General features: G+C 37.8%; 13 protein-coding genes across 19 annotated transcripts in view; 8 read left to right on the top strand and 5 right to left on the bottom strand.

The window, feature by feature from the left end:
* The window catches only part of zfpm1 (zinc finger protein, FOG family member 1), a 73749-nt gene extending 34979 nt beyond the window's left edge, over positions 1-38770 (top strand). Inside the window, exons 2-9 of the mRNA XM_053500337.1 lie at positions 3476-3619; positions 6628-6768; positions 23012-23145; positions 31081-31171; positions 31498-31716; positions 32687-32917; positions 33224-33451; positions 33612-38770. Coding sequence (XP_053356312.1) covers positions 3476-3619; positions 6628-6768; positions 23012-23145; positions 31081-31171; positions 31498-31716; positions 32687-32917; positions 33224-33451; positions 33612-35980 — 3557 coding nt within the window. The 3' untranslated portion in view covers positions 35981-38770. The remainder of the gene's footprint in view (positions 1-3475; positions 3620-6627; positions 6769-23011; positions 23146-31080; positions 31172-31497; positions 31717-32686; positions 32918-33223; positions 33452-33611) is intronic.
* Positions 38771-84187: 45417 nt separating this feature from the next.
* On the top strand, positions 84188-85637 carry LOC128527563 (uncharacterized). The gene is made up of 2 exons (XM_053499999.1): positions 84188-85175; positions 85278-85637. The coding sequence occupies exons 1-2, from the start codon at positions 84445-84447 to the stop codon at positions 85363-85365; spliced, it is 819 nt and encodes a 272-aa protein (XP_053355974.1). The 5' UTR covers positions 84188-84444; the 3' UTR covers positions 85366-85637.
* Positions 85638-100909: 15272 nt separating this feature from the next.
* trhr2 (thyrotropin releasing hormone receptor 2) lies at positions 100910-115875 on the bottom strand. The gene is made up of 4 exons (XM_053500192.1): positions 115751-115875; positions 113506-114161; positions 112797-113214; positions 100910-103329 (listed from the first exon to the last, which is right to left on the bottom strand). Exons 2-4 carry the CDS (start codon positions 113895-113897, stop codon positions 102607-102609), a joined length of 1533 nt encoding a protein of 510 aa, XP_053356167.1. The 5' UTR covers positions 113898-114161; positions 115751-115875; the 3' UTR covers positions 100910-102606.
* A 1005-nt stretch (positions 115876-116880) lies between these two features.
* zc3h18 (zinc finger CCCH-type containing 18) lies at positions 116881-148526 on the top strand. Of its 4 annotated transcripts, none has more exons than XM_053500190.1 (19): positions 116881-117036; positions 119909-120781; positions 124756-124840; positions 126142-126296; positions 128556-128651; positions 129492-129649; positions 130248-130277; positions 130399-130513; positions 130668-130948; positions 141658-141843; positions 141944-142075; positions 142370-142465; positions 142813-143040; positions 144682-144798; positions 144923-145119; positions 145606-145802; positions 145913-146012; positions 146259-146352; positions 147525-148526. In XM_053500190.1, the coding sequence occupies exons 2-19, from the start codon at positions 119918-119920 to the stop codon at positions 147715-147717; spliced, it is 3324 nt and encodes a 1107-aa protein (XP_053356165.1). In that variant the 5' UTR covers positions 116881-117036; positions 119909-119917; the 3' UTR covers positions 147718-148526. The 4 variants fall into 4 exon arrangements, with proteins under 4 accessions (XP_053356165.1, XP_053356163.1, XP_053356164.1 ...); XM_053500188.1 differs by having other exon boundaries at positions 145603-145802; XM_053500189.1 differs by having other exon boundaries at positions 116881-117457; positions 145603-145802.
* A 1334-nt stretch (positions 148527-149860) lies between these two features.
* On the top strand, positions 149861-152548 carry il17c (interleukin 17c). Its single transcript, XM_053500870.1, has 3 exons — positions 149861-149951; positions 150067-150308; positions 151859-152548. Exons 1-3 carry the CDS (start codon positions 149946-149948, stop codon positions 152088-152090), a joined length of 480 nt encoding a protein of 159 aa, XP_053356845.1. The 5' UTR covers positions 149861-149945; the 3' UTR covers positions 152091-152548.
* Positions 152549-153482: 934 nt separating this feature from the next.
* tango6 (transport and golgi organization 6 homolog (Drosophila)) lies at positions 153483-178922 on the top strand. 2 transcript variants are annotated; one of them, XM_053501059.1, is made up of 18 exons: positions 153483-153578; positions 155577-156232; positions 157189-157302; positions 157373-157505; positions 157749-157855; positions 159133-159295; positions 159569-159642; positions 160955-161067; positions 161146-161322; positions 161410-161536; positions 163459-163653; positions 164140-164274; positions 165351-166016; positions 167800-167857; positions 169573-169731; positions 172860-173011; positions 173893-174006; positions 178076-178922. In XM_053501059.1, the coding sequence occupies exons 1-18, from the start codon at positions 153527-153529 to the stop codon at positions 178250-178252; spliced, it is 3372 nt and encodes a 1123-aa protein (XP_053357034.1). In that variant the 5' UTR covers positions 153483-153526; the 3' UTR covers positions 178253-178922. The 2 variants fall into 2 exon arrangements, with proteins under 2 accessions (XP_053357034.1, XP_053357033.1); XM_053501058.1 differs by having other exon boundaries at positions 161146-161331.
* A 3688-nt stretch (positions 178923-182610) lies between these two features.
* Positions 182611-189280, top strand: has3 (hyaluronan synthase 3). The gene is made up of 4 exons (XM_053500746.1): positions 182611-183350; positions 185804-186433; positions 188073-188174; positions 188315-189280. Exons 2-4 carry the CDS (start codon positions 185804-185806, stop codon positions 189242-189244), a joined length of 1662 nt encoding a protein of 553 aa, XP_053356721.1. The 5' UTR covers positions 182611-183350; the 3' UTR covers positions 189245-189280.
* Positions 189281-189445: 165 nt separating this feature from the next.
* chtf8 (CTF8, chromosome transmission fidelity factor 8 homolog (S. cerevisiae)) lies at positions 189446-196962 on the bottom strand. Its single transcript, XM_053500670.1, has 3 exons — positions 196568-196962; positions 195727-195844; positions 189446-192121 (listed from the first exon to the last, which is right to left on the bottom strand). Exons 1-3 carry the CDS (start codon positions 196588-196590, stop codon positions 191888-191890), a joined length of 375 nt encoding a protein of 124 aa, XP_053356645.1. The 5' UTR covers positions 196591-196962; the 3' UTR covers positions 189446-191887.
* Positions 196963-199084: 2122 nt separating this feature from the next.
* On the top strand, positions 199085-212674 carry tbc1d15 (TBC1 domain family, member 15). Its single transcript, XM_053500276.1, has 17 exons — positions 199085-199189; positions 200276-200374; positions 201069-201143; positions 203379-203508; positions 204484-204688; positions 205635-205737; positions 205841-206038; positions 207361-207489; positions 207843-207946; positions 209146-209240; positions 209357-209473; positions 209701-209801; positions 210055-210154; positions 210566-210663; positions 210793-210909; positions 211821-211907; positions 212143-212674. Exons 1-17 carry the CDS (start codon positions 199166-199168, stop codon positions 212344-212346), a joined length of 1986 nt encoding a protein of 661 aa, XP_053356251.1. The 5' UTR covers positions 199085-199165; the 3' UTR covers positions 212347-212674.
* Positions 212675-216716: 4042 nt separating this feature from the next.
* tph2 (tryptophan hydroxylase 2 (tryptophan 5-monooxygenase)) lies at positions 216717-222581 on the top strand. 2 transcript variants are annotated; one of them, XM_053500277.1, is made up of 11 exons: positions 216717-217007; positions 217383-217526; positions 217635-217818; positions 217967-218106; positions 218216-218283; positions 218369-218565; positions 220182-220317; positions 220451-220577; positions 220966-221061; positions 221140-221273; positions 221388-222059. In XM_053500277.1, the coding sequence occupies exons 1-11, from the start codon at positions 216717-216719 to the stop codon at positions 221560-221562; spliced, it is 1692 nt and encodes a 563-aa protein (XP_053356252.1). In that variant the 3' UTR covers positions 221563-222059. The 2 variants fall into 2 exon arrangements, with proteins under 2 accessions (XP_053356252.1, XP_053356253.1); XM_053500278.1 differs by having other exon boundaries at positions 216730-217007; positions 218006-218106; positions 221388-222581.
* Positions 222582-222895: 314 nt separating this feature from the next.
* Positions 222896-225254, bottom strand: si:ch211-218c6.8 (apoptosis facilitator Bcl-2-like protein 14). Of its 2 annotated transcripts, XM_053500704.1 has the most exons (6): positions 224375-225245; positions 223861-224065; positions 223682-223765; positions 223545-223609; positions 223165-223437; positions 222896-223024 (listed from the first exon to the last, which is right to left on the bottom strand). In XM_053500704.1, exons 2-6 carry the CDS (start codon positions 224024-224026, stop codon positions 222980-222982), a joined length of 633 nt encoding a protein of 210 aa, XP_053356679.1. In that variant the 5' UTR covers positions 224027-224065; positions 224375-225245; the 3' UTR covers positions 222896-222979. The 2 variants fall into 2 exon arrangements, with proteins under 2 accessions (XP_053356679.1, XP_053356678.1); XM_053500703.1 differs by lacking the exon at positions 222896-223024 and having other exon boundaries at positions 223031-223437; positions 224375-225254.
* A 10947-nt stretch (positions 225255-236201) lies between these two features.
* Positions 236202-237170, bottom strand: LOC128527648 (psychosine receptor-like). The gene has a single exon (XM_053500112.1). The coding sequence runs from the start codon at positions 237168-237170 to the stop codon at positions 236202-236204; it is 969 nt and encodes a 322-aa protein (XP_053356087.1).
* A 50849-nt stretch (positions 237171-288019) lies between these two features.
* LOC128527647 (uncharacterized) overlaps positions 288020-288358 on the bottom strand; it is a 6269-nt gene continuing 5930 nt past the window's right edge. The window contains exon 4 of the mRNA XM_053500111.1: positions 288020-288358. This exon is cut by the window's right edge and continues 634 nt beyond it. Coding sequence (XP_053356086.1) covers positions 288020-288358 — 339 coding nt within the window.

The following is a 288358-nucleotide window of genomic DNA, read 5'->3' as shown; positions in this document are numbered from 1 at the left end:
TGCGTACATGTGAGTAGTTCTTCCCTTCTGCCTTGAGTCACAGATGAGCTAAAATGCACCAGTCCTGAGGCTCACAGCTTATCTGTAGCTCCAGTGACTCTACTGACACGTGGCATGGCAGGCTAGGTCTGTGTCCCACATCACCAGCAGCTCGTCTATCATTTCATGATGTTTGTTTTTTTCCCCCCTTAATCTTGCACACGGGCGTGATCAATACCTCCACTACACCTGCTTGTTTATTGCCTAATTTTTGTCTTTTAGTACAAAGATTGTTTAAATGAGTATGGTAGAAAAATTAACGAATCAATAAATTAAAAACTTACAATGACACCGATTCAGATCAGGCGGGTCACCCACTCTTTCTTAACAGCGCATCTCTGACAATTTTCTTTCCCCAGTTACCTGATGCACAAGGGCTTGTCAGCTTTTGGACCATTTTGTAATTGTGGTGATTAGTATGAGAGCGTGTGTATGTGTGAGAGAGTTTAATCAGTCTCTGGTTTGATGTGTTGTCTCAGTATTTAATCGCTGCTGTTAAGCACACAGGTTTGATGTGGACGAGGCTAGTTAATAAAGCGATATCTTCTCTGCCTTCATCAGCTAAGCCACTTTGTTCTGTTTGTTCGAGTGGCAGCTAGAACTCAAAGTCCTCTCTGGTTATGTGTACGAGCATGCCCGTTTGTAAGACTGCCTCTCATTATCTTTTTTACATTTTCACGTGAATTACATGTTCGGCATCACAGTGACATTATTAAATGTCCGAACTTTGAGCCGTGGCATAAATCCAATAAAAAGTGTGTACCATGAAATTTAATTCTCTAGTTATTTAGGACACATACAGCACAGCATGTATGAATTAGTGTGTGTGTACTGTGTGTGTGTATATATACAGTACTATGCAAAAGTCTTATGCACCATATTATATGCTGTACCAATTTTGTTATATATGTTTATCATGTCTGCATAATTATGTACAAAATTATTCAGTATTTCCATATATAACTTAAAAATAAATAAATAACATTACAGGAGAATATATGCATAGCTGTAAAGAAAGAAATAGAGTACAAGACAGACCAGTTTTCAGATGGAAACCTAATGTACGCTCCAGGGATTTGCATAAAAATAGAAAGAAGCGAGTGAAGTTACCAGAAGAACAAATTTTTTTCAGCAAGCTCAGTAAAACCTAACAACAACCTACTGTTTTACGTATAGTATTGTGCAAAAGTCTTGGGCACATAAAAAATATGGCATAAGCAAAAGAAAACATTTTTGCATAAAAGAAACCTTAATTAAAGAGCAATAAAAAGTAATAAAATAAAGTCAATATTTGGAGTGAAAACCCATTGCTTAAAATCAGGAGTTTTAGCCACAGATTTGTGCTGTTTTATAAGAAAACAGCAGTTGTCAAGCTAAGCTTGCTGGAGAATATATATATATATATATATATATATATATATATATATATATATGAGGGAAATTCCCCATGATGTGTAATAATTATTAGTTATAACAGGCTACGGGATGTTTTTGCTATACATTTACAGAACACACATTTTTTTCCCTTAAATTTGTTCTAATATCATAGGTCAAATATTTTTTATGGGCAAAGTCTCTAAAATACCCTACTTTGAAGGCTTCACAAACTTTCAAGCAAAACTAGATGACAGAATCAGTTTATCAGCAAAATAAATATTTTCCATGCACACATTTTCAATAAATCATTTATTACTTGCAATAACTACTGGTGCACATGGCCGTTTGGTGATGCAAGAGTATTAGTGTAATTTTCCCTTGAAAATGATAACAGCCCATGAATACCCCTGATGGAATTGCTTCGAGATGACTGAATATCACTTTTTGTCCCTTGGACCAATTCTCCTTGGTTTTAATTGACCACAAACAAATTACACTTGGTGGTGAATGCATGCAGTAATATCCTCTTGCCTGGCCTGCTGGAAGAGATATGGATTGGTTTGTTCATGAAAGGAAGAAAAGGAGGAGAGCAAAAACTTTCTGCACGATTTGATGTCTGAAAGCAGTGATGCAGCGATTTAACCAGAACATTAATGAAAAAGAAAATCATAATTCAAACTTACATTTAAACACAAAATATAATTGGACTTTTTTTTTTTTTTTTTTTTTTAAAACAGAGAAGCTCTTTTGTACAATTATGATTAAAGGAAAATTAATTGTATGAAAATGTCTTCGCAGATATAGAAAATTAGATTGACCAAGGCTCGGGCTGCGTTCTAAAAATATTGCATATGGGATCGATCTTTTTCCTTTCCTCCTTTCTCCCTTCATTATTAAGGTCCAAATCTAACTATGTTAATTTTATCTGAAATTACAGTGAACCATGCAGGCGTGGAAGTCGGAATTAGCCTAAAGATGTTTCATTTACAAAGACAGAAACACTTTGTCAGGGAGTGATTGTTTGGAAGCATTATCTCCACCACGTTTTAATTGCTTTGGAAGTGAAATTAACAGAATTAGAAAAATTGCCTTTGCCTTTTTCTACAAGGCGCTTTATTCACGGGTATTGTTGCGTGCTTTGTATAGATTATAGGCCTCTTTGTTTGAGGAGTGTAAATATATACGCCTCCAGTCACGGCTTTAGTTCTGAACAATCCCCTCTCCATTTGACACAGTGAAAATTAATTTACAAACACTTGTCAAAAATGGTCTTTTTCTTATACACGGAGTGTCCGCACAGCCCTTCATACACTAGGAATGTAGAGGAATGTTATATTTTTTTTTAGAATTTTTGCTCTTCACCGTCCAGATCTGGGCTGAAAAATGGATTACAATTCAGTCAGTGTACATACTTGAAGGTGTGATGTGATTTTGTGTTTAATGTAATAAAATGTTCCCTCTCTATTGCGGGAATGTGTTTTACTCCTAATTAGTCTAAAGTACATACATTGTAAGATACAATTCTATTTATTTTTTTATTAACTGCATTACATTTTTTTAATTGAGTAGGATTATCGAAACATTTAGAATTTGTATTATTAATTTGATTGCTATAGATGCTGTCAATTGAAGAAAAGTTATTATCATTATTGCCAACTTGACACTGAATTAATCATTTTTAAGTGTCTCTTATAACATTTACGTCCATTTAGCTGGTGTTCAGAAGCTCTGGGATTTCCATCCAATTAAACCTTTAAGGGAATTGGGGTTGGAATTTAATGAGGGTTTTCCTCCTATAATGAATCGCAGTATAAGCTTATATTTATAGCCACCCCTCAGAGCTCTATAATCATTAACGCTGGCTATTTGTATAACTTAAATCTCTCAGTGCACAGACTGACTCCCTGCCTTTTACATGATACACCTATATTAATGATTCAGTGGTAATTTTTATTGTCGGCTCTATGACGATTATCTATATTTCATGATATAATAGCTCCTTATACGCCGAGTGTGTTCATGTGCTGTGTACACTCATTCTCAATCTCTCTGTCTGTAGGCTCTATTGGGGATCTTGATGCTGGAGAAGACAATCCACCTGATGATGTCAGTCTCTCAGGGGAAGAGGCTGGAGCCTCGGACCAGGATGACTCGGCGGAGTGCGACGAGTCCAGTCCCTCCTTTGCGCCTCTTTATAATGAAGGTAAAAAGACCATTATCAAAACAAAAGATTTTGCCTTCATCACCTCAATTATTCTAAAATGATACTTTTTGCTTTGAAGTCTCAGCCTTCCATGTCCACATGGAGTGAGTTGTGGAGTGATGAAAAAAAAAAGTAACTGACGATAATTAGACCTGCCCTCTCGTCAGACTCATTAAACCTGCCCCTGTGGTATCTGTATGTCTGACTGGGATCGATTAAAGTTCGTAACCGATGGAGACCATTTTAATGAGAGGATTCACAGCAGTGCATTAGGAGCAGCTAGTCAGAATGTAACACTTTGGATAACTTTACATTGTTCTTTGTAGAAACGGTGTAGAAGAAGCATTTTGTTACCTGATGTGATAGCATATCTATGATCAGCTTTTTTTCCCCCTTGTTATGAGTGCTGCAGTCAGAAACCCTGTGTATCCTGCCTGTCCCTGTTCACTTCCCATTCTCCCTATTTTTGTTAGTCTTAATTCAGACAGTACATTCAGAGATAAAAAGTCGTTTTTCTTTTTTTAAACTGGAAAATTCCTGTTTTTGTGCAATTTTGTGGTACAAGTGATAAGAGCCTGTTTGTTGGCTGTTTCTGATAAAAGCATGGAAACTTTGTCAGGTGCTAATCAGCAGAAGATTAGAGATTATTCTCATGTGTGAGCGTATGTGTCTGTTTTTTGTTAAAAAAAAAAAAAAAAAAACATTTTTAGGAATATATGAGTAACACAGTCACCCTGAGCGGACACTGTGCGTTTACATGAGATGATTGTGATGGAGGGACATTTATATTTTAAAATTGGACTTTTCTATATGCTTAAATTGTGAAAGGAAAAAGAGAAAAAGGCCATGTGACCATATTCTGCATCTCTTTCTATATCTCACTCTATCTCTCTTTTTGAGCTCCTCTGTTGCCCGGTGCTGCTATTATCAGGCTTCTGTAAATCAGCCGTGTTTGACGAACCTGCTCTTTCAACCTGCGATCAATACCAGGTCTTTATCAGGCCAGCACTGGCTAATAAAGGCCAGCGCTCTTATCCACCATCTGGGAGAGAAAGACACAGGCGATAACCACTTGATAACCACCCTAGGAAAAAAAAAAACATTTAACCAGTCACAGGATACATAATGCTGTACAGTACACCATCTATTAACAGCATCACTATTATGATACCACATAGGGGATGTGCTGAATTTTGAAATGATGACGATGATGATGTTAATGGGTCTTTGTCCACATCAGCGCAGAGGTGGGAAAGCCAAAGCAATCATGTTGAGGTCAGTGTGAGGCTAAAGCATTCCTGGAATTGTAAATCTTTTAAGATGTTAAGCTCTGTCTGCAAACATTTCAGATATGTCAGTGTATAATGCAAATTACGACCTAATACCACTGCACTCTAAAAATAAAAGTTGTAGAAAAAGATAAGAGAATGTCTTAAAAAGGCTGTCTCTATTGCAAAGTTGGAACAATGCTCACAGCCATATTTTTATCCACCCGAAGAAGTAGTCGCGTCTCTGACGTGGGATATATTATACTGGTTTAGAGCCTCACCTACAAATGCCTTTGCCAAATTCATGAAAGTTTTTTTTACATAAACATTGATTGAAGCGAACAGCAACCCCCCCTAGACATAAATGAATTGTAGTATTTTTTTATTAATAGAAGTGTTTGCACACATGCACACTATACACACTTGTGTACTCCTTTGAGAAGAGCTTAACCCATGTTCTTGGACTATCTAAATTGTTTCAACTGTAACTAAACAGAGCAGATTTATGAGAAATGAGAGAGGATCGAGGCTGGGGAGTTGTACTGAATCTAGCTGGGTGACTTTGCCCTCCAGGTGTGACAGAGGAAGTTGCTCTTATCAGATGTATATATGTGGTTCAGTTTTTTTTTTTGTGTGTCTGTGTGTGTGTGTGTGTGTGTGTGTGTGTGTGTGTGTGTGTGTGTGTGTGTGTGTGTGTGTGTGTTGGAAAGAGCAGAACGGGGGGTTGAGGAGCAGGGCTGATGCCAGCGAAGGCCCCCCTTTTCCCGATACCTGCCGTCTCAGCTCTGATGATATGAGAGATAATATTGATAATATTAAATGCAATAACTGTGGCTCCAGCTCCACTATCCCAGCTGAGCACTGCAGGATAAAATCAATGTGCCATTCAATGTGATTTATAGCTGAAAATAATGGCACTGTTTAGGTTGGGAGGAGAGCAAGTCATAAGCATATGAGGCACAGGACATGTGTTTGTACATGTATTTGTGTATATAAAAGTGCTCTGAGTAAGCATGTCTTCTGGGTGAATGTGTGATTGTGTACGTGTGTGTGTGTGTGTGTGTGTGAGTGAGATTTATTTGACAATGCAGATCTAATCTGTCTCCTATTACATTAATAATAGCAGTCACGCAGATTGACGTTTATGGCTAGTATCGATCGGTGGCTATCACCGCTTTATCGCTGTGGGAATGCGAGGGTAAACACTGTCTTTGTGCATGCGGATAAGCTTGTTTTAGGGTGGGGTAGTTGGTGTGGTGTTGGGGGGGGCATGAGGAAGAAAAACAGAGTTAAAGAGAAAGATGGCCCTCTGTCAGTGCTCACGAAGTATCATTAGTTTCACAGTTGGTACAGTGATACTTCAGTGTGTGTGTGGGATAGACACAAAGAATGACAGAGAATTCTATCAGAAAGGTGATCGTCTTGATCAGAGGAGCTTACTAATCACTTCCATCAAGGACTAAGAGATGGGCACTGATGACAAGGATTTGCTTTAATGAAAGGGAGACCAACATTACCTTTAAGGCTTTCTTCACTTGGCGAATCAAAAGGAGCCGAGTGTGCGGGGAGGCATCGGGTTACTGGTGTATGAGGACTTTTATTTAAACTGTCTTTGATCATTAGACAGGAGCCGGCACACCCGTAAAAGCACCTCTGTGCAGTCCAACATGCCCTTAGAATAAAGTCATTTTAAAATGGTTGTAAACCATGTGGTTTTTTTTTTTGGTTTTTTTTAAACAGAGCCCAGAACACACGAGTCTCCAGACACGCCAGACATCGATGAGGAGGATGAGAAAGGCTGGAAAGCCAGCGATGAGGAAGACCAGCAGATGGAAGAGGAGGAGGCGGAGGAGGAAGTGGAGCCAAAGTGGAATGGGCCAGGTTAGTGTCGCCACTCGTTAGCTTAGACCAGTCTGTCTTTTATTGCCATCTGAATGATGTATGAGTCACAGTCTGCAGTTTCTTATGTACAGAAGTCATTGCGTACAGTCTCCTGAATGTCCTGATGTCATAGGTGGAGTTGTCATAAAGTAATAACTTTTTTTCAGAATAACAGTAGTTGACCTGTCAGGTTTTTAGCACAACTTATTATCGATGATGAGAAGCTGTAGTAGAAATAAAATAGCTCAGATCAGTCACCTTTGAACTTAGAAAATCTAGACAGGTGAACTTGACAGGTGACTAGACAGGGTGGGGAGAAAAAAAAGTCAGTTTCTCTTGCGTCACCTGACTTTATACTGCCTCCCCAACTCTAACACAAACTGGTCAATACTTAAAGTACTGTAGCGTATTCTGGCCAAGTCATACCATTTGCATGGGGATTTTTATAGCATTTATTAGCTGGCTAATAAAATATAATAAATCAAAACCACATAAAAATAAGATTCTTTTTTCTTTCGTCCTTTTTTTTTTAATTTTAACCTAGGCTAATACATGTTCATGGATTAAAGATCTCCATCACCACGATGGACTTCTGCCATATCAGTCATGTAGTGGCTCTATTTGAGATTTTCACATAATGTGTGGAACATTTTTTTTCTGCTGAATTTTAAAACCTGTATTTCTTCAGTAGGTTTTTAGGTTTAGTAGAGAAGCTCAATCAGAGGTTCAGATAATGCTGATATGGTTCCAGTGTTTGAAGGATGCTCTAAATGTAATGCAGTAACACAGTAATGCAGAGCCTAAATGTATATAAATAATGGTTCTTTTGGTTTTCTAGTCTTTTCTAGAAATCATCTGCATGCCCAAAAAGCAAAAAGACAGAAAGAACATGTCATCAAAGATATGTTGGAGGCTGGGTTGAATTGTCTAATCTTTTGTATGTACTCAGTTAGCACAACCCCCTACTTTGTAGCCGCGCGCTATACTGTATAAAACCGATCTGCCATGCCTGTTAATGGGACGTCCATAGCATCGTACCTGACCAGATAATATTTAGGTTCAATTCACTGAATCACTTTCATCACACCAGTTTAAATTAACATGGTGCTATGGTTGTATATTTTTTTAACATAAAATGTGGAGGAAAAGAAACATATAGTGTAAATCTGTAAGTGTGCCCATATGAGAAACAAAAAAAGCAGACATATTTAATAAAGGGGCAAGCGAGTGCATCAGCACAATTTGGCAGCGTGTGTGTGCAGGTGTCAGCTGTTTGCATACTACAAAAAGGAATGGTCCTAGTGGACCTCCTCCTTTCCTACTATAGGTTCAGTTATAAAGATATTTTGTAGACGAAATCCTAAAATAATAAAAACCTTACCCAGTGCTTAGAATGATAACTGTTTAGTCTTAAGTCCAGTGTTTATAAAATCAGCAGGAGGGATGTTCAAGTCAAATCAGGACTTTTTGTTTGTGCAGAATATCAGAACATAGTCAAGAGAGTAAAATCTTGTTTTACTTCTCTACATAATGCCCTACTACACTAATGCACTTATCCCAGTGTGTCACTAGTGTACACCGGAGGCATGATCGAACACTGGCCTCCCAGGAACTCCTTTAATGGCCTAAAAAGGTAGAAATGGCTTAGAGTGAGGTCAGAACTTTAAAGGGGATGTGGCAATAACTTCCAGCTGAGTTCCTGTAATATGCAGCTGGTGTGGTGGGCAGTATGAGGTCGTGCAATGTCCTGCAAAAACAGATCTCCTTTTGGTTATTAAACCCCTTCCTCATGGGAATGGCTGCAGTCACCTCGTCATTTGCAGTTGTCTGGTCTCCTTTAAAACTTTAGAATCATAGAAATGTTTTACCGCGGCTAAGATCATACAGGTCTCATCACTGTACTGTGCTCAAAGTATTCTTTAAATATCAATCTGCTTTATGCCTTCATTTAAAGATACATTTCATCACAGCCCAGTTTGCCTGAAAGGCCCGTCATACATGTATATTAAATAGAAGGTTTTAAGGTATTAAATCAAACTCATTATTCATTAGGCATGTCATAAAAACTGTATGTTCATACACACAGTAATTTACTACTGTTACAGCCCGAGTATAGTGATTTTTAACATTAGGCATTCAAGATATATATTCTTTTTTTTCCCCCCAACCTAAATTATATACAGTACACCTTCCTCAGAAGCCTCCGATAAGGTTGTATGTGGTCAGCACTAAAAACACAGAGATTGCCACATGCTGTGTCCTTGATCAAACTTATGCAGTTATAATAACTGAGTATTTAATTACATTAGCAAGTGGTTAATTAGGTCCTGAAATATTTTAGATTATTTTTATTGCAGAATACAAAACAGTTTTTTTTTTTTTTTTTTTATTCTTTGTATTGAGGATGTTTAGATTATCATAAAATTGAATTGAGTGTTACAGTAATTGGAACAATTGCTGTGTGGTTGTTACTTGATGGCCATGCTGGTGATTGGAGTGTGATAGTTTTTTTTTTTTTTTTTCGCATTCTTCTTCACAAACTAACTGCCGAGAGAGAGAGAGTGGAAGAGGGAGAGAAGGGGAGAAGAAGAGAGATAGCCCTTCTATCAGTACTAGAGCAGACGCTGCCTTTATCAGGAGCACGATTGGCAAAAGGGAAACTTTGACCGGTCTGAATTTTTCTCTTATCGTCACAACACCCCCACAACACCAGTCTCTCCATCACTACAAACACCCCCCCCCCCCCTTCACATGCAAGCTCGCACTCCTTCCTTCTTGTCTTTTTTCTGCTTCCTTGAATGTCAGGAGCCAAGTGGCTGCAGGAGTCACGCTCACTCATATGTTGGTTTGTTCTCTATCACACTTTTTCTAACAAACCACAGAGAGTGGAACAGATAGGAATGTGGAATTTTATCAAATTGCATTAGCACATGTAGATGCAGTCTGGGTTTGAGGGATGTGTAAAAGAAGACCCAGACCCGTGCCATGATTTCATTAAATTTGAACTCGAAGGCCAAGAAATTGAGGCCACTGCTTCATCCTCTCAAACCATTTTAATTAGAATTATGCTAATTAAAATACTTGGTTGTTTACATTTTATATTTCAAATGTCTTCTGTGGCTCGTCAATATAAATATCAAGTAATTAATAAAGTCCGTCAGTTAACTTCAGTTACTGTCTTGTTATGGTCAGGGTAGTGTTGTATCCGGAGTCTGTCCCAGGAACACTGGGTGTGAAGCAGAAATATACCCTGGATGGGGCAAACTTGCACATACACCTTCACACATTTATTTAACTGAGGGCACTTTCGAAGTGTTTTTGAAGGTGGAATTGAACTTGGAATCACCAACAGACACACGAAGACAAAAATAATGATGGTAATTAGAAAACATAGTAGTCTGTGGTTTATTAACCCTGTGGCTACTCGTCAATTTAGCCTCATCTGGGTGAATTTCCAATCTGAAATCAGGAACCTTGGGCTTATGAGCCAACAGAAAACTAGTGGACATGACTGTGTTCAAAGACTGAATGAGCTGCTGATTATTAAGTAGCGGTCACACCTGAGTTTCACCTCGCTATTTTTTTTATGGCTGCTTGGTAGCACAGTATGTTAGGAAAATTCATGCTGCTGATGGGTGCAACTTTATGGTACACTGGCATCCGTTAATCTGCACTCTGCAGAAATAGGTCTGGGTGGATCTCAGTATGACAACACAAATGTAAATGGGATAACAGCATATTAGAAGGTAGATTGTGCTGTTTTATGTGTTTTTTGTTTAAAAAAAAAAGCAGGTATTTTTTAGTAGCAACAAATGATTTAGTATTAAAGGTGCAGGGTAGGATCCATCACTATTTGTTCCTGTTTTTGAGTACAGGTTTTTGGATTTGTTTGATATTCTCCTCTCACTTACTGTATTACTATATATTGCTGTATAAAAGTTGTACTTTGCTTTTTCAGATTTAGCCAGAGTAATACAGCTTTTCTTGTAAACATTGTAAAGCAATGTCACTGTAAGGCTATATTGCTAATAAACAGTTCTGTAAAAACAGTTAAAAGTCATGTCATTTCTGTTAGGTTCGGTCATTAAAGTCCCCATTAAATGGCTTTAGAGCCATGATTTGATTCTGATCAAGCAGGAAGTCGAAGTGAATCTGTCATGATGTTCCAGTAACACTTAAGTTTATGCCCCACCCGTTATGCCTGCTTAGCAAACTACTGTAGCTAAATATGAAATGCAGTGACATATGGACAAATGGAGGATTTTTCACCCTTGTCCTTACTGATGCCTGTCTTCTATAAATGATAATTAGGTGCCATGTGTTGCTGGAGTTATGCTTTATACATTTAAGTTGAGGTTAACTGTTAGCGGAGTTGATGGTGATGGGGAACTGCAGGGTCATCACCTGGAGACTGAGATCTGATGTTATCTGATAGAGAGGTGCTGTAAGTATATAAAAAAAGTTTTCTGCCACTTTGAGGTAGTGAGACATTTTGGCAATAAAAAAACCCCAAAATAAAACTTGTGTGAAGGAATAAACGTAGAGCCGAAAAAAAAATGCATAGATGAACCATATTTGCTAAAACCCTGCTACCAGCGATACCACCTAAAAGCCATTTAAGTGCACTAGTACTAGTCTTGTGCATGAACACAAGACTAGTACAGAATAAATCAACAATAGAACATTAACTATAGCTTAAAAAGTAAGTAAATAAATAAATAAATTTTAATAGTATTATATTCATTGATGATGTGCTAGACAGTAACAAGTAAATAAAGGCTTCATTCATCTCCTAACATATTTAGAGGTATATTAATATAATTTAACATATTAAATTTAAAATAGAACATAAACCACAATTAGCTTAAATTATAGTTTAATGTTTAACTGTACTCTAACGTTACCCTAAAGGACTATCTTTAGAGGACTGGTGAGTTAGGGTGCTTCTGTAAACCTCTTTTCCTATCTGGAGTCAAGATAAGGGAAAATATCCAGAAATGGTTATTCTGTAATAGTTATTGTCCTTGAATGAGATCTTAACTGCAGGTGTCATAGTTACTAAAAAGATAAGATAGGATCTTACAGTTAGGACATTTCTCTAATATAGCCCCGAGGTATTAATGATCAACATCTATTTTTATGTTGAACAGGTTATCCATATTTTTTTAATATTTGATCCCTGTTCATGCAATAATGCCTTTAACGAAAATATTGTACACTATACAATGTGTTATTGTATTACAGTATGCGCAAGGAGCAAACATTGTGGTGTCATCAGTTATCCAGTTTTAAAAAGGCGAAATCAAGAGTGCTGGTGATGGTTTATGAGTTTGGTTAACTGCTGCCGTATCTTTGTAGTAATGCCATTTATTGGGTGGAGTCGTATGAAATGGAATGATAGGTGGTGGTTAGGCTCAAGTGTCACAATTTGATAGGGCGGAGCGGCGTTTTTAATCTATAACGTGTCCTGCTGCATGATATGCAAAATAAATTATGAAGAAAATATTATCTTCGGAATGACCTTGCTGGCTGGAGGGTTTGATATTTTCCTCTGTACTTAAAATTCTTGATATGCAAATGACCATTGAAGTAATCCCTTCTAGCTGCCTGCCTGTCACTCTGCTCTTCTGCGCTTTTTCTCTCTCTCTCTCTCTCTAAATGTCTGTCTTTCTAACTGTCTGTCTACACTATGCTACACACACATATGTGTACGTATATGCTCACACACACACACACTTTCTTATCCACCCAGTAATTTAAATTACAGCATAAACCATGATAATGGGAGCTATAATAATAATTATTCGTATTTACCCAGTGCGGGTGTTGATCATATTTAATTCTAGCAGATCAAGGGAAGCTGGGTGTGCGCATTATCAATGGCATTTAAACGCTGATAAATTATTTGGCCGAGTTGGCATTAACGAGTGGTCTGGAGGCGGCCTGATAGGTGCCGAGGTGCAGTCCAGGTTTTCCACTGTCAGCAGACACGCCGGCAAATCTGCATAGGCTTCCTGAAGAGTCCTGAGCTCTGGCAAATTGAAAACATATCAGGAGCGTGCAGGGCGACAAGGAGGGGAGGGAAGAGAAGAGGGGGAGCAAGAAGAGAAGGGGAAAAAGAGTGATCTGAGAATCGGAAATTATTAAACCAAATTTTGCCTTATGTAATGGCTTGTGTAATGTCTTTTTTTCCTCTCACTTTTAATGTAGTAAAAGCATAAATATTTTAAAGATGAGTTAGCAAAAAAAAGAATTATAGGTTTTATACGGGAGCAGTAAATAATTAGCAATTTATTTGTGATTAGTTTTTATGCTAATAAGCAAGTAAACTGAAAAATATCTGTTTCTGTCAATCGTTAATCATTTTCCCTTTAATTTAGACCATGAGTAGGAATGACATGCCAGCAAGTGTTTAATGAACATATTCGGATCGTTCTCAGAGAGACAAAAGGGAAAGTAGTGTGTAGCCTTTATCTCACTCAGTCTAAAACACTTGACTGAGAAAGCAGAATGCGCTGGAGTGTCATTTTAGTCTTCCTCCTGTCTCTATTGTTTCTCAGTTGAAATGCTGCGCTTCAGATCTCTACACCGCACCGTGCAAATACAATGTCCAATCCCGCTCCACATTTCAAAGCCAAATCACACACCTCCTACATCAGCTTATTTCAGTCTGCCATCATTTCACAAGAACACAAGGACATGAGTGGAAAAGAGCTTTTCCTTGTGTTTGCAGCTGTTTGACTCTCTATGGAGCTGCAATTTTTTTTTTTTTTTTACAATACTATTGTTCATGGAAGAAACCCGAACAATAGCAGCCGTGCCTTTTCGTGAATAAGACATAATTATCCTTAGCTCTTTGTCCTCATTTGACCTTACTGTGGAAGGCTTGATCACTATAGGCTGATCAATATTAAAGACTCAAGCACTGTTCAACAACTCTTTGAATAAAAAAAAAAAAGGTATTTGTACAAATTCTGTAGTGAACTTTTACACTGGAAATGTGATTATGGGTATTAGTTTTCTATTTAAAAAAGAGGCCGGTATTATTAGAAAGTAAAGGAATAATTTTATCACAATCTTTTGTGAAAAGCTGTGTGGTATGATTGAGATCGTTTGAGGTGGGTGGGGGAAAAAAAGAATAAAAAAAAAAAACGAGTGCATATGAGTTCACTGTATTTTTTCCTTCATGTTGTTGCTTTTTAATGGTTGTGTGGGTGGGAATGTGTCTTGGTAATAAAAAAAAAATATATATATATATATCTCTAAAAGAAGAGAACCAGTGTTCCATAGAGGCCTATGGGAAGTTTTATGATTTTCAGTTAGTTGTCAGGTTTATCATCTCTTTCTCTTCAATCTGTCTTTATTTCTTCCTGAGAGGTGGCTGTGGTTGTGCAGTGGTATGATGGGCTCAGACGGAGCTGTTATCTGGGCTTGAACAGAGGCGGCTCAACGTCAGACCGTTAACCCCCGTCCCTTTTTCCCTGCTTCTCCTGTGAACAAGCACGCCACACACCACACCACACCGCACCGCACCAAACCACACATACCGTCCCTACCCCAAAACCTGGCATCATTGCTGTCTCACCCCACAGCTCAGGTCAATCTGTAATCTCTCTCTCTCTCTCTCTCTCTCTCTCTCTCTCTCTCTCTTTCTGTGCATGTTTTGATCTTTTCTTTTCCTCTTTACCTATTTGAAAAAAGCACTTTAGTCTTGGAAACACTATTTAGTAGTGATTAAACTTTAATGTACTGTTATGCTATTAAAAGTGTTTACTTAAATGAGCTTGAATAGAAATGTCTATATGAGAAATTTGCCCGAATAAACTGAATGAGAAACATTTTTTATGCAATTGGTATTTTAAATTTAAAGCCCCTTAATTATTTTTTTTTCATAAAAAATATATATAATTAATAAATAAATATATATATATTTTTTCAATTTAGTTTTTATGCTGGTCTGTGTACTGTATCTGTACTACATTGTACACTACCTGAACTACCCTTCAGTTATAATTGAATATTAAATTAGTTATGAGTCTGTAAGCCAGTGTTGTGTTGTAGTGGATAGCACATATCTCCAGTGTCGAGGGTTCAAGTCCTGATTTCGGGTCTGTGTATAGAGTTTGCATGTTGTCCCTTTGCTTGGAGGGTTTCTCTAGGTTCACCGGTTTTCCCCCACAATCCAAAGATATGCAGATTAGGATAATTGGTGATTCCAAATTGCCCATAGTGTGTGTGTGCTTGTTGCCTGTGATGGATTGTAAACCTGTCCAGGTGCCCGAAGTCCCAGAACATATGCTCCTGCGTGACCCTGTACAGGATAAGCAGTATACTGTAGAAGATGAATGAGTGAGATGTATTGTAGTGACTATAGACATCACGCACTATCATGTGTTAACCATTCGACTTGGGTGATTGATCATTCATTATGTCCATCTAATTTCAGTCGGCTTTGGAAAGTTTAGAATGCTTAAAGTTGCCATGAATTAGTTTCCTCTGCAAATTGAAAAAAGCCGGCCAAAAGAACCCCAAAAAAAACACACAAGAATGTCTGTCCACTGCTAACAAGCTACTGTTAGAACCCAGTGTAAACTAAAGATCAGGGTTTAAAACAAAAAAACTGACTATATGGTTTCAAATGAATTGTTAGGGTTCTTTGGTTATCTCTTGCGGTAGAAAAGTAGAAAGAAAGGGCGTAGAGTGTCTTATTTATCCAATAAAACCTTACATGAACTAAGTGCAAGCACATAACTGGCATTTCATCATACTGTACATCTGTATGTTTATGTAGTAAAAATGTCTTTGCTATTTTTGATTCAAGCATTGCACTGATACTAAGGGTGCTATAAGACTGATTTTGACATTTTTCCACAATTTGGTGGTAAAATAGTTAAAGTAAATCATTATTTACTGTTTTTGGCATCTGTTCCACACACACCTGCATTGTAGTGTAAGCGCGGTTGGTTGTGGGATGAAAGTGGTTGAAAGTAAAGTGTAACGACAGTTTAATATATGTCACAGGAAACGCCTTGAGAGTTTGGTGTGAGTTGATTTGTGAGTTTTAGAAGCTTGCCTTGTGTGAACGATGTCCCCGTCTACAGTACATACATCGTTCACACAATGATTGAAAAGTTAGGAAACATGCCCTTATCCCCTTACTCTTATCCCCAGCTCCTGCTCCGTGTGTGACACTGGTGTCGTGCTGATGATTGAGAGGTGTGGTGTGTAATCTAGAGCAGCGTTTATCACACCGCCTGCACCATGTGACCTGGATACTGCTACTTCGATCGCCATCCTATCAGATGCCTGAGCCTTTCTGCCACTTCCTGTCCTTTCTTGCTCCAGAGTCAAACTTTAAAATGTAGTTTGGCTTTGCTCCTTGAAGCCTTCTATCTCTCCTCCACCAACTTCCCATTCTGCTGTGTGTGTGTTTGTGTGTGGGTGTGTGCGTGCACGCTCAAGAGACACAGCAATCAGTCTTAGTATGTATCTGGCAAGCACGAGAATGTGGTCAAGAGGAGTTGGGATATATGCATAGTGAATGTGCAGCGTGTAAGGCTAACAGTCCATTATTGTGTGATATTTAAGCAGATTAATGATCCATGGTTAATAGAAAGTAGACAAGCTGAATATATGGAAATGCAGAAAAGGATTGGAATCCCATTAAACACCTTTGGGATGAACTGGAATATTTATTGCGTCCCACGCTTCATCATCTGATCTCATCAGTGCTCTTGTGCGGGAATGAGCACAAATCCCCAGAGTCAAACTTTAAAATGTAGTGAAAGAGTGAAAGCTGTTTTATGAGTATGAGAAGGTGATTTTACTTTATAGTTAAACAAGCATCAGTGATGTTTTTTAAAAAAAAAAGGGGTTAAGAGTTTTTTTTTTTTTTTTTAAGCGAGAAACTTTCAATTTGTGAAACATATTGAAATTAAAAATATTAAAATTGGAAACATATTGTGTGCTGAGTACACACACTTTAACACACTTTGAATTTGGTGTTCTGGATACATAGCATCATTACTTGTATTCCATTACAATCTTGATTATTAACAGAATCAGGTTAATAACGATGGTGTCTGCAACGTGACATGAAATAGAATTATGGGTGTATTTCTCCTTAAATATTTCTTCTCATTTTCCAAGGATGTGACACCACTTAAAGTTTGACATAGAGTCTCGAGTTTAATGCAGCGCGCATTTATCTTCCAAAAAATACCCTATAGCAGTAACCAAGTCACTACCCACTGAAGACGTGATGCTTTTAAAAGCACTCTAAAAGGACAACGCGAAAAATAGTAAACCGTGTTTTGTTCCTATTGTTCCATGCTGTCCTTCTTTGTCAGCCACTTCTGCAGATTACTCATCTAAAACCATTTTTAATTAGTGACAGTGTTGTATCTGTATTTTTCTGTTAATTATAAAAATCAAGAGCTGTAGCGTAGACACGGAGTGATACTTTTTCCTTTTTTTCCTCTATAAAATCTAAATTCACTTGACACTATCATTTAAACGACCTATTTAAAGCCAAGAGTCGCTAAAGTAGACATGAAATAATTATTGAATTAATTATCAAAGTCACATACCGTACAATTAATTTAGTGCTTTTGCCGGAGTCTTTTTTTCCCCTCCTGCCTATGCACCGAGAATGTCAAGAAACATTTTCTAATTAATTTATGTGTGATAATCAGGAGGAGTTACTGGAAGGTCTCTACTTTCAATTTATGAGAGGGTAACAGTGGTAGAGGACAGAGAAAGCAAGACTTAACGCAGGCACACACACACACACACACGCAGGCAAGTCTTACACATATATGTAGGTTAGCAGTTAGACCTAAATAATTAAAAGCATGTGAAATTCCACACTCGTTCTTTTCTGAAGCATGTTTAACCTGTCAGTTAATTAATTAATTTTTTATTTTATTTTTTACAATGAGACAGACACATTCAGCGAAAAAGAATAGCACAACCTAATGACCATGCATAAATTAAGACAACATGCATAACAGTGATAGACTTCAAGTCTATGCTGAGAGAAAATGTATTTCTGGCTTCATTATTCAGAGCTGCATTGTTTTTCAAGAGTCTGTACAGTATGTCTCAGTTTCAGTCTGAAAGGAAAAAGATCCCGTAGTATCCAAATTCTGTCCGAGGACATTTCTTTTGTTAACAAACACCACACACTTTGCAGGAAATCAATAATGATTAGTGATGTGAAATGTAAGAAATGTTTAAAATGGATCACAGAGCAGAGTTAATATATTAGCGTGTTATTTAATTTATAAAAAGGCCAGTATGTATCTACTACATAAATAGCATCTTCAGTATGACCAAGAGATTAACCATTAAATAAAAAAAGGCAAAAATAATGAACATAATGTATAAAAGTATTATTATTATTTTCTTGTGTGTATAAGAAAGCCAAAGCACACCAATCACGTTTCTAAGTGGCGACCATCATAATAAGAAATTTTTATTTATAAAAAAGTTCTAAAGCTCTCCAACGCATTAAGTCTGTTGCCATAATTTTGCCAAATCCTTTTAATGAGTATGTGACTCATGTCGCCCCCTTTTGGTAACACTCACAGTACATTTTAAAAACACCAGAGAAGATAATCTAGTAAAATGTTTTTCTCATCACAGATTGTGAGGATGTCCATCTCCATGCCACTTCATAGCTACTTTCTTTTCTCTCCCTATCGCATTTTGAACATGCAGATTGCAGAATCCTTATTTGTTTCCTAAATTCATCGAACCATTTCTGCCTTTCATTTGTGTGTCGAGTTTATCATTTTTCCCGCTCACATATTGGCTCTTCTGCATGTTTGGCATGTGCTCTTTTCCAGGCCTTGTGCTGGGCTGAAAAAGGTTCAGAAGTACAGTTAAGATAAATTAGTTGTGTAAACAGTAGTAAATGTCAATGATAAAGTTCTGTTGAAGCTCATCTGCGTGGCAGCGCAGGTGTCTTATCTCTCTCTGGCAATAGACGGCAAAATGGAAATGATGCCATGATGGTGAATGTGCAGTGCTGATCCCAGAAATTTGTATTTTTTTAAACTAAATGTTTTGACTCTGCTTAAGATATAAATGTGTGTATAAGGATGGGGAGGGCAGGGTCGGTGAGGGTCACTCTGTGAGAATAAGCGACTAAAATCGGATTGTTGGATAATCCGAAATGCAAAATAGCTCAAGATGCCTTTTGACTTATTATGTCAGTTTGAACTGTACATATGAATTTAAAATTCTTTTGGATTTTTTTCTTTATTTTCTAACTTATTGAGGATGCATATACAAGCACACACTTCCAAAACACTGGGTAAAAAAAGCAGTGGGTCTTTTGCTAAGCAGAGGTTAAACCCCACTTATTAGTGCGGGGTCGGAGTGCGTCTTAGATAAAGATTTCCTGTTGTACTTTGTCAAAAAATCAATACCTGCACAGTGATCCGCTCATTTGATATCAACAATAGTCTTTAAAAAAAAAAAATCAATTAGTCGTGATAGGGAGGATCATGTAGCCAGAGGAGGACAGGGACCGCATCAGTAAGTTGGAGATGTTCAAGCATGCTCTTTAATGTAGTCAATATTTCATTTTAAACATTGTAGTTCAAGTGTGATAATCTTGTGTCGTTTTATTCGGGTTATATAGGTTTTGTGGTGCAGCAGACAGCGAATAATTCTTCATTTCTCTTGTTTGGACAGTCATGCTGCCAAGGATTTACTGTGGATTTAATTTCACCTGCAGGCTCCCCACAATGCTGACTGCATGACTTTTAGCTTGTTTCAATCACTGTTAAGGAGCTCATGATCGGAAACAGAGAGCTGAGTTTCTGTCACATGGTTCCTGTAGGTAAAAAAAAAGACACGAAAAGATCAGCTATAGATAAAGTGCAGATTTCAGAAGCTTTTTTTTCTTTCTTTTCACTAAAATAAGGTTTGTGTGTCTGAGTATGGTATGCTTATCACATTACTGTAAAAGCTAATTTTGTATGGTTTTAAGTTTAAAGACCTACTGTATGATTTGAGTGGATTCTATAATTAATGAGCATATAGTGTCAAAAACTACAGAAGGTGAGGATCATGAGTGGGCAAAATACAGTTAAATTTGAAATAAAGTTATTATAACTTAAAAATGTTTTTTCACACTACTTTTTATTCCTGATATTTAACTTAAATTTCCAATATAAAATATATAAGAACCTACATTTAACGATCTGCCACATTTAACCAGTCTAAATGTAGTGGTCCTAATCCTTGTACCAGTCGTGCTATGTGAACGTTTGCATGAGTCACACACACACACACACACACACACACACACACACACACACACACACACACACACACACACACACACACACACACACACAGATACAGGGAGGAGTTGAAAGTGAAAACGAGTGATTCTAACCTTGAACTTAAACCCGTTTTTTGTGCGAGTCGACTCAAGTGAGCAAAGGAGGTAAGGTACAAGAAATTTAGTTTTTGAGGTGTTACATTTGAAAAGAAAAATGTTAATGTTGTTTAAGGGCAATAGTAAATGCATAAATATGACACTATTAATTGATTAATCATATAATCAACTTTCGTCCCTTGATAGTTGGGAAAATATATCAAATCCTCTATTTGTCTCTCGTCTCCCTTCCCCATCTCTCCAGGTGGCCGACATCATTACTTATTTCATTAAAGATGGAGCGTTTGTTTTATAGCAGTCAATCCATCCAGGTGCTCGAACTATTGATAAAGGTTGTGTGGACACTGCTAGTGTGGAGCAGTATTGATAAGAGCTGTGTGGATTCATTGCTATTGATAAGGCCAGCATGCAGTTTTTGGGCATTGGTCACACAATCACATTGATAAGACTGGCGAGGTTATTGCAGGGCGTTGCTAAGGCTGGACACAGGGATGATATCAGAGCACTTGGCCAGGCATTGTGTTGGAGATCGGTGGGGTCGTGATGATAAGGACATCAGGTCTTTAGAAGTGAGGTGTTAAGGTCATTAAGCAAGAGTGAGATGTTAGGTTGGTGTTCTGGTAATGCAAATATCCATAGTAAATATCTTTAACTGTATTTATTGGTTCTCAGCTCACTGAAACTGGTAGAACCAAATATCTTCTACATAAAGTAAACATCTGTAAACAAATGTGAGACAGAGAAAAGTCGTCGTAAAAATCTGTTGTGTTGCGAGTTGTGAGTGACTGGCTCGTGTGAGGGTTTGGCTCTGGCACTAATGCTAAGATTTGGGCGCCCTGATAGACCTTCTTGATTTCTGGGCTGCTGGGGTGATAGCAAGCCTGGACACTGGACTTTATACTGTTGATAGCAGCACAATCTCTGATGGCTAATGACAAGCCTGGTTAATGACCAACCTTCGTCAGCATGGCTGGTCTGACCTGTTCTTTTCTCTGTCATTCAGTGTTGCTCTGTGGGTAAAGTTCTTCACTTCTTCCCATCTAGATTTCTGCCTTACTCTCTCCGTATATTATATATATATACGTATATAGATCCAATATACACATATATATATATCAGTGTATTAGCCAGGTCTGTGACACCTAGATCCAATCCCTCTACTTCCATATTAGTTGATTTCTCTGTCTTGCCATGTTTCCTCCTTTTCTCCCTCCCAGTTTCTCCAGGTTTTGGCTGTGGGAAAACCATTTTATCAGCGTTTGTCTGTTGTTCTCTGGTGGGGATAGATACAGGGAAGATAGATGAGTGTTTTGACATGGAGAGTGTTGGACAAACACTCTTATCATCCTCTGCACTTTAGGCCGACCCCTGAAAGTGAGACTGAACCATAGAGGGACCTGCAGGGGAGTGTGTGTGTGTGTGCATGTGCGGTGTGCGAGTCGGGGCCTTAGCATAGAAGAGCAGTGGAAGGATTAGTTGGTTGAAATTTAAGTGGCACTCATGCCTTATAGAATTAGACATGCAAAAGAAGTATGTTAACTGAGGAAGCATACTGGACTTTGCTATAGTCTGTAATTGGTCTTACTTGTAGCTTGACTGTTCTTTAACCATGTGTGTGACTTATCTTCTATGTGGGAGTTTTAAAGAATTGTTTCAATGTGGAGTTCTTCTCTGTTCCTCTGACAGGCTCGCATCTGTGAATCAGCAAAGCCTTGACTCCTATCCCTGTTTTACACTTATCTGTCACAGGAAGTACAAAAGTTCTTTTTGTTTTGGCCTGTTCTTTCCAAGCAGGGTCTTTATCTTTACTAAACACCAAGCTCCACCTAGTGGTCCAGACAGCAGTTGAATCTATTCTCTCAGAATTTCTCGGCAAAGATGATTTCTGAGAAAACATCGCTGAATAGATAACGTTGCCATAGTTCAACAAATACAAACACTTGAAATAAATATAAGCAGTATAAATATTACACAGATTACATTTTGCTATAATTGTAATAATAACTTCTATAAAAGCACTAGCAAAAGCATTTGGAAGAAAGAAAATTGGTCAGGTGATCATTGCAGTAATCCTGATGCACTTAACTCCTGTTCGAGTTAAAAGCACTGTCCCGAAGAAATAAAATTATGGCATATGGTCTCATGGAAATGGAAATGACAAAATTTGCAAGTAGATTTGTAAGCCTACCATACTGTCCTGCACTGTCCACTGCAGAGCATTGCACAGACATTTTTATTCTTTCGGTCAAGATACTCCATTCTGTATTTGTTCATTAAAGTTACACAAAGTGAGATTAAGGCTACTTGTTTTTAATTATTTAGAAATAAGTCATTGTAAGTCAACACATTCAGAAGTGTTTAGATTTGAACTTGCTTTGCTTGGTTTGGTTTGTTTCCATCTTTCACCTTAACCACAACTCCAACACAACTTCTTCCCAATTTGCTCACCTGACAATTGATTACTCCACCTAACAAGCTCTTTCCTATTTTATGACAGGGTATAAAGCTACCACGCATCATCTCCCATGTCGCTCACCTTGAGTCACATGGTAGTCCTATGCATACATGAACTCACAAAAACGTGTGATTATGTAGCGTCACTGTGATTGACAGGCCAGACAGAGTATGCCACTCAGAGTGAGGCAGGTGTTTCCTAGCCCTGGATGCTTATGGCATTATCACAATTTGCTGTCTCCTGACAATGGAGTAAATGCTTTTCTGTTGCTTCAGCTTCTCTTCAAATGTGTGTATCTAGAGGTGCTCAAGTACATTGAATCACGTTTTTTAAACTGCCTTTATCTCCCTATTTTCCTCTGTGTGTAAAAACAGATAATTTGAAGCTGTGTGATGGACCAGAGGATTCTAAGGTAGTGGCTCGTAAGGACCTGTTGGTGGACACACTCTGGGGACCTTTCTCTGGCAGCATCCAGGGAGATGAAACTGCAGATGGAGTATCTAAGAAGGTAATTGGCCTGGGTCAAACAGCAATGAATTTTTTTGTATTTCTTTAAGAGGATTTGGGTATTTCTAATAAATATTGCCAACAGGAAGAGCAGTGTTAGTGTTTGGAGATCTCTTAGCATGATTTCCAAATGACTAATGTTCATGTGATGGTCACCGAGCACAGTGTATGTGTGTGTGTGTGTTTAGTAAGCCTTTTGTCATGTGCTCTAAATCCATCCAGTCATGTGATGCTCAGAGTTTTCTTCTGTCTGGCCAAATAGTTCAACACTAGCGATAACACACTGGAGACATTCCCCCCCTCCTTTCATTATTCACACACATAAAATTATTAATGCGTATCCGGGTGTAAAGGATGACAACAATTTAATAAATTGCATATTAACGTATAAAATATAAAACACCCTGAGTATAAATAGATGTAAAAGTTATCACTGTTTGAGAATCCTGTTCTATTAAGCAAGAAAAGTGAATCGCTGTATATGGGTATATGCAAATGGGGGTTTTGATGTCTTGTCGAATAAACTCGCCTCCTCTCTTTCTCTGAACCGTGCGGATTTGTTGGCTGAACCCTGTGTGTGATTGGCTGCTTCATCGCTCCCCCCAGACGGACGCTCCTCTTTTATCTCAGCATGGCGCCATCCTCCTGGACAACAAACCTCAATGATTGATTTTGCCTTGATAGTCTCTCATTTCTAAGATTTCATTTATTATCAGGATTTCTAGGTCCGCACCCACCCCCTCCCTCTCTCCCTCCATTTCTCCTTCCACCTTTCCTTCACCACCACCTCCTCCTCCTCTTAATCTCTTTCTCATTCCCTCCCTCCCTTCCTCAAACCTTGTTATCGAAGCGGGGCTTTGTTGATGATTTTCAGTTTGGAACTTTCGCATTCGTATTCTATCGCGTCGTCTCTCCCTCTCACACGGCACTATCTGCGAGCCGAAGGAGTGTGTATCTGGGCAAGATAACGGCCGGAGAATCTTACATTCCTGCTTCACTCTCTGTCCCTCCATATCCTCCTACTTGGCTGACCGAGGCTTAGGCTGACGGGGTCGCCAAGGGTCACGGACAGTTCTTCTGAGCCAAGGCACTCACTCAGACTCAAACTGTACACGCGCAGTCTAAGGATTAGGCCGAACACAAGCAAGTGATAATGCGCGTGATGAAATCATACCCTCTTTGCTGCTTCTTTATCTAATGTTAAAAGCATGAGTTCTCAAAATATCACTGAACCATATAAGGCCGATTGTGACATTGGATAGAAATTGGACAGTTGAAGCTGCTATATCTGACAAGTTCGAAGCAGCTCTAATGTCAAATGAGGAGAAAGTGATTGGCTTCGTGGCAATTTCAGCTCCAGTGTAAGTTGGCGGTCCTTACACGCCACTTCTGCCAAACCTGTGTACTGTACTTTAAACACACTGCAAATCTGACTTTCTTATACATTGCTCTGATAGGTAGGGGAAGGTAATAAAATAAGTTTTTTTCCCCCAATAAAGTCCTATTAAAGTATTAAATAATAATTAACCTGTGTTGACATAGCAAAAAATGCTTGACTAATATTTCTTATACCCAGTTGTATACCAGTGTGTTTGAGGCAAATAGCTTTGAATTGTTTTAGCAGTTTCTCACATAAAGCAACAGCGAAAACTTTTGTCAGAATAGGTTACTTTTTTAATAGTGTTGATGAGAATCCATGCGAATATTAATTTCTGACCAAAAATTATGTTTTTCTGTGTAATTGATTGTTAAAATATTAGTTAAAAGTGAGTGAGTGTAATATGAACCATGGACAATTACTTAAGTAATACATTTAAAATGGATATGTTTGGGTACTCTTGTAAAGTTTGAGAATGTCTTTCATTTGTGCTGATTAAATATAAAACGCCTGGATTGTAAATATGAGGCCATGGTAACAGACATGAGCCTAACCCAAACTAGAAATGAAAGGGAATGCCTTGGTCACACACATTACTTTGGAAACGTCCTGGCCCAGAACCAGATAAAATAACACATCCATGTATGATGAGAACTTCACTATACAAGTCGATTTTGTTCACACTGTTACTGTGCTTGTTGTTTTGCACCAACTGCTACACGAATGCACAAACGCCCAGAGGCGTGCTGGTGAAGAGTGCGGAGCTCAAAGTCTTATCACATGCCAAGCGTCTTTTCATTATGTTTTAGAAACAAGCGTCTCCCCTAATCCTCTAATAATCTCTCCAAGAGAACTGCTGGGATAAGCAGTGCCACCCACCACTTTTCAGCACATTTTTTGGGGGCTCTACACCTTTCTTAACAACCTTCACCCCAAGAAGGGTGAGCGTTAGTGAGGTGCAGTCTGGTGATACCTTAGTCTTTAAAGATGCTGGAATAATGATTGGAAGGTCAAATTCCAGCGCCATCATTCTGCCGCTGCTGGACTGTGGATCAGGGCACTTGACCCTCATAGGGAATAGGAATAGTCTGCCAAAATCCATACATGTAAATGTATGCACACAAGGTCTTTCTACTTCTCTCTTGCTGTCTTGTGCTGAAAATAAAGGTTTTGTTTACTATACATTCTATCACTCAGGTTTATCTACATCAGCCAGTAGAGTGTCTCAGAGAGTCACCCCTCAGTGCCCAAGCTTTTTGCTGAAAGCGATGCATGAATACCTTCAATTATAGTTTCTCGCAATTATCTATTCAGTGATCAAAGGAAAAGCATGCCTGGTTGGATCTGGCTGGGAAATCACATCATGTGTGGTATTGAGAGGGCATCTTGAAGAGTGTACCTACATTGAGTCTACCACTCGAGTAGGAGGACAATAGAGAGGATGCCTCACAGCACAATGTAGAGGAATGGTGAGAGGAAAAAAGAAAGTGAAAGGCTGAAGAAAAAATCTTCCAGAGATTAAATCATAGAGAAAAGTGCCCAGAGGTGGGGAGTGGAGAGATGAGTGGCTTCATATTAAAGGTTGACCGGTACGGGTTTTTCTATGCGCGATTTTTAGAAGTTAGAGCGGCTAATGGCTTATATACTGTATGATGCCCTTTTTTCCTTCATCTGAGAAAAAAATCATTTTAATCATATCAGATAATGCACAAATTTGTGAAACATTTTAAGACTGCAATTATTTTCAAAAAATGTTTTGATGATTTATTTTATAATTCCATTATTCCATGCCCATCATCATCATCTAATATTATTCTGTATTTGTTAGTTAGTGAGGTAGAATAATTCTATAGATTTGATAAATAGGAAGCTTCCCTCTTATTTTCTGATGTTTTTTGAAGAAAGCAACATAAAAAATCATAAGTGGAAATTGTTGAAAAAAGTGGAATCGTTCAACTTTTTTATGAACATTATCGGTTACCCTCTGCTTCATATATGTGTAATAGTTGATGTTTTGACTGTCCTATGCCTAAAGTCTGTAAGGAAAGGAAGAGGGAGAGAGCTATAGTGAGAGAGGAGGAGAGTTGAAAAAACATCAGAAACTCATCTCCATCAGTTTAAAAGTCTGCTTTCCAAGAGTGCCTGATTTTGTAGTCTCTTATCTCATCTTTTTCAACAGTTTTATATTTTTATGTTGTTTGCAAGGAGCTGATCAAAGTTTTTTTTTTAGAGAGAGATAAGTGATGGTTGTTCAGAGACTTGCGTGTGGTGTGTTTGTTGGTACAAGCGTTTTGTGTGTATGAACACATGTGGTTATATTTAATGTATGTATATGTGGGACAGTGAAAGTAGTAGATAAAGAGGTAGAGAGAAAAGTAAGTGTGTGTGTGTGTGTGTGTGTGTGTGTGTGTGTGTGTGTGTGTGTGTGTGTGAGGCGGATGAGAGAAGCTTTCTGATTATTATCTTCCTTCCTTTTCTTCTCTGTATTTTTGGAGGATTCACACACTGACCTCTTTGTTTGGGACAGTGTGTGCACCCTTCTCCACCCCCCTGCTGGGAAAGAAACCATTTCCTGTAGCGGAGAGATAGAGAGAGGGGCAGACAGAGGGAGAGTGGAGGCTGAGAGAAAAGGGGTTGTGGGGGGGGTCGGGGTGAGAAAGGGATGTGTGGAGAGATACGGGATAGGAATAGATAGTGAGAAGGAGATGGAGACAAAGAGTGTGTCGGTGCATAAAAAGAGGGCTAGGGATAGATGAGGAGTGGATTAAATGAAGAGATAAAGTGCCAGAGCATAGAAAGATGGAGAAAAAGAGAAAAAGAGAAGGGACAATGGGCCGGGTCTTGATTATACACCTCCTCCATGCGTTTAAAGTGAGGTTGAAAAAGACGTTGCTGCAAATTGTACTTGTTTAAAATCGAATTTCAATGTCATGAAGACTGTCAGTCATACTGTTTTTACTTTCATCATGAAAATTACAGTATGTCGGAATCAATTTCAGAGCACAAATACCAAATTTTTAAACATTTTTCAAAATGTAATCTTTTTTAAATGTCGCTCTAGTGAATATCTAGTCTATCTAGTGTACATCACCATGTATTTCTACAGTGTTCTTATATAGTGAATAGGGAACAGTTTGGGATTAAGCATAATTGTGTATTGTAGAGTTAAATTTTAAACGAAATAAGAGATTTTTAATGTATGTAGGTTCCAGCCAGTGTAAGGAAACAAGCTGAACAGCAGCAACACAGACATTCCCTCCCTTGCATATAAGTAAACAAAAATCCATAATACAATTAGAGTCTGAAACAAAAATGTATACTAAAATTAGATATTTTTTTCCCATGTGATTTTCGTTGCTTAAGAAACTGATACAAGTTTCACCTTTTATGATTTATGCAATATATAGTACTATGCAGAAGGCTTGGACTGCCCATCATTTCTTCATATTTTGCTCGCAAAGAGCCAGGCTTTCTTATATTTCTAATATAGTCTTGGGGAATAGTTCTCCAAACTCGCTGAAGGACTTTTTTGCACTCACCAGTTTCAGAGGAATTATTATTTTTTATTTGTTAAGCCACACAGTGACTTATGAATTATTCAAGGATAAAAAACATTCATTCATTGGTTCAACTTAAGGTATGAACCAGTAAGAAACAGGTAGAGATTATCAGGCTGGAGACTGGTACTGTATACTGGTGGGGCTGAATACCGAATGGTTGGAACAGATAAGAGGGGAAATGAGATTGCTGCTGAGGTTGTTACATAAACAGACAATTTTTAGATTATATCCTTAGGCACTTGGCCTCCTGTCATAGTGTAAAAAAAATTTTGTTTGCATTTTAATAATGCATTTTAATAATCGAATCTATGTAATTAACTATTAAATGTAATTTATTATGAAGAAATGATGGGTGTCTTAGTACTTTTGCACTGTACTTGTACAAATACACAGTGTACTGCTACTGCTGATGCTTGTTCTGTCAGTCATTATAATTTCATCCTTTTAAACTGTTAAAAAGAAATTAACGTTCACATCCCACATGCATACTGTAAACATTTGCGTCAATTTCTTCGGCTATTACCAGGTTATATTCATCATTCATCCAGAACAATGAGGAAAGATTTTTTTATGTCCATTTTTCTGGGTGATTCTGAGTTCCTGATTGAATTCAACAACTGCCCTTAGACTCTTCTTGTTTTTTTTAATAGTCCTCATACACTTCTAAGTACTGGATAAAGTACCGGAAGTGATAGTTTGCTAAGCAATCAAATAAATAGTATCTTTAAACTTTCTGGGTGAGTAAGTGTATAAGAGAAAGAAGAACACTTGTGAATGATCCTGTTTAATCTGTGAACAGGTGTGGCCATGCATGTTGAGTCAGAAGGGGTGGCTGAGCACACTGCCCTCTCCTTTTGTGCAGCACAAAGTCGAGTCGTGTTAAATGAGTCTGAAACAAATTAGCAGAAGCACGCAGCACTTATGGCACAGACGGCTCCGGCATTGGGTTTCAAATTAAAACAAAAGGAGCCCTATCTCCTTATCAGCACTAGTTCTCCATGAAATACAATACGGACCATATCTTCAGGCAAGAACAGACAGATTTAGAAAGAAACCCTTCAGCTGTCCTCCATGGCTTGCTGTCTCATCTCGCTGCCCCGACACTTGGTGCCTTTCATCCTAGGCTTCTGTGCTGAAGAGATGTCTTTCATTTTCTCTAGTCTTTAATGTTTGGTAGGATGACAGAGATACGTGGACCAATGCATCTGCAGGAGCAGCTGCTTAACTGGTTATGCGTAACACAAAAAAGTAAGTGTAAGGCTCCTTATACTGTCACAGGCCTTGTGGAACTACTGCCATCTAGTGTACCAGTAGCAGGGACACTAGAAAGCACAGATTTGGCATTATATTGTAGAAACAATTTGTCTATTCTCTCTGCTAGGATAAATATCCTCAACATTTAACATTACTGTCATTTTGCAAGTGCTGTTATGCATAATTTATTAAGAGAAGCTTGCAAAGGTTAATGGGCTGACTTGTGATGAGTAGATAACTGGATCGGTCTCCAAAATACCCAAAATGTCAGGTCTTGTGGTGTTGTTCATGATATGCAGTGGTTAGCACCTATCAAAAAAAAAAAGGGTTGAACAACAAGTGAATCAGTAAAATGAGTGAACATGTGGAGCAAAGGCTAGCTTGTCTAGTCTGATCCCATAAAAAGGCTACTGTAGCACAAATTGCTGAAAAGGTTAATGCTGACTTTGATAGAAAAGTATCAGCTACACACTGCATCTCAGCTTTCTGCCTATGGGGCTGCATAACTGCAGATCTGTCCAAGTGTCCATGCTGACCCCAATCTCCCACCAAAAGCACCTACAATAGGCACGTGAACCCAGAACTTGAGCATGGAGCAATGGTGGCCTGGTCTGGTTTTCTTTTACATGACATGGAGGGCCAGGGTGCATGCGCATCTCTTCCCTGGGGCAGAGATAACACCAGGATGCACTATGGGAAAAAGGCAAGCAGGCAGAGGTAGTGTGATGCTCTGGGCAATGTTCAGCTGAGAAACCTTGGATCTTTGGATTTATATGGATCTTACTTAGACATGAACCACAGGCATAACCAGTACTGCAGACCAAGTTACACCCCTTTATGGTAACATTGTTTTCAGATGCCTATGGCCTCCTTCAGCAGGACAATGCACCCTGCCATACTGCAAAAAACAAGTTGCCAAACAAAAATTGTTGAAGAAACATGGACAAAATGTTCATGGTGTTGACTCACCCTTCTTCAGAGGTATTGTAAATTACATGTTTCGAAGGGTTAGAGCTATTTTGGTGGATGAATGAAAAGCTCCTCAATATTAAGTAGGTGGTTTTAATGGTGGTTATGGTGGACCTGTGTGTGTGTGTGTGTGTGTGTGTGCATATATGTACATACAGTAAGGATGAACAGAGACCTGACTATCCCATATAAACACGTTAATGTGGACATCCATTTTTCTCTTGGTTTTGTGTATTCAAGTCAGTAACCATGTGCATTTGTGTATGCATGCATGTGTAGCTTCCTTTGTGTTAGAGTTTGTCCATACCTATATATATATTATGATAAGCCTTTGGGAATGACAGACAGAATGTTTGCAGAGCTCAGAACAAAGAGCACACTGTGGGTAACGGACCAGGTGTGTTAATCAAAATGTTTCAAACTCTCCAGAAGTATATGATTTGTGTATATGCACACACTTATGCACACACAGCTTTGCATGTGCAGGTCAGATCTGAATTGGAGCTGTTACAGGTTATTTGCTTTCTTTGTGAGTCTCTATCTTCCTCTAAAGGTCTTCACATTATATTTTGTATAGGCATAATGTGGGTCAGACTGTGTGTCTTTTGAAAGCAAATAGTCTGATATTTTATTATTGTTGTAATAAATATTGTGTGCATATCTGTAGTTTATCTAAACTTGGATTTTAAAGAGCCACTTCAACCTCATTTAAGCAATCATTCTTAATATATAAATATATGGTAATGATTACTTGTCAATATGTTTTTCGTTAAAGAGCCTGGATTGTGATGATGACGACTGTTGGCTCACAAGAATACCTGTGACCTCCTGCTCATCAGAAGCAAACTGCATCATTTACAGTCAAGGTACTATAACACTCACACCACACAGCCAACACAACACACCCCTTTTTTGACTGTAAAGGCTCAAGAACTGTGCTTATAAAAGCATTATAATTTATTCATAGTTAAACTATACTATGACTCTGTGTACTACATGTAAAAGAGTTTATTAAGGATGGTGATTATAAACGCTATCATTAGATCTGGTGTTTCTGTCTGGAAACAAGGTCAATACATTCATCCTGGTCTACTCCAACCGCATTTTAAAGTTGATTTTCAGCTTGGCTTTAGATGTTGAAAAATCTCATTGCCTTCAAAATGCCTAAAGCTCCTAACTGTTATGTTTGCAGGTGATGGTCTTTACTGTAAGCTGACTCAGGAGCTCTCTAGTGAAGATGCTTTAGTGGCCATCATTTCCTGGACCAGCACAGAGCAGCAGGCTGCAACCCAAACGCATAACCCCCCAGTGAAAGAGGAGCCGGTTTACCCAGCAAACCTGCCTTCTGATATCCAGCTCCTCCCACAGCAGGCTGGCATGGCTGCCATTTTGGCAACTGCAGTTGTTAACAGTGAGTCACTAATATATCACAAGTGAATTTTCACCTTCCATGGTGTGTGTTTATGTGTGAGAAAGAGAGGGAGAGATTAAGGTGAGGTTTTATTATTTATATAGAATCAGGACAGATACCATCACACCTGGGTTCACAAAAAAATAACATGAAGCAACATTAAATACTTTCAACCTACCTTTTAGTTGTGCCAGCACTAGGTGGCAGTATTGTTTCAGCTGAGACAAATGAGACATGCTGGGTAGACACTGATAGTAGAGTACAGCTATTTCTACCTCACACGCACACTTTCTCTTTCTTTCCTTTTCTCTTTCCCTCTCTTTGTCTGTCTATCTCTCTCTTAAATTCTGCTATGGGCTGCTGAGTCGTGCAAGATGTGGATGTGAACACATCTGTGCTGTGTTGAGTGAATAATTTATGTCAATAAATGAAGCTAAAGGTTAAAAAAATGATCTGTCTTATTCTTTGGCCATGTAGCATTAGCCATGTAGTAATGAAACATGTATTTATGGGCTGCTCTGTTCACTATGAAATATCCCCCCCCTTAGCATACCCTGACACCTGATCTGTACAATTACACACACATCTTCTCATTCCTGTTGCCTTGGAGATTGTCAGTTTGCTTTCTCTGTTTTAAAATGTGTGTGTCATACATTGTATGTGACTTAGTGGAGCCCACACTTATGATGCATTGAAACTGATTGTGTCATTAGTTAATATTCAGATATAAATAAAACCTGTGCAATCCACTGCCAGCAGCGAAGTGTTACCCCCCACAGGTTTTATTATAAAGCTGCATTTTATTACAAAGGGCCATTTCCAAAGACCTGATTTCTGTTTTTTTTTTTTTTTAGATTAAAGTAATACTAAGTGCATCGAAGTTATGCTACAAATAAATACAATAATAATATTTGATTTTATTGAGTCCATGATATTACCTAATTTGTGGTTATGTTTTTTTTTCCCCCAGAGGATATCTTCCCATGCAAAGACTGCGGGATTTGGTACAGAAGTGAGAGGAACCTGCAAGCTCATCTCATGTACTACTGTGCCAGCCGGCAGAAGCAAAAGCCAGCGGCTTCCCCTCCACAGGACAAGCCCAAAGACTCCTACCCTAACGAGAGGTTGTGCCCTTTTCCCCAGTGCAACAAGAGTTGCCCCAGTGCTAGCTCACTGGAGATCCACATGAGGACACACAGTGGTAAGTCTCTCTCTCTCTCTCTCTCTCTCTCTCTCTGCTTTTCCCTTATTCTCGTTCAATTTCTCACACCTCCCTTTCTCTCTCATGAAATTCTCACTGTCCATCTCTCAGTCCATTTTTTTGTCTTTTCTGATTAGTTTTCATGAATAATTCATTTTGCGCATTGCTAATTTACCAGCTCACTAAGTGCCTTTTATTTACCATTTTCTTGTTTCATTAAATGTGTAAGTAAAATACATTGCACATTATTTGCCTAAAATGATATGGAGGTGTGTGTGTGTGTGTGTGTGTGTGTCTGTTGTCCAGGTGAACGTCCATTTGTCTGTTTGATCTGCTTGTCTGCATTCACTACCAAAGCCAACTGTGAGCGGCATTTGAAGGTGCACACTGACACACTGAACGGTGTGTGCCATGGCTGTGGATTCATTTCTACAACTCGAGATATCCTCTACAGCCATCTGGTCACTAGCCACATGGTGTGTCAGCCTGGTTCTCGCAGTGAAGGCTATTCCCCCAAACTTCCAGTGGCCTCAGGTAGGACTCTCACTTAGGCTTGTCTAATCCATATGAGTCTCACTCTATTCTAAAAGACTAATACTGATCATGAACCAGAATAAGGCAGTTGATAATTTTTCATTTTCTGATTTAAATCTGCTTTGCATAAATGATTTTTTTTCTTTCTTCTATTTAACAGGCCTTAGTCCTGGAGACTCTGGTATATTGCTAAAGTGTCAAGTATGTGGATTTTCAGCAGACACTCCTGCTCTGCTTCAGCAGCATGTTCATACTCACTTGGAAGTCAGGGTTCCTGTTGAAAGAAGTCACACACCTCGCCAAGGTAGCCCTATAACTTCAGAGCTCTCAGACTCTCAGGACCAAGAGCTATCAGTCACCATGCCCAGACCAGACTCTTCTAGCCCTGGGGCCAATGGTGGAGCAGCCACCTCCCGAGGCTGTAGTTCTCCAGAGCAGGTAAAGATCAAAGAAGAGCCACAGTCTGACTCAGAGAGTGAAACAAGGGACGAAGAGCAGGATGGCAATCATAGTGCAAATGCAACAGAGCCAAGCTCACCCCATCCTACCTCTCCTGAGAGTCCCCCAGTTATAGCGGTGAAGGCAGAGCCGGCCAGTCCGACTCCAGGATCTAGTCCTGTTCACTTGGGAGCGGGAGGATCAGTGTTACCTGGTGGAGCTTTATTTCTGCCCCCTTACCTCTTTAGCCCTGAAGCTGCCATTATGCCCCAGGCGTCTGAAATCCTGGCTAAAATGTCTGAGATGGTTCATAGTAGGCTAAAGAGTGGGCAGGTCCCAACATCTGCACAAGGCTTCTACTCTACAGGCTCTCCTGGTGGTGTCATCAAGGGTGCAACATGCTTTGAGTGTGACATCACGTTCAATAACATCAACAACTATTATGCCCATAAGAGATTGTACTGCTCCAGCAGACATCATCAAGGGGAGGGATCTGGCCTGGTAACAGATGATCCAGTAACGGCAACACCCCTTTCAAGTCATGATGCCTCTCCACAAGCAGGGCCAGGTAATTCTACATCATCAGCTTCTCCTAGCTATAGTGACTCTGCAGTGGCTGCCCCAGTTACAGATATTAAGCCAACTGAGGTAAAGAGTGAGACTCCAGCACTGAAGGACACTGCATGCTCATCTTCTTCAGAAGGTGAAGGTGGGGGAGGAGGTAGGGTAAGTGAGGAGAGCCACAGCCCTGCAGAAATCAGTGGATCAGCTGAAGACCTGGAAGAGGATCCTACTCGCACTTTCTGCCAGGCCTGCAATATTCGCTTCAGCAGACATGAGAACTACATTGTCCATAAGAGATTTTACTGTGCCTCACGTCATGACCCCTCCAACCATCGCCTCTTGGCAGGCAATGTTGCCTTTGTGCCACAGCCCATTCGTACACGGAAGCGCAAAAAGATGTATGAAATTCATATGGCACGGAATGAGGCCCTTGCCAGTGCTACTGCCCTTCCTGCTGTACCAGGCATGCCATTAAAACAAGAGTGTGCCACCGCTCACACTGGGCCACCTGTGGCCAGCATCGGTGGTTCTGCTCGCAGTTCTAGTCCAGAGGGTGATGGCCCCATTGATCTTAGCAAAAAGCCCTGCTTACGGGAGAACTCAAGAGGACATAACATTTCAGCTTTGCCCCTCACTGACTACCATAAATGTACAGCCTGTAGTATCAGCTTCAACAGCATTGAGAATTACTTGGCTCACAAAACGTACTACTGCCCTGCCACTGCCTTGCAACCTCAAACTAGGGAGCAGCTGCATCGACTGAAGAGACCTACTTCCACTTCCCCTAAAAACCGAGTTCCTGATCTGCAACCTGACACCAAAAGCCACCAAACTGGAAAGCCTGCAGGGGTCCCTCACACGTCTGTCTTACCCAGTCTGGAGTCTACCTCTCATTCTGTGCCTGGGGTCAAAACCCCCAGCACTCCTCCTGTGATTTGTCCTTACTGCCCTCCTAATCGGGCAGTGACCTCTGATCTGGTGGAGCATTTCAAGACAGCCCATGGGCTGGTCCTTGCTACACAGCAGCAGTCTGAGGTCCAACCACCCAATGTCAGTCCAAGCAATAGTCTCAGTCCTCGCAATGGAGCGCCACTAACCCCTCCTAAACCAGGCCCCAGGCCCCAGAGGGATGGTGTAAATGGCCGGACCAGGAGGGATGCTGCCTCTCCCTCCTCTCCCCTGCTTAATGGAAGCCCTATAGCACATCATCCTATTGGGGCTGGCTCTCCCAAAGCAGCCCCGCCTGCCCTTTCACCCACAGGCTCAATTCCACTGACTATGTCACCTGTGTCTGATACCTTGAGAGAGTTGGGCTCACAAGGACATACCACCCCTCACTTGGTTGTCGCAGAAAAAGCTGTAAGCCACATATCCCCAACCACACCCAAAACAGTCCTTGCAACGGCATTACAAAACGGGAATACTCGCTTCTGTCGACTGTGCAACATCAAATTCAGTAGCCTATCCACTTTCATTGCACACAAAAAGTACTACTGTTCCTCCCACAGTGCTGAACATGTAAAGTGAGACTATCCTTCACAACATTTTCCTCTCTGCAAGTGCCAAGTGTCACACATGCAAGTGGTTTTGCCCTGCTTGATACTCAACATTGTATGAAAGTGGGACTGTTACTGTCCAGGAGCTGAGGTTGATACGCCAACCTGGTTGTTTCTGCTGTTGTTACTATGGTAACTTATTGCTTATTATGGGTCACATTTATATTACACTAAATGATGAGACATGCTACATGTGCACAGAAGTGTGCCAAAATGACCTAAAACTAACGTTATAATGGCCCACCACTGAGTTTAAACCCATGCATTATATCTGCTGATGGGACACCAGATCCCACATTTATTCCTATTAATTCGCTCTTTTGCTTTAATCACCTATGTACTTGATGTTGATGTTATGTTTTTACAATAGTGGCATCATGCATCATGTCTCAGACCAATTGTAGTTTTCCTGAGCCATTAATTTGGGGCAGTTCTGTCCCCTTTAGTAACTGTATATCTCAAGTTTTTTAATTTCATGATGTACTACAATATTTTTTGTCCATACACTGAATCACCTTTATAAGAGAGAAGAAAAACAGAGTAGCTCAACAGATTCTGGTTTTGTGAAGTTACCAGCTCCAGATGAAAGATTTAAAGAAGGGAAATTTTGAACTTATGTGTTCGTTAACTCTTTACTTATTTTACTTTAACAGAATACTACCTACTGTCTTTTTATGAAAAAAGAAAAAAGATTTATATTTTTGTTTCTATGTGTATATATATAAAATATTTTTTTTCATACTGTTAATAGCAACTATTTCAAGGGTAGTTTATTGTATGTTCCTACAGTAGTTCTTAGGTATGTGTCTATTCTTGGTAATTTCTGGGACAAGGAGTACTCATGTTTTCACAGTCAGCATTGCATTTACAGTATCTGGTTGGTAAGTGTTGGAATAGTGCATTATGCGTGCAACAGTGCATTATGAGTGCACTGTATTCTTTCTCAGTATTGGCTTATTGCTCGGGGTTGGAGGTTTTAAATGAGGTGGTAGAGAACACCAGTCCATTATGAATTTTCATGAAGGTTTTGTTTAAGAGAGGTGGGATAAAGATGCCGCCTTATCTGGTTTTTAACTCCGTCGCTCCACACACCGTCACCTTCACAGCCCTGTCGACCTGCTGATAAACTGTTGTCTATACTATGGTATGGACACTCTCTACACTCACTGGCAAATCTTGAATAGTGTGTGACTATAGGTTGCTGATGTTTCCATTTTTAATCCAGCAGCGAAGTTTATACTTCAGAGGGGTCTAGCAAAGTAAAGATTTACTTGCAAGATTTGCTTTAATTTCTCTCATAAGATGTTGAGTCACACTGAGATCTCAGTGCATCGCCATATTTCCCCTTTGTGACTCACTTTTCAGACCTTAAAAAGTATGTAATTTGAAAGTTGCAGCTTAGGGCAACCTTTACACCCTGAACAACCTTGCAAAGCCTTATTTGATGATACAAATGACTGTCAGGAACTGCTAGCAGGTGGACTTCCTTTCCGTTACTAGAGCCATTTCTGGTGTTACAAAGATAACAGACTGCTCTAGAAAGAGCAAGTGTGATTTCTCTGTGCAGTGGGTTTGAATTGGTGCTACACCAGTTGTACACCACACACAACTGTTTATTGTTCTGTTGTTTTGCCTTTGCTAACTATCAAATACTCATTACCAGTGTGAAGGCCCATTTTTACCTATCTGGTTCCCGTTTTTGTATTGCACTGTGTTCTATAAAAATGCTGAATGTTTTACTTTAAGAAGCTTTTTTGTATTGTATTTAAGTTTTACAGCACTTTTCCTTGTCCAAACTTACACCTGAAGGACTGATGAAAACATTTGAATTAACAAAGTTAATTGAGGTATTTTGTGTATAATTACAAATATTGTTGAAAAAATTATTATGAATGTCATACTTTTTTTTTATTGCAGTCTCTATGAAATGTTCCACTACACACTTGTCCAAACTATGCATGGGAAAAAATAAACAGTCCTGGAGGAAATTTTAAGTGCAAAACTCTGCCCACCTGTACTTTCTTATCTCAGTCTTCACTGTTATTCTACAGTTCACTCAGTCAGAAATATTAGTTTATCAATGAAACATACATATTCTTTCCACCAGAAACCACCTAATGTGATCAGACTGAATTGTTTTATCATTTTGGCATTTTTGGATTTTTTTGTACTGTAAGTGCTTTACAACTTTAGTATGGCATAGAGGATTCTGGTGCAAGTGTGACCAACAGTCCATTACCGTTTGAAACCTTTGCACTTGCTTTTTGTCTTCTTTATTTTCTAACCAAAGCTTGACTGGTCTCTGCAAGGAAATATGGTGATTACAGTGGATTCAGAGTCCTACAAAAACAAAATTTCAATTGAATGCACTTTTCTAAATGAGCTCATTTTGTTCATCTTATGTTATTACTGCCTTCAAGTCTTCATTACTCAATCATCTCTCTCAATCCCACTGTTGTTTTGTCATTGCACCCATAGGCCTCTAACTGCAGTTATCAGAGTAAAAAGATATATATTTTTCACTTCTTAAGGCTTCAAGGCCATTCAGTTGTGCAAATAAATAGCACAGTTGGATGTCTGTACCTGTGTACTTCTCAAAAGGTAAGAAAAATCTGAGGTCAATCTGACTTGCTGGGTTTTCATGTTTTTTTTTCCCCCTTACAGTAAATCAAGGCCACATGCTTTCATTACTAAAATGTCTTGGAATGCAGTGATCTACAATGCTCTGAAGCTGTTTTGTGACTCTGTAAAAAAGTGTTTATTTTTTCAAAATTGATCAGTTTAAAATAATAAAAAATGTGTGCAAAATAAATAGCATGCTTCTGTAAAAACTTTGAGACCACTCCACATGTCAGGATTTATTTGTTACTGTATGCATGATTCAGACTAGAGGGACTGGTTATGTCCTGTTAATAAAATTAAAGTTGAAATTGAAAAGTCTTGGTAATGGCCAAGGTGCAGACATAATGTAGCATCAAAATGCAACCCTAACCCTAGATAAATCTGATTTGGATGATCTGTAATCAGTTGAAAGCCACACATTGCTCATTGCTAATTTTAGACATTTTGGGACTCAGCAAGTGCTATTTGAATTCTTGTGTTTTCATTTATTAGTATTATCATTAAATTATTATTTTTTTTTACAGTTTTAGTATAAATTATGTAGCTATATAAGAAAAATATATCCATGTTTTAGAAACCATGGATTAAACTTGATACCCTTTTTGTAAAATCCCTTTTCTATTCCAGTAATTTGTATCATGTGACGGCCGGTCACTAAGGGGTGCTGGGGCGCCGCCCTCTTAAAGTTAGGCAGAGGAGAATGTTACTTTAACATGTAATTATTTCATATAATGATTGTTTATTTTAATAATATCCGCTGTATTTCTACAGTGATGGGTCGTTCATGAACGATTTGTTCTTTTTGAACGACTCCGACTCTTTAACGTGACTCAGATATACGAGTAGTCTCGGAGAGTGATTCGTTCATTTTCTATTGGGCGCGCATGCGCAAAGTATCGCAAAACCTCCGTATGTTGTATACAGGAAACAGAAATGATTAGTAACCTTTGAGTCTTTTCGATCCTGAGGCGTTCGTTCTTTTGTCACGTGACCCCCATAGACACTATGCAGTGCAGTACACAGGAAACAGAACTGAACGATTCTCAGCAATGAGTCTTCAAGTCTCGAGTCGTTCGTTCCTTTGTCACGTGACTCCCATAGACGCTATGTGGTGCAATAGATCCAAAAGAACAAACTAATCCGACTGCAAGATATGATGGTGAGCTACTCATTCTGTTTATTATAATATGTCCTTAGTTGCATTGTAATATTTTTATAACTGGAACTAGAGCCAAAATTTGTGTATGTAGACGTATTGGGGGTATTTTTTATTGAAAACGCAACATTTTAATTTATTTCTGATCAAAAGAACGAAATGAACGAAATGACTCAAAAAAAAAAAAAAGATTTGTTCCTTTTGATGAACGAGATTCAAAGAACCGAGTCACTAAAATGATTAAAACTTTCCATCGCTAGGTAAAATTTTAAAAGCACGTGATTTGAGGCTGAGCTCTAAATAGATTTCTTCAAATCATCCTTGCGGCGCAGCACTGTGCGTCCCGAAACCTCCCACTTTAGTTCTTAGTGAATCAATATTGTTTTTAAATATTTGGGCTCATGTGATTGGAGAATTCTCAACAAGTCTTATTAACGGTCAGCAGATTGTAAGTTAATGTATTGAATAGTGATTGGCGTGGAAGCCAGCTAAATATGAGAGGAAAGTCTATAATTGTTTTGCTAAAATACCCCTTTGTAAGATGATCGGACGAAGAAAGAAAATAAGTTTGGACCAGATCCATCTGATCTTCTAATTTAGCAGCAGTTAAGTAATTGCGGCCGAGTCCCCCCCCCCCAAAATATATATATATATATATATATAAAAAAAAAATTGCATCAGCCGCCACTGCCTACTTGGCCCTATTGTAAAAAAGTAATTGCCCCTAAACCTTATGACTGTTTGTGACCCCCTTGTGGCCCCCCCCACCCAAAAAAGAAAAAAAAAAAAAAAAAAAAATATATATATATATATATATATATATATAAAAAAAATTGCATCAGCCGCCACTGCCTACTTGGCCCTATTGTAAAAAAGTAATTGCCCCTAAACCTTATGACTGTTTGTGGCCCCCTTGGTGGCAAAAACTGCAATAAAGTGTTTGCACCAACTGGCAGCCAGTCTTTCACATTGCTGTTGAGGAATTTTTGGTTGTTACCCCCCCCCCCCCCCCCCTTTTTTTTTAAAGAACGTCTTTAATCAGAGTGTAAAGAATATGCAAAATTAATAAATAAATCAAATGAATAGAAAAGGGCAAATACTTTTTTTTACAACACTGTACTGTATACTGTACATATGCATACATCCTCCAGAAAGTATTAGATGTCCAATGTCAATTTTTTTTAATATTTAATAACGACTTTTGGTTTTGAGATAAAAGATAAGATGAAATTTCTCCTGATATTTGTATCCTTGATTGGGTGTCATTCCAGGACTTCTGATTGTGCAGAATAACAGAAGTACACTAACGCTACATGGCTATAGTGTATGCAGCACTAATGCTACACTAATGCAACTATCATAGTGTTTTACTATCATAGAGTGACAATTCGGAACATGGCACCTTCTGTTTTGCCTGCAATCAGAATAAACCAACATGATGACCAGAAAGGTGTTTATAAGAGATAAACAATCCATTTTGAAGGTGAGAAAAGATCGATAAAATAAGAGCCATTGTGTCAACCAAGGAAAACAACAGCATAGATAAAGATAACACTGTGAGAACTGTGAAGAACAACCCCACATAAACAGTTACTGACATCACCAACAACCTCCACAGGGCAAGGGTGAACGTATTACAATAAACCCTTTCAGACATCAAGAGTGGAAATTTAGAGCTTATACAACATGCAAAGTCATCAGCATGAAGAAGTGGAAGAACAAATTAGAAATGACAAAAAATTACAGAGATGAGGCACAACCGTTCTGGAAAGTGTGAAAAAAGAAATGATTTGCTCGTTGTGAATAACATACAAGCTAATTGGTTAAGCAAGGTGAAGGTAGTGTCATGGGTACACTTGCATAGCTGCTCAGTAATATTTATTCGCCTTTCAAATCCCCTTCCTTAAACCAAATATTACAGTAAGTATAATTTAGTTTAATTTGCTTTCTGCTAACCTAAAAATCGACTGGTATATAACTCAGTTGTTTAACACATCTAAATTATTTGCTTTAGGCTGCTTCCGTTAAGGTTGCCACAGAAGACCATCCAATCTGTACATCAATCCAGGCTTGGGACAGTGCACTAAGGATGGGGCATTTCACCAGGTCCTTCTGCATGGCTGATAAGAAACCTACTGTATGACTGAGCCAGCAATGCCTTATTTACCACATCTAGACGCAAATATCAGAAAATTATATATATATAATTTATATCTTATGTTCATCTTTTGATCTGAAACCCAAATATGTTCTATGTATAGCAAAAAAACAAAGACAAATCCATTTTGCAGGGGACTGTTTGTAATATAAGCATAAATGGAGTGATAAGGTGAAAACATTACCACTGAACAGCATATATGGCAGGTATTAATGCTGCACTATATTGTGTGTGGGACAAGTAATTGCATGGAGAAGAGCGTATCAATTGCACATTTGGAGCAAGACCCAATGTTGAACGGAGTGACCCTATTCTGTCCTCATTACAGTGTGAGTGCTTTGAGACGCATGTTTGGCACTGATTGCTAAGAATGAGAACACTTCAAAACTGTAAAGGTGGAAAGGCAATGAGACAGAAAAAGCCTGGAGGGAGGTGGAGTACTGATGGTTATTATTTCCTCATAGTGATGTTTTATACATTCATGAATATGACTATAGGGTTATTCCGCACAGTAAACCATGGTTTCGGAACAGGAAATTACTCATAATTCCATATTTTTTTGACTATTTATGTCCCCATGTGAGCTGTGACTGTACCCATGCTGAATTTGGTTAGTGTGGAAAACAAACTGGTAAGTGATTAAAAAGTACTGTAGTGATGACATAGACTGGTTAAATGTACATGGCACCATGAGTCTGGTACCATCAGAAGTAGACTAAGCTGGAACTGTCTGCTATGGTTTCTGATTAGTATTCATTTATTTGCCCATGGTAATACTTACTTTTAAATATATTGCTTCATTTTGCATTCATTTACCCTGATCCAAGCAAAATTCTCTAGTGAATGATACCTGTGTTTTTATTCAAATTGTTTACCACAACAAGGCTTTATACTCTCCCTATGGTTTGCTTCATGCCAAAAAGAAATCCCTGTGTCACTGCTGTGAAAGTTTGCTTCTATGTTTTCATCTTAAGATTAAAGTTCTGTTGAACTTGTGTTTGGATGCCATTAAATCAAACATGCCGCATCTCTTGCTTAACACTTCAGCTTCAGAGGGAGCAACACAGCAACATCCAATCCAGTCTCAGAAAATAACGACTTATATTTGGCACCATCTATATCTTGAATATTAACCTTCTGGCACAAGCAAAAGTTGCATAGCAACATGTTAACCTTTCAATTAAGTGCTCTGCATGATACATTCGGTGCTAACATATTTACTTTCATCCTATAAAATCTTAAGGATCTTGATCTGTATCTGTAAGAAGCTTGATCTGTATTTTTTGTTTGTTTTTAATAGTAAAATCTCAGGAAGCAAAGAATTTAGTCTGTGTCAAACTTGTGTCAAACCCCCTAGTCCCACGTACATGGTCTGTTTAACCTCAATGAATAAGAGAAGTTTTATGAGCCTGGAAAAATCATATGTCTAATCATGTGTCTTGTAAAAATTCAAAATTTATACATAATGTGGGCAACACTCAATATGGAAAAAAAAAGTAAAATTATTTATTACATATAGATTGTTCAGAGGGCGGCACCATGGTGTAGTGGTTAGCACCTAGGCCTTGCACTCTGTGTGCATGGAGTTTGCATGTTCTCCCCATGCTTGGTGGGTTTCCTCTGGGTCCACAGTCCAAAGACATGCAGATTAGGCTAATTACCGTAGTTTGTGTGTGTGAGTGTGTGTATGTGTGTTCTGCGATGGATTGGCTGAGGGTGTACCCCGCCTCATGCCCTAATTCTCCTGGGATATGCTCCAGGCCCCCCGTGACCCTGAATACAGGATAAAGCAGTATACTGTAGAAGATGAGTGAGTGAATAAGAGATTGTTCAGATTGAATAATGGTTAGTTTGGGTAAAATATGTTTATGCACAATGTCTCATTGAGATGACCACACATCATTTATTGTGGGATTGATAAGATTTTTTTTTTTAAGGGGTTGGATTTTGGTCCATCCATGTGCCATCTGGAGATATGTCCGTCGTGTCTAAGGCATTATTACGGGGTCGGGTTGCCAGCTCGATGCCCGGTTGTCATTCACACACTGCGGCCAATTTGGGAACTCCAATTAGCCTAACTTGCATGTCTTTGGACTGTAGGAGGAAACCCACCAATCAAAATGAGAACAATACACACCGACCCATAGCAGAAATCAAACCCTTGACCCTGGAGTTGCAAGGCGACAATGCTAACCACAAAGCCACTGTGCCACCCTTATGAGACATACCAAGTTTCAAAAATAATGAGTAGGACTATGTGACCTTGTCTCCAGGTTGATGTCTCCTCTCTCACCTTCTGTCTGCACTCAGATAACATAAACATGATGCCAAATTGTGCTTTAATAAGTTGTCACTCCAGCTGCCCGCAGTAAAGTATGTTGTGCAGTCACTATAAAGTTTGGAGCTTGGTGTTACTTCATATTCATCTCTGCCAGATCATTTTTAATGATGGACCCTTTCTGTCTTCCATCAGCCTCCGGTTCAGTGAAGTTATATTGGACTTAAATGGCCTTTTTCCCAAGTAGCGATGGCTCACATACCTGAGTTGGAGGTGGAAGTAGAAGCAAAGAAACCTTTTTCACACAGCATTTTTAACTTTGAGAAAACTTGAATGGATGTACTGTAGGAGAAAGCAAAATGAACTGTTCAACCTTGTCAGTTTGCTGCATGCTTTTAGTTTGCGTGTTTTAGGCAGAGGAATGAGTCACCATGTTCCTTTCTCGTGTGTCCTCATTAGAGGATGTGTAGTGTCCACATACGCCACTGATTGTTCATTCAAGGTTACTTTGGCTTTGCTTCTGTCACTCCAATATCAGCACCTTTAGTAAATCCAGGGCACTGCAATGTAGCAGCCAAGCTTGTAATATATAGTGATAGACACCTCCATCCATTATGAGGTGCATTTAAAAGTACATTCAAAGAGCCAAGGTCCAATACTGAAATTGGTGAGTAATATCCTGTCTATTTTCTCTTCTTATTAAATTCTTTATTTATACGTTATGTGTTGAAGCTTTTCCCAGTGAATCCTAAGAGCAGCATGTGAAGTGGCTGAATCAATGTGCTTTTGTAAAGCTGTAACTCAAAATGTGTTCAAAACACATTGAAATGTTTGAAAATAATTCAGTAAAAGTTTTTTTAACAGAAATTTTATTTTAGCATTACTTGCATATATCTCATAAATAATTATAGTGCACTGTGAATATATGTTATACATTTTGGGAAAGGAAGGTTTTCAATCGGTTTTAAGAGACTTGGTGATTTAGACTATCAAGATTTCAGCCAGATCACTTTAGCTTCACAAAGGATTAATGTACATACAGCGCACTGATGACTGAACACTCAATTACATCTATATTTGCTCACTGACCTGTGCCACTTCAATAGCTAGTGAAGCATTGTGGGGTTTTAAGCAGTAACTTGTCATTGTGAACATTGTGAACTCCCTGTGCCTTATTCAAATAAGCAATTTCTCTCAGCAGGTAACCTTCATATTAATGAAATGGAAGAGTGCTATTAGGATAAATCATGTTGAGAAAACAAAGTAGAATAGACATATTCAAAAATAGATGGCTAGGATATGGTTGTATTACACATTTTATTTAGATATAATGGACCAAAAGTCATAAATATTGAAACTTGAGTAAATTGGTCTTTAATCCTTTTTTCTGTGAGGTAACTTTTATGTATTTTCAACACGTACATTTGTCCACAATTTAAGTATAAATAAAAATATTGCCCCCACCTACTGTACATACAAAAAATGTAAATTTACAACCATCCGACCATAGCATTTACATCAAGTTCCATAAATATTGGGACAAAGATTTTTTTTTTTTTTTGCCATTCAACCTCTGTACACTACCACATTAAATTTTAACTTAAACATTCAAGATATCAGTGAAGTCAATACTGTCAGCTTTAATCCAATGGCTTCCACCAAAGAGAGGCATTAACTATTCAGGAATTACAGCTATTTAGATACACCTGTGCCCCATTTTGTGGAGCTAATAAAATCCAGGCCATACTCTTAGCCAAATACTGCAAAAACTGATAGAATGCCTCTTCATATTGCAGATGGATAATGAACCAAAACATACAGTGAAAGCTAACTAAGGCAAAGAAGTGGGGTATTTTATACTGGCCAACTCAGTCACCTGCTCTCAACCCAATGGAGCTGTTCAATTACTGAAAATGAGACGGATGGCAGAAACACCCACAAACAAGCAGCAGCTGATGGCATCTTGAGTAAAGCATCTTGAGAAAAGAAACTCAGGATTTGGTCATGTCCATGGGTTCCAGGATTCAAGCAGTCATTAACAGCAAAGGATTTTCATCCAAGTATTATAAAAGCATTACTGTATTTATGAGACACAAAAAATGTGCGTGTTTTAAAGTGGCTGCAATTTCTAAACTTTTAATGCCACACTTGTCAAATTCCTTGAATTAAAGCTAAAAGTCTTTACTTTGTTCACATCTTTTGGATTTAACTTTTAATTCAATGTGTTGGTATACAGCGACCAAATAGCAAAACCTTGTTTGTTCCAAAATGTATGGACCTGACTGAACATGCTTTTTGAAGTCTTCTACTAAAACTTGAACAAACCACATCTCTATTGAGGTTGCTTTGTACACAGGGACATTTTAACAGAGGAACTGGATTGGATAAACATATTCCTATGTACAACTTTGTAGGGAAGGAGCACAGGTTTTCAGGTGTCCATAAACTTTTGCCGACACAATGTATGTGGCAAGTTTTATTCCATCCTCATACTCAGTTCCCTACCATAATGTGAGCATCCATTTCACCCTGTCCAGGATAAAGTGCTTACTGATAATGTATATATTGTTTTACAGAAGTACTAACCGAAGTACTCTTTGTTGACAGGAAAAAAATTAACTCCATAATTTTAAAAACTGTAGTTTAACAAAATTTGGTGTGACAACATTGTATTGGTTCCCACTGGATTTGTGGCAAAATATAAGGGAGTTGTACAAAATTTCACTAGTTCACGGCAAAATTTTGAACCTACGGTCACATTTTAAATAACTGCTCATAACATCACTTTCACTCAACATTTTGATTTCATTTCACTTCATTTAACTTTAGGCAGATACCCAAGTACTGTAAATTTTTCATTAAATTCTGTTCAGCCAATTTGCTATGCTGTGACAAAAACTGGATGGACAGACCTACCTACAGACAGACAGACATGCAGACAGAAAGACAAAAAAAAAATTTCTGAGGCTGGTTTCGGGTCCTTTAATGTATAAAACAAAAAGATATAATTGAAAGACAAAACCTTTCCTTTATTTATATACTGTAGATGAATCTGTAACTTTTTGACACACAACTCATGAAACAAAGCTAATAAAACCTGAAAATGAAACACGTTCATTACAATTTTGATAGTTTCATTTCCAGTTTTCAGTTTACAGAACCAAAGAAAAAATAAACCCGTAAAATAACTTTTTTTCGCAAACAAGTGATATGACTACCCTGTCAGGAAAACTATGTACCCTGTCAAAGGGATATTTTTGTCAGTAATTAGTTTACAACTTACTTGTCAAGCTAGCTTAATGATTGATAGTTGAAGGAAATTACATAAATGTTATTTTAATGAATTCCAGCATGCTTAGCTTCAAGAGGTCAAGTAAGAAACTTTACACAAAATCTGTCAACTACTCCACCTCAACATTTGATTCTCTGCCACATCAGAGGAAAAAGCTGTTATTGTGATGTCAGTAGAGGGGGAGGATTAGCTGTCCGCTGTGAAAAACACCAGAATGATGTGTTTGACGTAGATTTGTTAGGTTACCAACCCATACAACGGCAATGTTATGTTTGTTTGCACCAAAAGGAAGAAATGGAATGGGGCTTCATCTTGTCTGCTGAGTAATTTTGCTCAATCTGTTTGTGTGTAATAGTCATAATGGGGTCTGTACATCGTAGTTGGCTTTTCCCTTGAATGCAAATAATTTAATCCAACCAAACCTTAAAAGCTCAACAACACGTATCCAACAAGGATCTAATATACATACACATTTTATGGTCACATTTTTATAATATTGATTAAATATGTAATGAATGGGTCCTTGGGAATTTATTTTACAGTTAAAGCTAAGTCCTTCTTTAGAGAAAAGGGTTACCACAAATTAATACAAAAATATTCTGACTAATTACTTTTATCCTAATATAAAACATGTCCTTCACTGGCACTACTGTAGTTCCCAACTCTGGGAGATTTTAGACAGAGATGTAAGATAGCTCTCTTCACAACTTTCATGAGAGTCTGCTAAGGTTTCATGTAATACAAATATACAGTATGTAGAAAAAAGTGTACCTAAGTAAAAGTAGAGGTAAGGAGGAAAACATTTACTTGAGTTAATGTCAAAATAAGGATCAAAGTGTAAACACATTTAAGTATTTAGGTTTTCAATAATAATATATATTTTTTTAAATGATTAAAGAACTGACCATAAGTTCTTGCCTAATTACTTAAATCACTAAGCAATCAATCATTCACAAGGAAAAAAACTCAGCAAATATACAAGTTACCAAATATACCAAGTTACTATGGTATAATGAAGTATAATTACAAGCATTTCATACTGTAAGTGTCAAAGGCTTTTATTGACATTTACAATGCCAGGGCAAATCACAGAGGTCTTGATAAAGAACGATCAACACTGCAAATATTGACTCTTTGAATAAACCTAATGTAATTGTCAATAAAATCCTTAGACATTTCTAAAAAGCTCGTAATTATACTTGATTATAGCACACAGCAAAAAGATTTTAAAAAATTACTGAAGCAGAAGACTTTGTGAAAATAAATATTTGTGTCAATCTTGAAACCTTATGCCCACAGCTGTAGAATTTAAGTACCTAAAAAATTAAATTGAAAATGAAATGTAAAATGTAAATGTAAAATGTTAATTTTTCTTTAGTGGTTGTGTATAAAATTTCAATACTCTAGTGAAATACTTATTTAAAACAGTACTTAAAGTATGATCAATTAACTATTTCCCTCCTCTGGATTTATAAGAAGTACATATTGTAAGTTGCTCAGTAAAATGTAGGATTTGGGCACTGATGAAACTTAATTAGATTTCTCAGTTCTTCACATACTTCAGACAAGGTCAGTCTTATCTCAACACACTTATCATTTCAGCACTTATCATTCAAGTAAATTTTTTGAGAGCCTTGGTTTCTGGGGAAACTGGTTTTGATTTAGTAGTCCTTGTCTAAAGTGAAAAAAAAAAAGACAGATTTTTGTATTTCTTAACTTAATTGTCATGCTAAATCACAAACTGTGCTTTCTGGAATGAACTGCTGCAGTAATTTGCAAAAGCTGAAAATAGCAGACATAAGTAACAAGCAACAGGTGATAATAATGAATTACCATGGTAGCAAGGAAGGAGAACATTAACTGTTACCATAGGGGAAACTTGATGGACATTACACTCTTTTTAGCTAATCCTTTTGTTTTATTAAAAATTTTTAATTAAGCATATAACATTAACCTTTTCCCATGCAAGGGTTGACAAGAAATACAACAAAAACGTCAACCATATTAACTAGGGTTTCAAACTGTAGGACGGGATACCACTCAGTTTAAAGGGAACTGTGCATGATGTAAAAAACAAATAAACAATAATTCACTACTTTGCTGCAATGGACAAGCTAAATTAATCAATGTGCTTCATTGGAGTGAAAAGGAAACTGAGGCCTTGCATTAATTGGTCCACTGTTCATTATTCTCAAAGACAACATAATATTAATATTACAAATATTACTCAATAAATAAGTTAAATTATAAATTATAGTGAAACTTCGGATTACGAGTGTTCCGCAAGACGAGCAAAGAGTTTCAATAATTTTTTACTTGAAAAACGAGCATTGTCTTGGTTTACGAGCACCGAGTATTATGTATCACGCATGCGCTTCTTGTTTTGACGCCGAGCATCACGTGATCACAACTGAGCCAACAGTTTTTCTCTCTCTTGCGCTGCGGAATTGTAGGTAATCCTGCTGGGTCTTAGTGCTTGTCTTTTACTGGTATAATCAACATCTGTGCACGCGTGTACTGTTTACTATAATGCTGTGACCACGTGTGTAAAACATATTTTATTATGGTTTTGTAAGCGTGTTTGTAATAGTGTGTGTGTGTGTGTGTGCACGTGTATAAAGCAAAAGCAAGTCTCATTAGAGGGTAAAGATCTACTTTTTCTCTCCCTCTCTGTAGCAGCCTGTCGTGTTTCACTTTACCTTTGAAAAGAATCACGACGAAGGGGAGTTTCTATGCAAGGCAGAGAGAGAGAGAGAGAGAGTGTGTGTGTGTGTGTGTGTGTGTGTGTGTGTGTGTGTGTAGAAAGCCGAGAGGAGGAGGGAGTGGTAGGGGGGCTGTAAAGGTGAGAGTGTGTGTGTGTGTGCGTGTGTGTGTGTGTGTGTGTGTGCTCCTCCACTCACATCGACACATACACACACTCACACTCTCGCCTTTACAGCCCCCCTACCACTTTCTCCTCCTCTCGGTTTCCCACACACATACAGACGCATACTCTCTGCCTTACACAGAAACTCTGCTCTGTTGATTCTTTTCGAAGGTAAAGTGCATTTTCGAAGGTAAAGTGCAGTTCATTTGTTGTTGTTGTTTATTTACTTTAGAGCAGCGATGTTCCTTGCTAATTTTTCCGATAGAACAGGCTCTCCGTTAATGTGTGTGTGCGTGCATGCACATTATACACACACACACACACACACACACACACACAAACACAGCGCCTGCGTGCCCAAACAGTAACACTTTTCTGTCTGGATTTATTTTTACTTTTTTTTAAAAGGTAAAGTGCAGGTTAATCTTTTTTTTTTTTTACTTTAAATGTTGAATTAATTATTTTTATGTATTTATTTTCTGGGCTGTTGAACGAAAAATTTGAGTTTCCATTATTTCTTATGGGAAAATTAAATTTGGTTTACAAGTGTTTTGGAATACGAGCCCACTTCCAGATCGAATTATGCTCGTAATCCATAGTTCCCCTGTATATAAAATAGCCAAGGCGGCACAGTAGTCATAGTGGTTAGCACTGTCACATTGCTCCTCTGGGGTCCAGGTTTGATTTCTGTGTAAATGTGTATATACGTGTGTGCCCGGCGAAGAATTGGCACCCTATCCTGGGTGTATCCCAGGATCGTCTCCTGGGATAGACATCAGGCCCCCCGTGACCCTGTACACAGGATAAAGCAGTATAGAAGATGAGTGAGTGTGTGGGTGATAAAATGCCTAATTAATCTGTTCAATAATGTACATTTTATAATTGTTCTGTCCTCATTTAAAAATATATTCAATAATTTTATTTCAATAGCAATTTGGAAGACCGGATACGTTGTTTGTCTCTGAAAAAAAAAAAAAAAAGTACTCCTTATCTTATAGTTAAAATGAGCCCAGTGCTGTCAATTGCATTCTTAAATTATTTTTAAAATTGAACTTTTTTAATGTAATTCAAAAATAAAAGCCTGTCACTACGTCTCAATCTTAGCTGATTCTTTAGTTCCTTGTTCTTGATGTACAACAGCATTAGCACTATTTAAGTGTGGTAGGTATGCCTGATTAACTCTATATAAGACATCATTTTGTTCGAAGCTGACAGTTTACTGTTGTTTTAACCTCCCAACAGGGTGTCACACATTACATGCCTCAATACATCAGAGTCCCGGTCAGAGATCCTCAGGGTCTCTGTTTCACAAAGATCTAATCGCTACCGTCACTACCTCTGCTCCCAGATTAAAAGCAACTCAATGACCCCCAATTCCACCTTCATTCCTTTCATACAGGAATGCTGAGGTACAATGACAGTGCAGCATTTCTGTGTAAATAGCGCAAATGAAAAAGCTGCATGAACACTTTTAAGTAAAACAGAATGAATTTTAAGGAGACACGAATGTACGGTATGCTCTAAGTGGTATTTCAGCTGGAACATGAACGTACACATTTGAGAGACCTTGATGATTTATGTTAACTTGTTAAAATAGGGTATAATATGATACCTACAGTATAAGATTTGTATTAAGGGTTTTGTTAATGTATAAGTTATAACATATAATTATAAAGGCAAATCTGAACCCTAGCAAGTTCAAAATATATCCTTTTTCACCTGTATTACTGTATTTATGTAACAAAAAATAAAAAAGTACAAATCATCACCCTTCCATTTCTGTGCTTGACAGTGGGTATAAGGTGTTTCTGCAGATATTGGTATTCCCCTAACATGGCGGTGGCCATTAAGGCCAAGAAACTCAAATTTGGTTTCCAAATGCAGTTTTGTGAACCTCAGTCACGCTCCCATGATCTTTTTAGACAGAAAAGGGCTTTCTCCTTGCAATCTTTCTAAATAAACTGTAATTATGCAGTCTTCTTCTAATTGTGCTGTCACAGACTTTAACATTGACTTGCTCAGTGAGGCCTGTAGGCTCTTTTTGCATTTCTCTGTACATTGTACGGTCTGATCTTGGGGTGAATGTGCTGGAATGCCCACTCCTGGAAAGAGTGGCAATCTTTCTCACTGTAGAATGTTAAACTACAATGTTAATTTTTTGGCAGTCCACGTGGAAGCTGGGACGGAAGGAAGGACCCCGCAGAACCTTACGGAACATCGGGCAATCGCTCGTGGTGGCTTGCAGTGCCTTACACTGTGTCTCTCTATAAGTCAAAACGCGTAGGTGAGTTAGGGGTGTTACAGATTGATGTGCAGCAACAATTACTTCACTGCTTATGTGTTTCTCTCTTTGCATTCCCTCTAACACAAACCCAAATGTTCCAGATAATCAACTGCCAAAAAGTTGGATTTTATAGAGGTCTGTACACCCGCTAATGATCAATTAATCAAGTCAATCACCTAAAATTAACTTACCCTCCTAAATCCTGTTAAAGCAGTAATAGGATACTTCATTTTTAAAACAAGTAAATAATGCACGGTAAAACAAATCAAATTTAAATTTTATTTGTCACATACACAGTCATACACAGTACGATATGCAGTGAAATGCTTAGACAACTGCCCGTGACCTTAAAAAAAGACTATGAATAGGAAATAAATATGAAAAAGAAAATAGAAGGTAAATTGAACTAAGAAAGAATAAAATAAAATATAACATTAAAATAAAATAACATAACTGTACAGTACAAAATATATAATATAAGAAATATATATGAAAAAATATAGAAAAATAAGAAACAGCTGTACAATATAGAGATATAGAATTTATGGACTTTTTGGGTGGGAATGAAGTTTAATATAAATTGAATATAAATGGAAATGTCACATATTTAAGGTGTTTAAAGTGTCTTGTGCATCCGGGGAACAGAACGTCCAGGGGGTGTGCAAATATGCTTGAAAGTGACATATTTAAAGTGACTTGTGATAGGGGAAATGGGTAATTTAACTAATGTCCACGAATGTGTAGTTGTGCAGTGGCCACTAGTGTAAGTGAATGTCCAGAAGTTACAGTATATGTTTTTATTCATCTGAGGTTGTATTTGCATAAAACTAAACCCTACTTTTTAAACAACAACAATGAATTAAAAGAGGGAGTACTAACTTTTAAATATGAATGTATTATATATAGAAAAATAGATATAATATAGAAAATTTGCATTTAAATACATTTGTCAGCTACAAGGTCCATAATCAGTCACAGTTCAGTGGTTGACACCACCTCAAATGCCATTGCACAGTCAAAGAACAAGTGCAGAGCAGTGGAGCAAACGATTGTAAAACGCACATGGCAAGTGTGATCAGGTGCTGCATTCAATTCGGTATCCTCTCATGCTGCTACTGCTCAGAAGTTCAAGGCCAGAAGAATTCTGCTTTAAGGGATGGTGTGTAGGTGGTCCATGTCAACTAGCAACCAGCAAAGCAAAGTTTATCAGCATTAAGGAAGAGTTACAAACACCACGTCTGGAAAACCCTGGAGAAAACCAAGCAGCACAATTGTGCATAGTGTAGCCTTAAACTAAAACGGTGAATAAAACTGTAAAAATCAGGTATTCTTTCTGTATTCATTTAAAGGATGTGTACTCTGATTTTAATTGGCTGTGTCACAAACTGGATCAAACTCCAGGAGCACAAAGAAATCACGTGATTCCTCCATGTTTCCATCTGTAACTCTGAGAAGGACATCATTAGTCAGGGCTCATTAAGCATGCCAGTGTTTTGTCTCAGATGATGGAGCAATTAGCATAGTTCATCACTGCACATGTGACCTGTGTTTGTCGAGCGTATCCTGTCTGGTCCAGAGGCTAACAATGAATTTTATAAATGGAAAGGTATCACGAGACACTCCCCTTAGCTCCTCATTTTCATTTAATGAGGACAGGGAAAGATGTTAAACACACTACATTTTGGTGAAATGGCGAAAGATGTTACGAGTACGGTGGGCACATAAGCTGCTCTGAATGAACAGAGTTTTGTTAGCCAGACTTTTTAAGCTCTCAAAAGAGAAATGCCGTTTGACGTGTTTGAATGGGCAGAGTGTTTTTCCACCTGAAAAAAAACATAGCCTTACCCGAATATTAATTGCACCGCAGAATTAGAAATGAGGCCACATGTTAAATTCTGTTACTTTATGACACTAAATTATATTACATGGCTATAATGAATAATTTAATAAAGTATAAAAACTTGTATAAAATGCCATTGTTATATTTATAGCGCTGGCTTAGTTTGGTAAGCCTCTGAGTTAAAGATTGGAAGGTCAGCAGTTCGAGCCCTGGCTCCGTCAGGTTGCCGCTGCTGGGCCCTTGAGCAAAAGCCTAAACCCTAACAGCTCCAGGAGTGCCGTAAAATGCCTGACCCTGCATTTTGACCCCACCCTACAAACACGAATGTGAGATATACAAAAAATTAAGAATTTCACTGTGCAGTAAAGTATATGTGATGAATAAGGGCTGAACTCAACTTATATACGTATGTGATTTTGCTAAACTTAAACCTTTGTTTGACACCCAGCCTTTTTTCTCTGTCCACAAGACGTTTGAGAATCCCTAACAAAGCTTGCTGTCACTATGGTAACCCCGAAAATTAGTAGAGAAAAAGGAGAAATACCTGTGTGCTATTTTTATAGCCAGTGTTTTGGAGATGCAGTGGAAGACTTGCATGATTGGAAAATCATCAGACTAAAGCACGTCCAACTAAATGAAACCTCAGCATCTGTACATCACGTCGAGGTCACTCTGCAGTTGTTCGTGTCCTAATACTGCACAACATCATATGCACACACATTTTTTCAAATGGGACACAAGGAATAATGCTAGAAGGAGGCTGAAACACTCACACACACACACACACACACACACACACACACACACACACACACACACACAAAGCCTGCCTGTGGTTAATGCAAAATTCTCTTCTGTCTCATTTCCTCTCCATGTCTTATCTTAGTACCTTGTGCTTGCTGAATATCCCTTTAATGTTGTTATGTCAGAGATAAACTTGCCAAAACAAAATAACATTATGTAGGTGATTACATGCACACACATCATTACATTTACGAAAAACAGCATAACCATGAAGCAGAGTTTGTTTTACACAATAAACACAGTTTATATGCAAATAAGGCAGATATTGTCTCCCAGCTAATAAAGGAGTGTTTGCATCTGGACAGATGACAGATTCCTGTCTAGGAACACTTTTATGATAAGGTACACAAATCAGCACTTATTATTACATATTAAAGCTAATGCTTCCAGAATGCTGAATTAATACACGCACCAAATGAGAGATGTTCAGAAAAAAATATGCTGCCTCAGAATTATATATGAATAATAATATGTATATTAATTCATTTCTTAATAGATTTTAGTGTTTTATCAAGGGAATACCTTAAACTGTAAAATTTGAACATATAAATTGTCAAATGTTTGGAAATACCTTCTAATTCAATGTTTTTTTTGTTTTGTTTTGTTTTTTGTTTAGTGATTTAGTTTCTACATTCTAGAACAATACCGGACATTTCAGAACTATAAAATAACACATATGGCATTAGGTAATTATGTAACAACAACAGTCTGTTGTTATTTTAAGACATGAAGGTCAGCTGCTCAGAATAGTTCTTGCAAGAACAGTATTGTCAAGTGCATTTGCAAAACACCATCAAGCACCATGATGAAACTGACTCTCACGAAGACCTTCCCAGGAAAACAGGAGCAAAACTCACCTTTGCTGCAGAGAAGTTCATTTAGAGTTACTGTCTCAGAAACCACCAATTAACAGCATCTCAGTCATTATGAAGGCTTTGCAGAGCATAAGGAGCAAATACTCAATATCAACTGTTCGGAGGAGATTATTGCATATTTTGGATGCCGTCAGCATTGTTTTACAATGTAAAAGGAAGTAAAAAACAGAAAAGACCATATAATTTAAAGGTGTGTCAATCTTTTGACTGGTAGTGTACTGTATATCATAATGACACAAAGTCAGGTATACACTGTATACAATAATATGACATGATTCGGGGAGTGGGGAGATGAGAAGCATCCTTCAGATTTCTTTCAAATTATGTAGAGACTTTTAGAGAAAATTAACAGCTTTATTTTGGACTGTCTTTATAATTACAGTTTAGAAGACGTTGTGTTTGAGGCAATTCATACAAAAGTAAAAAATTAAATAAAATTAAAATTGATGTGACCAAACCCAGGAAACCTTTTTTTTTATTATTGTAATCTGAATCAATATATTTAAATGTTAATATCAAACAATATAATGTTATAAACAACGAAACAAAAACTTCCCTTTAAAGAACTTGAAATATTAAGATAAAGTAGAGAATGAGAAATTCTGTCTATGTGATTTTCAAAGAAGGAGTTGCAATATCCAAGAAAAACAAAACAGCAAACAAAAGCTTGGAAATAAACTAGTACAATAGGAGAATGAGAGGCACAGGCCAACGTTGATAGTAAAATTTGAACATAAAAAAAACAGTACCAGATAGGGAGAACGATTGAACAGTAACAGTACCAGATAGGGAGAACGATTGAGGGTAAAAAAGACCAGATAGCAGCCAAGCGGCAAAAAAACATGGTGAAAGCTGAGACTGTTTTTTTCCTGTGAGGGAGAAGCAGAAAACAGCAAAAATAAAGAAATCCACTAGGATGGAGACAGATATGAAAACCGGAGTAGACTTGGTAATAGAATAGTCAATAAAACTGATATAAATTTATTCCAACTTTGTATTCAGACTGCAGCAGTTTTACACATCAATGCAAAACAGATTTCAAATTTTATTGACAGTCAATGAAAAGAACAAAACTGCCATTTTAAGATGTAATGTGCACTGTGTACTGAATAAATAAATAAATTATATACATTATATATATAAATTATATATAAATTATATACATTATATAAATTATATACTCAGCAAAAACAAGAAACGTCCCTTTTTTCAGGACTGTGTATTTTAACAATAATGTTGTAAAAATCCAAATAACTTTACAGATCTTCATTGTAAAGGGTTTAAACAATGTTTTCCATGCATGTTCAATTAACCATAATTAATTAATTAACATGCACCTGTGGAATGGTCGTTAAGACCTTAACAGCTTACAGAAAGTAGGCATTTAAGGTCACAGTTCTAAAAACGCAGGACACTAAAGAGACTTGTCTACCGACTGTGAAAAAAAAAAAAAACACCCAAAGAAAGATGCCCAGGGTCCCTGCTCATCTGCGTGAACGTGCATTAGGCATGCTGCAGGGAGGCATGAGGACTGCTGATGTGACTAGGGCAATAAATTGCCATGTCCGCACTGTGAGACGCCTAAGACAGCGCTACAGGGAGACAGGAAGGACAGCTGATCATCCTCGCCGTGGAAGACCACGTGTAACAACACCTGCACAGGATCGGTACATCCGAATATCACACCTGCGTGACAGGTACAGGATGGCCACAACAACTGCCCGAGTCACACCAGGAACACACAATCCCTCCATCAGTGCTCAGACTGTCCGCAATAGGCAGTCCATGAGGAGGAGATGCACTGCAGTACTTCAAGCAGCTGGTGGCCACAACAGATACTGACTGGTACTTTTGATTTTGAGCCTCCCTTCATTCAGGGACACATTGTGAAACATTTTTAGTTTATGTCTTATGGTGTTGACTCTTTTAGTGTTCATACAAATATTTACACGTTAAGTTTACTGAAAGTAAAAACAGTTGAAAGTTTCTTTTTTTGCTGAGTGTATATATATATATATATATATATATATATATATATATACACACACACACACACACAAACTCACCCACTCACTCAGTGTCAATACTGCTTTATGCTGTATTCAGGGTAACGGGGAGCCGGGAGCCTATCCCAGGAGATTTGGGGCACAATGCAAAGTACACCATGGACAGGGTGCCAATCTATCGCAGTATATATATATATATATATATATATATATATATATACTATGATAATATTCCTGTTATTAATATTGTTTGTGTGTTTTAGTACTAATGTGCTGTGATATAGTTCTGTCAGAAAGTTTTGGAGTGGCAAGGTGAATTCTTTTTTGGGACAATACAGTAGAATTTCATTTTCTCACACTTATATTTTTTATTATTTACATCTAGCTGTGTTGACCAACTATAAGAACATGGAACATTTGGTGTCAAAGCACACAGTTTTCAGGTGACCAAAAGTACTGGAACAGGCAGTTCTAAAAATAAAGTATATCATGCTTAAAATTTGGTTGGATATCCTTAGCTTGCAAGAACCTAAACACGATGTCATGACCAAACTGTTCATTGTTCTTTTGTAATGCTATTCCAGGCTTGTACAGCAGCTTTTTTTGTGTGTAATGTTGTTTGTAATGGAAAATTTCTCTTTCTCTTCAGGAGGTAAAATGCATGCTTGTGTTAATGTCTGGTAATGGACTTGTCCAGTCTAAACTAAAGTCCATGGTTGTGTTGGCAGTATGTTTTTGGGTCAGTATCTAGCTGCATGATAAAGTTCCCCCCAATTCGTTTGACTGCATTTGCCTTTAAATCGGTGAACACGATGTTTCTGTAGTCTTCTGAATTCACAATGCTGCTACCATTATCATCAAGCCTAAGCCATGCCACTCCCTCCTCTATGCTTGACTGATGAGCTTGTATGTTTAGGAGTATAATCAGTATATCAGTCCTTTTTTTCACACTTTGTCCTTTCCATCCCGAGACATTAACTTTAGTTCCAGAATTTTTGTGGCTCATTTTTGTATTTCTTTGTGATTTCCAATCTAGTCTTCTGAAACTTACTGCTGATGAGTGGTTGGCATCTTGTGGTATGGCCACTATATTTCTGCTTTTGAAATCTTCTTTAAACGGTGGTTTGTCATATCATCATTTCTGCCATATAGTAACTCTAATTGAAGAGCAGAGGTAGAGTAAGAGTAACCAAAAAATATCAACTAAGAGTAAAAAAGTATTTGGTGAAAAGACTGTTTAAGTACTGAGTAACTCTTTCAATCTTTTACTCTTTTTTTTTTAGAAAGTATAATAAATATATATTAGTGTGTGTGTGTGTGTGTGTATATATATATATATATATATATATATATATACACACACACACACACACACACACACACACCTTAAATAATATATACATACAGTGAGGTCAATAAGTATTTGATCACCCTGTGATTTTGCAAGTTCTCTTACTTAGAAATCATGGAGGGGTCTACAATTTTTAGTACAGGTGCATTTCCTGTGAGAGACAGAATCTAAAAAGAAAAATCAATTTATTTGTGAATTACTGTGTCAAATAAGATCACTTGCTTATCAGCCAGATTTCTGACCTTCAAAGACCAGTTATTTTGCTTTTAAATAGTCCAGCTACAGTCTGCTCATGATTCTAAATTAGTAGCACCTATTTAAGGTCGTTAGCTGTTATAAAGACACCTGTGCACCCTACAATCAGCCAATGTCTAAGTAGATACATGGGCAAAACCAAAGAGCTGTTAAAAGACACAATAGACAAAATTGTAGACCTTTACAACACTGGAATGGGCTACGGGGCAATTGCCAAGCAGCTTGGTGAAAAAAGAACAACTGTTGGAGCAATTTTCAGAAAATGGAAGAGGCTAATGCTGACTGAAGATCTCTCCTCGTGAGGTATCAACGATGCTAAGAATGGTAAAAAATCAGCCCAGAACTGCACGGGAAGAGCTGGTCAATGTCGTGAAGAGAGCTGGGACCATCGTTTCCAAGGCTACTTGGACGTCATGGTTCTGTAATTGTTAACCAAGGCCTCTGTACCAAATATTAACATTTTTTGACTCAAGTTATCGAATACTTATTTGACACAGTAATTCACAAATAAATTGTTAAAAAATCATACAATGTGATTTCCGGATTTTTCTTTTTAGATTCTGTCTCTCACAGTGGAAATGCACCTACTGTATGCTGAATATTGTAGACCCCTCCATGATTTCTAAGTAAGAGAACTTCAAAATCACAGGGTGATCAAATAATTATTGACCTCACTGTATATACACACACACACACACAGTGTATATATATATATATATATATATATATATATATATATATATATATATATGCTGCGGTATGTGTCTATTTCGGCAAGTAAAGAAGACACCGCAGTATGAAGCTGTTCTTTTGCATGCAAAACATGCTTTGTATATGATGCCAGGGATGCATTTTTTCAGGGGGATGCATAAAAATGTACCACACGGGTTTCGGCGATTATTCCTGTACTGAAATATACTTCACTTATATATTCTTAGACTGTTAAAATAACATTATATGTTATAATGTATACATGTAACATTATTTGTTATATGTTTATTATATAGACTGTTAAAGTAACATTATATGTACAATTGAAATTAACATACACACAAACATGAAAAAAAGTATTCTATACTCACCGCAAGATTGTACACTTACCGCAAGATCCCACTAGTAGCAGCATGGATTTATGGGCGTTCCGCAAAATTAGAGAAAGATGCGGAAACCTTTGTTTGCGCATGCGCAAGTGAGTGTATGTAGGACGGATTCACAGGTAGGATAAATTTATAGAACACCGGCTAAAGCTTTTTTCCCCCCACACTATGCCATCTGACCTGATTGGTCAAACGGAATCATGTGATTATTGATGCTGCGTCTGATTGGTGAAACAGTCATGCAGTAGATCTACCGGCTGCATGTGTAGAATAAATCATCGAGTGTAGCTGAATGTAGCGAATTAAGAGTAGGGTTTCCTCTTTACAAATCTACTCAAATAGAAGTATGGTGCAGTAAAACTACTGAGTACTTCATAGAAGTACATTTTCTTCCAAAAAGTTACTCTAGTAAATGTACCATGTACCATGTTTATTCACTTTGTTTAGTATTCTGCACTTGTCAGACCAGATTTGCACTTGTGCTATGTAGTATGGCTGTGTTTGCTTTAAAGTATCCACAAGTAAAGAGGACGTGTGAATGTTCTACTTAGGAAAAGGCCCAAGACCCTGTATGATTATTCAATATCAAGCACACGAAACACAAAGTTACTGGCAAGTGAAGATGTTAGATGTAACAGAACTCTTAGCTGCTCAGCAGACAAGTGAGACATGACTGGTCAGATGGGACTGGCAGAAAGCAGCAGCAATAGTGGAATATGGAGACACGCTATCATAGCATGTCTATAGATATGTTGTGTCTTTTACAAGTTAATATAAAAATATTAAGCAAAAGAGAAAAAGAGATTACAATAACAAATAATGTGATAAAACAAATAAAGACTGCAGAGAAACAAAAATAAATATAAATATCTTTATATTCTTATAAGATCTTTGTTCAGAAACAACAGACTATATGTAAGCTGTATAGAAAATTCTTAATTAACACTTAAAAAGCACTTCCAAAGCGAGTTGGTGTAATAAAAAGTGCTCCAAATATTTATACCTCTATTCTGTACGTGCATTTACATGGACAGCTTCTGAAATCCAATTGGAACCGTTCTCATAACAGATTCCAACTTTACTGTTTACATGGTTGCTGATCTGATAAAGTGTTTAATCAGATATGCAAAAATGCCTTTGCTTGATGTTAAGCATTTAATCTGCAGGAAATATGACAAAAGGAGTAGAAGAGAGAGAAAAAAGATTTTTTTTCCCTCCAACTTGGAGATTAGATTAGCCTCCCAATCTTTTCCGAGAAACCCCACCTTCCGTGTTATGATTGGTTATGAGAATTAAGTCTCATCTCTGATTGTTTAGATGCTTCACTAGGTGCGAAATGAAAGCCAGTCGGTCTCTCACTAAAGATCCAGGGGATAAAAATAAACACAGGTGAAGATAAGTTGTTCTTATGGAGTTTACAGATCAGAAATGGAAGCAAAAATTCCTTCACGGAGACTGGTCAAGTCACCTATGTGAGACAAACATAAAAGAAAAAAAGAAAAATATATATATGACTCGAATTAATTGTTTACATGTTTACTATTTAGCCATTGAATGAATTATTAAAGGTTTACAGCACCTGTCTCATTACTGGTTAAAAATTTGGATTGGGGTCAGACTGTTATGAATTGATGCATTTTGATTAGAATCATAATTTAGTTGCAATTATTAGTCCAAATAAAAACACATCTATTGTCTGTCTATCACAACTTTCTCTAAATAAAATCTAAAACGGTTTATCCGTGAGCCCCTGAAACATTTAGAATTGGTCTCAATTTAAGATTCCCGACTAGTGGACTAATTTAAACCATCACACCTCGACCCTGAGCAAGCACTTACTAACCTTATAAATGCATCTCACAGTATTAATGAATGTGGTCTTTGTTTTCCTGTGAGCTTCATATCTGAAACCAATATGAAATTTAAAAATCTCCTGCTGGCAGAAATTTGTACAATGCAAAATCCCTTGCTGCACGTCTCTAGTCTGAACCTAATGTCCTGCAAAACTTTCAGGCAGGAATTTTTAAAAACTAACAAAAATAAAATGAATTTCATACAGTACCTCCTGCTAATATCTGTAGTTCTACCCATTTAGATTATATTGTCTGTTTGTGTCAAATATTTTATTTGCACCCAGCTACAGTACTGTATATCCCTATGTTTCAGTCATATACTACAGAGTAACAAAAATAAGTCGTGGATGAAAATAAAAATCCATGGATGAGAGAAGGATCTATGTTTTTTCAATTAGGTCATTTCTAAAAAGCCTGTTCATGATAAAAATATAATTCATTTTTAATCTGGTTGGTTTTAACCTCTATTTCTTTCTATTATACTGATAATTATAAGCAGGCTGCAGATAACTTGTTCTTAAAACTCGGTGTAAAATTCAATATAATACATGCCTGCAAATTAATTCAAATGAATTCAAACTAAAGGTTCTGAGTGAGCAAAGGTATTTTGCATTCATTATAACGATGCGAAATGTCTGCTGTGTTGTTAAATCAAATTTAAAAAATGCAGTGAGATGCTAGCAGGGTTTCGCATAATGTAGCAATATTAAGATCAAAATCTGATTTGGGGAGCGTTCCATCAATTTTGTACGAGGACCAGGTTTTTCTACAGACGTGCAAAGAAGTATTAAATCTTTTAACACAGCAAAGTATTATTAAGTCTGTATCAGTTTACAGTGAGTCAAGAACATTTCACTGCCATCTGATTAACTACAGATCCACGCTGACCTGCTGCCAGCAGAAACAGTCTTACATCTGACCTGGGATCACTATGGATAAATATGAACAAATATGAGTGTGAGAGGAAGATGAGCCGGGCATCTGTTACTTTCGTAGGCCAAGATCGTTATTTCCGTACTCACAGATTAGCAGAGCTTCTAGCAAGGATCTCACTCTCTCTTTTTGAGGCTAAACCACATTGCATTTATTGTTAATGGCGGCATTTTTCTTCAGACACAAAGTTTTCAATTAGTAAATGTGGTGAGCAAGTGCTGACACTCACGTTTATGGTTTATGACCGCTTCATTTTTTTGCAATTGAACCCCACACATCACTGAAGCAGTCGAGTAGGCAATGACAGGAGGATGCACTGTATAAAGCACTGTTTGATTTAATGGAGCTGAAGAAAAAGAATAAAATTTTCTGCTGGAGTAAGTAACTTTGACTTAAAAAAAAAATGCCCTGATGCTTTCTGAGAAAAAAAATCATAACGTAACATACTGTAAGGCAACTTATTGTCAAAATAACACACAAACATGTTTGTCTTACACGTATTAACACAATTAATTAATTAAATATTCTATGTAAACACCCAAAGCTGTCCTCAGTATACAAAACCATTTGCCTCTTTTAATAATAAAAAATAATAATGTAAGCAGCTTTCTTTGAGTAGACAAGTCAAATGACTGCACAATGTCTAGCCTGGTAAATATTATTAAGCTTGTGCAGCTATTTTTTTTCCAACAAGACTTTGTACACATGTGTGTGCACAAAGACAGACAGACAGGCATGCACACGCACACACACACACACACACATACACATACACACACATATGCTTGACTCAGTACCTGTCAACAGTCACCCTGTAGAGTTAAACATCCAGCGCTGTAGCATGTTCCATTTGCCACCCACCCAGACTTTAAAAATATCAGCGTGTCGTTCCTGGTTGGATTCCTCAGGTATTGACACACACAGCACACACAGACCAAGAGTTGCTCTGACAAGTCACCTTACTGTCATGGCAACTGTTACACATTTAAACAATGTGCATATAATTCACAGCAGCCAAAAAATCTAAACATTTATAACATAGAAAATGTGAATTTATTTACACATACTGTATATCCATCTATGTACACAGTAATGAGATCCTTAAGTGTTACACGATTTAAAGCTGAATAATGTAAACGGCACGTACATTTCATCAGACACTAACTGGATAATCAGAATGAGCAAATGAGTATCTAGGACAATTTGGAAATATTTAACTGTAAGGTCCACAAGCAAGCAGTATTATTATGTACATATTTATCTCATGATGATTAATTAATATGTGAATTTCTTAGCACATCATGATATGATAAAATGCATACATGAACAGTCAATTAAATAATATACCGTATAAATAGCTGTTAATAATGTTGATAGGTAAGTTTTAAGATAGTGTCAATTATGTTGATGTTACTATTTCCAGTATTAACAAAGATTATTAACATAATTAAAGGTTGCATTTGTAATACACATTTGCACTCCCAGGCCTTAGTTAAAACCAGAACATGATAACATAAATGCAAAGAAAATATTAACTTTTACCTGTGCTATGAAACTTTAAATGCTATACTATAAAATTTATACACAGTTCTAAATTAGTCGATATTAACTACACTTATCATGTATGCCTTATACCTTGCCATGTATTTAAATGCCTAAAGATACTGTAAAATTACCACCCATTAAAGACGCCCCCATATACACATACACATTTCTCATCAAAGTGGTCACGTGTCAATTCCCGGCCACCAGGCAGCTCTCCGCTATCCAGCATCACAGGACTCTGAGGGCAGCACCTACCCTCTTCCACATACATGAGTACACTGTGAGTGGAAATGCCCACCATACCACTTTTGTAACATCACTTTATTAAAGTGTTGTGCTTATTATTATGGTGCTGGTTGCAATTCATGGTATTATGTAAGTTATATGTAACATACGATGCTTAAGTACACATAATAATAAGACTATATACTTAGTCTTTTAGTGTGGCTTTAGTACATATTTATGCTCTAAATCACTGTTAGCATGAGGGTCATTACTGGAGAACAGAATGGACTGGGAAGTAATAGGGAAATGAGGGGACTCAATAGAAATTACTCACTGACCTGTTACATTGACCTGCAATACTTTTTTCTCCTATGCCAGGCGTAAGCACGAATAATAACAAGGATAAAGACTCCTGAGTGAACAGAACAGGTAAGGCACATTTTATAATGCAACATGTTTTAAGGGATGAATACTCAGAGTTTATAGATTTAGAGTAGAGTGCCCGAGGTCGACATGCTGTTTCTCTGCAGTTCTCAGCTTCACTCATTGACACTTAAAAGTAAAACTACAGTGTAATACAAGAATGGTGTTCCCAGTTATACACTAAGCATCCACTTTGTTAGGAAACATCTGTTCACTTACTCATTCATGCAGTTATCTAATCAGGAAATCATGCGGCAGGAGCACTATAAAAGAAAAAAAAAACAGATACAGATCAAGAGCTTCATGTAATGTTCACATCAAAGATAAAAATGGGGGGAGGGGGGATATAGGGGGGATAGGGAATGTGATCCCTATAGTTGTTGATACCAAATACACTGGTGTGTATTGTAAAAAAAAAAAATATATATATATATATATATATATATATATATATATATCCTTATATTTCATACAACACAGTCTTTAGAGTTTACACAAAATTATCAGACACTTTCATGTTAGGGGAGGCTAAAAGATCTTCTTGATCTGCGAGATCAGAGGAAAGTTTCAGTTAGTGTGAAGCACAATAATTTCTCTCACAGGATCAGAAAAGTCTATCTATCTATCTATCTATCTATCTATCTATCTATCTATCTATCTATCTATCTATCTATCTATCTATCCATCCATCCATCCATCCATCCATCTATCCATCCATCCATCCATCCATCCATCCATCCCTAATATGGGGGCATTCAAGTCAAATCATGATTTTGATTGTGCAGAATAGAAAAACAGTGACAAGAGTAAAAACTTCTTTCTAATACCCTGTTGTTTTTCCATCTAATACCCTGCTACACTAATTCACTCATCCCTAAGCACTGAGCACTTAGAGCCACCTTAGCCAGATCATGGACATATGGCCTTCTTTAAAAATAAAAAAAAATTCAAATGTTTAACTGCAGCTAAGAGTCTCATCGTTTTACTTTGCTTGAAGTCTTCTGTAAATGTCAATGGGTTTTATACCATTATTCATGAGAAATTTCATCACAACCCGCTGTTCCATGCTTACATTAAGACGGTTGCTCGCCTTTTTGCTTTTTGCTTATTCATGCAGCTTTTACACATTATGGCCACCATGCGGTAACAGAAGACACGTGTCACTTAACAGCATAACTAACAGGTTGCCCTCAGATCTCTTATTCTGAATAAGTCTGAATAAGAGTCACATTAATTTCCTTTCCAAAGCCTTCTCCAGCACATCCCAAAGTAATCCCCACAAGATTCTCAGTGGGGTTAAGGTCTGGACTCTGGACATGGTGGGATATTCCATGTGTGAAAATGATGTCTTATGCTCCCTGAAGCATTCTTTCACAATTTGATCCCAATGAATGCCAGCATACAGAAAAAACCTGGTCATTTAGTATGTTCAGGTTGCCAGCTGACCACATATAACATTGCTGAACCTAGACCTGAATAACTGAAGCAACCCCAGGTCATAAGCCCCACAGGCTTGTATGGTTGGCACTAGCCAACCATACAAGCAATGATGTGTGTTGCTTTTCTTACCCTGTGCACTCATCTCTTTGGAACAGGGAAAATCTGACTGATTAGTCCAAATCTTTTGAGTTGTGCACAGAGAATTGCTCTTAATTTGCTCTTAATAAACAGATCTACCTTTGTTTTTTGTTTTTTTGTAGATTTGATTTCAATAAATGACCTCCCATCAAGCTCATTTTACGAAGGATGTTTTTCCGACCATATTTCTTTGGATGGTTCACCACTATCTTTCCAGGTTTTAATAATGGATTTTTCAGTTCTTAACCTATTTCCAGTAGTTTCCAGTAGTATCTCCTTAGTTTTTTTCTTTTCTTGTTTCAGGCCAATAATATGACTCTTCAGAAACAGAATAACATCTTTGCCATGACCACAGTTTATCTCTTCCAAAAAATAACAAGCTACTTACTGCATCAGTCGGAGTTAAATAACTTGGCAGCTGAACCATATTAATCATTGCAGTAATTATTCAATGTAGCGCTTTCAACTATTAGTTAAGTTAAATCCAGTGAGTGACTGTTCCAAGCAGTGCATATTTACTATTATTATTATTAATACTAGTAATTCATCTTCAGTAATCCAGGGGCATGCAGTAGGAAAACAGATGCAATGAATCCTTGTGTAAAATAAAATCTGAATAAAATTATGTGGAAATGTTAATTCTGAGACTAGAATATAATAAGAAACAGAAACACTTCTTTTCTTAAGATCTGAACTATTAACTGTGTAATGCCTTACTGAGCTCTATGATAGAAAATAGCTATATTAGTTGAGCAGACTTGATCGCTCCTTGTTCAGGCTGGATTATTTGAGACGCTTTCGTGTCTCCATTATTTGGGTCATAGTGTCTTGGGGAGGCTTGTTTCCTGTGCCATGCGTTTTTGTCTGTTTCACTTCTCTGATTGCTTGTTCATGGTTATTTTCCACAGCTACGGTCACCTCAAAGATAAGGGAACAATGGCAACCCTGTAGCCTGCTTTTCCTTTTCTAACCACAGGTAATCCCCTCCTTCGTCCCTCTCCACCCATTGATCAGCAGGCTTTCTTTGTCCTTCTCTGCTCTCTCAGTTTGGTGAGGCACTGCAGATGCTTTGTGTCTCCTGGTTTCACTCAGAGCAGCTCGATACATAAATCGATGTCCTCTCAATTCTTTCACATATACAGATTTTTTTGTTCTGCTTTTTTTTTGAGCGTCTTTTAGCTGAGCATGACGCAGTCTACCTGGTGGGGGATCTGCTGAGATAGGAATGACAGGGATGGAAAGCAGAATGAAAGCATACAGCTGAGGAAAATAGAGGATAAAAACAACTCTAATTACAGCCTGGAGTAAAATGTGAAGGACCTACAATGAAAGTGGCTTTTAGCACACTTATATGGGTTGTTATTAGGTTGTTTACCTTCAAAAACATTCACACACATTACGTGATCTGTGCTATTATTCTCTGTTAAATATCAAATACAAGCAGAGATCCTCTACACAGTTTGAGTAAAGAGTATGGTAGAATTTTCTTTAAACAATACTACTACACACTATATACAGTATATATATATATATATACAGTGGTGTGAAAAACTATTTGCCCCCTTCCTGATTTCTTATTCTTTTGCATGTTTGTCACACTTAAGTGTTTCTGCTCATCAAAAAGCGTTAACTATTAGTCAAAGATAACATAATTGAACACAAAATGCAGTTTTTAAATGAAGATTATGTTATTAAGGGAGAAAAAAAACTCCAAATCTACATGGCCCTGTGTGAAAAAGTAATTGCCCCCCCTTGTTAAAAAATAACTTAACTGTGGTTTATCACAGTTAAAAGTTCAATTTCTGTAGTCACCCCCAGGCCTGATTACTGCCACACCTGTTTCAATCAAAAAATCACTTAAATAGGAGCTACCTGACACAGAGAAGTAGACCAAAAGCACCTCAAAAGCTAGACATTATGCCAAGATCCAAAGAAATTCAGAAAAAAATGAGAACAAAAGTAATTGAGATCTATCAGGCTGGTAAAGGTTATAAAGCCATTTCCAAAGCCTTGGGACTCCAGCGAACCACAGTGAGAGCCATTATCCACAAATGGCAAAAACATGGAACAGTGGTGAACCTTCCCAGGAGTGGCCAGCCGACCAAAATTACCCCAAGAGCGCAGAGACAACTCATCCGAGAGGCCACAAAAGACCCCAGGACAACAACTAAAGAACTGCAGGCCTCACTTGCCTCAATTAAGGTCAGTGTTCACGACTCCACCATAAGAAAGAGACTGGGCAAAAACGGCCTGCATGGCAGATTTCCAAGGCGCAAACCACTTAAGCAAAAAGAACATCAAGGCTCGTCTCAATTTTGCTAAAAAACATCTCAATGATTGCCAAGACTTTTGGGAAAATACCTTGTGGACCGACGAGACAAAAGTTGAACTTTTTGGAAGGTGCGTGTCCCGTTACATCTGGCGTAAAAGTAACACAGCATTTCAGAAAAAGAACACCATACCAACAGTAAAATATGGGGGTGGTAGTGTGATGGTCTGGGGTTGTTTTGCTGCTTCAGGACCTGGATGGCTTGCTGTGATAGATGGAACCATGAATTCTACTGTCTACCAAAAAATCCTGAAGGAGAATGTCCGGCCATCTGTTCGTCAACTCAAGCTGAAGCGATCTTGGGTGCTGCAGCAGGACAATGACCCAAAACACACCAGCAAATCCACCTCTGAATGGCTGAAGAAAAACAAAATGAAGACTTTGGAGTGGCCCAGTCAAAGTCCTGACCTGAATCCTATTGAGATGTTGTGGCATGACCTTAAAAAGGCGGTTCATGCTAGAAAACTCTCAAATAAAGCTGAATTACAACAATTCTGCAAAGATGAGTGGGCCAAAATTCCTCCAGAGCTCTGTAAAAGACTCGTTGCAAGTTATCGCAAACACTTGATTGCAGTTATTGCTGCTAAGGGTGGCCCAATCAGTTATTAGGTTCAGGGGGCAATTACTTTTTCACACAGGGCCATGTAAGTTTGGATTTTTTTTCTCCCTAAATAATAAAAACCATCATTTAAAAACTGCATTTTGTGTTTACTTGTGTTATCTTTGACTAATAGTTAAATGTGTTTGATGATCAGAAACATTTAATTGTGACAAACATGCAAAAGAATAAGAAATCAGGAAGGGGGCAAATAGTTTTTCACACCACTGTATATATATATATATATATATATATATATATATATATATATTGTGGCGTGGGTGGGGTTTGAGTAACAACCATCATGCTTTGCGGGAGGGATTGTTATGTGTTCACCGTGTTGGGGAAGGGTGTTTGGGGTAGTGGTTTCGGCCAGGGTGTGTGTGTGTGGGTAGATGTTTTTGTTTTAATTAGTGTGGATGTGTTTACTCAGAAGTTGGATATGCTGTCTTCTGCTGGTGCTCAATAAAATACTCCCAGCCATTTGCATTGGGCAGCCAGGAAGCTCACTCGTCTCTCCAAGTTCCTGCTTAGCGGTGAAAAACGCTACAATATATATACAGTATATAACAGACATGTACCTGTTTTCAGCTTGAAATTCAATCGAATGGCTACAAGATAGAAATTGTACTTGTACCAGCACTAATATGATTTAAAACAAATAATTTTATTCATTGTTTCCTAAGTGCCTCCCACTTCTAAAACTTATATCTGTAGTTGAATAGGTGATTCTAAATTGATAGACAAATGTGTTTATGTTCTCTGTGTGCACTTACGTCCCATTCAGGATGGATTCCTTCCTTACCGTCAGCATTTCAGCAATGAACTCTGAATCCACAACCTGACTGGGATAAATCTGTTATTGAAGATGAATGAATGAATTAATGGATGTGCTTAACGACATTACTAATGTGGGCTGTGTATATTTTAGAGGCTATTAGTCATACATACAAATACATGAATAAACGTAGAGATGAAATAGGCTGTTTATCAAAGTAAAGTAAATTTATCATTTAGTTAGAATTTAAACATTTGTTATGCCACAAGCGGTCGTCAGTATTCACATATTAATAAGAAATTGCTATTGTAGAGAAATAGTACAAATTTGAAAATTTTTTCTGAATCAGTAGGATTTTCATGTTTGTTACTAAATTATTATGTGGCGACAAAACATTATTTTCTATCTCTAATTAATTAATCTCTATCTTTAAAAAAATTCTTTAGGATTAATAAAGTAATCTATCTATCCTTCTCTCTCTATCTATCTATCTATCTATCTATCTATCTATCTATCTATCTATCTATCTATCTATTTAATTTCAATACAAGCATGTTAAGAGGGAGAAAAATGCTAAAAAGTCTTAATACATAACATAAAAGATGCAACTGTCCTTTACTATCTGGGTATATAACCCTGAAAAAATGGTGTCTTTGCTATACTAGAGATTAATTCTTGTTTTGCGTTAATACACCATAAATGTACACCTTTCTGCATTGGCTCTCTAACACACACATCTGAGATGAAAAGGCAAGGTCAAATGCTTCATATAATTATCTTCTAAAAGCTATCTCTCCCCAAGTGTGCTCTTAAACAGAAGGCCTGTCATTAAGGGAACAGGTTGTGCTGTAATTTTCTTTCTCTTTCTCTTACATGCTCTGTTAATGTCACTACATTTCTTTCACACTCAATTTCACCTTGAATGTGTCAGGTCCATAAAAACCTTGCCTAGAGTGGTTCAGATGCTCTGTGTTGTTAAGGTGTTTACTCTTGTGCACTGCAGCCAGTAAGTATGAAGAGGAAAATCAAGCATGGCCTAGATAATTGGGTAAGCCTTTCTGATAGGTCTTAATTTAATTACAGGGTAATTAAAGATTAGTCTGAATGAGAGAGGCTGGTTCCCCTGCAGCAACTGAAACTGCCAAAGATGCTATGCAAACTTCCATTATTCTATAAGCCACAATGATTTAGAAAACGTAAGACATGTCCTAAGAAATGAAATTGCACAATACACTAATATATGTACTTGGCCATCTAATATGCATAAAAATGCTCTCTGGTTATTTCTCTCTATCGTTATTTTTTATTTCTTAGGAAAGACGACATTTGGAGCATGAAAGAAGGAAAGAGTAAGAAAGAGAAAAGGCCAGAAAAAAGAGGCAGAGAATCAAAGAGAGAAGAGTAAAAGAAAATTACACTAGGTGTCACTTATCTGCAATTGCATACAGCTGGATCAAGCTCATCTTGTCCTATATGCCTGTTGGCAGTTATTCTCTTTAGATGATCTTCCTGCTGGGTAACATTGAAAAACAAACCAAAAAAAAAAAAGATTTTTCTCTTGTTTCATGACATCACATTGGTTTCAGAATTCTTTTAGATTAAAGACTTTCTTTATCATGAGACACAAATCTTAAGTGTTTTTTTTCTTTGTTTGTTTGTTTGTTGGATTTTTTTTCTTCGAAAGGTTTCCTAAATCTAAATAAATTTTAGTATTGAATAAAAAATTGTTGTACCTAAGTAAGAAGGTAATGTGAAGCGCCACTATGAGATAAAAGATGGTTTGTTAGAGCAAATATATCCACAGCAGTTCGAGGTGAGGGCATGTACAGTAAAATACCCAAACTAAGAGCCCAGTGTTATGCGCTAAAATGCCCCCAGTACAAAATTTTTCCACATAATCACTATAAAAATATCTATTACAACATAATTTTATCATGCAAAACTGGCTGGGCAGGATGTAATGAAACTTTAAATTAAACGTTTTAATGAAACAGTACTTAGATATCTGCCTAAGGTTTAACCTGCACCATAAGTGAAATTAAAATGTTGAGTAAAGTATGTGTCAAGATGTATTTATGTTGGCACATGTACCCTTTTACAATAGTATCAGGCAACATGTCTCTACCTGCTCGCAGCATTGTTTTGTTGCAATGTTTGTATTACTTTACAGTAGTATTATCCTTCCACTTACTTATTCATACTGTTCCACCCATACAAAAACTGCCCTGTGAATTGCCTTAAGCACTGATTTATTTTTAGTCCTTGTACTTTAGTCGTCAATAGGAATATTGATGACTAGGTAATAGGAGTTATGTCTGGTGTCAAGAAGGTTTCTGTATTGACTTGGACTTGTGTCTACTTTATTGGCATTTGTACTTGCTCTTCTCTCAGTCTTAGGAATTTGTCTGGCTAAATATTATTTAAATGTACCTTGGGCACATTGACATTTCTTTTTGCATGCAAGAAATCCTTTTTCTAGAAAAACATAGCCTAATGGTAAAAACATGAATGAAGTTGACTTAGTCTTAGTTAAGATAAAAATGATTTACAAAACATCTTAGCCCTAAAAACAGCTCCTACGGTAAAAGTTAAGAGTAGAGAGGAGGACTTTTAAAAGGCTTAAGAGTTTCTATAGCAGAGGACAAAATGGCGGAATTAAGAAATATTCTCCAAACACTTAATGTAAAAATAAACATTGCTCTTCTGTCCAATATGGTTTTCTTGTTGTTTTACATCTCTCTTGGATTGTTGGCTACATACCATCCAAAAGTGCAACTTAAATGGACTGTCCTGCAATCATGTAAATTGGTAAAACTGAACCCTTTTGCTTCCATCAATCTAAAATGGATTACAAGTAATAAAATCAGTATGGTAAATAAATGTAAGAACTTAAATATAGTAACTACTGCGTGGAAATTGGTTACTTCAAAAATATTTCAACATTTTTAACATTTGACTGTTTAATTAACTTTAAGATATTTGGCCTATAACAGAAACTTTGCATAAAGTAGCCTTTAGTCATGATTATACAATTTCTTCATATACAAACATTATGATTTCACTGTCTGTTTTATTATCATTTATTCTATTTTCACAACAGCCCATTTCAAGCCCTTTATATACTGCATATATCTGTATCATCCCTAGCACAGGGGGCAACCACACCTCCTCACTAAGATAAAGGTTTTTGTACTTTCCTTACTCAGAGTTGCTCTGAGAAGTTTTCTAAATCACTTTTAGTATAAGACTCCCAGCTAGAACATTTTAAGCTAAGATAGGAGCTCTCTAAGAGAATTCTAAGAAGCTTTGTGAATATGGGCCCTGATGTACAATTTGCATTTCAGTTCATCCCAAAGGTGTTAAGTGGGTATGAGGTTAGGGCCAGATGACATCACATTTGTAGGATACATACTGTACTGTAGCTCTGTGTGATAGTAAGGATCTATCCAAAAGAGATCAAACAATGATAGAATTCACAATAAAGACCAGGCATGATAAACAGATGGAATGCACTTAACTTCCAATTCCAGAGAATAGTCACTAAAAGCAATCAAAAGAACAGAGCAGAACCTAATATATATAAAAGAGTAGCAAGGTTCATACGGGAACTTGCAATTGGAAAAAATACAAAGGCTCAGAACTCACAAAAATGAAAAGATAATTGGCAGGACAACACATGGGCTAGTGTCCATGGTCTTATAGTCTACAAAGAGAAATTCCCTGCAGCAACCATAGAAGAGCACTATCACTCAGGGGAGGCGGTGTTGTGGCACTCACTGCTAGACATGACAAGTGCAGCTGAGTGCAGCTATGGTCAAAAGTTTACATACATTCATCAAGAAAATGGGGGACTAAGCACAGTTTAAACACACCGATTAAACCTGGCAATTAATAATTTTTTTAATCAGCTTTGAATCATATACCATATAAATATTTCACACTCAATTTATATATATATATATATATATATATATATATATATATACTGTATATATATGAAAGTGTGTCAAAGTATAAAGTCACTGGCTTGATCAGAAACGATTTATATCAAGGTCGTAAAATAAACATTGATGTTTTCTTTAGGTGTTTTTGTTCCTTCACACACCATCGCCCATGCAACCCATCCAGGGGTGACCAATGATGGGATTTTTCCCAGTTAGCTCACTACTTCATAATTTTTTTTACACGTGCCAACCTGTCTCCACAACCAGCATCAGTCTCTTTAAGGTCTTCCAGAAATCAAAGCTGCTTGCCATGTGCTGTTCTAGTCATATGCTGCAGATGGGGTCAGCAGTTGCCTTCAGCTCCTGTTCATGCCACCAGTGATAGTAACCATCATTCGATGCTTCTCTGGCTTCTATGAAGGCACATTTTTATCTTGAATCAACCTTTCTATAGAGACTGCACATCTAGTTTTGGATGTGAATCCCAGGAGATCTAAATTAAAATTAAAATTGTATTAGTCACATACACAGTCATACACAGTACGATATGCAGTGAAATGCTTTAGACAACTGCCCGTGACCTTAAAATAAAAGACTATGAAATAAAAAATAAATGTAAAAAGGAAAACAGAAGGTAAATTTAACTAAGAAAGAATAAAATAAAATATAGAATTAAAATAACATAACTGTACAGTACAAAATATGCAACAAAAGAGACATATATGAAAAATATAGAAAAATAAGAGACAGCTGTACCGTACAGGAACAAATATACAATATAAGAAACATATATGAAAAATATGGTAAATAAGAACAGCTGTGCAATACAAAGATATAGAATTTAGGACTATGTGTGGGAATGAGGTTGAATATAAATTGAGTATAAATAGAAATGTTACGGATTTAAAGTGTTTAAAGTGTTTAAATCAATTAGACGTTTCTGAAATATTTTAACCAGCCTATCTAGTACGAATAACCATGGCAAGGTTAGGGTCACAAAGTCCCACATTCCCCCATTGTAATGCGAGTCTTTTACCTTGTATCTGCATGATTTTATGCACTGTGCTGCTGCCAATGCCACACAATAGGCCGATTAGATAACTGCATAAATGTACAACTGTACAGGTGCTTCTAATAAAATGGACAGTGAATATAAATTATTTAGTCTTTACTGGAAGTCAATTCTCAATCATGCATGTCTCTTACACTGAAGTACTGTAGCAGTCAAAGGAGTGGAGCTCTTGGATTGACGATGGTCATGAGCCCTTGTATAACTGCTCTTGAATGTCACATATCACAAATGTTTCCACTCTTGGTAATGCATCCACATCCCACCCCTGCAGTAATATAAGCACAGCCAAGGCACAGCCAAATACGGTAAAAAAAAATAAAAATAAAGTCTCCCAAAGGACTCGGGCTGCCTTTGGCCAGTTTAAAAGCATGTGTGATGTTTCATCAAAGACAGAGTGCATGTTGTGTAAAAGCATTCTCATGTGTAATAGCTTCTCACCCCCACTCACAGAAACCTGAATGGTGAGCTTACAAAGGTAAAGCTTGGAGTAGTCAAGTAAGTGTGCCACGACAAGAAAAGATATAAATGTTTATCATGACATGCATGATTTTTTTGATAAGTTTTGTAAGTTCATTATGTATGTTGCAGACTATACATTATATAGAATATACATTTAATATATTGTGTAAATTCATGCACAGACACTGTTTTTTACTCTCAGAACTCCTTATTACTGATTAGAACTGGCATAATTGCCTTTTAGCAAACTTCTTTCAGTAAGAGCCAGCCCAGGGTTTCCTCTTTAGAAGAAACATTATTGTAAGTAATTAAAGTCAAATTAACACTATGTTAATTGTATGTATTGTATACTATATAGACACATCCTTCTTGCACTAAAATGTCAGAAAAAGACACAAAAAAACAATCTACACTCAAATCCTTAGAAGAATGTGGCTTTTTCTCTCTCTCTCGCTCTTTTTTTGTTTTTTTGTTTTTTGTTGCCCCTTTTAAACCCCCTCCACAGAGACCAACCTCTAATTCCAGTATCAGGAATGAATTCACAGGAGATGGAACAGTTGGAACAGTATGTAAGGCTATGACCATGAAACAAATAAAAGCGACCAGAACAAGACAAGAAAAAAGTGTTTTGATTTTTCTAATATTTTGAATTCAACAATTAGTACCTGAGGTTGTAAGACTACCTGGAGCTAACTACATTTGTCCGATGGTGGTCTGGTAGTGAATATACACTGCATTTTTACAAATCAACACATTTTAAATATAATCCTTGCATACACCTGTTAATAATATGTCCCTGCATTTTGTATGTGAGAACTATTTTGCTGGATTCTTTTATTATTCTGCTTCTCACCCTTTTGTTTTCCTTCTGCCAATTACTCACTGACTAAAACACTTCTCCAGACAGGCAGATCTCTGCATCATTCATGACTAAAGCCCCCATGTCTGTCACTGCACAGAGAAACACCTGTACCACTCTCTTATTTTTTAACCTGCGGTGGAATCATAAGAGAAAAGATGGAAAAGAGTCATCAAACCTGCTTCCCATGACAAAATCAGGTGTAATACTGTATAATAATATAATTGAAAAATCTAAATGTAAAGGATTTTTTGGGGAAATGTTTCATATCAGAAAGGTGAAGACAAAGCAAATTTGCCAACAGATGACATTTTAACATCTTAAGCAACTGCGCTGTTTTAAGCCATTTCCCCTTCATTACTAAATTTTGGATTTCATTCAAACTTCTGAACCTAAGCTCACTTGAATGCTATAGACGTGTACCTACAAACTGTGGCTGTAACCATAAAGCTGATATTCACAGCATGCTCATTCTTTCAATACATTTGAGTGATGTCTGATGATACCGGAAACAGACGTTTAATGATTCATAAGTCTATTAGTGTCACCCTGAAGTCCAAGCATTCTCTGATTCCTTTTAGGATTGCTATGCTATTGCCACATGCCATCTCAAAGAGATCTCTCTTGTTCATGTCACCCTGGCTTGCTCATCATATCTTGGTTTCTGCTTAAAAGTACTAGAGTACGAGAGTTATCTCATATTAAATGGTGTTTCATTTCACATTTATTTTCTTACAGCTGATACCTCACTACCAGGTCACTACCACCAAACCTGTATCATAAGTTTTTACATTGATCCAAAGTTATCCAAGTTATTGACTAAATTATGAATAAATATAATACAGTCAAAAACAGAATGATGGTGGTGATAGCCTCTGGGTGTGAATGTGTGTTTTAAAGCAGTGAATAAATTAATATGTAACGAGTGGTGACTAGTCAAATAAGAACTATTTGGATCTTTGGAAATAAGGAATATTCTATATTATATAAAATGTACATAATTTCTAGTTTAAACACCATGCACGCACACACATACTGTACACTCGGAGCAAGGAATTAAGGGATTAAGGAATAAAGAATTCACGAGTCTTGTAAAATAATCCTCGCGCTTCATTAAGATACTTCACTTCTCATTTGCTTTATATTTGTACTATTTTATGTAACAATTGTCTAACAAAAACACACCATAACTCAGAACCACAAGAGACGATACATTTCTCCCTGGATTAAGTAATAGCAGCTTCATTCCATAAGCAGAAAGGTCATCAGCTAAAAATGATGACAATGATATTTTAAAATAGATTTTTAGGTCTGTATGAGCACATTTAAAAAAAAAAAAAAATTACATACAGGAACTGCTGCTTTGTGTATGCACACATTTCTTCTTTATATTAAGCTTTGGTCAGTGTAATACAGTTTCAACCCCAGTCTGTGGAATATATTGCGAGAATTTATCATAAATATGTGATCTGTGCTGTCCCTGGGGTAGTGTGTATTTGTATATGAAATATCTCTTCAGGCTTATAAAGCACTTTCATCCGCAATGGCCAACCTTTAGTCATATTACAGAGATCTCTCAGCCAAACCTGTCCAATCACTGATGTGCCAAGACTTTATTTTCAGTCTCTGCACAACTCAATTACAATTGCCCACAATAGCTATTGTAAATCAGATAGCTCAATCAATATGACAAGACCCACGAGGGCAGTTCAATTGCCTGACCAATGCATGTGTAATTTTACTCTCAATATGCAATTCAAACGCTCAAATACAAAGAAGAGATCACAATCTCAATTGTGGATAAGCTCAGTTAATGATAGCTATCATATTACTATTAATACTTTTTAAGTGAGTTTAGGGCTGGATAAATGTAGTGGCGGGACAACAATTTTCCTTTGATTTTATGCATTGTTCAGAGCATTTACTGTCCACTCCTGAAAAGGCAGCATTCTTGATAATACATACAGGGCAACCTTCCAGACACGAATTTAGGATTTACACTTTTGTATCTGACTCTTCTGGACATTTAGATACCAATTTATGTGAAAAAACAATGCTACTTTTCAAAGCGCTTTGCAGCTGTGCATAATGAAAAATAATTATACATGCCATACTGTATAAATATGAATACTATAATTTACTTCAATGAACATGAAATGTGTTCCAATACATATTATGTTGAGGGTACCATCTAGTTATTGATGGAACCCGGGGACAAAAATTTGTTTGTTGTAATTTTAGTCCTAAAACTTTGGAACTGAATGCAGACACAGGCCTTTATAAGTGAATTTGTATGAAATGCAGCTCAAAGCCATCTTTATAGTTTCTAAGAAGAACCATTCTAAGCAGTCACATTTATCTATAAGCAGACCATATGGGGGGTGTCCATGTGTGAATCTATGCAACATAAGGACAATAGATTCTGTCTGTAGGTCTCACAGTCAAACAACTGATGAATTAAAAAACGGTTTATGTTATTTAATAAAAAGAAGGATTTAATATACATTTCTAATCTTAGTAATATTATTCCTGTTTTTTCTTATTAAACTAATGGATGTCATAAATGTCTCAAGTCGCTCTCTTAGCCCACAGCACATAAATCATGATACATTCATTTATCTGAACAAGATTTATACGGGTAGTCAGTCACCCAAGATCATCAGTACGACTGATTGGAACTACACTAACATTTACATAATTGAGGCTAATTTGGCCTTTAGCGTGAGCATAATGATATGACAGATGAAAGATTGTCACTTTCACACTGAACAATTTTATTTTATTTTTTTTAAAAGACACAATCAATCATTGCTGGAACATTCCTGTGCACATTCTTGCAATGACAAACAGACAAAGGAGTGGAGTGAGACGAGGTGTGCGCATGCATGTGCACACACACACACCGATAGTATATAAGTGGCAGGTAATGGTATGATTAATGTAGGGCCAAAATTAAGCTGCTCTCTATGGCACCCTGTGGAGAGTGGAAATGCCAAATGATGTGACATTTCCAGCCCTGTCAGTCTTGCAGAATGGAGAGAGTTATTATGCTATGCTTAAGGGGTTGAATGAAAAAACAGCAGGTGACAACCTACACCTGTGCTATACTAAATATGCATTGATAAAACTTGCAACTGTATTAAATGGTAACATTGTTTAAAGTTTCCCTGATGGGTATTTTCAGTTTTCAGGAGTCAGGACCATGTTTCTTTTCTTCAGACTATTTCTTTACCTTCTTATTTCTTCTATCAGCCAGATTTGATTATATCATCTACACCATGGTTTGTAGGAAACTTATCACTACAGCCTGTTCTCCTACCTAGTCCTGCACCTAATGTCTTTTTGAGAAGATAAACGGTAATCTTACAGAGAGCAAGAATGTTAGCAGAGGCTCACTCATGTCCATAGATATGGTTTTATTGATAAAATAGGATAAAACGAGTAAAAGAAAAATCATGGAGCTTTTTCTTTTCTTAAAAAAAGGTTTGTAAAGTCTCTTTTGAACATAGAGGACATATAGAGCTGCATTGCATTATCCTTTTCTCTCTGTTTTCTCTTGGTGATCTGCACAGTGTTAGGGTAACTTACAACCTTGTTGCTAGATTTGGCTGCAGACGTCTTTATTGACTTCATGTTAAAAGATCCTAGTGGAAAATTCTGTGAATCTTTTCGAGCAGAGATTAGCATCCTTGAAATGGTTTTGATTAACATATGAGTATATTGAGATTTTAGTCAATTTACTGTGAATTCGTCTTTTATAAGCCCTTGTCCACACTGATTACTATTGTACTGTAAGTAACTACTGTACACCTATGATGTGTCACCATTGCTTCCCAGTGGACATTTAAGTAAGGCAAGCTCTATTAATTGTTTCATGCTTATTCCCGAGCTGCTTACTACCAATGCTTCTTTTTCCTCTCCATAAGTATACAATTTTTTAAATATACTGTTAAACCAAATTTTATTTTTATACATAAATATTTTCTTTTTATACATAAATAATTAATTTATGGAGTCATTGTCAGTCCTTGTCTATAATAAGACATCTGCAGTATCTGTGTTTTTGAATTGCAAATGTAAGGACAAAAAAGTCACAGTCTGTATAAAAGGAACTGGGCAAACCCTCTGTGACATCACCCATATGCTACCCCAGGTTAGGTGATAAATGAGTTAACTTACAACTTTTTAAAATTCACTCAGAGCAAGAGAAGTACGAAATTTATTTGACCTTTTTTCATAAAAAAAAGCACTATAAAATAAAAAACAATGAATTAACAATCCCGTAAGTAATTGCGATACAAGGGAAAAAATTTTGTATAGAGTCTTGCTGTAGAAAGAGGCCACCCTTCAGTCAAGATAAACAACTCCACACGTGCATGGTCAAGGGAACACCGCTAGTTTACCTTTACACTCCAAACCACGATACAATATAATGCCTAAAATAATACTACTCAAGTGATTGAAAATGCAGAGAAGAAAGGCTCAAAACTGACTAACTGCTTGCAGTTCCTTTATTCCTATAATTATATATCATAATTATATGCATATAATAATAATAATAATAATAATAATAATAATAATAATAATGATAAAAAAACGCTGGAACCCAACTGGAACCCAGTCGGCAACTGTATGTAAACCAAATTTACATTAAATGAAGTAGCTGATTCCAAACTCCAATAAGAACAGGAAACCAGCCAGTTCAACAAATAGACACAGAAGAGCAGACTGACACCAGATCCTACAACAAAAAAAAAATAATGAATACAAAATAAACACACTGAGCTTTCTTTTTTTTGTTTTGTTTTTTTGTACCTCAGAAGGAAATATCCTTCTTATATTACCCAGTGGCTTTTACGTCCTGACAGGTTTAATTTCAGCCTGAGCCCTGGGACAGGAGTTGTTTGTTGTACTGTTCTTAGAAAATTCTAAGAATGAAAAGCATAAAATCCTCCACACAACAAGACCCAAAAGTTATAAAACACTGAACACAGTGTTAAACTTTTAATGTCAACAGGAAAGAAGGTCTACCTCCTAACACTGTGGTAAAAGAATGAACAAACTGATCTAAAATGCAGCCAGGAAATAGCACCTGTCTTAAAAACTCTGCCTAAACTCTGACAGTCCTATTTACCAATGAGTAGTTGGTTGGTGGCCTACATTAAATCCTGATCCTGAGGTATCACTAACCACGCATAGATTTACTGAAGAGTGGTTTTAAGGCTCACCTGTGAGAGCTCGGGTGGTGGCCATCTTTGTATAAAAAGGCATCTCCATGAAAAGGCAAACAAAACTTATCTAAAATGCTAAGGTGACTAACATTAATTTATATCTTAATGTTGTTTTACATTTGATTGAACTACCTTTTGTACAGTTGTAAACCTAGCTAAGTATGGAGACCAAAAATGTTTTTGTACCAGTCTGCAAAGGTTTATTTGTGTTGTGATGTCGCTCTACGGGGAATGACTCATTTTTGGATCCATTGGTATAACCTCCGGTTTTGAAAAATGAAGCCATTTGGAAGTAGCAAAATGTGCAGTTTCTTGATTGTCCACTTGTAGCTGGCTCCAGCATACTTTTACCTATTTACCTATGGTTTAGACTTTTTACAAAAGTATGTGGTATAGGCCTTAGCAGAAGCTAGAATATTCAATAATATTTAATATTAAGTCTAATTCTTGCTATTGGTTACCGTTCCAAGAATAGGTTCCAGACACTCCACAGTGCTTATATGATAAAGCAGTTACTGAGGATGAATAAATAAACACATTCTTAGGTGTAAATGTATCATTTTGCACCTTGCAGTCAATAGAAATTAAAGGTTTCATCTTCTAATAGCCAGTGCTGTCGTTGGGAATGCATCTTAAAATAAAAACAATATATAAATATATATTATTCTAGAGTAATGTGATTTCTTTTTGTTTATGTTTTGTGCAAAAGTAAATAAAAAAATACCATTCCCACACTTTTAAACAGAATAGTCATACATTACACAAAGGAAGTCTTTGATAAAGAATTAAATGCAGACTTACTCAATATAAAATAGCATTTTGTCAACTAGAATGGTTAACCCCTAACTGTAATATACACTTATAATGTGCTTAACAGTGCTTATTACACTATGCTGTTTTGATATTTGTTTTACTGTGACCAGAGTCTTTTTATTATAGTTTTCATTAGGTTTATTTACAGTAGTTTGTTTCTTTGCTATGTATTCTCTTTCCCTGTGTTTTGGGTCAGTATGTACAGAGGTGTGTGGGCAGTTGGGTTCAGGCCCTGCAGTGCATGTCTAATGGAATTCATATGCCAAGAAGCTGGTAATTACAGAAAACCACAAAGACCAGTAGACAGTCAAATATCCACCCTGTTCTGCCCCTAATACAATGTCAATATCAGGGAGGGAAAAGTGTAAAAATAAAAGTGTTCACTCTTACCGGAGACCTTCTGATACTGATCAGGTCTTAGCAGTATATAAAAAAGAAAGAAAGAAAAAAAAAAACTATAGTATTTTAATGTATGCAGCAAGGCATCACAATATTCTACCAGCTTATAGGGAAGAAATATTTTGTGTCTGAGTAGACTCAGTCTAGAGTTATTACATGATATTCAATAACAAATCAGTCATATGTGACCTGTTTGATATGTAAGGAATAAATCATCACAGGTACATGTTGCTCCGTACCACGAGCTCCGCCAGACTGACCAATTTTTCTACTTTTTCGTCCCCTTACGAAGAGTAAACATATAACAGATAAGTATTTCATACTACCTTATAATATATTCACTCGAAACGCGTGTTATATCGTTTTCGTATAAGTTTATATCGTATAAGTTTTAATAGTTTTGCAGCACACCGCTTCTAGCCGGCTTTTCATTAGCATCGCTAGCCCGTTAGCCCGGCTATCACAAGTTTGTTTACGCTCTTTCGCACCGGTTATTTCTATTTTTAGACACCATGTCGGTTGGGTCTCTGCCCCTGTGTGCAGGTGAGGAGACATTGGAGCTGCACTCGGTGGACTTGGAGATGGAGGCCGTGGAGAAGCTGATCCGCGACCTACAGGTGAAGCTGGCCCGGCTACAGCAGCGGAAAGCCACGCTGGAATCGTCGCGGACCGACGCTCACCTGTCCCAGGTAAATTCTCGGCATGAGAATTCTCCGACAACCTCTACTCCGCGTGCTTCTCTGCCCAGGTCCAACGCACCGAGAACGCAGCCTGCCCAGCTTTCCTTCACCCCGGCGCCGGGATACCACGAGGCCTGGAAACTTCAGCAGCGGAAGACGCGCGCCAAGCCCCGGGCGAGGACCTCTCCTCCTCCGCCACCACCCGTCTTCGAGATCTCAACCCGAAACCGCTTCGCTCCTCTCCGTGAGACGGCACACGACGCACTGGTCATCGGAGACTCCATTGTCCGGCACGTGCGTGCTACCACAGCTAAAGGTAAGGCGTACACGCGCTGTTTACCTGGTGCACGTGTTCTTGATGTTGCTGCACAGGTGCCTGCGGCCCTGAGGAAGAACATTCGAGCTGTGGTTCTCCATGCTGGCACCAACGACATCAGGCTGAGGCAGACGGAGATCCTAAAGAAGGACTTCAGGAGCCTGGTTGAGAAGGTCCGCAGCACATCACCCACGACAAAGATCGTCGTATCTGGACCGCTTCCGACATTTCAGAGAGGAATCGAGAGGTTCAGTAGATTATTTGCCTTCAATGAATGGTTACAATCTTGGTGTCAACAACAGAGATTACCCTTTGTTGATAACTGGAATGTTTTCTGGGAGCGTCCTAGGCTCTACCGCACAGATGGCCTGCACCCTAGCAGAGCTGGAGCAGCGGTCCTCTCTGACAACATCTCCAGGACATTACGAACCATCTGACTTGCGGTAAGTCATACCTCAGATTCTTTAGATACCAGCCACAATACAACTCACCATACTAATAGACGCACACACATAGCCTGTACTATAGAAACTGTGTCTATTCCCCGATTAGTGAGAAAAAAGAATAAATTCGTTAAATCCAGCCGAAACAATCTGGTAACCATTAAACCAGAAAAAGCCCAAATAAGTAATCGAAGTCTACCTCTAAAGTTTGGACTTCTCAACATTAGATCCCTTACGCTAAACCAACCGTCTGCTAGCTGCATAGAGTCGTCACTCAGGGTTCACTCTATTGAGACTGTGTCTGTTCCCCGAGCTAAAAACAAATTTAGAAAGACTCAGAAAGTCTGTTTTAGTAATTTAATTAGCATAAAGACCACAAACTTGGATCAGACTGAATGCGCAGCCGGCACCTCTGATCTGAAGCTAGGACTGTTAAATATTAGATCTCTCGCATCTAAAGCAGTTATAGTTAATGAAATTATCACAGATCAGGAGTTTGATATACTCTGTTTAACAGAAACCTGGATTAAACAGGACGAGTATGTAGCTCTAAATGAAGCTAGTCCTCCTGGATACAGCTACATACACCAGCCTCGGTTAACTGGTAGAGGAGGAGGCGTCGCAGTTATTCACAATGATAATCTGACTATTGTACAAAAACACGGACACAAATTTAATTCATTTGAAATTCTTTATAGTAACATAAGTGTATTTAACTATATTAAGTCAGCTCAGTCGATCCCGCTAATTGTCATTTACAGACCTCCAGGGCCGTACTCGGAATTTCTTAGTGAATTTGCAGATTTCCTCTCAAACCTAGTCGTTTCTGTAGACAAAGTGTTAATTGCTGGAGATTTTAATATTCATTTTGAAAACCCAGAAGACCCTCTGAGAACTGCATTTATGTCTATACTGGACTCGGTAGGAGTAAATCAGTGTGTAGTAGGACCCACTCATAAAGCAGGTCACACTTTAGATTTAATAATATTATTTGGATTAAGTATAAGAAATTTATTCACAATACCACTATCTGAAGTTATCTCAGATCACTATCTTGTCTCATTGCAAGTGTGTCACAATAATAATGTACACACAGCGCCGCGCTACCGTATGAAACGTACATTCACATCAACTACCAAACAGAGTTTTATCAGTAATCTCCCAGAGTTCCCAACTTCGATTAGATCACCGTCTGACCCCACAGAACTCGATCAGGCGACTGAATATTTAGAGTCGACATTTCGCTATACCCTAGATAATGTAGCTCCAGCCAAAAGAAAAATTATTAGAGATAAAAAACTTGCTCCCTGGTATAACGATCACACGCGCACTTTAAAACAGACCGCTCGGAAATTAGAACGTAAATGGCGTCAAACTAAATTACTAGTATTTCAAATAGCATGGAAGGAGAGCATCCTGAACTATAGAAAAGCTCTTAGTGTAGCTAGATCAACATATCTCTCCACTCTTATAGAAGAAAATAAAAATAATCCTAGATTCTTATTTAATGCTGTAGCCAAATTAACCAGAAATAAGACCACTGCAGAACAACTCTCCACAACAACATCATGCAATAGTGAGGACTTCATGAACTTTTTTAATAATAAAATTGTAAATATTAGGCATAAAATTGAGGTTTTGAAACCGAACAATGTAATTGATGCAGATGTTAATCTAGCCATGTCAGACCAGAACCTAGAATACTTTACTCCCCTTGAAGAGAATGAACTAATTTCACTCATCTCTTCTTCAAATTCATCAACCTGTATATTAGATCCTGTACCGACACATTTTCTTAAACAGATAGTACCAGCGATAATAGAACCCCTGTTGAGAATAATTAATTCTTCACTCAGCATTGGATATGTTCCAAAATCTTTTAAATTAGCAGTTATCAAACCAATAATTAAGAAACCTGACCTCGACACCTGTCAGCTGTCCAGTTACAGACCAATATCAAACCTCCCCTTTATCTCTAAGATCCTGGAAAAGATAGTAGCGGAGCAGCTATGCTCATATATACATAGAAATGGCATACATGAACTGTATCAGTCAGGATTTAGGCCTCATCACAGTACAGAGACAGCGCTCGTTAAAGTAGTAAATGACATTCTATTGGCCTCTGATCAGGGTTGTGTAACTATGCTTGTATTACTTGACCTCAGTGCAGCTTTTGACACTGTTGACCACGCTATTCTTCTTCACAGATTAGAAAATGTAGTGGGAATTAAGGGTACAGCCCTCTCCTGGCTCAGATCCTATCTGACCCATCGTTATCAGTATGTAGACTTAAATGGTGATTATTCTGCATGTTCTCTAGTGGAGTTTGGCGTTCCGCAGGGTTCAGTTTTAGGTCCACTGCTTTTTTCCCTTTACATGCTTCCTCTGGGCAACTTAATCCGTAAGCATGGTATTAGTTTTCATTGTTATGCTGATGATACACAGTTATATGTCTCAGCAAAACCTGATGAGAAAAAACAGCTTACTAAAATTGAGCAATGTGTGCAGGACATAAGAAATTGGATGCTAACTAACTTCCTTCTGCTAAATCCGGATAAGACAGAAGTTCTAGTCATAGGACCGCATACAGCTAGGAGTAAAATTTTAGATCATACCGTAACTTTAGATGGCCTTTCTGTTCCATCAAATGCAACAGTGAAAGACCTTGGTGTGATTATTGATTCCAGCCTTTCATTTGAAGCACATGTAGATAATATTACCAGGATAGCATTCTTTCACCTCAGAAATATTGCCAGAATAAGAAATTTATTGTCGCTAAACGACGCAGAAAAACTAGTTCATGCTTTTATCACCTCTAGGTTGGACTATTGTAATGCCTTACTGTCTGGTTGTTCAGCTAGATGCATAAATAAGCTTCAGCTAGTCCAGAATGCAGCAGCGAGAGTCCTCACCAGAACCAGAAGATATGAGCACATCACCCCTATCTTATCTTCACTCCATTGGCTCCCTGTGAAATTTCGCATTGATTTTAAAATACTACTCTTGACATATAAAGCATTAAATGGTCTCGCGCCGCAGTACCTGAGCGAACTGCTAGTGTCTTACGATCCGCCACGCCTACTTCGATCAAAGGATGCAGGCTACTTGTCAGTACCGCGTATTATGAAAAATACAGCTGGGGGCAGAGCTTTTTCTTACAAAGCCCCAAAGTTATGGAATAGTCTTCCAAATAGTGTTCGGGACTCAGACACAGTCTCAGTGTTTAAGTCCAGGCTAAAAACCTATTTATTTAGCCGAGCATTTTTATAAATAGATTTGCCATAGGTAAAGGAGCAGATCTGGGGGACTCATGGACGTAGAGTATTATGGTGAACTGGTATGTTTGGATGCTGTCTTCCTCACTCTCATTGATCACTCAGGTTTGCTGACGGTGAGGTGATTGTTTGCTTTACATGTCAGGAAGCCCTCATGTTTGTGTTTCCTTCTGGCTCTCCCTTTTAGTTATGCTGTCATAGTTAGTCCTGCCGGAGTATCTGCTTGCACTCTACAGTTAATATACATTCACATTATACATCGTGTGACTGTGACCATACCTAACTGCCATCTCTCCTCTTCTTCTCTTTCCCCCCCTCTTTCTTTTTCCTCTCTCCTCCTGTCTCCCCCTTTCACTCTTTCTCTCTCTCTCTCTGTCGAGCTACACATGTCGTTCCTGAGCTGCCAGTGATCCAGACTCCCTCTGCCCTCCGGACCTGTCTGACCCATCCTGGTGCCCCGCTTCTGGCTGAAGATCTCGTCACATGGATGCCCCGTGTGTCTCTCTGGGATGCGTCTGGTGTCTGGGAATGGTTCTCTCTACCTAGAAAATGGTTCTGGCCTTGACTGGTGTTGGCAACTGTTTCTCTGGGGACTTGACAGTTCGATAGTTCATGACTGGAACTTCTTACAAGTCTACCTGGGTCTTCAATAACTACCTGGACTCCATATTAACATCAATTAACATCAGCTATTATAGCTGAACTGCCTCCCACCCTACACACTGTATAAATGCAGATCTTTTACTGCTTTTTGTTTCACCCAAATGAGGATGGGTTCCCTGTTGAGTCTGGTTCCTCTCAAGGTTTCTTCCTCTTACCATCTCAGGGAGTTTTTCCTTGCCACTGTCGCCCTCGGCTTGCTCACCAGGGACAAACTGACCATTTTGATTCATACAAATTCACATTTCATACAAACCTAAATAATTCTTTTGACTATGTAAAGCTGCTTTGCGGCAATGAAAATTGCTAAAAGCGCTATACAAATAAAATTGAATTGAATTGAATTGAATTGTTACAGGCAAATAATCAATGATGGGTTTGGTGTGTGGTGGCAGCCACATGAGAATTCAACAATGTTGTGTAGATAAAAAATATATATATTAAAATAATTATTGTGGGAAAGGAAGCACAACTTAAATATGTAAATAAATAGTTTTGGTAATAGATTAAGTTAAGAGATAAATTTTAACTGTTGTTGGTTTTTATTATACATTTGTTATTATAAAAATCAAGACAATTAAAACAGATAAATATATAACAAAAGATTAATTACATCATCTCTTCCTGTATATAAAAAGCAGAATATTATAATTAAGAATGCAACAAATTATATTGCTATTACCTTAAAAAAAATTCCTGCCATTTTGCTCTAATGAAGACTGATCCGTTTTTTTCATTTAGAACATTTAAATTATTCTGGCAACACATGGTTTAAACTTAACTTAAGATATTTTTTTTTTTGGTCTAAGTGAGCTAAAGTGTTGCTTTACAGGCTTCTGTTTGCTGGTATTTGGGAGAAAAGTTATCACTTACACAACATTCTTGCCTTGGGCCTATTAAAGATAAGGAAAAACAGAGCAATGTGAGTACTCACTGCATATAACACACTGCCCTTTTCTATCACTCTAATGGACCCAAAGCAAAAATAATCTTTTTCTAGCATTTTGGGTCATAACAGGTGGACTTTTCATCATGAAATAATCCTTGATATTAATCCAGAAACTAGCAGGCAATTATATATATCAGAAGTGGCAGAAGTACATAAACTCAATACTAAAGTAAAAGTACAACTTTAAAATGTACCTAAAATGTACAAAATTAAAGTACTCCACAAAGAACCTTATTTTTATAAGCAGTATTTTAAAGTATTTTACACACCATTGAAGTTGATGCTACACTTACACATGAACATGCAAGTGTAACAGAGATTAGTTTTTTGCAGAAATCTATAATGTTCATAATTTTTCCCACAATATTTTTTTATTAGTAATAATGAATAAATAAATGTATGGTTCATTCACTGTGTTTAAACGCTTTATAAATCCCAGTAGGTTATATTAATGATTTTCCTGGTTGGTTTCGACATGGCTGGACAGAGAGGAGAATACACTCCATGCAGGTTTTTACACATTTTCACACAAATGATGTTGTGTGGAAATAGGTAAAAATCCTGATGGCCAGGATGTTGAATATCTATCAGCATTGCTGAGTTTCATGGGTAAAGAAGAAACCACCTAACAACGATGCAAGTAGCTTTGCCATGTGTGTAGTTTTATTCCAAGAAAGCTGTGGCTTTTCGGAGGCTAAAAATAGACCTCGGCACTTTGCAGTCAATAAAAATCAAAGGTTTTAGCTTCTAATAGCCAGTGTTATAGCTGTTTGAAATATATCTTGAAATAAAACCAATATATAAATATCTGTTATTCTAGAGTTATGTGGGGGGGGGGGGGGGGGTTGTTTTTTTTTTTTGCAAAGGTAAATAAAAAATTATAACTGAGAGATTATTAAGTTGCTGAACCTAACATACCGGGACATGATACAAAGACCGGCTGATAGCAACAAAATTTGACATTAATTAAACCAAAAAATAGTGAGCAGCATTGTTAGCATTGATAGCACCTTTAATTACTTTGAAAGTTAAACTAACCAGTTTATACCATTGTACAGTACACGAGAAGGCGATAAGGTTAAAGGACATGGCAAAGTTCACAACTCTTTTGCTTAGCAAGCTAGCTAATTATCTAAATCACTTCTAATCTCACCTTACGCCCGTTGAACATGCTTGATGAAGGAGCCATTAGAATCTGCAGCTTAAAAACCAAGTGATTGGGATCCGCTTCCCAGGTGACCAACAACCACTTTGGTGCGGTAACCAATCTAAAAGCGCAGATTAGTTAGCGCACCAAAATGATTGATGGTTGCCTGGGCAGTGGATCCCATCCACTTGGTCTTTAAGCTGCTTTCATATTTACATGTTACATGAATGTTGTGTATATGAGGCGCCGTATAGGGCTTAAATCAAACTTTACTCACGCACACACATATGAAACACTTGCATACACATATATGAAACACTCACACATACATATATACTACTAACTGCTCAAACAACTACATATGAAACACTTGCATACACATATATGAAACACTCACACATACATATATACTACTAACTGCTCAAACAACTACATATGAAATGCGCGCGCACATACATACATACTTTCCGCGCACACACATACATACTTTCCGCGCACATACATACATACTTTTCGCGCACATACATACATACTTTCCGCGCACACACATACATACTTTTCACGCACATACATACATACTTTCCGCGCACATACATACATACATACTTTCCGCGCACACGCACGCACACACACACATACATACTTTCTGTGCACGCGCACAAAGCCAACTGTAGCGGTGTAGGGAACGAGTGAACAACGGATCTTTAGTTTAGCGAAAAAGGGAATGGATAATTTCCTATAAGTCATTACATATCGCTGGAGTGTGAAAAAATTTTACTCGAAAAAGAATTTATATTTTTATTATAATTATTATCGAGGCGAGGACATCATATAAATAGGACACAATAATTTACATTTTGATTTAATAAAGAAACCATTCGTATTATATAGGCTAGTAATCTGTAAAAATAAATAAATAAATAATACGTTTTATATTTTTTTATGGTATCAGTTTTTGTTTCAATAAATAATCTATATTTAATGTCCGTAGCGTGAAATTTCCACAGCAGCAGGTATCCGAGGTGCTTGTGTTACCATGGTAACGCAAGGAGGAAGTGACGTTGCATGGTGTTCTGAAATGGTGGAATTTTGTAGAGTGAAGTTCCCTTTTCAGACATTTCCTGCGCAGGGAGTAGGGTGTAGGGTGTAGTCATTTCAATGTATATGAACTTCATTCTCCCTGATTAGTAGTAGCATTTCTTAAATAGACCGTTAATGGACAGTTTAGAAGACAACGAGTGATTTATTTATCACCACAAAAGTGGGTGATATGGGGGGTCGGAACAATGTTTGTCCCGTGGGATTCCGATGAGTTGTTTATTCATATAAGCGAAGGCGAGGAAACACATTTCACAAAACAGTATTTCTTTCTGTTGTAGGATCCGACATATTAGCCACAGATTCCGTGCTTTAATTTTTTTTTTTTTGCAAATCATCACCTGCGTTTTCTGCCGCTGAAATATTCAGACATTATGTGGATAGTTCTGAATATGCCATGTGACTGAGCAGTGATGATACAAACCAGTACTACCATTCAGGGAAAATGAAGCGACAAGTCCGTCTACACTGAAATGCCTTCCGGTTACACTGAAATGCCTTCCTTTTACACTGAAATGCCTTCCGGTTACACTGAAATGCCTTCCGGTTACACTGAGAATCTCATAGGTGAATGTGCGAGAAGAGTTTGTATGTGTGTGCGCGGAAAGTATGTATGTATGTGCGTGCGCGGAAAGTATGTATGTGTGTGCGCGGAAAGTATGTATGTGTGTGCGCGGAAAGTATGTATGTATGTATGTATGTGCGCGCGCATTTCATATGTAGTTGTTTGAGCAGTTAGTAGTATATATGTATGTGTGAGTGTTTCATATATGTGTATGCAAGTGTTTCATATGTAGTTGTTTGAGCAGTTAGTAGTATATATGTATGTGTGAGTGTTTCATATATGTGTATGCAAGTGTTTCATATGTAGTTGTTTGAGCAGTTAGTAGTATATATGTATGTGTGAGTGTTTCATATATGTGTATGCAAGTGTTTCATATGTAGTTGTTTGAGCAGTTAGTAGTATATATGTATGTGTGAGTGTTTCATATATGTGTATGCAAGTGTTTCATATGTAGTTGTTTGAGCAGTTAGTAGTATATATGTATGTGTGAGTGTTTCATATATGTGTATGCAAGTGTTTCATATGTAGTTGTTTGAGCAGTTAGTAGTATATATGTATGTGTGAGTGTTTCATATATGTGTATGCAAGTGTTTCATATGTGTTTGCGTGAGTAAAGTTTGATTTAAGCCCTATACGGCGCCTCATAATACCTTTGATTATGGACTCTCTATTGCCTTCAAAGCTACACTTTTTGTATGCAAGAGCACGACATATGAAGGTTCTCACATCCCTAAAGACATTTTTATTTTAACTTAACATCAAAACTTTTGTTTTATTGAACAATGATTGTTAGCAGTGATCTCCCACTTATTTTTAATTACTCTATTTAAAAATGCGCCCTTCTAGTGGCTTCATCTAATCATTCTGCTTAGTTTATTCCAACTAAATAAAGGAGTTGGAAGTAAGCAGAACACATCAGTGTTAACCAACCAGGAGTTCATCTCACTTGTTAATGAGCATTTGTTTTTCGATGTAAAAAAGTTCTCTTGTAATTTGACATGGAATAAAAATACAGAGAGACTCTCATATCTTTCTCATTGTTCATGAAAAACAGAACAAAAAAATTTAATGAAGCAGAAAACTCAAGCACTGGAAATCATACATGACTGAACAAATGAGATTCCTGTAATCTATAATATTTGAAGAGATGGCAAACAGATCTATCCAAAATGAAGCAAGTTAAACATTTCTCAGAGCCAGGGTGTACTGCAGGTGTGAAAGAGTTGTGGAAATCACACCGACCATGTATCTATATTCAACCTCAGTAAACCTCAGTGTGCTCTCACCCTTTCTCAATCTAATTGATCTGCGATCAAGATAACGTGCAAAGGTGAAATGCATAGGACAGTTTAAATTGTGTACAAATGTTAAACAAAGGCAATTTTTTTCTCTTTGAGCAAGATTTGACAGCTAACTATTTATAAAATCAAGGTGAAATATTTTTTTTTCATTGGGTGAGATATTACAATTGATTCACCTCTAGGTTAAAAAACATTTAACACATTTTGTAAAGATTTTTGTTCTTGTCAATACACTCACTTATTCCTTCTCTATACCGCTTATCCTGTACTTGTCGTGGGAAGCCTTCAGCCTGTCCCAGGACCCCAGGGCATAAGGTGGGGTACATGCTGGAGAGGGTGCCAATCTATTTAAGATTCAAGATTCAAAGAACTATATTAATCCCAGAGGGAAATTGCTTATTGAAGGGCACGCGAGCACACATTCACACACTCAGGGAATTTGGAAGTGGCAATTAGCCTACTTTGCACTGTAGAAGGAAACTGGAGTATTTGGCGGAAACACAGCAAACATAGGGAGAAGAACATCTATATGCACACAAAAACAAAGGCGGGACTCAAATCCTTGATCCTGACCACTAACCATGTTTTTTTCCCAGTGTCTAAAAACATTAGAATAAAATTTCCTATAATCAGTGAAAAAAAGATTTACAACACAGACATATTCAACTTCTGAAAAGTATGTACATTTATACAATCAGTACTTGGTCAGGGCTCCTTTAACCTTTAGCATGAATAACTGCATCGATGTGACATGGGAAATTAAACAAATTAAAATAAAATAAGACTTAGTATTTGATCAGTATGTCACATAAACCAGTTTTTATATATGGCTTTATTTGCTAAACATTAAATCAGTGCCAAAAGGTTTTTCCATGACATCCAGACCTGGAGCTTGTTTATTTTTAATGCAAGAGTACTGGCTATAAGCATTAGTCAATGTTTTAAATAAGTGTGTACTGTATGTGTGTAGTGTAGATGATAGGGTGTGAGAACAAGTTCTGTTTCTTAGACGCTGAAAAACAATTACATTTCTATCTACATAATAGCATTTGGCAGACATTATTCAGGGTGATATGTGACTGGTTTGTTGTATAGCATATCCTTATGCTGGTGCAGATTGCTCTGAGTATAAAGATATCAACAAATGAAATCACTGCCACATGCAGGACTGTGCAGTGAAACAAATAAAAATAAAAGTATACAGTATAATCCGTTTACAAATGCTTTTTTTAGTTGCATGATAAGTGTTTATTTAATTAGTCCCTGAGTAGATGGATCTTCACTGCATTGAGAACACAGTAAATAATTTATTTGTTTTGGCATCCAGAATAGCCGTGGTTATGACAGATAAAAGTCTTCAAGTTTGTGTGATGAATGATAGCTGGTCAAGTCAAACCATGCTGATGGCTCATCACCTTAACTTACAGAATATTGCAGCATATTCATCCATGGGACTGTAATTAGAGTTAAGCATGTGCACCATAAAGGGAAAACAACATTGCATATATGTTTATTTAGATGTAAGAAGTAACTATGGAATTACTGTACTGTACCTAGTGATGTTCTATTTGAAGAAAAGTCTGCTTAGAGAGCTGGTCCGCATATACAAACAGTGTACTGTATGTACACTTAATTAAAATGCTTCCATGGAAACCTCTTTTCAACATCTGAGCTTTTTTGTTCATATAAAAGCTTAAAACATGTTTGATTAAGAAGTGTATGAAGCAACATGACTGAGGCTTGATGGCACTGCCACTGGTTGAAGATGTACTGTATATATGCGAGGGGAGGTAATGAAAGGATGAATCACAGACAAAGCAGGTACAATACAATAGCATTATTGTAGATATGCTTGCAGTATCTGTCAATATAATTGTACCTGCTTTGTCTGTGATTCATCCTTTCATTACCTTTTTTTTTATTATTATTATTAAATACTTTACAATTATTGTATGGACAGTTCTGTGCAAAAAGTATTTAAGGTAATGATGCCTTCAATAGGAATTCAATTTGTTCAAAGATGTTATGAACCATTTTCAGCTGTTTAATAATTATTTGTCAATTCTCTGTGTTTCACTTATAAAAGCCGTCTTTATCAGCTAGAACTTGCAACAGTATTAGGTTCTGGGCTACATCCTAACAAATTGCAACTACAATACAACACCGTGAAATCCTGGTTTTGCATTGTAAAAATATTTAATGAAAGCTCTGATTCAAATGAATTGTCAGGATTGTCTGCATTCACCATTGCATTCATTCTGTGAATCGCCTGAATGCAATACCATCAGTCATATAAATTCAAGTATAAATGTACAGTATGCTGCTCAATATGTAGCGATTGATGATTGTTTGTTTCAATCTCTCCCAGGCCATATTTTAGGTGAATCAAGTCAAATCTGTAGGTTTAAAAAAGGCAATAATACATTCAGCATCTCTCCTGGATCACAACCTCATCTTGATCTAAGAGGCTGTCTTTGTGCCTTCTTCTGGCCTCTAAGTGCCAATGATAAAAGGTTTGACTCCAAACCATTTGACAACAGCAGGATCAGGTGAACTAATGTCATCAGAGAAAAGAAAACTGAAATGGGAAAAGTTTTATCTCTTCATCTCCGTCATTTGGCCAAACAACTTTCCAACCTCATCAGAGAGAAGATTTTTTTAATGCCGTTTTCTATTTCTGAATATGACTTTCAGCAGTGACTCATAATTATGCGATTCAGGCATGGAACGAACAAAGAAGCGAACAAATGGACAAAAATGATTAAGATCAAAGCCAGCATAACAGATATGTGTTATTAAGGTTTTAATATGGAGTGCTCACTGGGTCAGAGGCATGTGGTGGCAGAGAGCTGGCGTGCCCATCAACCTCATCTCATTGAATGCCACCTCAGTTTTGTGATGGCTTATCAGTTTGAGATTAGTCCCAAGGTACCTGATTGGAAATCCTTTCAGGGGTGCCTTATCTCCCATGCCTACAACCCTCCGTTATAATCGTGCAAAAGGGAAGCGAAACAGAGTGTAGCCTTAGCAACCAGCTACCAGGCTGCACATCAATATATACATTCATGCCAGCTGCATTTATTCATATTATATTGCTATTTTTACATTCTGTTACATATAACAACAAATAACAGTGTTGATAACAAGATCAACGGGGAAAGTCACTGCTGGTTTGCAGTTTCATCTCACTGCATAGGGATTTCTGGATTTAAATATTAAAAGTTCAAATACTAGGTGGATATTGTAATAAACTACTAGCTTGAATTTATCAAGTCTGACAGTATGTGAATGGTTTATTGAATTGTTTTCCTTTGCAGTGCAGATGGCGTTAATGGATACAGAGATTACAGGAAAAGTCACTAAAATTTTTAGCAATAAACCATATAGACCACAACAAGAGAAATGTCAAGATTAACTGAATGATGTAGATAAACATGTGGATGAAAGAGTAATAGTGTGGTATCTGTGTGTTTTCTACTGTGCAGTTTCATCTGCAGTACACTTGATAACTGTGAAAATCAAGAAATGTCTTCAAACAGAAAGAAATGTCACAAAAACTGTCCTCATATGAGAATCATACAAGGATATATATATACACTACCGTTCAAAAGTTTGGGATTATTCGCAAATTTCTTTGTTTTTGTTTAGTGATGTATTTTCTACATTCTACAACAATACTGGAGATTTCAAAACTATCAAATAACACATATGGAATTAGGTAATTACGTAACAACAACAAAAACAACAGTTAGTTGTTATTTTAAGACACAGAGGTCAGCCTTTCTGTAATAGTTCTTGCAAGAACAGTATTGTCAAGTGCATTTGTAAAATCCATCAAGCACCATAATGAAACTGGCTCTCATGAGGCCATCCCAGGAGGGCGAGACCAAAACCTACCTCTGCCCCAGACCAGAAGTTCATTTAGAGTTATCAGCCTTAAAAATGACCAATTAACAGCACCTCATAAGAGCATTAGTAGCAGACACATCTCACCATTAACTGTTCAAAGGAGATTAATGCATTATTGGACGCCTTCAGCATTCCTTTACATTGTAGAAAGAAATGAAAATCAGGAACCATAATGGAGTTAGAAAGTGACCCCAAACTTTTTGAATGGTAGTATATATATATATATATATGTGTGTGTGTGTGTGTGTGTGTGTGTGTGTGTGTGTTGCTGCTATATGAGCTTTATTCTGCATCATCTCCTTGTAGTCTTCAGTGTTTTAAACTTCTGGATTTATATTGGGTCTCTGCTAGTCATGTCTGCAACAAGTAAAGACTAGCATTTCTTGATTGAAAGTTCTGTACATAAACATGAGAAGAAAGAATTTGAACCACACAAAAGGTAGATTGGAGATCAAGGTGGCACATGAGTATTAATGGTCAATCACAGATGAAGGCATTTTTGCCATCACTATGAACAGACTGCTTATTGGGAGAAATGAAAATCCTAGCAAATTTTCAGCATAAGCCTTAGTAAACGGAGGCTTTTAATAAAAAATAAATATTGCTTAAAATGTGCACAAAAAAGTGTAATGGTTATTATAGAAAATGCAGGCTCTGTATAGATTAATGCAGAGTCAAAATGGTTCAATATTTTTTTTCCCTTTAATTTCAGCATTTGTATAATCATTCATAATCAGTCGATGGAAAGTTTTTACATGGGGACATTTCTGTGAATATGCAGACTAAAGAAGGAAATTGTGATTGTTTTTTTTTCTTCAAAATTTAACATAAAAGCAAAGGAAAAGTTAATAAAGAAAAAAGAAAGACTACTACAGCATACGGATAAGGGGCAAACATTCAAATAGACATCTAATAAGAGTCTAATATTTTGTGAATATATATATTACTGCACTCAGCTTAAGTCCGTAGTACTGAGCTCTGAATAGTGATGTGCAAAATTACAGGACTACCTCCTCATTATTTGCACATAACTCGAGTCTGAATACAGCCATGGAAGATTAACCCACTCAACCAAGATGTACTATATATGAATCTATTTATACAACAGTTACTTCTGACTGAGTAGTAATAATTGAATGAGAGCCATTCCATGAGTGGCAATGATAGATAGAAGCAGCTTTCATGATTTATTCGGCTACATAGAAAGAATTTAAAACTATACAGTATTCTATAACTTTTGTAAATTACACCAACTGCCAGGTGCTAACTGTTAATAATTTATTAAATTGAATAAATAAATTCAATAAAAATTAATTCTTAAGTTATAAAACAAATCATAATTTGTTGATAAAAATGGTGTTTGTGGAACTGTTATATAAAAGCAGTATCACATTCAAGTCATGCAGTAGATGCCATCACAGCTGTGCTAATATCTAGCTCACTCTCATGTAATATTGCTTATATTCATATATTCATACAAAAGAAAAATAAGTAAATGTTAAAATTAATTGACCTTCATTTTTTTAATTTATGTTAGATTGTGTTGATGCGTTCTGTATGAATATATAACTGGCCCAAAGAAAAAGAAAACACAGTTTCACGCTCTAACATTTAATTACAAAGCACACAGCGTCATTTCCAGATCATGTGTGCAAATGATTCCTCGTGCTCCCAGATCCACTCTTTCACAATTTGTCCTGGAATATGCCTATGCATGATGTGTGCATCACGTCATGCACTTTTTTAAAAAGAGTTTCATAAAATTTAAAAGAGATTCAAAAGGTCTCTTCACAAATATACATATACAGGTAGCTCTTTACACACATGAATGTGCCGCATTATATTTTAAAAATGGGTGCTTTTTCACTGTTCTTTTACGTCACCCTGATGCACCCATTGCTGTGGAAAAGGGTCAATCTGAACTCCTCAGAACAATGAATTTTTTCCATTCCTCCAAACGTCAATCATTATGCTCCCCAGCAAATTGAAGCTTTTTTCTGATTAGCCTCACTATCAAGATGTTTTCTTAAGTTCTCACACTTGGTTAGTTTTCATCACATTGTGCAGATGGATATGTTTTTACTTTCACTATTAAAAATACCTATGTTTTTTACTGTTGGGATTTTTTTTACCATGCAGCTTCACCAAGTGTAGGTGTTCTGAATTTATGCTTTCTCAAAGTTAACGGTTCAGCATTATCCTTCCAGGTTTTAATTATGTGCTGAAGAGTTCTTAACACAGTTCAAGTAATTTCAAATCTTCTTAGTTCTTTTCTTTGCTTGATGCAGCTCTTCTAAAATGCTGACTTTTTTAAAAAATATATTATTTTGGCCAGGCAGTGTTTGTGTTCAGAATAAAGTGAACCTGTAACCTTCCTCATATAATAATAATAATTCAGTAAACCCTCAAAACAAAAAATCACTATAAGTGTCTAGTAAATGCAGACTGATTTTTACACATCTCTATATTTATTTGGAATAAAAAATAAATGAACTCATTTATTCAGCTTTATTCTTCATATAGTGAAGGACAGCAAAAAGAAGCAGGTATAAACACTTATAATAATAATAATATTAATAATAATAATAATAATAATAATAATAATAATAATAATGTCTGCATAAAAAGAAAACAAATACAGAAGTTACGCATACATCAAGCTCTGATTCCAGAAGGTTAACATTAAGAACTGAGCAAATATTAAGTGGATTAAAAAAAGCTATTACAAGCAGCACACCAACGGCGTAATATCTTCCCTCATGGGATTTTCTGCGGTGACAACAAATTCACTTTAGCTAACACAGTTCCTCAGCAAAGCCATGCATTTCTCCAGCCTTTAAAGAAAACAATTTGTTTTTCCATCCCTGTCACCAATGCAATTAAAATCAGAAAAACGGCAGTGTGTGGCGAAGACATCAGCATAACACACTTTCCACTTTAGCACTCTGAAATGAGCTCTTTACACTGGTGCTGGCTTCATTCACTGCTTATCAAATGAAATGTGACAGTAGAGAAATAATAGCTCAAGCACTACAGAGGCAGTGAGCAGAATGGTGGTGGGGTTTTTTTCCTAACAAGATGCCTGATGAGATAAATGAAATGATAAGAATTCTGACTTCCAGGCAAAGCTCAGAGTGTGGCAGGGCTAAAATTATTTTAATAATCCACAAAAGCAGCCACAAACAATTTCAAGATCTTATCATAATCTCTCCTTTTAAGGAAACCGCACAAGAAAGGCATAAACCACAGGCTTCACAATAAAGCAATTACAACATGGAATAGATTGCTTTTGTAAAAGAGCAACGTAAAGCACACATTAAGCAGGATGGTGTTTAAGTCGTTACAGCATCATAAAAATACCATTTATGACTGAAAATCAAATTTATGACTGGTGAAAAATTTACATAAATATTTTGTCACTAGGGACACATAAAAGTGCTTTAAGGTCTTCTCAGTATCAGTACACATCAGTGTGAGAATCATTTTGTTAACAGACACACAAAGGATATATCTTTTCTTTTGTTTCAGCAAAAAGCATCAGTTATCCTAAAATGTCCTATCTACGTACGTGATATAAATAAATAGATAAATAGATGAGTCTGTAAATTGATGTCTTACTCTCGCTCTGTCTGGTCTAATCTGCATCCATTCCTGAAAAGCCACCCAAACGACTCAATCGTGCTTCTGGGCATGATGGCTGTTGTAAACCATGAGTCTTCCTAAAGCCCAAGCTTTTATGCAGAACAAATGTTGATGCATTACAAGTCAGTTCACTGGCCATGCTCTCTGCTCTTTCTCTGGTATAATGCCAGCCTCTAAATACCTCCTTTTGGCTGAACGGATAACAGGGATGTGTTTTAGTGCTGACCTGATGCTCTGGGCCATGTTATCAGATAAAAGCGGCTTGTAGCAGTTGCCGTGCGACCCTCTCTGTTCTTTTAGAGATTGGTTATTTACTCACTTAGCTGAAGTCATTACTTTTTTCTCTCCTTACGGAAAGTGCAGGCAGGTTGTTTTAATTTAACATGGATGAAGAGAACACATCGAAATCTTTAAAGCCAATAAAAAAGGGCAAACTGATGCTGGTGATTCCACCAACCAATTAGATTGACGCAGAGAAAGTGTCACAGTATTTGCAATTCATTAGAAACTGTCTCATCAGCAGGTGCAAAGATATACTCTTTTGAAGCCTACATTGATCTTGAGAATTTTTTTATTCTCCTTTTAAATACACAAGATTTTTTTTGATATTCGGTGCAATAAACCATACAACTTCAAAACATACTCGAGTTCTCTTGAAGATCTTTTTAAAAGTGCAGATAAGAGGGGGATTACAATGTGCTATGGATCAGTTCTTTATTATTTTGCTCAACATGAGGAAGTGCAGGCTCCATCTCATCAGAGGCTGGCACAACCTTCTCTTTGTTAGAATGGATAATGTCTGGAATGGTGCCATTGTTAACATTATTTTCAATGTCTTTTCTAATATCGGTATGTAGGCTATCAATCTTTTTCTCCAAGCCAGGGCCATTATCTTCGTTCTTAATTCCCTTTATTTCAGTTTCTGCAGCATTTTCCTGATCGTTCACCGCGTCAGTTTCATCTGCCTTTTCTTGTAGCTTATTCACGCTGTCAATACCAGTATTCTCTGCAGCATCTTTCTTTGCACCCAGGGGGCTTTCCATGATTGGTTCCTGGTTAGCAGTGGCACAGCTGATTCTCTTTACAGTTTCCTTGGTACCATTGCTGATATGAGTGTTTTGAGGGTCTCTAGCAACAGTGTAGCTGGTCTGGAGTGAGGAGAGACTACGCTGGTGACTGGCTGGCTGCTGGCACCGGTACAGGTCACGAAACGCAGAGCGGAACTTCTGAGACATTAGGTTGTACACTACAGGATTGATAGCACTGTTGGCGTAGATGCACGTCCTGCAGAACAGCAAGAACCAGGCATCCAGGTATGGTGTGCTGACAAAGGAGTTGATTAACACCAGGGTCCTGTATGGCATCCACAGCAGGGCGAAAAGGACCACCACCACAGCAAGCATCTTGGTTACCTGAGGAGAATTGAGATGACACAGTATGTGTATGTTAATGATGTTAGATGTTAGACTATATAAGACCCAGAAAAGAGTGGGCACTAATAAGAAGGGGTTTGTAATACAGCTTTTCTCACCACTGAGTTTTATTCACCACAGTCTGCGCAGCCGATCACGGCCCGCATTTAGACTTTAAGTGCTTTAGCTAAGTATTACTCCATCACCCAGCGTTAGAATACAAAGAATAAGTACAAAGTGCCCTTTTCTTTTTCATTATACCCACTGTGAGGACCTTGGTGGATTTTCAAAGTGGCAATTTTAAAGATGTAAGCTTTTTAAAATTTCTTAGCGCAAAAGTTTAAATATGGGTTGCCAGGGAGGATAATATACGTCTAATTCTTTTCTTTCTGCATAAGCCGTATCTTATTCCTGGACTTCTTTTTTTGTAATTTGTTTGTGTTTTTTCGCTCCCAGAGATTGAAGTAGTTCTCGTGGACAAGTGTGTCTGGACCACTGAGCACAACTAAGTAGCTAAGCTTTTTATTGTGTCAGTTTGTTTACTGATGCTTTTAGATCTATTTTATGGAAACACTGGCCACTCTCTGTGCAATCTATCAGACTGGAAAAAAAAAGCAATGGACAGAATACCTTTTAGTAGTTGTACCTGAGAGCAGACATGAAAGTCAACAGCTAAAAACAGTGCAAACAGTGGCAGATAATCACATGGCTCAGATCGTGCTATGTTTACAGATGACAGCAATTTTAGAGACCATTCACATTTATAGCTCCTCTCTATGTCATTATACTGTACCTTATTGCTAAATATTTAAAAGGATTTTACTAAGTGGAAGCATTTAAACTACCCATGAACATATCAGACTGCAATATTGTAAAACCACTTCAGTAGGAAGAGCTGTACACCTGCTCATTCGCACAATTATCTAATCAGCCAATTATGTGGCAGTAGTAGTGCAGTGCAATATCACCCGGATACAGGTCAAAAGCTTCTCAGAAAGCCTCAGGTGTTCCTATTAAAGTGCGAATTTAGCTTATTAGCTTAATTCTGAATTAAATTGGGGGGGGGGGGGGGGGATTAACAGGGTACGCATTTCATATGATTGTCTAAAGAATGTCTCCTGAGACTGGTACATGGTGGAACATTAACTTAAAGATCTTCCGTTTAACAGTGTTACACTGTGACAGCTACAGCAAGAATAATTATTACACTGTTCAATGAATAGAGTTCTCTGATCCAGGTCTAACCTGGCTAGTTCTAATGAAAGGATTGAAAGTTCATATTACATGTGCATGTTTCCAATACAAATAGGTAAAGCATCCTTCACAAAAGCATATGTGCCTGTTTTTTTTAAATGTACATTTTCCATCCATCCATCCATCCATCCAGGAACCTCTGTAGTCCAACTAAGGACCGTGGAGGCCAGTAGTGGCCATTGTATTTATTCCTATTTTAGTGGTAGAACCTCTGGTCAACATTCATACACACATTCACAGGCTATGAGCAATTTGGGAATGCCAGTGAGCCTAATCTGCATGTCCTTGAACTGAGAGAGGAAACTGGATAACCCAGAGGAAACCCATCAAGCATGGGGAGAACATGCAAACTCCAAGCACACAGACCCCACAACATTAAGTAGTGTTGATACATAAAGACATCATCCTTATGTAATGTTTGGAATCTGAATTCCCTGAAAATAATGAAAATAATTAAATGAAAATCAATGATTAATAATATAAAAGGTTTTAATGAAATCAATAAAATGTCCTTATTGGCCATGTGCCATTAGTATGGATAACACCATAAGTTAATGACATTCCGTGCATTTGTTAATTGTTGACTAAAGTTAAACCATGTTATTTTCATCCCTGTCACCTATTTTTATGTTAAAAGAGAAAGAGATAGAGAAAATGTGTAATATGTTTCTTTTTCCCTTCTTCCTCCTGTCCCTAGTCTTGGTTTGGTGCATTTGAGAGCCATAGTACACTTATGATAATATGTTTACATTTAAAAATAAGCAGAGATCAAGCGTTATGTTTAATGTTACTCTATTCTGCTCTTGCTCTAAATTGGGATTTCTGAACAATGATATAACCCTATGGGACCACAGGCATATGTTCAGTCAGACAATGCATGAACAGATGTTAAACAGCCCATATCTGTACAGTGGCAAGGTGCTGCACTCAAAGGGAAATTAGAAACTCTTAGAGGATTGAGGATGTTTATGCTATAAACTGAAGTTTTTGTATTGATTATAATGTTTCTCATGATATTCAACGATCACATTTTTTTTCCTGATCTCATTTATTGCCAGTTGGCACAGTGGCTGTGCTTAGTCGCCTTGCACCTCCAGGATCTGGGTTCCTCAGGTCTGTGTGCATAGAGTTTGCATGTTCCCCCCCATGCTTGGTGGGTTTCCTCTGGGTAATTCGATTTCCTCCCACAGTCCAAAAACATGCAGATTAGGCTAATTGCCCATGATGTATGAATGAGCACACTCCATGGTGTACCCCACCTCTGGCCCTAAGTATCCTGGAATAGGCTCCATGCCCCATGTGATCCTGTATAAAGGATATAGTGAGTGAGTGAGTGATAATTTGCTGCCACTGCTTTCTGTTTGACAAATTTACAATTAAAGCATGAGTTTGCTACATACTTTATTCATTCATTCATTCATCATCTATACCGTTTATCCCTGTGCAGAGATTTATGGGGGCCTGCAGGCTATCCCCAAAGGGTCTGGACAGGCTGTAATAGAATCACCATCAAAATCCACGCTTCTCTCTTTTAGTGAACCATTTTTAACAAAAGAACAAAACCATCTACTGCCTTTTCTTCTTTTTTTTTTCTTCTAAATAACACACACACACTATGCAATATTGGAATGTCAATGAGCCTAATTTGCATGTCTTTGGACTGTGGGAAGAAACCAGTGTACCCGGACAAAACCCACCAAGTACAGGCAAAAGATGCAAACTCTACACACACACACACACACACACATGCACACGTACACATGAGGCAGGAAAACCAGCCCTCAACCCTGGAGTTGCAAGGTTTACAGTGCTAACCATTACACCCATTACACCAGCGTCCAGCCTAGACTCTATAATATATATATAACTAAACCTTAAATTGAGTATAAATTGAGTATTATTAAAAACCTTAAAAATACTAAATTGGATACTTACATTACCACAAACACAACTGCAGGCTTATTTATCCTTCGTGCCAAAATGATGGCAGATGGAGTTAAAGTGCTTTGAAAAATGATTTCAAATTTCTTCGAAACCATTTTGCTAAATATTTTGGCATTTGTGCTCTTATGACTCAACAAAAATATGCACAACTTATTTAATACTTGCTTCCTTAGAATTAGTTTTTCTCAAAAAAAGCAAAAATGGAGTTATCTCAGTTTGCTATCAAACTGTTGCATACTGTAAAGAAATCTGTTGCATCGGTTTGAAGGTGAAAGACTTTATGGCTGAGGGAGGAAGAAAGGGAGACATGTGAGTGAGTGAGTGAGTGAGTGAGTGAGTGAGTGGTGGGCAAGAAAGAGAGTGTGGTAGAGTGAGTGAAGGAGTGAGGGTGAGAGAGAGAGAGAGAGAGAGTAGCACATTGTCATACAGCTTATGGCTTTGTGGCCATGGTGACAGCGAGTAGACGGGCACCGTATAACCTCAGGGAGACAGCTGTAATAGAATCACCATCAAAATCCACAGTTCTCTCTTTTTAGTGCACCATTTTCAACAAAAAATGACACCATCTTCTGCCTTCCTCTTCCCTTCGTTTTCTAAATAACACACACTTCCAACTGAATTGCTTTTCCTGTTAAATCTCAGTCCCCCTCCCCTGTTTTTTTTAGGTCTAACCTCATTAAATTAAGTAAAAAAAAATAAAAAATACGCAGGAGTATAGAAAATGTCAAACAAACACTACAAATCTCTCGAATGGCATGTGAATAAAATGGATCTTGCGAAGCTAATTGCTATTTGTCATCCTACACCACAGATAGACTGACAACTGGTGAGTGAGACCTTCGACAGTCGTGACAAATTCTCAGCACATTTTAATTGAAGCAGCATGAGATTGGGAGGAGCTCCATTAATTATCACAGTGCCAGATAATGAGTATGACTAGCAGTGACATTTACAAATACCTCTAGTTACTGTGATTCCTCATCAGCCTGAATCAAGGTCTTAACACGGCAAAAATAAAAAGCAGCCTGCTGCTTACAATTAAGTTAAATAAGGGGGAGCTGCTGCCTTAACAATAGTATTTTCTGATTCACAGCACAGATAAATTCCCCTAAATCTAGTGATTATGCCCATCCACTGGAACTCTGTCAGCATCCTGAAGCTTAGTGAACTTTGTGAAATGTTGAGATAATTGTGTACTAAAAGTGCCGGGAGAACAAAGAAAACAAGGAGTCTAAGAACGTATTCCTGATCTGTGGGAGCGGAATCAGCAGCAGCATTACGCGTACTTCACTGAGCACCACAAATCATATTATGCAAATCTTCTTCTCAAGTGGAGCCCTCTTTAATCTATGATCTATGCCACATACCAGCAAGTGAGCGCACACACAGGCTTACACACCCAAGTAACCGCAAAACCGTCATATGGGGTCACCCACCCACACGAGATCAGTGGGAGCTCCAGTAACTCTTCATTTTAAAAAGGCTGACAGCTGATCTGGAATTCACCTCTGGAACTGTAGTGGCATTAAAGACTTAAGGATGTAACTCCAGTGCACGTGTGTTTGTGTGTGTATTAGGTTTTGACCTAAAGAGGCAAATCGTGTCATCACAATCACACAATACTAACTTATGTTTCATCTTTTGTAACTTGAATTTGTAAAACTTAAAGGACCAAAATATTCCCTTTAGGAATTCCTATATTCCTTGTTTACCCTTAACTCAACATGTATGTACGGTGTGTGCTTGTGTATCTCAAGCAAGAGTTGGTCTTGCTGGAGGAATTTGCTGCAAAGCTAAGAAAATACACGGCAAAGACAAATAAACGGTACACTGAGTTCATTCGACCACCTTTGGCACAAATGTGACGGTTCATCACTATCCTCCCAGGTTTTAATAATGTGTCGAAGGGTTCTTAATTCAAGTTTCAAGTTTTATTGTCATATACAGATAACAATGAAGCATCATTAACGTGATGAAATTCTTAGACCCGTGTTCCCCAACTTTACATAAACATATAAATATAAAAATATAAGAAGAGAAGAAAAAAAAAATTTAGTTGTTTTCTTTGCTTGATGCAGACAAAAAACAGTGCGGACTTTGTTGGACAGGCTGTATATAACATTGACAACAGAGAAAAATGAACGCAACATACAGTACAGTATCTTTTTTCTTTTTTTTGTTGTTAGTATGGTAGGAATAAGCATGGTAAATTAAACACTTCACTGATTTCTAGCTTACAATCTCTGCACAATTACTATAGACATTAATTGCCACTTGTTTCCATGAACTTAGAGTTCTACAGATAATGTGTTTACTTGGAATTTACTTATAATTGAAGTCAAATGGCAAGTGTTGAAGTATAATCAGTAAATGTTTCAATGATTCACATATTTTGTAGAACAACTTAAATGAAATGTTTTGTCTGAGCTATTTGTGAATCATCTGAATGATTCAACCTTCTAGAAAGTGCGCTACTCGTGGCTTTGATTTTCTGGCTATGCATCATGAATACCACAAACAGCATTCAATATTGCAGTCCTGCTTTTTATTGAAACTTGAATAAAACTATAGAAGCTTGCCTGTAATGGTAGATGCCTGTTAGATGATAATGGCTCTCGTTTCAAACTTTGTATATAAAGTACAATCATGTATGGCATCATAAACATCTGTCTGTAGACGTTCATTACAAGTGTTCCCCTTTTTTTCTCAAAAAAAATTCTTAAAAAAATGTCATGCCTTGTATAGTGATTAAGTTGAAGGAAAATAAATGAAAAAGCCAAGCAAATCTAACAAACTAAACAAAGTCCCGTTGGAGGAAGAGAGAACAGCTTGAACTCACCTTGCATGGGAATTCTGGGAAACTAAATAATTCTTGGGCCAAGGGACATCATTGCACCCAAGACTGTGGGTGTGACCTTACAAAGGGAAATAGCTTTTATATCCCTATTATGAAGAAACATGCTTGTAGCCGAAATCCATAAGGTTCAAAATGACTTGGCCATGCTCACGTATTAATTTTTGTGTCCGTCTTTAGCAGATCCCAACTCCATCACCAGCAAGGTGACATACATGATGCTGTATTTATTAACACTGTGGTAGCTTTTATATGGTTTAAGCATAAGCACCAGCTTGTTTGTAATTAACAGTAATTACTTTCATTCTTTCTTAGGTAACTCAACGTTTCAAGCATTTTCATTTCCATTTCCATGAGACGGCCTACCTGGAGGAGGTTGGAAATCTGGAGAACTGGTGCCAGAGAAACAATCTCCACCTGAACGTCAGCAGGACAAAGGAGCTGATAGTGGACTTCAGTACAAAGCAGGTGAGGAACTACCAGACCCCCATCATCAACAGGAGCCCAGTGAAGAGAGTGGACAGCTTCAGATACCTCGGTGTTCACATCACGCAGGACCTGACATGGTCCTGTCACATCAACACCGTGGTAAAAAAGGCCCGGCAGCGTCTGTACCACCTCAGACGATTGAGAGACTTTAGACTCCCCTCCAAGGTGCTCAGGAATTTCTACTCCTGCACCATAGAGAGCATCCTGACGGGAAATATCACGACCTGGTTCGGGAACAGCACCATGCAGGACAGACGAACTCTACAGAGGGTGGTGCGATCAGCTGAGCGCATCATCCGCACCGAGCTCCCTGACCTGCACTCAATCTACACCAAGCGGTGCTGGACCAAGGCCAGGAAGATCGTGAAGGACCTCAGCTATCCCAACAATGGACTGTTTACTCTGTTGCGGTCTGGAAAGCGATTCCGCTCCCTGAAGGGCAACACAGAGAGACTGAGGAGGAGCTTCTTCCCGCAGGCGATAAGGTCTCTCAACCACACCACTATGCAAAACTAACACAATCTTTTCACAATCAATCAATCAATCTTTATACATCCATGGACACTATGGACAACTCCACGCACATCTACACTACATGTTTACGTTTACATTCTGGACCATTGCACAAAGACACTTTAATAATCATTGCACAAAGACACTTTTTTTCTATGCATATTTGCACACCATCTTTCTCCCAAAAATATAACAATTTCACAATTTCTTAAATGTTCTTGTACAGTATATTTCTATTTGTACAGTATATTTTTATTTGCGTACAGCATATTTCTATTTTTAGTTCTATTTTTTCCTAGTTCAATTTTATTTTTATTTTTTATTTACAGTTTTTCTTTTATTCATATTTATTACTTATTATAAGCTTTAATTCTCTTTTTAAGGTCACTGGCGGTCGTGTAAGCATTTCACTACATTTCGTACTGTGTATGACTGTGTATGTGACAAATAAAATTTGAATTTGATGATTTAACAAAACACTACATAAAATGTTCCTGACTGAACAAATTATACTCAAGCCTTTGTACTTTACTTTATCTTTACTTTGCATAACTGTGTAAGTATGATTAAATATATGCACATTTATTTTGATAAATCCTTCTGTCTGTAATTTGTAGTTTAAAATTTGTAGTTACACTATTTATATTCGAGTGGATCTGAGACAGGATGCTGTTTTTATGAGATGCTTGTAACAGGGTAGAACTGGAACCCAAAGTAATCACCAGGGTTCAAACTAGGATAAAAAAGTGAGGTCTGTATTGCAGAAATCTGATCTAGTTCATGATTATTATACTGTACAACAATGAAAAATGTGTTCTCAATTTTTAATCTCTGTTATGTTATACTTCTATTCTTCCATACTACTCAATGCATTTTGGTTTGCATTCTACCAGTCTTAGTCTCTCTCTCTCTCTCTCTTTCTCTTTTGCTTTGCATTTGCACTCATCCTCCTTTTTCTGTCATGCACCTTCTCTAAACATAATGGAGTATTAAATTTATGGCAAATCTAAAGTGCTACCCTGAGGTCAGTTGAGAACCAATCATTACTGCTGATTGGGTCTTGGAATGCAGGTTGTTTCCAGAAATGCAGTCTACATTCTCTCATTACATTATCAGGATTTTGCTGTTTCGATATTGAATTTAAAAACTGGTCCAGGTAAACACGGGGGGGTTTAAAAAAAATACATAATAATTTTAAAACTAATGAGGCCTGGATCTTGGTATCCTCGTAGTGTGCTCTGGCCAACTCCTCCTACAGTACAACAGGTGTTGCATTTAAGTAGAGTAGTCATGAGAATGATAATTTGAGCCTTATATGAAAACTTTTCAGAAGAATTATACAGATATTTGTAAGGAATATAACCACAGGTATTCCCCTTCATCTCCTGCAACAGGGTGATATTTTAACTAACCCCATGTTTTGTCACTGGGCATGTGACAGGCTGCTACAGGTAATGACAATACAAGTGTTGTCCTGTGTTTGGCCTTTAGAGTTCCCTCAGGGTAAAGACAAGTACAAGACAAAGACATGCCTTAATGAAATTAATAAGCCTGCTGATGCTATAGTATGAAATTTTCCCTGATGATTATCATAAACATAACCATGATTCATGTTGAAATTTTCGCTTGTTATGTCACTTTTATACTATAATATGAATATATGATAGATATATACAGTATATATCAAGTATAAAAAAGTTATTGAATTAAGCAGTAACACTAAAAAGAGGTTAAAAAACAACCATATTTACTCAAAGATCCTATGAGTATAGTAATGATATATGATAAGACTAATATTTAATTAGGTAAACTATAAATAAATATAAATTATGCATAAATAATTATAGCAAAAATTGTGAATAATAAAGAATTTATGTATCGTTTACTTTTTATACCTATTTATAGGGAAACATTAGAATCTTACAAATCTTGTAAACCAGCTTTAACTGTTGTGATTAGGCAATTATGTATTTGTGATTTCCCAGTACAACACATAGCATTTTACCATGCGGTTAGCACTGAAGTGCAAAACAAATTAGCAAAAAAACAACAGCTTAGAAATACATGAACACTGCCAAATCCAAAACCATGAGAACACAAATGCATGGCTGTCATGGATCGGTTATTGTGTGCATTAGTCTGAATCAGGAAATCATGAACCAGTGAGAAGCATTCGTGATTCACTGAGGTTTACTACTCAGTGTTTTTTTTTCTGGTTTGCTGTTGTGAATTAAGACTTGGTTTTTGGGTTTTGAATTTGGCTTCCTGCACTTGGATTTCAGGATTGTGTTCTGTTTTCATTATGAATTAATAGATCTGTGGTTCAATAAACACACACACACAGACTCAACTCAAATGTGACAGGTTAACTGGATTAGTATCTAGATATAAAAGGGAATATATACACACACACCTGCTTCCGAGATGAGAGTGCACTTTTTGGTCGTCCTTGGCGACCTCCTTTGCTTGCATCTGCAGGTTCCTTGCAGCTTCTTCGGAGGGCGGGGGCCGCGATGGTGCCTGAATCCGGTGGGTGGGACAGGGGGTTGAGGAATAGGATTCGTGCAATGAGGCCATACAGGACGATAGCCAGCAGCAGTGGAATGACATAAAAAATGGTGAAATCAATGAGGTAGATGGGCAGGTAGAGGTCACGAGAGACGCGGTAGCCACACTGTACACGTCCATCACTGTTCACTTGGATGTCCACTAGGAAGAGCCAAAGCATGCAGTAGACGCAGGTGAAGGCCCACACGCCTGCAATAATGCGCTTGGCCCTGGAGACCGTACACACCGTGTGAGCCCTCACTGGGTGACAGATGGCTATATATCTGAGGAACCAAGAGAGAACAAGATGAGAAAAACAATTAGCTTACAATTGACTTATTACAGCATGTTTGTTTGTCTGGATAAATCAATAAACAAAATATATTAAAACTCAATAAAGGTAATAACTCAGGACCTGTCTGAACTGTATAAAGAGCTGATTAACTATGACATAACATTTGCAAAGACAAAAGAGCTTTAGACCTTTAATGGAAAACATATTTTATTTTACGTTAACGTAAGCATTAAATCTTAGTGGTGACAGTGCTTTTACTTGGCACTGACTGCATCCCTACCTCTCTACTGTGAAGGCTGTGATGGAGCAGGAGGACACATTGATGCCCAGGTACTGAAGGTAGGTAATGCCCAAACAGCCAGCTTGCCCATACACCCAGGTGGCCATCAAGCTCTCGGAGATGTTGGGAAGCCCAGCCGCCACCAGCACTGTCAGATCAGCCACAGCGAGGCTTACCAGGTAGCAATTGGTGGGTGTTCGCATGTGTCGGGTGGTGAGGACCACCAGGACCACCATGATGTTGCCGATGATTCCCACACCACATACCAGAACCACCAGGAAAATGGAGACGGTCTTATACTCCACTGATTTGGACACAGAGTCTCCCTGGCCCACTAGGGAGATGTTGGACACGGAGCTACTATCCATCTTGGAACTTATGTTTTCTGCCATGTTTTCTTGGTGCTTGTGTTAGTGTGTGTACTATGATTTTTTTTTAAAGCAAAAATTTAAAGTGAATTGAAATATGAAATAAAAACAGATAGGGCAAAGTGGGAAAGAGACTTAAAAACTAGGCTTGTTCCTGTGTTAATGATTGGTATGTTAAGCGTTCTTCCATTAGTCTTGGTTAAATAGCCATATTTCCATTAGCATCACATTTAATTTCTTGTACGCCTTTTTTGCCGCTTAATGCAATCATCCATCCAAACAATCCCCCTGAAAATAGAGATTTCAATAGTCAATAGGCAAAATGCCAATCTTCAATACTGTTAAGAGGATTTCACAGCCCTGTATTAATTGCTCAATAACTGTGCATGTCCATCCCCCCTGGCACAAGTAGATAAATTCTATGCATATAACAACGGTTCTGACTTGCAGCATTCTGAAACAGCACTGATTAAAAAGACTCTCTCTCTCTCTCTCTCTCTCTCTCTCCATCAATAACTACTTTTAATTCTGTATATGACAATTCCTATAGAAACTACACAGTCTAGGAGTGCAGGATAAAAAAATGTCATCAAACTGTTGTTTGCAGTGTGTATTTCACAATTCAGGATGCTCTAATAAAGCTCTGGGAAGCAAAAGGGCTGAAAAGTATGATTCTGAATTTTACTCTGATTTTATATTAAGAAAAAAAAAGAAAGAAAACGAAACAAATTTGTACTTGTTAGTTCGCACTGGCGACTTGTCACCTGGTTTTATCGTGTCTTTTGTAGAAAAAATATTGGAAAATAAAAAAGCAGTTCAACCCAAACGCCTGTGGATCTTGTGTAAATTAACCTTCCGCCCTGTGTTCTGTTACAAAACAGCAAGACTAAGGCTGGAGGGTTTCTCTTTTTTATTTTTGACATATTTCACTACTTTTACTTAATCCACACCTAATTAACGATACAATATTAAAGAGGGATATGTGAAAAACAAAACAAAACAAAAAAAACACTTTTTATCTTCAAGTTGCTTCATTAACTTTTATTTTGTAATTATTTTTAGACAAACAGATATTACATGCACTCATTAAGTCTGCAACTGTCCTGCGATGAGCAATTTCTCGCTGTGCAATGAGTACAAGCTTGAATCAGAGATTGAAACTGATGGTGAGGACGAGCATGTTGATGAGAAACTGTGATATGAATTAACCTGTCAATCACTCAGCTAAGCTCTCCTCAGTGAGTCTAGCCCTTAAGAGATCTCTCTCTCTCTCTCTCTCTCTATCTCTTTCACACACACTCTGTCTCTAAGTCTCTTCGTCTATCTCATTATCTTTATCTTTCTCCTTTTTTTGTGATTTTTGTGCCGTCACTTCTGTGTTCACTAGGCTATACATGATATTAATGCAGGTTTTAATTGCTAATGCTTTTTAATTTTAATTGCTGATGACTGACAATACTGGCACATCCCATTTAAGGAAATAGTTATAACACCATTATCATTCATCATCAAATGGTAGCAACATGTAGTAAATGCCTGGTGCCCAAACGGTTGTGGTTACATTAGCTAATGTCCTCTTGTCCAGAAACTAAACACTAAATATGTGTTATTTAAATTAAGCAACACATTGCAACTGCTAAACTAGATATTCCTTTTAGATAGGCAAATCTCCAGAAATAATCTATATACATTATAAAGAAACTTTCACACTCAAAAAAAAACAAGTTGGTGTCAGAAGCTTTTAAGATTTACAGATAATCAAGAGTAAATGTAAATGAAATCAAATAAGTAAAAAAAATTTTTAAGGTATCCCTGCATTACATACTTATTATAGACAACTAACTTCAAAATGCTTCAGTAAATAATGCATCTCTTACCATTCTTTTCTTTTTTCCTGTTCAGATTCCATGCACTCTATCCAAAACACAGCTCCCTGCTGGTTCAGCTATAAAAAAAAAACCTAGATATGTAAGAAATATCTGCAGCATTTATCGAGGTCAGGGGAAAACATCATCTAGGAGACAGCACAGGCGCTGACAAAATGCGCTCTTTTAACTATTATTGAGCAATAAAAATGAATGAACGGACGCTGTCTTTGCAATCGCACCCCCTAGTGGTGGACCTTAACTATATCTATACAAATTTCTGCAAAAATGAATGGCAGCAGTTTGAAAAGAAAATGCTTTAGAAAGTCAAATTACCATTTAAAGTATAAATTATAGACAGATCATATCTTTCTTCCTTTTAAAGCCTATGGAAGACATAGAGCATAAAAAAAACAAAAATAGACAAAAAATGAATATAAATTCATATGCATATGGATTTATCGAGGTCAGGAGACAATCATCTAGTAGACAGCAAAGGTGCTGACAAAATGTGTTTTTTTTAACTATTATTGGGCAATGAAAATGAATGAACGGACGCTTTTATTGTAATCGCTAGTTTTATAACACTGCTACAGCTGTTTATTGGGGACATTTTACAAAAATATATGTACAGTATCTATACAAACAAGCTAAAAACAGGGGCTCTTAACTATTGGGCTATAAAAATGAATGAATGGACACTTTTCTTACAATCGCGCCTTCTAGTGACAAAATTTAGCAACTTTTTATAATCCTGGGTATGTGATAAATTCCTGCAGGAATGAATGACATTGGTGAGTACGAAAATGTTATGTTTATTAATAAAGTTCTGGAAAAAAACACACTTTAAGAGTGAATAGACACACTATTTTTCTAAAGCCTCTAGAAGTAACAAATTTACGATAGGACAAAAATGGAAAAGATTGAAATGAATGAACAGTAATGCGCCCCCTAGTGGCAGAGTTGCAAAGCCCTGCGAAAGCTCTGCCACTACAAAACATAATAATAAATATGCTGTACATGTGGGATGTTCTACAAAAATATAATAATATAACAAACAAGCAAAACAAAATTACACATTGTCTGTTTTGGTTTCGTTATGCCGACCGCGTGTCGGGGGTTGATGACGTCACAGGTATGGACGCTCTCACGGTGTCGTGCAGGGTTTGTGCGTTTCTCCGCTAAAGAAAATTTAGACAATCGTCAAAGATATCGTTTAGATATCACCACTGAGGGAGAGAGAGACCGGGTAACTCCCAGCACAGAGACCGTGTCTCCAACACGCTGTGGTTTGAAAGGTGACCGAATGTGTTTTAAGCGTTCTCAGTTTTTTTCTTTTCAGTTTTTTTTTTTTTGAAAGTGCGCTTTATTGTTGTGTGTAATGAAGCTAAGTTTGGATCAGAGAAGCTCAGCTCCCGCTCGGCAGAAAGCCGTAATCATCGCTGCTAACGCCAAAGTGTTTCGTGTCGGTTACATGATTAGCGTAGTGTGAAGTTAATTCTCGCATTTTGTCTATGTTGTCGTCGGTAATAAAGTGCGGGCCGCGTTCGGGCCTGCTGCTGCTGCGGGCTAGCCAGCTAAGCTACCTCACCGCCAGAGAGACGGCACACAGACACAGACGGCTCCTCATTGGCAAATAAAGCTAGCCAGCTAGTCAGCTAGCTTGAAAATTGACGTTTTGGTCGTCCATCTCATGTCACTTGCCATAAAACCTAGCAGGTAACCTCATTCCAAATGATTGCTACAATTATCTCTGTCTTGCAAAAGTGTGCATTGTGTGAAGTTGGGCGTTTCTGGATGCGGATAGCTCGTTAGCTGGCTTGTTCGCTAACAAGCTAACGGGCTGTTCAACGGTAATATAGCGCAGATTGTTCACATACAACAACCTGAAATAGCTAAGTGATAACAAAGGTTTGAAGCATATAGTGTATCTGTATTTGTAGTGTCGCTACTGTTTGTTTGTTTATTTATTTATCTTAACATTGTAAACACTGTCGTTTGGTTTTTTTTTTAAGTCCTGTAATCGGTTTTGTGCCGCTCTGACGTCACACGGCGACAGCGACATCGAAATTACAGTGTTTAAATCGAGAAAATATTTGCATATGCTCTTCAACATAAGTAAATATGATTAGGCTATGCTGTTGGGCCTCAACTGCAAAAGTAACAAACTCTTCCTTTCTCAAACTACAGTTTCCAGTTAATGATCCACTATTATATTAATTTGAAGAACAAAGGGTGAGATTGCAGTGCAGTTTTACAGCAGAGTTATGATGATTAGCAGTAAAGACTTATCCCGTCTACATAATGATGTATGGGATGATGCGCATGATGGCGGTGACTGCACATTTGGCATTCAGGTCGAGGCTTCATAACCTAATATTTCTACTATTTCTACACTGAGTGTACAGTTTAGGAGACAAAAGATCTGGGCAGACTAAATGAGTAAAACCTGATCGTAATGCTCTCTAGGACTTGGTGAAGCCAGAGCTAAATCCCACTGGTGCCCCTGTTGGCACTTGAATGGAATTGTGAGTCAAATGGTATGTAGGAAACTTGACTGAAGTATGAGGGTGCGTTGAGAATTATTCGCACTCTGTCTGTATTATTAATTTTAATTAACTTTTAGAAAAGAAAAATAATTTGTTTTGCCATAATCTCCTTGCTTTTCAATACACTTTGTCCACCTGTCAACAAGCTTACATATTCCCTCATTAAAAAAAGTTTTAGGCTGAGCTGCGAGCCACGAATATACCACTGTCTTCATTTACATTTAGGCATTTGGCAGATGCCCTTATCCAGAGCGACTTACATTTATCTCATTACAAATCTGAGCGGTTGAAAGTTAAGGGCTTTGCTCAAGGGCCCAACAGTGGCAACCTGGTGGTCGTGTGGTTTGAACCTGGGACCTTCCAATCTGTAGTCTAATTCCTTAACCACTGAGCAACCCCTGACCACTTCCTCATCAAAAGTGAATGTGTCCTGGTAGGGCTGCTTTCAGGGGACCAAACAGGTGAAAGTTTGATGGAACAAGATCTGGACTATAGGGAGGATACTTTAACAAAGTTTGTGCAGAGTGGGCAGAAGCGTGCGAGCGTGCATTGTCATGCAAGAACACAATGCCCTTGGTTAGCATTCTTCTGCAATTCTGCTTTACCGCTCCAATAAGCATCTCACTGTAACAAACACAGATGATTTGTTGGACCTTTTTTTCTGATAATGTTCCAATACTGGCACTTGAGAATCTTAAAAAACCTGTAAACATAAATTTTCCAGCTTATGGTTGACTTTTAAACTTCTCCTTGGTTGGCAGTTGAGGATGTTTCTATTTTCCCTTTGCCATTTACTCTCTGGCTTATAGGAATGAATTTGTGTCTCATCAAGAGTAATGATTCTGTTTAAAAAACTTTCACATTCCTTAGAGTTTCGCTTCAAATCTTGTTTGCTAATATCTAAAAGCTTCTGTTTGTGCTCTTCCGTGAGTTGTTTCGGCACCAGGTACACTCTGATACCACAAAAAATGAATCACTGCATTCTGCTATTCTTTTGTGCAAATTACAAGTAGGGCATTAATTTTCGCTCGCACCACAGTTATAAATGAACTAATGTAATTCGTCCCATCTGCACAGCAGTAGCCTTAAATGGAACATGCTGATAAGACAATAGAAGTTTTATTATAACCAGAGTGCGGATATTTTTTTACTCCCAATATTAAATTAAAACTCAGAAGTAGAGGACATGTCAAACATTTGACTCAGAGATTGAAAAGGCAGTGTAGCTCTACAGCGGAGTTATGAAGCCATGGCTAAATCCCTCTGCTGCCCCTGTCAGTGCTCGGATGGTATTGTGAGTCGAATGGCATGGAGAAAACTATTAACCAAAGGAATAAATAGACTGAAACAAAAAAACTCATTTCCTTGCAAAATAAATCTTGGACAAAGTTTTTATTTTAAGCTTTGTTGGTTATAAAGATTAACCTGCAAAGAAATCTTGCTTGCTGCAGACAGAGTCTGAAAATTGCCAACCTCTGTTCTAGGTATAAATCTGCTAAAGACTGTCCAGAAAAAAGAACAGCCCACTATGTACTGGAAATAACTATCAGGAATGTGTTTTTTGTGTGTGTGTAAATGAGTGAGAAACTAATTGCATATGTTTGAATAATGTTAATGGCAGGTTGTACTGATGGACACCCCTGAGAGCCCCACTCAGTCTCCACAATCTCCTGATGAGGAAGAGAAAGGATTCTCTGACAGTGAACTTCTGGAGTCACTAGAGTCCCCAGCAGAGGAAGGCAATGCGGTTTCTGATAGCGAGTTACTGAACGATGCAGAAGGAGATTCAGATTTCGACGATGATGATGAGCAGGGTGAGTTGGGTGGTGCAGTTCAAGAGGACATTTCTGATTTAGAAGATGATGTAGTGGACAGAGGTGCAAGTGCCCACCTGCAGGAGAGTGCCATGCTGGAATGCAGGCAGCGCCAGAGCCGATCACCTGAACATGAAGGAGAGGAGGAAATCCTTGAGACTCCCAGATCACCAGACCCTGATTCCCCAGAGCCAGAGCTGGATCGGCCATTCACCCCTGCTGATGGAGAGCAGGAAGATGTCAGGCAGGAAGATGAGGATGATGGAGGAGACTGGACCACCAGGTCCAGCTTGAGTCGTCAAGAGCTGGACGAAGAGGATGACGAGGAGGAGGAAAGGAGACAAAGGAGGCTCATTGTAGTCAGCGAAATGAAGCAGGATTCGCCCTCCGTGTCCAGAGATTTGGACGAGCACGAGCTCGACTATGATGAGGAAGTGCCAGAGGAGCCTAGCACAGCTGCACTGGAGGAAGAAGACACAGAAAAGGGGCCTGCAACAGAGGATGGGGATGAAGATGAGGAGGAGAAGAAAAGAAAAAAGGAGAGGAACCTAATCTTGCCACCTGATTCTCAGGTGAAAAAATCAGAAGAGGCAAAAAGCTATGAGCGGGGTAGAAGGGATTCTTTCCGTGATAAAAAGAAAGATGAAGATGATGGCGAGATTGACGAAGGAGAAATTGACGTAAGTGTCCTGACATTATATAGAGTTTTAATTAAAATGAAACTGTGACTTAGTTAAAGCAGATTGGATATGTATAAGAATATATTTGTGGAGTTTATGGGTAAGTTCATCTCACAGAGAAGCCAACATGCACACGTCGAATCCCCGATGAAAGATTGGATAAATGCTTTGAATCAAGCTTACACTGACCAAGCAGGAAAACCTGTAACTTTTGGCTAGCCAACTGGACAAGCAAGACCTCTAAAAATTAATTGAAATTCTGCTACAAAGTGGTAGCTAGTACTGTCAATTTCGTAAATTATTTTTATTGTTGTTGTTAATGGTACTAATGTTGGTCTGATTTATTTGAAGCAGCTATAGATGTTTTCTCCAGGACAACAGTTCTTCTTCTTATTATTATTATTATTTAATCAGTTGACCCACAAATAGCATTAAATGGAAAGCTAGTGTGCTATGTAAAGTGAGCAGTGCCTTGTTCAACGCACCATGTAGTGCCCTTGATCAGGGGTTAGAGAGGGATTTGTAATTCAGCCTTGCGTAAGAAGCTACTTTGCTTTGTAGCTGGTATTTGCCATAAACAAAACAACACGGACGGTTCAGAGGTAATTCGCCAGACAAAGTGTTGTTCAAGATAAATTTGTCTGATGGTGCCACTTTTCCAATCAGATTACTTAAACAAAACTAATTGTTGTATAATAACACATGGAGAACTACTTGGATGGTTAAATGCATTAATATAGACTAAGGAAAATGAATGGGTCTGTGATTGTTAAACATTATATTGGTACTCTCTACAAAGCCAGTTTATTATTGTCTGCCATCTCTGCACGGTACTTAATCCATCTATCCATCGATCGCCCAAAGCTAGATGGCGCATTTGTGATGAGTGTGGTCGAAGTCCTAACAGGGGTTAGTAAGACTTTGAGCTACAGCAAAAAGGTACAGGTCCTTTTAAAAAAATTAGCATATTGTGATAAAGTTCATTATTTTCTGTAATGTACTGATAAACATTAGACTTTCATATATTTTAGATTCATTACACAACTGAAGTAGTTCAAGCCTTTTATTGTTTTAATATTGATGATTTTGGCATACAGCTCATGAAAACCCAAAATTCCTCTCTCAAAAAATTAGCATATTTCATCCGACCAATAAAGGAAATTTTTTTTAATACAAAAAAAAGTCAACCTTCAAATAATTATGTTCAGTTATGCACTCAATACTTGGTCGGGAATTCTTTTGCAAAAATGACTGCTTCAATGCGGCATGGCAGGGAGGCAATCAGCCTGTGGCACTGCTGAGGTGTTATGGAGGCCCAGGATGCTTTGATAGCGGCCTTAAGCTCATCCAGAGTGTTGGGTCTTGTGTCTCTCAACTTTCTCTTCGCAATATCCCACAGATTCTCTATGGGGTTCAGGTCAGGAGAGTTGGCAGGCCAATTGAGCACAGTAATAACATGGTCAGTAAACCATTTACCAGTGGTTTTGGCACTGTGAGCAGGTGCCAGGTCGTGCTGAAAAATGAAATCTACATCTCCATAAAGCTTTTTAGCAGATGGAAGCATGAAGTGCTCCAAAATCTCCTGAGAGCTAGCTGCATTGACCCTGCCCTTGATAAAACACAGTGGACCAACACCAGCAGCTGACATGGCACCCCAGACCATCACTGACTGCGGGTACTTGACACTGGACTTCAGGCATTTTGCCATTTCCCTCTCCCCAGTCTTCCTCCAGACTCTGGCACCTTGATTTCTGAATGACATGCAAAATTTGCTTTCATCCGAAAGCTGCTTCTCTGTAGCCCAGGTCAGGCGCTTCTGCTGCTGTTTCTGGTTCAAAAGTTGCTTGACCTGGGGAATGCGGCACCTGTAGCCCATTTCCTGCACACGCCTGTACACGGTGGCTCTGGATGTTTCTACTCCAGACTCAGTCCACTGCTTCCTCAGGTCCCCCAAGGTCTGGAATCAGTCCTTCTCCTAAATCTTCCTCAGGGTCCGGTCACCTCGTTGTGCAGCGTTTTCTGCCACACTTTTTCCTTCCCACGGACTTCCCACTGAGGTGCCTTGATACAGCACTCTGGTAACAGCCTATTTGTTCAGACATTTCTTTGTGTCTCACCCTCTTGCTTGAGGGTGTCAATGATGGCCTTCTGGACTGCAGTCAGGTCGGCAGTCTTACCTATGATTGCGGTTTTGAGTAATGAACCAGGCTGGGAGTTTTTATATGCCTCAGGAATCTTTTGCAAGTGTTTACAGTTAATTAGTTGATTCAGATGATTAGGTTAATAGCTCGTTTAGAGAACCTTTTCATGATATGCAAATTTTTTGAGATAGGAATTTTGGATTTTCATTACAGAAAATAATGAACTTAATCACAATATACAAATTTTTTGAAAAGGACCTGTACATAGAAAGCCATGAAGCACATTAATTTTAAATCTGTATCCAAAATAAAATTTTGTTTTTATGATTGTCAATAAGCCGTATTAAACAATAAATATCTAAAATTCTAAATTGGCTTTTCCTGTGTACCATGGCTGTACCATCTTCCAAATATTCATTAATTTTATTTTTGTAGCATAAATAAAACAACACAGAGGTAATTCATAACAACTTCAGAAGCAATTATTAAATAAAAAAAGTGTTTAAAATGACAAAACGATGTCAGATGTGTTTCTTGCTTAAATGTGTCAGTGACTGGTTTTCAAATGTTTAGATAATTTTGGCAGTTATCTACTCTCTCCTCAGTATTGTCCTTTACCGACCTACTTTCAACCATTCTGTGACCAATGGTGTTATTAAAGATTGGTCCAATCAGATTGCTCCGTCGGTACTAACTGTATAATTAAATCTGGCTAATATCACGTCTATACTTTTAAGTCTTTCAGCACTTCCCTCACTACTGTGTACATCTGTTTAAAATCACAATTGAAAAAAATGTCATGCTGGCTCTATGGTGTTTTGGCGACTGTGTTGGACAGGCAGAGAGCATGTATGCGCGTGCGTGCGTGAGAAGCAGACACGCATGTCAACACCACAGACAGTATAAGAACTGGAGTAACCCTTCTTGACATCAATGATCTTGATTTTCTAAAGAGTAGTTTTAAAGCTCAACTGGAGCTCCGTTACATGTACAGAGCGAACATTTGATAGAAACTGCGTGCACACGTAATGACTAGGTGGTACGTACTTAATGTTGTCAGGTTTTCCATTTGTGTATCTGTCTGAGATTCTTCTTAGCAATGTATCTTACTGGAGAGTGTTTTTCTAGAACACAATTTGTCCAATAGCTTTTTTTCTTCTTGGAAAAATATTGCAAGAGTACTTAAGGCCAAGAAATTAGTAAATAATTGGAAATTAGAAAAGCAATAAAATGTTGTTTTAAAAAATCAGTAAAAAGCTATCCTTTAATTCAATCCATTAAAAAAAAAAAAATATATATATATATATATATATATATATATAAAATCGGTTCAGGCATTATTTTGGTACCAGTTCCATTTTATGAAAAAAGGATAAATTTTGCATTTGGGATGTAAAAAAACCCAAATGATACCCAGCCCTATGTAACTCACTGGTCCTAGAGGGCCACCTGTTCTGTACATTTTACGGCTTTTTCTGCGCCTAGCATAGTGGGTGTGATAGAGCAGAAAGAACAGTGATGTGCAAGACAGTGGGGCCTCAGGATCAGAGTTATGAACTTGAGATGGAGAGAATTTTGCTTAAGTGTTCATTTGCTGTAAAAAAAGAAGACTTCTGGGACACCCGGTATTACTGTTCCACATAAACAATCATCAATATAGTGTCTTATTTCAGTATGTTATCATTTTTCTTTGTTTTTATATTAAATTTGAAGTCAAATTTACCTTATTTTCAACTGCTATGAAAATTTTATTATTATTAGAAATGAACAAACTAAATTATTTTCTGTAAGTCACCTTTGTTTTCCACTACATATTTTTCCTTCCTGTTGCAGGATGATGACCTTGAGGAAGGTGAAGTTAAGGACCCAACAGACAGAAAAACACGTCCCAGACCTATCTGCAGATTCTTTATGAAGGGTAGGATCTTAAGTTGTTTGTTTTAAATATTATAAAATCAAGTGACTTTTATATATATATATATATATATATATATGTTTTTTGCTTTCGACAGGCAGTGAGTTGTAAAGTATCATGTGAAATATTACAAGGTTTTGAATGTCATATTTAATGGGATACTTTTTTAAAGTCTGTCTTTAAAAAAAAAAAAATCATGTGCCTACACTAATCCCCCACCTATTAAAAATAAATAAATAAATAATCCCCTTCCCAGTTGTGTTTGACTGATGGCACTGATAGTTAGTAGCCTAGTAACCCAGTGTAAGTATCTATTCAATAAGGTAAAGTTCTAAACACCCCCATCTGGATAAGAGCATCTGCCAAATGCATAAATGTAGGTACATTACCACAGGTTTTTGTCAGGGCCAAATGTTCTTTCTGTGCAAAAATACACTCCAAATCTATATGGCTACTTCTTGTTAGCCATACGGTTACTTCCAGTGAAAGGCTAATAGCTAGATTTAGCTCAGTGGGACTGCAGAAATTTTGATTCTTTGCTAAACTTGGAATGCATATTGCATGTAGCGAGGGCTATGGATATTTTTCGCCCCAATTACATTGTAATCACTTTCTGGTTGATGTGTAGAGCAGCCAATTTATAAGAACCAGGTCCTGTGGTAAAGTGCTTATATGCACATTAATTTTGATTTAGGCAGACTTAAAAAAACAAAACAAAAAAACTATCCCTTTAAGAACAATACACTGCTGATAATAACATATCTAACACCATCCTTTATTTTTCTTAAAAACACCACATCCTTGCCCTAAAAAGGAAAGTCCTGTTGCATACAGGCAGGCTTTTCTTGCGGAGTCAATCTAGTTTCAATATTCAATATATATCAATATTAAATTCATTTTAGCATGTTGGAAGATTATCAATCAGAAATTGAAATCTCATGTACATATTCAGACAATTTTTATTTTACTACATTTACTACACATCTGTATTATATAGTATTTACATTTTGCGTATTTTTATACTCTGAATATGAATCTGAACAGTTGGGCTAAATCTGAAATACTCCTGGACGTGTTGAATTTTTGTAGCGTTTTCATTCCTGTACGCTAGATGGAGCTATTGTATAGAGCTTGGTTACCTCTGCATTTCACGAAACAACTAAGTGTTCTATGATATTTGTTTAGATTTAATTATACACATTTTTTTTTGTAAAGTTTAAACTTTGTTTAAAATTTATTATATATGTTGTATAATTAAGCCCAACAGCAGTATTAAGCAGTATTCTGATTTTTCTGTCTAATAGGTAACTGCACCTGGGGAATGATCTGTAGATTTATTCACCCAGGAGTGAATGACAAAGGCAACTACTCCCTCATCTCTAAGCCAGATCCTTTCTCTCCAAATGGAGCTCCTCCTGGGGGCGGAGGCCCTCACCCACTCATGCCATCCAACCCCTGGGTAGGAGATGACCAGTAGTCAATAGCAATGCCGATTAAAATGATGCAGTTCTAAAGGAACTCTCTTATGTGTTATGTTTTAAACATCATGGAAGCATACATTATAGTTTGTACTTCCTTTAAGGTTATATAATTGTACATTTATTACGTCAAATCAATTGTTAGCGAACAATTCATCAGATGTTATGTAAATCGGGCGCTAAATTAGCACCACTAGTTAATTGCTATAATTATGTTGTCTAATGTTATGGGATGCTAATAATCCCCACCCACTTGACTGGGTTTCCCGCACTGCTTGAACGAGGTTACCCAAGTTCAGTGCGCAGTTATTTTTGAGAACAAATTGAAAGCAGTTATTAATAGTATTAATTAATTATTTAAGCTTAAAAAATACAAATTCTAATTGATATTAATAAAAAATGTAAGATGTTAAAAACATGTACATAGGGGTGAGCGTTATAACCAAAATCTTCTATCACGGTACAAGCAATTTTCTACTTCGATAACGATATATATCACAATATAGCAATTTGTATCTGAAAATGCATAAATAAAAATTCAAACACATAGAAACTGTTTTACATAATGTAATTTTATTTAAACTGTGAATTGCTGAGGTTTCTGTTTTTTTTTTTAATTTTTTTTTTTTTTTTTTTTTTACTTTGGCCATATTTGTTTGGATACTTGGATTTTAGATGATAGAAAAGGTTTGACGTGTTTCCACCACTTGTTAAAACAGTGCACTTGCATACCTTGCAAATCATGTTCGTCTCATTCGTATCACTTTTCTTATACCCAAACCAATTCCACAGCACAGACGATGCACCTTTTTTCTTTACAATCTCCTCGTTGTTGGTTTTGTCACATGTAAGCAAACTCACTGCTGCTGCACCGTCTTCTTCCATTGTCGAAGTGTATGTGAAGCCAAACACATCAAAAGTGGGACGAAACCGTGCACCCGATTGAACCAAATATCTGCGCGGCCCAGTGGACAGCACAGCACGACTATCTGAATAGCACAGAGATGATCTGGTTTATTCGCGCAGCCCGGTGGATCTTGCAGCGCGGACTAAGTTGAGCAGCGCTGCTCGAATCACAAACCTGCGCGTCCCACTGTTTTTTATTTTATTTTAAATATGAGGACTGTTTAATATTGTTTCTGCCTTGCCATGCCTGGTTTGTACGTGCGCGAGTGGAGGTTTGTAATTCGAACAGCGCTGCTTAAGTTGGTCTGCGCTGCGTGATCCACCAGGTCTGGTTATTTGGTCTGCCTACGCCGGCTCAATCGTCCCACTTTGGATGTGTTTGGCTTCCCATAGAAGTGAATGTGTATTGCGTGGTTACGTAACGTGCAACGTCACGTGATCTCAACCGCGATTAAGACGATAGACCAAAATCTCTATCGGTTGACAAATTTCTACCGGTTAACCATGTCTACCGGTATATCGCCCACCCCTACACTACATGTAAAGTACATTTCTGTGAGTATGTGGATCAAAACGAGAGAGATCATTAAGCAGCATGTCCTGTTATAGGAAAATAATCAGCAGCCACTCGCCCTGCACGCTGTTGAGTTTTGAGACTTAGTCAGTTGAGGCGGTAAAACGTCATTGTTTCTTTATAATCCTACAGACGGTACACTGAACAATTTACACATTTGCATCCCGTGTTCATACGAGTAAATTATTCGGCAAGTTTATATTTAGAAATAAGAAATTATAGCGTATGACAGAGATGGGTACTGCTTAGTAAAAACTTTGCTTTTTGTTTCATTTAAAGTTAAATGTTAACCTTTTGTATTTTAAGTTATTTTGTATTGTTTAAATGCTGGACTTGGTTTTTAAGTGACAAAACCAATGTCATAAGAAACAAGCTGCATTTAATTACTCATTAACCTTTTTAAGGTTTAAAGTTGTAATCGAATTGGCACCTAGGTATCCTGATATCGTATCAGGAGGTGGCTGGTGATTCCCATCCCTACAGATTGATATCTTACAATAAAAAAAAAAAAAACATTTATCATTTGTTAAATAAAACAAAGCATTTATGATGGAATTTTTGTAGTGTCCCCTATACAAGTCCCTTTGAGTGCACTGTTACTGTAGAAACGATAGCATATTAAAATGAGTGCAGTAATAATAAATCTGTGATTTGAACTGGGCATAGAATCAAGTCAGAATCCCAGTTATTTTGTACAATGTGTCTGAAAGTGGACTGTGTGTATGTGTGTGTATTTTGTCCCCCCCAACAACCCCCATAGACTGGTCCCCCTGTAGAGGAGTTGCCTCCACCCCCTCTTCCTGCGGAGCCTCCAGTGGAGAGTGCCTGGGAAAGAGGTCTCCGACATGCCAAAGAGGTAAATGCCTCATGAAAACTCTCATCACAGTCAGCTGAGCTAAAGGGAATTTCAGAGTCCTTGTAGTGATCACCTGTTGAAAACTGATAATGGCTGGACTTTCTGTGACTGCTCAGATAAGCTATACATGCAGTTTGTGCAGTGATTTTAGGTTTTTTCCTTCTTGCCCTTTTTGAGCTATCATGTTAAACATGCTGCTGGTTGGTGTAAATGATTTTGACTTTAAATCATTGCAGTGTTTCCCACACATAGAGTATACTTAAACAGGCAACCCAAGTACATTGGCTCACCCTTTTAAAAGATCTGTCCATCCGTGATTGTTAACCAGTAACCATTCCCTCTCACGCTACTGCTCCTGTACCTGTTTATTCTGCTATAGCAAGAGCGGTGTACTGAGAGGCAGTAATTGCAACAGACATTTGGATTTGGATTTAAGCATATGTCGTGTAGAACCAAAGTTATCAAACGCATGAGATATTACTGCTAACAAAAATGTACAACTCAAAAAATGCTTTTTTTTCCCATAAAGCGTAGGGTTAGTCACTGAAATATTAAATAAATCAAAATATTGTGTTGAAGGTCAGGTGTATTTGTTGTTCGTTATATAGTAGACCACTTTTTTGTGCTGGCAGGTAATGCTGGTCTGTTCCAGTGGCTACCACCGCAAGTATATTTTAGACCTGAGGGGAAACACTGCATTGATTTTATAATGCAGACTGTGCATCCATTAAAAAAAAAAAAAAAGAAACTTAAATTTTTGAGTTATGAGCCTAAATTTATTATGAGTAATGCTGTGTGGAGGATGTTTATGATGCTAATGTAACACTGTGGTTTCCTCAGGTGTTAAAGAAAGCCACAATCCGTAAAGAGCAGGAGCCTGACTTTGAGGAAAAACGCTTCAATGTTACAATTGGTGAAGATGAATGGGAATTTGACAAAGAAAATGACTTCTTCAGGGAACGAGGCTATCGCATTACAAGGGAAATCAGAGATCCTGGGTATAAAACTTCAGAGTTTTAGTCTGCGTTAGCTAATCTCACTTAGCCAGTGTCACTAAGTCATCTTATTCCTATTCTAAATACTGGAGCTTTAACTGATTGAGTTAAAAATTAACCACTCAGTAAGCTAAATATTTAACACATGGAAAGGGATTTTTAGCCCGGAACTTTTAATTGAATTCACCGGGGTCATGCTACATCAATTCCTATAAAAAGCAGGAATTTTCCTGCTGCAAAGAATATCAGATCAGACATAAATTCTTTTTTGTTAAGAGCTTGTCTTACTTAGTTTTGACCTAGTAAATGGCTAAAATGTGCATATAGATATACTTTAAGAATATATAAGGTATATAAGAACCCTTCAGTGTGCACGTGCATTAGATAGTAGACAAACCTGTTTAATCTCAGGACCGTGACCTCGTTGTTTGAGTTACACATAATGGCACGTTCTGTTAAATATTTTGCATTTTTTTTCTCTTTTTTTCGGCATAAAGGGTAAGCAGTGGTGTGTAATTTTTGTTTACGTCACATGGCATTATGATGATCTCAAATTCTCTGAATAATTTTCATTCCCTGCTTTTCCCTTTTCAAATTGCAGTGAAGTGGATTTCAGAGACCCGGTTTATGCGTAAGCATTTTGTCAATTCTGCCTTAACTGTAATGTTTTAAAAAATATATATATTATTCTTCTATTTGTAAAAAGCTCTACCCTAAGCTTTGGTTTAATTCAAGCCCTGTGTGTGTTACAGTGACCCATATGGGGATCCTTATTATGACTATGAAATGGAGGCCTTCTGGAGAGGTGGTCAATATGAGAACTTCAGAGTGCAGTACACAGAGACTCCTCTGCCTTACCACTACACGGTAAGTTTCTATACCCCCAAACACATCAAAAAAGGCTTCCAGCTAAAGTCTGAGGGTGCCTGGGCAATACCATGAACAGTCCCGAGTTTAAATTGTCATTGTAGATTCCATTTCCTTTGTATTAAATTGGTTTGTGGATGTTTGACGGTTTCAGGATCGAGAAAGAGATCCTCGTGAGCGGCACAGAGAGAGGGAGCGTGAACGTGAGAGAGATCACCGTGAGCGGGAGCGCAGGCAAAGGGAGCGTGAAAGAGAGCGGGAACGGGAGCGTGAAAAAGAGAGGTTGCGCAGAAAAGAAGAGTGGGAACGGGATCGCCTGAAACGAGATGAGAAAGAAGGGAGACCTAGAGAACGACCTTTAAGGGAGCCACGTGAGAAGAAAGAAGAGAAGGACAAGTCTCTTAAACCACGTTCTCCTATCGGAATGCCTCCCCGGTAAGATTGTCTTCTCTGCTTTTTCACTGCATTTCTATTTTGTTCTAGCTTAAAAAAGAGAGCTTAAAAATGGTCTAAACCCAGCTAACCCATCGTTAAGCTTTCATGATTCTGTCGCTTTACAAACATATTGAATGTCAAGTTAATCAGCTGACCAACAGAAAATCTCTTTTTAACATGATTGTAGACAACATTGCTGTGTGAAATATTATTTAGAGATGAATTGGACTATAGACCAGAACTGCATTTATGTTTCTTTATGTAGTTGTTTCTATGCTTGTTGCTTATAAATCAAAAGACATTTGATCACCTGTGCCGGTTCCTCATTCACCGACATGCACTAGGCATTTTGTGGTAAAATTGAGTTTGATGTACTTTTGAGAGGATTTTCTTGTTAGCATTGTTGCGTGACCTTGCATGCCATTGACAAGTTTTGCAATCACGCTACTCCTGGAAATTTATTGCTGTAGAAGTGAAAGGAAAAGAGTCTGATTTTAATATATATTTGTAGCTATTGATAACAAGGAGGTGCGCTCTTGCTTTTCTTTAAATGTAGCATGACAGGGATAATGTATGGGAAGTGTCTTAGAGCATTCTCCTTTTCAGAATCACACACGTTTCTGTAATGTGTATCTGATTCAGGCAGTTGTTCCTTTAAGTGATCTAAATACTACTAATTTGTACTCTCACCACAGTTGAACAAGCTCTAGTTTACTCACTTGCAACCAAAATTTTTTTAAATAATAGCACAATAAAACCTGGTTCTGCTTTCATAAACGGAAACATGCTGATGCTAAGTTAATTTTGCTTGCCATGTGGTTGACTCGTATTTTTCGGCTTCAGCTACGTGCACACACCAACACACAGATCAGCCATAGCAAAAAGATGCAAGGTCTTGTTCATTTTTAAATAATATAGTGCTAATGTTTTACCTAAGAAACATTTGATGCATTTGATGGAATAACCCAATCACAGCTTTTATGCATCATCTATGTACACTCTACGCCAGCCTTTGCCATTACTGGTAACATTATGCCACTCTTGACATAAAAATTCAAGCCGTTCAGCTTTGTTTGATATCTTGTGTCCATCCATCTTCCATTCGATTACATTTCAGAGGTTTTCAGTGGGTTTTAGACAGGGAGATTGTACATGACTTCAATCCAGTCTCTAGGAGTTTTGAACTGTTCCCGCCAGTCCCGAAATTAACATCTGTCAAGTTCCAAATGCGGGTAGATTATTATTATTTTTTTGGTCGACTAATCCTCAAAAGGCTATGAATTGTACGACAATAGTCATGTATTTAAGTTTTTGAAATAGTTGTTTTTGGTAAACCTTCAATATGTTTGTAAAGCGACAGAATCATAAAAGCTTAACGATGGGTTAGCTGGGTTTAGTCCATTTTTAAGCTCTCTTTTTTGTGTCACATTCTGCATATTAAGAAGTAACGGGTGTCAGAAGTGGACCACAACCTCGGGTCCTGCTATTCATGTGGCTATAACTTTGACATGTGCCACTGACCCAGTACACTTACACTTAGAAACGGTATTCCTTGAAAATGCCCTCTGCCACACTGTGATTAACATTGGTAGAAGAAGTTTTAACAGTTTTACTGGTATTGGGCCCCTGAAAGGTGAGGAGAACAACATATGAAGGTGGTGTAAATCAAATTAGTTTTTGTATATATTTCTAAAGGGTTAGAGAGGAATTTGGAGTTCAGTCAAGTGTTAGAAGCTAATTAGCTTTGTAGCTTACCTTAGGCATACTAAACACCCAAGTTACCCAATGTATTTTTTTTGCTAAAAGTGCTTCCGTAACTGTTTTTGAATGTGGGTTTTGGCAGGCAGCTGCTCCCTTCTCAGTACTGCAGAGCAGGGTAAGCCATACCTGGTCACAAGGGCTTTGCTTTTGATGCCTGGTGGTGGGGTAAAGTTATTATTATTAGTAGTTATCATTAGTAGTTATTATTATTATTATTATTATTATTATTATTACTAGTTTTATTAGTTTTGTGTGTATCGTGTACTTTTAGCCTTTTTATGATGTGGATGTACAGCACTTTGGTCAGTCTCATGGCTGTTTTAAATGTGCTATATAAATAAACTAAACCTAAACCTATTATTTTTAATTGTTTAAAAACAATCATTAGGTGCACTGCAATTGTATTAAATATATACAGATTATTGGATACAAAGATTAGTTTAATTAATTAAATTCTTTGTCTATTTATCCATCATTCACATAAACTCTTAGTTTTTATTTTTTGACCAAAGTATAAAACATTTTGTCATAGTTATCATTTTCAGAAATGACTTCTTATTTAGTTACTCTCATCTTTGCCATGAAAAATAGGTCATTAATGAGCTTTTTTCCGTTATTAAGTTTTGTTGTGAAATTCTGGGAAACTATTTATTTTTTATTTTTTAATTGCAGGCCTAGTTAAATTTAATACAGTCTGATGAAACTGTGTTAATGAACTCAAGTATATGATACTTGCTGTTTGATGGGTAGTGTGTCATTCCAGTGTTGTGATGATGCAATTAGTTTCATGGAACAGGTGGGACAGTTTCAGCCTTAGTGTGATGCAACTCTGCCTGAGTATGCATGTGTGCGCGTGCTTGCATCGGAGGTGTGCGGAGGTGTTTAACCCACTTGTGTTGCTCTCTTTGTAGTCTATTCACTGCTACCTGTGCACATTTATTTTGGGTGCAAACTTATGTCCCCTTGCCAGTACCCCATGCCAGTCATTATGCGTATCTCAGGATTTTATTCTATATAATATAAAGAAGTATTAACATGTTATGGTTTCTCTTTAGGTGTGTGTGAGGAAAAGAGATGTAGTACTATACTAGATTGTTAAGCCAGTTTCTGCTGTTTTGCTATATTGCTGTGAGGACAAACCTCACTTGATGGACCTTTTGATGCAGCCACGCTGTATTTTGGTATCTGATTATAGTCAGCTAATGTTGTTGTACCTCACATACCATTTAATCAGCATAGAAGTATATTAGCAGACCAAAATAAGTACAAAATGAGTCAGCTCAAGCTGGTAAATGTATGAGAGATGCCTGTAAACATGAACCAGCTCTATTCCTCATCCTGTTGAGAGCAGTTCCTCCGTCATAGCTAATTATTTGCAATTATATCAATTGTTTATGAGGTGCATTGTGCTGAGTGACTGCTGATCTAGAGGGAAAACATTACATCATTAGGTAATTAGATTCTCTGTCATGATTGTAAGTGTGTGAGCTGCAATAATTTTTTTCTTTTTGTGCCAATAAACTAATTACTAATGGCTAAAATATAACTGAAGCTCTTATTCGGTCAGTTTAGTGTATTTAGACAATGGAATTCATACTGTAATGTTATACATTTTTCAGTGCCCCTCAGACAACCTGTTTTTAAATCGCACATTGTCATATAGCTTGCTAGTGCATATATTGGTATGAAAATAGCGTGACTGAACAGTTTGAGGAAGTAGACATGTGTGTGCATTATGGTTGAGTATCGCTTAGGTTTTTTTTTTTTTACTTTTAAACGGTGCCTGAACCAATACTTAAAAAAAAATACCCACAAAAAATGGTGGATAACGTTATAGAGCGCCTTTTTATTCAATGATCAAAATTGATACATAAATATAAGTAGATGCAAAACACAACTAATATACATACTATCTAACCCAACTACAATTATTTAACACCAGTAACAGTAAAGTTGTTGGTATTCCTGGTATGCTACAAACCAGCTTTAAATTTCAGCAGTTCTTTTGCAGAAATATGACCAAATTTGCCTTATCTGGCAAAATAGGATACCTCTCCTGTCTTTGCTAGGGTTCGTCTGACTGGGGGCGAGCACGCCCACGCTGCCAGTTGATGCCGGCAAACTGTTAAACACAGTGCATCCCTCTGCTTTTAACTTTATCCCATGTGCCCATTGGTTTGATGCGTTTCCTTCTCTCACATGCAGTTATTTAAAGACATTTGTTGCACGTCATGGTATTGGAATCCTGTATTGTGCAGTAAAGCCACACTTTCGAACGTTTAGCTTAAGGCATTTTAATTTAAGCATGTTTAGACCTGATTGGTAAAGTACTGCAGTGATCGATTTCCTTCTGTAAGACTGCAGCATTACCACACAGGAACTTATTCATAGTGACTCTTGGGTTCTTGGTTACCTCTCTGACCAGGGCCCTTCAATTTCTGATTGATTTGAGAAGACTGTTGCTAGTTCCAGATCTCTTCTATTTGAGAATGATAAAGGCTACCGTGCCCTTGGGCACTTTTCATGCTGCAGAAATATTCTTGTACAATTCCCCAAATCTGCTTCTTGACGCAATCCTACCCTGCAGTTCCACGGACAATTCAGAACTTTTTCCCACCCGACGCATCATCTACGACGAGACCATGTGTACGCGGGAATGTGTCTTTCCTAGTTCCCTAAATTTCCGATGATGTCAGTTAGGAACAGGTGGACTTGATCAGAATCTTTAGAATGATAAGGTGGGGAGGAGGAATTTAAATCCATTTTAAGATGAGCGTAAACATAAAATGTCGAAAGTTTGATACGGTGTAAAAACCTTTCATCAGCGCTTTATGCATCAGGGAGTCATTAATATACAGAGCCAAAAAAACTAACGTAATTCTGGACTACAAGTTGTTTTTACTTTTGTGTGCTTCCTTGCCTGAATTTCATCACTGTGCAACGTCACAAAGGTGCAGTTAAAACGTCATGATTATGATCAAGGCTATGGAGGTTTCCTGTCTTTTGTTTGTATGAGTAATTCATGTGGGGCAATAAGCCCAGGAAACATAAAGGTGTGGAAAGGAAGTGACAACTTTGCTGTTTGTTTTTATGTACGGGTTAAGAGATGCCAAGTGAATTCTACCTGGAACTTCCCAATGCACTGCCAGTTACCAAAAGATATTTAGTTCAGTACCTTTTATCATCCGTAATCTGCCACCAGTGATAAGTTGCCAATAATGTGTGTGCACCTCCACACTTTTAAAAATTATAAAAATGAGGACGATGAAGCGAGGACTGTTCTAATCAAATCATGACATTTGATTGTGCAGAATAACAGAGCAAAGTTATGGGATTAAAGGTCAGGTGAGGTCAGGACTGTACGGTGATGTGGCAAGTAACTCCCAGCGGAGTTTCTGTAATGTACCTGTGGTGTTAATGAATAATAGTGCGTACAGGTCTCACAGAGAGATGTCTCTCTTCTGCAAGTTGGTGACCTCCACCCCCACCTTCAAGGATCAGGCGTTCCACTCGCAGAATGTTCACGGAAATGACTTCAGTGGGCTCTAAACCACCTTGGCTGGAATAGTCATTTATGGACATAAAGGTCTTATTACTGTATTAGGCTTGAAGTCTCTTTTAAATGCCTGTTAGCTGTTTGCTTTCATTCGCAGGAAATTTTGCCTCAAGTCCCAGTTTACCTTTTAGCAATAATGATAATTAGAAGAAGAAGAAGAAACATGTATTTAATTAACTCAACAATAAAACATAGACCTGCATTTGACACTGTGGATTATTTCACACTCGTATATCTGTGGGCATGGCTTGTTCTGCCCTGGACTGGTTCAGATCATGCCTGATGGAATAAGGGTTTTTCTGTTAGTCGTGACTCTGTATCCTCCTTAGCAGTTCTCACATGCAGGGTCCCACAAGGGTCTATACTTGGGACTTAATTATTTTTATTTTATTTGCTTCCATTGGGATCCATTATTAGAAAGTACGGATTGTGTTTTCACGGTTTTGCAGATAATATTCAAATTTATCTTACCTTGAAACAGAGGTATACAAACCACTTTTGGAATCCCCGGGGGATGTGAAAAAGCATGGAGTCTTAATAAGACTAAAACTAAAGTTCTGGTATTTGGACCCAGTGGAGCATGTGTTTACCCTTTTATTGAGAGTTGTTACAAATCTCTTCTATTTGAGAATGATAGAGGCTACCGTGCCCTTGTTGTTGTTGGTTTTTTTTATCTTATGTAAAATTCAATTCAAGTTCAATTGGATAATGATTTTAAACTGGATAAGCAAATTTACTTTTCTTGTTGAAGTCTTAAACTCCAGATCAGAAAGATCTTAAGGTTATACATTCTTTTTTCAAGCCACAATTTTTAAATGATGATTTAATTAATTAAGGGGAGAAAAATTGTCCAAACTGACCTGTCCCCTATGTAAAAAAGGATAGAAAAAAAAGGAATTTTTGTAACTTTTGGTACAGGGTCATTCCTGGGAAAATTTGCCACTATTTTAAGTTTTCTCGATTTAAGTCGTTATCCAGGAATCAAGAAAACTTGAAATAGTGGCAAATTTTTCTGGAGTCTTAAAGCCCTGGAAATAGCTTGTTAACCCTTTCCAGACTGATTCAATTACTCGGTTTCTTTCCTGTTTTTGAATTTCTTTTGATCATGTTGCTTTTTTTTTTCTTCTTCTTTTTTTTTTAAGATCCTTTAGCAAGCTTGACTTTTTCAGACAGGTTCTATGTAAGTTCATTCATGATTTAGCAAAGGGTACAGCTACTTTTTTTTATATAGGGTGCAGGTAGGTTCAATTTTTTATTTTTTTTCATTGATAAATGAAATCTTCCTTTAAAAATTGCATATTTATTTACTCTGTTTATCTTTGTGTATTATTACAATTTGTTTAATGATCTGAATCATTTAAGTGTGACAAATATGCAAAAACTAAAACATCGGGATGGGGCAAATAATTTTTATAATAGAGATAACCCGTCGATCAACCAGCGACCAGAATTAGCTGGCTTTTGAGTTGATTGACAATGATCAGTTATTGGCCAATCAGTCTCAGATATAAATTATTTTGTACCGAGCACAAAAGGTTCTGAGTGGTGCATCAAACGCTTTTTTATGATATTTCATTATCAAAAAATTCTGCGATATTAGAAGGCTCCAATCTGCCCTTTTTAAACTGTGTGAGCAAATTAGTCTCAAACCCAGTCATTACACACTTTTACATATGTCTTAAAACACCACGAGCACTAATTGGTTGAACTCAACAATAAAACATAGACCTGCTGCATTTGACACTGTGGCTTATTTCACACTCATATATTGTCTGCAGCACAGTGTGGGCATTACTTGTTCTGCCCTGGACTGGTTCAGATCATACATGATGGAATAAGGGTTTTTCTGTTAGTCTTGACTCTGTATCCTCCTTAGCAGTTCTCACATGCAGGGTCCCACAAGGGTCAAATGATATTCAGATTTATCCTCTTTTGAAACAGAGGGATACACACAGTTCACCAACCACTTTTATCGATAAATAAAAGTGGCTGTTAAACCACGTTATCCATAAATTAAGAAAACTTGAAATAGTGGTGAATTTTGCTGTCGTGTGTACGCGCAAGAAGCCCTGCATGCCCGCATTAGAAGCGGCACACGCCCACGTGCTCACAGCCATTCAACTTGCATGTTCATGCTCATTTGATTGAGCATGAACACGCAATCATGCCTAGGTATCGTAATGTCGTAGTGCGAGGTGATTAACTTCCATGCCTAATATTAATTAGTTAATTTTTTTTTCTTTTTGCATTTGAACATTTGTAAATTAAATTAAGCTTTTTATGAAGGTGTCTTGTGAAGTGCCAGAAAAGCTGTGTGACAAAAACCTTCCCCACATTATCAGTGTTCACCCAATGTGTCAAATGAGTAAAAAAAAAATATTTAAAAAAGCTGCAACAAGTAAGCTGTTGAACAAAGTTTGCACCCTTTGTTTAAAAATCCTGTTTAATAAGTCTGTGATAATGAGGCTGTCTTAAAACATTTAAAACCCATAACCCATTTCTTAACTTAATTACCTCTAGGCTAAACTCTCTCTGTGCCTCCATAGTGACTGTCAGCTATGCACATATTGTATGTATTAACTTAACTGTCCAATATTAAACATAAAATTAAGTGTCTGAACTTTGGAATGTATTCTTTGAGGGACTCTGAAACAACAAGCAGATTTGATGGTTAATTTAAAACCAGAGTTATCATAATACTTAATTTTGCTTAGCTTGCTGTCTTACTCGTCACTCCACATACTTTTCTGATGGCAGCATTCACCTGCACCTGCCAGTTGCACACACCTCGCTCGCTCGCTCGCTCACTGTTTCACTGGGTCTAGTTTAGACCTACGGGAGTATGAACCCTCACGGCAGTGTTAAGTCTTTGGGTTGTATTGGCTCCTTCAGTGTGATTTAAAGATATTTTCTTTAACATAATAGTCTATCCAGTTCAGTCTATAATGAGTCTGTCCAGTTATATAATTTAAATGTATGCTTCAAATGTTTGAATTCTTGTCATCAGAACAGCAGTGCTGTTCCCTGAGCTTCTGCTGGTATGAATATATTTGAATTGCAAGTGCTGCGTATATTCTAGTTCCATTAATGATATAAATGTATAAAATGTATAAACATGTCTTAATCAATCCATTTTATAAATCTTTGTTAGCTATTTACGTTTATTGAAGTTTAATTTAATTTGAATTTTTGGTAATTCATTTCCTCATAAAACAAGGAAAGTTTGAAAACAGATTCTTTCAAGTGCTAAAAATAGCCCTGTTCGTTGCCTCTATTTTTAACTCCAGTGCATGGCCCGCTCTTGCATCATCCAAAAGGAATTTCTCCCACACAAGTGACATCATATCTAATGGACTTTAAGATACCTTTGTATTAAAAGCAGTCTGTAAATTCCTGCATTTCTGGTTATTAATTACATCTTCCACATTTACCATTATAACCTCTATTAATAAACAACTGTGTGGAAATTTCCTTTCAAGAGTCACTCGCATTCCTTTTTTAGTATGCTTTAATCATGCGAGGCTTGAAGGCATTTGTTGCCTATGTGAGACTGTGGTGACATTATTGTAGTGAGATTGAATATTTTTTGAAGATAAAAAAATAACCTGTTGCTTTTAAAGGGAAAATCCTGACATGACCTTTTCCTCTAAAGCAGACTTCCCCTTCATTTTAAACACACTGTCACTTTTTTCAGGTATTAAATTGACAGGCCAACCTGCATATTTTTCTTCCTTGTTGCTGATGCTTTGATAAAGTAATATTAAAGTTATTTAATTACGGTAACTGTTTTGTTGAATCATGGGTCATAAGACATGTCCAGCGTGATGTCATGGATTGCACCACATGTATTTCTACGAAGTTTGTATCCAGTGGTATAAGTTTGTCATGATAACATTACTCATATAAGGACACAAAAAGAGTACATGATGTATAGTGTTGTAACTCTATCAAGGATTTGTAAAATGCTTGCATCACTCAAATGCATCACTCACACAAGGACAGCCATGGCTATTATGCAATAGTATCTGTACCAGATTTTCCTTGTTTCTGGTTTCTCTATTGAAACCTGCATTGTAACTCTAATAAGGTTTTCCCCCTGGTCGGAGAATGTAGCAGAATTATTTTGTTAATCCTTTTTCATCGTCTCACAAGGGTCTCTTCTTAGACAAACTTATAATCAACAGTGCCATTTTCTTTTTCCTGGTACTGGTTTCGCCTGGCAGTGATCTTTATACATTCCTTTCAAATAAATTTGGTGAATGTGGAAAAACAACATTAAGACAACTGTGTGGGAGTGTGTCTGTGCTTCACAATCACATGCTCAGTGTGAGGGAATGATCTCAGTGTTTCTTACATGTATTCCCAAGTATATGGGTGGCCGCCCAAGTATATTTGCCCACGCAAAAAAAAAAAAAAAAAATTATAATAAAAATCTGTCGGCGAGAATGATTCCATTTGCGATGGACTAACTAATAGCGGATAATTCCCTCTTGTGCGATCGCTGTACCTGTTTATTCTGCTACTAGGAGAGCAGTGTACCGAAAGGCAGTGGATGCAGTGTGTAACAGCAGCCATAAAAAAAAAAAATAAGAAGGGCTTACTGACGTGCTCTGCAGACAAACACAGGCACAGTGAATAGGCTCCTCTTTAAAAAAAAAAATTATAATAATAATGAACAGAAAAAGGAACCCTTATACTTTAAGCAGTGGTAACACAGCATTGATAAATGACCGATTTAAAAATAATAATAATTCACTCCTCATACGTGTGTCGACAGAGGAGACTTCAGACATCAAAATGTCACAAAAATGTAGAACTCACAAAATGTGCTTACTATTATTATCATTATTATATGCCTCCGAAAAAGACATGACTCCCTGACCCTCTTTTTTATTTTTTTCTGCTCAGTCATGTTTGTATAATTTGTTAAAATAAAATTCAGTTCATCATATTGCCTAGGTTGTGCTGAAAAAGTACGTCACTCTATATTGCATGATCCTTACCTATATATATATATATATATATATATATATATATATATATATATAAAATTTATTAATTTAAAGGACATTTGTTGCTTGTCTAATGTAGTATGTCACTTTTGAGCTGGCAGGTAATGCTGCCCAGTCCGCTGGCTACCACTAAAAGTATTTTTCTGATCTGTGGGAAACACTGAGGAGAAAAATACCAGGAGGTAGCATATGAATTCTCGAAATCTGAACTTGGCTTGCCTTTGTAAAGCGGTGCCTTTTTCAGGTCGCATATGCATTACTGTGATTTTTATCCCTTGTTTCCCCGTGCACATTAAGCATTTGCTCAGTAATTGTAGAAGCGACCAGTGAAAGGCTGAAAATGACCCTTTACCTATTTTTTATTTTTATTTTTTTCCCAGAGGGCCAATGGAGCCGCAGCCAAAGAAAGATTCCGTGCCTATGGTGAAGCGGCCAGATGAATGGAAAGACCCTTGGCGCAGGTCAAAGTCTCCAAGGCGAAGACCAGGCCTCATGGGGTCCCCACCTCGGGGCCGCAGGAGACATAGGCCCTCTGGCTCATCTGTATCACTCTCTAACTCATCGCGGTAATGTTTAATGCTATCACTTAGATTTTCTGTTGTGTAGTATAAGCTGTAGCATAAATGCTAGGAGTACATGAGATCTAACTCAAGGTTGTTTCCTCAGGTCATCATCGCGGTCTTCTTCATACACAGGTTCCGGTTCCTCTCACTCGAGGTCACGTTCACGGTCTTCATCTCTCAGCTCTTATTCAACCCACTCTTCCCAACATAGCTCTTTTACAGGCAGCCGTTCCAGGCAAGAAACTCTCATCCACACACACACACACACACACACACACACACTCACTCTTCTACACACACACTGGGGAAACGTGGCAAACGCGCAGCACACTGGGAGGGTCGGGTTACCTGTTCTTATTTCATTCTTTGAATTTATTTGAATGAAAAAGACGCAGGAAATTTTCTTACGTCACAATACATAGAATAGCTCCAACCAAGGCTTTAAAGCACGTTTTGTCAAACACTTTTGAAAAACGATTATCATAATTAACATTTTTCTATTTTCCAATTTTTTAATTGTATTTATTAGATCGAGATCCTATTCATCATCTCCCTCTCCGACGCCTTCTGCTCAGAGAAACGCAGGCAAGAATAAAGCTGAGCAACCACCTGGAGTAGTGAAAGGGTACATGCGCACACCAACCACCCACCAACATTACAATGCACCTGATACAATAAAGCACATTTCGTTCATATACTAATTATTCACACTTTATTATACTAAGATTGATCAGTCTTTCCTTGTGGGACTACTGAATACAAAAAAAATCTTTTGGAAGGGTTAGTGAGCTAACGGGATTTAAGAAGACATGAATCCGCTTGAATATTTCAGTTATTAATGTCCAATTTATGCATATCAGTAAGTCTAAGTTAAGTTTATGCTGTTATCTTCTATGCAACTAGTTTCATCTCCAAGCAGCATGTCTGTTCACTGCATGCGACCAAAAACAAAAATCTGTTTTTCTCCTTAAGCCACCCACTGAAGCCCGGTACACTGCCCCCTCCTCGCAGGGAGAAAGGCCCCTCTAAAAAGATACCCAGTCCGTCATTGCAAGGCAAACCTCTGAAACCTATAGTGGAAGGAGTAAAACCACCCAACCTCCGTGATGTGGGCAGACCAGCTGCGCCAAGGGAACCATCAAAACCACCCAATGTAAGGGAGGGCCGCAGCAAAGACAGACAGCCGGCTGATCCTCGCAGGTAGTGTGTGTGTGTGTGTGTGTGTGTGTTTTATCATTACTCTTTTTATACTCTTCTGTTTTAATTTTCTCTCCATTTAAAATTTTTATTTAATTATAAATAATTGTCATGCCAACAAAGCATCTTTGAATCTTTGAGTGTATATATGAAGGGGGATGAGAGCGTAAATGGGAGAGGGGCACAAAATCCTTATTTAATTTGACAAACCTTTTAAAAGGCCTTTTTATTAAAATATTTTAAAATTTAAAAGAATTGCAAATTGAAAGGGGAACACACAAATTTTCTTCCTTCCTCTACGTGGAAGTGTGTGTGTGTGTGAACTGTGTGATTTATGGATGCATTTGCATGAGTCCAGTGTGTCACAATCTAGTGAATACAGAGGGCTCTGTGTGTTCGTAGGTGTGTGTGTGTGGAAGAGTGAGATGTGGAATACCCTATGTGGGAATTCTGGTGCGCTACTGGGGGAAAATCTCTTGGCTTTTCAGAGCACTGGTGTACATGAGCTCTTGTTGACTTTTGGTTAACAAAGTAGCTATTATCTGTGTCATGCAGTCTTTGATGCAGACTTCCCTAAGGGAACTCCTGGGTCCCGTGCCAGCATCATGATTGTTATGTCTGTCTTCTCACTTTTGAGTAGTAATGTTTGTTCAGGGTTTTTTTATTATTTCTATCTTTTGAGATCATAATCATCATAAATATCATCATTTGTGTTCATTTATTTTTATATATAATACACATAATAAATATTCGTTATTCAAACTAATGATGGTTAAAAGTTTAATACGCATTTAAGTTTAAATCTCAATCACTCATGATCTCATATTAACACATCTGCTTTTTTTGTATGTAATTACTTGGTTATATTACTTTCCCCCCATATAATCATTTAATCTTATGAGGGGAAAGAGGTTGTTGAATGTTGTTTCCCAGTAGGTGGTTTCACACATTGCGCTTCAATATGCAAAATTCTGTTAGCTTCAAGCCATTAAATGTATTGAATTTTTTTGTTTGTTTTGTTTCTCCATTTTCTAATAAAAACATCCCCAACATTATCGGTGAGTAACTATGGCTAATAGAAAATATGTAAATTGAATCACATGGTATGTGCTTGACTGGAAATTTATTATAAGTTCTATGGTATATAATTTGACCTTGACTTGCTTGGATTTGACATCAGTGCATCTCTGATTCAGTGTTGCTTGCTTTAATATTAATACACTGTTTAAATATATTTTTTTAGCATTTCACTTTAGAATTAATTGAACTATACTGTTAAAACTTGTTGATTGATTAATTAAGATAAGCTTACCTCTGCTGTAGATATAATCTTTGTCACATATAGGAAGACAGTACAATGAAATCCTTTTTCATATCAAAACTTGTTAGGAGTCAGAGTTCAGGTTCATCATAATAAGGCACTCACAATAGCAGATTAAAAATTTTCTGCAGCCTAACTTCGACTTTTTGAAGTCTGGACCCACTGCTGCTCCATTAGGCTGGACTTGATTTGGAGACTTTAGATTTGAATACTATGTTGGCCTCCCTAGAAAACTGTTCAGGATGTTGGGCTCTAGACACACTACCCTTATAACAGTTTTTATTATATTAAAGTAAAATAATCTCTCCCCATCACTCTTACAGACGGACGTTAAGTGGCAGTGTGAGTGGCAGTGGCAGCAGTTACTCAGGCTCCAGCTCTCGCTCCAGATCTCGATCATCTTCCGCTTCTGTTTCTCGGTCTGGATCCCACAAGTCCAGGTGCCGAAAGTGCTCCACATACACCTAGTCTTCTATAATGCATAGCTAAGATAACTGACCTAACTCTGGCATTTGTTTGCTGATTTTTTTTACATTTTTTTTTTACACCCCTCCCATGGTTCAGGTCTCTGTCAGTGAGCAGCGTGTCATCAGTGTCATCTGCCTCCTCAAGCAGCAGCTCAGTGCGCAGTGCTGATTCTGAGGATATGTATGCTGACCTTGCCAGTCCTGTGTCCTCAGCTAGCTCCCGTCCACCCACTCCAAGTCACGTGCGCAAGGAAAGAGGACTCCCGCGAGACAGGGATGGCAATAAAGACAGAGGTAGTGGACTGACACACTTGCACTCAATGAATGATGTAATGCTGTCATTGTACTATGTGATGTGATGCAATACGTTGTGCTTTCTGATTGCCTTATTATATTGTATATATTTACACCTGTTTGTCCAGCTTTGGTCCTGGGGCCAAACAGGTTTTATTCAGTTTACTCTGCTAAGACTGGTTTTGAGGAAAACTTTCTTATCTTGACTTTAACATTTTAGTTACAATACTTTTTTAGTAAATTTATCAGTAAAAACTCAGTAGGTAAGTCTCCAAGAATACAATTGGGCAGCATAACTGCATACTGTAGCTGCTCTTTGGTTGAGGTAATCCTTGTTACAGATAATTATCGCTCTTTACCATATTGTTAGTGAGTCATATCAGTGAAACCAATCTGAATTTTATTAGCAAATGTGCAGTTGTAGCTTTCGTGGAAAACTCTGCTTAATGATGTTCAGCATCATAGTTGGTCTTCTGTTTTAAGTAGGAAAGCCCACGAAGAAAGAGGAGACCTTTAAAGATGAAAGGAAAAGGATCGATCAGTCTGGCATCCCGCCCAAAGCAGACCCAGGCATGCCCAGATCCGGCCCTGGAAACCGAGGGCACCCGACAAATGCACAACCCATGGGTCCTGCAGCAGGCTATGGTTCACATAAGGATATCAAACTTACCTTACTTAACAAGGTAGCTGCTTACAATATTTATATAGAAAATACTGATTTAAAAAAAAATAATAATAATTTTTATAGCTACCAAGTGGCTAATTTTTTAAAATTTCTATCCTCAATGTATAGCAACAAGCAGACAGAAGCAATAGAAAGAGGTACTTCCCTGCAGACAAAGAGAGACCAACATCTCCCCTCGGCAAGAGAATGGCACTGTCTCCTGATAGAGGTAAAAGTTTAAGCCTCATCCAAGCGTAAAGGTCATTTGCAAGGAAAATCCAAAGTAGAAATCTAGTTTGTAAAATTGCAAGTGCATGACCGGCACGCTTATTAACAAGGATTTCCACATGGAAATCCTGCCTAACAGATGCCTTACCTTTCTCAGCAGTTTCAGTTCATTTAATGGGCAGCCACACACCAACACACTTCACGAAATGGGACTGTTATCTAAATGACCTAATCTAACTTTTCATAGGTCGAGACAGGAGGCCTGGACGTTCCCCACTCTCACCTAGAATGGAGCGGCCAAGAGGTCAAGGCCCCCGGCCCATGCCTCCACAGGGAGACAGGTTTGTATCAATGTTTTTGCTTAATGTCTCCACTAATGTCATTTCTTTTTCTACTAAATCTAAAACTAAATTCCACATACACACATGGTCATTTTATGAAATTCCCCATATAGGGAAAAGTAGTTTTCTTCTTGATAATGGTTTAACTAAAAACTATTAAACTAAGGTCAACCCCTTAGAAATAAAAACAGTCACATTTAGCAAAAAGAATTTAATAATATTTTTCCTTCTGAATGTTGTTCATTATTTTCATGAAGTTCTGATCTGTGTTGATCATAGTTTGCTGAAAATATTTGCTGAGTCTCCAGCCTTTTGTTTAGAAAGAGGATTATTATTAAAATGGGAAAGCCCAGAAATGTATTCAGTGTGTGCATGGACAGATCACGCAAACCTGGTGACGCACACTGCATATGGGAGAGAAGTGATTGTTCAGAGAAATTGAACGCTGTGGCAAAAACAGAACACCTGTTTTATCAACATCACTTCTCTTCATCAACTTCCCTCTCGACATACTATATGCCTTGTCATGAATAATAAAACTGTAGCGAAATACAGTAGGGATTACTTTTAAATATCTAAAATAGTTAAATACTTTTCAAAAACATATGTACACAAGTGTGATGCTTGGTTTTAGCGGCTTTATTATGTAGGAGCCCTCGTTTCACTCTCTGCCCACTTCATTTCACTCTCCCTTTATATATATATATATATATATATATATATATGTGTGTGGTTTCAAAATCTACACGTTTACGAAACAAGCTAAACATTTATGGAGACGAGCAACATCCAGAGAGAAACTCGGAAACGAATACTACAGAGAAATGATTAATTTTTTGTGTGTTTGTGTGCATACTACCAGGCGATGGTTTTTACACATTCTCCAAATTCCATGGCCTCCCTGTTGTTTGTTGTTACTTAATTACTTACTGCTTTATTTATTTTATAGTTTTAAAAACAATTTTGTATTATTCTTAAATTTAGAAGTTAAATTCAAACTTAAGTCCAAACATGAGGAATTATTTTCATGCATGATCTTGCCACCACATTGTGTGCTGTAATTAAATCTAAACGTGATACACACCTTTGTGTATTTGTTCAAAGATTATACTATAATTTAAAGGCACTATTTTCTTTTCTAATGGTTTGTGATTGTATATTTGGTCCTCCAGGAAACGACCCCAGTCCCCACCACCCAAGTCTTCTGGAAAAAGCCTCACGTCGTCAGCTGGTAAAGCTCCAGCCCCTGCACCAGGCTCGGGCAAACCTAGCAGCACACTTTCACGCAGAGAGGAGTTGCTGAAGCAGCTGAAGGCTGTGGAGGATGCCATTGCCCGCAAAAGGGCTAAAATCCCTGGGAAATGAGCAATATGCCAGAGCCTGCAACATCTGACTTCTAAGCCATCAGTCACCGAGGACATGCAGGGTTGTACAGAAGTGGATAAAACCAGTCATTGTGTTTAAAATCTCAGACGTCTACGTAGCTCAAAGACCACTGCTACATTACTCGCGCAACTTCCCCTCATTAAGAGGTCATCTACATTTTTATTGATGTGATATTGTAGTGCGGTGACAGTTCACTCTTAATCAGTTATTGCAAGAAGATGGAAGCTTTACTGTAGTGTCTCTCTATGCTGAGAAAAATAAGTTTTTTTCTCTCCCTGTCTCGCTCCATTTTGTTCTCTCCTGTACTTATTTTTTTTTTGTTAATAGTCTGTCCATGGTCTTTTTATCTAAAACAAAACTAAAGATTTTGATCATTAAGGATTGCCCTACTGAGTCACTGCTTTTGTGCACACATCTCCTGTCTAACCTAAGTTTTGACACTCTGAAGACCTCAACGTACGCGTGTTCCCATCTTAATGAGTGATCTCTTCAGTTCTGAATGTTTAGCAATTCCTGATTGTTTGACTGTGTACAAATTAAACCAGATGAGGAAAAACACCTCTTACAGTATATGAAACTAGAGAAACAATGACAGTAATGTGATGTATTGCTTTTATAAGATTACTTTTTTTTGGTCCCCTAGCTCTTTACATACACATTGTATTTTATTTTGTTTCTTATTTTTAGGTGAGTGTAAGAGTGGCTTTGGGACACTGAGATAAGGAAGAATAATATCTTGCATTTTGTGACAGAGAAAGCTTCTAAATAAACTATTTTGATAAAGAGAATCCTTATATGACTATGTGGTTGTTTATTCAGGGAAAGTATGCAAATTTGTAGTTGGGCTTAAAAAAAAGTTTAGGACTACACTTTAGAAGTCAACACGTATATAAAGTGTTTTAAACCTTTTTAGGTTGGTTGTTTGAGTTGTTTTATGCCACAGTTAAAGCCAGTGTAAGTTGGTGAATTAATGATAGAAATTTCTATGCAGTGAGAGTGAACCACTGTTTAGTGTAATTGCTGATAAGGAACTGGGAGTACTGGAACATGTTATCTACTGTGTGTATGTTCTGAGTTTAGATGGGGAAAATTATCAAATCTCATAGTTGGTTTTGAGATCATGCAGCCACGCTCCTGTCATTGATTAATATTGTTTATATATCCAGTTGGTCAAAGGCAACTGCCCATCAATTCTAAAGATTGCTGTGCTTTAGAAAATGCTATTTCTGGTGAGTTTCCAAGAAGATGAAAATCCCAACGATGCACCTTAAAATAATTATAACATCTAGAACCTTTAATCATGGTTTGTCCTTGGAAACATTATTGTAGGGCTCAATCACTCAGTGTTCCAGTCCTTTAGGAATCTCAGAATTCTTTTGAGTGTAGAACAGGAGTAAAAAAACTAAACAAAAAAAAACAATGTTTGGTTATCTGTTCTTTGAGAAATATGTAACACTTAAGTTCTTAAGTCTTCATCATCATTAAACTTTGTTTATGCTGTCTATAAATGTGGATAAGAAATTTTACCTTGGAATTTTGGAGGCTTTTAGTAATAAATATCTAATGGGGGAATAAATTAAAGCAATAATTTGGAGGAAATGCCGTGTTGTGCCATCTGATGATTATCCATTGCAGTATAGGGTAACAAAAATGCGATGTGATCAAATTGGTTCTGAAGAAAATAACCACAAAACTTTGAATATATTTTTTAGTAAGCAACTAATCGGTACAGATTATCAAGGTATAATACATGTGTATGAAAACACAACCATCATAAGATCTGTTAGTAATCCTGACATTAACCAATTATTGTAGCTCAGAGCAGTTTCTAACATTAATTCGTCTTAAAATCCTGTTGCATAATTTGTTAAAAATAGCAATTGATCAGTTTTGAGGGGGAGAAATTCAGTAGTAAACACTAATTTCAACATAAAACTGAATACTTAGAACGTGAGTTATTTATAGAAAAAACTACATTTGAGTCATTAACTATCTTTAAAGATAAATAAATAAATAAAATGACCAATTAATAAACCGTCCCCAATGCTCTACTATTGTGCTCTATGGATGGGGAGGGAAGAGGAAGAAGTATTTTGTTTCCATTTCCTCATTCATTGGATTTTCCCAGCCAGTGAACAAGATATATTGCTCGACTACTCTTGGGTTTGGATCATTCAGCACTTGTGGAGTAACAGGCCAAACTAAAGATGTGGGTAAGTACAGTGTAGTATGGTTGTTCCATTTAGTCCAACACTGCTGATATCCTCAGATGGTATGTTCGTTGGATATGTTTTAGTTTAATCGTTTTTCCCTCCTTTTCTCTTCTAGATTACTTTGATAGCTGGAGTGTTGCTCCTGTCCCTGACGCATGCTGTAACAGGTGAGAAGCATAAAGGCTGTTTTCATGAAGAGGAACTTATGACCCAGGCGAAGAAGTTCCTGCGGCGGACAAGTAGATACACCGAGCACGTACCTGCACGTCCTCGGTCCACCGCGTCCTGCTCCGACTTCACGCACTGGGTCTTCTCACCTGATCTCAAGAACCGATCACTGTCTCCCTGGAGATCAAGGTGAGTCTAAATAATCATCATCACTGCACATTGCTCCGTTTGGTAGAGCTTTTAGACAGAATGCATATCACTGCGCTTTCAAACATAACCATCAGAAGCGGAGTTTAATTGATTTTTACTTTTGTTTTTACGCCATTGTGTCTTAGTTTGTTTGGTTCTACCTACACTCTAACGTGGACGAGGGGGGGCGTGCACGACTCGTAATCACCTTTCATTGATTGGTCAGAAATAGGGTGGCGGAAAAAATGTCAACAAACGTGTGTAGAAATTCCAAACTGTAGGTCATCCGCGCACATTTACTGATCTTCCTAAAAAAAAAAAAGTATATATATATATATATATAAGATTTATATATATTTATATAAGATATATTACTGTGTCCTTGTGAGAAACACTTATCCAGTCGAAAATTACTATTTTTTATAATTACTATAAAATCTATTTCATAGTGCGAAAGTGTCTCGGAGTAAAATATTTCATAATCAAAGTTATGAATAACCTATTTTATGAACATTAGAACAGCCCGCCAATATTGAAATATACGAAGAAGCGTGAATTTATGGGCACGCAAAAGCTAAGCGCGCATGCGCGACAACACCGGCAGGCTCAGTCCACGGGAGTCTCGACAGGTAGGCCAGTTTATCAGCGCGCCGGTGTATATAATATCAGTCAGGCTACTGGATGATTATAGCCCGTACACATTTTTATTATTTTTTTTTTGTATCGCATTCAGAGTTTGTTAGAGAGTCGAGATATCTAAAAGCTGTCGAATCTGTCACAAAACGTTAGCTGTGTGCTCTGGCTGAGTTTCGTCGTTTGAACAGGACCAAGTAAGACCGCTGTGATTAGTTTGAGCAGGTTATAACAGGCAGGTAAAAGGCAAAGCAGCACGTCCAAGTGTGTGTGAGCGAGTTTATGTTCTTATTGAAATTCTGAAAATGGTATTCGTCGATGCGCAAACGGCAGCAGTTCTGGAAACAGTTCTAGAATCGCCGAACTGGTTCAGATATGAGGAAACGGATTCTGGGGCCGTTCTCAGAACAGTTTTCTTATCTACGAGTTCCAGTTCTATAGAATGCGGCCAGTGAGACGGAGCGTCCGGTTCCAGATGAGTTCTGGCGCGATCCGGTTACAGGACGTGACAAATCGAAGTTGTATATGATGCAGATAATGTTTTACAGCAGTTATTTACATAAGTATCTTCGTGTTATCGCTGCTCGGGTGATTTTGTTTGAGATTTCTTCTACACTCATATTTCTCACCTAAAAACGAGTACGCTTCTCTTTTTTCGTTGTCCACTTTAAAACTAAAACAAACGAATTATACCGCCAGACAATTACCAAACACAAAACTCCTTCTGAATTTGACTGCACATAAAAGGGAAGTTGCACAAATGAAAGCATGATAAAGAGTGACACATCATGCATCATATGATATTTTTGACGTATGATGATTTAACATTTTGGTACTTACCCCTAAACATTATGTGCATAAATGACAAACGGCCCTGTTTATTTATTGACCCGAGGTTATCTTTTATTCCCCCACAGGGTTGAGACTGATCCTAACCTAATCCCTTCAGTGTATGAAGTGGCCGAGTGTCTGTGTTCCGGCTGCATCATTAACGGATCTGAAAACACTGACTACAACTCGGTCCCGGTGAAGCAGAACGTCATGTTCCTGAAGAAGGTCGCGTGTCCATCTAATCCGCTGAAATACTCTTTAGAAGTTGTGTATAAATTACTGCCCGTGGCCTGCACGTGCGCCGTGCCCAGACAATAACCTCTTGTAGAGGAATTAGCTCTTAACCAATACAAACCCTGTAGAGACATGTCTCAAATATTGTTGTGTTTGTTTTAAAATGCAAAACTTTTAAGTTTTTTTTGTGTAAACAGCACTACGTGCTAGTGTGTTTCATAAGCTGCATTTTTAAGCATGAAATTACTATGCAATCGAAGTTGCAGTTGGGTATATTGTACATACACTACTGTATCTTTTATTTATGTGATAATTTATTGACTATTTATTTAAATTATTTGACTTCTGTTAGGAAGTTTGGTTATAAAGTTTTATTTTATGTTATTTTATTTATATCTATTTTTGTTAGTTTACCAGTGTAAATATATTATTTATATTTTATGCATTATTACTATTATATTAGTTATATTGTAAATGTTTTGTTGGTGTTCCGTTTTTTAAAAATGTAATCTAATTTTATCTAATAAAGTAATTCAACCTGATATATGCTGCCAGATAATTGTTTTTTAAATAATTTCTAAATGTAATAAAATATTTAATCATACTGTATATGAATGTATTCAATAATAATAATAATACCAGCCATGCTGGGTGGTAAGGGAACATATTCCCAACACATTTATCGAAGATAAAGATAAAAAAAATACATAAAAATATAAGTTACTTAGAAACAAATGCCAGCTAATGTAAATATATAAACACATACACATTGAGGCACTTTCCACAACCGTAAATATAATTTAGTATATATTTTATATTAAACTATAATTTTTAATATAATCTTTTTAAAATGTGATTTAGAGTAGATGTGTCCAATCTTGTTGTAGTGGTTAGCACTGTCGCCCTGCACCTCCAGGGTCAGGGTTCGATTCCCATCTCTGTGTGCATGGAGTTTGCATGTTATCCCCGTGCTTGGTGGGTTTCCTCCGGATACTTTGGTTTCCTCCCACATTCCAAAGACATGTAGGTTAAGTTAATTGACGTTTATAAATTGCCCATAGTGTATAAATGGGTGTGTGAGTGTGTATGTGTGTGCCCTGTGATGGATTGGCACCCTGTCCAGGGTGTACCCCGCCTCGTTCCCTAAGCCTCCTGGGATAGGCTCCAGGTCCCTGCGACCCTGAATACAGGATAAAGCGATATAGAAGGTGAGTGAGTGTCTAATCTTATCCCGATAGCCAGTGTGGTACAGGTTTTGTTTCAGCCCAGCCGATCTGATGGTCTATTGAAATCCACGAGAGACTAATTTACCAGGGTGAATCAGATGCGGCTTCTGCTGGTTTGGAATGAAAACCTGCACCCACACTAGCCTTTTCTAGGGATGATTTTACACCCCTGATTTAGAGAAGGACTTTTACTTTATTTTAACCCCCCCCCCCCCGCACGCTACCTTACGTAGTCATGACGTATAATTCGCGCGACATTAATTCGCATGTGCGGAGCTCGTGTTGTTGATAAACATGACCACGGAAATTATAACTGCACTTAGCGTCCTTACCAAACCAATTCGAGGTAAGGGTTGCTCTGATCTGTACAATTGAGCGTGTTACTCATTGCCCCAGTTTCAGTTGTTTGTATTTTTACGCTGTAGATTTCGTGCGTTTTAGCGAATGTACACATTGAGAAATAGTGTAGGTTTGTAATGTCCAGGGTAAAACCTCTAAAATCTCTAACATTCAAATATATTAAGCAAGAAATATCTGAAAATATCGATAAATACCTTATTTTCCAGACTTACCTAAAGCAGTTTCGTTTCATCCCTGTACACATAAGTAGGGGAGTTACGGCCTCTAGTGGTCAAAATGTAAACCTACATTGTGTTGATATGACGTTACTGCATGTGTAAAATATAGACTGATTAATGGGATGAACAAATACACAGTAAATAAATAAATAAAACTGTTGATGTACTGTATGCCATAAAATATTCAAAGTATAGGTTATTCATTATAGCCTACACATACATTTTTAATACCATAAAGCAAAAGTGATTGCTGTAGCCCATGAGAACCCATGATGTTACACATTCTTCAGATGTTCCAGAAAGTTCCTTATTCAGCTTTACTTTTAACTTTAACTCATGAACTTCCAATGAACAAGTGACATCTAATAAACATCATGGTGCGGTCATGTGACAATCCATGAATTTGTGTGATATATCAATATACACTATAATATCATTTACAATATGGTGGTACTGGGTAGCTAATTCCTAAGCTAAAAATCTTTTTTTTTTTTTTTTTTTTACTGGAAGGAAGTCTAATCTGATTAAACAATACTTATGAATAAGTAACATCTATTGTTTTGTATTTAACTTTTTCTGACAACGTTTCCTGAAGAAATTAATATAAAACAAAGTAATAAAATATTCATGTGATACATATCACAAAGGCCTTTTAACCCTAAAATGTGGTTAATTTGGTCTGTGCTATCTCGACCATAATGTCCCTTAAAGGAGAAATGGGTCTGGCCTCTTATTGGTTAGGACAAAACAGGCAGAACTCAGTAATTCAACAATGACCAAGTTATTTATGTAATTTATCACTTATGGTGAAATTCAATATTTTACCAAATCATATAACCAAATGTTAGTGTTATCTTGTTGTGTTATCTTACTGTAACATTGTGCTGTTTGTCCAATTAATGCAAACTGATTTTACTGTACAGCATGTATAAAAATGTCCTATGTAGCCTCTGGTACTGCTCTACTCTGTTCTGCTTTCCTGGGGAAGCTTCAGTAGTTGTTATTTAGAAAGGGGACAATATTTTTTTAAACAAGTGTTTTAGATATATTTAAAGTCCATAACCTGAGATAAATTAAATTTGGATAAGTCTGTGCATCTATAATCAAGGCACAGTGTGAGTTGTAGTACTGATGTTATTATTTGCCCAACTTTTAACAGACTGGGCAGGTTTTTAGCATTGATCTGGCAATAGCAACCCAAAGAGACACACAAGTGCAAGTTTGAATGACTATAGATTGTGTGTGTGACAGTGTGTTTGAGCAATATATCATTTGTGCACATGCAAAAAGAGTTAAAGTTTTTGGCTCTGTAATGATAAACATTGCAGTTAACCTGTGGTTCACATACATGCCAAACCATAGGGATCTGTATGAAATAACAGATCAACCATGGTCCATTACACCAATATTAACTTAAATGTTTAGCTTTTTTTCTAAGTATTACACGTATAAACATTTTATTTACTTGGGTGCCAGACATTTGCCTCAGTATGTGCCTCCTCTGTATTCATGTCTTCTGAACTTGTAAGTGATCAGCCTTTTTGTAGAATTCAGACATTGTTTTTCTAATTGCCGGCAGGTTTCTATTTGTGAAAAAATTGCAAACTAGTTTTTTTTTTTTTTTTTGTGCAAACTAACATTTTTACTAAGCCATGCTTAGATGATTCTCTCATTAATTCTCCATGTACTTCATTTCATTTAGTATAATGCCAATGTGTGTATATGACCATAGAATTTATTTATTTATTTATCTTTTTTTTTCACAGAGGCCAATTTGGGTGGCTCACAATCAACCCAGCAGGAAGTGCTTGTGTCTGCTCTCCAGAGGAACCAGTTGGAGCTGAAGCGAATGTTAGACGGCGGCGAGCTGGAGGAGGCCAGACGTTTACTAGAGGAGGTCAGGACTGAGACACAGTGGTTCTGTGCTCACACTGAGGACCTAACCTGGAGCTTTGTACAGGAGTGTCTCCTCCTGCTGCTCTGCTTGGCGCGAAACCTCTGCAGGCTGGTGGAGGCTTTTAACAGGGACTCATGTCCTGCTGTTTCAAACCCTCGTACTCCAGAGGCAGCTCCACCATTACCTCCAGATGTCCTTAGTGTAGCTCAGCAGAAGACTCTGGGCACAGTGCTACAGTTTCTTGTTACTCTGGGCCTGTGTCCATACTTGGTACCCGGGGTGGGGGTGAGTCTGGCACTGCGCTCTGCATTTGGGGTTGCTGTGGAGGGAGCAGTGCGTCGTGACGTGGCTCCACCTTGTGAGCGCAGACTTTTCATAACCACTACTGTTTTTCTTGAGGTGGCTGCACATTCATCTCTGGCCACGCTAGTCTTTACTCGCCACCTGGGTGATCTCATGGCAGCTCTCTGCCAGTTAGGATATCGGCCTCATCGGCCCGTTGGAGAAAGTGCAGAGAGTAGTAAGGTAATGTTAATCACATTTTTTGACGATAACAGCTTATTTTTACGTTACAAATTGCTAAATATTAATTCTGGTTCTTATACACTTTCACTATTTAACCATGTACAATCTTGTTCAAATATGTTCTTTACTTTCTGATATTTATTATCGAGGAGCTGGAGGCAGAATATTCCACTTTACATGCCTAAGACCTTTTAATGCTTAATGACTTAAATTCTTGTACTATTTAAATACTTTAAATTAAAGATATGTTTACAGAAAAAAATCAAATTGAAGATTTTTTTAAATTCCAAGTGATGAGGTATGACAAAAAATAAGAAATGTTTATTTTGAACTTACAGAATAAACATGTACTTGTCTGTCTAGTTGTATTTTGTTAAACTTTTTTTTTTATATGTTTTTGTTGTCTTAGTTTTTTATTAAGACATGTTACTGCTTTAATAATCAGATCAGAAAGATTAAATTGATTAATATCTATGAAATCTCAGCTTCTCTTTTCCACATCTTGCATGTAATGTTGGTTGAAAACCAATTTTAAACATCCTTTCACTGGGGAACTATAACACAGCTATAACACAGTTACATTTCGGATTTAATACGGCCAAATATTCAGTTCTATTTTTGTCAAAAACAAATTTATTTCCCAGAGAATCAATAACAAGATAGAATTATAACATGATATATTATCATGCAGGACACACTGACAGGCCTTAGTGGGTATAGATTTAAGCAATATTACACGAAGGGTGCGCTGTTGTACTGAATTTCAGCACGACTGTGAAGAGGTCTCCATGGGCCTCAGTTTTTCAGTACAACAGCATGACCTGAAGTAGATCTGCAAAATAAAAATCACCCCAATCAAACATTAAAGTATATATGTTGTTTCTAGCTGTTTCTTGGGGTTTTCAGTTCAAACTCCATTAGCACTGGCCTTTTTTCCAGTTATGTTTTGTTTACAGGGCCTCACTGTGGAGGAGAGGAAGACGAGCAAACAAGAACTTCAGAATCTCCTGGGAAGAGTTTATCAACCAATTGCTATTAAGGAACTGCTGGTTCTCCAAGGAGGCCCTAAGGTAGTTCTTTTCTTTTCTGATCTACATTTTTCATTAATTTACACTGTTCAGTGTTGGTGTCCTCCTCCAGGCGGGTCCAGGCTCCAAGTTGCCTCAGGCTCCCCCTTGGTTGAGGCGTCTTTGTGGCCAGCTGCTCTCTGAGAGGTTGATGCAGCCACACGGTGTCCAAGCAGTGGTCAGAGCCATCCTGGAGGGAACGGGAGGTAAGAGTTTGGTGGCAAGATCGTATTGACGGTATTGACGAGGAAGGAGTATTTAGTAATATGATAGTTGTGATTGTTTTCACTAATGGGGAGCAATGTTTTTTTTTTTTTTAAACTCATGAAAGTAATTCGGTAAAGTGTGGGTATGGAAGAATATATAGTTTTACTTTTTTGTAAGATTTATTTCATTATGTGCGGAATTACCTAAAGACTGTACTCGTATTCCATGATTTTGTCCACTAGGTGGAGACTCAGATTGGAGAAAATGTGATGCTGTGGCCAAAATCCTGGCGACCTGCCCCCAGCAGTCGCTTTCTGCTGAGAGTTATTACAGTCAAGTGTGCCCGCAGGTAAAGATGGGTTTAGTGCTCAGATAAAAATGGTATGGCTTTTTATAAATAAACCTAAATTAAGTCCCTATGCATCATCATAAATGACTATGCAGGTATGGGTACACATTATGCTCTGCACAGTATTCGTTCAGTATTATTTCTCTGTAATTAATGTTCCATACTGGCCTCTGAAATTAGTAATTTAATGCCAGCTGTTCCTGGATGCATATTTGCGGAGTCAATTCATGAAAACAATCTATTCATTACATTTAACATATTAGTTTAGTAGATACTCTCAATTAGTGTGTTCATTTATTGTTTTCAAAATCACTGACCGCTTTATTATAAACATCTGCACATTTATGCAGATCCAGTCCAAGCACTTCAGTTAATGTTCACATCAAACATCATAATTCATCTCGGTGACTTTGGCTGTGACATGGTCGGTGGTGCCAGACACACACTCTCGCCTTTACAGCACATGCGCGCTGTACAAACACGCTTACAAACACAAAATAAAATATGTTTCTCACACACACACACACGTGGTCACAGTGTTATAGTAAACGGTACACGCATGCATGTTGATTATACAGTAAGAGAAGCGCACTAAGACCCAGCAGGGGAGACAATTACCTACAATTAGTGATACATGATATTCGATGCTCGTAAACCAAGACAATGCTCGTTTTTTAAGTCAAAATTGATTACAAATCTTTGTATAGTATATAGTAACTCAAATAAACACTCTTTCTCACTTGTTTTCTCATCTGTCATGGTACAAATCTTTTAAACCAATACACTAATTTGATGGCCTTTTCACACCTTTATTGGACTTGTCATGGCAGACTTGACACCCCTGATCTAGCAGGCTAGTAAGTGGAACATGCTTTTAAGTGGGTTATGCAAACAGTTTTGAACAGTTTATGCAAAAGATGTCTGAAATAATCTAAAACATATGTGATGTGGAGACTCTGGTGTAGTTTGTTTATACTGTTGCTTGTCATGTGACATGCAACTATACTACCTCCACCATTTACATTGCTTCTGCAGCATGTGGATGGCATAAACACACACACAACCAATATACAAATACACAACACAAATCATCTTGCTTACACATGATCAAAATCCTGTTTAACTCCCTCAACCTGTTTATTTCTGTAGGGGGCTGATTTGAGTGATACATAATGTAGAAACAGAGGATATTTTGCACTAATGGCTTCATCACCTTGGTTATAATTATATTCCATTATTTTTATTCTTTTTTTTATATATCACTGTGCTTTGTTTAGGTTTTAGAGCTTCTCCATTTCACGGACAAGATAACGGCTCTGCAGTTCCAGCGAGTGGCCACCAGGGTGGTGCTCACCATGGTGCAAGATCAGCCCGAGTTTGCCCAGCGCTTCTTAGTGACTCCTCTCCTGTCACCCCTACAGCACTGTGCATCAGTCCCAGGTCTGTGTATAGATGTGTGTAAAGACTGCGGTTTTCTTTTAATAGGTTGTGACTGATTAAGTATAGATTTCTCCGCTGTTAAAATGTCCAGCAAGGCCTGCAGTTGTGTGACTGATGGTGCTACATCTTCACTGTCTGTGTGTGTTTTAAACCTTTGCTGGTGTGGAAACGGAATCTTCTCAATCCTGAAAAAATATGATAAAAATATGACACAAATATGAAATATTTTTTTCTCCTTAACAGTTTACGTTGATATATTATTTTATATTTTAGAAGCTGCAAATCCTACAGGAGAGGATGTCGTACCGGAGTTTGAGCTGACTCGTTGTGTGGAGGATGTGTATAAAGTGAGAAACATACTACTATGATTACTAATATAATACTAATATGTCATATTTGGTATAAGTAATCCATTAAGTATTTTTAATCAGTGTTTTCAATTGCTATTAACAAGGTAGCCTAAAATTCCTATTATTCAACTCTCTATGGCGCAGATACTTTCTTTGTTTCTCTCTGGCTGCCAAATTCGCACTGGCCTGCTTGGTGCTATTTAGTATATTTTCGTATTCACTCAGTGACTGCTCTAGTAGAAACTTTTCCCATCCAACCAGCCAAACATGTGGCAGACAGGTAAATGAATTCATACCGATACATTTTAAGAACTTTAGTTAATGTTTACAGCAAACATCAAAATGGAGAACAAGTTTGATCCCAGCGGCCATGACAGAGTTTTGGTATAGGGTCGCTAAAATTGGACAGTGAAAGTTTGCAAAAACATCTCATTGTCTATTTCCACTCTTTAAGTACCTAGGTTGTAAGAGCCTGTGCCAGGAAAGGAACCTAATATGGACTTAAAGCGTATCTACCTTAGAGTGTGACAGGCTGTGGTTTCGGATACTTTACTGCTCACTACAGATTTAGTTTTGGTTAATACAGTTATCATAGCCTTTTTTGTAAAGTCAAATATGTCTGACTCTTCTATCATGACATCTTTCACTAATATCTGTTTAGAGATTGTTTTTTGCACAACTGTAGGTAATATTACTTACTTAAATAAAAATGTTTGACCTCCACAACCATCCAAAAAATATTTCCCATTCTGATGTTTGATCTAAATGTTAACTGAAGCCTTAACTGACTATATATATATATAAAAGTAAAATATGAAGAATTATATTTATATATATATATATATATATATATATATATATATATATATATAATTTTTCTTTTTTCTATTGTACTGCCACAACATGATTGGTTGATTGAATAATTGCATGAATAAGCAGGTATAAAGCTGTTCCTAATAAAGTCGGTCATAATATCATGGCCCACAGTTGATAAATTTAATTCCTCTCATCTAGAAGTCTGGTAAGTGAAACTTGCTTTTAAGTGGGTTATGCAAACAGGTGTAAACAGTATATGCAAAAGATGTTTAAAATAATTGAAAACATGGATTTTGTTTTAATTTACATTTGCGACTTTAGCATTCATCATACCTAAGTGCTATTTTTCTTTATAGTACAGACGTGCCTGGTGTTGCAACTTTGAAATAAACTGTTTTGACACAGTTTTAATTCTATTATTTAATTATTTTCTTAATCATTCAAAAAATATTTTTAATTAAATAAAAATAAAAAAATGTGTTACTTCTAACAGATCTTCGTGGTGGGTAACAGTCCATCAGGAATACTGCCATGTGCTCTGGGGGATGTAATTCCCACAATCTTCAGCCTGTTTTGTTACACTAAACAAAATGTCTCACACCTACGGTGAGTAAAAGCCTTACTTAGAAGGATATTTAAATATTTGGTAAACTAAAAAGCCCTAATTTTGATTATGTTTGACAGCAACCCCTGTCATGAGATCCTGCAGTGGTACCTGTCACATGTGGAGCATTCAACAGCACTTCTACTGCTCAAATACCTATGTGATGTGCAGGGTGGTCAAGGTGGAGTTGCGCCTGACTACCAATTCTCACCTGGCAGTGAAGGAGGCGTCAGACTCACCCTAAAAGACCCAGTCAGGTCTGTAACGTGAGGGTGATTTGATTTGGTGCCACTGAAGTGGATTTTCTGTAATATCTAATCATTCGGTATGTCGTGTGTATGCAGTGCTGAGGATGACATGTTATATGAAAAAGTGTCAGGGGATCAGTGGAAAGTGGAGTGTGTCGTGCAGCTTTTGGCTGATATGAAAGACTCAGATCTGCCTGGAGAATTCTTCCTCTCGCTGCTGCAGGTATGTTGTGTAAGGAGTGCTATTAAGCATAATGCAGAATGCTGCGGCTTGTAAACATGATCACATCACACCAATCCTGTATTCTCTCCACTGGCGTCCGGTACAGTTCCGGGTTTAGTTTAAACTTTTGCTGTTTGTTTTTCAGTGCAGTTAATGGCCTGTCACCTAGAGCTTTACATTCAGCTGACCCAAACTTACTAGAGGTTCCTCAGTCAATGTGCAAATGGGGCGATCGCTCAGGTGCGGTGGCCGGTCCTAAACTCTGGAACACCATTTCCTCTGAGTTATGTACTATAGCAGAGCTTCCTCTGTTTAAAGCCAAACTTAAGACTTACTTATTTAGAATGGCTTTTGGTATATAATAACTTTTTGTATATTTTATTGCCATTCTATTGCCATTTTATTGAATATAGGCATTGTGCAGTCATTATTCTAATCCTGTGAAGAACCTTGGTTCAACTTGCTGTAAGGTGCTGTAAGGTGCTATATAAATAAATGTTGATTGTTGATAATTTGTGTAATATTTAACAGGATTATAATGTAATGCAGTCATATATATGGTAAATTAATGCTTTTTTAATGTATATTTATATACATTGTAGAAACTCTTGACTGTTGACTACAAAATATTCGATATGATTGATTACTTAAAAATTATTATTGTTTTTAGCAGTTATATGAGTGTATGAGATATATAAGTTATATGATATACAGTGAGGTATTTGATCACCCTGTGATTTTGCAAGTTCTCTTACTTAGAAATCAAGGAGGGGTCTACAATGTTCAGCATAGGTGCATTTCCACTGTGAGAGACAGAATTTAAAAAGGAAAATTCTGAAATCACATTGTATGATTTTTTTAAACAATTTATTTGTGAATTACTGTGTCATATTTGATCACTTGCTTATCAGCCAGATTTCTGATCCTTAAAGACCTGTTATTTTGCTTTTAAATAGTCCAGCTACAGTCTGCTCATGATTCTAAATTAGTAGCACCTGTTTGAGGTCGTTAGCTGTCATAAAGACACCTCTGCACCCCACAATTAGCCAAAGTCTAAGTAGATACATGGGGTATCAATGATGCTAAGGATGGTGAAGAATCAGCCCAGAACTACACTACTATCAGTAATAGACTAAGACGTTGATCCAGAGGAGTCATGGGAGAAAGTCCTGTGGTTAGATTAGACCAAAGTAGAACTTTTTTGTCTTAACTCCATCCGCCGTGTTTGGAGGAAGAAGAATGATGAGTATCATCCCAATAATACCATACCTACAATGAAACATGGGGCTGGAAGCATCATGCTCTGGGGGGTGTTTTTCTGCACAGGGGACAGGACGACTGCACTGTATTAAGGAGAGGATGAAGGGGGCCATGTATTGTGACATATTGGGCAAAAACCTCCTTCCCTAAGTCAGAGCATTAAAGGTGAGACGTGGCTGGGTCTTCCAACATGACAATGACCCAAAGCACACAGCCAGGGAAACAAAGGAGTGGCTCCGTAAGAAGCATATGGACTATTTAAAAGCAAAACAACTGGTCTTTGAGGGTCAGAAATCTGGCTGATAAGCAAGTGATCAAATACTTATTTGACACAGTAATTCAAAAATAATTTGTTAAAAAAATCATACAATGTGATTTCCGGATTTTTCTTTTTAGATTCTGTCTCTCACAGTGGAAATGCACCTATGCTGAACATTGTAGACCCCTCCATGATTTCTAAGTAAGAGAACTTGCAAAATAACAGGGTGATCAAATACTTATTGACCTTACTGTATGTGTGCATATATAGCAGAAATATGAGGGACAAACATCTGTACACACCCCTTCAATAGACCAGGTCTTATGGTATATGTACTATTTGAAATAGATGACAGAAATAGTGCACAAGTAACCATGGTCGTCCTTTTATTTCCTGCGTGTAGGATCTGACAGACATGGCAGCAGAGCAGCATGAGCCTGAGAAGGACGTGGACACGTCTTCCATGACGCTGCTGGAGCTGGAGAAACACCTCACAGGGTGTGTGAGTGGCTATGATCAGAGGTTGGCTCTCCTACAGACTCTGGCTGTTATGTGTGAGATTCTGCCACACACACAGCTACTGCGTAAGGCCACCCAGGTGTGTGACTGGATGTGTGATATTGTTGTGTCTTATACTTCAGAGTTAGATACAGCATTTTAAGTCAAATTAAGCTTTAAATTATGCTTGAGAATATAATTTGGAATTCTGCACCTAACATTTGTAGTTCCTTACCTAATTTGGTGTTAGAAGCTTCAATTCCACTGTGTTTAAGGCTGTACTTATTTTTCAAAAAAGATTTTAGAACGCTTATCTGTCTTTGCATGCCTATATCTGTGTTTATGACCTGGTTTTACTACGAGTCCAGACTAAGCTGATTTAGGGCATATGACGCATTTAAATTTAAAAATAACACAAAGAATTGATTGGTCTTTTTCTGGTATCTGGTATTTTTCCTGAGATAAAGTGTCTTGTGAACTCTGAAACTGCCAAGAGCCATAAAGCCACCAAGCCAAGTTTTAAACTCAATCTCATTATTTGAGTATGTGTACTAAATTTATTTTCTTATTCTGTCTTTCCATCTAGGTGGTGAGTTTCATAGAGTCCATGCTACAGAGGGCATGTGTGAGTTTAGAACATGGCTCAGAGAGCTTAATTGAGAGTCAGACTCTGAGTATGGGAATGGGGCTGGTGGCCACGCTGCTGTCTGGGGCTGCAGAGGTATAGAACCTTTAATTTCAAACTCTGGTGCATTCTCCACAAAATATGGTGTATTTAGTGAGGTGTGAACACAGAGGTCATTTTCCTGACTGGATTAAAGGTTACAAGAGGTAGTCTCTGCAGTGCAGTTTGACTTATATGACGACAAAACGTAATCTTAAAGCATTTCAGCGTCAGCTAGTAAACTAAACATGCTATGTGTTTCCGGCAGAGCAATAAAGCTGAAGATTGAAATAAAAGGAGGAAAGAGGGATTAAGTGTCTAAAAATTCAGATGTTTATATCACATGTTTTCAAGAAACCATGCATTATCCCATATGCTCCTCCTTGGTTTGCTGACATTCAGCACTGTGCAAAAGTCTTCAGTCATTGCATATTTAGTCAACATGTATTAAGTTAAATGATGTAGATTAAATTAAAGACATGGGATCAAATGTTTTACTGCATCAGGCTGCAAAGTGCCTTAATATATCATTTAAAAACTGGTTGTTTATGTAACAACCTAAGCAGCAACCTCATTTTCCCTCTCTTCTGTTCTACCGTTTAGCATTCAGCATCACCAGTATACTAATCACTTAACCTGATCATCTGTCGTCATTTACGTTTGTTTCTCATTGGTTCATGCCTTCAGTTAGATTTTTTAATGCTTGAATGATTCATAGGTCACTGTTCAGCGTAAAAAAACAAAACAAAAACATTCCTCTTAAATTAGTAAGAGCCAAAAATGGGAGCCAGAGAAATCCTTCAGGAAGCCTAGAGAACTATTCCTCAAGACTACATTAAAAATACTGTACAAGAAAGTCTGGCACATTGAAAACCCAAGGCAGCTCAAGACTTTTGCACAATATTTTATGATAGAGTGGATGACCAAACTGGGGCAAAAACTACCCCAAAATATGTTGCTTACTATTCACTTTAAAGGGATGTTTTGCTCTTGTTGCTAACAAACTCTTTACCGCGGTGGTGATCGATTAGAGAAACCAAAGAAACAATACACTATATTATATTATATTGAACACCTAAACTGAAGAGCCCGTTCTTACTTTAAGGCATTTTCCATGTGTTTTTTTTTTTTAGCTAACTTCAGAGGACTACTCCTCCATGGCCAGGCTACTGGCTCCTCTGGAGCAGATTTCACATCAGCACCCAGAGCTGGTGATCCAGGAGCTGGCATCAGATCTGCGGGCTACCATAGCTACACGAGGGGCTTATCACTCAGACTCAGTGAATAATGCTGCCCAATTTTATAGCCATAGTGGATATGCTCAAACAAAGGATGGGGTGCCAAGCCAGAAACCAGGAAATTTTGTAAAACCTGTGGGAATCTCAGACAGCCCCCAATCTCCTGTCAGTAAGAACCTTGAGATGCCGCATGTCATTCAGCAGTCCCCTAATGTTCCATTGAGCTGCTCTTCAGCCAATTCGCAGTCTGATGGCTTGATGCCTTCACTTTCCCAAAATACAGCATGTCATGGCACAGTTAATTCATCTGCCGAAATGAGGGAGCAGGCCCAGAGTTTTCAGCATACAGATGAAAGAAATGGAAAATCATTTAGACCGAAGTCTGCTGCCAGCACAAACATGTCTGCTTCCACTGCTCCTCCAGAGAAGGTCTTTTCTGAATGGTTGTTAGAAGCCTGTGACCCCGATGTGCCAACCAGGGCTATGGCACTGCGTGCACTGAGCCAGTGCGTAAAAGAGGGAACAAAGGAGTCAACACAAGCCCGTGACAAGCTTCTGATGGTAAGTCTGAGCTTTGAGAGAAAACAGATGAGTGTTTGCATGTGAGTCTCTGAATGCTTGGATTAACAGGTCTATAAGTCTATAATGAATCTCGTATATTCTGAACAATGGTTTCTCAATGGTTCTCTCTGATTGGTAGCAGTTGTAGCTCTCAAAAAGGCTTCTGCTTGTGTGTGTCTTTTTTTTTTAAAGGTAGAAAAACTGAATTTTGTCACAGTGCTTGATGGATGGATTTTTGCAACTGGTGTAGAGTTTTAGACTCAGTAATTACTGCTGTTATTAATAAAAAATTTCCCAACTTTGGTAGGGTTTGTCTTGGTTTTAGTGTAGTGTTATAGACTGGTTGGTCATTTTATAAGGGCCACACTATTTCAAGTCCCCTTGCAGTTGGTAGGATGATGAAGAGAATGATGCATTCCAGATGTTTTATGAATGAGTAAAGATGTTTGGTAGGAAATACCCTGGAGCCATGCTCGGGTCCACTGTGAATTGCTTATAATCATGAAACTAATCTTATATTCTGTGTGATGAGATTCTCTGCTGTGGGTTTACAGTAGAGCTGTATGTACCTCAGAACCCAACATTGCTTTCTTCACTTTTAAACAAACACACAGGATAAAGAAAGATCCTGCTTAGCACTGTGCAGCATGTTTACTGATTTCCTTTATGAATCTAAATAAATTATTTGGTCAGCAGAGGTATAGGTAGGAATTAAGGGAAATGTATTACAGTACATACAATCACAGTGTCATCTGTACAAAGTGACTGAATTGTTTGATGTGCTGAATGCATTCTAAAAGGATTATATAAGTAACAGTGGTGGTGCTGCAAATTTTTTGTCTTTTGACATAGCAGCTGCTAGACAATAAAATCTACTTAATCAAATTAAGTGATTCATTGATTTTACATTTATGGTGGTTAATGTAGAAACATGATCATTTTTGATGACTTTATAGGAATAGACAATTTTATACAATATGTCAGAATTTTTCCTGGAGGTTCAAACACAAAATCCAACTTCTTGTACCCCAATGCCATCCATGGTTATTGTAGTTATTTCATATTTATATTTTGGAGAAATGGATCCAATGGATTTTAATAGAAAATATCAATGCGTACAAATACATTAGCTGCAGGACTAATAATGATTGGTCAGGAATAGTGGTTAGGTTCGGTTAGTGTGGGATAAACAATCAGTCCTGTACACATCACACACTGTGAGGGAGGATTCTGAAGTGAGCATTTACTGTTAAATCTTGTCTTCTTTACTGTAGCCATAGTTTTGTCCACCATGCAGTACACATACACAAGTGTCAGGTTGTTAGTGTTTTATGTGATTTTTAGATCATTTGATTTCAGTAAAAAAAGTGCAATGCTCTATAATGCATTTAAATTTAAAGTTGGTGTAAAATAAATGTTTAAAATGGTATTGGTTTTAAAAGTGCAATAGTGCATTATACAGTCTAAGAAATGAGTTTTGTTAGAGCTCTACACAACATGCACCTAACCTTAAATAAACTTATAGGAAATAGGTACAACAATTTTTTTTATTGCTTGAAGTTACTAAATATTATAGTCAAATAAAAAATATTTGACTATAATATTTAGTAACTTCAAGCAAAACAAATATGTACCTATTTCTTTCTGTTTATTATTGCATTTACTTTAAAAATGTACTTAGAATTAAGATAGTGCTTTGCTCTGCTGGCATAGAGATAATTAGACAAGTTATCTGAATTCATTTTATCACAGTGTTTAGCGAAGCTTTGTCTAAATTTTCCAGATATTTTTGGAAAACCTGGAGCATGAAGATTCATTTGTGTACCTGTCTGCTATTCAAGGTATGTGAGTCTGATGTTAAGTGAAAAGGGCTTAGGTTAATTAGAGGTAATTTATCTAATGCAGATAAAGTAAATGTTAATGTGTTGATGAATGTAATATATATATATATATATATATATATATATATATATATATATATATATATATATAAAGTTAATTCACTATAAAAATATATTCCTTTCCAAATACACAGTATTGATCATTTATGAGAGCCTGTAGATAATCTGCATACATACAGTATGTCCAACGGGCAATCAATATAAATATAATCTCCTGCTACACTAATGCATGTATCCCAACATTTTACTAGTGCTTGTATACAGTAAAAATAGAAAGTTTTCTCAGTACACCAGAACCATGATCGGACTGCCTGCTTCACGTCTGAAATGCTGGCCTCCCAGAAATCTCTTTAATAGCCCTTTCCCTTAATTAAAAAATTTGATGGCGAGATGGTTTTGAGATTTTTTTGTTTGTCTGATTGTGCACGCTTCACGTTTGTTCACTACTGAACAAACTTCACTGCGTTTTTCACAGGTGTATTTGGCTGAGCTTGAGGTAACATATAGGCCTTGTTTCATCTCATGACCCACAGGAAGAGAATATCTGCTACTTTGAAATTTAAATGAAAAAAAAAATGGCCTTGTATTATAAAAAATAGACCTTGAAAAAAAATCATTACATCTCAAAATTCAACAGATGGCGCTGTACATTTTTAAATATGTGCTTGAACGCGATGAATTGTGCAATTGAAATCTACTTTATAAACGCAATCTCACACATTCCGGCACTTCATGGTAACACGTAAAACTTTTTGTTAATTGCAAAATTGTTGTACATCAGACACATGCTTTATAAGTGTGCAGAAAAATACATCTAGTAGCAAATATTTACTTTAATAGTGAATCAATAAATAGTAACTTTGGTAACAGGTTTAAACCAAAACTGTCTTTTAAGATCTAAATAAATCTGGCTTTTCCTACTTCGTTGTTCGTGATAATAACAGATAAAGGCAGAAATGGATATGCAGAACAACATAATTGTACCACATTACTAATCTATGTGCATTGATCTCTAAATCATACTAAAGCAAATCAAAGAACACATTTTAAAAAGCCCTTTTACTTTTACAAGACATACTGGCCATAGTATTGTACCTTAGGAGGTTACTGCTTCAATAAGTTGTTGTATTTTTTTAATTCGATCAGCTAAACCTGAACACGTATCGCTATTTATGCATTATTGATGTGGATACCAACCTCATCTGTACTTGAGAGCACACTGGGGACAAAATTTTTTTCATCTCAGCTGAAGAAAAGCTTTTTGTGTGCATGTAGCTGAGAGCTCCATTTTTACGCATTTCAGCATTTCTGATATAAAGTCCTTGAGTCAAAAGAAAAATAGATGTTTTTCTCTGCTGCACTACAAAAACAAACCACAGCCACTACAGGGAAATGGCTTTTTTTTTATTGTTTTAGTATAAAGGGTAATTGCATTATAAATCATACTTATTAATCATACTCCCATAATTTGTAAAAATCTTCCATATAAAAACAATGTTCACTAAAATAACACTAATTCCATTACATTTGTAGTTTAAAATGTTTTGTTTTAGAGAACAGCGTGGGGATTTGAAAGACTGAATAAAATCTTTTTCAAGTAAGTCTTGTTGTTTGTGTGTTTGTGTATGTGTGTGTGTGTGTCTGTGTGTGTGTAGGCCTGGTCTTTTTGGCTGACTCGTTTCCTGAGCAGATCCTGCAGAGGCTGTTGGCTGAGTATCAGCCAGCTCTAAGTGCAGCTTCCTCCAGCAGGGGGCGATGTCTGGAGACACGCCTCAAGGTGGGGGAGGCTTTGATGAGAGCCAGCAGAGCCATGGGTGGGTATAGTTTGTCTATCTTTCTGAGCTATAAGCTTAGTGATTCACATCTCTGCTTTTCTTTTTTTCATGCAGAGTTGATTAGACAAATTAATATTAATTTTTAATTCAGAGCTAAAGCGGGTTTCCTTAAATCCCCCTTCCTTTCCTTTGGTCTAGGCCAGACTTTGGTTAGTGCAGTGTTCCTGGCAGAAGCATGGGGTTATTCTTTGTGTCTGTGTTATTCAGCCTGGGCCTGGGTGTCTCACTTTGGCACTGTTCCTCACATCTAACAGAACCTGCTCTCAAAGGGTCCAACAGCTGCTTTGCGCCGTCTCCAAAAACACACATTGTGACTGCCCCCGTCAGCTCCCTTGTACTGCACCAGCAACCTAAACTTTCCTTACTTGCTCCAATCCACACTTTAACTCTGTTCCATCTGGCTTTGTGTAACTAAATAATAAGAATTAGAAAAAGTTTTAAGATTTTAAGGTTGCTGTCCTAATTTATTTTAACATAAGGATGGGGTTACTGAACGTCAGATCTGAGGATGCAGTGTCCGTTCTTTCCAGTGTAGTGCCTTGAATTAACTTGTTGGGTTAATTAATAGGCTCAATCAGATGCTGATGCTGTCTTTCTTTCTTTTCACATGCCTGTTTTTGAAGGTAATGTTCTTTTTTTAAACTGAGAATCTGAAGAGAATCAGCCCCTCTGGACCCATTTCAATTAAATAGCTTCGAAATAATACACATTTAAAAAAAGAAAGATTTCTTTTCATTTGTCTAAATTGCACAGAATAACCCAAGAAGTACCATTTTAGCCATTTACTCATGCATAAAGTATGTGATTAAGTCACTCTCACACTTTCACACAAAGATGAAGAGAAATTGTGGCCTCTGGGCTGTGTTTATTTTCTCAGCACCTTGGCTATGGGTTGTGTGACAGGGAGTCACATCTCTAAAGAAATGTGTACACTGCAAAGCTGTTAAAATAGACCAGCTTTGTGTATGGGACCCTGGAAAGTATGCTATCCCTGAAAACAAAATGCATGTGCAGTCTGTAACGCATAGTGTGAAGTTCATGAGTGGTTAAAATAGGCTCTTCTTCAGGATGGTTATATCCCAAGCATTTGGCCTTTTCATCTAACCTACAAGTGCAGTACATTTCATTCTATTTATTCATTTTAACAAAAATTCATGTGTTGCACAGTCCAAACAATTTTCACCAGATTTTGGGTGTAAACGTTGAACCTTTAGGCACCGCCAACAGGCAAAAATACATATATAAATGTTGAACACATAATGGAAGAACACAATTTAATTCCGATTTTATAGATACCTTAGGGCATGCCAAGTCACACGATTATAATTTTTGTATTTGTATCATTTTGTTACTTACCTTGTAATTAAATAGAAACACATTCCTTACATTTATTTTCCAGCTGACATCACAGATGCCAAACACGAAACCAGGCTATTTATACAGTCAGGTTCAGGAATATTTAGCCAAGGACAGAATAAAACACTTTAGATTTGATTGTAGTATAGACATTTAGCTTTAATTCAACAGGTTTCACAATTTTTTTAAATAAAAAATTAGGAATTGCAGCCATTTTTATACTCAAAAGTAATCTACTGACATCTACAGTACCTGACAAGCAGACTGATGGACACTTGGGGCTTATTTCTTAGTTAATTCATGAAGAATTTAAGAGAAAAATGATCTGGTGTTTATTACAAGTGCTGAATTTGCATTTGGTAGCTGTTCATGGGAACTCTCAGTATGTGCAGCAAAGAAGTATTGATACAAGTGAAGGAGGCAATCATTAGGGTGAAAAAAAAAAAAAGCAGACCTATCAGAGAGCTTATAGAATCTTTAAGAGTGGAAGACAGCTGAACTGGATAATGGTAACATTCTTCCCTTGGTGACTCCTGCACAACACCTAGCTAAGTCAAGGAACCCGTTGTTGGAGGTAGTTGTACTATTGTCAAAGTCTGCAATCAAGAAATGCCTTAATGGATGTAAATCAGGATGCAAAACTCAGGAATAAAAATCACAAATTGGACTTCTGCTGTACCAGAATGATTGTAGGAGAGAAGACTATGGAGAAGGAAAGGAAGGGCTCATGATCCAAAGCACACCCATCATTATTAAACATGATTGAGGCAGTGGTATGTCATGAGCTTTTACAGCTGTCAAAGGAACTGGTTAACAGGTGTTTATTAATGCAAAACTGGTTGCATTTCACAGTATTGGTGGACAATAGTCCAAATCAGAGTGTGAATGCAAGTTAAAAGCTTTTTAATCATTAATCAACACAATAGAGCATGCTTTTTACTTATAGAAGACTAAACTGTAGGCAGAAATCTAGCAACAACTGGAAGCAGCTACAGGAAAGTCCTGGTAAATAAACTCAAGCTAGGAAATTGCAGTTTGTGATGTCCATGTGTTCCAAACGTCATTTAAGGCAGAATTTTCACACCCATGTACTAATTATGCTAGCAAAGTATGTATTAGCAATAGTATATAAGTAGTAATAAGCATTATGCTATTATAATTATGCTAGTATTTGCAGTTACTTTTGAGTATGTGAAAATGGCAGGACTTTGAAAAATGGTAGTAGTTCCTTAATGGTTAATGCAAAATTTTTGTGAGACCCTTGAATAAAATCAGAAGTCTACGGTTCAGTCATACTTTGGTTGCTTTAACCCATTGTGGTTGTTTACAGTGGCAAAAAAAAAATTGTCCTTGGGTCTGTAATTATTCACCTGATTGTACTGGCATTCAATAGTTGCATCATTTGACCACTAGTGTACTTTTTATACTTTTTATTATTATTTAATCTCACTTCTAGTTTATTGTTTTCAAATAATCCTTAAGTCGTTATCTGCTTTATCCTGGACATGGGGTTGGGGTGTATCCAGAGCCAATCTAGAACCAGAAAAAGAGATTAAATCTTCACATCTGCATTTCACTGTTCATTACAGCAGAAAATGTACTGCTTGGGCTCCTTTATTGCTACTTTTATCTGTACTTTTATTTGTTACTTACACTTAGGCTTTTATGATGAGACGAACATGTTATTATCTGTTATGAATTTAGTGTCTGATTATCTGTGTTTTGCATTTGGGGCCTCTTTTCCATATCAGGTGACCTTGCACCACATTATGGCCGCCCTCTGATCGGGGCATTCCTGAGTGGCACACGGGATGAGGACAGCAGCGTTCGTGCCAGCTGCCTTTCCAACTTGGGAGAGCTGTGCCAGCGGCTAAATTTTTCCCTCGGCCCACTGGCACAAGAGGTAAACTAACTGACCATCACACCAAAGTCATCATATTGGATAGATAGTTCGGCTGAAACTGTTTGTTTATGGACTGTTTAATAATGCAGTCTTTTTGAGTTGTGTTTGCAAGTATAATTTATGCAATATTAAATATCATATTGCAATCTGCAGTTAGCGAGATACAAGTAGAGCTTTTGATTCAGTGTGACCTTGTGTGTGTGTTTGTATACACACACATCCTTTTAACCCAGGGTCAAGGAGTATGTTTGTAATGTGTGAATCACAGCAAGAGGCAGGACATTGTCTTGAGGGTTTAAGTGCTGCCTCAGGTCTCACAGTGTAATAACTTTGCATGCAGCACTTAATAATGTATGTGCATAATATCAAATTATCTATGTGTGTTTGCACACACAAATGTCTGCTGAACCTTTCCCCTTTGGGTCAATTATGGTTTATCCTGGTGCCAAAAGAAGGGGGAAGGGTAAACACGAGCCTCTTCTGCGTCTAAATCTGTCAATATCAATGCTGGCAAAACCTTAGATCCACCTTGCTAGCATGACTATAGTATAAAAAAATGCTTAGCAAATAAAGTGTAAATACAGTGTATGGTGTATCCAGATATTTCATATGATTTGCTTTATATGATTTTGATTTTTCACCCACTTAGTCTCTGTGTATGCATCACGTTTCAAGTAAGCTGTTGTATATGGCTGAGGTTCAGAAGGAGAGAGGTGGGGTATGTTGGAGCTCTTCATGAATAAGCAGCTCTGTCACTGTGAATAACAGGGTTGCTTATTCATGAACAGGCCACTCTCATTTACGGGTGTAAGAGCGTGTGTAATCTTTGACTTTCGTTACTGTTTCTGCATTTTTTACACTATATGTGTTTTATCCAATAGTTAAGCATGTGCCTCACAACCCTGATCAAGACAGAAAAACAGGCAGAGGTGCGGAGAGCTGCAGTCCATGTCATTGCTTTACTACTGAGGGGCCTTAGTGATAAAACCACTCAGGTGGGTGTATGTGAGAATAAGTGTAATCACCCATTAAATTGTGTGTTCTTTATGTGTATTCCTGTATTACATGGACAATTTTTCTTTAAAGCATTCTGATTACACATTTACATGATGCATTTTTTATTCAACTTAGGGTATAATTCTAATTAATTATTCTGTTCGAATTATTCTAATTGTTAGTGGAATATTAGGGTCCATGTAAACCTAGAGAAATAGTAAAAATAAAAAAAAATCTCACACGTATTCTTATTTTGGTTAACCATATTAATGGAATGACTATTTTAATTACAGTTCACAATGGGTGGCACAGTGGCTTAGTAGTTAGCTTAAACTAGATCTTGAGTCAAGATTAAATTTACAATTGTTAAATAAGCATTTTGCTCATCATTTTCCATTTTTTTTCTTAAGACAATAGTACATTTTAATCATACATAAGGAAACCTAGATTATGTGGCGCTGCATCGAATTTATGATTACATCAGCAGTTCTTAGAGACAATTCTACAGAGGAGGTTATCTGCTAAGGAAAAAGTGAGTCCAGAGAGTAAATGGATTTGAAAGAAGTGCCACAGTAGCAGGATGTATAGAGGCTGCAAGCAGAAGAAACACATCAGGTCAACTTTAGAAACCATTTTGGTGTGAAATAAACTTTTTTTGTGATAATATATCTCACACCTGCGTTTACCATATGGTTTAAAACAAGGAATTCAGCATGCAGCCTTAGAAGTGTGGATGAGGCAGATGGTCTGAAAACCACTGGTCTTTCATTAAGCCCACCCCTCTGTGAAGCACTGTGTGTTTTCCCAAATTCCCTTCATTTGCTTAAGCTGTTTTTCCCATGGTCTGGTACGCTCTGTAGGACACCACTGTGCCACAACTACTACAGCATTTGGGAATTGGCATTATTTTATTTCTGATTACATGCAGTAGGCTCAAATAAATAGTTACACTGTCTATGGTTAAGTTTATATGATTAAGTAATTAAATTTATTGAATCATATTTAAATTTTATTTTATATGGTAATTTAATATTTGAAACCAATGTCTAATAATCATGCCTCAAATAAAAGAAACTCAAAAGCCGTCTTGTGAAGTAGAATGTAGACAGACGGAAAAAGTTTACCCAGGGATTAGAATTGGTTTAGTTAACACCGGCATTCAGTGTGATTATCCTGAAAGTGGATTGCTTTGGCCAGTCTTATGGAATAAGAAAATGTAAAGATTGATGGGTAAAAATTAATAAATAAAGGATTAGGAAGCACATTCAAGGCTCCTTTAAAAATGTTAAATAAGCATCATGTTCATCATTTACCATTTTCCTTGTGGGGAACAGTACATTTTAATCCAGTCTTAAGAAGACCTAGATTGTGTGACGCTTCCGCAATACAAGTCCCTGTGAGCAAGTTGTTACTATAGAAACGATGAGGAATTGGAATAATGCAAACCCATACAATCGAATTACTGTCAGAGCTGGTGATATAGAAAATTAATTATCATCTTCTGACCAATCAGATTTGAGAATTCAACAGTACTATGAAAATTAGTCTGTATGTGTAAATTTGTCTGACCATGAATAAAACATGTCCTAACCTTAGATAAACCATGCATGGTTGTGGTATTCCTTTAATGACCAGAAGAAGTGCATATGATATTGCTAAATTTTATTGAAAGAGAGTGTATTTTACTTACCATAAATATTATGCAATGAGAAATTATATTATATTAATCTATTTACAAATGATTAGTAACCTAATGGGGTCCATTTAGAACACTGAAAATTCTGGTTGTTTATAGAAGATATTGTACCAAAGGTTGTTTGTTACAGGAAGAGACCAACACGTGGCCAGTTTCCTGTGCCTCAAATGTCACAAGAAGTGACACAGAGGGCGACTGGCACACTAAAGTAAAACTGCTCCGTGTCCCAGCGACAGCCAGACCTTCGGCACAATGGCAAAAACTCCAACATAATAAAGCAATAGTGAGGCACCCTGTATTTCAGCTGCAGGAAAGATTCTATCTCTCAAGGCTTTACTACAAGAATTAAATTAAGATTATGGTGCAGTTGAAAAGCTTAGCAAAGGTTTTTTTAGCTTTGAGTTTTCGTTGTTTGTTTTTGGTCATTCCTGCTGTTTTAAATTACTTTTACATTCATGAATAAATGATGTATCATACTCTAAATCTATTAGATTAATGCTGCTGTGGTTTCATCCAAAGTTTTTTTTTTTTTTAGTCTACGACACCAGATCCAGCTGTTCCAACAGCCCAAAGCACCACTTTGCTATTCTCCGTGTCATTGTAAAAGCACTTGTACTATTGTTTTACTAAGCTGCAACACTTGCTCTTGTTCAACATGACACATAGCTATTAGCACATTTCGGTGGGAAGTGTTATATTTTGGCTTTCATGTCTTTGGTGTCTAGGCTTCATGTAGGCAGCTAGTCAGCAGATAGTAATTAACCTGTACTCCTGTGATTATAGACCACTATTTCTTTGTTTAAACAAAAGGGAGAATAATTGTTTGCTTTCACATAGAAAGAATTCCATAGTAGTGAGTATAAGGACTGGTGCAGTTAATTTCAAGTAAAAGGTTTCAAATCAATCGATTTTAGATTTCTCCAACATATCATCCATCCATCATCATCATCCAGTCTATTTACTGTTCTAGATAGGACTGTTTCATGAGAATTAGCTTTTTTAGAGTATATTTGTGGGGCCAGGATTGTGCAGTATAGAGTGACATCCTTTTTTCAGCAGAACCAAGGCAATTATTATGAAACTATTATTATTTCATCAAGAAATGAAGTTTTTAATTTTAACCAATAATAATTAAAATAATTTCATTATTTTAACCACCTATGTAAACATGACAAAAAATTAAAAAGGTTTTTGGTAATTTTTTTGACCAAAAAAAAAATTATAAGCATTTTGTGAATTTAACCGTATTGCAATGTCAGTCCCATATTCTATAAGCGGTAAAATTATATGTTTAAAAGGTAATGATAACTTTAGCAGTAATAATCGGTCACCCCTTCACCAACAGGCATTTCTTATGGAAACAATAAACATATCGACTATTACAATGCGCTGACACTGGAGACTCCCAATTATGAATGTTAAATCATTATTTCCTTATGGAAAACTTCACTAAATTAATTGTTAGACATTTGTTTTAAAAAAATATTTTAAATCGTTTATTGTTAGTTTTTCTTTTTGTGTGTGTGTGGAAAACATTTCACCAAAATACTTATTAGCATGTTAGAACAAGTAGATAAATATCTGTCCCTGATGTGCCGTTACATAAACCTTTAAAAAAATTTCAACCAATCAGACTTGAGAATGAAAATGATCTTCACTATTAGTCTAAACCTTAAAGCGCAGCAGCCCTTTTACTGCAATACTTATCTAGACTGTGCTAATTCAGTTTTAACAGAACAGAAAATCACTAAAAAGTTAATTGTTTGTGAAAGGCCATGGATTAGTTCTGAACAGCTGGAGTTCTGCTTTCCTTATGACACCAGTTTACACATGAAGTCCTTGCTGTCCAAACACCTGCTGACCCTCTAATTTTTCCAGAGCTGGTCTCCTGGCTGTAACAGGGTCAACACAAACTATACGTTTTACAAGACTATTTAGCTGGCTGACCTTCTATCTGTCTGACTTTCTGCTTTACAACACTAGTTGTCACCTTAGTTACCACCTTGACCCTTGGGCAGGCATTCTGTGAATATAAAAGCATGTTTAGCTAGACTTGACCATCTGGAAGTGCTGACACGTTGCCTTTGTGAGTAGTGCAAAAAATCAATTTGAGAACACCATGGCTTTGCTGGGATTGGCAGATCAATATTGAAACAGTGATGGATGGATGCAGCTGTTACCTTAAGATGATATGGAAAAGGTTTGTAAAGCAAATGAGCGTCCTGAAGACCTAATTTGGGCCGACTTCTTATGGTGGCTTCTGACCTTACCTTTGACTATGTTCTTCCTTTAGCTTTATTACAGAAAACCATTTCGTCCCAGTTTTCTTTACTGCTTCATTGCCTGATGATGTTTTTTTCCCCTCTGTGCAGGTTCTAGGAGATGTTCTTTTGAAGCTTTATCGGGCTTTGAAGTGGGTGGTGCGCTCTGACTCGGATGAGGTGGCTGTACTTCATGCTCATCTTGCCCTGGAAGAGCTTGATGATATCATGAGGAAATTTATTTTCCCCCAGCAGAAATTGGAGAAGAAGATTGTGGTTTTGCCTTGATTATAAATACCTACATGGGCTAATTATTAACATTATTATTTATTTTTTTTTTTGCATAAATGTGGTTTAAAAAAGAAATTCTCACTTCTCATACTTTTTTAAATTGCTGTTGTCTGACTGAGTAGTATTCAGGCTTTTGTCATCAAACAGAAGTCGAAGGGCAAAAAGGGTAAGGAAGAGAAAATAAAAGACTGAGGTCTTTTTCTGCACACATGGCCAAACAGCACTGCACTATGTACTGTATGTAATTCTTATGCCCCTCACCCCCACCTTTCTGTACTACATATACAAAAAAAAAAGCTTTTTGTCATCTATGGGTAAGATAAAAATGTTTGATTCATTACCTAACGTAAAAGTGTTTGTTAAAAGAGGTTCACATGCTGTGGAACAGTGGCATGTCCTTTTTAGCTTCCAGTGTTTTTTGTATTATTCCCAATAAACCATTTTGATTAGGCCATGTAGATGTTTGATCATGCTCCGACACAGAAGATGTCACAGAAGCATATAATTATTTCAGAATTACACACAGCACATAATTTTAAAGACACACTTGTACAGAATTTAAAATATTTTTGGTGTCACTGTGAATAAATTGTGTAGATCTGCCAAAATTGATAAAATATCTTTTTTGATGTTTTTTTGCTGTATTTACTTTAAGAAAGAACAAAGATTTTAGCAAAAAATCTGGACTCTTTCCTAGTTTGAGCCCAAAGAATCCTGACATTGTCATCTGACAATATGCCTGTGCCATCAGGGAAGAAAAAAAATCCACAGATGGAAAATCATGGTCACACAGTATATTGAGGTAGTCAGCAGGCCTTATTTTTTTGGGCACATAATGTTGCTGAACCTAGACCATAACAGATCACACTGCCCTCTGTTCTTACCTTGATGCGCCCATAAATCTGGAACAGGGTAAATCTGGACTTATCAGGCCACATGACCTTTTTTCAATGCTCCACAGTCTATTCTTTATGCTCCCTAGCAAATACAAGCCTTATTCCCCAAATAGTTTCACTGACAAGTGGTTTACTTACAGTATGGCCATATGGCTGTTTATTCCCAATACTGAGTTCTCATTGCATTGTGTGTGTTTGGAAATGCTCTTACATTCACTATTAAAAATACTTATGTTTTTTGAGAGTAAAAAAGTTGTACTCATCAGAATTGCCATAAATACATACAAAGTCGAAAAAACATACATGAAAGTCGAAAAAAATTAGGTTTTATTATAAATGACCAAACATTTAGACACATGCCAGTACAATTCTAAGTCTCCTGAAATATGTTTCACTCATTTCATACCATTTTTTTGAGTGGGTGTATTTAATTTTATCATGTCTCACATGCTGCTCTGCTAACTTTCGTGAGTACAATGAGTGGTTAAAGATACAAAATTAAATCATTTTACATATGTTCTAATTCAACAAATTATTTAATAATACAATTTATTTTGATTTTTGTATTTCTTTTTATAACAATAAACATTTTGTACATTTCCCTGAAATTTTTCTCATTTTGACGTAACTGTCCCTTTGAGAAACTGGCAGATATAATCAGTGACATCATGACTATCATTTTGTCTTTCTTTAGTGGAGGTTGAAACAACTGCTGTAAGCACATGATGTATTTACATTTATACATCCTAATGTTCATCATATTGTATTTTTGTAGTTTGATGTCATTAAGCTTAACATGTCTAGCTTTTCATAGTGAAATATTAACTGCTCAGAAATATGTGACAAGCAGTACACAGTCAGCTTCAACAGTAAATCACATGTGCTCATTAAATGCTAACTTAAGCAAAAAAAATGCCCACCCTGTCATCAATACTTCCATGACAGGAAGGATCATGATCCAGATTTTGGATTGATTTTATTATTGACAGATGTTTCTAAAATATATTGTTAAGAATGAGAGAACATGTCTTTAAAAAATGTATCACTAAGCAATGAAATTGTATTTACTCTACTTTTAATTTCTCAGTCACAGGATGGACATATTTTGTGATGTGTGTATGCATTGCATGCAGTTTATTTATTAAAAGTGCTGCAGCTTGACCAACATGCATTTGTAATAGTATGGTCCTCTTAATAAAGTTAATATCAAGCTAAATGGAAAATGTTAGCTTTGTCTGGAAATTATGAAATACAGTGAAACCTTGGATTGCGAGTAACACGGTTTGTGAGGGTTCCGCAAGACACGCAAAGACTTTTAATAAATTTTGACTTTAAAAACGAACAAGTCTTGGTTTACGAGTATCATGTATCACACATGCACATCTTGTTTTGACGCCTAGTGTCACGTGATTACAACTGAGCCAATGTTTTTTCTTTCTCTTGCGTTGCGGAATTATGGGCAATTGTCTCCTCTGTTTGGTCTAAGTGCGTGTCTCTCACTGGTATAATTAACACCTGTGCGCATGTGTACTGTTTACTATAACACTGTGACCACGTGTACGCGCGTAAAACATATTTTATTTTGTGTTTGTGTGTGTGTGTGTGTGTACAGCGCGTGTGTACTGTTTATTATAACACGTGTGCGCATGTAAAGCAAAAGCAAGTCATATTAGAAAGGTTAAAGATCCAATTCCCTCTCTGTGTGTGTCAGCTGGTACTCTGTGCGTGCGCATGCGTCATTTAAGACCATGCCCCTTCACACACACATCCCCCTCCTCCTCTCGCCTTCACACACACACTTACTGCTTTACACAGAAACACTGCTCTTTCGCGATTCTTTTTAAAGGTAAACTGCAGGATAGTTCATTTTATTTTTACTTTACAGCAGTGATTTCGTTAGTGTGTCGCTCATTCGAATGTCGTTAGAGAGATTTCTTGTTTATTTTCCAGATAAAACAGTCTTTCCGTTAGAGTGTGTGAAACTCAAATAAGAGAGGAAGAAGGCGTATGTAAGACGAGAAGAAGGAGAGAGGAGGGGCTGATTCCTCCTCTCCTCTTACTTTAGCTTCACAGACACAGCGTCTGCATGCATAAACGGAAACACTTACTTGTCAGGATTTATTTTCACCTTTTTTAAAGGTAAAGTGCAGGTTAATTTGTTTTACTTTATATTTTGTATTAATTATTTTTATGTATTCATTAGTTTGGGCTGTGGAACAAATAACCTTATAGGAAAATTCACTTTTGGTTTACGAGTGTTTTGAAATACGAGCCCGCTTCCGAAACGAATTATGGTCGTAATCAAAGGTTCCACTGTATCAAGAGCTTGAGTATAATGATCTCTACATAATCCCCTTCTACACAAATGCACTTATGCAGTTTTTTCACTAGTGTTTGAATACAATCAAGGTACAAAGATTTCTCAGAATGCCGGAGCCATGATCAGACTCTCTGCTTCATGTTTGAAACCCTGGCCTCCCAGGAACAACTTTAATAGCTCAAACATGGACAAACTGTTTGGAGCAATGTCAGTACTCTACACAGGATGAGGCAAGAACTACCAGCTGAGTTCCCATAATGTGCAAGTGGAGTTTGTGAATGATTGTGATACAGTTCCCACACACAGATGTGTCTCTTTATGAGACTGTTCATGGGAATGCCTGCAGTGGACTCTGAGCCACTTTGGTTTGAATCCTCATTCATGGACTTATTGCCTTCTTTAAAATGTCCGCGCCATTCAAATGTTTTACTAACGCTAAGAGTCTCATCACAATACTGTGCTTAAAGTCTACTGTTAATGTCAGTTTTACACCTTTATTCATGAGAAATGTCATCACAAGTCCCAGTTTGTCTTGAATGCTTTTCATATATACATAGCCTTATATGTATGTATAATTTACTAATATGTTATAGCATAATACACTGTAAATCAGATATCTTATGTTGTGCAGGACTCTGTATGTTGTCAGCTGATTTATTTCCAAGGACATTTCATGAATCTGGAGGTCATTATGACACCACTGCACATCAATAAGTTATCAATGGTTCTTAGGAGGTTGCCTCATCCACTGCAGTGATTGCTCTCCTGCTGCCAAACCATGAAAGAGCTATTACACCAATTACCTGCCAATCATGCAGACAGAAAAGCTTTTTTTAGAGAAATTAATGAAATACATATTAGCAATATTTTTGTTGGACAAATAATGTTCATATCACACAGATATGAATATTTGGGGAGAAACTGCTTTCTGAGTGCATATTGACTGTCATAGAATGCTACAAAGACATCTTCAACCCTCCCCCATCCTCCCCCTTTTGCACCCAATAGTCAGTCTCTCTCTCTCTCTCTCTCTCTCTCTCTTTTTTTCCCTTCATTTTCTCTCCACCACCTCATCAGCTTGCATTGAACCTGCAGGCTGTCGGCGGCTAGGGCACAAGAGGCGGGATGGATAAATAAATAAATAAGTGCATAAAGGAGGCATTGAGAAGGGGTCTTCCCAAACGGCTCTGAGACTTGTGGTAGCTGGCTGCACTGCAGAAAAGAGCAGCGAAAGGAGACAGAGTGGAGAAGTGAAGGTGAGGATAGGCGGAGAGAGGAGATGAGTGTGCTTTATAGAGACAGAAAACGAGGGCAGTGTGGTAACACAAGGGGGTGCTAAGATTTGGGTTACAGTGCGTTGCAGAGATGCAGAAAGGACAGTAGGACTACCACTGCAGCACAGCATTGCACAGCATTGACTAAATAAGAGAGGGGGAAAGGGATAAAGCACCCTCACCATGCAAGGCGTGCTTCCCTCAGGCATGCTGGATCCAGGACCAGGTGAGCCACAACTAGGCTCTACCACCTTCAACCTACTAGATCCCGGCACTACCTTCTGAGCTGAGAGGCCTTCATGTCTTGGGAGTGTGCAAGACAACAGGAGTTAAGGAGGAGGGAAAGAAAGGGAGAGGGAGGAGACACCAGAGAAGGAGGAGGCCAGGGTGCTGTATTTTTGGATGAGCGAGCTCCTGAATTAAGAGCTGGTGAAATAAAGATGTAGTGTGAGCAGGAAGCAGAACAAGGAGCGTGCTGTGCTGCAGTGGCGAGGAGTGGAGTAAACGCCGGGTGAACACACAGACACACACACACCCACTCGCATATTCAGCAAGACTCTGCCTGGACAGAGAGAACCCACCGTTGCCGCCGCAGGGCTTGGAAGGTATGGAACTCAATTGGAGTGCTTATGTGTGTATTGTGTTAGGGAGCAGTGGGAGAGGGGATTCAATTTGTCTTTATACAAGAGGGAAGGGGGAACTGAATTAGACTTTATAAAGTTTACGGGTGCATGAGTTTTCAGTGAGTCAGAAGATGTGATTTGAGAAGCTGGGGGTGTGCTCACAAAACTTGCACAAATAAGTTTTTGTATTTGTGTGTTTACAGAAAATGGACAGGAAAAGAACCTTGTGGGTTCTAATTGCTTTCAAGTGAATAGTTTTCTTTGAGTTGGACTGGCTTAGAACTTATTTAGATCTCTGTGAATGTGGTAACTTGCATATCTCTAGACTAGATACAGCTACAGTATGGTGCACCACACTGTTTTTAGGCACTTTTTTTTTTCTTTAAAAGCACCTTTGAATTCTGTTTGAAGATGTGGGAGCTCTCCAAGGAAAATGCAGCCTGCTTTATTTTCCATGTCTGAAGAGACTTATTTAACACCAGAGTCTGGCAGCCTCCAAAAAAGAATCTCCTGGGATTTTTTAACAACTAAACTAGATTATAAAACTTAGACAGTCCTTTGATAGCTTTGATATGATCATAAGTATGGATACCACAGTGGATGGATTATGGGGAACATAGAGTATGGGGTATCTTCACCTTACATGCTTTGGTTGGTTGGATCTCAGTCAAGTCTTTGATTGCTCACTTTCTTGGATGCACGTCATTCATTCCCACTGATAACTTACTGTGCACATTATCCTGATTCATTCATTAAGCAAATGTATTGTTTTTTTAAAGGGAGCAAATTGAACATTACTGTTAAAAACGTTGCCTCCTAGTGGTAGGAGATTGTCCTCTCAGTCACATTGTTCAGGACATAGACTGTTAATTAATATTTTTTCTTCCTTAATCACTGAGAGTGCTATACATATTTCCAACTTCAGACTATATGTCTTCACAGGCTCCAGAGGTGATTCTGCTATGTTGAGCCATATTATTGGTCTTGCTGATTAATAAAAACTTGGATTTTATTAGGAAACGTCTCTTTAGATTTAAGATTGTGCCTGGCAGATCTAGAGGATGGTATTGACAGAAATGATCATTAAATTCTGAGACAAAGGAAGCTGTTGAATACCCAAACCCAAACACCAACACACAAAGTTCTCTGAATTCCTTTATGCTCATGACCTCATCCTTTCCACAGCCCTCTTCCTGTCCTCCCTCAGGATAGCCTTTTGCTACAAAGATATAATCCTGAAGAACTGTGTCCTTCTCTTGGGATAGCATCTGAACTGACTGGATGAGATAATTACTTTCTTTACCATACAAGCTCACTACACCTGAGCTTAGATTATGGCTGTCTTCTGTTCATCTTGGACAATCTATCACCGCCAAATCTGAGAACATTCATCTGTATTGATTACTCCACTAGAGCCCCTAAGGCAACAGATAACTCATTTGTCTGATGTCCTTTTCAGTATTTTATAATGGCTCGTCCAGATCCATCTTATGGGCAACACTGTTCTTTTCATCTTCATTGTTCATTTGTAAATGAGAGACTGCTGGGAACATCACTGAAATTAAATGTTGTTGAAATTAAATTATAATATGTGTAGAAAATCTAAGTTTGACATTTATACTGCCTATAATACCTATAGACAATTTTAAACAACCTCTCACTGATATTGCCATTCTGAAGGTTCAAAGGCTTAGCTCTTATGTTTGTGTTGGGTTCTGTAGGCTACTCTTTTCTCATCGCCACTCATATCCATGCCTGTGTACACAGCCTATGGTGAAAGAGTGAATACTGAAGTGTACTTTAGTTTGACATGAGGCCTTTCTTTTCAGACAGTTCCCTAGGCTAAGAAGCCCCCAATGGAACAGGCCTTCTAATTAGGGTTACCTCTGATCCTCTGCCTGCAGCTGTCTCTACAGTCCAAGTTCAGAGAGCTGGTATTGTTAAGTTTGGATACTTAATAATAGATTTAGTAAAACTACAGCCATGTCAAATAGTTTTTTTTAATTATAGCAGTTTTTCTTCAGTGGGTAGTGCGTGCAAGGATGGATTAAGGGGAGATTATTGTTATCATTATTCTGAGCTAGAGGAAAAGAGAGATTAGCTTGATCATTCAGTAAGCAGGAAATCAATATTCAGCATTTAACTAATAGATGAAAATCTATCTACAAGTAGTTGCAATATCAAGAGAAAATACTTGTCAGCAAGGATCTCTCACTAACTTAATTAAACAAATACTCTTTATAAGCTCTGCTTTCTTACTATGCTTAGCACAATATGACAATATGTACCATAACCTACTTTGTAGATTTCCAGTCATACCTGAAGAAAGTTCTATTTTCTGCAAAAGTTTCACAGTTCCTCAACTCACATTCTCATTTCTCTCCTCACCCCATCTTTGCTTTTCATTTCTTCTCCTTTTCACCCTCTTTTTGTAGATGCCCTCTCGCTGTGGAACAGCGGTGCGGATCTTCACCACCACTTTATTTGCAGCTGTGGTGCTCTTTGCCATTCTACTGGCCTACGTGACTGGCTACCAGTTCATCCATACTGAGCAGCACCACCTCTCCTTTGGCCTGTATGGCGCCATCCTGTCACTACATCTGCTGCTGCAGAGCCTCTTTGCTTACTTGGAACACCGGCACATGCGAGCACCTTCACGGCCTCAGCACTTGCGCTGCACTGTTGCCCTGTGCATCGCGGCCTACCAGGAGGACCCAGACTACCTCCGCAAATGCCTGCGCAGTATACGCCGCATCTCCTTCCCCAGTCTAAAAGTGGTGCTTGTTGTAGATGGTAATCGGTCTGAGGATGCCTATATGATGGATATCTTCCGGGAAGTAATGGGGGGAACAGAGCAGACAGGATGTATGGTATGGAAGGGAAACTACCATAGCAATGGGGCAGGAGGTGCAGGTACAAGCTCAGTGAATATGGATGAGGCTATTCGTGTGGCCCGGATAGTGCGCAACTGCCGCTACTCCTGCATCATGCAAGAATGGGGTGGCAAAAGGGAAGTGATGTATACGGCTTTCAAAGCACTTGGGAACACTGTGGATTATGTGCAGGTGAGTCTTATGCTTATAAATGAGCTTTACCAAGAAAGTAGCTACTTTTAGAGCACAATTTTTTTTAGACTTAAGCTAAAATACACTGCATCTTGAAAAATTTGAATGCCATGAAAAAGCTTTCCTAATTTAATTAAAAAAGGTTAACTTTTATATATTTTAGATTATTTTAATAGATCAGAAAAATAAAAAATCTTAAAGTATTAGAATATACCGTGTATGCATGAGGAAGACTGCTGACATGACAGCTGTCCAAAAGATAATCAACAACACCCTCCACAAGGAGCGTAAGCCACGACGTAAACCACAATGTACTCTATTGAAGCATATTCATATTCACAAGTGACAGGGATGACCACATCCTTAAGACGACTGTCAAGCAAAGCTGATTCAAGAACTTGGGAGAGCTTCACAAGCATGGAAATGAGGTTGGAGTCAGTGCATCAAGAGCCACCATGCAGAGATGTCTTCGGGAAATGGGCTACAACTGTTGCATTCCTAGTATCAAGACCCTGAGGAATGAGGAACAATTTCACCTTGGCTGTAGAAAAAAAGGACTAGACCATTGCTCAGACTGTTACCTTTCACTTGAAAGAAAATTTTTCATTTCATTTGAAAATCAAGATTCCAGAGTCTGGAGGAACACAATCCTAGTTGCTTGAAGTCCAGTGTGAAGTTTCCACAGCTGGTGATGATTTGGGATGTCTTGTCGTCTGCTGGTTTTGGTACAATGTGTTTTATTCAATCCAAAGTCAATGCAGCCATCTACCAGGAGATTTTAAAGCACTTCATGCTTCTGTCTGATGACAAGCTTTATGAAAATGCCAAATTTCTTTTTTCAGTAGGATGTAGCATTTGTACACAGGGCCAAAACTACCACTTACTAGTTTGCTGACCACGATATTACTTTGTACGAATCTATTGAATATTATCAAGAGGAGGATGAGATACACTGATCCAACAAAAGAGACAAGCTTTTTTGTGGCATTGTAAATTCTTTTTTGATGATCTTAGGAAATATTCTAATATTTTTAAATACTCGATTTTTATAAGTTGTTACTGTAATTATAAAAAAAAAGGCTTGAAATATGTAACTTTACATGTAATGAATTAATGAATCTAAAATAATGTTCACTTTTAAAATTGAATCACAAACAAAAATTTCATATTTCATGATTATCAAATTTTTTGAGATGCACTGTAATCAGAGACAGTGTTAAAAAAAACAATCCCCTGTTAATTTCAGTGTTTTTAGTGGCTTCTTATTATCCTCTCCCTTCAACGATCCTTTGATTAGAAGCACTATATAAAGTATATGTCATTTCGGTGTCTTGTCACCTGCACAGCTGAGAACACCTGTCTGCTGTCAACAACCTCTCATTGCTCTTGCAAAGTCCTTGCATCTGCCACTCTCATTTGCCACAGGCATTTCTAATTAGACAGTTTAATCCTTAGTTATACTTTCCCTTTAAAGTAAACCTTTATTTCTGCAATCCTTTGCAAAAATGTATTAGGTGACTACAAATCATTTTGCAGGCTAAAGGCCTTTTTAACTTTATTGCTTTTCTTTTGGGAAATATCACATTTTTCTTCGTCAAGCTCAATTTTTTGTCAAAGAATGCTCTTTATATGTCTGTAGGTATGTGATTCAGACACAGTTCTGGATCCAGCCTGCACAATTGAGCTGTTGAAGGTTCTGGAGGAGGACCCAAAGGTGGGCGGAGTAGGGGGAGATGTACAGGTGAGAGAACTTTGTGGGAAGGTATTTCACCCTGTAACAATTTTTTAAACTCATGATGTTATCTTTTAGTTCTCTGCTACCACAAGACATCTTCCTAAAAAAAAAATAATAAAAAAAAAACCCTTCTTGATTTGTTTCAGATCCTGAACAAATATGACTCCTGGATATCTTTTCTGAGCAGTGTCAGATACTGGATGGCCTTCAACGTGGAGCGTGCCTGTCAGTCGTACTTTGGCTGCGTTCAGTGTATCAGTGGGCCTCTGGGCATGTACCGCAACTCCCTACTCCAGCAGTTCTTGGAGCCCTGGTACCACCAAACCTTTCTGGGCAGCAAATGTAGCTTTGGTGATGACCGGCACCTTACCAATCGAGTCCTCAGCTTTGGCTACAAGACTAAGTTTACTGCACGTTCACAATGCCAGACTGAGACACCTACTCACTACCTCCGCTGGCTCAATCAGCAGACCCGCTGGAGCAAGTCGTACTTTCGGGAGTGGCTCTACAATGCTCTATGGTTCCACAAACACAGCCTCTGGATGACCTATGAGTCTGTGGTCACTGGATTCTTCCCCTTTTTCCTGGTGGCTACAGTGATCCACTTGTTCTACCGTGGACGACTGTGGAACATCCTGCTATTCCTCCTTACAGTTCAGCTGGTGGGAATGGTTAAGGCCACATATGCCTGTTTCCTAAGAGGCAGTCTGGTCATGATTTTTATGTCCCTATATTCTCTGCTGTACATGTCTAGCCTCTTGCCAGCGAAGATCTTTGCCCTGTTGACTATCAATAAAGCAGGCTGGGGCACATCTGGGAGGAAGAAGATTGTGGTGAATTTAATTGGGGCAGTACCTGTAACTGTTTGGGCACTTCTTTTGCTTGGTGGAGTAGCTTACACCATTTACTGTGAGACACAGGAACCATTTAGTGAAACTGAGAAGGTCCTGCTTATTAGCGGGGGCATCCTCTACGCCTGCTACTGGCTTATACTTCTGGTGCTTTACTTGGCTATAGTGGCTAAGCGCTGTAACAAGAGGGAGGAGCAGTACCACCTGCCCTATGTTGAGGCCTGAAATGCCTTAATAGTAATGCTGTATTAACTTTATGGGACTGGCCTGCATCAGTCTTTTACCTTTCTGGTGCTAAGCCCATTGTCATATTGACAAATGATGTATACTGACTTCATTTGAAAGACTATGGAGCTTTTAACCACCAGTTGAGGTACATTTTCTGGCCTTCCAAGAAGGCACAGTTGAGCTGTGCAGTATTTTTACATCTTAAATAGAACACATAGATCAGAGGAAATGTTCAATCATGGTGCTGAGCTCACACCACCATACGCAAATAGAGTGGTGTGGGTGCTTGGACTCAAATACGAATCACACACTGTGGTGAAATGTGTACCGTTCCTGGGAAGAACCCCATAATTATACACTGCAAACTTACACTGAAAATGAGCGGTCATGATTTTCATGAAATCTGATATTATTTGCCTTACATTGAACAGTGGTAAATGCAGTACTAATCAGTATCCTGTTGGGGTTTGTACTATACCAAAAGTATCTGTTGTTTCATTTTGTTTAAACTTATTTCTTAACATTTACTGCAGAATTCTTCAGGAAACATTCTTTTATGCTGTACTGGGAACAACCAAAGCATATTTTAAGGTTTATTTGCTTAGAATTAATCTTACACCACACACTTTTTATTTTTATTTTACATTTGCTGTTACTTTAGATAAAGCTGCAAATTGCAACTAAACTCACCAGCCACATTTTCCTTAAGCAGAAATGCATCAAGCTTGACAATGCAACTTGAAACTTAAATGTGCAAAATAAAACAAGTTGCTGTTTGTTTACATGTTAATAGTAATAAAATGTTTAAACTAGAATACCTTTTATAGATTGTTAAATATTTCTTTATAGACATACAAAATTAGACAAAATACTTGTTTTTGCATATCAGTGTCATATTAACTATGTAATTTTTCATACTAACAAACTGCTAAACATTATAGATACCCAAAAGTTTTTATGTTTACCTGCAAGTCTGTGAATTAAATGTTTATTAGCACTTGTAGAATTACAATATGTTCAAAACATTGGTTTGGAGTTCTGTTTTGCCTAGAGCCTGTACGAATGCCAAAGCAGCAGACATAACGTGTTGTAGAGTGTTTAATCACATGTACTGTCCCTTCCAGTGCCAGTTTGTGGGGTTACTGATTTATTACATAAGCACAATATACACCTGCCTCTCTGACACCATAATCAGGCAGGAGGAATGATCTCTGGGAGTTTTTCTGAGTAGTGTGTGATGGCGTAATTCATGAAATGGCTTTCAGCACAAAAGCTTCTCATCTGGACAAATTCCCATATTGAGGCATTCTATGCACATAAGATGTTTTGTTGTAAAACCTGTAGAACAAAATTGATGTAAATAGCCACAACTTTTATATGCGTTTGAGGATAGTTTTCCAAATTACTGCTTTAAGGGAAGACTATAAGAAGAAACAATTAGGTTTATCAACAAAATGCAGCAGAAAAGACAAATCACTAGCCTGTATGCCCAGGACGAGCAGATTTTATCTCAGCGTTCTGTTTTTAGTAATTTAAATGTAGTGGTCTATGCAGTAGATTTTAGTGAGCTGCTGATGTAGATTTCACCAGCATTTCCCTGTCCTATTCAACAACCATAGAATCGTCTCTTGTAACGTGATCTCCAGGACATCCCTAGGTAAAACAATCAAATAACTAGATAACTTGTCGTACTCCAGTTAAATTATGTTGATTGCTATTTTTTTTATGCCTAGCTAATGAGGTTTAAGGGCAACCAAAGCATAGTACATGGCAAACACATTAACCTTTGCCCAGTGAACTAACTTATGACGTCATGTATATTCTTAATGTTATTTCTGACGAAAGATACACTGTTGAACAGACACTGACCAATAATGTGGATCATTAATTATATATCACTAATTATTATAAATATTTAAAATGTATTTAAATATTAAATTTTAAATATCTACTGTAAATGTCTAATATAAACCAGTGTGTTGCTGTATTTTTATCAATATACATTGGCATTTTTGTGAATCCAGTAAAATGAGCACTACAAAATTGTTTTATGGTTAGAAAAAGTGTTAACTATTTAAGACCATCATTGGTGTCTCGACACATTCACGTCAGAAACACTAATGACAACAAACATCATTTTAATTCCTTTTCGTCTTTGGTTGTAAATGCATAAGAGCACAGTCATTTTGTTTGAACCCATTTACAGTACATACAGTATATTGTGTAATTTGTTAAATATGTAAAACTGTTTTATGTTTATGGAGAAAAAAAAGATTTTCTATCAATATTGCAACGTTACGTTTATTTTTGCAGACCTTTATAACACCTGCAAATTGTTTTTATGGAAATAAACTTTTTCTCTGACTCTTATCTTTCTTTGTCCTAGAAAATGTACCAGCGTCACTTCTATTTTTTGCACTGATGAACCAACACATCAGACACCTCCAAATAGGATTTGTCCTGGAAAAACTGCAAGCAGTCCACTTTTAATTTTTCTCATATATCCAGACCTCACAGAACAGTCTTTTATTCCAAAAGCCTATTTGGAAAGATTTTAAGAGCACCCCTTTAAGCCAGGTATTTTTCAAAATAGATAGTATGCAACACCGTGAATGCCCATCAGGTTATAGGCTTCAGCCACTAAACCTTCTTGGGCACGTTAGTAATAATAGGTTTAGGACGCGTTTTAAAGATCAGCTTCTTTTTGATAATAGCAGATACAGTGTAGGAGGTAGGCTTCTCCTGGCCAGTTTCCATGGATACCTCATCTTCCTGCGGGAGGCCAGAGTGCTTCATCAGAACAGCAAAGGGTTTCTCCAGTTTGACCTGTTTCCCATAAAGGATGTGATGTCCTACAATCAGCACTGGTACTCCCTTTAACACAAACAAACGCAGAAAATTGATACCTTACAGTGTAAATGTTTTATATATCTATACAAATTTAATTGTTTCACCACAAAACAGCTGATTAGATGTCTAACGAAAACATTCTATCCTGCCGTTTTACACTTTACACACATCAGCCATAAAATTGAAAAAACTAACAGATTAAGTTAATAATATCCATTATTTCCTTATATTGACACCTGTCAAGAGGCGGGATATACATGAGGAAAAAAAAATGCTTATTCAATTCTCATGTTACCGGAATCACTCTTTTACAGTTTGAGTCATGGAATACGCCCGTGCCATCAGGGCACAAAACCTCCATTGATGTGGTAACAGTGACTGATGTGATTCAGTAAATTCAGGTTTTCAGCTGACCTCACTTTATTGCCACATAATGTTGCTGAGCCTAAATCCCCAGATCACAACACTGCTTCCTGATGACTCTTTTTATCATGATGCACCCACTGCTCTGGAATACGGTTAATCTGGGCTCATCAGACCACAGAACCATTTCCAATGGTCCAATACTTTGTTCCATACAAAGTACAATCTTTATGCTCCTTAGCAAACTGAAGCCTTTTTTGTTTGAATTAGTTTCACTAACAAGTGGTTTCCTTATGGTTATACAACTATTTGATCCCAATCCTGTGAATTCTCATTACATTGTGTGTATTGAAATGCTCTTACTTTTACTATTAAACATAGCTATAGTTTTTACTGTTGATTTTTACTACACAACTGTGGTAAAAAAAGTGGTTAAGTTCATCTCTGTTCATGATTTGTTCCAACCACGTGTTTTTTCACACAGCTGACAGTCCATTACTATCCTTCAAGGTTTTGATAATATGTTGAGGGATTCTTAACCCAGTTCCAGTAACTTTAGATCTCCTTAGTTGTTTGCATTGCTTGATGCAGCTCTTGATTAAAGTTGATGTGCTATAAACAGGGAAAAGGGCAAGCATAAGGACCTAAAAGAATTTAACATGAGCCACATTGTAATGGCTAAAAAACTGGGTTAGAACAGCAGTAAATGTCAGAACTGGACCTGAAAGCCTGGCATGAAATGTTACTTTGACGCAACACCTAATATAAATTGTTCAGACCAAGTATCCCCTAATGGCAGTGGCCTCTTTCAGTTGCATAATGCACACCGCTGCACTGCAAAGTAATTTAGGAATGGCTTAGGGAATAGGAGAAAGAGTGAAAGGTTTGAAGGGAAGTATGGTTGGTGAAAATACAGTAATACATCATCCATGCATATTTTAAAATAGCAACGGTATCCTTTTACTTCCTTACATCCATCCATACATCTATGTAGCAACCGCATGCTACCACCATTACCTGCGAATAAAGTATGCGGTCAACTCACTGCTGCTCCTCACATTGTCCAGTTCCATTATTACCTCACAGTATGACATAAACGTTGATCTGTTATATGGTGAGGGACGCCCGCTACACTGGGATTTCAGTTGCTTTGAGGTCAGACTGACATACTCATTTTCGCTGTAGACGACGCTTCCTAGTGTTACAGACGGCAAGGAGCGCCTGAGACACACTCAAACCTCCGCCCAGGTGCATGGCACAAACACTAATGCATACAAACAAAGAGATAAAGATTTTATAAACACTTGTCACACGTGGACACGCGTTTGCAAAACAGTGAGCTGGTGTTTCTTAAATCTGAATCTTTTGTCAGGTAGTTCAGTGCAACCCGTCCAGTTAGATGTCAGGGTTTGGAGAGTCTCTGTGCGCTCAATTAATGAGCAAAAACGTTAGTATGGATGCTGACACAAAAACAGCATACAACCCTCCTCAGACTGTATTTAAACAGCCACTTTTCCTAAGAGCAGATTAATCTAAAGCCACACAGGTTTTAGCGGCACAACTCGAGAAACGCAATATGTTGGCATCTTCTGCAGTGGGGATATCACAATCTAAATGTGCAAAGAAAATGTTAGATGGTCTCTGACTAGCGACCACACCTTTATGGCCAGGATTTGGACAGCTAATTAAAGTCAGACAGTGCGATTTATTAGATTAGACTGCTATGTATTTTGACTGTCATTGAGTAAAATGTGTTATTTTAAATAGACACATGCGACAAGTGCTCATACGATAGAGAGCGACAGGGATCAACTGGTGAGATTCTTTGTGTTCTTCATGCTTGACTGATTGTCCACAAATAAATGTTCAATGCTGGAAATCCATTTAAATCCTGCAACTTCCTCATTATCATGGAGCATGCTGCTCATGGTTGCTTAGCAACAGCAGATGCCATGCCGTTGGGAAAGAAGGAAAAAGCATTTTTTCCCTTTTTTTTTTTTTTTTTTTTTAGATACAACATGTGAATGGCCCCGTACAGTAGCTTTTACTTTAAATTTATCTTGATTTTATAGTGTCTTCTTGTGTTGTTATTCAGGCATAAAATTACACTTTGCTTTTTTAGTTTGCTTTGGCCTGAAAAGCACACAATAAATACTTTTGTCTTGTAGTTACACTTTTTCTAAAACACCTACAGTATAAATTTTGTAATTCTAAAAGTTAAAGCAGTTTTCGTTTACAAGCAACAACCTGGAATATACTTTAAATAATTTTAACACTTGAATGCAGTGTTGGGGGACGTTACTTTTTAAAGTAACTATTTACATTACAAAATTCCTGTCATTAAAAAGTAATCAGTTAGATTTCAGCATTATTTTCTGATTAAAATAACTGGTTCGAGTACTTTTCCATTGCAGAAAATAAAAACTCCTTTGTGATTACTCATGCATGTTGTTTTAGTCAAGACCTTTATAATTATTCTACCATCATCACTCAGCAAAGTTTGACCCATAATCTGTTAACTACTAATACCCCTATTTTACCTATGCGGTTTCACGCGTTGGCCGTAAGTACGGTTCATCATTATTCACCCTGAGTTTTGGTGCTGTGATGAGGTTCCCATTTTTCCGCGTGTCGGTTCTCGCATAGTCAAACCGCATAGGTGAGATAGGGGTATAACAGCAGGAATGACGGAGGGGCGGGGCTTGTAGGATGACTTTTACACACACACACACACACACACACACACACTAATGAAAATCACTGCTGTCTGGCTCACGGATTACATAAATTGTCTGAATAACGGATTAATTATTGAAAATATAACTAAATAACTGAATACTTAAATGGTGGACCTAACGCGTTAGAATACTCATTACATCAAATTGAATGTAAGTTGCTTTGGTTTAAGCATCTAATTAAAAAGGGGAAAACAGAGGTTTAGTTCCACTAGACTTAAAATGTGTTTTGTCTCAGACTGCATTAAACGCGAATGTACGTTGCTTGTAAGTTAGAAGCAAATTTAACAACAATTTTTTTTTTTTTATATGAAGCTTGACTTAGTCTTCTGGCTCATCCTGTCGAGGGATTGCCACAGTGGACTATTCGATCCACACACAATTTTGGCACAGAGGTTACACCAGATGCCCTTCCTGATGCAACCCTCCCATTTTATCCGGGCTTGGGACTGCCACTGCGTCCAGTGACTGGAGTTTGGTACTGTATATAAAAATTATTACTATTAATGGACAAATATATGTAGTGTTTACCTCTTTGGTGTAGTGCAGGTCACCCATAAGGTTTCCAGCCAATCCAGTGTTATGTCGTGACACCATCTCTCCCTGTAACTCCACAAGCAGCCACTCACCAGGGGTCTCACCGCTTTTACTGAAACACACATGAATAATGGCTTATAAAACACACACAGGACAGCGAGTGCAGATTACATCCTGCCTACTTTCACAATGGAAAACTTTTATTCATTTTCTATATTGCTTATCCTGTACTGGGTTGTGGGGAGGCCTGGAGCCTATTCCAGGGTACTTTGGGCTCAAGGCGGAGTATATCTTGGACGGGATGGACGGGATGCACACATACACACACACACACACACACACACACACACACACACACACTACAGGTAATTTGAGAACACCAATTAAGCTAATCTGCATGTTTTTGGACTGTGGGAGGAAACAGGAGAACCCTGAGGAATCCCACCAAGCACAGGGAGAAAATGCAAACTCCATGCACACACGTCGATGTGGGAATTGAACCCTCGACTCAGGATGTGCAAGGCCACAGCGCTACTAAACATCTGTGCATTTTATAATTTATTTACCACAACAACAAAAACAAGCACAATAAGGCAAAGAATGACATGAAAGTAGAAGGTCAAACTCTTAATCTGATATAATGTAGGCTCTGTGTGACATTCTAATTTATCAGTTATCTATCTACAGTATCTATTCAATTTAACACCATGTCACATCTGCCAATCCTAACACTATTTAACTTTACTTGGTGTATTTAAACAATTGTCTCTTCTTCATTTTGTATTGTACATCCATATATTCTTTACCAACCGTTTAAAACTTGTTTAGGACATACCTTGAGATGACTATTTGAACCATGTTAAAACTACTTTATTGGATCACGACAGGAACTATAACACACTACGGTTCTGCCCCTGTGTGTGTGTGCGTGACGTGCAGTCCAAACAGCTGGATTTAAACTCATAAACACATCAGTCCAAATAATGACTGAAGATTATCTTCCTTGGTAAGTCCCTTCCGGTTTATTAAGGAGCCGAAAAGTCCCAACAATCCCTCCACAAAGCTCAAGTGAACCACGCGGAGTGAATGTTGTCAGTGTAAACTGTTCTTCTCGCTCAGATTTCCCGCCAGCTCGAGAGTTTGCTCGGACCTTTTCTTCCGCGTGTCTTCGTGTACTTTCAAAATAAAAGCCAACAGTAAACAATTTTCACCAGGAGAGGGCATCAGTGAAAAACTAGCAGTCAGTGGAATGCGACTGCGTCCCATTCTATAGTGTACTTCAAAGTGTGCTAGCTACCCCCTGTACAAGGAATGTCGATTGGGGAACTTCCCTCGACAAAATTCCACCGTTCGAAACACCCTGCAACGTCACCAGCGCAGACGTCACTTCACTTTTCTCCGTGCGTTACCCTGGTAACATAAGCACCTTAGACACCTGTTCTTGCTACTGTGGAAATTTCTCTCTACGGACACAAAATAAATATACCATTATAAAAACACACACTATTAAAATGTTTATAACTCGTAAATATATTATTATATTATATATAAATTATTTTTTTAACAACCGTTTTTGTACAGCTTACTAGCCTATGTAATAGCAAAGACATTTTGATTAAATTAAATGTGGAATTATTGCATCATAGTAATATTATGTTGTCCTCTATATATGTTGCCCTTTTCAAACTCTATTTTTTTTTCGTGCCCCAGCTAGGCACAATGACTGATGGGAGATTTCCGGTCTCATATCCACTTCCAGAGAAGTGAAGACCCATTGTTCACTTGTTCCTTACACTGTTTACAGTTCCCTCTAAAATGAGTAGTTTTGCTTCCTGCGGTTCATCCTGCAGTTTGCTTGTTCTCCCTTGATGGGTTTTCTCTGGGTACCTTGGTTTCCTTTCACAGTCCGAAGATATGCAAATATAGGTTGATTGGCTGCTGTGTGTCCTGTGATTGATTGGCAGACTGTCCGGGTCTCCTGGTCTCCAAGTCTCCTGGTATAGGCTCCAGGCCCGCCAAAAACCTGTACAAGCTGTATAGAAGATAAATGAATAAATATAATACAATATCTGGGGTAACTAATATATATATACTAATTAGGTTTAATATATATAAATATGAACGCGTATGGCGGCATTGTGACTTAGTGACTTAACACTGTGGCCTGGGTTTCCTCCCATTGTCTATAAACAACAACCGTGTTCACAAATTGTCCATGTGGGTAAATGTGTGTGAATGTTCACCGGAGTTCCTACCATGGTTGTAAAATTGTAATGAATACAATGGTTACCACAAAGGCTTGATGAATGGATGTGCTGTTTATAGAGTCAGCCAAAAACTGTATACACACTTCAGGAAAAGTGAGATAGTATGATGTATATTATATTTATACAATATCAATAATATAATACAGTTATACCTTGGATAGAAAGCATAATTCGTTCCAGAACCATGCTTTCATAAGGATTAATGGAAACTCTGATAATTTATTCCACAACACAAAAATATTCATATAAAATAACTATGTTTGCGCATGCGCGTGTTTGTGTGTAAAGCTGAAGTAAGATGAAAAAGGAGAAGAGGAGGGAAACACTTTTCTGTCGGGAAACTTCTTTTAAAAGAATCGTCTCTAATGACACTTGTGCATACACACACTTGTTTCTGCTTTATGCGTGTGCAGACACATGTGGTCACAATGTTATAGTAAACAGTACACACGATTACGTGATTACGAACGAGAAACCTATTGGCTCAGTTCACGTGACGCTTGGCAGACAAAGCGCATGCATACTACTTAGATGTAAAGACCTTGTTCGTTTATCAAAATGAAATGTATTTTGAATTTTGTTCGTCTTGCAAAATGCTCTCAGACCAAGTTACTTGCAATCCAAGGTTTCACAGTATATTAATATATGACATATTTAGTATTAATATATATTAGTTTTTTGTTACCTGAAGTGTGAAAACATTTTTTGGCTGATTCAGTATTATATACTGTATATATTCATGTAAATAGGCAGCGTATATGAGTTCATTTTCAAATAATAAAATCAGTAACCAAATCGTGAATAAAATTAACAAAGGACATTTATTATTATTATTATTATTATTCAAATTCTAATTCAAATATTATTATTATTATGGTTGTTGTTGTTAACGTATAGGGGTTATACCAAATGTACGTAAAATAACACGTAAAACCACTTTAGTGCATGTTTATAGACGTACTTTAAATCCTAAAATGTATTCTTTTTAAAATCGATAATATTTAATTTGCTTTAAGAATCAGACTTGATTAAGTAATGATTTCCGGTTGCGGTTGTGTTTATGCGCATGCGCAGTGAGGAAGACGCGGAAGATGACTTGTCAGTGTTGTTGTGGAAAGCTGACAGGCACGTGAGCTGTGCGACGTCGAGAAGAGATAGCAGCAGACATGGCGGCCACAACTCCTCCCAAGGTAATGAAAACACTGGACTTTTTAATGTCAGCCCTCCAATAAATACAGTAAACTGTATACGTTTTGTCAGGGCACGCTGCTGGGCTTTTGGCTCGGTCTCGGTGATGCCGCTCGAACATTTGCTAAAAAGGAAAAGTTAATACAGTGCTCTGACCGACCACTGTTTTTAGCTTATAGTTGTTAGCCAGTTAGCTCTGGCGCCTCATAGAGTTACAGTTGTTTAGCAAATTTAGCTAGCTGCTCTGCCAGGAATGCCACGAAGGCACATCGGTCATGTGTCCATAAAACTACATTAGCAGTATTAGCTTTATACAAGTGCCGCAGGTGATCACTGCGATAATGATCCCGTCAAATTATACACAGCTTGATAAGGCTTACTGTAAAAATACTTCCCGGTTTAAAAGGTTAACTAGCTAACTAAGTTAGCCAGTTAGCGTGATTTCTGAGTTGTAACGTCAGCAAGTTAGCAAGCTAGCGGAAAAACTTGCCTAAAATCCGATGTGTTTATTTTTATTCCCATTAAATGTTAGTTAATTAACTGACAACTTCTTAAATACAGTTCAGACTTGTTAAGTAGTTATAAGTTTGCTAGCAGTAGCATCTGGCTGCTTGGTGCAAGGGCCAGAAGTTTCGCAACTCTTTGACAGATCAGCTCTCTTAACACCCAGATGGCTTACACTTGTTCAGAAATGTGCTCAAACATGTTGACACGATTTTGCTGATTTACAATTTAATGTCTTTTTCTGTCCTGGTTGAATGATAGCAGGTCACTTTTTATTATGTGCTGTCAAAAAGATTTTCTTATAAAGGAGTTAAAGTAAGTGTATAGTTAATGCAGAACATGCACATGCATTATTTCTACTGTGAACTAATAGTCATTGATCACCAAATCAGCACAGATCTGTATAAATATCTACTGCACTTTTTACACTCAACTAAAAGGAGCAATTTGCTGTTTACCCATGGGTGTCTCTGCAAACATTAAGTTTTAAATCTATAGGCATTTAGATGGAATGTTGCAGTACAACATGAATAAAGAACAAAGGAACACTGTCATATTGTTATCTTGTCTGTTGATGTTTGCAGGTAATATTTGAACATGAAGGGGTTTTTATCCATTTAAACACAGAAGAATCAGAGGATCAGGATTCACTAATATCAGGATTTCTCCGGATTGTTGATAAGGTATGAACACCCTTTCTTAATCATAAGAAGCTTAATTAATTCTGTTTAAACAGTTATTGCTTCTTTGTAATTAAGAAATATCACACGAGAGGAAGTGCTCTACAGCCGGATATAGCACAGCTGTACAGTTAGTGAATTCAACCTTGTGTTAGAAGCTAGTTAGCTTTGTAGCTGTAAATAAAAGAACACTGATATTCGGAAAGATTTAAAAAGAGTTATTAAAGGAGTCAAATGGTTTAGTTTTTTTAAAATGACATAACCTTGTCAGATGTTTTTTTGCTGAAAGTGCTACTCTGACTGGTTTTGAATATTGCATTTAAGCAGGGAGCTGGACTCTCCTCAGTATGGCACACAGTACTGACCTACTTTCACCCATGTTCGTGACTGAAATTTAGTGTAATTAATCAATTGTAACACCTGGTACATAAACTGATGGATATAGTTAAATGCCCCAATGTTCTTGCCATCATTATCATCATTATCATTATTGTGGAATGCTCTCCTCCAATTAGATTACTTGGTCGGTACTAGCTGTTGTATAACAACACTTAAATGATGAGAGTCATGTCAAATGCCACATATTGATTTCAGAGGCTGTACATTTAAAATTGAAAAAGAAATAAGTGCTTCATGAACAGCCAGAAAGAATAAATATACTTACTTATATATAATATACTTACATTTTGCTTTTTAGGATGGTGAAAGCTTTGTGGAATATAAGCCTTCGGAGGATACAGAGGCTCTTTCAAATATGCTTTGTGCCTGCAAGGTTTGCTTTTTTAAAATTTATTTATTGTACTACATTACAGACAAATTACAAATGAAAGAAACAAACTGGTGGCTTGGTAATATGGTGGAGACATGGATTAACTCTGCTTGTCGCCTTGGAGGGAATGATCATTGCAAAGCAATCCTAAGTTCTTCACATTTTACACCTTTTAATATATATATATATATATATATATATATATATAGTGTGTGTGTGTATATATATATATATATATATATATATATATATATATATATACTTAAAAATTAAGGGGAACACTTGGTCCCGGTTTGAATTAAACGCTCCTCAAACCAGGATTAAGTTTTTCCCCCCTTTTTTTGTATATATATTTATTAAAAATAATAATAATAATATATATATATATATATATATATATATATATATATATAAAATGATTTTTTCCCCTGATAATAGTGCTCTTGATTGGGATGACTCCACCCTATTTGTAGGGCACAAGGACTTTCTGAATGGATTGATAAGTGTAGAAATTATGTAAATTGTATGCCATAGCCCTGGCCTTTATCAGATTTCAAGCCAGTTCAAAAGTTAGGAGATGATGGACAGCACTCTTTTCCACCCTTATTAAAACATCAACTGAGAGTATATTTTCTGGTCTTCATCCCTCCAGTAAATTTCTGGAATTTGTAATCTGCCTAAACTACAGGGTGGCTCAAAAGTCTCCACATTTATGGAAAAATAATAAAATAATAAATAATAATAAAATCTTTTTTTAAAAACATCTTCCATAATGTTTCATTATTACGTCATAGTAAGTTTTTCTCTATATAAAAGTAGTAGTCAACATAGTCTCCGTCATAATCGGTTTGTGCCATTTTTGTACCTTATTCTTGAATCCTTTTTGAGATACATCTCAATACATGTATACATACATAGATACATACACACATGTATATGTTTACATATGTGTGTATACGTGTATATACATTGATTAGCCATACCCTATATTAGATGCCTAATATATTGCACTGGTTGTTCTAACACATTTTTAATGGAGTCAGCATTAACCTTTTCAGCAATTTGAGCTTCTATTAGATTGGACTGCATGGGTCAGCCTCCTCCCCACATGCCTCAGTGAGACTTGGCTGACTATAACCATTGGTTGATCAGTTTTCATTTCTTGGACCACTTTTGCTAGGTCCACTGCAGACTAAGAACATCCCACAACAAGAGTTTTGGAGCTGCCCTGATCCATCACATAACCCATCACAATTTGACCCTTGTAACAGAGCATGGATGGTTCCATCTATGTGCTACCCAGCACATCGGGCGACGGATATACAGCCAATGTTTCTCTGGCAGTTATTTATATGGTCGGGTTGCCAGCTTGACCCCAATTTGTATCTCAGCACTTGGGGACGTAGGACCTTGCTCAAGGATGCAGCATTGGACCTTCTGGTCCATAATCCAACACCTTAACCACATCGAGTTCCTGAAGTTATCAGGTTGAAAGCTAAAAAAATTAAAAATAATAAATTGGCAAGCGTACGGATTTGCGCAACGTTAAGATACATATACATATTCCAGATAGATATTAACAATGTTTTTGAATAAGGAAGAACATATCGAAATAATTTTCCTTGCCACGTTGTGCCAGTAAAGAACACAGCTCAAAGATCATTTAACAGAACATGTTTAAAACAAATTTATTATCAGTGGGAGAGACAACTCCGTGCATGTATACAAAAAGTGACACTTATGTAGAGGATGCTTTATATAGGAAGGTACATTCTTCTAAAAGTCTGTTTGGAAACTGTTGGGACACCCTGTATTTCTATTTTGTGTTTTATTTCTGTTTGTCACTTGTTTGTAGGTCCAAATGTGTTCCAGCTATGCATACACTAGATGGCCAAAAATTTGTGGACTCCTGACCATCACACTCTTACCAAAACTGTTAGTCCAGAGTTGTATAGTTTGTGCCTTCTTACGCTATACACCTGACCTGATCTCCCAACATCAGTGCTCAAAGTCAATATTGCTCTTGTGGCTAAATGAACAAACATCCATGTTCTAAAATATGATGGAATGTCTTTCAGTGCAGACATTATGAAAACAGCAAAGGGGGAGTTGGTAAAAAGCACTTACTAGTGTGGTCTATTATCCACAAAGGTTTGACCAGATATTGTTTAATTTAAAGTTAAGCAGTTGTATTAGTTGTTGAATCGTGTTCGTTTGTATATCTTTTGAAATGTGAAGGACTCCAGCTCAGTAGTGGAATGGACACAAAGGCCTCACTGTCCTTTGGACCAGCAGCTAAGTTATGAGACCGAGTGGGACATGGTTAACACAGTCTCCTTTAAGAAAAAGGTCCATACCAATGGAGAAGGTAAGGTGTTTCTATATCCTTCTTTAAGGTCTGACATGGATATAAACACACACTATCAGCAGTTTGAATCTTGAATGGATTCCCACTGCATTGCTCTTAATGCTGATTTGTACTGTGTACAGTAGTTGCATAAGCACATACAGTATCTCTGATGTGATTCCAACAGGGGTCAAGAGTAGCTAAGAGATGGTTATAAAAACACCAACAAAATGTCAACAGTGCATTGTGTGAATCTGTAGTGTTGTGTGTCAGGAAAATCCTGCTATGCCTAACCATGTTCCTTTTTCAGCAGAGTGCTCAGGCAGAATGCAAATAATATTTGCCTGGTAAAAAAAAAAAAAGTCAATCAGCTGAAATTAGCAAGGACACAATATTCCAAAGACTATTTGCTTCTGGCTCTTTCTAGTGAAGGGAAAGAATTACGTAATATAGCTGGCTTGTTGAACGTTCTGAGCTCCTCCACTCCTATTTTAAAGAGTGAATTGTCTCTACTCATACTGCCCTCTTTGTAGCAGTGTTACAGACTCTAAGGAAGATTTTATTCATCTGTAATAAGAAAATGTTTACACACCAGCACCGGGTTACATTTTCCTTCGTTTAGAACATTGAAAATATTGGGAATAGTATTACTTTTAACTTTGAAGGTTTAGTAGTGTTGTAATATTTAGAGCCCTCTGCAAATTGCAAATGCAAGCACTGACAAGCCTTCCGAACCTGTGTTTTAAAAGCTACCAGCTGAGCTCGGTTCTACCTGGTGTGCAACTAATTCCCAGATAAAAAAATTTAAACAGCCACAATGAGGAACCTTTAATATCCATTGGATAGCAGTATTTCTGATAACAGTATCTTTGCATGATGATCTTGATGTATCAACACATATTTAAACATTACAACCAATAATGATAAGTATTTACTATGAAAACTTAACATTTAAAATAGTTGCATTGTAAACAGGATTCATCTCATTTCTTTTAGGGGGTTTAAACCACTTTCATGAGCGCAACAAGTGGGCCTTTTCCTTTAATGTTGGTGAACTCAGAACTGTCTCAGTTAAAAATGAAGGCTGGTCATACCTAATTTTCCGTTTGAGAGATGACACAACATTGCCTGCCATTCATTTCCATCAAGGAGGCAGCCAAAGGTTCCTGGATGGTTTGAGGAAATCAGTGCATCTAAGCGAGTAAGTAATTATGGAAAGTGGCATCATGAATTCTTGATAGTAAACTTGTGTACATGAATAGATGTTATGTATGTTATGGTGTGTGTGTGCGCGCATTTGAAATTTTTTTCTTGTGTTCCGTTTTGAGCAATTTAGTTATTTTAAGATTTGTCCAGCAGAGTGCAGTGCAACTCTTATTTTTGATGTTCAGCATGCTACACTAATATACTTAAATTTAGAGACTGCTCAGACCTGGTAAATTAAACATCATAATTTAAATTTTCCATTACTGTCTTAGTTCTATGATTTTCACTTTGTGTTTAGTCATGGTTATCCGTCAACGGCCTTCCACAATTCACTGTTTGTCACTTAAAGCTTCCCCTTTTGAATCGAAAATGATTTTCCTCTCTGTTTATTTCCCTTTAAAGATTAGCTCTCTAAAGCAGTAAAGAACTGAATCCAGCACTATTTATATGGTAATGTGGGGACATTTGCTGGGAAAATTTAGATCCTCTCAGAGACCATGTTAAATGGCATGTGCCTTGCGTTGAGAATGAAAGGGCATGGGATTGGCTGATCCCAAATGGGACTGCAGCTGTACATTTAGTTTTCAAGGCTTCATGATAGAAGTAGATGTGCTCTTTTCCTACCCTGTCTTAAAAACCACAGCAGAATAAATAAGATGCCAAGATGCGAGCATGTTCAAGGCAGTGCTGCTGAGAAACAGATAAATGTTATTAAAGTTCTTATCTTTGCTCTCATAATGAAATTTGGGCTCGGCTTCGTTGCCTTTGCTTTTCATACCAGTCATAAGCGAGAGGGTCATAACCTGTGATGTCATTTGGCTAATTGTTGTAGATAGATTTTAATACCATTTTTGTTGTTGTTATTGTTATTATTATTTTTATAGACTATAGTTTGTAAAGAGTTTGAAGGCATTAATAAAAGTCCTTTTTTGTCTTTAAAGGAGTCCTGATGACAAAAACCTACTGGTAGTTGCTACATATAACAAAGCAATTTCACAGTCCTTTGAGAATCTTCTTGATGACTCTAATTATGGGCTTGTTCAGGTATGGGAAATTTTATTAGGAGAAACCATACTGATGCTGTTGTACTGTGTACTGGCACACACAAAGCTGTCAACACGCTGATCAAACTCACATTTGTCAACAGAAATTCAAAAAGGATCCCTACACAACAACTTTTGGTGGTTTCTCTAAAGTCACAAACTATATCTTTGATGCTATTCGGCCACGTGAGACCGAATACCATCAGCGCCCTGCTGAGGAAGTGGCAGACATTCTGGGTGAACTGATACCTGGGCTGGAGATCAACCAGCAGGAGGAGCCTGGCTTTGAGGTTATTACCAGAGTAAGTACCTGTGCATGAGTTGCTCCTGCCATATAATACGTCCTTGCCGATATTCAACAATCTAAACAAAAATAGTTAATTTTGCAGGTAAATCATTCAGGTTTTTGTTTGACATGTCTTCACCACATGAACATTTGCATTGTGATCCCGATCACATTGTGATTGTGCTGTCACATTTGGAGATAGCGTGGGATTATTAACTAGGAACTAAAGGAAACAAAAGAAAACTGAAATAAAAAATACACAAAATAAACTTAAATCCTTGGCAAGGGCAAATGCCCTGAGATGATATATGTGTCACTATGTGCTTTAACACTGAAGTGATGCATGTCGCTCTCTCCATCACGCCGGCTTGCTGTGAAGATGCGGACTGGGACTTTTCTTTTCCTTGTCTTGTCTTGTCTTGGGTTATCTGGGGCCCTTATACCTTACCAGTGCTAACTAAATGATCGCACAAAGTGCGCAGGTATAAGGACCCTTAAATAGGGTCATTGCCTTGCAGCGGCAGTGCCTAGCAACCCCGCATCCGATTGGCCGCGCCCTTGCCTGTTCTAAACAGTGCAGAGTATTCTTGCGCAGTTCTGCCCCTCGCAAGACCCGCATTGTTAGACCACTATATGGAAAAACCCTATAGTCTATCTTGTGTATGAACATTTTGTATAATGTAAATGACTTGATCAGTGATCAGATGAACATAAAGTTAGTATTAATGGTCAGTTTCCCGTTTGGTAAAATACTAGTTAAATGTCAATGACATCATAAACACAGAAATTTTATGTTTCGTAGATACTTTTAATATTTAAAATCCTTTAAGAAACTCAGCTGCTTGAGAAAAATCTGACAACAAACATTCATGCTTTTGAATCGACTTGAACTGAAAATCACATTGCTCAAAAATCGAATTTAATGGAATTCGCTGTCTACCTATGATTCACAACTCTATTACTCGGTCAGATGAGGCTTGTGGGACAAATAAAGGCTACTTTAATTAACATAGGAGCATGTTGTACATACTGCCATATGCAGACAAAGCTTTTATAGTTTGTTAAAAATAGAACCTGTAAATGAGCATATTGTTAGTGCCACCAACAAAAGCAGATCTTTGCCTCCATTTTGACTGAGATATATGGTGTTCTAACATGATATATAATTTATTTTATTATTAAAATTTATTTGGAAACAAACAATGAAAAACTTAGCTCGGACATGTAATTTACTTTTTCCAGTTGTCCAGGCTAGAAATTTCTTCACCCTCGCTTTAATACAGTTCAAACAGTGAGTTATGCTGACTGTGTGTGTTTGTTTGTACACTTTTATTGCAGGTTGACTTGGGCACAAGGCCAGAAGTGCAGAGGAGAGGTCCAGTAATGATGGAGGACTGGGCAAAGTACCAGGATTCAGAGGGAAGAATGTCCAATGTGCCTCTTTTAAAGCACCTTATTTTCAAAGGGGTAAATGTTAAATGTTTTATATTTATTTAAAATATAAAACTAAAATCCCTACTGTTAATTTTGTTTTAATTGGACCTTAATATATTTCCACTGGATTGATAAAAAGCCCTTAGAAGTGATAGGCACAATGAAATATTGTTTTTTTTTTTTGTTTTTTTTTTCAGTTAATAATTACCCTTTCACCTTTAGAATATAATTTAATGTTTGTGTTCTTATTTATTGGTCTGGAATATCTGATTAAAAATGTAATATTCAAATGTAAGATCTTAAGGATTAATTGCTTGGATTATTGATTAACTGATCAATTCGATTAGGGTTATTTTATTAATTATTTGTTTGACTGTGTGCTTAAGGGCCTGTGCCATGCTGTGAGAAAAGAAGCTTGGAGGTTTCTGCTTTGTTACTATCCCTGGGACAGTACACATGAAGAAAGGAAAAATCTGCAGAAAAAGAAAACGTAAGTACAGTGAAACCTCAGATTGCGAGAAACACGGTTTGAAAGCATTTCGCAAGACAAGCAAAGATTTTTAATCAATTTTGACTTGAAAAAGGAGCAAGTCTTGGTTTACAAGTACCGAGTATCATGTATCACGCATGCGCTCCTTGTTTTAACGCTAAGCGTCACGTGATCACAACTGAGGCAACATTTTTTTCTCTTGCACTGCGAAATTGTGGGTAATCGTCTCCCCTGCTGGATCGCGTCTCTTACTGGTATAATCAACATCCGTGCACACGTGTACTGTTTACTATAACACTGTGACCACGTGTGTGTAAAACATATTTCATTTTGTGTCTGTATGCGTGTATGTACAGCGAGCATGCAAAGCAAAAGCAAGTCTCATTAGAAAGGTTAAAAATCCATTTTCTCTATCTGCTCAAGACTCAGCCTGCTCCATGTATCTGTGTGCGAACGCATCATTGGACACCGTGCCACACTGACACACAGACCCCTCCTACTTTCGGCTTCACAGACACACACACAGACACACGCTTTCTCTCGGCTTTACACAGAAACACTGCTCTGTCGTGATTCTTTACAAAGGTAAAGTGCAGGTACATTTTTTTTATTTTTACTTTACAGCAGTGATTCCATTAGTGTGTCGCTCAATCGAGTGTCATTAGATAGATTTCTCGTTTATTTTTCCAATAAAACAGTGTTTTCATTGTGTGCACGCGCGGGTGCGAAAAGAGTGGAGGAAGGGTAACTGTGTAAGATGAGAAGGGGGAGAGGGGAGCTTACTTTAGATTCTCACACACACACACACACACACACACACACACACACACACACACACACACACACACACACACACAGTGCCTGCTCACACAAACAGAAACACATATCTGTCGGGATTTATTTTTACTCTTTTTTTGAAAGGTAAGTTCAGGTTACTTTGTTTTATTTTTCACTTTATATTTTGTGTTAATTATTTTTATGTATTTATTTTTTGGGGCTGTGGAACGCATAATTTGAGTTTAAATTTGTTCTTGTAAACCAAATTGAATTTTTTCATGAGTGTTTTGGAGTTGAAGCCTGCTTCTGGAACAAATTATGCTCGTAATCCAAGGTTCCACTGTATCTCATTTTTGAAATGGTTTAGGCACAGGTTATAATTAATGTAGCTTGTTTTTTTCCCTTGTTTCTGTGGCCTGAAGGGATGAGTACTTCAGAATGAAGCTTCAGTGGAAATCGGTGAGCGAGGAGCAGGAGAAGAGAAACTCCAGGTTACGGGATTATAAAAGCCTTATTGGTATGTGTTCAATGGATACTGTTTTATGTTTATGCTATACGAAGAAATCTTCTAGTAACTTATTGTACAGGAAAGGCAATACTACAATATGCTTTATCTTTTCTTTCTAACTGTAGAGAAAGATGTAAACAGGACTGACCGCAACAATAAATTCTATGAGGGCCTGGACAACCCTGGGCTAATCTTGCTGCATGACATTCTTATGACATACTGCATGTATGACTTTGATTTGGGTAAGTGGTGGGGGAATAGAGAATTAAAAACTTGAGTGGATATTGCTGAAAACAGATTGCATTGTATATTTCACCTTTTTTGTTTTTGTTGGGGGAAACTTATTCTGTATAATTATTCACTTTATCACTAAATGTTTTTTTAATGTAACCTGGAAATTGTACTTAATTAAGATTAACAGTATCCTCCTGTGCATTCTTGTAATCTAGTTTGATATGCTCTGCTGCAGGCTATGTACAAGGCATGAGTGATCTGCTCTCACCCATCCTCTTTGTTATGGAGAATGAAGTGGATGCCTTCTGGTGCTTTGTCTCCTTCATGGATCAGATGGTACATTTAAGTCAAGATATCACATTTTTGTATCTCTTCATATCATATATATATGTGATATGAAATGATATGAAGAGATACAAAAAAAAAATATATATATATAAATATATATATATATAATGTATGCATTTTTATGCTCATGGCTTAAGGTATTTAATTCCTGTATATGAATTAAACGTATACGAATGAGCATTGAAACTAACATGGTCATGCAGGGAGATGAGTAAAGTGCCATCTGTGTTTTTGTGTTCAGCACGAGAACTTTGAGGAGCAGATGCAGGGGATGAAGACTCAACTAATTCAGCTTAGCACATTGCTACGACTTCTAGACTTAGCCTTCTGGAACTACCTAGGTAAATGACATAAATCTGACATGTTTGATTTGCTACTGTACATGCGTTGGTAAAAAGCATATTTTATCATATCCTGCCTTAGAACATATAATTGCAGAGGCCTAATCAATATGCATTTGTAGAGACATACTCTTTGTCCAATCTGTTAAGAACACCACAGCAAGAAAAAATACAGATGATGCACATCAACCGTGCTTTACAATGGTTAAAGTCACAAAAAAAAAAAAAAATTCTAGTTTTTGATGAGAATATATACTAAAGCTCTCGATCTGTATCTGAATATTTTCCTCCTTGCATTGTGAAGCTACAAGATTGGGTGATACAATAACTGCTTAAATATAGAGGTGTTCCTAACTAAGTAAACAGTGAGTATATTCAAAGTTTTTTATTTTTATTTCTTTATTTCGACAGAGGCTCAGGATTCTGGGTACCTGTATTTCTGTTTTCGGTGGTTGCTGATCCGCTTTAAAAGGGAGCTCTACTTTCAGGATGTGCTTCGCCTCTGGGAGGTCTGCTATATTGACCCAAACATTTAAAAATAACTTATGTGTAACCTTGTACAATTATGTGGGTCTTTTTTTAATATACATTATGTTCAATGTTTTTTTTCTGATAGTGAATCGTTCTTTCTTTGTCAGGTGATGTGGACGGGGCTGCCTTGCCAGAATTTCCACCTTTTGGTATGCTGTGCTATTTTGGATTCAGAAAAACAGAAAATAATGGACAGACATTATGGATTTAATGAAATTCTTAAGGTAAGCTCGTAAACACTTGAAAATGTTTTGTATGTACAGAAACATTAAATGATTTACTGAAAATATTAGTTCTAATGTAAAGGTGCTCTAAGCTTTTTTTTATTCATACCACAGCCCTGTGGAATTTACAAAGTTGTTTAAAATGTTGTTATTAGATGAAGTAATAGTAGTAGTAGACACCCTTACTGTTATTTTCAAAGCGAGTAAACGTTGGCAAATGATGCAGGCCGTACCCTCCTTCCCACTGGGAATGACTTGCTATAACTTTCCTAAGGAATTTGACTGATTGGTTAATACCTTACCACCCCCAAGGAAAAATGGCACCGCTTTTGAATTGTGAGGATCTGTTTGATCCCTGTGCCTAACCAGTTTGCTCCCCTGACTCCTAGCTCACTTGCTTTGGTCCGATCAGCATATCGAAAGGCTTGAAAAACTTTTTTTTTGTTGTTAAAAATCGTGTGAATCACAAGCCTTGATATTAAAGGGAGTAGGCAGAATTGTATGTTTGTAACCATATGAGTTAGAAACCAGACGCTTTTAGTCTAAAATTGTTGTGCCATCGTGCCCATGCTTTGGAATTTCTTCAGGAATTGTCTAGTTGTTGTTATTATTACATTCTTTATTATTATGTTCAAGTGTTTTATATAAAGAATGGTAAAAAATATATACTATACACTAGGACAAACATTTGTGCTAAATATAAACCATATGTACCTGTTTGAATAAAAGACTTCTTGGGCATGCTCTCGTTCTTTCCATTCTCCAGGGACTTATATGGTGTTCAAGTAATAATCAAAATAAAACAATTTATCATTGGAAAATAATCTTGGATTTATTCTTACTCTTATTATGTTTGTAAGGATTCTTGTGTAATATTGTGAAAATCTTTTGCTTTCTTTTGCTTTAAACAGCACATAAATGAACTCTCTATGAAACTCGACATTGAAGAAATCCTTATTAAATCAGAGGCCATATATATGCAGTTAAAGAATTGCAAGGTATGTATAGGGAAAACAGTAGAAGACTACTGCAATTCTCTGGAATTGGTAGCTCCTGTGTAAAGAAAGTGCGGCTGCATAGCCTTTTTTTATGTAAACTATGTGGATGGAACATAATATTTACTGTATTTAACATAATATATGTTACTTGTACATCTGCTTCATTGAGGATTTTGCTTCACTTGGACTTTTTTTTTTTTTTCCTATGTTGAATTTTTCCTTTTTTTGCTTTTAGGATTTGCCCCATTCAGTGAGTGAAATTCTGGGCTTGAATACGTTAACAGGGAGCTCTACATTAGATGCCAGTGATTACAGCGTGCTAGATTCACCTCAGACCTTACCAAGATCTGTACACAGACAAGACCAGGTTTACTCCAATGGCCATGGATTCTTACAAGAAACACCACACAACACATGTAAAGTTGGCTTTATTTCATAGGACATTTCATATGTTTTCTTAGCAGCTGTATATCAGTAAGATAAACAGTGTTTGGTATCATGTAGATATTTGCTACCAAATGTTACATTGTAAAGTATCCCTGATAAAACCATAGAAAAGAATAAGTATGAATGTAAAATTGGGATCTAATGTGATCCTAAAGTTATTATTTTTGTAATTTTCTTGTACCATATTGTCTTTCATTAAAATAATCATTCCTTCTCTCTGTATAAAGTTTTCAAAATGTAAAGATGGAGTTTCCATTGTTGATTTTAAATGATTGATTTTGCCCCATTTCAACTTAAAAGATTAAAATCTGGTCTCCTTATTGTCGTGGCTTTTGGCTTTTTTTTCTTTTTTCTTTTTGCACTGCTGGGGTTCAAATCCCACCTCAGGTCTGTGTACTGCATGTGGAGTTTGCATGTTCTCACAATGCTTGGTGGTTTTCCTCCAGACGTTCCAGTTTCCTCCCACTGTCCAAAGACAGATTAGGCTAACTGGTGTTAACGAATTGCCCATGGCATGAGAGTATGTGTGTGCTTGTGCCCTGTGATAGATTAGCACCCTCTCCAGAGTGTACCCTGCCTAGTGCCCCGAGTGTACTGGAATAGGCTTCAGGTCTCCTGTGACCCTGTATCTGTGGAATGATATTCAGATGGACATGCTATTTGCAATCCTATGTCTGTATGCTCGCATATGCACATGCACAAAAAAAAAATAGAAATATTGCCATCCATTATGAAAGTTTAAAAAAAACATGCCATATGTGGTATTTAAACTAACACGTACAAGATCATTGCATGTATAGATACAAATATATAAAATATATACAGTTAGGTCAATAAGTATTTGATCACTCTGTGATTTTGCAAGTTCTCTTACTTAGAAATCATGGAGGGGTCCACAATTCTCAGCATAGGTGCATTTTCACTGTGAGAGAATCTAAACATAAAAATCCGGTAATCACATTGTATGATATTTTTTTTTAACAATTTATTTGTGAATTACTATGTCAAATAAGTATTTGATCACTTGAGTCAAAAAAATTTTAATATTTGGTACAGAAGCCTTTGTTAACAATTACAGAGGTCAAACGGTTCCTGTAGTTCTTCAACTGGTATGCACACACTGCAGGAGGGATTTTGGCCCACTCCTCCATACAGATTTTCTCTAGATCTGTCAGGTTTCGGGGCTGTCGCTGAGGAACACGTTTCAGTTTTAGCTCCCTCCAAAGATTTTCTATTGGATTTAGGTCTGGAGACTCCAGAACCTTGATATGCTTCTTACGGAGCCACTCCTTGGTTTGGTTTGGGTCATTGTCATGTTGGACGACCCAGCCAGTTCTACTTTGGTCTCATCTGACCACAGGACTTTCTCCCATGACTCCTCTGGATCATCCAGATGGTCCCTGGCAAACTTTAGACAGGCCTGGACATACGCTGACTTAAGCAGGGGAACCTTACATGCGATGCAAGATTTTAAACCATGACGTCTAGGTGTATTACTGATAGTAGCCTTGGAAACGATGGTCCCAGCTCTCTTCACGGCAATGATTAGCTCTTCCCGTGTAGTTCTGGGCTGATTTTTCACCATTTTTAGGAGAGATCTTCAGTGGGGCCCGAGTTCGAGGGACATTGACAGTCATCATTAGCCTCTTCCATTTTCTGAAAATTGCTCCAACAGTTGTTCTTTTTTCACCAAGCTGCTTGGCAATTGCCCCGTAGCCCTTTCCAGCTCTGTAAAGGTCTACAATTTTGTCTATTGTGTCTTTTGACAGCTCTTTGGTTTTGCCCATGTATCTTCTTAGACATTGCCTGATTGTAGGGTGCACAGGTGTCTTTATGACAGCTAACACCCTTAAATAGGTGCTACTAATTTAGAATCATGAGCAGACTGTAGCTGGACTATTTAAAAGCAAAATTACAGCTCTTTGAGGGTCAGAAATCTGGCTGATAAGCAAGTGATCAGATACTTATTTGACACAGTAAAATTTACAAATAAATTGTTGAAAAAAATCATACATCATGTGTTTTCTGGATTTTTCTTTTTAGATTCTGTCTCTCACAGTGGAAATGCACCTATGCTGAAAAATGTAGACTCCTCCATGATTTCTAAGTAAGAGAACTTGCAAAATCACAGGGTGATCAAATACTTATTAACCTCTCTGTACTGTATACAGTACTTATTAAGAAATATCAGTTTCCTCCATGCAGAGCGCATTTACACTGTTGGGTTAATGCATCTGGACTTTTAAATTCAGGCCACAGGTTTACAAAAGAAGTAAATCCAGACACTGAGATGATCAGTGCAAAATATCGATTTTGTATTAATTTCATGATTTCCATAACAGCCTGCTCCTGAACAGGTCAGCAACCAGAACTGTGTTGACAAATGTTTGGTTTTTCTCATGATAATAGGTATGTGCCACCTTATATTTACATGAGAACCACCATACATTTACACAGCTACACACCATATACCATACAGTATATTTAGGGACAGGAACAGGTGTTGTGGCATTTGTGCGGCCTCCTTGTTTAATCATTTCACACATAATTTACATCAATTATATGAATTTGGAAATATGCAATATGTGTGACTAGGATTGTGATATGGTTATTTATTCAGGGAAAATCACACACAAGTCTCTAGAATTTACAAAGAATGATGTTTAAAAAACAAAACAGCGTATGACGAGAGGGTCTGCAGGCTAAAACTCCTTGGTGATAATAGAGATGGTAACATTACAACACCAAAAGATTTGTGACATGAAATACACGCACTTTGTGTGGGAAGCCGTAGTATCTGTCCCAGTCGCCAATCTGAACCCTTTTAGACCATCAGTGTGGTCAGATATTTTACGAATGGATGTTAACTGGCATAACTGCTCCAAATAAAGGTTAAATGTTAAAAGGTTGTGTTACTGTATGTTTCGTGCTGGGCTGTGATGTTGACAGGTGATTACATTGGTAATTACATTACTGCATAAATGTGGTGGTGTACCATATACTGTATAGTTCTTCTGTTTTCATTGTTTTATTGACTTTCTTTGATTTTAATTCATACTTACATTTGTGGACTTTTTTATTTAATATGTTTACAATGTTTGATCTTAATGTACAGGACCTTTATTAAATGTTGTTGTTGTAAATGTGATTTATATATGCTTTATTATTTTACTTAATTACTAACTAGTTGGAGTTTCAATAATTACTTTGTGTTCACTTAAATTAAATGCGTATTGTTTATTTTAATTTATTTATTATTTTCTTTCAGTATCAGTTTGGCATTTTGTGATTTTTGTGAATGGTGCCAATAAATCACACCACATGCATAATCTATGCATTATCTTAAGGATGCATGTTCTATGTAAGATAATACCCTGGGCTCTGCATTTTTAATTCAAATCTCTTAAAACACAAAAAGCAATCTAATTGGCATTTTGCTACTCTGTTCAAATTTTGGTTGCAATTTTTTTTTTTTTTTTTTTTTTATGTCTGTGACATTTCAGGATGGGGGTGGGGGGGGCAGTGTATGGTAAATCTTGACAGAGTACTGAAGTATCTTTTATCAGCTCATAAGAGAACCACATGTTCACAACAAAGGCACCCAGGATCGTCTCTCAGCTCCCAGACACTTTCATTTCCTGTTATACAGGAAATTGCCTCAGAGGCGACTGATAGCTTTTCCTCAGAGCTGTAATTTTATCTCACCTTCAGCTCACTTTCATTAAAGAAGCGCCTATGTTCTGCGCTGTAGCAAACACCCTTCATTCAATGTGTATTATAAACAATATGCATTTGTGGGCACAAACACACACAGGGTGACATAAGTGTATTTGTCACTAGTGCTTGTTTTTATTAATTCTCAAAATGGATATGAACAACTATAGGAATATGTATTTTGCTTCAATTAACTTTTTTAAGTTATAAAAATCATTTGTACAATATGTGGCATCATCTTTTTTGAGGACTTTGAGTTTTTTTAAATACTTTTTTTGATAAACTTAAATGTGAAATTACTGTATATTGCAGGTAGTGAGAAAGCTGATATACAGTACATATTTTTATTGCATTCTGTATTATAATGTTAATGTATTTAAATGTAAATGTCTTTTGTTCTCAAGATAGATCAAAATGAACGGATCTGTGCAGAGCGGTGTTCTACTTCAGATCTTGAGTAGATTAAAACATGGTCAGTAAGGAACTGACGTAACATAACTTTTTTTTTTTTTAACGAACGATGCACCAACCTCCCAGAAACCAATGTACGTAAGACAACAGGAAAGAGGAGTTTCTTTCGTCACATTATATAAGCAGGGCTCTGGCTGTGCTCGAGAAGGTGGAGTGCAGCAGCTCATTCAGCTTCCAATGGCTTCACAGGTACAAAAGAAGAAGGGATCAGAAGCAGTTGCTGTGCCTTCTGAACAGCAAGGCAAAACCAAGCCTCAAGAAACAATGTCTATTCCTTCTGATCCCCAGAGTCAGAAAAAGGGTCCGGAGATCCCAAAGTCTCCGGTTGGGTTGCTGAGAAGGAGGGGTAGGGAAGCAATTCCAAAGATGCAACCAGCAATGATGATGTTCTCCAGCAAATACTGGGCACGTCGGGGATTATCTCTGGATTCAGCTACGCTTGATCAGCAGCACCTAGGGAACAACATGGTAAGTATAAAAATAATGGTAGCTGTAATAGCTCAGATTAGAATTTGTACAAATATCTACAATGTGTACCATGCGCAGTATTATATGAGTGAAACTGTTTTTGGAATTATGAATGCAAAGCTTTAACTTACTGGCATAATAGGTTAAAGTATATTTTCTATTTTCAAAAGTAAAATTTTTGCAGAAACAAAACATGAAAGCATGACCTGTCAAATTTCAGTCCAAATAAATACTTTAAAACCTTTATAGCCTTTACTATTACTAGTTATAGAAGCTCTAGTTAATAAAATAAACCACATAAGGTAGATCATGATTTAAACACTTTTAGCACCTATTATAATAAAAACATCCAATACATATTAATGATTTTTGCAGCTTCGTAGGACATCCTTTAGTCGCATAGATGAGAAACCGGACAAAGAGGATACAGGCTTGGCTTATGACAGCAATAAAACAGCGGTCATTTTCTCTCTGAAAAACGAGGTTGGATGTCTGGTGAAGGCTCTTCGGCTCTTTCAGGTTAGCAACCAATTCAGCTTGTGAATGAGAAATAAAAAATGTTTGAAACGACTTAATCAAAATAATATATTGCTTAAATATTTCTGTATGATTCTGTGGGTTTCGCAGGAGAAGCATATCAACTTGGCTCACATTGAATCACGCAAATCAAAGCGAGTCAAAACAGAGGTGGAAATATATGCAGAGTGTAGCTGCACTAAAAAGGAATTTAACGAGCTGGTGCAGCACCTTAAAGACCATGTCAACATTATCTCCTATAACACACCTCAAAATGTGTGGTCTGTAGAGACGGGTGAGTCTGTTACATGCAACAAGTATTTATCAAAGGTAACGATACAAGATTGTATCATTCATTCTCTAATAACTGGCGAAAAGTTGACGTGGTTACAATATATATCCATAGTGATAGTGCTGCTGCTTCTCCTGGTTCTTTATTCTAGACTGTTTGGACTGTGTGTGTGTTTTGGGTGGCTTGCCAGATGTAGAAGGAGTCCCTTGGTTTCCCCAGAAGATCTCTGAATTGGACCAGTGCTCACACAGAGTGCTCATGTATGGCTCAGAGCTGGACGCTGATCATCCAGTAAGTAAACTAAGATGAATAAATTTTCCTTATGGAAAATAAATATCTTGATTCAATATTGAAGCCCTTTTAACAAAAACAAATCTATTTCATGTATTGTTTTTTTCAGGGATTTAAAGACAACATCTACAGGCAGAGGAGGAAGTACTTTGTAGAAGTTGCAATGAACTACAAATTGTTAGTAACTCTTAGTAAAATTTCTTTAATTGAGTGAGACAGAGTTTATGTGAATATAAATATGATTGATCAATTCAATTTATAGCGGCCAGCCCATCCCACGCATTGAACACACAGAAGAGGAAGTTAGGACTTGGGGAGTGGTGTTTCGGGAACTCACGAAACTTTATCCTACCCATGCCTGCCGCGAGCATGTAAAAAACCTGCCACTGCTTATAAAACACTGTGGATATCGTGAGGACAATATCCCCCAGCTGGAGGATGTCTCTCTCTTCCTAAGAGGTACAGTAAATTAGTTCTTGAGTAGCTCCACTTGATTTGTGTCATTAACAGATTATAGAATAAACATTATGGTTTATTTTTACAGCTAAGATGTTGCTGTTAGTTTGTTGGCTCAGGTGGTTAGGGTTGACCAAAATTGATCAACTGATCAGTGATCAAACTTGGATTGATGAGTGGAAACTGGGTTGGGAATGTGGACCTGCCGAGTAAACTGGCACACCAATATTGCCCCCAAATAAGCTAGAAACATTCTGAAATTAATTAAATAAAAAGCAGCTGCTACTGCAAGAAAATAATTGAAATTTTGTTCATATGCAGTTGAAGCTTGCAACATAACACTGCTGAGTCTAGACTTGACCAACTGAAGCAACCCCAGATCATAACACTATTTATAGAGGGGTGTGCAGAGAGCACTATATATGATGGCTGCATAGCTTCCTGCACTACCCTTGTTCCTGACACACCTATTGCTCTGGAATAGGTCCAGTATTAAATCATCAGACCACATGACCTTTTTCCATTGCTCCAAAGTTCAACTTTTATGCTCCCTACCATACTTTTTTTCCCCTAATAAGTCTCACTAACTGTGTTTTTTTTATGGTCAAACAGCTTTTTTTATCCAATTACTGTGAGTTCTCATCACATTGTGTGCATATAGAAATGTTTTTACTTTCACTACTAAACATGGTCTTTACAGTTCAACAACCTTGCAATTTTACCAAGTGGTTAAGTTATGTCCATTTATATTTTTTTCCGACCTTATTACTTCCACAAAGTTGACGGATCAGCACTATACTATTTGATAATGTGTTAAAGCGTTCTTAACACAGTTCCAGTAATTTCAAATCTCCTAAGTTGACGTAGCCCAGTGATTTGACCCTCCTAAAATATATATATATAGTTTTTGGCTGGGCAGCATATAACACATAGTTTGGATGGACAGCTGACAAAATTATTATTTAATGAATTTAATGTAATTAATAAACATTGAGCTTTTGGTGGTGTAGTTGGTAGAACTGTTGGCTCCAGGGACATCTCCAGGGCCTGGTTCGATTTCCGGCCAGGTTCAATTTTCGTCTCTGTGTGCATGGAGTTTGCATGTTCTCTCTGTGCTTGGTGGGTTTTCTCCGGGTACTCCAGTTTCCTACCAAAGTCCAAAGACCTGCAAATTAGGCCAATTGGTGTTCCCAAATTGCCCAGAGTGTGTGAGATTGTGTGTGTGCCCTGCGATGGATTGGCCCCCTGTCCAGGGTGTACCCTGCCTCATGCCTTAAGTCTCCTGATATAGGGTCCAGCCCCCCCACGACCCTGAACACAGGATAAGGCGGTATAGATGATGAGTGAGTGAGTAAGTGAGTTTTAGGATGCAATATAAATTGCATGTTAATGTTATTTATAGCTTGTAAAAAAAAATCATTTTTTGACGTTATATGGGATTTTCATCTAACAATGGAGTCAAGTTAATTGTTATGTTTTGGTATTCATAACTCATGTTTTCATATTGTACACATATAAAACTTGATCATATTTAAGGCACCTTAAGTCTCCTTTGTGAAAGTTCTGGAAAACAGAGCAATCTTTTATTAATTATTGATATTTGGTCTTAATATTTGTAGAGAGGTCAGGGTTCACAGTACGACCTGTGGCAGGTTATCTGTCACCTAGAGACTTCCTGGCTGGTCTTGCATATCGAGTGTTTAACTGCACTCAGTATGTGCGTCACAGCACTGACCCACTCTACACACCAGAGCCGTGAGTACTGTCTTGTCACCTGTTTGGTCTTATATTACATGACAATTCTAAATGCATCAACAATTGTTTTATTTCAGTATATATTTTTCATTTCTTATAATTACGATTAATCATCATTAATACTAATTCTAAGGGACACGTGCCATGAGCTCCTGGGCCATGTCCCACTCTTAGCAGATCCCAAGTTTGCTCAGTTCTCACAGGAGATTGGCCTAGCCTCTCTTGGGGCTTCAGATGAAGATGTGCAGAAGCTGGCTACAGTAAGTAAGACTGAAACCAAACTTTCAGAGTGTAGGTATGTCTGTAAATGTCACACCATGTAATTGATTGGCAGGCTCTCTGTATAATCCAGCGATTATACCAGCTTAAAAAGGTCACAGGGCCTGGTGGCATTCAACCATGATTTCACTTTCATATCTGACCTATGGCAGCACATTTTCATTTAATGGAATTGAATTGGCAGTGCTTTCTTCAGTGTTAAACTTTTAGCTTGGAATATTTTAAGTACACTAATAAAAAAAATCTTTCTGCCTTAACATTGTGTTGTTATGGTTCAACAGCTTCAAATGAGCAATACATACATTGTGTATTATTTGTTGTATTCCTATATGTATGGTCTATCATCTTAATTTTTTTTTTTTTTATTAGTGCTATTTCTTCACAATTGAGTTTGGCTTGTGTAAACAAGATGGCCAGTTGAGAGCCTATGGAGCAGGACTGCTTTCTTCAATCGGAGAGCTAAGGGTACTGACATTTCATTATTTTTATGTAATGCAATGAAACAGGAAGGACTTTACTTAACTACCCTGCATGAATTCACAGCATGCATTATCAGACAAAGCTGTAGTGAAGCAGTTTGAACCCAAGACCACATGCCACCAAGAGTGCCTCGTCACAACTTTCCAAGATGTTTACTTTGTCTCAGAGAGTTTCGAAGAAGCCAAAGAAAAGATGAGGTAATTAAATTTCTGAATAATGTATGTATAATTTATAAAATCATAAATTTAATGGGATATTTGATTAATTAGGTTTTGATGTTTTGATGAAAAAAACTATTGTCTTCTGCACAGGGAATTTGCCAAAACGATCAAGAGGCCCTTTTCTGTTTACTACAACCCATACACCCAGAGTATTGACCTATTGAAGGACACCAGGAGCATTGAAAATGTGGTGCAGGACCTTCGCAGTGACCTCACCACAGTCTGTGATGCACTGGGGAAAATGAACAAGTATCTTGGCATCTAGAAGCATGCCATTCTTTTTCTGCTTTGAACTAAAAACCAAATTGCAATTACATTAACTATGAATAGGTGGATAATGGTGTTCTTGAATGTCTATTCCTTACCCAGAGTCAAGCAGAGCTTGGTCTTTCTGTCTGATGTCTTTATATATTCGCCAGCTTTCAAAGTCTGTTTATTCATATGTGCATGGCTCCCATTGCTACAGAGGCTGCAGGATGTATCCGCTTGTGGTTGCTGATTGTAATTTGCTAATCATAGTATTCTATAATCCAATTGCCTAAGTTCCTGACTAGGTCCAACTTCATTATAAAGGGGCAAACAGGAAGTTTGGGATGGATGATTCCAGATGCTAAGGCAGAAATATACTTCACTTTGTTCTAGTCAATTAGCAGCACAGTCTGCTTCCCAGACCCTCTAACAGTCTTAAGTCTTAGCATTGTGAATGGAATCAACGCTGGTTCATTTAGACTGAATTACATGGAACTGTTTTTTTTTTTTTGTGTGTGTGTGTGTTGGAATAGAGACAATTATTGGGCAATGAAAATAAATCCAAACAATATTACCATAATTACCAATGTATTATAATCTAGTACTAAATGTGTTACCTCTCTGTGCCTCCATGTAAGCCTTAAATAAGAGATAAGACAAAGTAATTATAAATCTATGTGTATGTTATTTGCATCTAAATTGCAGCACTCAGGCTAAGATAAATGTTAATAGTTTTGTGTCTAAAATAGTTAAAAAATATATATATATACTTAATCTGTAGTGAATATTGATGGATATAATTACCAAATGTAGGAGTGAATACTTCAGTTCCTATGTATGGATAGTGCTTAGTTGTACTGGTTATTTTTGCAGCTGATATAATGAATGTATTAGATGCTGGTTTAATAAAAGTATATATTTTACGTTTCTTAGTTGTTAGCTGAGTAGTTTTTTTCTGTCACTGAATATATTTCTTGCAATCTTGTCACATCAATCTTGTCAAACTATTGTCGAAAAAGCTATTGTGCTTTAAAGTTTTAAGAGAGCTATTATACAGCTTCTTTTTATGTTTTACTTGTTTTATCCCATATTGCAGGAACATGATGTTATTGTATGTCGATTTGCTGACTTGAAATTGCTCCTAGGTGTAAATATGTATGTGAGTGTGTATTCCAGCCCGATGCTCAGTGTTCCTGGAATCCACAGAACCCCAGTCAAGATAAAGCACTTACTGAAGATAAATATTATACATAGATAAATATTATACATACCTATATGATATGAAGCTAACGAAGAAGTAATTCTTTTACGCATACAAAAATAAATTTTGTGGCAAACCACTGACACACTTCTGTGATCACAAAGGTGTTTATTCAAGAGGTAATTTTCGACAACATGAAGCTTCTCGACTGTAAAAAGCAGCCAATACATTTTCACTGCACTTCATCATCACCATCATTAATATTAAAAGCATTCTCCTGTAGTGGACATGGAAAGACACTGATTGTAATGCCATTCATAATCATATACAACAGTCTTCATATGACACAATTAAATTAGGTATTATATTTAATAGGATTTTTGTACACTGTGTTACTGTGCAAGATTCAGCCCTTACCCATCCACCTCGTTGCTGTATCCATGGTGCAAAATGTTGGTGTACATACTGGGCCCCAAATCCCATTGCTCTATTCATGGGCTGCAGGTCTATGGCACTTAGCCTGCTGGTCATCTCAAATGTCCAGGCAATCTTAAGTTTCTGATCATTATCCTCTTTCCTCTGATTTCCTGGCGGTACCACACTGTTAATGAAGGCTGAAGCCAGTGTCTCGAACAGATTATAAGAGAGAAGGCCTTGGAGATACCCTAAAAGTTCCTCATCATTCTTAATCTAAGTAAGGAAAAAGTTAGAGGAGTAAAACATGCTAATGTGTTGAGGATTTCTAATGTCTGAATTGTGTATTTTTGGCATCTACATTATTTTGCAAAGGTGTTTACCTTTTCATTCATCTGATCCCCGTATTCTTTCAGCAAATCTACAAACCTGTGGATGACGGCAGAATCTAAAAAACATGCATTAATATAAAAGGGGGGTTCATTTACATATCAAGTTATGTGCAGGTACACAAACCCACCATTGTCTGTTTCTACATGTTCCTGAGCAGGAAGTTCACTGTCTACAATGTGAGTTAGCCTCTCAGCCACTTGATCAAATTCATCTGTTTGATTAAGGACATAACATAAAAACAAGATTTAAGCAGAGTTCACCATCTCAGATAATATCATATGTTGAATTGTTGGCCAACGGTCTTACTAGTCTTTGCAGAAGCACAAAGTCTTGCAATGGACACTAATCTTAGCTGGTAGTCTTCGACTGGACCCTGGAACACTGTAGGGTGTCTGGGTGTTGCGCTCAATCGTGACTTTCTTTTTCTATGATAAATTTCCAGGAGTTGATACTCAGCTGATGTGGTCTCCATCTTGCCAATACTGAAGCCAGAAGTTCTCTGTTTTCACAGCTGCACAGTTTAGAGCGTTCAAAGGGTTTATACAAATGTATTGACACAGCCATCACAACAAAAAAGTTAGTAAATTTGGGCAAACATTTGTGTCTTTATTACAGCTGAAGGCTTAAACAGGTTAGTTTGCTTGTGCACTTGACACCGTAAACTTCATCTACAGTAGTTTCGTTTTTACTTTAGCGTTATGTTTCAGGGTATCAGCTCCTTCACAGCGACTACCAAGTTCGCGTTACAGAAGGAAAGCCTGATTTCGTTTAGCTCTTTCCAAACAATGCGACGACAGAAAACAGTAAATTACCGACTCACCCCTCAGTAACGTAACGGTGCGCGACCACTAGCACAGTACTGTCTGTGTTCTCGTAGTGTGTGTGTGTGTGTGTGTGTGTGTGCGCAGAGGCGGCGTTACCGTTAGGCAAAAGTAGGCAAACGCCTAAAGCCCCGAACTGCCAGGGCCTCATGACTTAAGCCTAACTAAGTAGTTTTAGCCAGCGTCTAACATTAATTAAACCACTTGCTAAAATAGCATTACGCCACGCGAGTTGCGTTGAAGCGTTTTAGTCCCCTCTCACCCAAACACACACTACAATGGTACATTCCGTGTGACGAAAGCGAAAAGTCACTGCAGTTTGATTAAGGACCGGGAGACCTCCAACTACATCCATGAAACGAAGTTACCCATATATATACAGTATATACTGACTAGATGTCGCCTGGGGCCTCTAAGCATACGTCAACATCGCCGCCATCTTGTGTCGGGGATCTGAAGGAAGCGCCAAAGTTAACTGTGTAAGGTAGTGTTATTGCAGGGATACTAAACACTTAAGAATGCTTGACCTGTCTTATACACTGTAATCATTTAAGAAGCTGTAGTAGATATTTTCATAAACTGGATGTTTTCAAAGAACGGTTAACCTGTGTTATATACTGTAGCCTAATAATTTAATAAGCTGTTGTAAATACTGGAAGATGTTTTCACACTAAGTACGCACATTATGTTTGTTTTTGTGTTATATAACCATTTTACGCTGGGTCATTGTATTGCAGGCTTGCTGATGTACGAAATAAACCAGTACAATTCAAATGTTTTAATTAAGATGTATTTTTAAGTATGGATATCACACCATTGTAGCCATTTTGTGTGCAGTAGACTAGGCTAAGGTAAGTAACAATAGTTAATTTTAAGTTCACTGAAGTGGAAGAATAATAAACTTACACCTAGTTTTGAGGTAGATTAATATATAAAGCTTGATTTTTTTCTGGACTCGATCATAAATACATGTCTGTCAGTTGGAACAAACCAAAAAACAAACAAACAAAAAAATCATTTGAGATTTGGACGATTTATGATAATTAAATTTCTGCTTAGATGCAGATGTTCGGTTCCCCATCCTAACATTCTGAGGTCAGGAAGTCCATAATTGTTTTTTTTCTGCTTTGTTTGTTTAGCTCATGCCTTTATTAGTTTAAAATTTGCTTTATTATTTATCTATTTATTTATATTTTATATATACTTTATTTTATATTATTCATGTTTTTTTCATATCACTATCAGCATCCTTGTAATTGTTTTGTGCATTGTAGAACAAATTAATTAGTTATGTAGGGTTGTCTAATTATTGTATTGTATATGATGTATCACACATTTATGATAGAACATAGATTAATTATTTATTTTACTTATATCAAATAAGTAAAATAGTTAATTAATCTATGTTCTATCATAAATATATGTCTGACATCATAATAAACCATACGGCTTGAAAATCGTTTGAAAATTAAACAAATTTAGGTGATTTTAATCGGTAATAGTTCTCTGCCAATGGTAACTAATGCAGAGTAGAAGCGGCTTCCCCCGACACAAGATGGCGGCCGCGCTGACGCATCGTTCCTATGGACAGCAGCGTCACAGGCGACATCTAGTCAGTATATATGTCTATGGAAGTTTCCCAAATGATGCAGAAAAAAACGGAAATAACGGCAGGAGAACAGACAATTAATAGTATCTTTGGCAAAGGTAGCAATTTTTCACGCCTGTTGAGCAGATAGTCACAAGTCGCCTCAGGTCAACAGTGTCACAAAAGAGGCTGTCTGCATTTGCTATTCTAACCATTGAACACGAAGTCAAAAAATCAGTGTAAATGGAAATCTATGGAATCTAGATAATCCCGTCAGGAATTACAAAGTTTGTTGAAGCCAAAGCTTGCTAGGCCAGATTTTGGTGTCTTGGTCTACATTATTTACTACACTGGTACATTATTTACCCCAGCCATGCACACAATAAGACCAATTATTTAAAATGTTTTTAAATTAACATTATTTTCACATTATTCTTAATCCAACACCCCAACATCCATATGTTTTTTTCCACCCACTAAATCGCATTTGATGAAGGAAGACTAAGCTATTTAAAAAAAGTAAATAATAATAATAATAAAAAAACAGGGAGAAAGAATAAAAGCTAGAGAAATACAGTGCCAAAAGGGGAAAAGAGAAGGAAAGACATGAAAATAACATTTGAGGAGGAGAAAGCAAATAGAAGAAAGAAAGAGAGAGAGAGAGACATCCAAATCAGTAAAGGAGAAGGAGAGATGCAAAGAGAAAAAAAAAAGACTAAAGTAAATATAGTGATGAAGAAGAGAAACAGTAAAATGCATTTAAAGGATTGGAAGGAGAAAAAGAAAGCAGTCAAGTAGCAGGATAAATACACAAAATTAAAAGCATTAAAGTACCACTATTATGCTTTTTCAAATATTTTCTTTCATGCAGTGTGTCATGAAGCTGTATGTGAACATAAACTATCTGTTACGCTGACAGTGCATGATAAATGAAGTTTTTGTCTATTAAAAAAAGGAGTCGGCTCACATTCGCCTAAACGAGTCATTAGCAAATCTATTTTTACTCTGTTACTGATCCACGTCACTCTGTAACATATTTGCATAATGTCTGCCCACGTTCTACGTCGCGAACAACTTCCCCGCCCACGTTTAACTTGCCCGCCATCTTACAATTAACGTTACCACACTTTTGTTAATGTGACCGAGCATTCTTGGTGGGTTTGGTTAAACATTTTGTAATATAAAAAAACAATAAACAATAAAAAACGAGAGCACACAAAATCCTTTTCAACTGTTTATTCTCCACCATTTACCAAAACTGAACTCTATTGGTCACTCCATTGACCTGTCATGGGTTTTCTTACTTTAATGAAACAGCATAGAAGACAGGCCAATTATCAACTATTAATCTCCTTATCATGTTAAAATACAAAGGTATCTGTATCAGATATGTAAACTGACAATGAGTTACATTCTAATTGTAGAAAATCGTTTGTGCATTTGTTAACCTGTTAATGTTTAACAGGTTATAGGGCTGTTCTAGACTGGATAAGATTGCTGTGGTATGAAGAGTGAATGGAAGTTTAAGGTAAGACTTTTAAAAAAGCACTGAATGCAGAGGGCCCCATATCCATGTTCGCCTTGAGCCCCCAAATTGCTCAAAACGCAAGTCAAAACGCTCAGAATTCACTTAAATATTCACCATACCTCCACAACCCATATTATTAAAAGTGACAATACAATCTGACAGCACGGTTGGCATTACTCTGTGGCTCCTTGAGAATTATAGATACCTAAATTAATTAATGGGTTTACTTAAATAATGTTAGCAACAAAGTGAAGAAGTTAACCAGTTTCCAACTCGGTTATAGTAAGTTCTATTGTTTTGTAACACAGTAACGACCAAAACATGGTATTGGTGCTATCAAGTCCAAAAAAGTGAATTTTCAGATAGGATCAACACCATTTTTTGATAATACTTAATGCTCTTATCCCCCTATCTATGCTCCATTTTTTGTAAATATGCATGATCAGATAAAAAGAGAAACATTTGCTAAATACAATTTCATGCCCTTTTATGAAGGGTTCATGACTTTTTTACTTAAAACCTTTAAATTATCTTAATTGTTATTTAGATGAAATTTAGATTTCACATAAAAAGACATAAAACTGAAAAAAGTATATTATTCTAAAATGAAAAATCGTTGCATCATTAATTTGACATGGTTACGGACACTACAGATTTTTATCGGGGGGATTCTAAATTTTGCACAGGATGCTTTAATTTAAGAAAAAATTTTTACAGGTCATATACTTTTGGAAGCTTAGAGCAATTTTACTATTAATACTAAAATAAATAATTTGCATTTTAATTAATATTGTTTGAAGCAAGACGGTACAATGCTAAAAAATAGCCATTTTGGGGGCACATATAAAATTATCTCCCTGAAATGGCTACAGTTAGCAGCTTAGCTAGTTAGCAGGGTCCGGGTTCGATTCCCGTCTCTGTGTGCACAGTGTTTGCATGTTCTCCCCGTGCTTGGTGGGTTTCCTTCAGGTACTCCAGTTTCCTCACACGTTAGGCTAATTGGCATCCCAAATTGCCCGTAGTGTATAAATGAGTGTGTGAGTGTGTGTATGTGTGTGTGCCCTGCGATGGATTGGCACCCTGTCTAGGGTGTACCCTGCCTCGTGCCCTAAGCCTCCTGGGATAGGCTCCAGGTCCCCTCGACCCTGAATACAGGATAAAGTGGTATAAAAGATGTGATGTGTGCCCTGTAATGGATTGGCACCCTGTATCTCGCCTTGTTGCTTTTAAGCACTTAAAATCCTTGTGCTTAAAATCTTGATAGGCCTTATAACAGGATAAGTGTTACTCCTCTATGTTACAATGTAACAAAAAATAAAGGAATTATGAAATGTTCACAACTGCATTAATTATAAATCTTTTTATTATCATCTGTTGTACTAGCAAACATTATTATGGTAATATTAACTTATCATTTAAGAATTAGAATTAATTGATTAATTTTCATAACATGGGCATGAAGGGAAAGAAAAAAACACAGGTGCCATTGTCACACTCCCATGTCTTGGCTGGAACTATGACATACTACTTTCTGTTTGACTTGCTCAGGTCAGGGGTGTACTGCTATTTGTTTATGTACAGGAGCAGGGCAATTACAGTTTTGTGGTGGCTCGTGTCAATGACCATATATACACTGCTCCTATGTTAGCAGTTCACACACATTTTTCAGATATACTGTAACTATTCTTACTCATCATTGTTTTAATTGTAATGTCTTCAGGAACATTAGTAAATATCTCAATATACTGTACACGTAACTAAATTATCTTTCAAAAATGAAAAAGCGCTGTCTTTTTATTTGTTATAGTACTGCATGGAGTTTGCGAATTTTCCCTGGTATTCGCCCTGTTTTCTCCACAGTACAAAAACATGCAGTGTATGCTAATTAGAATATTAAGTTGCATGTAGTATATGATTGGGTGTGTAAATGTATCTGTGTTTACCCTGCCTAAATTCCCTGGGACCCTATATAGATGTACTGTATATATAGCACTTTGACAATACCTCCTTAAGGTGCATGCTTTCTGCCATGTTTGTTTTGCATTGTGCCAGACCACAGAGTGTGGTTCCTGTACCGAATGTCGTCACTGATCTTGTCAATGCAAACATAGCAAAATTACATAACAACCATTGCTGTTTTGCTCACTTGGATGTTTAGTTTATTAGCTGTTTTAAATACCAATACATTTACCTTAGGAGTGTGATTTGATATTTAGCATGCTGATAACCCCAATCGACATGTTCACTTTCCATAATAATTAGATTTCCCTTTACAGTCAGTGTGTAGGAATGTGAATGGGTGGGTTTACATTTCCCTCTCATTCACATTCCTATACACTGACTGTAATTGAAAATCTTGCAGTGTATGATTGAAAATCTTCTCTGTCACCAATTAGTTGTTAAGAGTTACAACAAATAACAGCACAGTTGTGATTAGCTACTGTACCCAGCCTCTGGATTCATATCTACTCTGAATTTAATACACAGACAATCAGCATTCGTGTGATGTCAATGTTTGATACATGAAACATGGAATGCAAACCATCAGAATTTCTTTACCTGGGTTGATAGTAGTAATAATAATAATAATAAAATAATACAAAAAAAATTTCACCAGCCCTATCACCTGACCAAGGTGCATTGTGGGACAAGGAGTCCAAAACCAAAATGTAGTATCTGAGCGCAAGGCGCCCTCTAGGGGTCATTCATGTAATCAAATTTTAAGAAAGTATAAATAAAATGAACTGTATTCAAGATATTTAATATTTACACTTGCTAAGATGTCCTTTTTTTGTATCTTTATTCCTAGGTTGCAGTGAAAGCAGAGGTCATGCTCCTCTAATAGGTTATTATATAAAATACACTTTCCATTTGGGATTAAAAAGGAGTCCATGTATGTATGTATGTATGTGTGTGTGTGTGTGTGTGTATGTATGTAAAGTGCAAGCTTTCATTTTCTGCCGAAACATTTATCTTTCTTAGCTCGTCATAAACTGAGAAGATGTGAGAGGATGAGAGTATTTGAAAGAACTCAGCAGGTACTTTGTTCCAAACATCTTGGAGAACTAACCACAGACCTTCTGTGGATGTAGGCTGCATGAAATCCTTATCTATGTCTGTTTGTTCGGGGGCATTGTCTTGCTGTAGAATATATTTTGGGCCAATCACAGTACAGTAGCTAAAAACCTTCCAGATGGTATTACATAATGGATACATATATGCATGTATTTCTTAGTATTACTCAGATTTCTCAACATCTTCAACTCCATTTGCAGAATTACAGCCCAAATTTGCAAGATGCAAGCACCATGCTTCACTATTGCCTTCAGACACTCATTATTGTACCGCTCTCCAGGCATTCGGCAAATTTTTATTTCAAATTTTGACTCCTCAGCCGGGTGGCACCAGCTGCCATTTTTTTTGCACAGTTCTTATGTTTTATCGTGCACAGTTGAGTCACTTAGCCTTGTTTCTACATTGGAGGTATAGTTTTTGGGTCACAATCCTTTCAAAAAGACCACTTCTGGTTAGACTTCTCTAGACAGTAGATGGTGTACCTGGGTCATACTGCTTTCCACGGGTTCTTTGGTGATAGCACTGCTGGACATCTTCTGATGTAAGCAGAAGCATTGCCCATTTCTTTGTGCTTAAACATCACATCTTGAACCCCAAATCTGCTTTGAAATCGTTGCCTGGGAGAGGTTTTGCAGATGCAGTAGACCTTATATCTCGTTTCTGTGCTCACCTTGCCATGAGGTATGACCTGTGACATGAAACTGTTATCCACAACCTTACCTTAGCAGTAGAGTTTGACTTTTTTTCTACCCAGGCAGATAAGCCTCCTACACAGCTGTTTCTGTTTCAGTTAATGACTGGACTTTACCCTACATATGAAATTGATGATCATTTGCACCTGGTATAATTGGTTAAGTATACAGTTGACACAGATTCTACAAAAAACTTTGTGCAAGTGTAAAGATTGATCTTAGTTTGACGCCAAAGGATACATTTTTGTCACACCAAATATACATTTTTATTCCGTTCACTTGCTTTGCATTTTGTAAAATGATAAAAAAAAATAACAATTAATATTATAAACAACAATTTAAATATATATGTTAGATCAAATTCTTACTTCAGTAATATAGAGTGCATACTATTCAGTAAATAGAGTGCATCCAGAAAGTATTCACAGCGCATCACTTTTTCCACATTTTGTTATGACACAGCCTTATTCTAAAATAAATTAAATAAATCTTTTTCCTTAGAATTCTACACACAACACCCCATAATCAACATGAGACCTATATGGTAGAGTGGCCAGACGGAAGCCACTCATTACTAAAAAAAAAAGGCACATGGCAGCCTGCCTGGAATTTGCCAAAAGGCACCTGAAGGATTCTCAGACCATGAGAAATTAAATTCTCCACTCTACCATATAGGCCTGATTGGTGGATTGCTGCAGAGATAATTGTCCTTCTGGAACGCTCTCCTCTCTCCACAGAGGACCTCTGGAGCGCTGATAAAGTGATTATTAGTTTCTTTGTCAGCTCCCTGACTAAGGCCTTTCTCCTCTGATCGCTCAGTTTAGATGGCCGGCCAGCTCTAGAACGAGTCCTGGTGGTTTCAAACTTCTTCCACTTACGGATCATAGAGGCCACTGCGCTCATTGGGACCTTCAAAGCTTTTCTGTAACCTTCCCCAGATTTATGCCAAGAGACAATTCTGTCTCAGAGGTTTACAGACAATTCCTTTGACTTCATGTTTTGTTTGTGCTCTGACATGAACTGTCAACTGTGGGACCTTATATAGACAGGTGGGTGCCTTTCCAAATCATGTCCAATCAACTGAATTTACCACAGGTGGACTCCAATTAAGCTGCAGAAACATCTCAAGGATAATCAGGGGGAATAGGATGCGTATGAGCTCAATTTTGAGCTTGATGGCAAAGGCTGTGAATAGTTATGTACATTTGCTTTCTCAATTTTAATAAATAAATAAAAATTATAATAATAAATAAATAAATAATAATAAATTTGCAAAAATCTTAAGTAAACTTTTTTCATGTTGTCATTATGGGGTGTTGTGTGTAGAATTCTGAGGAAAAAATTAATTTAATCTATTTTAGAATAAGGCTGTGACATAACAAAATGTCGAAAAAATGATGCGCTGTGAATACTTTCTGGATACACTGTTTGCCAGTATTTACCACAATACTCAAATAAGCATAGGCCAACCTTGTTAATTATGATACCTATGACCGGGTACTCCGGTTTCCCCCCACGTTCCAAAGACATGCAGATTAGGCTAAGTGTGTGAATGAGCATGTGAGAGTGCGTATGTATGTGTGCCCTGTGATGGATTGGCACCCTGTTCAGGGTGTACCCTGCCTAATGCGTTAAGTCACTTTGGACAGGCTTCAGGCCGCCGAGACCCTGTATACAGGATAAAGCTGTATAGACGATGAGTAAGTGAGCGAGCCTTAGCCAAATCATTTTAATAATAATAATACAGTATATAATTTTAATATATAAACTTAGGTCACTCAGAGCAATAAAGATTTAGCCAGTGCAATGCTGACAAAAAAACCCACATTGGACAGCTACTAATGTTAAAAAAATCAGAAAAGTTGTAATTGCAGCAGGGAACTAGGCTAGCTGTGCTATTTGACATTCACTGTTTCAATTAACAATGGCCCCAGTTAGCATTATGATCATGTTTTTATATAATGATTAAGAAAATTTTAAAATAAATTACTACCATCGTAATCAATGCGTGCCAAAACAATACCCACCTGCTTCCCGCTTAACCATAAATCTACCTCATGCTTAACACTTTAACTACACTCTCTTCCTGCATGTGCTCATCTTTTTAAACACCCAAGATGTATCGGCCCACCAGGCAAATGTCCAGTAGGCCAAATTACCAGGCTACATCTCGCTTAAACCAATCTGACATCTCTTATGAACAGAGTGTTTCCACCCAAAAAACTGTCATTCACTCGATTCTTTTTTACTTGATTTTTTTCCCTGATGTTTGATGAGAATCTTAATTAATTCTAGATTTGTAAATGTATAGTATATGCATGGTTTATTTTTTATTTTGCAATCTGCTGCTGCCATATGACTCACTGATTTAGAAAATTGCAAGAATGTATTAATAAAGTGGATGGTGAGTGGTTATAACATGTGATTGGGTTCTTGCTTGAACTGTCTTGAAAAGACCTTTCTAAGTTGCGTGCTGTTCTGCTTTCTTCCACAAGTGTTTTGCATGGTGCGAGACCACAGTTTGGCACCAAGTGGTTTCGGTATGGAATGTCGTCACTGAGCTTTAAGACAGTGTCTGGTCAGTGCACATATGCAGAGCCCTGTCACCCACAAATTTTGCTTATTAGTTGTTTTGCATATCTGCATGTTTGGCTTTGCTATTGTCAACATGTGTTATCTATTCGCAGGTTATATTCTACTAGCTGTTTTTCATGTTATTATCTAATAGTCAGCTAATATTTCTTGTTACTTTTTATTATCTAGCTGTTTTACTTGTATATTCATATTTGGGTGTGCAATTGATACATTCAGGTAGAATAGCTGCTTTATTGCTTGTCTGTAAATTTGTTGGTTTTTATTTAGCCACAGATGAGTGAAGGGCAGCTTTGTTTGAATATAACTGTTTTGTCCCTTATAGCATCTTTAGAAGTGAGTGTGCAACCCACAGGCTGGTTACCACTTCTCTCACACACCTTCTTGCACCTCAACAGTAGTGATAAATTATTGCACTGTATGATTTACAATTTGTCTCGATATTAAAGACACACTATTAGTTTCCTTTTTCAAAACTGCTTACACAGTTAGCACAATAGCAATCCAAGTGGATTAAACTGAACATTTGAAGAAAAATTTGAATTGTTTTGACACAAGATGCATTCAGTTCTTTTCTTACTCACAACCACCAGCAAAACCAGTATTTTTTTTCAAATACATGGACAAAAAGTATTTAAATGTCTTATCTATTCTTGGCAATCTTTAACATATATTTCCTGTAGCATTTATTATATTCAGGAGAGATACCTGATCATGTGGATACCTTCCAGATACCTTTTACCTCCGTGAGAAAAAGACGTCCTTTATGGAGTTGGGCAATACTAAGTAAGATGGAAGGAAATCACTCTGTGAGGACATGGGCATGGTAAAATGCTGGCAGACATAATAAGATCTGTGATCACTGCTTAATTACAGTACAATTATAAAATGCAATTCAGTCATATACCCTTAAATATAGAATGCCAAATCTTAGCTATTGGTTTGCTGGAATATTCACTCAACAGCTGCCAGTATCTCATGGAGAGATTATGATTCATAATATGATCAGTTAGAGTAACCCTGACCATGTCAGAGATGACTGAAGTTTCTGAAGTATGCTCACATGCAAAAAAGCTGCAGATAGCTGGTAGATAGACTACAGAATTTAACACAACACAGTCAGTTGTATGCGAGTAAGAAAATAATAAATACATTAAAAAAGAATATTGTCACTGAATGCATTTTGTTTCAAACCAATGATAAAAGGTCCACAGTTTAGTCCACATACAGTATAATGTTGTTGTGCTAACTTAGGGAAAGTTATATTCAAAATTTAAAAATGCTTATAAAAACTGTAAAAGGTAAGTACACTAGTTTCATCATCAGTGGGCAACATAATTGTAACAGATACATACATCAATAGATTAACAGGCAATCAATAGATCTTTCTTTAATATAATGTAACCCACTCCTGGGTAATTACACATCTTATGTAGGTGAATGCAAGTTTAATAGTGTTCTATGTGATTATCCAATGTGCAATTACATTTACACTTACACATACAGTATATCAAAAAAAAAAGAAAAATTCTATGAAGTTGTTGTATTGTATTTTTTTGTATTAGTATTTTGTATTAGTCAAATCTGTGTATGTCAAAGACAGTTATAGTAGGTGGCAGGCTGGTTTCGACAGCTTGTGTAATATTACAATTTGTTTGATGAGCAACACGACCCCCCCCACACACACATTCTGCTCACCTTAGTTGATATCCTAATTTAAATTAACTTGCATAATTTGAATTACCTGGCGTAATTTTAATCATTTAAGGAAAAAAATGCATAACAGACTTTGCAGCAGGAAAGGGAATTTATTGATCATATAGTACATTAAGTGAATATTGCTTCCTACTCAATAAAGATAAAAAAAATATACTAGACACCTGGCCATCACTCCAATATGTGGGCCTTCAACATATTTTTTCCACAAAGTTGTAATTATACAATTGTCAAGAATGTGTTTTTAGGCTATAGCATTAAAGAGGACAACAAACATATCTTTATTTTGTGATGAATTTTATGTCTTGCCTTCAGCTCGTGTAGAAGAAAGGTCAAAATGCCATACAGCCACACTCCAAAATCTAGTAGAAAGCTTTCCTAGAACAGTGAAGGCTGTTACTACAACCAAGGGGAACCGACTACACATTAATACCTATGATTCTGGATAGGGACGTTCATCAAACACATTAATAGGTGATGGTCAGATGGCTTCATAGTTTCTTGCAATAAAATGTATATAATAACATGATTGTATTGTATATTTTACATGTATTATTAGTTAATATATATATTTTTTTCACATAAATTTCTTCACGCTTAAAAACAACAATAAGTATTTTAGTGTAGAGTAGAGTTTAGGTCCTCTGGTCCGTAGTGGTCTCTCTTGTGTCTCTTGATTTTTTATTCCTGTGACAGAATACTTGCTTTACTCGGGCCATGTAGAATAAAGGCCCAATGCAGACTCCAAAATTGGGGAGAATACTGAACATCATCAGACAAGTACATAAAAGGAAATTTGTGCCGTTTTCAGTAAGCATGTTAATCATGAGAATAAAAGGGGCCAGAGCCAGCATTGGCAAATAGATTATAGCTGAGGGCACCAATAGTGCTACAACATACTTCAGAGCTCGCTTCTTTACAACTGAATTATTTTGGTCCCCTTCACCTGGTCCCTTTTTACACAACACGCACACAATTCCAAATAGACAACCCACCATGATTAAAAACAGCAGATTAATAATGATGGATAACTGAATAGCCATTTTAGAGAGTGTGTAGACAAAGATGACTCCTGATACAATACAAGTGAGAAACCAGATGATGGCAGAACATGCAGCACGATACTCCCACTTCCCCAGCTTTATGAAGAGCACAGGGTGTGCCACGGCCACATACCGTTCCAAGCACATACTGGTCAGCAGGAGGGGGCAGCCGATGTAACTGAGAATAGCAAAGGCATTTGAAAGGTTCAAGAGAAGTCCTGTGCGGGCATTAATAGATGTAATAACAATATCCAGTGGCAGACTGAGTCCAAACAGCACACCGAGTAGGGCAAAGTTGAGACCTAAAACCTCAGAGGGAGAAAGAGTTTTTCTGTTCTTTACCAAAAGCCAGAGCAATAATGCATTTGCTGGGAGGGCAAGTATAAGGACAACTAACTGTATGGGGAAACGCAGAGGGGACGGTCCAGTTTTGACACAATCAGCAAGAATCTCGGCCAGAGTTGTCAAATTCCTCAAGGTTAAGTGACTATTGTTTTGTAAGGAATGTTGGGAGGGAGACATGGTTGTTGCATTGCTTCCATTTGCTGTGGCGTATGCCATGACAAGTGTTCTGGATGCAAAAAATTAATTAGTGTTTTCCTTTTCCTATTTACACATTTAAAATGAAATAATTCTTAGTTATAAAAGTATTTAGGACTAACCTTTTGTTATGCTCCTTCTGTGTCTCCTTTCGTTTTTATTTTACATATTGAGTTCAATACGTAACTCTGTCATATAGTCTCTTTTAAAGGTATTTGAATATTGGCATTGGATGACTGAAAAAAAACTTACCTATCAAATGTTATGCAGAAATTCTACGTACATTGCTAGACACCTCCTATTTTAAATACAGATGGTCTCTGGATCTTCCCATGGTTAATATAAATATGAATATAATTTGTTAGTTTCTTTCTTTTAAAGAAAGGCATGAAAGAATAAGTATTTGCGGAACTTATGATCCACTAAAAGCACCAATAAACAAAACAGACAAAAATTGGTTATGATTTAAACATTGGTTAGAAACTTTATTGGGCAATTGTGGAAACTAGATTGTTAGGTGAAACTTGGGGAATTTACCTGTTAAAAAAGGAATAGATGTCACCAAAAATGTGTTAATTTTTTTTACACTTAGCACTTTATATGTAATACATGACATGATAGCAAGCTTCAGTATCCTTAATTATTTCAAACCCTGGTTTAAACTTCGAAATAATATGATATTACAGCACTAAGCACAATTTATTATGATGCATTAGGTTTTCATAATGGATTTCATAAGCAAAATACTTAGTTTTTGTCTATTCCTTTTTTATTTCCAAAATTCTAAATGGTTAGAAAAATATGTCCTGCAAAATGGTAACTTATCAACTCAAAAAGCAAAAGTGCAGTTGCTTAAGCACAACTGCTAAATCTATTTGTATATGATATGTGCCCGATGTTCTGTCTATGCTTTTGGAGCAGACAAGCCTCCTTGAAGTCTTCTGCTAAAACACTGAATCTATAGAATCAATCAATGATACATGCAAGGTAGCATTTAAAATAATGAGATGGAAAATTTTACGGAGGAGGAAAAAGCACAATTAACTGCCTGGTACTTATTTAAATACATATTCATTTTAAATGAACTTTTTTTTTTACATGCTTGTCATTGTCAATCATCCTTAAAGTATTTGTGTTTGTCACATATTAACCTCAGAAATTGAGCCATGCCTAAAATGTTAACTACATGCATTAATTCTCACATTTATATTTATATTCTACAAACCCGATTCCAAAAAACAGTTGGGACACTGTACAAATTGTGAATAAAAACAGAATGCAATGATGTGGAAGTTTAAAATTTTAATATTTTGTTCAGAATATAACATAGATCACATATCAAATGTTTAAACTGAGAAAATTTATCAATTTTAGGGGAAAAATAAGTTGATTTTAAATTTCATGACATCTATACATCTCAAAAAAATAGGACAAGGCCATGTTTACCACTGTGTGGAATCCCCTCTTCTTTTTTATAACAGTCTGCAAACGTCAGGGGACTGAGGAGACAAGTTGCTTAAGTTTAGAAATAGGAATGCCTCTAATACAGCCTTCTAGTTGGTTGTCTTGGGCCTTCTTTGTCGCATCTTACTCTTTGTGATGCACCAAATGTTTTCTATGGGTGCAGGATCTGGACTGCAGGCCGGCCATTTCAGTACCCGGATCTTTTTCCTACGCAGCATTGTCATGTTGCAAAATGCAAGGTCTTCCCTGAAAGAGACGACATCTGATTGGGAGCATATGTTGTTCTAGAACTTGGATATATCTTTCAGCATTGATGGTTCCTCTCCAGATGTGTAAACTGCCTATGCCACATGCAGTCATGCAACCACATACCATCAGAGATGCAGGCTTCTGAACTGAGTGCTGATAACAACTTGAGTTGACCTTGTCCTCTTTAGCCCGGATGACATGGCATCCCAGTTTTCCAAAAAGAACTTAAAATTTTTATTCATCTGACCACAGAACAGTTTTACAGTTTTACACTTTGCCACAGTCCATTTTAAATAAGCCTTGGCCCAGAGAAAACGCCTGCGCTTCTGGATCATGTTTAGATATGGCTTTTTTTTTCTTACCTATAGAGTTTTAGCTGGCAACTGCGAATGGCACGGTGGATTGTGTTTACCGACAATGTTTGCTGGAAGTATTCCTGAGCCCATGTTGTGATTTCCATTACAGTAGCATTCCTGTATGTGATGCATCCAGTATGGTCTTCCGGCCTTGACCCTTGGCACAGAGATTGTCCCAGATTCTCTGCATATTTGGAGGTGTTATGCACCGTAGATGATGATCACTTTAAATTATGTTGGATTTTTTCTCTTAAGAAACTCCTTTCCAATATTTTGCCAATATTTTCCGCCGCATCATTGGGGGAATTGGTGATGCTCTGCCCATCTTCACTTCTGAGAGACACTGCCACTCTGAAAGGCTCTTTTTATACCCAGTTATGACCTATGGCCAATTGACCTAATAAGTTGCAAATTGGTCCTTTAGCTGAGTCTTATGTGTACATTTAACTTTTCTGGTCTCTTATTGCTAACTGTTCCAACTTTTTTGGAATGTGTAGCTCTCATGAAACCCAAAATGAGTCTCACTTTCAACATTTGATATATTATCTGTACCATATTCCGAATAAAATATTGAAATTTTAAACTTCCAATTCATTGCATTCTTTTTTTATTCACAATTTGTTCAGTGCCCCAACTTTTTTGGAATCTGGTTTGTATATATGAGAATATCATAGAATCAGTAACTCACCTCTCATATCATTTGTTCTTTTGTCATGTGACTCTCATAGACACTATACAGTGCATTACACAGGAAACAGAATTGAATGGTTCTTCTCATGAGTCTTCTAGTCCAAGGCATTCTTTGGAATCTATCTCACTGCATAGCGTCTATAGACGCAAAAGTAACTGGAACTAACAGCGGCCAAAAATGGGTTCTTACTTGTCACAGAAGCCAGGCGAAAATTTGTTAAACAAATGCAAGTTTAATTAAACAAAACACCAAACTCCAGTTGGTTGCTGTATCCTATGATATTATACACTCAAAAAAATAACTCGTTGAATGAACATAATTAAATTATGGAAAGAATTTCCACCTGATTTAATGGCTCTCTTTCAGCATTAAGTAATTTTTTTGGCCCAACTTAATGTTCTTAGGTTCAGTCAAATTAATTTTATTAGGTTCATTTAACTTATTTACTACAGCTGCGTCCAACATAATTTAATACTGTTAACATAAATGAATAGCGTTGGTACAACAAATTTTTCAGTTGCAAATTAATTTGATCCAACTCAAGTAAATTTAAATTTCAAGCCCTGGTCAACAGAATTCTGTGAAGGAAGGAAGCATAAGACAAACGGGATAAAACAGAGATTTTTATTTTACACCAGCAGCAACTTACAAATGAGGTCTCAATTTAAAAAATGTAAAAAAAAAAAAAAAAATCTTAAAACACCACAAATAAGTATTAATCATAGAAAAACAATTAAACACCAACAGAAACATTTTGTACTTTATAACTGTTCGTTATGACTTATAAATATGACGGTTAGAGACGGTTGATCAGGAAACTCCTGAAGTCAGATGCAGACAGGACACTTTCACTCACGAACTCCTGTAAAAAAATACAGAGATAGATTCAATTAAAATTCATGATACTTAATTTATCAAATGAACAATATTTATACTTTCTTCCTCTCGCTTCACAACTCATGAGAACAGACCGAAACCAGAACCGAACCGCAGATTAAGCATGCGCATATAACCGTCGGTATTTTAAGTGTGATTAAAAATACAAGAAATAGCTTAAACCAAAATAACGTGACTAAACATCGCTAAACAGCAGGTGACATTTATGTTCAGTATTTCGTTTCTATTTAGAAAGATGGGAATTAATTCCTGCTTACCGTGTCCACACGCCCGCCAAACGTTTGTCTTCTCAACACGCTGTGTTCTCTTCTCGCGATGTCTTCTCGCGATGTTTGATCTGATATTTCCGCTTTTCATAGTGACAAGATCTCTTTGGTTTATCTCAACATGATTGAATCTAATACATGTTAAGTTGTTGAATTTCATGTAAATACAACATCATTTATTTATGTTTATCTTGGAAACATGAAATTAGTATGTACAAAACACATATTACATTTTAGTACATGTAACAGGTAGCCAGGTTCATTTTTTTGAGTGTACTTTGAAAAACTCTAAACTCGTGTTTCTTCAAACGTTTAAAAGTTTTCCACAAAAAAATAAGATGGTAAGAAAATTGTTTCTCCCTTGTTTCCTGCCCGCACCACTTCCATCTCGCATGACAAATGCGTAGCAGGCAGATAAAAAAATGAAATATATATATATATATATATATATATATATATATGGTAAAATCAAAAGAAAATAATACTTTAAGTTGTTACAGTGAAACCTCGGATTACGAGTAACGCGGTTTACGAGTGTTCCGCAAGACGAGCAACATCTTTTTTTTACTTGAAAAACGAGCATTGTCTTAGTTTACGAGCACCGAGTATCATGTTTCACGCATGCACTTCTTGTTTTAACACCGAGCGTCACGTCATCTCAAGTGAGCCAACGGTTTTTCTCTCTCTTGCAGCGGAATTGTAGGTAATCGTCTCTCCTGCTGGGTGAATACACACACACACACACACACACACACACACATTAACGGAGAGACCATTTTTAAAACCATTTAAAAATTAGCAAGGAACATCGCTAATCACACTCGCGTGAGTGCATATTAACGGGATCACTACTGTAAAGTAAAACAACAACAACAACCAAAAAAACTAATTAAACAGCTCCTCACCTTTGAAAACAGTCGCGACAGAGAGTTTGTGTGTTTGTTTGGCAAACTGAGAGGAGGGGAGCTGTAAAGCCGAGACCTATCGTCTCCCCTGCTGGGTCTTAATGCTTGCAGTGTTTTTGAGTGTGCATGTGCGTGTTTGTGTCTGTGTAAGGCAGAGGGTTTGTGTGTTTGTTTGGCAACCTGAGAGCAGGGGGCTGTAAACGCGAGCGAGCCCCCCTTCAGCCTCCCTTCTCTCAGGTTGCCAAACACACAAAATCTTCTTTGTCGCGATTGTTTTCAAAGGTGAGGAGCTGTTTAAATTTTTTTTGTTGTTGTTGTTTTACTTTACAGTAGTGATCCTGTTAGTATGCAATACGAGCCCGCTCCTGGAACGAATTATGCTCGTTATCCGAGGTTTCACTGTACATGCAAATTAACACACTGAGCAAACAGTTATAATATACCAATTACTGACTGATTAACATGCTTACCACATACCAGCCCCTAATTATCTTTGACTTTAACAAAACAATTACCAATCTTTTACAACAAAGAGCCAAATAATTTTTTTTAAGATAATATGTAATCTTAAACAATCTTAAAAAATAGTGATGTTAACCTGAAATTAGGCCTATAACAGATCCTTTGATTAGGATTGTGTTCAAGAGACTATAAGTCTGCCTCTAAAAGCAGACAAAGCTTAGTAATAAGCCGTAAAAGAGTGCTCGTGTTGGTTTTCACTTGGGCCTGCCACACAAAACCCTTGTGGTCGGTGAATGTTTGTAGCATGTGGCCCACTGCTCAAGAGTTTTGCAGTGCAGAATCATAAAGAACCAACACAATTTCCCCACGCTTTTGATTTTTCACTAGGCTTTGCCATTTTTGTCTTTCTTGCAAATCTGGTAGGTACTCCTTGACCCAGCGCTTCCAAAATAGATCAGGTATATACTGAACTTGACGCAAACTATGTCTGGACTACGTGTCTGCCTTATCAAAAACCCCAGGAGACATTAACGGTTTTTCTTTAGGCAGCAGCAAGTGATTTGGAGTGAGGCCCTCCAAGTCGTTTGGATCATTGGACACCCTAGTGATGGGATGACTATTGATTATTGCCTCCACCTCACATAAGAGTGTTTAAAGCCTTTCTTCATCAAGATACTGCTGCTTTACGGTGGAGTTTAGAATTTTTCGGATCATTCGTATTTACCGTTCCCAAACACCGCCATGGTGCAATGCAGTTGGGGGGTTGAAAATCCACTGCACACACTTTGCAAGCAATGGTATCTCATTGTTTGAACAAGGGCCCTACTAGAATCGAATCTCCTTAGCGCATGAATGCAAGCGTCAGTATCTAAAGAGCTAGAAATCTCAATGTGAACAGCTCTTGTTGTCAGGGAGGTAAAAATTACCCCATACCTGTTAACCAATATCCTTCCTCTTTTTATTTTAAATGAGACAAAATAATCAATGCCTACATTTGTGAATGGGAGATCATCTGGCAAAAGTATGTCACCGGGAGAGTCAGCCATGACTTGTTTGCCTGTATCGCTGCGCTGGCATTTAAAAAAAAAAATACTGATGGCTGTTTGTGATTTTGGAATCCAGTATTTCACTCGCAACTTTGACAACATGTGATTACGGCCGCAGTGGCCAACATCTACATAAATTTATCTTAAGATGAAATGTGAAACATGGTGGTCTTTTGACAAAATTGCAGGATGTTTGAATTCCTTAGGTATAGCTGATCTGGTTAACCCCCCACCTACTTTTAGGATATAACCCGTAAAAAGCGCTACCGCGTTTAATAAGTTTACCTTGCTGAATAACTTTGATTTCTTCAGAAAACATGATTGTTTGGCTGTAGCGAATGATCTCTTTATTAGCGGTCTCAATGTCACCCACGGTCAATATAACACTTAATAGTGAAGCTTTGAAGGTTTAGAATTTACTGACAATTCAGATTTCAGCATGTAACGATCAGCTTTGTAAAAAAACCTAGTTACACTAAAACGGGTTCTAGAATCAAACTTCTGGTGTGGTGTAGGCCTAGCGGAGCAAGAAAACACAAACAATAACAATTTAACCAAAACCCAAAGAGTATTAAGTGACAAAAAAAGACCAAAACGGTGCACCAAAAAACAAAATATATACAAAATGTATACAAAATACAAAAAATGGATGTGTGTGTGTGTGGATGGAGTAAAATGTCCAGTGTCCAAATTATTACTGAGTGTACTTAAGTGTGTGGAGGGAGAGATGGCTCGGTCTCACCGGTAGGATGGATTCAGTCCAGGAGCACGAAAACAGTTCTTAGATGCTTAGTGAATGAGTCCGGCAAGGATTAATCCAGTAAACGGGAAAGTCCGCTCGCCACGGTAATCACTCTCTCTCTTGTATAATCACTGTCTCCTCATGCCTTCCACCTCGGAACTGGCACCTTTTTATGTCTGGTCACATAACCCGACACATCATCGGGATTCTCTTGCATGCTTGAGAGAGCTCAACCCCGGAACCAAAACACTGTCAATGAGACAAAAAAAAAACCTATTGGGTTCATTTCCCGGCACAGGTGTGCTTTATCAGCCCTTAGTTAATTCCCTGCTTTATAAAAATGACCCATTTATGTGGCCACGCTACAAGCATATTGTCCATTCTAGCACCCATTGTAGCTGCAGTGAGCTCAAGATGTGGTACAGTAACTTTTTTTTTTACTGGAACAACCCTTGCCTTACCCAAAATAAAGGAGCAATGTTGGTTACTTTTGTAATTCTCCATAAATAAGTATAATACTGTGCCATAACCCAGCTCTCTGGCATCTGCAAAATGATGCAGTTGAGTTGAAGTAACTTTGCCAAAGTTAAGTGGCTTTATGCATCTTATGACCTGGAAGTAATTTATGTTCTGAAGACTAGTCAACCACAGGTTATTATCCACTGATGTCTGAGAGTTTCTGGAATACTTTGATTTCATTCATTTGAATAGCACTTTGAATAGCAAGGTTTCTGTCTTCTCCAGATCAAGGTCCTTTATTGTTTTGCTCTCCTTATTTATGGATGCAAGTACATGACAATTTACTGGACATCCTTTTGGTCAAATTAAATCCTCTTGATATACACCCATCCCTTAACTCATGCATCAGAGCTATACCCTGCTGTTCATTAGCTACAGATGTCAAACAGTCATTCACTTAGAAATTCCTAAGAACTGTCTAAAATACTTTTGATCTGTACTGTGCAATGTTGTCTTTTGTGCAGCTTTGTAGAGCGTAGATTGCACAACTTAATAAGACACCGAATAAGTGAACAATCATTCTGTATTCCTCCATTTCCCCTTTAGGCCACCAACTCTTAAAGGTCTTTATCTTTAGCAAGAACTTTAACCTGATGAGCCATCTTTTCTACACTGTAATTTTTTTTAATGTTAAATAACAGTAGATTACTGGCAGCACAGTTGCCAGCAATCTACTGTAGTTTTACAGTAAACAGAAAACACAGTATACTTCTGTATTTCTTACAATTTACAGTAGAATACTGGCAGCACAGACACCAGTAATCTACTTTAATTTTACAGTATACATCCAGTATTTATTTTACAATTTAACAAATGCGTAACTGATTATCTCAGTTTAACTTTTATTTTCTCTGTTTATTAAACAAAGGTATAATTAATAATAAAATAACTTAAGGTTTAAAATAAAAACAAAATCTACAATATAAATCTTATTATATTAAAAATGCCAAATAAAAGTAGTACTGCTCTGTAAATATCTATAAAATATACAATAGAAAGATGGAAAAGAAAGTCAGAAAGCATATAAAACAAAAACTTTTATTAAAAGGTAAAGTCAAAAAATGACCCAAGGAATGAGACACAGAAAAGTTTTATGTAAAAAAAAAAATTGAAAACGTAAAAACAATAGCCATAAATAATTATTAAATATCAGAGGTATTATCATGGCAATTACTTTTTTTTTGCATTAAATTGCATAATAACGGCTGCTCAAACCAGGGCAACACATAAAAATTTGTTAAAACATTACAAGCATTTTAAATTGTAAATTGTTTAGTAATAATAATACAAGTAATAACAAAACAGTACCATACAAGTAACATTTTGGTATTTATTTTTCCATGGTTCCTGTGAGGGGACACATGCACAGTACCTTTAATCACAAATGACCACAACCACCATCACCACCACTAACAACAATTGTGCCATTTAAAGATTTGGTTATTATAATTGTCATACAGTACCAAACTAATTACACTGGCTTTGGCTTGACTGCTGACAGTAATGCTATATGTATACTGCAGAGAAATATGAACAAATGATACAGATCTGGCCTTTGAAAACGCACGTTTTCGGAAAAGGGATCCCATGACTTGCCGCGCAGCAAAATGCCCTTCATTACCTGTAGGGGGCAGTCGTGTTTCATTCTAAAGTATGAAGCAATTATAAACGTGTCAAGCTCAAACTGATATGTATTTATTCTTCATTTTGATTCATAATTATTATTACTAGTAGTAGTAGTTCTCCGAGTTTAGTATTATTATTATTATTATTATTATTGTAACGCACCCGCGCGTGTGTGCAAAAGGACTACAAAGATGCATAATATGTTAGCCTATACCAGTATTGTTTTATTGTTTTTATGTGCTTTAAACATAGACAGGCACTGGTGGCTCAGTGGTAGGTGATTCACCTGCCATGCGGAAGGCCCGGGTTCGATTCCTAGTCAGTGCTCAAAATGCCAGTGTTATGCGCTAAAATGCCACGATATAACCATTACATTATCAAGTTATGCTTCAGTACTAAATGCATGTTTGCAATTGAGAACTTTCTTTTCTTAAGCTATGAAACACATTAGCACTCACCTCACAGTTGCTATAATTTAATGATTATCATAAGCAAAAAGTGTAAAACAAAGGATTCACATTTATTACATTTTCACCCAGAGCGGGATTCGAACCAGAGTCTGGACGATTTTATACTATTATTTAAGGAACGCCACACCACGTGGAAAGCGGCAAAAATGCTTCAATTTCATTGAGTGTCAGCTATTCACGACTGGCCCCCGCGGAACGCAGAATCCCCGGGCTTTGACTGCGCTTTCGCAATTTGTTATTACCAGGGGCGGACTGGGACCAAAAAGTGGCCCTGGACTTCCACTACAAGGGTGACAAATATGCAAAGAAAAAATAAATCAGGAAGGGGCAAACACTTTTTTTATGGCACTGCACATGTAGTCAGATTGTTCCACTGGGATTAAACTGTGCCAGGTGGAGTTAAAGCACTTTCAAAATCATACTAACTACACTGATATATGAATAACTTTGAATGATATGAATAGCTTTTTAACACAATTGGGACTCATTAAGAGACAATGAAAAGAATATTTTCCAACAGCATGTAAATGATACATTTTGGCAGTATTGTCTTGCATCTTTTGAAATACATAAATAAATTAAAAAATCACAATACTGACAAAATGTCTCATTTTGCTGTCAAACTGTTTATAAGCCTCCTGGGTCTCTGTGAGACTGGTGCTACTGGACACTGAAAATATTGTAGTTTTATATGTTTTTGACTTATTATTCTTTCCTTTGTTTTACAAATATGACCCAATATATGTTCAGTGAAACTTTGTTTTACGTTTTTGTATTGTGTTATATTTTTATAGTAAGTAGTTTTAAACAGTTACTGTAATCTTACCTTTACGACAGGTCATCAAACTGGTTTCGCTGCTGGGGGAATTCGCGGAATTGGGGGTTAACAAATTAACAAGACCGAGTAGACGTCTCTGCCTAAAATGTAATTCGCCAGCAAAACATAAACAGAAACAGAAAAATAAACACGTAGATATAAAATGTTTAATGGTAACAATTAAATTAGACTTCATAGTTGGATTTGATACTTTGAGTGTAATTCATAAATTAAGCATAGTAAAAGTACCCTAGCATGAGTTAATATATACCTATATCAAATAAAATTTCATATTATTCACACACACATTAATTTATACACATCGCGCAGGGGGGTTAGAAGTGGCGATGACAGGGGCGATGGCGGGAGGGAGTGTCGCCCGGGGAGCAATTTAGTGTAGAACCGCCACTGCCTATTCTCCACCACATCACGTACTTCCCGGACCTCGGACTAAACTCCGCGCTTTGCTTTTATAATGTGGAGCAAGCCCGAGATCATATTAACGTTAATTATCGCCAGCCGAAACGAATAAGCGGCTCCGTCCCTTTGCCGCCTATTCAGGGAGCCTACGGAGTGAGCGAGTAGCGATAGTAGATTTGGGCGCACACCCATCACAGGCGCACACCGTGACAGGTCATCATAATTTTCTTTAATAGTAAATAATGACCCCCGTTGCGCTGTACCACCGCTGGCAAAACCCTTATGAAATAGAAGTTAAACGAATTTGCAAAACTTTATGTGTGCGATTAAGCGCTTATTCTACATACAGTAGGAAAGTAAAGAGGAGCAGTGGCGGACTGGCCATCTGAAGCACCGGGAGTTTTCCCGGTGGGCTGCTGGCCAATGTGGGCCAGCCCAGTCAGTACGCAAATATATGTATATAAAAAAATGACGGAAACCATAATACCATGCATCTCTTTTCTACGCATATGGATGCGCAAGTGCGCCGCCGACAAAGAGCGCATGTTTATGTTACCGCGGATCCCAGTGGAACAATCTTACTACATGTGCAGTGCCATGAAAAAGTATTTGCCCCTTCCTAATTTTTTCCTTTGCATATTTGTCACACTTGTATAGGTGGAATTTCACCTAAACACTTTATGAGGAAAAGACAAATTGGCCTTTTTGATTAAAAACAATGCAATTTATGCTATCATAAGAAAAATATAAATTTCTTCCATTCCAAGGATTAAAAATGGTAACCATGTACACTTTAGAATCTAGAATCCAGAAGATAAAATTTACACAAATTTAAAAGGAGGCCTTAATCACTGAAAGTCTTCAGAAGAGCCTCAGATTCAAGAGGTTTTTAAAGTGTGGAGAGGTGCATTACAGTTTCATTACTGTGGACATAAGGCAGTGTCCACAAGCGGACACGGACACTGCCTTATGCGAGCTGCATGAGGCACTCACACAGCACCAAACACAACACCAGGACGCTGCGCTTATTGTGGCGGGGGACTTTAACAGTGCCAACCTCAAACGCGCAGCGCCGAACTTTTATCAGCATATCACCTGCCCCACCAGGGGCGAAGGGACACTGGACCATTGCTACACTACGGTCAAGGACGGCTACAAGGCACAATCTCGCCCACCGTTTGGTAAATCTGACCACACCGCCATCTTCCTCATGCCAAAATACAAACAAAGGCTGAAACAGGAAGTTCCGGTTCAGAGGGAGGTCGCGCGCTGGACGGACCAATCGGTGGCCGCGTTACAGGACGTGCTCGATGACGCAGAGTGGGACATGTTCAGAAACAGCTCCGATGGTGACGTCAGCGTGTTTACGGAAGCGGTCGTGGGATTCATCGGGAAACTAGCGGATGATACCGTGGAAAAAAAGACTATTAAAATGTTTCCCAACCAGAAGCCGTGGGTGGATAAAACCATCCGCGACGCTCTAAAATCTCGCACCGCTGCCTACAACACGGGACTCGCGTCGGGGGACATGGAACCGTACAAGGCTGCGTCATACAGCGTCCGGAAGGCGATGAAAGAGGCGAAGCAGCGCTACGGGAGGAAACTAGAGTCAAAACTCCAACAGAGTGACTCTAGGAGCCTGTGGCAGGGATTAAGGACAATTACGGACTATAAAGCACCAACAACCGGTATGACAAACGCGGACGTGACTCTGGCAGACGAGCTGAACACTTTCTATGCTCGCTTTGAGGCTGCAGCTAAAGACGCTAGCGATGCTAATGCTAGCGGCACTAACGGCTGCAGACAGGAAGTCACTGCCAGCACCGGAAGCGCGTTCATCATCACCGAGCATGACGTGAGGAGAGCCTTCAAGAGAGTGAAAACCAGGAAAGCAGCAGGACCAGACGGCATCTCAGGTCGTATTCTCAGAGCCTGCGCAGACCAGCTAGCACCTGTGTTCACTGAGATATTCAACATCTCTTTATCTCAGTCAGTGATCCCCACATGCTTCAAAGAGTCCATCATTGTTCCTGTCCCAAAGAAACCTCAACCTGCTTCTCTTAATGACTATCGCCCTGTAGCTCTCACCTCAGTAGTGATGAAGTGCTTTGAACGCCTGGTCAGAGACTTCATCATTTCTTCACTACCAGACACACTCGACCCACTACAGTTTGCATATCGCCCCAACCGTTCTACTTATGATGCCATCTCTCACATCCTCCACACATCACTCACTCACCTGGACGCTAGGAACGGGAATTATGTGAAAATGCTCTTCATCGACTACAGCTCTGCATTTAATACCATAATTCCCTCCACACTCACCACCAAACTGGAGCACCTGGGACTCAGCTCATCTATGTGCCAGTGGATCTCCAACTTCCTAACTGGAAGATCACAGGCAGTAAGGATGGGCGGTCATGTCTCAGCCTCCCTCACTCTCAGCACTGGAGCACCCCAGGGCTGTGTTCTGACCCCCGTGCTGTACTCTTTGTACACCCATGACTGCGTGGCGACTACCAACTCCATCAAGTTTGCTGACGACACTGTCGTGTTGGGCCTGATCGCCAACAACGATGAGTCGGCCTACCTAGAGGATATTGGAAATCTGGAGAAATGGTGCCAGAGGAACAATCTCCTCCTGAACGTCAGCAAGACAAAGGAGCTGATTGTGGACTTTTGTACAAAGCAGGAGAGGAACTACCAGACCCCAGTCATCAACAGTAGCCCAGTGGAGAGAGTGGAGAACTTTCGATACCTCGGTGTTCACATCACGCAGGACCTGTCATGGTCCTGTCACATCAACACCGTGGTGAAAAAGGCAGCGTCTCTACTACCTCAGACGCTTGAGAGACTTTAGACTGCCCTCCAAGGTGCTAAGGAACTACTCCTGCACCATAGAGAGCGTCCTGACGGGAAACATCACAACCTGGTTCGGGAACAGCACCATGCAGGACAGACAAGCTCTACAGAGGGTGGTGCGTTCAGCTGAATGAATCATCCGCACCGAGCTCCCTGACCTGCACTCAATCTACAGCAAACGGTGCTGGACTAAGGCCAGGAAGATGGTAAAGGACCTCAGCCATCCCAACAATGGACTGTTTTCTCTGTTGCGGTCTGGGAAGCGATTCCGCTCCCTAAAGACCAATACAGAGAGATTGAGGAGGAGCTTCTTTCCGCAGGCCATAAGGTCTCTCAACAACCACAACAAAATACAGCACTAATATCATCTCTTTTACATCCAACAGTGGGCATTCATGGACACTATGGACACATTCATGCACAATTTTTGCATTCATACATTCATGGACACTATGGACACATTCATACACAATGTTTGCACTATATACTTATACATTCATTATGGACCACTGCACAAATCACTTTAATAATAAGACACTTTAAGAAAACAGTCACTTTATGCATATTTGCACACCTCAGCCATTTTTACATTACTTATGGACAAATTTCTATTTTCTTCTTTCATATTTCTATATTATATATTTTTGTTCTTATTTGTACAGTATATTTTATTCTTATTTTATCTTAGGTAGCACAGTATATTTTTACTTTTACTAGTTAATTTCATTTTCCTGCAATATTTCTTTTACTGCAATATGTCTTTATTTTTACTTGTACAGTATATTTTACCAGTTAACTTTATTTTCTACCGTATTACTTTTATTTATATTCATTCATATGTTTAAGTTTATTTAAAGGTCACTGGTAGTCGAAAAAGCATTTCACTGCATATCGTACTGTGTATGACTGTGTACGTGACAAATAAATTTGAATTTGAAATTTGAATTTCTCTGAATGTATAGGTGAGAACAGCTGATTCACACTTGGGGAGAGTGAATAATTTGCATTTAATTGTTGTCTGGCATTGTAAAGCACACACACTAAAAGAACAACAACCCAGGATTAATAGGAATAGGAGGCACTAAAGAGGAGGATTTTTATTTAGACTATAAAAAAAATTAACCTGCGTCTGTTTTTAGGCATGCCAGCTGCCAATTTTTAGTTAGAAGTTTTCAGTACAAATCTTATAATGCCCACATGACATCAAACATTCCCCTTGTTAATATTTTAACTATTACCATCTGTGCCTAATTCCGCGGCTCCGCTGCTTCGCATATCTGAAGGGGAGGCCGCCTAACTAGTGAGCGAGAAGCGATATTGCTTTGAGCGCACGCCATGACAGGCTGAAAAATCTATTGTCTTCAAAAATGTAACAGATGAGGACTCAGATTAATGTGCAAAACAATATAAGACTACATAGCCTTTATAAGACTCAACTTTTATTTAAGCGCACTCACAATAACGAACAAAAACGCTGTGTTTATGTTTAAAAGCAAATAAGGTGCAATGTTCTGTATTGTTTTTGGTGAACTTGAGCACTGTATCTACTAACTAACTATCTATAAACTAACGTTCATCACGTCAGAAAATGAACGCAAATGGTCGGAGTCAGTCTGCTTGCTGTTTTTCCGACGGGTTCATAATCATTAGTCTACTTCTGCCGCTGCGCTCTGGAAAACTTTATGCATGTGGCTGAGCGCTGATTAAAACTATGTAGTAAATTAAAGAGGAGAACCACGATGTCGAATCGAAGTCCTAAACCCAAACCTCATTTAAATTAAATTAACAAATATTATAAGTAAAAAAAACAATAGCCCACGTTTAAAAAACGTTTATAAATTCTTTCCAACATAAGTTGGCCCGGTGTTATGCGCAGAGCGCCGGGAGATTTCCTGAAGCTCCGAAATCACTGGGGCTTTTTTTCTAAATAGATGCTATCTTTAATAACTGATGGAGGTTTTGAGCTGTATACACACGCATTTTTGAGGGATTTAAAACTAATTAATAAGTCCGAGCAGACCTACATGAAAGGTGAGAAGTGAGTAACTGAGCGTGCTGTCGCGGTGTATATACTGTACAACACGCGTTTATCAACCTTTTGATAAAAACGCTGCCTTTTGTAAAGTGAAAGTACTTTACAAAAGACAAACAGCTTTATTTCAGTCATGAATTCACAATCAAATCACATTCCAGCTATTATTTCCAGCCATGGTTAAATAATGGGTGAAATAATTATTCAATGCTGGACACAAACAGCAAATATGATGATTATTATAAAAAAAACAGAAGAACTTCGTGTTCATAAAATAATATTTACTTACTATGATAATATATATTGTTTATTCATGTCTTCTGATGATGTCGACACATTTTTATGTTTTAAATAAGATATGTTGGCATATTCACGAATCAGGACATTCGCATAGTTAACACTATCAGATAGCCTACTATCAGGAAATTAAATTAATTTCAACACCATTTAAACCAAGGCATTGTCTATTCACTGCCATGCCATTGCCATGTCTTTCACTGTTTTGTCCCTGTTAAGACATTACAAAAACTATATAAGAAACTTTTAAAGCACGAATTTGGGCATCTCATTTCATCATTATGAAAAAAATATGAAGCACATATACACACATTCATCATGAAAGATCTGTTGTAAAACAAAATAAAATTCATGTTTGCTTCAGCATTGGAAACAATATTGTTTTAGGCTAAGTAATACACTATATACAATTCTTCGTTGTACAGTACTTGGTCCGGCTTTTAGATAAAGTCCTTCCATTTAGATTTTAAAATTCTGGCAATTACCAGAAGTCCGGAGTTTTGTGATCTTAAGGAGCGTGGTGGATTCTAGCGTATCAGAAGACCGGTTAGGTATGTGGGAGCTAAACCATTTAAAGCCTTGTATGTAAGTAGTACTATTTTTTAATTAATTCTAAACTGAACAGGTAGCCAGTGCAGGGATGATAATATAGGTGTTATATAATCATATTTTCTGGATCTAGTGAGAACCCTGGCGGCTGCATTTTGGACCAACTGTAGCTTGTTGATTGAGGATGCAGGACAACCACCTAGTAATGCATTACAATAGTCCAGTCTGGAGGTCATAAATTCATGAACTAGCTTTTCTGCATCAGATACGGATAAGATACTCCTAAGTTTGGCAATATTTCTAAGATGGAAAAAGGCTGTTTTTGTGATATTGGAAATATGATTTTCAAAGGACAAGTTACTGTCTAATATTACGCCCAGGTCTTTTACTGTTGAGCTGGTAGTAACAGTACATCCTTCTAAACGCAGGCTGAATTGTGAAAGCTGTTGTGTGCTGGTTTTGGCCGATGAGTAATATCTCTGTCTTATCAGAATTTAGTAAAAAAAAGTTATTTGTCATCCAATCTTTTATGTCCTGGACACACTCGATTAATCTAGACAACTTGGGTATTTCGTCTGGTTTTGTTGAGATATATAATTGGGTATCATCAGCATAACAATGGAAACTAATCCCATGCCTTCTAATGATGTTTCCCAAGGGAAGCATGTATATTGAGAACAGCAGAGGTCCTAAAACTGACCCTTGTGGGACCCCATATTTCACTGGCATTACATCAGACGGTACTCCATTTAGATCTACAAAATGGTATCGATCAGACAGGTATGATCGAAACCATTTTAATGCCTGCCCCTGAATACCTATATGATTTTGTAGGCGATCTATGAGAATATTATGATCTATGGTGTCGAATGCAGCACTAAGATTAAGTAAGACTAGTATTGAGATGCAGCCTTGGTCTGAAGCTAAAAACAAGTCGTTCGCAATCTTAACTAGTGCAGTTTCTGTACTATGATGGGGCCTGAAACCTGACTGAAATTCTTCTAGGATATTGTTTTCCTGCAAGAATGTGCATATTTGAGCTGATACTAAACAAGAACCTGGGATTGTTTTGGGTTCTTGCCATCAGTTGGCTAATAGCTAATTAGTGTAACTTCATTTAATATAAAGTTATCTGATAGTTACAAACTGGCAAGTTGCAAACTTACCTTACTTATTCTGTACAAATGTCATTACCAATAAAGAACTGAAATGCAATATACAGATTTTTTTTTTTTTATCAAAAAGTGAAGGAATGAGATAATGTTTGTGTTCAGTAGATTTAAATAAAGACATAATTTCCCACAATTTTTCCCACACATGCTCTAAGCCTGCAAATGTTTAAGTGGCCAGTGTGTTAGAGAAATGTGCAGGGCATTGCCAGTCAGCAAAAAAAAAAAAAAAAATAATAATAATAATTATTATTTATCCAGACCTTTAGGTGGGGGTGGCACCCCCCCCACTTTGCCTACCGCATATCAAATGACAAAGAAGACCAAGAAGAAGACAAAGCAGCTGGTAAAGGTGGGTTTTACTCTTTGCGCCAAATGTAAAATTAAGTGCGTAGTTTCTATTGACAAGGAGTCAGAATATGGAAGCAAAATAGTCTCATTAATAATTCACACAAAAGACACGATGTATGAGTATCCTAATTCACATGCATGAAACCCAATTTACGTGCATAAAAAAATTTATACACAAAAAAATAAAATTTTATATATATATATATATATATATATATATATATATTTTTTTTTACAAATGCAAAACGTCTCAGGTTACTTTGCTGTAATCCTGTTCCCTGAAAAGGCGGAAACGAGATGCTGCGTGAAAACGCTATGGGAAACATCTTGTCATGTTGCCGGTTGTGAAGCATGTGTGTAAGAAACACACCAAATTTTTGAACAGACGTCCGGTCACGTAGGCAGTGCGGCATTGGGACACAGCATCTCGTTCCCGCCTTTTCAGGGAACAGGGTTACAGCAAAGTAACCCGAGACGTTCCCTTTCAAAGGCTACACTAGATTCTGCGTGAAAACGCTATGGGAACGAGAGTGCCAACGCCACTGCACTGTCTGGACTCCAAAGTTGTGTAGCGTGTTTGTTTGTGTGTTTGTGTGTGTAAGAAGCTAATGTAAGAGAAGAGAAAGAATTAGATCCCCCTCTCCTTCTTCTTGTCTTACACAATAACCCTTCTTCCTCTCTTATTTGAATTTTTCACACAACTTTTGGAAGGTAAAGTGCAGATGAATTTGTTTTAATTTTACTTTACAGCAGTGATTTTGTTAGCATGCGCTCACGTGAGCGTCATTACCGATGTTCCTTGTTAATTTTTCCGATTTTTTGTGTGAAGGGGTATGGTGTCTAATGACAAAGTGCAGGCTGATACAGAGAGGGAGAGACAAAATGGTTCTTTAACCTCTTATGATACTCGGTACTCGTAAAAACCAAGACTTATTTGTTTTCCAAGTCAAAATGTATTAAAAATTTGTGGTCGTCTTGCGGAACGCTCGCAACCCACGTTACTCGCAATCCGAGGTTCCACGGTAATTCGTAGAAGCAAAAGAGCTTGTACAAATTTCATCCATTTCTTAATCAGCTAAAAGCCACAAAATGTGTTTTAAGACTTTTAAATGCTATGTTTTTTACATTTTAAGGTTAATGTTAAAGAAACAATTTTATATACAAAAGATGTTTTAAAGCTAAATAGAGGTTTTATAGGTGTGAGCTGCATATACATGCAATTTTAGTCTATTTAAGTCTATTTTAGACTTAATTAACTCTTTCTTTATGTAGTAACTTATACCCTGAAAGTGTTTTTTCTAGTCAGTGAGGTAATCAGTGTTGTATGTGATGACCAGGTTATATAATCTCTTTGGCTTCTAGCACTTTCAAACAGCTGAAGGTATTACATTCCTTTTGGCTTGACCTGAATATGTGTATGTTCAGTCTAACGTTATGCTAAATCTGCCTGTTTGGGAGTACTGCTAGCCAAATTAAGTTAGTGGACCAGAATTAACTACTAAAAATGTTTTAATGTGTGTGTGTGTGTGTGTGTGTGTGTGTGCGTGCGCGTGCATGTGTGTGTGAAAGTTTGTGTATGTGTTTTGTTAACCACAAAATAATTTAAATACTCTGGCATGCAGCATGATGCTCCCACTTCCTCAGCCTCATGTAGAGTGCAGGGTGTGCCTTGGCCACATAGTGCTCCAAGCACATACTGGTCAGCAGAAGGGGGCAGCCAAAGTAACTGATAGTTTCAACAGGGTGTGCGAGATGGGAGATGCACAGGGATAGTCCTGAGCAGACTTTTATTGAAATAACTAACTTTAAATTTAAGGCTTAAACAAAACAGCACACTGAGGACGGCCATGTTGAGCTTTTAAACAGAGGGTGACCAAGTGTTCTTAACCAACAGCCAGTATTGCTATGTGCTTATTTCTGTTTTTATTTTATATAGAGAGATCAAGCACTCTAGCTGACAGAATCTATCTTGGAAGGTTTATGACTATTGGCAATGCATGACTGAATAACTTTACGTATTAAATGTGATCCAAAAGTTCTATGTACATTTCCAAGTGCCTCCCATTTTGCTGGGATAAGATCTAAGACATGCACAAGGGTAGTCTCACTTCTGCTACACTGGTATAATGGTAGAATTCTATAAGAAACATTGGTTTAAAAGGAATTGATAAAGAGATTCCGCCATTTAATTGTTTTAACATTTCTTGAAAATTTCCACAAACTAAACCTGTGTGTTTTTTTCCAGCTTAAAAAATGTGATTCATTAGCAAAAAACAAGTTCATTGAAGGTTAACATTCTCACATAACAGACTAGTGGCACAATACTACTACTACTCAGGACACTGTGGAGGGAATTTCTGAACACAATGTATTAAGCCATTTCAGATACATTTGACTAGATTCAATATACTTGCACTGATTTCACTTTTTGCAGTGCAGGATAATCAGGGAAAAAGCAGACAGGTTAACAGATACTGTGTGGTTAAACATGCAGACACATACTTTATGTCCGGTGCCGTTTTGCCAAGTAATGTTCACCTGCTTAATTTACCTTCTGTCCTGACCTAAAAAAAGAACATATTCTGAGTAGAAAATACTTTTCCGCTCTATTAAAGATTTATTTATAGTATGTTCAGTACATATTGCTTACTCTACAGTAAAATGCCCAAACTTGGAATAATAGATAATAGACAAAGGAGGACAAAACTATAAGAATACAGATCTGGATGGATGAATACACTGAGGTAGTCCTATGTTTGCTACATTTAATTTTATAATTTCACCAAAAGAGAAATAATTCCATAAGACAGATAAGACACTGATTTGGAAGGTCTTGGTAAAAAGAGATATCATCATTTCATTGTTTTCATTTTCCTGGTGTATTCCAGGATGATCGTTCTCATCTATGCAAATAAGGTTTCAGGTGTTATGCAACAATACATTACCCACATAATGTTTATTTATTTTAATTTTTTTTCCATTTTTTCCATTTGAAGGAATGATAAATACTATAGAAAAACTATAAGAACGATTTCTTGTAAATTAGTTTTAAATATTATATGTCTTTCAGACATTCCCTGTGGATATGCTGCACTCCTTCTTTATGATCAGGATTCCCAGTGCATTAGGACTTAACTTATGTCAGTATAACAACATAAACCTCAGTTCCAATTCATATTTCAGTACTACAGGACAAATACAACTATAATATGACCTACTCTAAGGCAGACGAACACCTTAGTAATGTACTTCATGATATGTTAATGTATTTAGAACCTCTTTTGTCAATGTGTACTGTCAAACTTCTTTTGTTTTAGAAGTTTTACACTTCTTTGAAAGTGTCCTACCAGGACGAATCTGCAAATTACATCATTGTCAATCATCCTTACATTTTTGCATGTCAAATGGTAACCTCAGACATTAGGCGTCATAGTAAAATGTTTTTTATCATCAGATGACTATTATAAAGCAAAAGTCAAAAATGGAAATTATATGCATTAATAATACAAATAATAATGCAGAATATAAGTTATAATTTCTCTAGTCTGTTTTACTAAGATTGGGTTGTTACTAATAAGAAAAAATACTTAAGGTATTTTGAAGCTTAAATAAGGGCTGAAAAGCATGCTTCGCAAATCTCTTAATGCATCGGTTAAAAGTTAAATGCTGTTTTAAAGCTTTTGAATGCTTGTTAACATGAGTGGGCAACTAAAATGTAAAAAAAATTGATTTTGACCATATCATAGTCTTTCACAGCATTCACAGTACATAATAAACTCAATGATACATTTTTTGAACTTGAGCAACTCACAGCAGGAGAAAAGAGTGTATAATGAAGGGCTAGGCCCATATTTACTAAGTGTTTAAGAGTAGAAAATTGCCCCTGTAAGGCCAAAAATTCTAAGAGTGATGCAATTTTGGGACTTACTTTTAGGAGTTAGTGACACAGAGCTCATAAAAAGATACACTTGGACACAAATAGAATACTTTTTTATTTTATTTATTTTTTTAATTGCATGCGGTATGTAACTGAATCATAAACAAACATGTCGTATGCTGTCTCCACAGGTGGATGTTACTCTATGTTCGAAAAAGTAACACTGACGACAATATTGTAAAAAATAAATCAAACTTTGCTTTTACAGCATCATCGATCATGCACGAGTTCATAAAATCCCACAATAATTCCCATATTTCTAAATAGAAACGAAATACCGAACAAAAATGTCACCTGTTGTTTAGCGAGGTTTAGTCACATTATTTTGGTTTAAGCTATTTCTTGTATTTTAATCACACTTAAAATACAGACAGTTATATGCACGTGCTTAATCTGCGGTTCGGTTCTGGTTTCGGTCTGTTCTCATGAGCTGTGAAGCAAGAGGAACAAAGTATAAATATTGTTCATTTGCTAAATTAAGTATCATGAATTTTAATTAAATATTGTCACAGGACCAATAAACGCAAGAAAACACAGATGACAACAGACACTGTTATGTGGTATGCAGTGCTTGGTTTTCCGTTTTTTTCTTTTACTTTCAGTTTCCCTTTTTGCTTTTATTTTCTCCTTATAGCTCACGTGGTTAGGTATGCACTCACATGTACGGTTGGTGCTTGGGGGAGAGGAGAGTGGTGAGGTGCAGAAGACGCAGCCTCCGCAGGTAGGTGAGGGGCCGTCCTCCTTGGGGCGCGGCGTCCGGCGTCCCAGGTGAGCCGGGGAGGCAGTGGAAGTGTCGGCTTGGTCCTTCCGAATAGTAGCTATTCCTTCACTGTGGTCCGAGTCTGAAGGGGGAGAGGACCCAGGCGTTAGAAAAGACATCAGTTGTATCCTACTCACCGAGTGCGCCGTTCGCGAGGCTTTTATAGTGTGCCATCAATTGCAAGAGGGTAGACAATCATTAGGGACCAGCCGCTGTAGTTTTCGGCGCTTTACCCCTGCGTAGCTGTCCATGGTGCTGAAGGCACGCTGTCTTCCTTTTGAGCGAGAAGTGATAGCGTTTTGTAGAGGGCTGGCTTTGGGACCACCGTCACACCAGGAAGGGGCATTCGAAATCCAGATTCGGGAGAACGGGGGAGCTGGTGAGGTGGGTCTTCAGCTGATTAAATGCTGCCTTTTCTTCCTCGGCCCAGCGGACTTTCTCCGATTGTCCCTTCCTATGCAGATTAGAGAGAGGTGCTGCCACAGAGAAGAAGTTAGGCACAAATTTCCTATAATAATTGGCTAATCTCAGAAAGACACATACCTGTTTCTTTGTTTTCGGCCGTGGGTAGTCCCGCACTGCTTTCCTTTTTTTTTTCCTGAGGTTTTAGGAATCCTTTCAGCTGATGCTATAACCCAGATAGTGTGCTTCTGTGAGCCCCAAGTGGCACTTCTTTTTGTTTGCTGTCAGTCCTGCTTTCCGCAGCTCTTCGAGGATCTTCCTCAGATGATACAGGTGTTCCCCCCAGTCACTCGAGTGTATGACCACATCGTCCAGGTATGCCGCCGCTTATGGGTGGTGATGTCGCAGTACGATATCCATAAAACGCTGAAACGTAGCTAGAGCTCCGTGGAGACAGAAGGGGAGGACCCGGTACTGCCAGTGCCCATGTTCTGTGCTAAAGGCTGTTTTTTCCTTTGCTTCTGGTGTTAGGGCTACCTGCCAGTAGCCTTTCGTGAGATCCAGTGTGGATACAAACCTGGCTTTTCCCAGTTGGTCTATTAGCTCATCCACTCATGGCAGAGGGTATGCGTCGAATTCTGACACCTGGTTGAGTCTGCGGAAATCATTGCATAAACGTACGGACCCGTCAGCCTTCGGTACTGTTACAATGTACTCGGTACGGTCTCTGTTTTTATGTTATGTCGCACCACGTGGGTCAACCCCGGTTCTCAGAAGAACACATCTTGGAACTGATCCACTAACTCATTCAGTTCCTGCCGTTGCATGTTGGTCAGCTCCTCCCCGTAATCTATTAACTCCTGGCTTTTTCCTGTAGGCGAGAAAGCAGCGAGCGCTGAGACCGGTGGTAACGGTTCAACCCATCTTTTTAATAGATTAATGTGGTACAGTTCAGTCTGTTTTCTCTTACCCGGCTGGTGCAGGCGGTGGTTTGTTGGTCCGACTTTTTCTGTGATGGTGTACCGACCCTGCCAACGGGCTAGAAACTTGCAGTTGGCACTCAGGAGTAACAGCAGCACTTTTTCTCCTGGCTGGAACTCATGGGGTTTTGCTGGCCGATCGTACGTATTTTTTTTTTCCGCTTGTGCTCGCTCCATGTGTGCGTGCACGATTGGTAAGATGTGGTTGTTTTTCTGTTGTAGTGTTTGCACGTATTCCACAACTGACTGAAACGGTGACGGCTGTTCTTCCCACGCCTCTTTCGCTACATCTAGCAGGCCTAACATTTGTTTTAGCGTCTGGTTAAACCGCTCCACTAAGCCGTCAGTCTGCGGGTGATAGACAGAGGTACGAAGCTGTTTTATCTGCAGCAGCCGGCAGACGTCCAACATCAGTTTCGACATAAACAGTGTGCCCTTGTCCGTGAGGATTTCTTTCGGCAAGCCGTCACAATATCTATCTCTGTATTTTTTCACAGCAGTTTGTGACTGAAAAGTGTCCTGTCTGCATCTGACTTCAAGAGTTTTCTAACCAACCGTATCTAACGGTCATATTTAAAAGTCATAAGAGAAGTACAAAACGTTTCTGTTGGTGTTTTTTTTCTATGATTAATACTTATTTGTGGTGTTTTATGTTTTGTACATCTTTTCAAAATGAGACCTCATTTGTAAGTTGCTGCTGGTGTAAAACATTAAATATAAAATAAAAATCTCCGTTTTATCCCGTTTGTCTTATGCTTCCTTTCTTTACATAATTCCGTTGACCATGGTTAATTAAAATTAACCGAGGGTATTTAATTAAAATAATGGGACGGGGGTGTTTTAATAAAACGGCGTATATCCGACATGAATAAGACATTTAACAGATGTAGGCTAAGCATCGTTCACAGACGTCTCGACAACATCTGCCAGATGAGCAAACGCCCTCTGCCAGGCATCCGCGACGTGTGTGTGCTATCTGGGATATGTTTAAATATGTAAAAAATTAAATAAGTTGTTATTAATAAATAGGTTATTTATATGGTTAAAAAACAGTTATTGCATATTGTGTAATTGCCTATAAGGTAAAACAGGTAAATGTTAAAAAATGTACAAGATACTCGTTACTTTTGAGAAGTTATTTTCTAGAAATTGTATTAGATTGAGCAGGCTTTTATTATTTATTTTATTGTTATAAAAGCTCGAGCGAGAGAATAGCGGGAAAAAACGGAGAAAATAAAATGAGAGGAGAAGCATGCTAATGACGCAGTTACGAGGTGAATGCGTTTAAGTTTACATGCAAAGGTTAGACTGTCGGCAAGATAATCTAAAAAAATGCAAACTTTTGTGAGAGACTGAAAAGTACGGCTAGAATTTCCTTGAGTTTAATATTTTTTGGATACCGGCTTGTTAATACAGGGAGGGGAGCTCAGCAACGTGAATAGACTGAGTGAGTTAGCTAACCCAGCTACATGTGCTTCGGTGGACCGTTGCTAATCTGGAAATACAGGATATCTTCGTGGATGTAATCAATAGCTGCTACTTGGCGTGTGTACAGGAACCATAGGACAAGCAGGATTGGGTGGATAATCTCCGAACAGGGAATAAGGTACCGTCCGTTTACTTTTGGTTTCTTGCACTTTGGAGTGAAACGACCTTTGAGTTCCCTTTCAGTCAATTCACTCGGTATGGGATATCACGCCCATCTCGTGTCTTGGCTGAAGCCACCTCAATTCACGCTGTAAAGGCAGGCAAACCTGTGGTGACGTAGGTGTAGCCCCACCTACACCTATAAAACATCGTCGCCACGGTTGACCCTCAGTTCTTACGCTCTTCACGTCGCTGTGAACACCTTTTCCGTAGGGTTTTCTAGCTGCTGCTAGTTAACTTTACATTTACTTTACAAGACTGCGCTTAAAATCAGCTTAACTGCTCTTGTTGGTGTTAGCGACAACAGCCTTATTTTGGTGAGTCGTCTACCCGCGGAGCGTTGACTTTGAGTTTACTGTCAGTCGGAACATTAGCGACATCTTAGTTTGGTTGGCTTCTGTTTAGCCGTGCTAACAGTGCTAGCTGGCATGAGCATGGAATTTAATGTGGCAAAGAAGAGGTCCTCTGTCCTGAGTGTGGCTTCTCCTTGCACAAGAATGACCAGCACGAAGCGTGCACCGTCTGTCTGGGAATTCTCCATGCTAGGAGAGCGCTAGCTGAGCCTGAGTCATGTGCGCTTTGTCGCCAGCTCCGGCATTTAACGTTGGAAAGATGGGTCATGTTCGTGGACATGAATACAACGAAAACTTGCTAACACTTCAGTATCCAATGTATGTTTGTACACAAATGTCATAAGCTGAGTGAAGTTATGGTCCATGTTTTTTTTACATTTTCGTACACATATAGAATAAAATTATCATTTCATTTTTATTGGCCATCACTGAATTATAACACCAAAAGTGAATTTTGTTTTCGTGTGATCTCTCCAGCTTTGCGTGTTCTCTCCTCTGCCTGTTCATATACAAATAGAAAAAATTAAAAATAATTCTGTCCCTCAGTTCCAGGTTCATCTCTTCATCCTTCTGCCTTTTGTCTCAGTGGTTACTCTCCCACACAGTCTGTCTGTCTGTTTCAAAGTCTGTTTGCAGCATTTGCAGACCCAATGACCATTGTCCCTGCATTCAGCAGTGGCACAATTCTTGGTGAAGCGTTTCCAGATGGCAGAAATCGCAGCAAATCTGACTTTATATGTTTTTTTTTAGTCCCACAAGTGGAAAATCTGCATCGTCATTGCACAAAAGTGGACAGTACAAGACAAAAACAGCTGTACCAAGAGTACAGTATAAAAAGTGCACTATACAAACAATCTGGAGACATAAATATGGACATATAGCAAATATGGCAAATATATATAAACAGATAAATATATGTACGTACAGTATGTATAAATAGAGTGTTTGTATATTATGTTACGTGTGACGCAGCCGACACGTGATGTGATGACATCATCGTTTCACAAAATATACGGATTGGCTGTACACACGAAACCGCAAGAGTGTCGTTTTCAGATTTATCCACTTTGGGACCCGGTTTCAAAAAATAGCGGTTTCAGTCTCCTAAAACGCTGGATCCGTGTGGATGAAACGCCAATACGATAAAAAAATGTATACTTATACAGCGAAACGCGTACCCGTGTGGACAGGCCCTGAATCTCTCCTGGTTGGGGGTTGGGGAGCAGTGAGCAGAGTGTGTGGAAGTAGTGTGAAGTGTAGAGGACTGTGAAGTGTAGAGGAAGTAAAAATAAAATAAAAAAATAAATATAAAATAAATATAAAAATAAAATAAAAACTGTACCAAGAGTAAATATTGGTGTATATATGTGTGTACAACACTGTGGATATATCTTTATGGACAGGCACGCAATGTATTGACAGGGATTGACGAGAACTAAAATTGCATATAAGAAATATTGCACATAGAAACTACCATGGTGTATTGGATGTGTGTGGAGTTAGCTGCAGGGACTTTGTTGGAGTCTCTGCAACTCTCCTGGTTGGGGAGCAGTGAGCAGAGAGTGTGGAAGCAGTGTGAAGTGTAGAAGACTGTAAAGTAGAGGAAGTGTCTGAGGTGGAACAGAGGTGGTGGTAGGGGTGCCTGTAGTAGATATATTGGGGGCTGCATGAGTGAGGGCAGTATGGGTGGAAAGGCAGGGGCAGATGAATCAAACCTGTTGAACAAGTTATTTAGTTCATTTGCCCACCTCACATACCCCACAACCAGAGAGTTCTGTTCTTTGTGTGCCAGTATGCCTTCTGATTGCGCTTCTAACCAAAATGCAATCAGAGGGCAATTGGCACTTTTGGCAGTGTTCCATTGCCATGGCATTGATGGCAATGGAACCGTAATGCAATTTGTCCGACTTTTCACAACATATGAATGCTGTAGAGGTGGCCAAAAGGTGTAATGCTGTCCATTGTGACTGTATATGTAAGGAAGTGGCATTGCATGACTACAGCACAGTGCTGTGCATAAAAGCAGACCGACCCAGACGGGAGAATCATTTCTCAGCATTCTTAGATAATCATTTCTCAGCATTTCTGAGAATGCACATCAGAATGGCCTCTGTATCACTGCCACGCAAGAAGAACCTCTCCGCGCAACAGGCTTTGGTATGGCTTTAGGAAATGGACGAAGAAGACTCTGATAAAGGAGAGGTTTTATTGGTCCAGCAGGCCACTGATACTTCCTCAGAAGAATCTGAAAAAGAGATGGAACAAGAACCCAATATGCCTCCACGGAAGATGCACCATGGTACTTTCCGCACCACAGAAAGTTTCTGAGGTTTGCATTCGAGGGCATGGCCTACGAGTACCTAGTGCTGCCGTTCGGCCTGTCAATGGTTCCCCCAAACGTTCACGAAGTGTGCCGAGGTGGCACTGTCTCCTCTTCGGGAGAGAGGCATTCGAATATTGGTCTATCTAGATGACTGGGCGCTAATAGCGAGCTAAAGCGTGCAGGCAGAGAAACAGACAGCGCTAGTTCCGTCTCACATTCAGACTTTGGGGTTTTCAGTAAATATGCAGAAAAGCTCACTGACTCCGAGTCAACAGTTTTCATTCCTGGGTCTGGAGATATGCTCCATTACCAGCCGAGCGCTTTTCTCAGAGCAGAGAATAGACGCGCTTCAGCGCTGCCTTGCTCTGTTTCAGTTGCAACACAGACTTCGTTTCCGAAGTTTTTTTTCTGTTTTTACAGCTAACGGGAATGATGGCGTCTATGATCACTGTGGTACCTCTCGGGCTGTGGAACATGCGTGCATTTCAGCGCTGTGTGAGTCTCACCATCTATGTGCGGCGCCACCTCAACAAGGGGCTGAGAGTGACGCTGTCATGAATGTCAGCTCTTCTGCCCTGGAGGGAACCCAGGCTGTTACGTCAGGGCTCTCCAATAGGCAGAGTGTCGTTTCGCAAAAAGTGGTGTCAACAGATGCCTCCCTCAGCGGCTGGGGCACTCTGTGGGACGGCTCCGCTGTCAGGGAGGCGTGGTCACAGGAACAACGCAGGCTTTACATCAACTATTTGGAGCTTTTAGCAGTGTTTTCAGCCCTGAGACATTTTTCTGACTCTGACAGGCCATCATGTTCTGATCAGAAAAGACAAATCAACAGTGGTGTCGTATATAAACAGACAAGGGGGGACTCGTTCACTTCCTCTGCTAAAACTATTTTATTCTCTATTGCTATGGTCCAGTGTTCATCTTCTGCCACTCAGGGCCAATCACATTCCAGGGCACCTGAATCTGGGGCGGACTTTCTATCCAGAGGGGGCCCGCTTGTGAGGGAATGGAGGTTACACCCATGGGTGCTAGTTCAGATTTGGGAGCGCTTCGGCAGGGCAGCAGTGGTTCTTTTTGCATCCAAAGGGGATGCTCACTGCCCACTATTCTTCTCCATAACAGATCGCAATGCCCCACTGGGAATCGATGCTCTGGCACACTCATGGCCCCCAGCTCTATTGTATGCTTTCCTTCCGGTGGAACAGAGAGGGTGCCTCAGCAGGGCCTGTCCCTAATCCTGGTGGCCCCTCACCGGCAAAGTTGTGGTATGCAGAGATAGTCAGCCTTCTAGCAGCAGAACCATGGAAACTTCCTCTCCTCAGGGACCTTCTGTCTCAGGTAGGGGGAGAGGTAGTGCACCCGCATCCCGAGGTGTGGAACTTGCATTCTTACCTGTTGAAAGGTCCAATCTGTTAGCAAAAGGTGTTCCCCTGAATGTGATTGAGACAATTCAAAGTGCTCGGGCCTCGTCTACTAAAGGTTTATATGCTTACAACAACACATTGCTGCCCCGCCTCACAGTTAAAGTCGCGAAGAGCGGCTGTCGAACTGAGGTTCAAGTGTGGCGACAATGGTTTATAGGTGTAGGCTGGGCCCCTGAGTGGCGCAGTGGTAAAGTACTCGCCTATCATCCGGAGTTTGCAAGTTTGATTCCCAGGTGATGCTGTAACCTCTTGCAGTCAGAGGTCTCTAGAGAGAGCTGATTGGCCGAGCTCTCGCAGAGGGGAGGGATGAGAGGTTCTTAGTGCTCCCACATTAATCATTCCTCTACAGCCAATGAGGGGCATTTGTGCAATATTTCTTTTTATTTACAATAAATTTCAAGTGCAATATGTAACTGTTAATGTGCTATATATTCAATTCTATTTTCACTTCTTTTTTTTTATTTCTTTAATTTTATTTTTTCCGGTCTTATCTAATATTTTCCTTTCTTACAGAAAAGTAATCAAAGCAACTGTATAACCAAAACAAAGCAATTTCCCTCTAAAATTAATAAAGTTCTTTTAATCTTGAATATTAAATCTGTGAGCTCACGCAAGCGGAAGGAGTGAATATCGCTGCTATCGCTATGTCCTTCGAGTGTGTAATGCTGCCCCCAATGGTGCGTGAGCGAGCAGTTCGAAAAGATGCGGTCGGCTGGCGCCACATGGTACAGAGGAAACACGTGTTAGTCTTTCCAACTGAGTTGTAGTAGTAGTAGCTTTAATGTGGCAGCTCCCTAGTGACGGGGAGGAATTGGACACGACTAAATTAGAGAGAAAATCAGGGAAAACTACCCCCAAAAGAAACCAATGCTAGATTAACATTTCTTTTTCATAAATCTACTCAAGTAAAAGTAAAAAGTATGGTGCAGAGTAATTCCATCTCAAATCAACCAATGAAAGAGAAATTTTCCCCCATCACTTCTCAGATTGCCATAAAAATAAAAACCCCAAATTTTTTTGTCCCAACTCCCACTCGTTAAAAAATGGCAGCCATCTTGATTTTTGGCCTCGACGTGCTTCGAGACGTGCCACGCCCCTTTTTGAAATCCTCTTTTTCTTGATAACTCACTTGCTATATGTCATATGGAGATGAAACTGGGTATATTTATGTAATTTTTTAATGTAGATTCAGATTCTGCAATCAGATTTTGGCTATCTGCTGTGGTTATGGAGATATTTCTGAAAAAGCATTTTTTGGGGGTACCCCTTTTCGACCCCCCAGAACCCAAGGTCTGCATGTACTGTATATATGTTACTCAAAAAAATAGGGGTTACTTCACATCACCTTATCTTGAAAATAAATAAAAACCAGGGGTGTGTTATGCCCTGTTTTATAGAAATCATCAAAAATGAATTGTCCAGGTTTTGCAACATTTTATGATTTGACACACAAAAATGTACAGCAATATCTGTAGAATACTTATAAATAATACTCATAAAATCTGCTCCTTTCAAAGTAAAAGTTACCTTAAATTCTTCTGTTGCATATGCATATCTAGTCAAAGACACTGAAAGGATTAATCACAGTTTTTTTTCGATCACCTTGGGTATCTGATTCTGAAAGAACAAAGCCCACAAAAATGAGTTCATGATATAAAACCAAAAGGGTACATGTACATGTACGAGACTTGTCAAGTTGCAGTGACACAAATAATATCAACTAGGAAAGGCATGCACTTTGTAGCTACCAAAGTCATTTTGATAGGAAATGCCTCCACAAATTTGTAAAATTCTTGTACTGGCTGGCTGCACCATCTCAGAATTAATGCACATGATTTAAATTTGGTAGAAGAACTTTCAGTGGATTGAGAACCTTAATAAACTTGTGAACAACAATAGCATTGTGTTCTCTTTCATTACTGACAACACAAAAACTTTTGCAACTTGGTGAACCATCGTTTTCACTACCACCCCTATAGTAAACCACCAAGGCAGAATCACCTGGGATGTATCCCAATGAAAACCTTGAACAGTATCCTGACAAATGAAAAATAGCATTCGGCAAAATCCATGAGAATAACAGCCTCCTTTTCAATGGGATATATGCTGTATAGTGATGAGCTGTGCAGGAGTCACATTTTTCACAAAGTCTCATAATGAAATCCACTGCTTGAACTGAACAATGTCATCTGGGTCCAAATCAGCATTTTCAAATATACCATCAAGATTAGGGCTGGGCCATATTATACCTTTCACGGTAATACCGGTACAATGTTAGGCAATGATAAGAAAATGAAATATCGCGATAGAATATGGGTAAAACACGCATGTGCAGTGCCTTTGTTTCCAAACGCTTATGGCGGAAAAAGCATGGCGGCGGTGGAGAATAAGAAGGGCGAAAGCAGATTGTTAAATGAAAAAGATGAACCAGAATTGGTTTGTAAAAATGGTGCAACTTCAGTGGTGTGGAATTTGCATTTGCACTGTTAAAATTTTATATAGCTTTAATGCACATACAAACAGCTGCTTTGTCTCGTGTCAATCATATCGTCAGTTATATCATTATCGCAAATTTTCAAATATATATGGTACTAAATATTTTTGGCCATATTGCCCTGCCCTAATCAAGATAATCAGATAGTTTTGATTTAGGGGGGCACTGCTCACACCTGTGCAACATATAGTCACGAGAATCCAAAGAACAGACAAGCTTTGCCATCAAGTCTTTGTAATCAGATTGTGATTAAGATAACAAACTACATTGGAAAGCTTCATTTAAAAATTAACATAAATGAAACACACTCACCTGCTTTTGTTTTTCTGCACTTAATTAGTACCAAGAAAAAGATGATGCAATCATCAAGTTCCTTGAGTGCGAGGTCACTCATGGAGTTGGTTGGAGGTAATTCAACTTTCTGATCAGTATGAACCTGAATGGTTCAGTTACAGGATACTGTTTGACAGTGATACATGAATATTACATGTACCACCATAAAATGACACATTTACTGGTAGATAGGGCCTATTGTGTAGATCCATGTACATTCTCTGTATATAAAATGTGTATCAAATCGTAAAACATTTGCAAAACCTGGACAATTCATTTTTGATGATTTCTATAAAACAGGGCATAACACACCCCTGGTTTTTATTTATTTTCAAGATAAGGTTATGTGAAGTAACCCCTATTTTTTTGAGTAACATATATACATGCAGACCTTGGGTTCTGGGGGGTCGAAAAGGGGTACCCACAAAAAATGGTTTTTCAGAAATATCTCCATAAGCACAGCAGATAGCCGAATTCTGATTGCATCGGAATCATTGATCTGAATCTACATAAAAAATTACATAAATATACCCAGTTTCATCTCCATATGACATATAGCAAGTGAGTTATCAAGGAAAAGAGGATTTCAAAAAGGGGCGTGGCACGTCTCGAAGCGCGTCGAGGCCAAAAATCAAGATGGCTGCCATTTTTTAACGAGTGCGAGTTGGGACAAAAAAATTGGGTTTTTTTTTTTTCTTGGCAATACCAACAATTGGTGAAAAAATCAGCAAAATCTGAGAAGTGATGGGGGAAAATTTCTCTTTCATTGGTTGATTTGAAATGGAATTACTCTGCACCATACTTTTTACTTTTACTTGAGTAGATTTATGAAAAAGAAATGTTAATCTAGCATTGGTTTCTTTTGGGGTAGATTTTCTCTCTAATTTAGTCGTGTTCAATTCCTCCCCGTCACTAGGGGGCTGCCACATTAAAGCTACTACTACAACTCAGTTGGAAAGGCCAAAGACTAACACGTGTTTCCTCTGTACCATGTGGCGCCAGCCGACCGCATCTTTTCGAACTGCTCGCTCACGCACCATTGGGGGCAGCATTACACACTCGAAGGACATAGCGATAGCAGCGATATCCACTCCTTCCGCTTGCGTGAGCTCACAGATTCAATATTCAAGATTAAAAGAACTTTATTAATTTTAGATGGAAATTGCTTTGTTTTGGTTATACAGTTGCTTTGATTACTTTTCTGTAAGAAAGGAAAAAATTTGATAAGACAGGAAAAAATAATATTAAAGAAATAAAAAAAATAGAAGTAAAAATAGAATTGAATATATAGCACATTAACAGTTACATATTGCACTTGAAATGTAGTGTAAATGAAAAGAAATTTTGCACAAATGCCCCTCATTGGCTGTAGAGGAATGATTAATGTGGGAGCACTAAGAACCTCTCATCCCTCCCCTCTGCGAGAGCTCGGCCAATCAGCTCTCTCTAGAGACCTCTGACTGCAAGAGGTTACAGCATCACCTGGGAATCAAACTTGCAATCTCCGGATGATAGGGCGAGTACTTTACCACTGCGCCACTCAGGGTCCATACTTTCTGTACATCTGTTACAGTAATTATTTCAAGCATATATATATTTTAAATATTTATATGGAAATTTCACAGACCTTTCATTTTAAGTATATTTTCCTATAATATATTTTTGGAAATGTACTATAATACAATTATTTTAAAGTATGTTTAAAGTTTATTTCGAAAATTTGGTATACTTTTTACATATTAACTGATGGTACAACTTTTTGTTAGTATATTTGCAATGTACTATTGAAGATTTTATATATTTGTATTACACTAAAGTGTATGTTTTTTCCACTGGGGTTGACTGCTGGCAGTATACTTCTACTGCCAAGTAATACAGAATGAACAGATGGTAGGTACTTAATTAAATATCAAAGTCCTTTTTTTAAGCATTCACTGCAAGTCATCCAACATTTATGTTCTGTCTCTTTTCCGGCTCTTTGAACAGATGTGAAAAAGTCTCCCACTAAAATCTGGATAATAGGTCAGTCTTAAGAAATTGTTAACGTGGTATAAAACACTAAACTCATAGAATCAAATAACAAAAATTGTATTGGACACGTCTAAATTAAGGAGAAATTCGTTAAAAAAATTGTCACAGAGTCATTCAAAAAAATAATAATAATAAAAAGAATTTAAACTAAGAGTGCATGCTGAACTGTGGCATGCTCCCTGTGGCTCTGGCTTTGCCTCTGTCTCTGAACAGTGTACTTGGTCTGTCTGTCCTGTCTTTCTTTCTTTCTTTCTTTCTTTTTTTCCGTTTCTTTGGCTTTGATACCTTACTGGAGGTACCTAAATGATCACATGAAGTGCAGAGGTATCAGGACCTTTAAATAAACATGCCGCTAGGTGAGGTGCGTTTACGCTGATTGCGTTCCCTGGCAACTGCATGTCTACCTGGCCGTGCCTCTGTCTGTTCAGAAATCCGCTGAGTAACAGAGTATTTATGCGCGGTTCACTATATATGGAAATATATATATATATATATATATATATATATATATATATATATATGTATGTATATATATATATATATATATATATATATATATATATATAAGCAATTTAAAATTTCCATGGCATGTCAATAATACAAACAACAATCAGTATTCAGTATTTTTTGTCCCTCATTTGCATGCTGTTGAGCTGTAAATGAATGTTAAAGAAATGTTAAAGGACTCTTGTTGCATATTGTGCTCTTAGTCTGGCTACATGCCGTTACCTCAGCCCTAACTTTTGAGAAAATACTATGTGTAAAGTTTTAAAGTTGATGATAAAGATCATAAACCATTGTAAATGTCCTGGTGAAATATCACAGGAGATGAAGACCGAGAGATGTCCGTCTAGAGACTAATCACAATGTGTTGGCTCGTGTTAGGGAGAGGGGCTGAAGGAGACAGAAAATGATAGAGATAGAGACATAAAGAGAGAATAAGCGTGAGCGTGGCAGCATTCGCACCTTTAAGAACAGATGCAAGAGGAGACAGGAAGATAGCAGCAGGAAAGATTTAACACATTTTTTAAGAGATCTATGAAAGAAAGTAAGAGGGTAAAAATAACTCTTTTTTTATATATATATCAAATAATTCTTACTCTATGTCACTGCTCGGACACACGCTTTAATGCTCCCTTCTTTTGTAATTGATGCCCACACAACTATAAATGTGTGTTAATTTCATTTGGTTTACACAAACATAATTCCTCTTCACTTGGAGAGAAAAAGGTTCGAAGCTTTTAATAATTATTTTACATTAAAATTAAAGTCGTTTATTCCCGACTCATCAGAAATAGGCTGGAGCTAAGCGATTTTGCTCGCGTCTTTCACAGAAGTGCTTTTGGTTTGTTTTTTCAACAAATTCTATCTATACACTGTAAACTATCGCGCTGATTGTGACATGTATAGCCACACCCACCTCAAGGAGAAAAAAAATGCTTAGATAAATGTTATATTAATTATTATAGGGCCAGGACAGAACGGTCACTCAGTCCAAATCCGCCATTTAGTGATGCCGAACAAAGTGAACAAAACACACTTTTTTTTAAAGAACTGCGACTGTAGGGATAATGTACTGTATATAAGTGGAAGAATGGTAAGCTGCCTGGTGAAAATTGAAAACTTAACAAATGAATGGCGTCTCCCTCTTTGCACAGCCTTTACAAAATTTAACAGCTGTTTAAGCTTCCATAGTGTCCTGCACCAGAGAGATGTTAAGAGACAGATGTATAGAAGGAAGATTTGGTATGATAATCACTTCATCACAAATCTCATGTTTGCTGATGATATGGACAATTACACTAAAGTTACAGATATCATCTAAAGACGGACCTCAAGCTAATGTTCACTTTGATAGAGTCCAGCTTGAACAGGTGCAAGAGTTTATATACCTTGGGTCATTAGTGCAAGAAAAGAATGTGACATCGATGAAGTTCATCAGCCAGATTGGACAAGAAACTACAGCATATGACACACCCAAGTGGTCAACATATCCCTCAAGACCAAGTTCTGTCTCTTTTGAACACTGAGCCTTCCAATTCTGCTTTACAGATCCAAAATATGAACATTTCTCAAGTCGAACCTGAACAAATTCACTCCCATGGTTACAGATGTATAAAATCAAAGCATTGGATGCAGTGGTGTAAACCACGCCACCACTGGACTCTAGAGCAGTTGAGACATGTTCTCTGGAGTGACAACATTGTCTGACTACATTGTACCAAGTGTAAAGTTTGGTCGAGAGGGAATTATGATGTGGGGTTGTTTTTCAGGAGTTGGGCTCGGTTCCTTTCCAGTGAAAGGAACTCTTGATTCTTCAGCATACCAAGACATTTTGGACAATTTCATGCTCCCTTCATGCTTTGTGGGAACAGTTTGGGCATAGCCCCTTCCTCTTACAACATTACTGTGCACCAGTGAACAAAGCAAGGTTTATAATTAGATGAATGAGCGAGTTTGGTGTGAAAGAACCTGACTGTCCTGCACCGAGTCAGATCCCAACCCGATATAACACATTTGTGATTAATTAGAGCAGAAACTGTGAGCCAGACTTTGTGTCTTACCTCACAAATGCGCTTCTAAAGAACTATGAAAATTCTCCATAAACACACTCCTAAACCTTGTGGAAAGCCTTTAAAGAAGAGTTAAAGCTTTTAAGGTTGCAAAGGGTGAGCCAACATCATATTAAACCCTATGGATTAAGTTAATATGCATGTGGAGGCATATAAAATACCCATTAGCCACCAACAGCTACGCCACGATCAGAGTCAGTCACACTTTTTCTTGATAGTGATATTTGGTGGGACATTAAATAACTCCAGATCTTGACATGTACAATATGTACAAATGTGCTGCTGTATTCACTGATAACTGTCAGTGCAGATTGTCACGAACGGGGTGTAGTGGCCTAGTGGCAGGTGTTGAACGCCGTGGGCGGAAGGAGCAGGCATAGAGGCATATAAATAAAGACACAAACAAAGGAACAAACAAACTCAAACAATACTTAACTCTGTGCTAACAGGGGCTCTCTGGCAAGACACAGCCTGCGTTTAGAAGGATGTACTGTTACTACTAGCTCAACAGTAAATGACCTGGGCGTAATATTAGACAGTGACTTGTCCTTTGAAAATCATATTTCCAATATCACAAAAACAGCCTTTTTCCATCTTAGAAATATCGCCAAACTTAGGAGCATCTTATCCGTATCTGATGCAGAAAAGCTTGTTCATGCATTCATGACCTCCAGACTGGACTATTGTAATGCATTACTAGGTGGTTGTCCTGCATCTTCAATAAACAAGCTTCAGTTGGTCCAAAATGCAGCCGCCAGGGTTCTCACTAGATCCAGAAAATATGATCGTATAACTCCAATATTATTATTATCCCTGCACTGGCTACCTGTTCAGTTTAAAATTAATTACAAAATAGTATTACTTACATACAAGGCTTTAAATGGTTTAGCTCCCACATACCTAACCAGTCTTCTGATATCCACCACGCTCCTTAAGATCACAAAACTCTGGACTTCTTGTAATTCCCAGAATTTCAAAATCTACAAAATGGGGTAGGGCTTTTTCATATTTATCTCCAAAGCTTTGGAATAGCCTTCCAGACAGTGTTCGGGGCTCAGACACAGTTTCCCAGTTTAAAAGTAGACTTAAGACGCATCTCTTTAATCTGGCATACGCGTAACTCATCCCATAACTTCATACTTTAATACATCTATCCTGAATGGCAACTACGCTAATTTTCTCCATCTGTTCTGTACTTTTCTATCCATCCCAAGGCATCTGGATATTGTACCAGCTTTAGTAGACAAAGGCCAACCCTGCGAGGATCCTGAGGCATCCAGAGAAGGACCAGCTCCAGCTGGATTCTGCTTTATTATGGTTGGAGCTACACATCCTGCTCCTGTGCTCCCAGTGATCCAGACCCCATCTGCCCTGTGCACCTACTGACGCATCCCTATGCTGAACTTGACTTCATGTTAATTAAAAAAAATTCTGTTATATTGTACTTTCAGCTGCATAACACACATGATGTTATATCATCTCTATCTGTTATTACCCAAATGAGGATGGGTTCCCTGTTGTGTCTGGTTCCTCTCAAGGTTTCTTCCTATTGCCATCTCAGGAAGTTTTTCCTTGCCACCGTCGCTGTCACCCTTGGCTTGCTCATCAGAGACATTTCATTCATTCATATCATTATTATCTAGACACATTTTTCTCACACGTACACAATTTATTATTATTATTTTTTATTTATTTATTTATTTATTTATTTTATGAATTTCTTTCATTTTTGTGAAGCTGCTTTGAGACAATGACCATTGTTAAAAGCGCTATATAAATAAAATTGAATTGAATTGTTTTGCATACCTGGATGTTTAGATTAGTAGTAAGGCAGTAAGGATGGGCGGACATGTCTCAGCCTCCATCACTCTCAGTACTGGAGCCCCCCAGGGGTGTGTTCTGAGCCCCCTGCTGTACTCTCTGTACACCTCTGACTGCGTGGCCACTACCAAGTCCACCACCGTCATCAAGTTTGCTGACTACACTGTCGTGGTGGGCCTGATCACCAACAACGATGAGACGGCCTACCTGGAGGAGGTTGGAAATCTGGAGAACTGGTGCCAGAGAAACAATCTCCTCCTAAACGTCAGCAAGACAAAAGAGCTGATAGTGGACTTCAGTACAAAGCAGGTGAGGAACTACCAGACCCCCATCATCAACAGGATCCCAGTGGAGAGAGTGGACAGCTTCAGATACCTCGGTGTTCACATCACGCAGGACCTGACATGGTCCTGTCACATCAACACCGTGGTAAAAAAGGCCCGGCAGTGTCTGTACCACCTCAGACGCTTGGTAGACTTTAGACTGCCCTCCAAGGTGCTCAGGAATTTCTACTCCTGCACCATAGAGAGCATCCTGACGGGAAACATCACGACCTGGTTCGGGAACAGCACCATGCAGGACAGACGAGCTTTACAGAGGGTGGTGCGATCAGCTGAGCGCATCATCCGCACCGAGCTCCCTGACCTGCACTCAATCTACACCAAGCGGTGCTGGACCAAGGCCAGGAAGGTCGTGAAGGACCTCAGCCACCCCAACAATCGACTGTTCACTCTGTTGCGGTCTGGGAAGCGATTCCGCTCCCTGAGGGCCAACACAGAGAGACTGAGGAGGACCTTCTTCCCGCATGCGATAAGGTCTCTCAACCACACCACTATGCAAAACTAACACAATATTTTTACAATTCTCACAATCAATTAATCAATCTTTATACATCCATGGACACTATGGACAACTCCACGCACATCACATCTACACTACATGTTTACGTTTACATTCTGGACCATTGCACAAAGACACTTTAATAACCATTGCACAAAGTCACTTTTTTTATGCATATTTGCACACCATTATAGTTCTATGTGTACAGTATATTTCTATTTTCAGGTTCTATTTTTTCTAGTTAAATTTTATTTTAATTTTTTAATTTAAATTTTCTATTATATTTCTTCAATTGATATTTATTACTTATTATAAGTTTTAATTCTCTTTTTAAGGTCACTGGCGGTCGTGTAAGCATTTCACTACATTTCGTACTGTGTATGACTGTGTATGTGACAAATAAAATTTGAATTTGATTTGATTTGATTTGATATTTTGCTATTTAACACATGGTTCATTTGCTGGTTATTGCTATACAGTGGGGCATAAAATTTTTTACTCAGCCACCAATTGTGCAAGTTCTCCTGCTTAAAAAGGTGAGTGAGGCCTGTAAAAACAAAAAAAAATCACATTTTTTAAAGAATTTATTTGCAAATTATGGTGGATAATAAGTATTTGGTCAATAACAAAATTTTATCTCAATACTTTGTTATATATCTTTTCTTGGCAATGACAGAGGTCAAACATTTTTTGTAAGTCTTCACAAGGTTTTCACACACTGTTGCTAGTATTTTGGCCTATTCCTCCATTCAGATCTCCATTAAAGCAATAATGTTTTGGGGCTGTCACTGGGCAACACGGACTTTCAACTCCCTCCACAGATTTTATATGGGGTTGAGATCTGGAGACTGGATAGGCTCTTCATGGACCTTGAAATGCTTCTTACGAAGCCACTCCTTTGTTGCCCAGGCAGTGTGTTTGGGATCATTGTCATGCTGAAAGACCCAACCATGTTTCATCTTCAATGCCCTTGCTGATGGAAGGAGGTTTTAACTTAAAATTTCACGATACATGGCTCCATTCCTGCTTTCAGTCGTCCTGGTTCCTTTGCAGAAAAACAGCCCCAAAGCATAATGTTTCCACCCCCATGCTTCATAGTAGGCATGGTGTTCTTTGGATGCAAATCAGCATTCTTTCTCCTCCAACACGACAAGTTGAGGTTTTACCAAAAAGTTCTATTTTGGTTTCATCTGACCATATGACTTTCTTCCAATCCTCTTCTGAATTATCCAAAGTCTTTCTAGAAAACTTCAGACAGGCCTGGACATGTACTGGCTTAAGCAGGGGGACACATCTGGCATTTGAGTCCCAGACGGCGCAGTCTGTTACTGATGGTAGCCGTTGTTACCTTGGTCCCAGCTCTCTAGGTTGCCCCGTGGGGTTCTGGGATTTTTGCTCAGTTGGACAGTTTTTGTGATCTTTTTGACCCCACCGGGTGAGACCTTGCATGGAGCCCCAGACTGTGGTAGATTATCAGTGGTGTTGTGTGTCTTCTATTTTCTAATAATTGCTCTTACACTTGATTTCTTCACACCAAGCTGCTTACCTATTGCAGATTCAGTCTTCCCAGCCTGGTGCAGGCCTACAATTTTGTTTCTGGTGTCCTTTGACAGCTCTTTTCTGGATTTTTTTTCTTATTTTGTCTCTCATAGTTGAGGTATACCCATGATGAAAATTACAGGCCTCTCTCATCTTTTTAAGTGTCACACCGGCACTAGGACCCGGAAGTTGTCAGGTCGCTAAACAGGAAGCATAAAAAGAGACAAGACGGCGCTTCACATCGCTCAGTCATTGAGTTCGCCCATGTCGGTTCAGACTGTCTGTCCACCTTTTCGTGAGTACTCACTTTCTTCTTCTTTCTACGTCTTCTGGTCAGCAAGGAAATCATTCGACAGGTCTCACCACACTGTGAGGACATAAGCATAGTAAAATTCCACACTGTCCTATACAATTCCAAATTAAACACAAGATGTTCTGGAGGCATGGTAAAATGCAGTTCAATTATTTGTCAAAGCAATTATAAATTATTCTATAGAATACTCCACACTAAATTCTGTTGTGCTTAGTGAACATTAAATTTATTACACAAAATGCTTGTTGGGTGTAGAAAAAGATTTGGCCTGACACGATACATGTGAGACACCACATGATGTAAGAAAATGCAGCACAATACTCCCACTTCCCCAGCTTTATGAAGAGGACAGGGTGTGCCACAGCCACATAATGTTCCAAGCACATACAGGTCAGCAGAAGTGGACAGCTGAAGTAACTGAGGTTCTAAACCTTCCCGTCCTAAACGGGCATTAGCAATTGTAATACCAATATGGAGTGTCAAACCGAGGCAATACAACATACCAAGTAGGGCAAAGTTACCTAAAACCTCAAACGGTGACAGAGCCATTCTGTTTTTTACCAACAGAATGCAAGATGGCGCTGGTGAGGTTGGCTGCCCTCACGACTTCTCCGACCCCTTTTTCTTTGTTTTTGTTTTTAGTTTTCAGTGATCTAAAACCGGCAAATTCATCTCCATTGAGACCATTAGGTATAATCGAGACACTCTTGTTTCTATTGGTATACAATATACTTACAAGTCAAATTCTAACTCTGGATCCAAGCTAGTCGAGTGAGATCCTGAGGGAGAACAAAGAACGTGCTGCAAAGCAGCTCCCCAGAGTAAAACGAGACGGTTTCAGAAACAGGCTGAGACTGCACTGTCCTTTTTAACTTCCTCGGGAGTTTACATTGGTCATAATTAATGCTGTTTATATTCCACCACAAGCGGTCATGGCCACTGCCTTAGGCGAGCTTTCATTAACACATTACCTGCCCCATCAGGGGCGAAATAACACTGGTTCATTGTTATACAACGGTCAAGGACGGCTACAAGGCACAATATTTTCCTCCATTTGGGAAATCTGACCATGCCACCATCTTCCTCATGCCAAAATACAAACAAAGGCTCAAGTAGGAAGTTCTGTTTCAGAGGGAGGCTGTGGGCTGAACAGACCAATCAGTGGCTGCGTTACGGGATGCATTTTGATGACGCAGACTGGGACATGTTCCGGAAAAGCTTGAATCACATCAACATGTTTGCGGAAGCAGTTGTGGGATTAGTTGGGAAACTAACGGATGATACCGTGGAAAAAATAAACATCAGAATGTTTTCCAATCAGAAGCCATGGGTGGATAAAACCATCCGCGACGCTCTGAGAGCTCGTACAGCTGTCTATAAAGTGAGACTTGCGTCGGGGGACATGGACCCGTACAAGGCTGCGTCATACAATGTCCGGAAGGCGGTGAAAGAGGCGAAGCAATGCTCACTTCAAGGCTGCAGCTAAAGACGCTAGCGATGGTAATGCTAGCGGCGCTAATGGCTGCAGACAGGAAGACACTGCGTTCATCATTTCCGAGCATGACGTGAGGAAAGGCTTCAGGAGAGTGAACACCAGGAAAGCAGCAGGACCAGACTGGGTCGAGTCCTCAGAGCCTGCGCAGACCAGCTAGCACCTGTGTTTACCAAGATATTCAACCTTTCCATATCTTAGTCGGCGATCCCCACATGCTTCAAAGAGTCAATCATTTTTCCTATTCCAAAGAAACCCCATCCTGCTTCCCTCAACGATTATCGCCCTATAGCCCTCACCTCAGTAGTGATAAAGTCTCTGACCAGCCGTTCAAAGCACTTCATCATTTTTTCCCCTCGGACACACTGGACCCATTACAGTTTGTATACCGCCCGAACCGCTCTACAGATGATGACATCTTTCACTCACCTGGACACTCGGAAGGGGAATGCTCTTCATCGAATACAGCTTAGCATTTAATACCATAATTCCCTCCACACTCAGGACCAAGCTGGAGCACCTGGGACTTAGCTCATCTATGTGTCAGTGAATCTCCAATTTCCTAACTGATAGACCACAGGCAGTAAGGATGGGTGGACATGTCTCAGCCCCCCTCACTCTCAGCACTGGAGCCCCTCAGGGCTGTGGTCTGAGTCCCCTGCTGTACTCTTTGTACACATACGACTCTGTGGCCACTAGCAACTCCACCACCAGCATCAAGTTTGCTGAGGACACTGTAGTGGTGGGCCTGATCACGAAGAACAATGCAACAGCCTACCTAGAAAAGATTGGAAATCTGGAGAAATGGTGCCAGACGAACAATCTCCTCCTGAACGTCAGCAAGACAAAGGACCGGATAGTGGACTTTAGTACAAAGCAGGAAAGAAACTACCAGACACCCGTCATTAACAGTATGGAAGTGGACAGCTTCCGATACCTTGGTGTTCACATTACGCAGGGCTTGTCATGGTCCTGTAACATCACCACTGTGGTAAAAAAGGCCTGGCAGCATCTCTTCCACCTCAGATGATTGAGAGACTTCAGACTGCCCTCCAGGGTGCTCAGGAATTTCTACTTCTGCACCATAGAGAGCATCCTGACGGAAACATCACGACCTGGTTCAGAAACAGCACCATGCAGGACAGACGAGCTCTACAGGTAGTGGTGCGATTAGCTGAGCGCATCATCCACACCGAGCTCCCTGACCTGCACTCAATCTACAGCAAGCGGCGCTGGACCAAGGCCAGGAAGATCATGAAGGACCTTATCCACCCCAGTAATGGACTGTTCTCTTTGTTGCGGTCTGAAAAGCGATTCTGCTGCCTGAAGGCTGTTGGATTACAAATTTATAAAATGTTAAATCTAGCTTCCAACGTAATAGTATATAAACTGAACAAGTTATGTACATTGGGTTTTACATTTTAAGGTAAAGTTGGTGACATTCTAAGAAGATCAAGTCTTGTACCCCAGGTGCCAGAGACATTAACCTTTTGTCTTTATGTACTTCCTGACCACTGGGTAGGGTCCCAAAGTCAATGTGAATGCTAATCTCAAGGCCAGGCTATGCCTTTTGTCTCTATGAGAATGTAAAGGTTTGGGTGATACTGTCAGGCTGATTAGATTAGCACCTATGCATTTGAAAGCCACTGTTATGCTGATGAGATCAGGGCTGGAGAACTTCCGTTACCAGGCTGACTCCTGTACTAGACTATGCTTTGTTTAGATTGTCTCCACCTCTTTGTATCCCTCCCTCTTGTAAAGTATAAACTCTCCAGAGCTAAGTTGTTTCGGTCAGACTTGGATGACTACAGCGACGCTCGGCGAGTTCTCAATAAAGAGTAACTTCTGCTTGAATGATATCCCAACGTCTCCTGGTCTCTGAAAAAGTTCCCAACAAGGCCAACACAAAGAGACTGAAGTCTCTCAACCACAACACCACACAGGACTAATTCCATTTTCTAAAGCATCCACAATCATAACATTGGCTCTCGCACTCATCCTGGACACTCATGGACAACTCAAATTACTTTTATGCATTTTTCACACCCCCCAGTAATTTTTGTTTATTTGCACAAAAATGTCCATAATTTCTATATTTTTCTATTGCACAGAATATTTTTATTGTTATTTGTAGAGAAATATTTTTACTTAATTTTTACCTAGCTAAATTTTATTTTCTATTGTATTTCTTTTTATTCATATTTACTTCTTATAAATAAGCTTTTACTTTTAAGGTCACTGGCATTTCACTGCATATCGTACTGTCTATGACTGTGTATGTGACAAATAAAATTTGAATTTGATTTAAACAGCCAGAGCAGTAACACATTTGCTGGGAGGCCAAGTATAAGCACAATAGGGCTGAAACGATTTCTTGAGTAATTCGATTACAAAAAATGATCGAGGCAAAATCTTCTGCCTCAAAGCTTTTTTAAAATTAATTTTAAAGGCTTGCATTATCTTTTTGCGCAATTATTTGTTGACAGCGCGCTTTTCATCTCACCATGAGTCAAACCGAATAGGTGAGAGAGGGGTATAAGTTATTCCTTGTATTGTGAATAATGACAATGTTTATTTTTGATAAAATGCTGTATGCATTTAAAAAATAAAAGTTAATTTTTCTAAAAAGAAAACCAATAAATTTTTGTTTATCTTATATATTTTGCATTGCTGTTTAATTATGCAAAAGTGAATTTTATCCGATTACTCAAATAATCGATTAAATTTTTGGTAGAATACTTGATTATTAAAATATTCGATAGCTACAGCCCTAAAGCACAATTACCTCTAAAGGTACCAGCAAAAATTGTCAGTCCAATTTTGGTTCAGTCTTCCACCATATTAGCCAGAGTGGTCAAATTCCTCAAGTTTACAGAATATTATTTTGCAAGGAATATTGAGGAGAAGATATGGTTGTTGCATTGCTTCCATTTGCTGTAGTGTACAGTATGACATGTTAAGTGTTCTGGATGAAGAGAGCAGATTTTAGTTATTATGTACAATGCAGATAATTTTGTTAGTATTACCAGCTGTTGTGTTTTTTGTTCATTTACACATTTGAAATGATGGCAGTCAAAAGAAAACATGAAACAATACTTACTCATAGAAGTAATCTGTATTGACCTTTTGTTGCAGTGTAAAACTGTCTGTTATAATCTCGTTTCCTTCTGTTTTTTGTTTTATGTATAGAGTCTTTATGTATATAGTTTCTCTGCAAGTGTTTAAATATTGGCAATGGATGACTAAACAAACTTACCTAGCAAATATCTTCCAGAGATTCAATGTAAATTGCACTTCCGATTAAAAAATATACATTGCCTATGAAACCTTCCTTTCATTTATATATATTTATATTTATGTCATTTTGATTTAGCTTAATATATCTCCTCTTACTGTGACATACCTGTAACCATTCAAACAAATAACCTGCATAATTTGTTTTATTGACTTAAACATTTTTCAGTATATTGGCTGGTGAAAAAAAATAGTGGAAAAAAATCTTATAATCATATAAGTTATCCTAATAGTGGGGGCAGCATTTAATATATATAATATATATATATATATATATAATATTGTTAGTCACTATTCTTGCTCCTTTTATTCTTTCATACGTTTTAAACTTGTCAAAAGGACTGGCAACAATGATTCCAATCTCTGTTTACTTCAAAACTGTCAGTAACATATCACACAGTGAGTTATGGGTTAATGTGTCTTTAAGAACGCCTTTAAGAATGCTGTTTTCCTCTCACAGCCGGAGGCACAGAGAGAGCTGATTGGCCGAGCTCTCTCAGGGGGGAGGGATGAGAGGTATTAGTGCTCCCAATCACTACAGCCAATCAGGGGCGTCTGTGAGCTCGCACACGGAAGGAGCGGCTAGCGCTTTCCTCCGAGTGTGTTACTCCGCCCCTAACGGTGCGTGAGCGAGCAGTTCGAAAAGATGCGGTCGGCTCGCGTCACGTGGTTCGGAGGAAACATGGGATAGCTTTCGTCCTCCCGACTGAGTGGTTGTAGTAGCCTTGATGTGTGTGGGAGCCTCCTAGTGACGGGGAGTAATTGGCCACGACTAGATTGGGGAGAAAATCGGGGAAAAAAAGAATTGGACAGGACTAAATTTATAAAAAAAATAAAAAAAAATTACCTGAAAATGTTGACTCTTGCAGAAGTGAAAGCATGGTGGTGTTTAAAAAAGACATACATTTAAAATTATTGGAAAAACCACCAGGCAAGACACAATTAAAACAACATGAAAAACTAAATAATAAATGCAAATGCCATCAATATTTTGTGAAAGTATTTTAATGTGGGGAACTTCAGGTCCACATCTATAAGTTTTACACTTCACTTATGGAAACTATTTGTATAACACTAGGGGTTGGCAACGTGCGGCTCTGAAACCACATGTGGTTCTTTCATCCCTCTGCTGTGGCTCCTTGTGGCTTTGGAAAATAAATAATGAGTATTTAATTGAAATTGATTTTATTTTAGTTTGTTAGCTTTTTCAAATGTAATTCAAAATGTGAAGATTATGTTGATCTTGTAACATTAAAAGAAAAAAGTGTTTAATTTGTTGTCGCTCAAAATATGCATTGCAACCACCGATGTGCAACACGTGCGATTTATTGAACTTTTCAAACCCCGAGCTGTATTCTATTCCAAAGTGATTTTACAGGGTACTCCCTGCTCCCTGCTCCGTTTGCAATGAATGTCAATGAAGGAAACTTTCCTCGACAACCCCACTGTGACATCAAGAGCGCTGACATCACTCTCACTGTATTATTTATGATGGTTAACACATGTTTATGATTATTAGCCTATATAATATTAATGATTTCTTTAATTGATTTCATGATTTCTTTTGGTTGACAGCTGACTGTACGCTCCAGTACATGCGATAAAAGGATGACGTCATTTTTGGTTTGCTGCAGGTAGATAATTTAAGTTTGGCTTTCTATAACACAGTAAATACGAACAGAGCCCCTCAGGGGACATGTATTACAAAAAAAAAAAAAAATCATGCATGCAGATTGATAAACCGAGGAGGACCAATAGGCCTTGAGTATTTTATTTGAAGGTAAGATTTCATTTTCTCTGTAGCAGTTTATTGATTAAATAAATGCAACACACTATAGTTTTTTATACACAGCATAAAGGTAAAAAACTATATACTGTATGCAGTGTTATCTTCATTTTAGATGCCAATTTTTTAGATTAAATTTTTTCTGTGGGAAACGGCTTTAAATGGCTCTTTAAGTGTTTAAGATTGCCGACTCCAGCATAAGACCGATATATGCTCAGCAAAAAAAGAAACGTCCTCTGACTTTTAACTGTTTTTACTTTCAGTAAACTTAATGTGTAAATATTTGTATGAACACTAAAAGAGTCAAAACCATAAGACATAAACTAAAAATGTTACACAATGTGTCCCTGAATGAAGGGAGGCTCAAAAGCAAAAGTACCAGTCAGTATCTGGTGTGGCCACCAGCTGCTTGAAGTACTGCAGTGCATCTCCTCCTCATGGACTGCCTATTGCGGACAGTCTGAGCACTGATGGAGGGATTGTGTGTTCCTGGTGTGACTCGGGCAGTTGTTGTGGCCATCCTGTACCCGTCACGCAGGTGTGAAATTCGATGTACCGATCCTGTGCAGGTGTTGTTACACGTGGTCTTCCACTGCGAGGATGATCAGCTGTCCTTCCTGTCTCCCTGTAGCGCTGTCTTAGGCGTCTCACAGTGCGGACATGGCAATTTATTGCCCTAGCCACATCAGCAGTCCTCATGCCTCCCTGCAGCATGCCTAATGCACGTTCACGCAGATGAGCAGGGACCCTGGGCATCTTTTTTTGGGTGTTTTTTTTTTTTTCACAGTCGGTAGACAAGTCTCTTTAGTGTCCTGCGTTTTTAGAACTGTGACCTTAAATGCCTACTTTCTGTAAGCTGTTAAGGTCTTAACGACCATTCCACAGGTGCATGTTAATTAATTGATTATGGTTAATTGAACATGAATGGAAAACATTGTTTAAACCCTTTACAACAAAGATCTGTAAAGTTATTTGGATGGAAGATTTTTGCTGACCCCCAGAGATCTTGAAGTTTGAAATTTTGAAGCACAAATTCAGGTTGAGAAAATTCAGTTAATAAAATTTAGGTCAACAAAATTCAGGTAATAAAATTCAGGGCTTTACATTCGGGATATCACAGGAAGTGCAATGGATTGCCAATTGCTGCCGTCCGTGCTGCAGTGTACTTTAAAGTGTACCCTTCCTGCTCCCTGTGCAGTCTACTTCTCAGGGAACTACTTGTTGATCGGAATGCAGCATGTTTGTTGTTCTTGCTGTTAAGGAAAGTAATCCCATTACTGAAAGTAACTGTACATTATCGAGCACAAGAAAGGAAACCCCTGGCTCTCGCATTTGAACGAAAGAGGGCTGGCTTTGCTTTGAATATAGTGATTACAGCACAGGGGAGATTTTAGCGCGTAACCCTGTTTAGTGTGAAACTGGCAACTCAGGCTATTAGTTGTGTAACTAAATTTTAGCAAGCTGAAGTTGTGAGGTTATAAGGAAGTAATGGTATTTTTAACATCTGAAAATATTTTTAAACAGCAATTTAGTAACTTTTGCGTTGTATTTTAAATGGTTAAATTACATTTTCATTTGATGCGGAAGGCCTGTGTTCGATTCCCAGCCAGTGCCCAAACCCCAGCCACTGTATTTTACATTTACATTTAGGCATTTGGCAGACGCTCTTATCCAGAGCGACTCACATTTTTATCTCATTATACATCTGAGCAGTTGAGGGTTAAGGGCCTTGCTCAAGTTTGGTTGTGGTGTTGGAACCTGGGATCTTCCGAACCGTAGTCCAATGCCTTAACCACTGAGCTACCCCTGGCCCTGTATGCAGTGCTGGCCAAGCCTGAATAAAATGGGAGGGTTGCGTCAAGAAGGGCATTTGGCATAAAACCTGTGCCAAGCTTGTATGTGTGGACTGGACAGTTCGCTGTGGTGACCCCTTGCTGGGAGCAGCCAAAAGACCAACAATATCATTTTCATTTAAAATATCCAGCCACAATAAATTGCAGTGCAAAATATATATATATATATTTTTTAATTCAGATCAAATTGCAATGCAGAAAACATTTTTATTGCAACAAGTTTTTTTTCAGTTCATGTAATGTAACATTGCTGTTCTGTTTTAGTATGTGGTTTGTTGCATTTATGTTTTACTCTAGTGAAAGCTACTGGTCTTGTATACTTGAAAATTTAGTTAATAAAATTTAGGTCAACAAAATTGAGGAAATAAAATTCAGGTAGAAAAAAATGTCGGGTCTTCTATTCCTTCTCATTCTAATAGAATAACAAGATGTAACTGGGTATATATGATACTTTTCTCAATTAAACTGTAGTCAATCTGTAGAGTTTAGTTTCTCTGGTCTGTAGTGGTCACTCTTGTGTCTCTTGATCCATTATTCCTGCCACAGAGCATTTGCCATAGCCGGGACTTGTAGAACATGGGCCCAATGCAGACTCCAAAACTGGGGATTACACTAAACAGTTCAAGAAAGTTACAGAGAAGGACATTTGTGCCTTTCTCAGCAAGTATTTGGATTACTGTGAGAAAAGGGCCCGCACCCAGCATGGGCATATAGGTTATAGTTGAGGGAACCAGCACTGCTTGTACATTTTTCAGAGCTCGCTTCTTTATAACTGAATTTTGGTCCCCTTCGCCTGGGCCCTTTTTACGCAGCACATAAACAAT

The sequence above is a fragment of the Clarias gariepinus genome, chromosome 7 (assembly GCF_024256425.1).
Source record: "Clarias gariepinus isolate MV-2021 ecotype Netherlands chromosome 7, CGAR_prim_01v2, whole genome shotgun sequence".
Lineage (NCBI taxonomy): Eukaryota > Metazoa > Chordata > Actinopteri > Siluriformes > Clariidae > Clarias > Clarias gariepinus.
The sequence above is the reverse complement of the archived record's forward strand: the minus strand, read 5'-3'. Positions and strand labels throughout refer to the sequence as shown.

Bases quoted from the DNA above. Each gene is read 5' to 3' on its own strand.
- tango6 (XM_053501058.1), top strand. From the start codon at position 153,527: ATGACCACGGAAATTATAACTGCACTTAGCGTCCTTACCAAACCAATT. The intron at 161,068-161,145 runs GTGAGTAAAAGC...TATGTTTGACAG, and splicing joins CAAAATGTCTCACACCTACG to CAACCCCTGTCATGAGATCC. The intron at 174,007-178,075 runs GTGGGTGTATGT...CCCTCTGTGCAG, and splicing joins TTAGTGATAAAACCACTCAG to GTTCTAGGAGATGTTCTTTT.
- LOC128527563 (XM_053499999.1), top strand. From the start codon at position 84,445: ATGTCGGTTGGGTCTCTGCCCCTGTGTGCAGGTGAGGAGACATTGGAG. The intron at 85,176-85,277 runs GTTCAGTAGATT...GGAGCGTCCTAG, and splicing joins TTTCAGAGAGGAATCGAGAG to GCTCTACCGCACAGATGGCC.
- il17c (XM_053500870.1), top strand. The intron at 150,309-151,858 runs GTGAGTCTAAAT...ATTCCCCCACAG, and splicing joins CTGTCTCCCTGGAGATCAAG to GGTTGAGACTGATCCTAACC.
- tbc1d15 (XM_053500276.1), top strand. From the start codon at position 199,166: ATGGCGGCCACAACTCCTCCCAAG. The intron at 201,144-203,378 runs GTTTGCTTTTTT...TGAAATGTGAAG, and splicing joins ATATGCTTTGTGCCTGCAAG to GACTCCAGCTCAGTAGTGGA. The intron at 205,738-205,840 runs GTATGGGAAATT...ATTTGTCAACAG, and splicing joins CTAATTATGGGCTTGTTCAG to AAATTCAAAAAGGATCCCTA.
- tph2 (XM_053500277.1), top strand. From the start codon at position 216,717: ATGGCTTCACAGGTACAAAAGAAGAAGGGATCAGAAGCAGTTGCTGTG. The intron at 217,008-217,382 runs GTAAGTATAAAA...TGATTTTTGCAG, and splicing joins AGCACCTAGGGAACAACATG to CTTCGTAGGACATCCTTTAG. The intron at 217,527-217,634 runs GTTAGCAACCAA...TGGGTTTCGCAG, and splicing joins AGGCTCTTCGGCTCTTTCAG to GAGAAGCATATCAACTTGGC.
- chtf8 (XM_053500670.1), bottom strand. From the start codon at position 196,590: ATGGTTCAAATAGTCATCTCAAG. The intron at 195,845-196,567 runs GTATGTCCTAAA...TGTGTGTTTCAG, and splicing joins GTTCAAATAGTCATCTCAAG to TAAAAGCGGTGAGACCCCTG. The intron at 192,122-195,726 runs GTAAACACTACA...TTTGTGTTAAAG, and splicing joins ACCTGCACTACACCAAAGAG to GGAGTACCAGTGCTGATTGT.
- zc3h18 (XM_053500188.1), top strand. From the start codon at position 119,918: ATGGACACCCCTGAGAGCCCCACTCAGTCTCCACAATCTCCTGATGAG. The intron at 130,514-130,667 runs GTAAGTTTCTAT...TGACGGTTTCAG, and splicing joins CTCTGCCTTACCACTACACG to GATCGAGAAAGAGATCCTCG. The intron at 145,803-145,912 runs GTAGCTGCTTAC...CTCAATGTATAG, and splicing joins AACTTACCTTACTTAACAAG to CAACAAGCAGACAGAAGCAA.
- has3 (XM_053500746.1), top strand. From the start codon at position 185,804: ATGCCCTCTCGCTGTGGAACAGCGGTGCGGATCTTCACCACCACTTTA. The intron at 186,434-188,072 runs GTGAGTCTTATG...ATATGTCTGTAG, and splicing joins ACACTGTGGATTATGTGCAG to GTATGTGATTCAGACACAGT. The intron at 188,175-188,314 runs GTGAGAGAACTT...GATTTGTTTCAG, and splicing joins GAGTAGGGGGAGATGTACAG to ATCCTGAACAAATATGACTC.
- trhr2 (XM_053500192.1), bottom strand. From the start codon at position 113,897: ATGGCAGAAAACATAAGTTCCAAGATGGATAGTAGCTCCGTGTCCAAC. The intron at 113,215-113,505 runs GTAGGGATGCAG...TTGGTTCCTCAG, and splicing joins ACAGCCTTCACAGTAGAGAG to ATATATAGCCATCTGTCACC. The intron at 103,330-112,796 runs GTGTGTGTGTAT...AATTCTCCTCAG, and splicing joins CACTCTCATCTCGGAAGCAG to GTAACCAAGATGCTTGCTGT.
- si:ch211-218c6.8 (XM_053500703.1), bottom strand. From the start codon at position 224,026: ATGGAGACCACATCAGCTGAGTATCAACTCCTGGAAATTTATCATAGA. The intron at 223,766-223,860 runs GTAAGACCGTTG...TTAATCAAACAG, and splicing joins TTGTGCTTCTGCAAAGACTA to ATGAATTTGATCAAGTGGCT. The intron at 223,438-223,544 runs GTAAACACCTTT...TTCCTTACTTAG, and splicing joins GGGATCAGATGAATGAAAAG to ATTAAGAATGATGAGGAACT.
- LOC128527648 (XM_053500112.1), bottom strand. From the start codon at position 237,170: ATGGCATACGCCACAGCAAATGGAAGCAATGCAACAACCATGTCTCCC.